This window comes from Tenebrio molitor, chromosome 7, assembly GCF_963966145.1.
Source record: "Tenebrio molitor chromosome 7, icTenMoli1.1, whole genome shotgun sequence".
In the NCBI taxonomy this organism is placed as follows: domain Eukaryota; kingdom Metazoa; phylum Arthropoda; class Insecta; order Coleoptera; family Tenebrionidae; genus Tenebrio; species Tenebrio molitor.
Window position 1 is genome coordinate 7,238,687 of NC_091052.1, and position 234,427 is coordinate 7,473,113.

Consider the following 234,427-nt stretch of genomic DNA (forward strand, 5'->3'; position numbering starts at 1 on the left):
TCGCCTGTCGGTTTTCCCTCGGCCGTCGTAATTCCCTCATAAAGCGGATATATTCCGGCGATATTCGATTAGAAAAAGTCAATTTGCTCGCAGATTTTCATGCTCCTACAAATGTTTGGAGGAATAACTCGCGGACGACGAGTAAACTAATTTGCAGATAAACAAGTCGAGAAAGCGCCACTTTGAATAGATGCATTTTGTAGTAAGAGGAGACTCGATTAACGCCTTGCCTAAATTGGAAAACTCGAACTAGAATCGGTGGCCTCCTTTCGAATGAATTTATTCGTCCCTTCGTTTTCTCCTAAAACGGTAATTGTATTTGTACGCCACGTTTAAACGCGCGATTTATCTGTGATGCCACAGTATATAAATAAGTTGTTGCAAATTGAAAAAGTAATCGATAGATAAATGTATTACGGACGACCGATATTAAAGAACATTTATTAAAGTGTAAAATCGCGCTGTAGCGACTTGGGAGATAACAAATTGCGTTTTCCATTTGCGATATCGGTGACGAAAAACGCGACTTGTCAAACATTCAAGATAAATTATGACTTGTTTGTATTTGTCGATTTTCAAGGAAATAAAAAGCATGTGTTAAATATCAAAATATTTTATTTTTGGGGAATATGACAACGATGACGGGGGCAAATAATGTTAGTTCAATGTTACGAGAGAGAATCTGTACGTTCTTGGAGTGTAAATTATCTCTACATGTAGAAAAAAGTTTTCATCAGACTTTGCAAGTTTGACTGAAAAACTTTTTCTCGCAAGAGATGAAACTACACCGATTTTCATGAAAACCAGAACGCCTGAAAGAAAAAAAGTGGGTTTCAGTTGAAGCAATCTTGTCTCGAGCTGTATCTGCGGTGGGGAGTTAATGTTATGTAGAAAGTAGAGGAAATAATTAAATAAAAGTATCAAACCGAGTGGATTGTGTCTAAATGTTGGGTGAGGATCAGTTGTGATTTTTTTATAAATTTAATCGGTGCAGAGGAGTGAAGCGTGGGATTATTAATTTTTGTAATCTGGTCAGATGTCTGACCTGGCACTTTTAATGCATTTTTTAACGAGGGCGGTGGATGTATCGCCTCCGAACGAATCGATATGTTGTCGGAAAAAATAAATCAAGGGGCTAAATATATAGAGCGGGAGTTCAGTCTCATTAAACTTCTCCGGAAGGTTTGTTTCTTTTTGCCTTATTGAAAATGTTCGCTTGAAACTATCGCAAAGTTTCCGTATGTTAGATTTTTCACCGTAAACAGTCCAGTCACGAGTTTGTTTGATTGTGTTTGCGTAGGACAGTGCTAGAAAATGTTAATTTTGGAAATAAATCGCGTTTGATCCTGCAGGAGCCGCAAGGAAAACAAACGCAGCGAAACTTAATTAAAAGCTTCTTAACCAATGAGACGAGTCACGGCGGTGTTCTAAGCTGAGCTTTTCTTTTTTCAAGTGTTCACCATCTTGTAGTACGTCAGGCAGAAAATCGTGGCCCCCTAGAAATCACACGAAAACGGTATTACATGAACGTGACCATAAACTGGAACCAGTGAACGGTGAAAAGTGTTTCCTGGTAAACTTAATCTAATCATTACATGCTTCATGAGCCGTAATAACGCCGTAAAGCGTGATGACATGTGTCCTGGTAAAAAATGCGTGCAATAAAACTTGCCGCGGAAAATATCAGCCAGCGCTGAAAGCTGAAAAGTCGTCCTGAATAACGGCCCGTCACCTATTAAAATGTAAACGAAGTTTCGTATTACGTGATTAGTTGGGACCCGGGAGCTGGACAACTTTATTAATTCGCGTGGCGATTTAAAAAGCGCACCAGAAAAATATCGATCAACTTTTCAAACTCATCCTGTCGAGGGAAATTTCAAAGTTTAAATCAATTCAGCCGGATTTAAATTAAGTCCGATTTGGAATTATGAATTCCGTATTTATCGCTTCACCGTCAGGGATGTGCACGTTTCGCAATTTCGTTACACGATATGAGATTTGGACATGGTGGATGAAACGTTTACGACGAACTAAAAATTTTCGAGATAAGTACAACGAAATAAAAAAAATTATTTATTGCCACAAACCACACAGACCATCTGAAGTGGCCACCGAAACTGAATATGGGCCATAAAAGCTTTTACAGTCTTACCCTAAATCTTCCGCTCGCTTTCTTTCGTTTTTATTCCGGTGCAGAAGTGAAATTATGCATAAAAATAAATTTACCAAATTTTAAAAGCGTACACGAGCTCATTTGCAAAGCGATACGATCGTTTGAACGTTGTTTTTGAGGAATTTATCAATCCCATCGGGATTAAAATTCCTGAAACATTTGTGTTATTGTCATGATTTTATCAGTCAAAAAAAAGAGACATGTTGCCACAAATGCTACTGTTTCTGTTGCTTTAAAAACGAAAGTGGAAGGTTTGGGAACGAGCCACTTTAAAAATGTGCAAACTTCCCGACACAAAAATAAATAAAAACTGTTTTGAGTCGTTGCGAATGATGTTTTAAGGAGAATTCTCCGTCAAACTGTTTTGGTTTTTTTTTATAAACAAAACAGCCACCAGAAAGTAAGCAAAAGAAACAAAAGTTATTTATTTGTCCTTGGGTGATTCGAGCAGAATCATAATTATTTCAGATTACAACAAAAGCAAGTCTATTGGAATGTTTACTTAACGTTATTTCGGGATTTAACATAGCACCGTTCCAGATGCAAATGACCCAAATTGTTGCGCACTCTTATTAATTTTGATTGAAGCGGTCTTGTTTTATTTGTAAATAAACAACAGACATTAATGGCGTAGCTGAACAGTTCGTGAAAAAACCACCAGCACGAACTTAGTTCAGCAACAATAGGATTCGATATTGATCCCTATGGAGACGAGGATAATTCAAACTTGTAATCTGGGCTAAGTTATGAGGATGTGAAAAATAAAGTTTACTCAGAGTTGTTTATACGAAATGGAAGGGTAAATTAATCAAAGAACGTTGCCGAAGTGAAGCGTCACTTTCTAAAAAAAAAATGAAATTCAATTAAAATTTGTTATTTTAGTATTTTTAGTTCATTTCGATCGCACTGTACTTTTGGTATCAGAAGAGCAAACGTTTCCTCTCTCTTTCAGTTTGCGCAATTATGATTGATGGTGACAGCTCCGATGCGAAATTCAAAAGCAGAAATATTTCACAATAAGTGTTTGATTAATTCGTTTATTAAAACATCCGTGCTCGTCAAAACTGCAAACTTCAGCGACTTTCTTTTAATATCGTTTGTACGACTGTGATTATCCAATTATTTTAGTTCTTTTCACAGTTGACGTTCTCGGGCACGCTTTACGAGACGAATCTCGAAACATTATTAAACTCAAGCATTTTCGATCAACGTAATATCTTTGACGCTCAGCGCAACCCCTCCGTTTAGAATTTATCTCGTCTCCAATTAAGATTCAATTGTGAAAACACGCTAACTTAATAATCTGTCTGATTCCAGGTGTAGATCCTTCAGGATACATTGTAAAAATGCAAGAGATATGCACGTTCTGGAATATCTGGAGATAGTGCTGACTGTGGTGATCGGAAGCGTAATCATCATCGCTTTAATCTTGTGTTATGCATGTGTATTCCGACACATATGTTGTCCTCCGCGTCCCAAGAAGACCAACCATCGACAGAAATTAAGAAGAGAGTCCATTTCTCTCAAGTACATCATGCATATTTCTAATCAACCGACAGAAACAAGTGTAGTGTAGTCGATGGTCGACACGAACGGGAATGTTTTGTTTATCTTCAAGAACGTTTAAGCAAATATTTTGCTAAAATGTAACGCAAGTCGACCATGTTTACAAGGAAAAAATGAAAACCAACACATGTTATTGCTGTACTACATTCAACACCACTTGTAAATATAAATCAATCGATTAAAATGTATTCATTTCGATTTTGTTGCAGCGAACGTGATGTCTTCTCACATTTTTTATCCTTTGTATTATTTTATTAAGATGTACACCAAATAAATATTTTTTCTCACTGACTGATTTCTCGCCGATTTTTACACTTAAAACTGTCTTTCAAATTAATCAATAAATGAGTCTTTGCCTTCTCCATTACCCACATTGTAACTGGTAATGGAGGAGCATCCATCCTCTTTTAGGTCACGGCGCTTTGCAACTGGTTGAAACATTCATTCGTTTCCGCACCCATACATTAATACATCAAAGGCCAAGCGGTCAACTTCTTGCAGCACCCTAAAGGTTCTCATTGGTACAATCCCTCGGGATTCATAAAAACAAATAAATTCTATCTTTCTCGATTCCTCAACTTCTTACGCTTTCTGGTACTGATTTTACCGACTGTTAAACCTGAATTATTATGTTATAAAAAAACATATTTATTAATAAAAGTATCGCTCCATCTTGACATTGCCCTGGTTTCTAATCACCGCTAATCACTCTAGCCTTCAAAGTCACTTGAACGGACTGTACGTTCAGTCACACTTTTAAAAATATACAAGGTCGCATTGCTTGGCCGAAAAAACACAATTTATGTAACACGCTTTGTAATATTCAAATTTTCTTCATTTGGTTTTTGCACCGTCCAAATTACTTTTTATTTTAAAACAATAACAGTCTGTTTACACAAGTTTTGACCACAACCACAATTAAGTTGTTTGACAATTAAATAGAAAGCTGCAATAGCCCCAAGGCCTTTTTTGTGGCCGTTTCGCCGTGCAGAATACAAAGGAGTTTTACATTTGATTAATTTACTTTGAATAGCGCAAACGTATTAACGTTAACTCAATTAAACTTGTGTTTTCGGTTCATTTAGTTTAGTCGTTTGAATAATTTGCATTCAAAAATAAATACATCATTAATAACTTGTAATTTATTTCTTTATAGTTAAAATAAATTTCTTTGAAAATATAACGGTAAAAGTGCCACATTTAGAATTATCGCATACATAAAAAGTACAAAACAATAAAAAACATTCTCCAATATGGCTCATTTCAAACGAATGCTTGAAATTATGTAACTGCAAATAAAATTAATCAGCTCCATCTTTCGCCCGTGGTATACCCATATTGTTTCAAGCGACTAATTAAAAATCAACCTGATGTATTTCATGATTCAGGCGGCGAAATGTGGAATTAATCAATATATTTGAAACAAGCTGTATATATTTGGATAAAGTTGGACACAAACAGTTTGCGGACGGCTCGTCGATCGTCAGCGTACAATCGTGATGTCTATTAACATGCATAAAAACGATAAAAACACTTATACAATAAAGAAAAGAAATAAAAAATGATTTTTAAAACCAAAAGATTTAGAATTATAACGATCCAATGGCAGAAACATACCATCTGCTATGAATTAGGCGGCTGTTGACTCCGCATTCGGCTGTTGTGTCTTTGCAAAACTTTCACAACTGTTTCTTTCAAGGTTTGAGGCTTACAGCACTCTTCCAACCAGCTAAACACGCCGGCCGATAATTCAGAAAAATTAGTAACTGACACGTTACTAAAAGTAAGAAAAAGTTGTTCCATGATTGCTTGAAACTAGAAAAATCAAGATTAATAGCCACATTTCTTGCTTTTCTTGTTGAAAAATTACCACAGAAAATTTTACTTCATCAGAAATCCTGGTTTCTGTGTGGCCCGGCTGAGTCTGCTGCGCCTTAACAATTTGTTCATAATTAGTTTGCATAATTCGAAGCGCTACCACTTCTTTTCTTAAGGCGTTTCTTTCCTCTTCTTGTTTTTTCTTCTGTTGTTGCAGGTATTGAATGTAATCTATTGACTTTTGTAAAACTGTAGCTTTACTCAGTTTGTACCCTTAACAGACAAAATAAACAGCGAACAATTTCAAAATATTGGGTATACATACCAGAAACATCAGTCTGTTGACAGGTTGGTACCAATTCTTGTAAAGTATCGTAACCCTTTTTAATCGCGTCTCTGCGTTTTTGTTCCGCTTGAGTGTGGGCTTCTCGACGTCGCTCTTTGTAACTCATGGGCGACGGTTTACTTTCAATTTCGTCCTCATCATCTGAAGACACCCAATTGGGAAGACCCTCACCAAAAATTGTCCTCTTACCTGAATTGAGCGACGAGGGGTTTCCGAGACTGATTGAACCTGTACTGTTGCACCTCGTGAACGTGCTGTGATCCCGCGGCATTTTTATTTCTGTTTGGTAAAAGGTTTAAAAAAGATTTCACATCCTTGGAGGTTAGGTTACAACAAAAATTTCGTACTTCTAAAAACACTACTTGTACCGTTATCACTGGGTGAGATAACTCCAAACATCAGCTACGAGTGTAAAAATCCATCGCAAAACGACGAATTACCAAGTTCTAATCGAAACTGCGATCAAAACAACAAACATGAAGAGTATTGATACTCGTTATGCTTATGCAATCAAGTGTTCATTGCCTTGTAAAACGTGCTGCCTAATTACAAATGTGATGAAACCGGGGATTAACAGGATTAATTTTTCAGATCTGTTGTATAATCTAATCATTTCATCGTAAATTTGTCGCAGAACTAATTAAATAAAACGGTGGCCTCCACATCAGCACATTTTATTTTCGAATGACAAGTGACAGAGGGTTATTCCGTCACTGTCAGCCAATGAGCAACAGTTATCTTAATACCTGTTAACCGCATTATAACTGTCAAAGATGTGTCACAAAATGAAAATAAAATAATCGATGAACTAATCCGTTTTGAGACGATCGTAAATTATACAAGCAAAGTTTTTATCACACAAATAATTTATTAACTAAATAAAATACGGGTACATAGGTACATATATTAAATTTGAAAATAGACAATATTTTTCTTTGTTTATTCAATTTATACTTTGTTAATTTTAACTCTAATAGTGTTTATTATCACACCTATTCCTAAATTTCCAAATAAAATAAAAGGACACTTTATATTAAATTAAGTTTAAAATTATAGAGTTTATAGTGTATCAACGATGTTTAGTAAATTAAACTAGCTAAACTATTGAAATTAGTAAAGTTGTTAATACTTCATGCAAAATATTCTATATAAAGCACGGTATTGAATAATTTTTGTAATATACATCACGTCAATTTACTCTGTAAATGATCAAGAATTAACTAATATTAATGTTTACAAAAATTAATCTAAGTAAATTAATAATTAATGTTGTACTAGAAAACGTTGTAAATGTATGTGAGCATACATAAAAAATGGCAGTGTCCAAATGAAATAAGATCGAAATTTAATTTGGACCCTACAAATGAAATCCACTGAATATAATACACCATAGCAAATTTTATACAAAATACAAAAAGGGCAAGAGAGTTTGTATTCTATCACACGCAATGCTCTAAACTGGCTAGCAAATATGGACACTTCCTGAGACACAATATACAACAGACATGGAGAGCATGTAATACTTGAAAGCTGAATAGTTATCGTAATTCTACTGTAATCTGGTGGGGAGTGATAGTAAAATAAAGATCGTCGCTGTGCAAGAAAAAGCTACAAAATGACGGGCAACAAATACCACTGGACCAGTCTTAAAAGGCAGTCTCCAAAAAGACAAAAAATATAATGAGACAGTTTACACCTCACTACGAATGTTGAAATTAAGCTCTGCATCCTGAAAACAAACATGCATCCCTCGCAATTAAATTTTTGTTCTTTTATTGTTGCGTCCTTTTAAAAACCTGCGCGTCTTTTTACTAGCGAGCGTCCTAGTCGGCGTCTCTCTTGCCTCATCTAATTTTCGTTTGGTACTTTTATTATCGGTGCTAGATACGTACGATGATTCGGTATTGACCGAAATCTCCGGCGTCGTCTCCGCGGCGGGGACTTCCGTAGTCGGTTCGCTGCTTTCTCCGTTGATCGGAACGAAATCCGAAAGTAGCTCCGTGCTCAGCCGTTCCAGATCCATTTCTTCGTTCGCAAAAACTTCCAACTCCTCTGGATTGGGCAGAACGGAGTTGCCGCAACTCGTGCAGAACAGCGGTATGGCTGGCGACCTCGAACGCCAGTACTGCAACTCGGTTTTGCACTTGTTCAATTCCTGCAACAGAGTACTGAACTTCCGGGAGATCTCTTCGTTTTTCTTGTCGTTCTCGTCCATCCTATTCGCGTACTCCAAAATCTGCTTCTGCTGCTCGGCCAGTTGTTTCTGCTGTTCCGACATCAACTTCTGGTGTTCCACGGCTTTCTGTCTGCATGTTCTCACGTCTTGGCGCAGAATAGACAGTTGGCTATTGTACCGTCTCATGCCTTGCCTGATCTTCCTGATGCCTTTACGCAACACGATGTTCGACTGTGGCGCCACCTCTGTGGAAACTTCCGTAATCGTGACTTCGTGCGGCGGACTTTCACAACCTTTCGGTTCTTCTATATCTGCTTCCATGCACAAGTAGTTTTTCGGACTCGACTCTGAAACAAATTTTTACAAAATATTCATCTCCACTAAAATTAAACTCAAAATTACCCGTGTAATTGAGGAATTCCGAGTTGAAATAAGCGATTTCCGGCAAAGCAGGTTCAATTTTTTCTTTGAAATATTCCATCGCCATCGTGGACAGGTCGAAAAGTTCGTCGGTGACTTTGTAAGGTCGCGCCAGTTTCGGTGTGCTTTTCACGTAATTTAAGATGTGCAAAACTTCGTCGAGAATCTCACCCGGAAAGAAACAACAATGTTTACGTTCTATGTGTTTGCCGAGCGACATCTGTAGAAGGGTCAGCCTCATGTGGAGGGTTTCTATGATGTCGCTTTCGCATGCCAAATGATGGTTTCTTCTTGCGCTCTCTCTTCGAGGCATTCTTCGTTTGATATCGTGAAATCTGTCAAGTAAATGATGTTGCAAACGGTGAAATGCCGTATTTAGCATGTCGCCGCATATTCGATCCACTCGGGTGCAAACCTACGAGAGAAACCCTCATTTAGACCAAACTATTAAATTTTACATCCAAAAAAACCAGCGAAAACAAAATCCCTTTCTAACCATCCTAATTTTTTGTCTGCTTTCTAAACTTTATATAAATTCATAACATAAAAAGATTTTTTTTAAATCTTATTTTCTAAACATACACCAGCCCATATCTTGACAAAAAAATATCGATTCGAAAAAACAAAATACTGATTATATTTTGACATCAGTTGAGAGATTCAAATATATCAAGGAAAAATGATTAATTTACAATTAATCAGACAGATTTTAATCTGTTTTTTTTTTAATCTATATTACCTTTTTAACAAAGCTTACACAATCTGCAACAAGTTATCTCTTACCATATATTTGCAACAGTCTCTCATAAGTAACTAGAAGACCTAATCCACATAGGCTACTGTTACTTGTAAAACATTTAATAGGTACAACAAAAATATAATTTGCATATTTTGCAGAAGTATATTTATATTTTTGTCGTGACAGGATGCTTGCAACAGCAAACATTGATAAATTACAAAAAGCACAGTTACTGAAATGATCAGTTTTGATAAATACAAATTCAACCCTACCAAATGAAGCCCCTAACCTAAAAATTATATTCAAAGTAAGACTTCAAATTACATCTAAACTAGTTGCATTTTCTTGGACATTTTTCTCGAACTTATCATGTCTATAGCATTTTCAAATCTACTTACAAATATTACCAAAATTATGTACAAATTATTAAACTGTGATGTAAACAATTAAACACCATCAAGAAAAGTCAGAGTACTTACAAATCTGAGCTGACATATATTCTTGTAGGTTAAATAGCTGAAAATTTTTTGAATAATTTCTTGAGGTAGGTCTAAAAAATTCGGTTTTGGTACATAACGGACGAGACTTCTGCATTGTACTTGGCTAGTCGGTGCAATAGCTGTGCTGTTTCGAGTGATTCTAGCCAGACCACTTTCTGGGCCACTTTGTTCGGGGTTTTCGGGAGTTCCACCACTTCCACTGGACATTTGTCTTGTAGAAACCATTTTCAATCTTCCCTTAAGTAACTGGCAGGTTACTTGTTCACCTGAAGACCCACAAAAAAGATTTTTTCTTTGTGATAGTATTCGAGTAAAAACGATAATTTCGAAAGGAGACGTTAAAACACACATCGAACTGTTCGATGGCGAAATTTCGTGCAAATAGGACGACCGGTTTTCGATCAAAATGAGATTTTCCGCGGATATGTCAGTGAAATAATCAAAAATGGATGAACATACCTGGAACAACAGCTTTTCCCTTTCATTTGCGAGCGGATTATGCATAATCGCACATTTTTAGTTGGATTTGCGAAAGTACGAAGGTTGATTGGTCAATTTCTGGAGCTTATTTTTTAAGGGGAAAATTATTTTAAGGACAAAGACTTCACCAAGTCCTCTCGAGTTTCGAAACGTTACCTCTGAATCAAAAATCTCTGGATCTGAGTGACGAAACTCACTAAACCAACACCAAACTAAAAGAACGAAAGTACCAAGACACACGCGCGAATTCGATCGACCAATCACAAATCTCCTCGTTTTAAATTAAACGTAATGGTACTAATTCAAAACTACAAAGTGAAATCTGAGACCAACTATGAGAAATTAACTTGTCACGATTTGTAATAAACTTAACCACAAGATTACGAACACAACAGTTTTATCTGATAAAACATATTTTTCTGCAATTTCCAGTGAAAATTGAATGACGGTTCAATGACAGATAGACCGTTAGCGTAATTTGTTATAACCCGTAAATACAATAATTATGAATAAAATTCAATTAAGAATAATTAAGTAGGTATAACAATTCTTCTCTCGTTTACAAGCAGCAAAAGCTTACATTAAACTTTAGACTCAATCAAATAATTTTTCTCAATAACACCATCAGTGTCCACTTTTCAGATAAAACAGTGCCTATTTTTAAAAGAGTACACAATATTTTATAATCAAGTATTTTTTCTTGGAAAAGAAGTTAACTGATAATATGGGAACCTGTATAGATATTCTTCTAGGTAGGTATTTATACGTATTTTCCAAAATGACGACTGAAGTTAACAAATTTACTAAATGTCCTCTAAGTGATAAATAACTTTAAACTAAGCATCTTTATCTTAAATAGAATTAATGATCAGTTACAGCACATTACACTAAAAACTTAAACCTTTTTTTTTAAATAAAATTTTCCTTGTGTTTTACTTTTATTAGGTATCAGACATCACCTTACCTATTGTGTACAGAATTAAAGATATCCACATATTTATTTGACCTTAAACACGATATATTATGAAATAACATTTTATAATCATTACGTTTATATAAATGTTATGTCTTAAATTATAAATATTTTTTAATAAAATCCAAAGTGTTTTAAATACTCTAATTCTTTGGTTGGCCAAAAAATCTTCACATTTTTCAAGTAATAAAAAGAAATTGATTTAATTTTTAAGATGCGTGGTAGGTAAAATATTCTTTGTATTCTTCAGTTTCTCGTATTACAACAATTTAGAATAGATGATCTCAACGATGGACTGCTGTACTAAACGCAAATATCTTGTCGTAATTACATAATGCGGTGCAGTTATCCGAAACTGCTGATTTTCTTATTTAAATCAGTTTAATCATAATAAAAAAAGTCTTGGGTGACTTTTAAATTATTGTATTATTAAATAAGCGCAGTTGTCCTTCATACAATTATATAATTGTGGTTAGTGTTAGTGGTTAAATTTTTACAATCTGCAAATCACGACGTTTGTGTTGAGCCCTATAAATGGTTTGTTGTGTAACAGACCCAAACAGGTTGTGATTTGCAAGTGATAAAAATGAAATCGCAATATTAGTGCGAAGAGGGTCGTAAAGTTTTATGAAGGACAAACGAAATAAAGTCATACTTTAGTACTGTATAGTGTATACAAAGTTTTTGGTATTGCCGCTTTAACTTTACATTAACAATTTGACTACCTTGTTTATCAATGTTTACCAATAGGTAAAACCGAAATTTTACCACAATATAATAGCTGTTCTTAGACATGCCAAGTAAACATTTTTTTCTATTTTTAAATTTTGGAAGATACATTTTGATTATAGATATTTATGAGACCATTTATTTAAATAAGCGGATGTTTCTGTCAATTCCATAAGAATAACATTTACTTTCCTAGGATCTGATCTATAAGTGATATTTTATTAAAAACAATAGGTAAATCCTCATTTGTTACACCATTAAAACACGGATTTTTAAAAAAGAGTCCAATAATCAGCAAAATAGAAAAAACTAAAAATAATTTTTTTAAATCGATTCGTTGTAAAGTTTGTTTAGTAATCTAGTAGTACTTAATCTCTTCTGGGATTTTTTTGCACTACCTTGTAAATTTATAAAATCCTATTTTTATTTTTTGAATTTATGTTTGACTGATATGTAGATACTTTGCGTTAACAAATTCATTGTGCAGATAAAGTAATGTGTAATTAGAGTTCCTTGTTATCTTTTTTTGGTGTTATTACTATTTTTACCAGTATTTAGTGCACGTGTCAACATTTCTGGTTAATATTTTGGAAACAGTAAAATTAAGAATATGCTATATTTGGAACAAATTTTTATCTACATCGAGTCAGATTTGAAAATGTAATGAATGGCGATGAATCGTAAGTTACCTACCCATCGGAACACATCTGGTCTTGCACTTCTGAGATTTTACTACCTGCACCCTCATCATGAGTTTAGGTGCTTCGTGTCAAATCAAAACATAACCATTTACCATTTTCCACAAGTAGTTCATAAAAATAAGAAAACTTGAAAACTGACTATTTTTTATCGTTTCTAAGGGTAAGTGAATTACATATTTAACTTTATATTTATATGATATGATTGATTTGGAAAATATGACTACTATTTTCACTTCTGTATTGAACTTCTTCCGATCATTGTCTCCGATACTGATAAGTATAATGGAAATACTATACTCGTACTACGAGCAAGACTATAGTTTTAAGTTTATGTAAATTACTTTCTTAGAGCAACAATTTAATTTAAAACCATTATCCTTTATGTTTCCTTCACTGTAAATATTATTTTACCGCCCGAGCGAAAGCACCCTCTTCTAATCGATTTAAAATTCTCAAAAAATTCAGGAATGATTATGTATCGCTGTAGAACAGTCTGTAAAAATGTCAAATTTTTAATGAAATCGGCAAATATTTCGTTTTAATTCAATAACCGCTACATTAATTTACATAATTTTGTTCTTTAAAAGTGGACTAAACAAAAATTTAGTTGATTTTTAATAATTAAAATTTCATATAATTTGATAATGTATAACAAAACAAATCGGACACTTCATAACATGCAAACAAGCGTAATTTTGGAGTGAGGCTAATCAGTTGTCGCGGAGGGTATCTTCAAACCAACATAAAGACAGGAATTTGGCAAGAAGTTTATTTGTGACTTTAGTGATAGTCATCACTTTGTGGTGTTGTTTTTTAAGTGAGTAAATGAAATTTTATTCCTTTTTTAGAAAGGAGATGCCTTTACCATTACGATTTAAAACAGTTTCGGGACATTAAAAGTGTTCTGATGTATTAAAAAGCCTGGAAAAACTGGGTGTATGTACTTTCCTATTCGAATAATTTCGAATTATCTAAATATTTATTTGGTCACATCCTACACACATACAAGTACATAAATATTATAGGGTATAAAAGTCTTGACACACGATATGACGAAAAATTAGCATTGTGCTATTATTAACGTTTATTGGATTTTTTATTAACACTTAATTAAACCAAGATTAGTATGTTAAATATTAGACTTCAACTATAGTACACACACAGAATACTACTGTTACTGAGTGTAGGTACGTTGTTTTTGGTAAATTTCATTATGATTAAGTTAATTAAGACAATTTTCAAAGTAAAATGTTAACTGTCGTTGGTGAGTTGGCGTAGCCGTGTCGAGAGGGGCTTCATATGTGCAATTACAACCAATATGTGACAAATTCATATTTAACTCGCTTGAAATTACAAATTAGCTGCGTTAACTTTAACAATTTGAAAGAAGAAAAACCGATTTAAAAAATTAGAAAGCGCGACTTTGTCCGACCTAAAGGTAAGTATACTGCGTTTGCGCAACGCGCTGCCATACCAATGTCATTTTCCCATATTCTTTACATTCCGATCGGCTGTACTCGAGAGTAGAGTACAGAACTCCATTTTTGTTTGTATTTAGTACATAACAATGTGTTTGTTTTGTTGCGAAAATCCACATTTAGTAAGTAGAGGAATGAAGGTACGTCTTCTTATTGTTATTTCCGCTTATCGGTTGTCATTTTTACGCGAGATTAAGCCATGTCAGTCCCGTTTTGTCGCAGGACAAGGATGATACGGTTCGTGCCGATCTGATGAATTTATAACATGTCAGCCACTTATCGCAGACATGATAATGTGACAGATAGCAGATGGCCTCAAAGTCTGTTTTATACCGCTTTTTCACCAATAGCCACACGAACATTTTCTGCACGGTGTCAACACCAATCATTAGCGATATAATAATTTTTTGTACGAAGTGGGAAGTGGTCAATACCTACCTGTCGGAACATGGGTTGCTTGGCGATGGGTTTTTACTGATGCAACGCATAATGAAAACAAAAATTCATTTTTTATCTGCTGTAAATATTTCGAAATAGTTGGTTAAATTTAATTAGATTGCAAACAAATATTGCATAACTATTTGCCAATATGCAACGGTTTAATGTACAACAATAAGTCATTAAATTTCTTAGCAATAATAAGAATAGTTTCGTTAGTTTTCTGATTGAGAGTGCTGTGAAATTATGGTAGAAAAATTCGGTTCCGTGGTAATTGTTTTTCAAAAAAGGTAATTCAAACGTTGTATTACAGTGTGATTGTTAATTCGTTTCAACTACAAATTTAAGTTGTATGTATTATTTTTTATCGTGTGTTTATCGAGAGGAACTTTCACCTTTTCAGTTATGGAAAATTGTTGTTACAATGACTGGAGTTCACGGAATCATTCCACTATTTAACAATAAAATCCTCCAACCATTCTTGTCAGGGTGACGCTGATTTGCCAAACAGAAATATATGTATTAATAAAATGGCAATTTATCCTTCATATTTTTAGTAACTACTTTTAAAAAAGCATTTACATTTATCATTGTCTAAATATTATCCATTTTTCACTCGTCAAATCCAGGACATAAATGACGTCACTCTTTATGACGTATGTACGTAATGACGACAGTATTTTAATGGGAAAACTCGTGGCTTTTATTTATAGAGTTAACGAGTTTCCTGATAGTGTCATTCGTTTTTGCGAATATAATAAAAGTAATTGGGATGGTGGTTAAAGGTTCGTTTCAAGTTCACACGTGCCGCTTGCTCATGTTTCCAGGAAAATTTTTCAAAATCGACGATTAAAACCAGTTAAACCAATTTTTCAAGTTCATCAAACTTGCAAATTATTGACGAAGTACCTTGGCCTTTAAAATATTGCTTGTAATACATGGAATCATACCCAGAATAATAATGAACGGAAACACAAATAAATCTTTTAAAAGAAGTTGGTCACAAATTTCTTAGTCGTTTTGCGGTACTGGTACTGAAGAAACATTTACAAGAATTTTGAGGCGCACCTTTCGGAATTCGTCAAAAACTATAATTAGTAAATATTGAAATGTCGAAACAATTAAAACAATATTTCAAGCGTGTACATTTCCTTGTAACACTTTACCCGTTTTAAACCCCACTTCTCCAACAGTTTTTCGCATTTTTGATGCACAATCCAAGCGCTCTTTTGATTGGCAGGAATCGTAAATCGAGCGAACACTTTGATGTTGATTTTATCCTTAACATGTTCCACATTTTGATACCCCACCATTGCGCGATTTTTTTTTATGATAGTGCAAATGAATCGCAAACCTGTGCCAAAAAGAGTGTTTGGCATTGTCAACAATGCTTGACGTAACTCTCATATGATTATTTTTGTTTACAGCTCAGTAGAATGGCAAAGGCATACTCCTAGAGACAGCACGGCTCACAAGTTATAAATTTTCAGTACAAATTTAAACAATAAGTTAGTCTCTTTGTATTCGATCTAATTTTTATAAGTGGGTCTTTGGATTATGTTACAAGAAACTCATCAGTAATATCAAATTGAATTGTTAATCGAGAAATTTGTTTTGTCTTAATTACATTATGGCTACTCAAGAAGATCGATCTTTGTCATCAGGTATGTCGCTTCCCCAGTGGATGAAGACAAAAATGAACGATAGGTAAGACGAATAAAAAACGGAATAGACGAAATATTTGAGTTTTTTTTAAATTCCAGGTTAGATTTTGAACAGAGCGCTTTCTCTCCGACTGAATTAGATGATAGCTTTATATATTATTATCGCAACAAAACTCGAGGTTTTAGCGAACCGCCCGGTAAGACAGTTACCGCGACTTTGGCGAAAAACCAACAACCGTGCACTGCTCCAGTAAATGACAAGAGACCAGATTTTTCCAAACACACTCCATATTGTCAGAAGTTCTTACAGGGTTCAGTTGGTGAGTTACTGTTTTATATCTGTTCAGATCTGAGCGTATTTTGATTATGTTTAAATTATAAAAATAGCTTTATGTCGCGTACTATTGTGAAAGTCTTGTTGATGACGACCGAGGCAGATCGATTAAAATCAAAGATAACAACAATAATAATAATGATGTAGTTTACTGACGGTAAGAAGTATTGAAAATGATCGAGAAAATGTCAATGTCTTTTGTTGATTTTCATTAGACCTTAGCACCTACGGCGACGGTAGCACCTGGTGCGGTTTTTTTAACCACGTAATTGTGTTAATTAAATTTTGATTCGCCGAATTATATTTCGTAGTTGAGCAAATACATGCGAACAGGCTGGGTCAAGCTAACTGACTGACGTAACATAAGAGAAATGTTGACAAAAGCGTTTATAATCTCAAATATTATTTGGTTTAAAAAATAAACACAATAAAAATTGTAATCTCATAAACATCTTCTTCTGTTTGTGATAGAAGCAGTGTCTCACTTTATCTTGTACTCGCCACTACAAAATATTTTACGCAGATTTTTTTAAATTTACTAATTTATGTCAAGTGGATACGGTAGAAAAACGGTAGGATCTATTGAGCGGCGTATAAAGGCATAATCTAAGTTAAATAAAATATTTGTTTTGTGGTATGAGGTACACATTGTTCTTTGCTAACAATTTTCCAACCAGACATTTGTCGGTAGACCTGTATCGTTGTTGCAACCGCCGGTAAGATCAACAATATCGTCCAAATCTGGTATTTGCTCTTGTATCCTAGTTGCGTTTTGTCATTTTGTCATTTTTCAGCACATTGTCATAATTTCCATCTTGTGAATTTCAGTATGACCGACGTATTTTTCAAATGGGAAAATCGTTTCTTTTCAGACACCACCACGGCCCAGCAAGTTAAATTTCCATCAGCAACGAAAACAAAATCCAGCGGAGTAGATGACGGCTTCAAGGGCGAAGCAGCGATGTGTGGTTCTTCAGTTGTCCGCGTGGCGCACCAGATGGTGGCAGGAAAAGTAATCCGCGGTTTCAACATCGACAAAAACGATTGCGACTCGCCTCCGGAGGGTTTCAACCCCTCGTTGAGAAGGGGGAGCAAGTCTCTGCCAGCATCGCCGCTAACTTCTCCCAGTTCTTCGCCGAAAAGCATGCGCCGCGTGAATAAATATTTCACGGGGCCCTTCGTGGACACGGAAAACCACCACGGGAGCTGGATTTTGTCGAATTTGCTTGCTAAAAGACAGAATTTGTCGCAGTCTGTAGGATACATCGCGGAAGAAGAAGGGAACGATATGAAGCGGATTGCTTCGAATATGAGCGTTGATGAAGTATCAGGTGGCAAGAAGAGTCAAGTATTTGTTCCCAAACCGTCGGAACTGAGAGAAATGAATTTTTGGTCACCTACTTCTATGTAAGAATGCGAGTTGGATGGGGAAGTCGATTGCTTCATTACAAGATTTGTGTTTACAACAGTCATATTCATAAGTGGTGTTGAAAGCAATATATGTTTATGACTATGATGTTTAGTTGGTTTTTATTTTTAATCGTATATTTTGGACTACTGTGTACTTTTTGTAACTTGTAACCAAATGCTCATTAAAATAATTGATTAAATACATATTTAAGGAATAAATAAATTATTTATAATTAAAACAGTTCTACTTCTGTAAATGCGCGATCACTGTCGATTTTACAAACAAGGTTTTTTAATGGACAAAAGTGTGACAACTGAGACCTTGCCTGAATTGACCTGAAACGTTGCTGTATTTATTTTTAAGCACAATTTCTATCCTATTAATAGCTAGTCATTTTCCGGATACTCAGTTAACTGTGCGACAATTCCAAAAAAGTGGAAAGATGTTTTTTTTAACGTTTTTCTCTAATGTTACCATTTTAGGTAATAATAAACTCTCTTATCAAAAATAACCATCAGGCCATGCCAGCTTAAATCTCCCCACTTTTTTTTTATCAATATAAGTATCATTTGCTGCGATCTGCTGTTCTAAAAGCCTTGAGATATATTTAGGTTTTTAATCTCATGGTAGGCAGACATATCCGTTTGAATAAAATACAACTACTTAATAAGATAAAGCAGAAGATTATTTATTAATTTACCACATTTCAGTTATGTTGTCAGAAAGAGAGTAAACGCCAATATAAGATCAAAAATAATAGATTAATTGTTAGATAAAATAGCATAAAAAAAAGTTTGTGTATACTTGGTTGCATACTGGTACGGCGCCAAACAACCTTACATTTTGAAAAAAGTTATTGGACGTAACTGAACCGCCAAATTTAGAAAACTGTTGGTTTACGTTGTGATTATTTTGAATTCTTTGTGTTTATTTTTTGTTAGGAGCAGTAATATGGAAGGTCCGTAATTTAATTTGTCTTTTATCAGTTAAAAAATTTATTTACATAACAATACCCACATAACCTGCAATCTTTTAGGTGATTTTAAAAAACAAGATATTTTTTCGCCTCGACGAAGTACGCGACCACGAAAACAAAGTTTGAGAGCCCAGGAATATGCCTCCGCATCTGGTAGGCGACAAGGAAATAAATTAATACTGTCATTTACTGCAAGTGAGTCAGAATCTGATGAGTGCGAACCCTCAGAGAAACCTTCAGGTAAATTGTGGACGCTTCATGTCTCTCAGATAAGGTTGACATATATTTACAGTATTGCATGATAATGATCATGTTTCTGGGGATAAACTTTTTACATTCCAAACTCGTAAAAAATGTGAAGCTGTGATTCCACAATGTGTTCCAAAAACTCCACATACTGTCAGAAATAAAGTGAAAAAAGGTAGATTATTTTGGGGGAGCTTAGGTGTTTGTCTTGATTGATTTATTTTAGATATTGTGGCGCAAATTTTGGAAGAGAATGAATCAAGTGAAGCAGATTTTTCTGATAGTGGCAGCGAGTATGTTAACTCAGATGAGGAATCTGAAACAGAAGTTACATCTGAGAGTAGTGAAAGCAGTGAAAATGAAACAGAACAATCAAAAAATACGCGCAAAGTTGTTAGTAAACAAAGTTTCCAGTCAAAAAAAGTTAACAATAAGAGCTATACCATAAAGACTGATGATTATTTTTCAAATCATACAACAAAAAAAATTCTCACATCAAATCACACTTTAGATAAACTAGAAACTCCGAGATTGCCTCAGGATCAGTTGCAAAAACTCTTATCTAAGATGAAACTTGGTAGTGAACATGAAACTGCCATTAATAAATTAGTTTCTTCAAACTATTCATATTTTGATAAGTGGATGTACTTAATGCATGAAAACATCAATATTTTATTGTATGGTTTAGGTTCAAAAAAAGAAATACTTGACACGTTTCATGAAAAATATCTAAAGAAATTGCCAACAATTGTAGTGAATGGATTTTTTCCGTCATTATCTATTAAAGACGTCCTTGATGGCATCATAATAAATTTATTAGAACTGAAAGAAAATCCCGCCAATGTATATGAAGCGTGCGATCTTATTGAACGTGAATTTAACTACATTTTAGACACGCATTTGTACTTGATTATTCATAACATCGATATGATGAGGAGTGGTAAAGCTCAAAGTGTTTTTGCAAGACTTGCTGCTGTTAGTAACATCCATCTGATAGCCTCAATAGACCACATAAATGCACCATTAAGTAATATTTAATTTATTCCTAGGAATAAGATAGTAAGAATGTATATTTTAGTTTGGGATCATTCAAAGCTCAGCAAGTTCAATTTTACTTGGTGGGACGTTACAACATTTCATCCTTACATTGATGAGACTTCTTTTGAAAGTTCTATGATGGTACAAAGAACTGGTACCTTGGCCTTGTCATCGCTTAGAAACGTTTTCTTATCTTTGACAAGTAATTCAAAAGGGATTTACCTTATTCTAGTTAAGTATCAAATCGAAAACGGCAAAAAGCAGTATTATCAGGGTAATTACAATAAAATTTAAGACAAGATTATTGCCATTGACATTATCTTTGTAGGTTTAGCTTTCAAAGATTTATATTCCTTGTGCCGGGAGGCATTTTTGGTAAGTTCGGATCTCGCTTTGAGGGCTCAGCTGACAGAATTCGTGGATCATAAAATGGTGAAATTTAAAAGATCACCTGATGGAACAGAATATTTAATCATTCCAATTCCCAATACCGTTCTCCAGCAGTTCTTAACTGAACAGTCAAACTCCTAGAGTATTGTGCATCGAGAGGAGGCCTTACTGTTTTGAACAAATTTGTTTTACAATAAAAATATATTTTTCCCAAGCTTGATTTGTTAATTTGCACGTTGACAGCTCCTGTCGTTTTTAAATTCGAATCACTCGACGCCATCTGTTAAAGACAGTTGCAACCATACGACAAGATGGTTCCGCAGTCCTAAATTTTATTTCTGAGGAAAAAAACGATTTTGAATCGAATTCAGTGGTATTAATGTAAAAATTGCAAGCGAAAATGTTATTTGGTGTTAACTTAAAATGTTGCCGGTGCAAAAGTAGATGAAGAAGTCGTGAAATATCGGGTATGTATCATATGTTTATTTTTGAAGGTTATCTTTTGTAGTACTGACTATTGGTACTTCCACATTTTTGCTCAAAGTCACACCGTTTTAAATTCTTTCAGCCGAAAAACACTTTTGAAGGTGGTTCGCGTGTCCACAAAAAATCGTGCATTAAAAATAGAACGTCGAATGCGTTTGTTGTGAGACTGGCAAATAATTCCAAATAAAAACAAACACTGTATCCTATCTGTTTTATTATCAAAGTGTGAACTTTTCAAGGTTAAATCGTATTGCGGAGCTCGGGGTAAAAGGCAGTTTTCCATTTTTTGCCCCCGCGTTATTAAAACCACTCGCTTGTCTGTGATCAGACATTGTTAAGTAATTCAACAAAATCCGGGTCAGGCCAAGGGCTACATTAATTCAATATATTGACACACTATCCTTACCTGCTTTTCTTCCAAGAATATCTTCATTTTGCTGTCTCTGAAAGTCATTTATAAGTGACTCGCCTCATTCGACTACATCACGCCGTTTAACCTGAAGCCGACAGTTGACATGCAAATCTTGCCGAAACTGGAACGTAATTAAGCCCTTTGACTGCACATCAGAGCAATTTGTTATGGCTAAGTTGAGAGCAACTGAAATTACATCTGAGCTTGATTCACTTTGCCACAACATGTATGTGTCAGGATTAACGACGATTATCAACAGATACAATTGAAAACTTTTTCTTTTGTAGAACATGCACCATTACTAGTACAGCTGATTGATAAGTAACCCTTGAGTGTAGATGCAAATTTTAATTAAGCTCAAACCGTGTCAGGAGCGGGTGATAGGCAAAAATATAACGTTATCAGTGCGTGAAAAATATTGATATAATGGAACAGATAAACAGTGTTATAGGACAAGTGCTACTGACAGTTTTTGACACAATTTTCGCCATCAATCTGCTCATTGGTGTTTCCGATTTTTGTAGATTACCCTCATTTACCAGTTTTTATCATCTCAAAATGGTCGTAAACAATTTTCATATTTGATGTTTTTTTGGGGTATCTTATAGTGACACGGTCGTAGAAAATAAACACACCTAATTGTAGGCAATTTGTTTTTAATGCTAAACCGATGTTGGGGCAAGGAAAATCGAAAATAATGTTTTAATAAAAACGAATCGATGTTGACTATATGGAGACCACATTGACACAAAAGTTCGTCCTTTGTGTACCACGATATAAAATATCATATTCAGTGTCATAATGTTCAATGTAATAAATACACACCAACTGGGTAGAAGTGCTACTACCATCAATGTCACTATTTTTGGTGTCAGATTAATGGGAGAATATAAATTATGATCGTTCCAGTAAAACCGGAAGCGTTGTTGCCCACCCAGAATATTTTATTTCATCAAACATTCACGGTGAAGATCGTGATGCATTACGATATAATAAAACGGGGGGAACCAAAACAGCATCGAAGTTTTATTTTAAACGTCAGCATTGAGCAAACTCTTGTTTGGCGTATTAAAATGTTTATAATTTGTTGCTCGACTTTGAATATTTTTTATTTACGGCTACTAAAGATAATTTCCTTTAACTATTACATCATTTATTTAAAACCAACCAGTATCACGCACCGTAAATAAAATTAATGATTGTTGTACGCACACATTGGTTCACTTTAAGTAACTTCGCTGATCCTTGTTTGCAACGTTTTTAGTTGCGTACTATTGTCAATGTTAAGATCGACATCGACTTGTAATCTTTATATTGCAAATCCATTTACTCATTATCGTTGGCATTGCGTTCGTTATTTCCTTGATTAGAAATCTACATTTGCTACAAAAAATGACGTCTTGTATTTAAGAATTTATTAGTTTAGATTACAAAACTGTATATTTAGGTTTCGGGTCTTCCTCTGTTTTTTTGTTGTAAGTTTACTAGCTTTCAGTTTACTAGGGTGAAAAAGTCGTTAACTTTCTTGAATAGACTTCACCGCCTATTAAAAGACAAGCGAAGGGACTTGCCCGTTTAAACATATCTGACTCGTTTCTTTTTGAGATAAGCGGTGCATAAAAGAATTTTATGATTGGTAAATCGTTTTGATAAAAAATATAATCGTGTTTAAAAAATGAAACTCGACGTCATTATTCAATAATAAAAGTACACCGTAACGTTCGATATAATTTTTACGTCTTCACTATTTTCCGATAACCCAATTATACGGAATTGTGCTTTTTTTATCTCGCATGTTTTATTCAAACTTGTTTTGATTAAAAAAAAATCAATTACTTTTGTGCAAGTGTCCAGTGAACTTTGTTCACGAAAATATGGAGGAAGCGCTTGCAACAACCACGCAAATTACTAAAGAGAAGGCGTAGACGCAAATCCAAGCCCCTAATCGTGATGAGGATTTATGACTAGTCGGAACGTTTTGGTCACACTTGTGAGAAGTTTTCGAAGAGAACTTCAAGGAGCTCGCTTTGTGGTAAATGAATTGGCTCAACTGGAGAACAATCGAGCCAGGAATAGAGGAGAATTTTCCAATCAAAATTAATTTTTTTTCTTTAACATCAAACATGTTTCAGATTTTATAAGAATTTAATAAAAGATTGTATGGGTTAAAGATTTCCGGAACGATGATTCGATTGGAAAGTATTCAATTTGAAAAATGTTTCGACAAGAATTAGCTTTTTGTTCATGTATTGTATACATTATTTAAATTTTATTAATTAGTTTGATTTCGACGGACCAGGACCTATACAAAACATAAGCGGTATGTAAAACAGGTTTTTTTTTATGTAGAATTGGTAGTAAGCTCATTTGCAAGTACAACTAGGAAAGATATTAGAAGATATATTACCAAATCTCGACAAGGAACGACGTCTAGCATACACCACTTGCTTTGAATACACAATAAGAAAGCAGAAATACAGATGATCTTACTAGTGATTTTTTTTTCTTGTATCTAAAATTATCTATCTAAACAGTCAAAATGGAATAATAAAAACTTGGTTCTAAGCAACTGCTTCCATTTCTTTTTTTTTTCGAAACATATCTGTTCTCACTTTCACTGATAAAACTGTTCATTCGGTTTTCATTGTTTGTGTAAAACTTGGATCAGTTTTCTCCATATCTTCATCTCAGTTTTCTCCGTATCTGGGTAATCTTCGCCTTTCAAAATAAAAGTACTTTGCAAATTGAATATTCGCAACTTTTACATTTCGGATTTGAGAAACAAGCCGGATTTTCTCCAATTGTACTGGCAGAACGTTAGTAATTTAATTTATAAATGTCACAAATGACTATGTTACACAAGCAGATGTGTAAGTTGAGCGTTCTCGTCGCATGCAGCGACACAAATTAGTATCATTAGTAATATTTTATAAGGTCGGTGTATCCCGCGTCCTTTTCGAAGGGTCTTCCCGAGGTACCGACTGCAGGATGAAAATCAATTATTGTAAGAATCGTCCCCGTTTTATTATGAAACTTGGCCACGCTAGTGAAAGTGGATTTCACAACACTCTGGATCGAGTGGGATTAAATTTAGACCAGTGGCCAACAAAGTGTTTTAAAACAGAAACACAACGCACGGAGATACTTTCACGTTGGAATTTTAACTCTGATATATATATTTTTTATTAACGGAGTGCCAGTGTTGTGTGAAGCTTTCAGGTCAAGACGAGCTCTCCTGCATAGAGGAGAGACGTTCATGTTTATTTTAGCACAGGCAGAGGAGACGGATTTATTCGAATATAAGTCGGACTTAAAAAAAAAGCACACTTTATATGTTGTTTGGTGTTCCTATTCCGGACGATTTACCACCAAAGTGACCCTTTTAATTTAATTTGACCCAAAAATGTTGTTCTTCTTCGCGGTCTGCGGCACAGCGTTTCCTCGGCGACCTCTCCGTGCGAGGTCAATATTTCGTGTCCTCTGCTTATAACTCTCACTAAACTAATTATTGTCTGTTTCGGTTGTAACCTTTTGAAACAGAGGACGTAATCCATACGCAGGCTGGTTGCGTACGTATCGAAAATTGATTTATTTCATTATCTTTCATTTTTTGTTGGTTAAAACGAATCAAATGAATAGGCGGCGTACAGATTACGATATAAAAACGAGTGAAAAGTTTTAACAGCTTTGTAAGTTGGATGGAACTAGGATATATGGTTTTGTGGATTTGCGTCATAAAACAGTAAAGTTTTGGCTAAGATATTCAAACTTTTCGGTTGGGATCACAGACGGCCTCAGCTACAAATCAAGGTTTTATATGATCAAGTCAAGAAAATATTTTTGTGTAACTCTATTGGGTTATTTTATATTGTTCTATTTTTTTATTTTTAGTGTGAAGGTTCTTTAGAAAAAAATAAAAATAATTAAATGTTATAATTATTTGTTAGGTTAATTTTATCGTGTACATAATGGTAAATGGGTGTTTATGGAAGCGTGTGTATGTAATTTATGACAGTACGTAAATATATTGGTGGAAATTAGATAAAAGGAAACAAAAAATTATCTATTTCAACAAGAATTACCCATAAAATAATTTTATACTTTTGATAGGAAGTTTTCGTTGGTTAAAATTTATTAAGCCGACTTACATTAATGTCGGTAAGGAATTGTTTAATTATGTAGCTCTTTTTTCTCATTTTACATTTTACGAGTTATTCGAATGCATTGGTTCGTATTCCAATTAACGTGGAATTTCAAAATACAAAAATACAAAATACGAGTACATATATGAATGGTGGGTGCAAATATTAAAGTTTTTGAAGCGTTAAATTCTATTGGAAACAATCTAAACGTTGTTTTTATTAACTTCATCAACAGGCGTGTAAAGAGTAGTCAAAATTAAAAGCTCTGGTGTGATTTGACATTGAACGATCCACGTGTCAATATATAATAATTGGAAGTTACATCACTTTCGATAAAAAAAAACGGCATATCATTTCCTATATTTATAATGAGTCAAATAAGCGTCAGATACGCAAAATCTTTTATTTACAATGCGATTGTCAAAACAAATACACAGAAAAATTAGCTCAAGTGTACGATGTCCTTATTAAGTAATGGGGGCGTTTCAGAATGAACGATTTATTCGTTATTAGTTCAATCGATAATCGTAAAGCTGATTTTTGGAAGCTTTTTAATTATTTAGCAGTTGTATAACAAAGGTATTAATTTCATGGGAGCATCAATAAAAACGTGTCGTGCCAAATCTAGAATGAAAGAAAGTATTGTTTTTTTAATGAAGTGAACAATATCTCTCATCTTTTCAACATGTAATTTACATTCATTTATTTGTAGAGAGCATTTTAATTGACTAGAATGGCCAACAATCTAAAATTCTCATGAGTCAATCTTTAATAGAAATTAGGACGTACATGTATAACACAGTTTACATTTACTGTGACAATTTTTTTACGCAAGAATGTCTAAAGAGATATTTTTACATAAAGTACTTACGCAGAATGAAATAGTGTTATACCGTTGTTTGCGAAGCTGATAACGTTGGGTATTTTATTTCGCGAACTGGTATTTACAACTATGTTCAGTTTTAATTTTCATACGTTAGATTACATCATTTAGATCTGGAAATGAGCTTTATTTGAAATTAGCCGCTTATAATTTTCTACGTGGCACATCCGTTCGGAGTACTTTTTTTGATCTCGTACAAGTAAACAATGGTTCTTTGATTTCAAATTAGTATAATTAAATATTAGATGATAAGCCATAATTTTCCGTATACTAGGTGAGTTTTTATTTTATTTATTTGAATAAAAGATTGTAAGCTATAGTTTTATTTATTCATCCTACTTGATATGCTAATAGCCTATAAAAATATAACGACCAAAGTCAATTAAGGTTACTTCAAGTTTGAAGTTTTCTAGACAGGATAGAATTGCAATATGATTTTCACATAATTCATGAGGAAACAGTAATTTATTCCTGTTTCGTGATGAAAAGTTATTAGAGGGATTTCCGGTTTGACCGGAAATGCATCGGACTTCTTAAATATTTTACAGTTTAGATAGTAGTGAACGTTTTTCCTTTTTGTTTTGTGTAACTATTGTTGTCGATGACATTATTGTTAATAAAGTAAAATGTCTTTTTCCTTTTTATTTGTATTTTAAATTGCCAAGTTTATAAAAGAACGGGTGCAGAACTCATGTTGCCTCTTGTTAAACTACGCAATGAACGACTGTTCTCTTACAATTGTACAAACAAATATTTCAAGTGGGCTCAAAAGAGGCGGCGACGATACCCTGAATCCCACCAGCGTAAGCACAGCACATGTTATTGGGCGAAATAAATTAAAAGCCCTGAGTTTTTACAAACCTTAAAAATAGATTCTTCCTCGGTTCGGTAAAATTGTGAAGATTGCTAAATAGCCCCAATAAAGTAATAAAAATTCGGATTTTAAACATAACAGTTGACCAATTAGAGAGGATTGCTCGGAACGAAATTACAAAGTTTTATTTGGAAAATTGAAAGGAGAGGCCACAATTTCATCACCAGACCGTGGGATGTTCATCTTTTCGTTACGAAATCGTATGAAGTAGGCGCCGAACAATCGGTTAACGATAACCGCCACTGTGCTTTTGCCGAATTAAAGGGTGAAGTTGTCGTCACGACCGTCGCAACGTCCAGTCTGTCTGCGCTTTCTATATTTCCTGACTGGATTTCCGTCAGTTTTGTTCTCGTCTCCTACGATCTCGATTTTTATTTATGGTGTCCTTGTTGAATTTTGAACGGGCTTATTAAATCGCAACGATTCCATTCCGACCTTGCTATGACCGCGTGCTTTTTTCCGTCGTGCCGCTTTTCAGAATCTCCGTTTAGTGTGTGTGCTGTGCCGTTCGGTCGGATAAATAATTCCATTGTTCGGAATCCGGTCCACCCCCTTGTTCATGAACTTGCGTCGTTTTCCCGCTCCCAACTGCCCCCCCGAAATTTAATATGACGGCGTCTCCACGGTCGGCACACACATGCGCGAAATTTACGATCACGTCGGTGTGGTTGGGTTTTTTGAATTCAGTGCGGCAGAGCTTTAGGTGGTGCAACGTTGGAAGGACTTCGGTTTTATTGATCGAGCCGGAGCTTTATCTTCACCAGAGAATTTCAGAATTCCTCTGTCTTTGACGTCGCCGGCGACCTCAGTCGACTTCGCCCGATTGGTGCTTTTGTATGGTACTCCGGGAGTGGGGACGATAAAGCACGGATCTCTAATTTGATGTAGTCCTCCGCTGTGTGCTGGTGGAGATGGATTTATTCATCTGGTCGGCGTTTTGTTTATTTTTCTAAAGTAGGGTTAAGTTTGACAGCGAGAAAGTGAAAAAACGTGTGCCGGTAGTGGTGCGGTTCACGTAGTGGAGTAATTCGGCCAGTGATCGATTTTCCTGTGGAAATTGCCAAACCAAATTGGATTAACCAATGTTAAAATGGCCTTAGCTAGGTAAGATTTTGAAAAAAAGAACATTCCACACTTGACAGAAGTTTGCGTCGATAGTCTGGTTCGGTTGAAGTTTACCAAGCCAACTGTCATCCGGTTCAAAGTCATTTGAACTTGCCGGCAACCCTCGCGACTACGCAAAGTTGTCGTCGGTGCATCGATTCGGACCTAGACTGTACCAACACTATAAACAATCATAATAGAGTAACCCACCCATGTTTATGTATGCCAGGCTATGTAGAGCACGGCTGGTTGCTTCAATCTAGAGATTTTCAATGACCCCAAAATGCCGACTAATATCACCATGAAACCCTACATTCAAATGCCACGGTTTGGGAAACTTTCTACCGTCTCGTCGACTGCGAAAATTCACCACGTCCGGCCCTGTACCAAGGGGAGAGGCTCGTTCCTCAGCTGTCGGGCTCAAGGGTATTTTCACCATCAGAGTGTTCCTCGTTTTTTCCCGACATTTCTGCGGCCTCGACTCCGAGTTGTACGTCTCTATATTTTTTTTTTCGGGCGTTCCAGCTGCGTACTTTTGTTCTTCTTCGTGGGGCCATCGGACCCAGGAGGCCTCCAAGGCCTCGGTCATCGTCCGGGAATAGCTCCATGCATCGTACTGTTTGTTCTTGTTTTTGCATTACGGTCTGGGCATTTGAGTTATTTATCGTCGAGGATGATATAATTTATGTTTTAATTGCGGTATTTGCACTCTTCATTATAACAGGCGCGTTTCATCCTTATCAAAATTAATTGGGTTTTAATTACGGCGTTTTTTCGCCGTAAGGTCCGTTTTAGATTTTCAATTTGCGTTCAACACTTTTGTCCGGGTCCACGGAATGTAATTAATAATTATTGTCGTTGGTAGTGACTCGAGCTTCAAGAAATTGGTTAAAATAGCAGACGAGAAAGTGTTTCGCGCTATGTAAATTTTAAAAATTAATTGAGTAACGTAAAATTAAAAGACACTCTATTATGGATATGTTAATTTTAATGACAATTGCTGATCGTAACGTTCCCACATAATTCCATATTTGGCGTATAATAAGTACTCCGTTATCCGTTACAAAAATTAATTCGTCCATAGGAAGTCGCCCACCAGTTGGAAAAATTAATTCTTACCTTAACGTAACTCATTCGAAAAAGTGTTTTAAAACAAATAATGGGAATCTTATCTTTGCATATTCATTTGCGTCAAGACTTAACGTTTGCTACTGTAAAATAACATTGCTGGATTTACTACAATGTCACGTAGTAAGGAATCTTATTCAATAATCATCTTTGGCATTTAATCCCCATTTTACAGTTCACTATTTTTAGCAACAGAAAAAGCCTAAATTTTAAGACAGCGACGTTGGTAGTTATACACGATATCTTTAAACAAAACTGATAACCATTACTTGACAAGATAATGGATCACATGTTCGCTAAACCAAATTATTGTAATTAATTAATGCATCGGTTTACTTTATAATGATCCCGCAGATTGGCTGTATTACGATTCTTCGAGACGATTTAGAAATAAACTTGAATTAATTGTTGAATAATATTAATTATGTTTCTTGGGATTCCACCGTGTTAGTGCGTTTTTTATAATCCATTTGAAACGGTCTGAAGACAGTTGAGGCACACGAAGGCTAACCGTAATGTGGGTGCTATTGTGTCGATAATTAGAAGTAAAACTTGAAAAGTTTACGAAGTAATAAGAAAGTGATTGTATCGAAGACGTCATTGAGGTGGAAAAATAATTATCCGATTAACCCCGCCAGCAGACTCTAATGACTATCAAGATAGATCAGGAACGGTTGTCTACATTGTTGCAGTAATTGTTGCGTTCCTTGGAAAGGAAACAGATGTTTCGACCCTCATAATGGCTTAAACACAATGTGTTGCATATTATTTACGGAGGCATTCTGCAAAATGTTACGTCTTGAGTCCACTGTAACTTTTACGACCAGTTTACAAACAGCTTTGTGATCTGTGGTGACGAATAAAAATGCGTTTGCTTGATCATTTGCACTTCTACGTTATAAATTCCGGTTGAACTTTGCCGTAGTACTCGTCAAACCATGCGTTCCCACTGAAATTCGCAAACATTTAAATGTTCATCTACGTGATGCTATTTTATGATAAATTAGAGTAGAAGTTGCCTTTCCTTGTAAATCACTCGGTGGTTAAGCTTCGGTGCTTAAACTGTAACACTTATGTGCGAATATAATCCTTTCAAAATTTTTACAAAACGTTAATTAAATTGATATCAAAATAATAAATACACGAATTGATGGATTGAACAAATATAAATAAATATTTAAATTGTTCGATTAAACGTTAGCGTTTATTGGTAAGTGGAATCTGTTTTTGTCGAAATGTGTGTATGTATTTTTGAAATCGACGTGAAACGTTCGTGATTGTTTGTTGACCGAAATTAATGAAATTTTAAATTTACTTGAACCGAACGGATGTTAGTTCGTTCGTCGATGTTTCAAGCATCGCTTTTTATCTGTTCCATAAAGTTACGTTACGTACGAGGATAACTCGAAATGAATTTACCAGGGCGTAAAAAATGCTTATTTCTAGTTGCATTGATTGACCTTAATTGCGCCACGTTAGAAATTCCTGTGTAAGGGGGAAACATAACTTTAAAGTTAAAATAACATTGTTGTAGGTGGAAGCGGATTAGAATATTTCGGTTTTGACAAGTATTTGGCAGAAACACGGTTGTATATAATGCGTACGATAATTACCGTACCGATCAGATTATGTTCGCGAAATTTATGTGGGTATCGATCAAACCAAATAAAGTGGGCACATAGTCAAAAGACGTCAATGTCAAACAGGCTATAATTTGTAACACGAGCAAACATTCATTTTCGAATAATGTGAAGATAATTTTTTCTTATTGAGTTTTGAGAGAGGTGCGGTGTTGGTCGATTTTTTCGTTGAGGCAAACGTCTGAATTTGTTATTCCATTCACGAGTGTCGGATGGATAAGATCGCTCAAGTATAGCAATTCCTAATCATTATTGTTATTATCATCCGTTAATACGTTGTAACCTTGGCAATAAACGAATATACCAAAATAAACCCGACGTGGTGCTGTGCAGACCAATATAGTTGCTGATTTCATTGCATGTGCATATTTTATGCGAATCGATTTTTCCGCGAGCTGTACGTTTCGATATTTTCGCGATCATCGAAAAACCGCGGAGGAAACGATCTTTCGATCAATATAGAGACGGTTCAGGTAATTGATTTTTGCACTTGCTACTTCGCTTTTATTGATCGTAGATAAGACAACCTCCAGTGATATCAAAAATTTCGCAATTACGCGTTAATACGCAAGGCCGTTTTATTTAATCATTTACAGCGTTATTTCACGTGCTGGCCTTGCGAGCAATTTTAGGAGATATAAATTGCACGTTGAAAAAGCGAACAAATGAAAATATTTTTTCGCGCTAACACTTGCCCAATGTCACATTGATAATCCTTTTATCACCTGGTGAACGAGCCGAGCAGGAGCAGTAGTGTGATAAGTGGCGATGGCGATGTCACATCAAGGCGGAAACAACGTGGAAATTCGACATGAAGCCAGAAGACTGCTTTCGATTTAACGTCGAACCGGTGATTTTCTTCGCGTGTGATGCGTGCCAGGGGTCGAAATACGTTAGGTCCGGTCGTTGGAGGTAAAAGAGATTTAAAATAATTATTGGACAATCGTTCAAGTTAACCTTTAGTCTTAATTTAACTTAATTGTGCAATCGGTATCGAAATTTTTGCGCTCGCTCGTTCAAATTATGGAAATATTTTGTTGCGGCAGTATTCGCGATAAGATGATCGAACAACATCCGTTTCTGTTTTAATTAACATATTTACAAAATTTTTACATCGCTCGGTGCGAATGTCATCACTATTAAACAACGGTTAAATCAGTAATCACATGTAAATTATTATTTATTTATTATCATCTCGTAAACGTCAAGCTTCTTACGGTTCGAATTACTAAGACAAATTGGAAACGAATCGGAATTTCAAACAAAATAAAAGACACTTTTTGGACTTTTAAACCGACTCGAAATAGAATCGCTATTTTTGGAACAAAGCAAAATATTGGGATTAAGATTATTTAGAGAAATTTGCGTAAAAGTCACATTTCCAGTGACCCATAGATATACTAATTAATTAATATAGTGGTACAAGTCTTGCACAAGATTGACACAACAAAAATACACTGTCCTAGTGTACCACAATAAGTAGAGTGCACTCTTTTCATTTGAAATGTAATAAATTATGACGATACATTATCATGCTTAGTCGACATAAATACCTGAAGACCTATTTACCTATTAATTAATTTGATAAGAAGCGTTAGATAATAAGTGAATAATTCCGTTCTAATTTTGTGAGATTGACAATGTTTTATTACAAGTTTTTTACAACTGTCAAATAATGGATTTGACTTTGGCGTATACTCCGTTGCTATGACTCCAGCAAGAGCCGCACTGTATAACTAACATTGAATCAGATATTATTTTCAATTATCATTATTTGACTATTGTGAGGCTCAGTTGGGGTTAATCAGGTTGTTCTGAGGGCCAAATAAGGATGTATCACAAGAAACATTCAAAAGTATTCTTCTACATAATACGCAAAACAACCGTTAAAATCGCTTCCTTCAAAAATGTTGTTGAAATGCACAGTTGGAAGATTGGAAGTGCTTTTATTTTCGAACAATCCGTTGATTTCGTTCTTGATAGCAAACTACTCGTGTCAACGATTCAGCCGGTATCAGTTGAACATGTTTAATTGAATTTGACATCCAGCTGATGACAACGATAAAGATAATCATCTTGAAAAATGACAAGAGTTTTTGTTTTAGGTAAAACTTGTTAATTTGACCCGAACACGTGATGTTCCATTTTAAATACGAAAGTTGATTTCACTTCCTACTAAAAACGTATTCCAGACCTATTGTTTCGTCCGGCAAAATCATCTTTCTCTCATAACCGTAACAGCACAAAAGATCTATCGCGTCCAAATTTGCATAATGAATATACGACGTTCTGGTTTTACGGTTTTCCGTCTTGTCAAGCGATTGTATGTCGTCATTGTCGTGTCCTAACGTTTAATTTGACATTCCCAAATTAGTACACTACTTTCAGCATCCAATTCCGCAACCATTCATCACCCAGAAGCCTCCCACATGTATTAATTATTTTAAAAGTTGACCTGGATATAGTTATATCGAGAGATTACTGTTAATGACCACGTGCATTAGTGACATACTCGCAAATCTAGTGCAACGGCCATCCTACCTCTGGGGAATTTTCTGTACGAGCCTGAAAAATAAATTCATAATATGTATCACTACTCCCGGTATGGTGGCTGCGTTGTTTTTTTTTTTTTTGTGGGCGAATCCTTGGAGCTCATGTAATCCTCCGGCTGGCTGTACTTTCAGAGGAATTTTATTAAATTAAAGCATTTTATTGTGGGAACCTGGATTCTTCAGCCGTTCCTGAAGGCGGTGTATTTTTTTTTGTCGTCCTGGTAAGATTGAATAAAGCTCAGGTACGACGGTCGTTCGGAATTCCAAATTTCGGGACGCGCAAGGGGTGTACTTGTGTGCTTCATAAAAGGTCGGAAATGACCTATAAAGGCAAAAGCTCATGGTTCAATTCACGGACGTATTATCGACAATGGAGTTTGGTCGTTGCTCCAGTTCGAGGCCCCTCGTCGCCAATTGGAATACGGCGCATTTTTGCAATTGGTAGGATGTGGCCCGTCGGTGTCGTCCTCGTCGGCCATAACCAGGTTTCCTATCGAGAACAGCGAGCGAATGCACCACGTTTTAGAGAAGGGGAACAGTATGGCGACCCCTGACCTGGCCCGCTCCGGATCTAGAGCGGAGATGTTGGGGGACTTCGCCGTTCTACTTTCATACTCTACATCAGACACGCGCGCGCTTAGAAAATGCTATCTGTTTTGGTTCGATTCCGCATTTTCGCAAGTTATGCAGGAGCGAGTTGGTTGTGGTTTTTTTCCCTCACCCAGCAACGTCCGAACTGTTCGATCCGATCGAGCGACTTTCTTCGCGCCGAGAAGAGGTTCAAGATCGTCTGATATTTTTTCGAGCTGATTTTTTTGCCAGTGAAGGTAAATTTGATCAATCGCCCATGAAAAACCCATACCGGGACCAGATAGTCCCCGATTTGATGATGGAGGGGAAAAAACAATTCATTTCCTGGTTTTTGTTCGGCGATTAAATTGTTTTGGAAAGTCGGAATCTGGGTAACTGCTCGAAACTGTTAATTGGAAGGAAAATCGAAACGGTTGTCTGGTAAAATCGTTACGTAATTTTCGTGGATGAAAGTTTAGAAAACTGACCGCGATACTAATTTTTTAATTGCCATACTTTGGCGCGAGATTTTTTAATTTTATTTTACGATCTTGTCCGATTAGATTAGACACGTTTGTTTGTTTTGTTCACACCATCGCACCACATTAACAATTATTGTTATTAGGATTAGATCATATGTGCCAGCCTATTTTATATGGGCAAGGTCGAGTTCGCATACATGTATAATTTCAAGATGATTCGGTGGAAATAAAATATGTATTATATAATGTATAATGTCACCGGTTGTGCATCGACTTTTAAAAGTCCAATTTTCGGATGTTTTTTTTTTCTCGAATTATGTAACAGGTGTTACGTTTTTTTTTTCACGGCAATAATAGAAAATAACTTCGGAGACCTTCATCACGTCGAAGTGTTTGTTTTAACCGGATTCAAGGGCGTCGTTGTGTTGGTTTACATAATTTTTTGCAAAAATTTCGATTGTTTTGCTCGACGAAAGGCAGGTTTTCCTTCCATCGCGAACGATTTAAACACGAGGAAAAACTGCCTTGAGCTGCACAACCGACAATCAAGTTTGTGAAATATTTTACCTTGGAAATGGAACGTGGTAATGATAAAAGTTGTATGTTAGTGGTTTTCTTTCCGTAAAGATTATCGCGGCAAGCAGCGATTGTTTAGAGAATTGATGTCATTTTAATGTCGCCATGAGATGAGCGAATCAAAAAATTTGGCCTCTATTTTATACATATCAAAATTTGCATGGCGGCGGTTATCGCGAGACCGGTAATCCTTTCGCGATAAAACTGAAAAATCGGTTTTTCCCCATAATTTAAACCGAACGTTCAGCCCTCAGTGTAAATAAAATTATAAGTGTTGTATGATTTAATTGGAAAGAATTCGTGCGTCATACCACCAAGTTTTAGTTTATCCAGCGGTAGTATTAATATTTTCAAAAATTTCCACGGGATTTTCGCGTGAAATTGAATGAATGCGCAGAACGCGATTGAGGAGAAATGGTCTAAATTGCGATACCGTGTGGTGATTGATTTTAATTAAAATCGGCTGCTCAGTGCTTTGAAATTTTCTCAACTGGTGTTCACTTGACGTAGAGCAAAGGTAATTATGCCTATCAACTAGTCCTTTATTCGGCCTTCAGCCAACCGATTTGAAGGTTAAGACTTATTAAAAATAGCTAAAGCACCGCACTTTCCGTTACACGTGGTTATCTCCTCCGATACGAGTCGGACGATTGTAAAACTGAAAAGTTCTGGAATTAGATTTGTGGTTAGCCACGTCTCGAAATAATTATTTTTCAATTCTTTAATTAAATTTTAACACGAAGGTTATCAATGGCCGTCGATGATGACGGTAAAAAGTAATAACGTGATGATTTGTAAATATTGGATAAAAATAAAACTATTTTCCTGCCAGAAATACCAAAAAGTATTACACAGCGGAGCTAAAGGTAAATTTAACTTTTTAACCCAAATTACTCGCGTAACCCGTCCTTTTGGTACACACTTTGCAGCTGTTTGTATCGAGATTTCACCTTTATTTTGAATTGGTGTTGGAAAGAATGTTTTCGTGCCAAAACCGGACGATTAATTATGTTTTTTTTTTTGTTGAACGAACTAATTTTCTAGTTCAACCAGACCTCCCTTCGTGGCGGATGAATTTGTAATTATGATTTATTATTTTTTCTGGTATCTGGAGGATCGTAATTAATTATCACGATCGCACCTGCAGATAGCTTTATGAGATGGCCTCGTGCGAGCTTTTCAGGTTATTTGTGTATTTCGTGTCGCGTGTACAATTTTCTGTTTTTGCAGCGTACAATAATTATGTATGTGAGATTACTTAATACAGTTTATGGCCTATTGATACAGCATTTTATTAACATGGCATACATTTAATAGAGCGTGGTAGCGGCAACAAATGTGAAATAATTCTGTGTCCCTGTTGCAAGTTATGCTACTTTCCAAAAAGTGTAAAGAGAACATTGTTCCCTAATCGATAAAATAGCATGTAATGCAATGAGGTTGTTTATAAGCATAATTGTAGTGAGGTGTTTCGTTTCGTTTTTATTTTTAGAGGGGAAATGTTTTATTCATGTACATTTTTAAAGTGTTTTAATTATTTCAGCCGACTTGAAAAATTATGGAATTCGGAATGAATCATTTTTATACCTGGTAAACAGCATAGTCATACGACTAGGTAATCTACATCATGCTGAATTCTATAAATAGTAAGCTTCATTTTTTTGCGAGTGCTTCGGTATTTGATTAATCAGAAACTTTTCACAACATGTAGCAATTATTATTACGGTGTAGAGTGCCACCGTTATGAATGAATTTTTTTTTATTTGGAGTTTGTGTAGTTTGTATCGATTGATCGGCGTGAAATCTGTTAAAAGCTCCGCCAAATTACAAAACGATCACAGGGAGTATTTAATCGGAATGCGTGGTGGAAAAATAATTCGTGGAAAAACAAAAGGCTTCATTTTGTAACGAGTTTATTGTAGACGTTCATAAAATGAAACTTTAACCAAAGGGTAATTAATTTTTCAGGAGGGTAGACAGGCAACGATGCGCATCAAGGGTTTTCTAAGAAAACTCGATAAATTTCCCTTTCAGACTATTGACAACATCATAATCGAACGCTTTCCCAGTTGGAGTTTTTTCAGCGTTTTTTACTTCATTCCAATTAGAAGGCAACAGAAAATGTACAGGAAACACCTTCTAATAATAATTGATCGACGGAGCCTATAAATTCTTCAATCCGATATGTTTTGCAAATTCTTCATTGGTCTCTTTCAGACGTTAATTTAAAGGACGTTTTTTTCAGTTTTATTTTCTTACGCTACGGTGAAGCAAACTTTCACAATTTTCGTGACATTGAAGCGCTTTTAAATTTTAGTTATTTATTGTAAGATTTCCATTATTTATTACGTACTGGAGTGCTTTTAAACTTTGATTATTTATTATACGGATTCAGTCATTTATTACGGGTCTGTCCTTTGATTAGGATCCTGAATTTTTGCTTGACGAGTGAGTGAGTATTTAAGACCAGAAGACGTTCATGTTGTCATGACACCAATTTTTTAAAGTCTACAGTTAGTCTAAAATTATATAGGAATTATCTGTCGCGGTATAGTTATTTTACGATTAATAAACTAAAAAGCAAGTAATGGTCGATGGTCATCAGGGTTTACGGCGAACTAAACTAGTTACGTGTCAGCATTTGATAACAATAAAAAGAAATGGAGAAGAGCAGACGAAATGAATAAGGTCCAAATAACGAAACGATTAGAGAAGTGACGGCGTAAACTGGGAAATCCTGCAAGGACCTACTTTTTTCGATTACAATGACGCGTCCTTACTTTTCATGCCCTTAACCTACATTTCGGGGGTAATCGAATGATTGAGGGTGGAAGCGTAATAAAAAGCGTTTGTATTCCATGACATTAATTCCGAATGCCATGTAAAAACACGTGCGCTCTCAATACTGAATTATTAAAAATCGCTCAGCGATTGTGTTTTTCGACAATAAAAAAATAATCAATGATTTTTGATGGTTTTAGTAGATAAAACGCGGTCGTCGACGAAGAAAACTGCATTTAACGTGGAATTACCACACGCAATGAGTGAAAGTCTTTTAGTGAAATTATCAAAGTAAATTTTAAGCGAACAATTTCACAACTCTGCTTCGTTATTTTTCTCTGACCCATATTATAAGCTGTTTGGTTTTATGACGCTCATCATTTTTTAAATTGTTGTCGTTACGTAATTGTGTATATTGCTAATTAATTACTAATTAGATTATGTCGTTCGAGTTGACCTAGACGCGGAAGCTCGTGACACGTTTTAGGATTTTTTATGTAATGTGATTTTTGGCTTATGAGTTTGACATCTTTCACTGTAACCTACTTAGGCTCGCGTTTACAGAAGAGATAATGAAAACGGGTAAAACTAAAAGAGACCTTGGTGCGGTGTGCTCTTTGTGTGCGTTTTGCCGTGGTCGGTAAGCTTCTGAAAAAATAAAATAAAACGGGCGACGTTACACGTTCGTATTTACCTGTGCCCAAGTTTGATGGCTTTGTTTGTCGAAAAGAAATTTCGGTGAAATTTCGTCCATTGAAACGTTTCAACGTTACGTTCACGTTTTGAAAGAGTAGAAAGCATCGCCCTTGAACGGTGAAACCTGCGAGTAAAATCTATATAGTGACAGGAGAAAAATTCGGATGTTGGTCATAAAAAGCCAGTGTTAGATTCGAATCGGTTGTTTTAACAAATTTGAAGGTCCGACACGTCCAAAAATGTAAATGTTTCAGGATCGTTTCGACAGTCCTGTCTGTAATAAAATTTATATTTTTAATCATTTGGAGAGTTCGCAGTCGTCGTTGCGGAGCGATTTCTTCTTCGCAAACAAACGAAATACCAAGGGCTTGTCCTGCACTTTTGACACCACACCCTGCACAATGCCTACATTTTCATTCGAACGCGTTGCGAAACGACGTGACTTTTTAGTGTCGATTTCGAAATTTTCCTGCCGCTAAACAAATTTCCGTCCTTTTTGTCCCGTCATTATCTGGGAGATGTCGAGATTTCGTAAATCGTAATCTGCGTATCAATTATTATTCAATGCAATGGTCGTTGTGTAATTATTTTAAGGCAACAGTATCGGCTCTGGTGAAATGTTTCCTAGTTTCACCCGGTCGAGAGAGCGAAAGGACCCGCGCTTTCCCTTTATGCGCTCTTTATTCCTTATTGAACACCCGCGCTCTACTATATCGATTTCTCTTTTACATGGAACCATCAGCACTACGTTCCTACATTCAGGAGAAAGTTAAAATCTACATTACTCCATGTACCTAAATTTTTACGTGGACCGTTGCTTTTGTGTTCGATAAATGTAGGCCCGGTCCTGCGTCCCCACCATCTCCGATGATGTTACTAATTGTTCAAATAAACGTAACGATCACTCGTAAACAGTTTAAACTGTAGCAAAGCATCAGAAATAACAATATTTAAAACTCAAGGAGACTATCGGAACCTTGGCGAAATTATCGCCTATTCGTTTTTTTTTCTACCGATTTTTATTTGGATTCGTTATGTAACTTCGTTTATGAATCGGACCGGAGCTGATGATGAATATGCGAACTCGATTCATGTACTCTTTTAGATCCTATAAAATGTTTTGTTTTTATTGCCTTTTTATCACTTCAGTTTGATATTTATTGCCGTCGAGAGCATTTGCATTTTCGCAGTTGGATTGTTGAAGAGTGCCATCTTATCGATCCTCTTAATAAACTTGAAAAAGATAAAATATGAGCAAAGGAAATAAAGTCATTAACGACGTTCCTTTACTCACCACGTTACAGTTTCGTAAATTTCTAATGACCTGTGTTTGTTACCATGGAGATTTTATCGTGCTCAAAAGTAGAAACTATTTTCTCTCAAGCTTTTTACTTAAAAAAACGGAATAATATGGTTAAAAGTGTAGGAAGTGCATTTATCCAAGAACTAATTAAGTACTCGATTAGTTTTCCTATTTATTGCAATTCGGTCGAATTTTTATGACACTTGGACGATTCCGAACCACGATAATATTGTTATCTAACCTTGATTGTAATGTTTCTGTTAATTAAATTATCGCAATTTCCGACCAAAAGTTTTATCTCCGTCTAAATTTCACATAGAAAGAGTGTCTCAGATAATGAATTTTAATCTTCGTTTCTGAGAAGATACACTGCCGAATCAGCTTTTATGCATTGAAGGAAATAAAACCACAATTAAAATTTATCCTTTCTAGGAATTATTTACAAAATGGAACAGCAATAGTGGGGGAAAGTGATTTTTTTCTAAATTGCGGTATTTTCAAAATCGTTTCCATTTGGAATAATGTCAATGTTTGAAATAATTTTTGCAAGGTAGATCAAACCTTGCTTTTTTACTTGTCATTCGAAGCCGACAAGGTTGAATTTAAAGAAGAAAATCTGGCACCTCGTTAACATCACAAAGAATTCTTTTGTGATTTCTAATCGTGTTCATCCTGAAGATAAGGTGACAACCAAAAGTGTGCGTCGTTAATTTTCGTGTGTTATTTTTAATCCAGTTGTGGCTCTGTTGTAGAGTGAATTTAATTTGCAAAACTCATGAATAATTATCGCGTTTTATAGGAAAATCGCGATTTCCGGTTTGACTGGAATCTGCTTCTTGAAATAACATAATTTGGCATTACGGTGATTTGAGTCACACATTCGGAGGTGTACCTTGAGGTCACGACGAAATCTGTAGCATCTACACCTTTTTTTGTGTGTGTAAAACTGCACGTCATTGCCGGCTTTGCTCACCTTCAGAAAAATTCTCTGCCCTCTAAATTCATTCAAGATAAAACCGAAACACAATGGCGATCGGCGATCAAGTTCGGACGTTGAATTGTGCCAGCGATGGCAATAATTCATTCAGAACCAGCAGATGATGATGCGCGGTTGTAAAATGACACATCTTTGTAGGTGAGACACCTTTACGAGTTCTTCGTTACCTAACGTCATTGTATAATAATCATAGAATCAACATCGACCGAAAGTAATTAGTTAATCCGCACGGAAAAATGAATAGGTGAAACACGTGGAGATTTTGCAATTTTAAGAGGTGTGAAGGTGCGACTGTAAAAGCAATCAATTCCACAACGCGACGTACCTTATTAACCTATCATTGTTCTCATTAAAGGTAACTCTCTACCTAGATTGAGTTGACCTGATTACAAGAGATTTCGTTCGTGTAAACAAGACCAATACGAAAATAGTTGGTTATTTTTAATTGTAGGGCACACACTAAAATAGCCCTTGTCCTTTGTTTGCACAGGTACAGCCGAATTTCAAATTTAAAAATAGAGATCAAGTGGATGATTTGAAATTGAAATGGAATCCCGTAATGTTTACTATTTAGGGTCATCTCATTTAAAATCAACTAATTTGAATTGTTCCAGAAACACACGAGGTATTTTTCTCTTCCTCGAATGCAAATGCCAGCTGAAAAATTGAAATTTAGATTTTTTTTAAACGTAACAACCTCAATGTCATAGCCTAGTTTGACGTTATTATTTGCAAAAGTTATCGCTGTGTATAGAGGTTCTGAATAAGGTTCCAAATAAATTTGGAGGTTTCGTGAAAAGTGGGTTTTGTTTCAACGTTAACCGTACTAATTTTAAAATATGTGTGTGATGTTTATACGTTTTCAAAATTGCCAAGGCAGTTTTATGTAAAGTGGCCGCATACCCAAGCGGAAAGCTGCTTTTAGAGTTGGTCGCTTATCGTTCAACGCAATTGATTTTATCTGGAAGGAAAAGTCCAGAACACCGCTAAATGATTGATTTGATTTTTAATAATCCGTAACGTATTTCTTTTTTTGGCAGAACGAATGTGGATGTTATTCGATCGAGATGTCTGCGAGGTGAATAAATGTGTAGCGGTTCTGAAGACGGAGGAGAGCATCATTTCTGTCGAACCGTTGCTCGAAATCGAGTTAGTTTTTCTAGTTTACGGAATACATTTTCCAGCACTGTCAATATATCGAAATGTCTTGTCGTCTTAATAAACAAACGATTTCTTACTGTGGAACACGTAAAATTAGAACTAGACACATCTATAACGCGAACTGTGGAAAATATCATCGTTTCTCCCACGTTTCTCCGGCTGTTCTCCCCAGTCCTGGGGCTGGGGTCCTTCGCAGGGACGACTTTCGAGGGGGCGAGCCCTCCCCGGCCGCCGTACTCGTCCTTGCATATGGCAGAACGTGAAACGGCCATTGACCCACACCTCTTGAGCAGGAGCGATGTACTAAGTCTGACCTTCAATAAACAGTCATCATCCTCAACCTAACTGTCTGGTTTATCATCGAATATGCCGGGGTGTTTGACCTTGCCAGCCGCGAACGCTGCAGAATTTTTCGTGATGTACCTCCTCCTCCATCATACACGCTCAGGTTGACAATTAACTTGCATTATTGACGCGAATGGAACGCCGAGTACCGCTAGTTGTAGTAATTCATCATTTGCCGTAGTAGATTTGAATTATTTTTTTTCGATTGTCGCCAACCATTCGATTTCTACCTGCTCGCAAGGACCGAGTCCTCGACCTTAAAATCTCAAGGAACTACCTGAGTTCTTTCGGTACTGCTCACCAGCTCATTTGGGAAGTTTCAGTTCGGACTGTCGAAGGCACCGCGAAGGTTTCCTTCTTCTTTCGCGATTTCACATGTAATTTGTTTGAGGTGACATGTGTGGTGAATGTTGATCGTTGCTTGCAACCTGCAACGATAATATGTCTGTTTACGAATGCTGTCAATGTCAAAAGTCACGTTTCCTCGGAATTGGTTATCTTATCGGGATAAACTTTCCTATTAAACATTTATGGTAAAGAATGTGTTCACCTTAGTGTGTTTGTTTATCAAACGTATGTGTACAGCGATGTATTAGATTAAAAACCATCAACCTCTTGTAGGCGTGCGAAGATAGATACTCCTTTCAGAGAATGTAAAATTGAGTACGGTCGATTGAACTCCCATTCGTGATACCCTCATAGCGCACTCCCACCCTTTTTGGGTTATCGCTCTATCCACAACTTATTATTATTAATTCGTCATGGACGTGGACGATGCATTATTTTTAATTTTTTGTTTTCCGTTTTGTGGTTGCTCGTTCAGCCACGATAATGAAAATTGAAATGAAAAATTTATTGCGCTTTTTCTACCACACCGACAGTAACAAAACTCAGGTTTCGCGGCGTTCAATTTTTGCATTACCAAGAATCGTTAATATTTTACCCGTGAAGTATGGAAAAAATAATTAAGTAGCAGGAAGTTACCTACCTGTCTACACCTGTACAGTAAATATCGTTTATTATTGAAAATTTTTTAATCCGTTTTCTTTGGTCGCTCGATTATGCTTTTATCATCCCTCATTATTCATATAAACGAGCACGTTCGATAATGGCTTGATTTGGTTTTTACGCGGCGGGAGGGATAATCTGGTTAAATTTGATCACCTGCTTTCCGTAGGGGGTCTTGTTTGGAAACGCTCATATGCACCCAACGACTGGTGTTTGTAGTTTATATTGGTTATCGTCACGGGTGACAAGGATTCGAATTTTGTTTCGTGTTGAACTGTCTAGTTGACTTGAGACATGCTTCTACAAAATACACTTGATAAGTTAATTACCCTGTTAATATTTAACACATTTTATGAGATATAGGGTTCACGATCAACTATCTCATTGTTCTAGTGGGACCTCTAAACTGAAGATTAAAAGCTAATTACATCATTTTTCTTAATTTTTCTATGGTTGCTGATTTTAGCTTTGAACAGCCGCAAATTGAGCCTTTTTAGCCGACGGATTCTATTTTATTTTTTATTTACTCGGTTAAGTTTTTTTTTTTAATTGGGGTATTTTGTCGCAGGCTGCCGGTGGTGAGTGATTGCTCGGCCGGCCAAACGGCCCGAGTCAGCTCCAACCTGCATCCCACGAGTACCATGGCCGTTAGCCGCGTGCCGAGTCCACCACCCCAGGAGGTAAACACCCCAGTGGCCGAGAACTGGTGTTACACGCAGGTAAGCCGATCTGAACGAACCACCAACCCGTTCCTTCCTAAGGTAAACCGCTCGGCCGGCAAACGGCAATGTTCTGGTGCTGACCTTGGCTGAGGCCAACGGCTCTTGGAAATTATACCTCTGCCTGTGACCGAGCACCACAAATGCAAGTTTCGACATTACAGTTAGATTATTTGACCATTCGACGTGTGCGACCATCGGGCACAGGGTTACGTTGTCATTGTTCCCCGCATCGTATGCGGTCGACATCGATGAATCGATGGTTGTCCTGTATGGACAGGGCCACCCCACGAAAGCCGACCAAAATCGAAGTCCGCTGCTGAAAAAGCCGTCTCGTTGTGAGCTTCGAGCTTATCAGATCACGTTATGGTGATGTTCAGGATTTCTCAAGACCGCCGGCGTGAATGCCCTTGTTCAGGGTCGAAAATCCGAACACAGATAGAGCCATCGTATTATTTTTAACAAATACAAGGTTTTCAATCGGCGTATTGTTCATTCATTCATGACATAAAACATAAAAGAGTACTGCCACCAACAGGAAGTCATTCGCAAACTCTATCTCTGTTATGGAAATTGGACAGACTTCTAGGGGATTATTTTTCAAATCGAAACCGAACTGTACAATTTTATCTTTACCATTAATCCTATCCAGACGACATTTACTTCCTTTACATGTTTTTTTATATTTCATTAACGTCATTATTAATTTATTTAAACGGTTTTTGTAATTTTTACGTTTTTTTTAATTGAACGCATTAAATTAATTGACAGGTGATGACACGATCGTTTTAAATAATTCAACAAACAAAACTTGGTTCTGCTGCAAGAACCACCCATTGTAGATGGTTTGTTTGTTTTTTTGAAATAAATCAAGTATGTGTGGTGGTGAAATGTCAAATTTCGACTGTCTGTCATTTGAGTAATATTTTTGACATTTCTGTTAGAACAGCGTCAAAAATGTATAAATTCCAGAAATTCATGTTTATTTGTTCCACTTTTACTACGCGCCAAAATAAGGTCTACCTACTTCGCATCGTTGTGATCATTTATAATTGTAGTTTATTCTCTCTGTTACAGGTGAAAGTCGTCAAATTCAGTTACATGTGGACAATAAATAATTTCAGTTTCTGTCGCGAAGAAATGGGAGAAGTTCTGAAGTCTTCGACGTTTTCAGCAGGAGCCAACGACAAATTAAAGTGGTAGGTCGCGATCGCGTGCCGAAATTCGATTAAAATTAACAAGAGCATTCGTAGGTGTCTGAGAGTGAATCCCAAAGGCTTAGACGAGGAAAGTAAAGACTATCTTTCATTGTACCTACTTCTCGTGTCGTGCAATAAAAGCGAAGTTAGAGCCAAATTTAAATTTAGTATATTAAATGCGAAAAGGGAGGAGACGAAGGCGATGGAGAGCCAAAGGGCGTACAGGTTCGTCCAGGGGAAGGACTGGGGTTTCAAGAAGTTCATCAGACGAGACTTTTTGTTGGACGAGGCTAACGGTCTGTTACCGGACGACAAACTTACGATATTCTGTGAAGTGAGTCCGAATTTCAATTGTGCTTAATAAATTTAATAAACAATTCGGGATTGTAGGTCAGTGTTGTTGCTGATAGTGTAAATATTTCTGGCCAGTCGAATACGATTCAGTTTAAAGTGCCAGAATGTAGGTTATCGGACGACTTAGGTTTACTATTCGAAAATCAAAAATTTAGCGACGTAACTCTTTCAGTAGCCGGTAGGGAATTCCAGGCTCACAAAGCGATATTAGCAGGTAAGAATCTGCCAACGGCGGATGTGGCTATTAAACCCTAATACATTTTAAAATTCACCTTTTGTCTTCGTAAATCGATAGACGATACAAAATTTCTTTGACAGTTTTTGTTTCACGCAAAAACTTTTAATACCCAGTTGCACATAAAATTCACTTAACCCGTGTCGTTTTAAATGAACTTCAATCAATCATCACATTTCATGGATGTCCCAATTTGTAGGAGGCAGTTCATTTTATTTTATTTTTTAATTGTTGAAATTCATTGTGGTTTTTGATTTCAGCCAGGAGTCCTGTTTTCCAGGCCATGTTCGAACATGAAATGGAAGAAAGAAAACACAATAGGGTAGATATTACGGACGTTGACCATGAAGTATTACGAGAAATGCTTAGATTTATATATACAGGGAAAGCATCAAATTTAGAAAAAATGGCTGACGATTTATTGGCTGCAGCGGATAAGGTTTGTTTTGTGTGATGTTGTAGTAAATCAGTGTGTAATCGAGTTTTCGTTTGTAGTACGCATTAGAAAGACTTAAAGTGATGTGTGAAGAAGCGCTGTGTACAAATTTATCGATAGACAACGCCGCAGAAATTTTAATATTGGCAGATTTGCATAGCGCAGATCAATTAAAAGCACAAGCAATAGACTTTATCAATACGTTAGTCGTCGTCGAATGCACAGTTATATCCGGTATTAATTGAAGTTTTTAGGCACGCGACAGACGTGATGGACACACCCGGGTGGAAGAGTATGATCCAAACGCATCCTCATCTCATCGCAGAAGCGTTCCGAGCGTTGGCGACGCAACAAATCCCCCCCATAGGTCCACCCCGAAAAAGGGTGAAACAGAGCTGAAGCTCGTGATAGTGCCACAGACTGCTATCGATGTGTTCACAATGAGACACTCTATGAGTGCTGTTGTAGTATAGAATAACTAACATTTTGTTAAATCATCAAAATCCTGTGTAACTTTAAGTTTTAAAAATTTGTTTTTTAGCACAGTGAGTTTCTCTAGTCGACATTGATCTGATATTTATACGTTTAGTGGATTGTCCTAGAATACGAGCGGGGCGTTTAAAGAGGCGGAGGGAGCTCACTGGCTGAATAAACAAATGGAATTGTGATATAAAATGACCACAGCTTGTTCCTATTGGGGGACTTCTCAACCTCTTTTTTAATTTAAGTTAGTGTTGTATTTAATGATCTCTCCGGATAAGTTAAGGTCAAAAGAGAGCAGAGTTCGTCGAAATTAAACAAAACCGATCCACTTTATTTTGATGGACACAGTTTTTCAAAATTATCACTTGTATTAAAGTAATCCTCTTGTTTTTTTTCCTTGTGTTGGTAGACACGTACTTTTGTATTTTTCTTTGGAGACCGATGATGTAATTCGGTCTCGTCAATTTTTTGGTCTTCAAGATGTTAGATGGGCAACGTAAGTGATTCATAGGGGATTAGAAAAAATCCAAAAATTACAGCAACAAGTGATTTGTAATATATTGTTAGTTACTGTAGTTATGACATTGAAACGGCTGTCCATAATTCTCAATACTTTCGGAGTTCAAAATCGATGAATTAGTATGATGGGCAGCTCATACCGATTTTGTTAATTTGATGTGGACATGTAAACGAGCAACTTGAAAATTTAATCATGTAAATAGTAGTGCTTCGAATGTCATAGCTAATGAAAGTTGCAAATTTCATAGATACAGTTGTCGTTCGTCATTTTAGTAAGACAGTGTCAAAGAAGGTTGTTTAATGGCTTACTTTAACGGACTGTACAGTATTGCGCTTCTGCTTCCTGTCCCTGCCGTGTGGCAGTTTCACCCTTCGGTATTGATAATAATAAAACATGCCATACATGTTCTGTGATAAGCCCATGATTTCTCGCTTCATTGTGTATTGTTAAATTTGTTATTTGTATTAACGACTTCGTTTACGTTTGAAATAGCACTTAGCTTTCTTCCGGAACCAATGAATAATAATGACTAGATAGTTTTTGAAACCTAAGTACAAGACAAGTGTTACCTCATCATTATTATAAAACTTTCTTTCTGATCGCCCTTTGTACTGATTAGTTTGTCACTCTGTACTTATTTCAGTACACGAGGTGCTGACATGGCGGTTCACATGTGTATTTCACTGATAGGATTTACATTAATCATGATCATTGTTTCCATTTTACTTTAAATCATAGCACATATTTAATAAAATGCATTTTCATGATACTTTCTGGTTTTAATTCAATTTGAATCATATACACGCCCTTAAAGCGCCAATCGACCAAAAACTCAATTGTGAAAGGTTTTTCTTAAATACGTGTAAGTTGATTTTCACCAATGGAATTACATGTCGTCAAAAACATTAATAAAACTGTAAACACACTTCATAGCGTTATCATTTTTATGTTACATATTTTATTTCAGCACGATAAGGACCAGAGGATGCAAATTTGAATTTTTTTTTCTTTTATTGCATCAAACACGTTCGTGTTGTTTATGTAATTCTGATAATAATGACAGGAAGAAAAATAAATTTCTGCCTCGTAAGTAACTGTAACTGGATACGTAATAACTGCTTAAAACTACTAATCACTAAGATACATTTATTCACTTTCACATCAAGTGATTACATTTTATGAACATTTGTGGATAATGGCACAAACTGCATCAATTTTTTGTGAATTTATTTTAGTTACTCTGACGTGAAATGTATGGTTGGTAAAAAGCGTTTCTTTATTTAACGTTACCGTTACGGTGTTCCCTTCGTTTCTCCAGATTCTTGCAAAATTTTACACACAATGTTACACGTTAAATGGCCATAAATAACAAATTTGTTATAAATAAGAAGAAAAGTGAATCCATTATTAACATTGAAATTATGTATTGGATACTTTTCGATAAAATAGACAAGTTTACTCCAGGCAATTTTTATATATTTTGCGGTTTGATTGACTGTTATCTTCCACACTCAAACAAACAATTCGTAAAATCGAAATTAATATAGTTCAAGACCCAAGCTTGCGACATTTTGAGGATTCTTCGACATCTTTGACGGAGACGAAAGGACAACAGTAAAGCAGTAACAAAATCGGAACACATCTTAGTTGTTATTAAATAATAATACAATTAAATTTACATAATCTAGTAGGAAAAAGTGCCAACAAATATGTACAGCATCTGCGGTACAGTTTTTATCCAAACAAAGAAAACAAAAATCGATTTATTACTACACCCACAAATTAATTTTTCAATAAGTTCACTTTTCATGTTCAGGTAACATTTGCAAAAGAATTTGTTCCGAACTTATAAGAATTGCGTGCGATTTATTTAAAATCAGCGTGAAAATTAAAGTTTTAATCCGAGTCACGCACCTTACGGTTTATACCAAAAATCGACTGGTTCACCCTCTAGCCTCTAGCGCGCTTCTGCAACCCTAATATTTACAAAAGAGTGAGGTCCTTTGGGCCCATTCGCCACTAAATTTTAAATAAATTTTAGTTATAAATACGGTGGATTCGTTGGCGGCGCAAGGGTTATTTTTTGGGGATGTGTCGGGAAGGGGGGCTACAAGCTCCGTCACCTTTTCGAACAAATATATGTTTCGGAGGGAGTTTCAAAGATCGCGTATTGAATAAATATAAATATTTGTTTAAGTATTTTATTTATAGCAGAAGATTTTATAAATAACAATTTGTAATCATTCGTTATTTATTTTTTTCAAACATATTTCTTTTAATTAATGAAACAACCGATTCACTTTTATCATTCCAATTGAAGTTTGTAAATAAATTGTTTTGAAAATATTTTTATTACTTTTATTTGGCAGTTATTTACACGCCACTGTTTGCTGTGTTGTTTTCACCGTTGGACTAACATGAATGTTGTAGGTATGTATTTTATTCTTTCATTTTACATCAGAACAAACCTTTATGCGGAGATTTTCTCGTTCAACAGGACAAATCAGATTTTATCAAGTTTCTTTTGTTATTTCGCCATTACCAAAATAAATTTGTACAGACCTCAGATATCTGCCACCACAATGATTTGAGCTCGCTACTCATAAATTTGCGAGAATTTCCAGTTCCCCGCCAAAACGCAAAACCCACCCTTTGCAAGTGTTGTCTAACATCCGTCAAATTCGCTTACGTAAACTGACCCTCTCGGTGCCTCTTTGTGCTCCCTCTCATTCCACTGAACCCCTCCCGCACGTCTCTGCAAAGTACAAAGGGTCTGCCAGATACTTCTGTATAAAAGTGCCAAATCCTTGGTAGCAATTTTCAGCTATACGATAAAATAACTCTCAGGAAATTATTTTTTTCCCGACATAGGTATTTTAATTTGAAGGAAAACTCGAAACTGAAATTGATTCATATTGGTTAGCTGCATGAGGCTAGGTCCTTCGATTTTTGAAAAAGGGTTTATTTTTTAAGTAATTAAAAACGGATTGTCAGAAAATGACGGATTTCTTGCTCAAAAATATGTCTATGGTGTTAAATTTATCATACTCTTGGTGTTTTTGCAATTTCTCTGATTTAATTGCAGAAATTAAGAAAGGACGCGATTTCGACACTCAATATTTGAACGGAGTGCGGTCCAAATCGCTTTCCCTGAAGTAAATTTATCTGAAAAATGTAGAGGGTCATTTTTCTTTAAAATACATTAACATTATAATGGAATGAGCAGGTAGGACAGGTAAAAGTCCCGATTTCCAAATGTTCGGTTGTTGTTCAATCCGTCGTCCTCCGCGGACGGATATTTACCTTCAAGGGCACTTACTAATTACTTTATTATTTTCCATGATTGTAATAATCTATTATGACTCTTTACTTTAAAAACTCTTCCACTGCAAGTTTAAACACATTATAGATATTTCTGTAGGTACATATTTATTGAACATGTAGAAATTTTATTAAGAAAAGCATTAATCTTTTACGGAATTGAGATCAGTATCAATATTGGAAGACTTTAAAAAAGTTTGTGCATATCGTTTTTGAGTTCAAAAGCAAATTATCTTTCGACGCAAGGTGTATCTACGAGTACAATAATGTGACCACGAAGCAGATTCAGTTTCAGATTTTTGTGAACATAGCTTTTACTGAGGGAAACGAAAGCATTTGCATGCACTTAGCCTTAATTAACAGTAGATACCTGGAAACTAATTACCAAGGATGGTAAAATCGACCACAAGTCCTGAGGATTAGATTATTTAGACCCCTACAGATACCAAAAGCTATCATTTATGCACATTTATGAAATAGAAAAAATATTTTACTCCCAATAAGGAGCCATAAAGTAGTGGAGCAATTTCAACAGTAAATATGTCAAATAAAAAAATAAAAGTTTTTTTTTATTCAGTTTACTGGTCAATGGTCATGTCGTAATCCTCCAATACCCTGTGGTACCACACCGCTTTATGCATCCTTCAGATCCTGACATAATTTTAATTACATAATATGCATCATGAGATCTTAAGAATATTTTGTCTTCTACAAGAACGAGACCGTTGTTTTAGATAATGTAATATTTTGAACAGGAAATAAAGTTTTTGTTTGGGCGGAATATTATTGATTTACCTGATTTCTTAGGTCAAATTTGGAAATGTTCCTCTTTTATTGTATTTTGTATTGGAACGAAACAGATTCTATCAAAATTTTTATTTTCATTATACTAAGGCCAAAATGAATTTTAAACACGTTAAATATCAACGACCATCTTACCGAGCCCAACAAATTGAATTCTGCGTCCAATTCAAGATTTTGAACCTTTCCGCGCCAAAACTCACACCTTCGCATTTGTTTTCCAACATCCGCCGAATTCGCGTACCCAAACCGACCCTCCTGGAGCCCCATTTCGCCCCTTTTCACCCACTGTTCCGATTCGTGGTACGACGATAACGCCCTAACCCCGACAAAACCGCAATAAAACGGAAAATGTGCCAATGTTGATAGGAAAACCGCCCTTAACCTCAAAAATCGGCTTGCTCTGATTGGCCGGCAAATCTCCCGCCACCGCAACCATTGTGTTATTGTAGGTACCCCTCTAGCGCAGCATTGAAATGCCATGAACGCTGTGGCGGCTAATCGATGAGTTCTTGTCTGCTGTCTTCGCGTTCGCGGTTTGAAAGCTCACTTCAGCCAGAAGCGGTGTCGAGTGCAAGGTTACGTTGTATGAAAACAGCTTGGGGCTGGTGGATTTCGTGTCGTTTGTGTCGAAGATAAAGCCGATTCGGAATGGAGAAGCGCATAGAGTTGGAAAAACGAGGGAGAAATCCGGCAGACGTGAGTATTCTAGTTTTGAACGGAGGTGTCGTCGCTCGTCGCATCGTACATGTGCTTACATGTCGACCGAAAGTCGGTCCACTTGGATGTGGTGGACGATTTGCGGCACGAGCACGTCGTCCATGCAATATTTTCAGCGCTGCTGCCATCAAGGCAACGCTTCTTTGCGCTGTAACACGCATCTCGACCTGTTTCCTGGTTTCCTATTAATTTTTAATCTCGAACTGGGTCCCGAAAGCGAGAAATGGCTGTTCCGCACCGATATCGCGTTGTTCTAATCGGAAATTGTGATTTTATCCGCAGATAAAAGAACTGAATTTGGATAATTGCCGGAGTACAAGCATCATAGGACTGAGCGACGAATTCTGCAATCTGGAGAGCTTATCGCTGATCAACGTCGGTCTAACGTCTATTAAAGGATTCCCCAAACTTCCCAATCTGAAGAAATTAGAATTAAGTGACAACAGGTAGTGTTATTGATAAAACTTGGAATGGAAGAAATCAATTCTAATTATACTCATGCTACAGGATAAACAATGGACTCAATCTACTGGAAACAAGTCCCAAGTTAACACACCTCAACTTAAGTGGCAACAGGATCAAAGATTTAACAACACTGGAACCATTAAAAAATTTCAAAAATCTTAAAAATCTTGACCTCTTCAACAATGAAGCCACAACTGTTGAAAATTACAGGGAAAAAATATTTAAAATGATTCCAAGCCTTAAATATCTTGATGGGTAAGTTAGTAGGTCACTCTCTAAACTGAATTTAAATGTGTGGGTCAGATTTGATGCAGAAGACTGCGAGATAGAAGACAGTGATGCAGAGGAAGAAGTAAATGGTAATGATGATGAGTCTGAAGAGGAAGGAAGTTCTGATGAAGATGATGACCTAGATGACACTGTAGGATTGGGTGCTGTATATTCTGAAAATTTAGATGAACTGTCTGATGAGGGTGACTATGAAGCTGGTGAAGAAGAGGAGGATGAGGATGGCATCGAAGAAGAGGAGGAAGAAGATGCAGCTGAAGATGATGCACAATCACCTGATGGTAATGTTACTTGTGTTGTAAATATTGTTGTGATTATTTGTCTTGTCTTTACAGTTTCAAGGGGTAAAAAGAGAAAATTAGAAGATGGTGAGGGCAATTAAAATGTGTTTTACAGTAGTGATATGAACTAAAAATTGACCAATGATTGTGTCTCCAATTTGTGAGAAGAGACGTCACCCCTGGCTGTGGTATCATACTTTACAAAAAAAATCAGATTGCTGATACATCTATAATAATTTACTAAATTGATATTCTAAATTTCCAAAAATTGAAAATGTAGTAGTTTTATTATAGTTGTAAAGTATTCCTTGTAGCAGCCAGTTGTTGTTAATGTAAGTCAATGATGGAATATATTTTGTACAGGAACACTTGTTCCCATATAGATTATATGTATTAGTAGTTTAGTACGTTTACATAGCTAAGTTATTGGTTTTTTACTTTTTGTTATTATTATTTTTTTAACATGGTAGTTCAATAAACTTCATTTACTTGGGAGATGTTATAGTAGACATTTGTTACTTTCTCAAACACTTAATGCACTTGTCAAGTAAAAGAAACACTTAAGTGAAGTTTATTGTTAATATTAAGCTATGTTGACGTCTTTTTGTTAATGGTATTACAGCTAGGAGTCATAATAGACATAAAACAAGAATAAAATATATACAGTACAAAATTTTTAAACATTTTATACATTTTAGTATTAATCTGCGAAGAATTTTAATATTGTCTGTTATGAAGCCTTCTGTATGAAATTTAACTTATATATAGATATGAATATCAAAACTATATTTCTAATTGGGGAATTTCTTAAGCATTAAAAGAAATATGAATTTATAAGTAAACACAGTCTATTTCTTATTTTTTTTCCACTGGCTCTACACCTTTAGATCTATATATATTTATCAGAAAAAGAGTTATTTTTTTACTTATTAAAACGTACAACAATCTGTGATTGTTGCAAGAGATACATTTGAAAGCTGTACAATTTTGTTGGTAAAATCTGCTGGTGGAAATTAAATAAGCAGATTTTATATTGTGACATCTATAATGGACATCACAGAGACAATGCTCAACAATTCCTTAATTATTGGTATTTTGTTGTTACTTATTAAATCTATTCTCAGATTTTAAAATATTATAGATCTTTCAATGAATTAGTGGAATATGCTATATCTTGTGTAATGGATAATCTCTTGTAATTTCAGTTAAATACACAGTTTTAGTATAAACAAAATATTTACTTCAGCTCACTAAGAAAAGTCGAAATGTGAGATTGAAAGTATTTTTAAAAGCAGACCCATAAAATAAAAAAAGTAGCGATGTAATCGTTGCCTTTTTGTAGGGTTTATACTGCATTCTGATATAAAAATAGATTTACAACACATTTTAAATTTCTTTTTCAGAACTATTAATAACACTAATCAATTAACAAACGTATTTTCTTACACTCAATATGAGCGGATGGTTTGATAGTTGACGATCGATGGCGAAGTGGTGGTTTAATTTTTTTAATATTTATTCCAGTTTCTGTTATAAATACAATGGTCAGTTTTTATTGATTGTTATGTAAACTACAAATATTGCCAAAATAACAGTAATACAAGTTCGCATTTATAAATAGTTATTTAATATTTAATAAGTAGTTGGTAAAAATGTACCTAGTAATACTAATAACCTCGTCTTTGAAAATTATCCAAAACTTGCGTAAATGCAAGGTCGTGAGAATCTATTGTCCGTATTTTTACGTTGTTTAGCTGACAAATACTTGTACCAAGTTTATAGGTACCATTTACGTTACGGTGTCCTCATTCGTGCAAAGAAATTAAGTGCTGTGTATTTGAAAATTTTGATTTGTACGTTTTTAACTGTTTTGTTAAACATCGCTTAATTGTTTGTGTTTTCTCGAGACTCTAAGAATGAAGTGTATGCAACCAATGGTAGAGATAGAAATTGTTATAAATTTGTGGGGAGGGATGGGTTATATTTTTTCGAGGGGCCCTCGTATATTGAGTCGTCGGTGCGCCCCCTACCGCGCACTGTCTCAACTAGCCTCACTTCAACCTGTTTTACCTACACACGTTCCCGGACGTTTATTTCATCCTGAAATGTACTAAAATAATATGCGACTAAAGCTAAAGCTAAAAGTAATACGGTGGATGAGGCTGTCGCGGTAGTTCGTCTTGTGATCCTAGTGCTTACATCACTAGTAAAGGACAAATAATAAAATAAACTGTGCCAGTGAAATTGTGATAAGTCTGGGCGGAACATTTTCAAAATTTAAAGATATGGCAGAAAGTCGAGGATCTTTATTGGCCAAGTCCGTACAGAAACATGCAGGAAGAGCTAAAGAAAAGGTCAGTGACACATTCCCAAGTTAGGTTATGTCTTTAAAATAATCCAAATTGGTCAAGTCTATTGGCGGACAATGGGTCTCCGCGGCGACACTTGTTAAGGTATTTTTCTAGAGCTATAATCAAATTTACCTTGAAAGTGCGTATTGTTGCCCGAAATAAATTATTTGGTGTCAGGCATGGTGTTGATATACGGCAATTTACACAGACCTGGTCGTAAATTGGATTTTTAAATTGTAGCAAACACAGCCGGGCTTTGAGAATTATTCCGAACCTACATGGTCGCCCACAAGATTTTCTGGCTTACCAAATAAGAATACAAGAAACCGCAACACAACAATTCAGCATTTCGCAAATTTCACGCCGAAAAAGTAGCTCATCTTCGTGAATTTATTTGTAAAATTCGCCTTGAGCTGTAGGTACAATCATTTTTTCCGGCATGTTTATATCCTACTTTCGCAGAAAGTGTGCCAAACCTTTACGTTCAGAAGTGCATAATTTATCATTGCTTTTTGATATTGTTTATTATCGAAGCGACAAAACGATTCGACCCTGGAGAAAGAATCCGCCTGGATCTTTCCAAAGCGTCTGGTTTCTTATCTTTGTTTGTCTTGTAGAACACAAGGCCCGCTCAGGTACAATCTCGGTTCCAATATTTGCACGAATTTGTTGGTTTTTATTGAATGGAAACGGTTTTTTAGCAAACTTGAGCCATCTATTTTTATTTGTGATTCGCGTAACTTCAGCAATAGTTGACCGAGCCATCCAAATAAAATAGCCAGGCCTTAGAATAGCACGTCTTGGCACTTGCTACCGGCCACTCTCGACAGGAATTTTCTAACAGACCTGAAACTACAGAGATAACAATTTCAAAGTTAAGTACAATGCAGTGTTCGGGCGATGTTTTGCAATTAGGAATTGGGTCGCGACACCTTCAGTTCTTCGACGGATTGCCACATTCCTCCGACGATTTCTTCCTAGACGCTGACATAACTGTATTTCAATTTAACTAATTTAGACGAGAACGGTTTGGTTGCTCCCAGTTTTTTCCCATAAAATCAAACTGGCTTTTGACGGCTTTCGGTCTTGCATCCACGCCAACGTGTCTATAAAGCTGTGGTATTAGAGTGACATTTTGGTGGCGCCGCATAACGCACACAAAAGGATTCGTGTCCTCATTTTACCACTTTTTGGGAAATCAAATTAATTTTGACATTTCGGGGTTAACCTTCCGAGATTTCAGGCCAACGGTCAAGGGAACAGAAGAGGTATCTCATCAACATCGAGCGTAACATTAATAAGATTAAGTAATGGAAGAGTCGAAGGAGGAAGAGGCGTTAGGCTGGATAGTTGGAGTACAAATTTAACTACGAAAGAAAAAACAGAATTGGATATTTTTAAACTATCGGATTCTAGGTTCTTACAGCCGTCTCGCAACACCAGACGGAATATGTAATTTGTTTCAAAATTAGATACAAATTTGAAGTGATTAGTCACGTAAACAAACATTTAATTCGGTTGTGGAAGGTTGTCATAATACTATTGTTCGCTTTTACAATTTATTTCATCTACTGTTTTATGTCTGCGTGCTCAAAAACAAAGCTTAAAACTTTTCGACACTTCTTGCTCAAGGATTTAAATATTCGTGAAAACCAGACAGCAAAGTACACTTCTGCAGTTCAGTCACGTCATCAGATTTATGAATTAGCGATACAAAATTAACTTGCACAAGTCGGGAAAAATGCCAAGTTTGTGACAAATCTGAGTTAGTAATTGTGTCGTCTTCCAAAAACAATTCTCCATTTTTGCGTGAAAATCATAAAGTTGACAAGACTTATCGGTGAATTTTTATTACAACCATAATATTTTGAAGGTTAAATCAGTTTGTTTTTCAAGCCCAATTTTGTTATCACTTGCTCAAAAACATCTTTCGAACAAATTGAGAAAAAAAAAGAAATTTGAGTGAAACGAATTGGTGTTAAAAATTTCTTTGGGTGTTTTAATCCAGAGCAAGAGACCATAGCAACATCGAGGCCGTATCATCACTGTCTCGGAATACTTTGGCTGTAAATTGTGAACAATTGTTTTCTAGCGAAAGAAATATAGAAAATCATTACGATTCTTAGACTGTATTTATTACAGCAAGTTTATTGGTCGTTATTGTTTAGATTATGATGTGTGGTAAAGCTTAAGCCGTTTGTAGAAGAAACGTAATTTAAATACTGCTTCGCAATTACTGGTAACATGTTGCAGCTTTGTAGTTTTAATAAGAACACAGCGAACGCTTTGTCAATTGGTGCAAAATGATCAAAACCCCAAATAAATTCCCCGTTAAAATTTTGATTGATGGTACGTCCTGTCTTATAATTAAATGCTATGAGTTGAGGTCTTGCAATAACGTATTGCTTCATTTGCTTCGCGAATTATGTTGTGTGGTTTTACAGTCTACTTATTCCATTCTTATTATGTACATTTCCTTGGATTATTACTTTATCGGTAAAAGAACAATATTTACTTCGCGCTGAACCCTGAACTGCAATTGTTTGATGAAAAAGAGGCGTTAATTACCTTAGCTTATAACCATTTAAAAATAATTGTTTTTGCCCAACGAGTTCAAGAATTAATACAGAGTGTCCCAAAAGAGTTAAGAAGAACGAAATTAATTCGGGGAACGAAGCGTAACAAATTTTTTTGCGTTGGATGAGTTGCGTTGGGACGATTGCAACACTTTACAAAAACGCATCGTTTACGTTTAGAAATGGTTGCTGCTACACTATGGGATTGTTGTTCGTAAGCCAAGTGTATAATAACAACGAGATTATGCATAATAATAATGACCATAAATTGCACATTGAAAATGCCATTTTATTTACCTTTTATTAATTCCATTCGTTCATCGAGTCATTAAGAACTGTTAGAAAAACAGTTAATCCAGTGCGGGCGTGTCATATTTTGATAAGTTTACGACCCTGTTAAAAGTAAACATGTTAAACTGACTTAACGTGATTTAACACGTCTGTTCACGCACGCGGAAAAAAGAGATCTTCAAAATAAATAGTCGAAAACTTCCGGCAGCATTAAAATTGTTCACGAGCGGACGTTGGACATTTTCCAAAATTCAGAATCGAGCGTAATTTCGAATTTTTATGGCCGGTGTACCGCAAAAATATCGACGAGAATTCGAACAATTTTCCACTTGTGTGTATAACGTGAAAAAATGTTCCAGAGGTAAATTTAGTCGTTGTTCACTTTCCAAATAACAAAAGGTCGGAATAAATTGAGTTTACTTTGTTTTTGTATAAGATACGAATGTACAGTAACTGACAGAATTAATGATCGCGTATCTACCAAATGTTTATTTTATTATACTGTATTGAAAGTGAAGAGGTTGTGATTTGGTAGCGGTTTTAGATCAAAGTGAAAAGTAATTAATTACTTTCGTAAAAAATATTGTATAGAATGTCCAATAAACACTTCAGATCAACCTATTTAATTTTTTAGTCTTGTTTAATCATTTGGACTTTCGATTATTTATTTTTTCAACAACATTTAAATAGAAAGAATTTAATTTAAACTTTACAAAGAGATGACAGTTTCGCTCGTTAACGAACAAAATTTTAAGAAGTTTTCAAAGACCGTGAAGATGTTTCCCATGGTTTTAATGTAGGTACATGGTTTAAATGAATTTTCCGTGACGTTTGAAATAGACTTTGAATTAAGGCGACGCATTAGCAATGCAACATGGAGTGGTGTGCTAATGTAATGACGTGTCTTTAGGAGTTGGTATTGTAACCAGTGATTAACACGACAATTGAAAAACAATAAACATGTAGTCAAAAGATACGAAGGAAAATAACGTAGTAGATTAACAGACTGTAAACTTACACAGCACAAAGAGTACGGGTATGTATAAATAAATACTGGCAGATTACGTTTTACACAAACATAAATTTAATTCACAAATCGAAATTTGGTGCGAAACCACATGAGACGCTGCTTATTTGCCGAATGATAAACGCAGTAGATTTATGAAAGAGAACGAGCAAACAGAATTTTCTTGTCGAAAACGTACCTATCTCAAATTTCGCAGAAGCCGTAACGTTTGTTTTGTGAACTTTCGGTTCAACATCAAAATAATCGAAAATCGTTTCGTAACGTGTAGGTACAGCTAGATTGCATTTTTCACGTGGAAACCAGTTATTAGAATGGTATAGGTGACGTCATTTGATTCCAATTGGCCTCACGATCTCGACTCGTATTTGATATTCTCGAAAACCGTCTTTCTGGGATGATTTAGTGAAGAAAATCGCGACTCGGACTCGACATTCAAGCCGGCGAAGAGAAATTGTTCCACATCTTCGTGGCGGATTCGTGAAATGTTAGCTCTGTAACGACCCGACGTCCGAGTGAAGTTATTGTTGAAAGGAGAACGTCACAAAAGAAGAACTTGGGCAGATAAATACACGCTCATTCCTCACTGACTGACCTTTTGAGACGAAGAGTGAAAATCAGCCGGAGGTATGCGGTGCTAACATTATAAGAGGGCACAACAGGTCTGGTGCACACGGTTATAAAGCGATAAACAGGTATCACGTCACACGTGCCTTTGTTAAATATAGGATTTGTCGCTAGAAAATTCACATTGATGTGAAACGTGTTGCAAAGTAGTGTGAAATTTACTCGACTAATTTGTGCATGTTTGGACAAACAATAAACCTAAATTTGGAACGGTCGATCGAGTTGTTTCTTCGCCTTTCATTTTTTAATGAGACGATCATTTTCCGTCATTTTTCGGATTTTCGATTGTCTGAATGTAATCTTCACACATCCTCACATTCCATTTGTGGTTCGGTAGAACGACCATACAAGTGGGTAGAGAGGAACACTCACGCACGCTAAGAATGGAAAGTAATAACAATTTTAAGGCGTGTGCTCGCAGGTGAACCGAACACCGAAGACAAAATCATTAAAACGGCGATTTTACGTCGAAGTGTATGAATTTTTTTTGTAATGTGGCAAATGCATCTCCACGGAAATAAAACGATGAGAAAGTGGTCGAGAATCGACCACAACTTGTGGGAAAAGGTGCGCAAGAGACCACATTCCATTTAACAACACCAGACTTATAAATTCATTATTCCTATTCATGTCATTGAAAACAAATAAAAAATTACGTTCACCTCACCAGTCTCGGATAAAGTTGCATGTTTGCAATTATTTAAATAATTATTCTTGAAAGCAGGAAACTCCCGCAAAAGGCGATATTTCTAGTAGTAGTAGTAGTATTCCTAAAACAACTCGAAATTAGAAAGCTGGTTGTGCGCGCGGAATTGGATTATTTCAATAAAAGTGGCTTGAGGAAATCTTCCGAAACTTGATTATTTTCGTGTGAAGTCGCGTTTCTCGTGCAGACGTCCGACGTTCGTATTTTGATACAATTGGGTTAAGAGCTGCGATGAAAAAGAAGTGGCGCTTCTAAAATTAGAGGGACAATCGCCGCATCTTACACTGAATTGTTTCTTTTTACGAAGCGATCTATTTGAGACGGAAGGTTGGAACTGTAGACGGAAAAAATACAACCAGCAAGTCCGACAGGTCCGAGTCTTGGGCTCTCCGATTGTCCGACTTTGAACTCGGTACCACCTCGCATTCCTCCGAAATAATTAATTGCATTTTTAATAGCCACCACACCTGTTGCTTTTACATTGCAAATTTCTAATAAAAGTGCCCATCCTGATTACATAGTCATGTAAATTGCCAAAAAAATTTCGTTACCTAACACTGGTATGAGCAAAATAAAATGTGGCACTTCCGTCTTGGCGTCTTGCTTCTTTTATAACAATAATTAGTCTTGCTTAGAGTTAAGCCCGACTAATTTATTGTTGCTTCCACACAATTTAAATTTTATCATGTTAAGTAACATTAACAACATATCAAATACGTAACGATAGTAAAAAATATAATGTACTGCGTCAAAAAATGGGTAAATATTATATCAGAAAGAAAATATGCTGGAGATGTACGTGATGATACATGATCCAGAATTAATTCCTTATAAAATCTCTTGTGGAGTAGGTTTCTGGAAGCCGTAATTATCAGTTTTATGTCGACGGTGTTTTATCGCCCATCTTGAATTTTGAAATATTAAATTAATAAGGTCGACCGCTGCTTTAAATATAGTTTTTAGAGGGTATAAACCATCGACTGTTAATGTTGCAGAGAGAAAATTTGGCAGATTACGATGTTTGTGTGATTGCATTGATCGTGATTTGGCCAAAACAATGTGAGATTTAATAATGGTAGCAACCTCAAACTTTATTGTATCATTGTGTATTAATGTTTATGAGTAACGATCACCGCTTTTGGGGTGAAAGCATAATTAGTATGCGAGACAACATCCCCGTATAACAACCAAATGAATTTTGTAGAGAGCCACCAGTAATAGAATTCTTAATGAGGATGATTACATTGTCGCAGAGATGAAGCTGTACTTGTGCAATTTTTAAAAGCAACGTAGTTGGTTGCATTTCGTATATTTAATTAAGTTGTTGTTCGTCCTCTTTCATGGTGTGCCAGTTGATGCCATTCAAGCGAAATATTTAATTAAATTATCAATTCAGCTAGGTTGCATAATACATTTTGAGCGGAAAACGTCTATTGAGCGCATTGTGATGTAAAACGTCGTAGTATTTTAAATTTGAAATAACCTAAACCTAATGGATAAACTTGCCACAATCTGTTCCCAGTAAACACGGGAACTTCAATGCACCGATTATGCGAGAAGCTATTTTCATATTGTAAATAAATAGGTTTTTGATGAAACTGCAATAATTAAAAGTTGACGTCAAGTCCCGATCATTACAGATCCAAAATCAACATATAAACACCCAATTTCCTCTTTTAATCCAAGGTAAGGCGTCCTGGATTTAGCAGCGTCACGGTCGCTTTGAGAATTTTCACAAATCAAAAACAGATTTCGTCGAAAATCGACGTTTTATAGGCTGATGAACTTCGGCAGCGTTAACCACTTGAATTTATTTTGGTAATAAGTGCAGTTTTAGCTTCATTACATGTTGGACTTTACGACCTTGGTGTATTTTGGCGGCCGGGCTTGTGGAAGTTTTCTTTGCGTAAAAATAGATTTTGCAAAATTGTTTTTAAAAATGTGCAAATCAACAAGATTTATCAATCGTTCAACCCGCGCTGCGGTTGCAACGATGTTATTATAGTCATCGTATTATCGATAATAACAATGACTGCGCTGCACAACATGATGATAATAATGTGTTGGTCTGTTACAGATTTTGCAAAATCTTGGGAAAGTGGATAGGACAGCGGACGAGATCTTCGACGAACACCTACAAAACTTCACCAGACAGCAGAACGCGGCGAATAGAATACAGAAGGAATTTAACAATTATATAAGGTGTATAAGAGGTAATCAGTGGAGGTGTTGAGGTGTTGAATGTGTTGCATTTGGAGATGTTACAGCCGCCCAGGCAGCCTCGAAGTCGTTGTTGGAAGCCATCGGAGAAACGTACGAAAGTCAGTGGACCGGTCACGACCTTCTGTACGTTCAGACACAATCGGTCGATATGTTGTGGCAAGATTTTAGTCATAAATTAGCGGATCAAGTCCTCCTGCCATTGAACACTTATCAAAGTCAGTTCCCCGAGATGAGGGTGAGTTTAGTTCGAGCGAATACGCGACGTTGTACTACGGGGCGTATGTTGCAGAAAAAAATCGACAAGAGGGGTAGAAAATTAGTAGATTACGATAGCCAAAGGCACAGTTTCCAAGCCCTCCAGACAAATATGAAAAAACGAGACGACGCAAAGATCGCCAAGGGGCGGGAACAGTTAGAAGAAGCGAAAAGGACATACGAAATGTTGAATTCAGAACTGCACGACGAGCTTCCAGCTTTATATGATTCCAGGATACTGTTTCTCGTGACGAATTTGCAGACTCTTTTTAACGCTGAACACGTTTTCCATTCAGAAGCGGCTAAAGTAAGTTAATTGGCTGACACGATGTAGCCCAGAAATTCATCCCAGAATAAACCTAACTCGCTCTAAATAGGTCATTTATATAGATGTACGGTGTGCGATCGCAGAAATAACAAATCATGCTAACATTTTAGGTTTTCGGCGAATTAGAAGCTGTTGTTGACAAACTTGCGACCGACAGTCAGCGAGGGTCTTACAGTGTTAAAAAAACAAATGGTTCTAGTCTGCCTCGTCCGTCGAGCAAAAATTCGTCACCGCTGATTTTAAACAACATCTCACCGATTACCTCGCCACACCGTAAGTGTCCCGACATTTTTCATCCTTGCACTTAATAATTGTACTTATCGTGTTGGCTTTCACTACTGCCCGAAGATTTAATAAATCACTAAATAAACAGATCAACACAGTGGACAAGTCAGTCACTATTTCGTTGGGTTTTTAGATTTATTAAAAACGAACATTGTTGACATTTTCACAGTGTGGTGGAATCTCGATTGTTAACTGTAATGAGTTTATATGGAACGAGACATTTTCGAGATTTTTCCGCAGAAATTAATTGTTTTATTTCATCTATTTATATAACTAACCGTTGTCTATGTTGTGTTAAAGTTGAGCGTGTGTTTTGCAGCTGAAGACCTTTCACAATCCCCAACTAAAAAAGACTCTCCTAAAAGTGAAACTACGCAACTGTATGCTAATGATCCAGTCGTTCCGACAACTCCCACAAAAACAGACTCGACTCCACCGACAACTCCAGTTGATCCACCAACTCCCGTCACTCCCCCCGTGAAAGTTAATCCTCCAGAGATAAACGGAGAGACAACTCCCGATGGTAAACCTTCCTCCCCCGAACCTAGCGCTCCTCAAGCTGCTAATGAGAAAGCCAGTATTAACAATGCCCAAACAAACAATAAAAATGTCGAGGAACTCTATGATATCCCTATTGGTAAGTAATTTTTAAAAATGCATGGTAGTCGTAGGTAGAAATTGTAATCGTTGAAAATGATCCAATAATCTACTGTAATTGGTGGATACATTTTGATAATCAAAACATACTAAAATTACATAATTATTATGCAAAAAATCGAGACAAGATTATGTTGTAAAAATAAATGAATAAAAAGTGTCGTACTCTCGTTTCGATTACTTTGGAGATGTGAGAATGCAATATTGACGAACGTAATTGTGAATTTGTAGGCGCTAGTACTGAAAATTTGCCGCCAGGTGTGTTATATAGAGTAAAGGCTACTTACAAGTACAACAGGGAGGATGTTGACGAGTTGTCGTTTGACGTCGGAGAAATAATTCAAGTGATAGAGTATGACGATCCAGAAGAGCAGGTAACTCAAGTTGTTTTGAATTCAACTGATTTTGAAAAATTGTATTTATTTATTTTTTTAAGGAGGAGGGTTGGTTGATGGGCCTAAAAGAACATACCGGAGACAAGGGGATGTTCCCAGCGAATTTTACAAGACCACTCTAGGCCACGAACAAAATACGTGGGAATGTATCTTGCACATATACTAACAAAAGGACTTCCAAGATAGTCCGTTTATATTAAAATGAGGTGCCTTAAAAGTGAATATTTATATGAAAATATAGTTTTTTTTTAGTTGTATATTTTTTACAATGAGTGCTCACTGTTAATTTATTCATTATAAATTGATATTGTTTACAGATTTTATTAATTTCAAATAATCGATCTGACTTTATTTAAAATATGTTCGAATATGTTTTAGGTAAATTTAAATAAACAACTAGTTAGTATTTAAGTACAAATATAAATTCAAATACATTATGAAGAATGTAATCAATCAAATGCTTGCTCATTTCAGCCTAAATATAAAAATTTTCTCCTTGAATAACATCAGTAGCTAATGATTTACTGTAGGATAAGTTTTACATTTATTTTAATGCATTTTTTCTCAGATTATAGTACTGTGAAAGCACTATGAACATTTTTAATTCCTGCTTATACATAGCAAGCCTAACTAGTCATCAAAACAATCATCACTGCTCAAATTTGATAATAAATTTTTACTCTTTCAATCAAAGTAGGCATCATCTAGTCACATCTTGTAGACTCATCTCGAAAATTTCTCATCTAATGTCGTTTGGGATCAATAACGTCAGGTGCCAAGGATTTTTGTTTATTCATGTAATGTCCAATTTTTAAAAAAATAAGTAGGTACTCTATAAGTGACTTTGGGAATCTTTGTAAATATTTACATTGTTAAAGTGATTAAAGTAATTAATTATATTGTTGTTTTCTCTACATTTTTTTTGAAATGTTCATATTCGTGCCTTAAATATAATTGATTATTATATATCTTGTTAATTTTGTTTACATTAGATTAGATTTGCTATTCAGGCGAAGGAATGTTATGTGTAGTAAATATCCCTGTACAATAAATGTAACTTATTTTTACTCAGTTAATTATGTTTTAATATTTTATTATTATTATTAACTAATTTTAAGTAGAGTGTATGTTTGGATTATGTTAAAATAAAGATTAATTATTATGGTAACGCGTTTTTGTGAATACATGTTTCCTCCCAGTTGTCGGTCACAATACATATTACTCTCAAATCGATCCAGTAAGAGATAATTTAAAACTGGTAATCAGTAAAAACTCCAAGGCAGTGGAAAAATTGAGCGTCAAATAATGAAAGTAGACTGTAGATTGGGATTTAACTTAATTTTTCTTCGCGTAGATGATGAGACTATAAATTAATTAATCAAAACCGAAGAACAAATGATTTAGTAATGTCGGAAGTTAAACAGAAAAAATCTCGACAAAAATAATCGGTTTTGTGCAAGTATATACTCCAAAAAATATGTTAAGCAGCCATTAAATTAAATTACGAAACAAGAAAATTGTTCTGCATGGTTGAACGTTTTCATCAATAAAAAAAGTTTTTCAGTGATATTTTTATACTTTCTTCAGTTTAGTTAAATTCAAGTGGACTTACCGATTGAGATTATTATCAATAAATTGGTCATTATTTAATAGCAAACCCCTTAATAGGTTTAGGAAAATTATTTTCTGTACAAATATTTGGAATACAACTCATTGGTATTAATTTTTTAGAGTAGGACCAATCTTTGGACATTTATGTCCATATGAGCGTGTATTTTTTAACGCACACGTGCTAATGAGGGGTGACGGTGATTTTGTGAACAGGCTATAGAGAACGTGCTCCTAATGCTTTAGTTAATGAAAGAAAGGATGTCGGTACTTTTAACAATTGTAGGAAGACTTGTTGCAATTGTTAAATAATATGTCGAGAAGTGCTTATGTAAGCACAAGTGGAAAATATTTAAAGAGTTCATTTCAAAGCTCAGGGGAAATCTGCGGATGGGCGAAATGTATGTCATGTCTTTATAACCAGTGGAGATAACATGACGTTATTAACATAATGGTATTAGACAAATTTGATACATCAATGTCGAGATGGAATTTTTTGTGCGGTGGATGTGCTATCAAAAGAGTTTTATGATGATTTTAAACGGTGGAGGTTTGGCGGGCTTCGCGCACTTCCTGTTCTGCGTGCACAGTCGGCTGGTACACTGGGCAGCGCCATATTGACAAGAGGCGGCTGCTGTTTGGTGTGAAATGGATTTGTAGTGAACGTGCAAAGTGCATCGGTGCAGTTCCCGTACAGAATCGATGGACAGCGACCCGTGCGGCTATGGTGGCGAGTGGTTGAAGACATAGCGGACTGTGTTGCGCCGTTGGGACCGATTCGTAACCTCAGCCTAGCGCCGCTGTGGACGGCCCTCAGCCGCCCCGATCGCCCTAATCCCGTTACCGGAGGCCGTGGATGAGGCTTCGTCAATCCGCTTACCTTAACAGGATCAAATTCAGCCCCGACGCGACTATAAGAGCATGCCGGCGGACCGACCCAAGCACCACACCCAGCCAACTGCGATGGTCGCCGCTCGAGGAAGTGTCGGTCTGTAGGTGTGTTTTGGTCTAGTCAGCGTGGATGGTAGCTAAGGGGGCCCATCACCAAGAGCATGACCATGCAGTGTTGCCAGTCGGATGAGGCTAGGGAACAGAAACGCATCAACGCTGAAATCGAAAAACAACTCCGTCGAGATAAGCGAGATGCCCGACGCGAACTCAAACTTTTGCTGCTTGGTGAGTTCACTTCCTTCCAGACGAAAACCCGACAAAGGACCCCAAGCGTCCGCTTCCCGTTGGTGCAGTTGCACAAAAACGCCGTTTATCTCTTCAGTTTGATTAGAGCTACCGCCTATTGGGTTTTTTGTTTGAGTACAAGATAAGCAATTGGCTCGTCGTTAAATATTATATTTTCGATTAAAAATAAAAACAATTTTCGAGCTAGTCCTGCACGTAGAAAACATTGCAAAGGTCGTTACATCGTCTGTTTTTACGTAAACCTAGGTTTAACACGGATGCAATAATACTGTCAGTCTGACGGTTAATGTCAAAAAGTGACAGTTGAAAGTGACGAGTTTCCATTTTCTGAATCTTCGCATTATTTGAAATTATAATTCCAAGAACAAACGCATTAACAAATTCTTCTTTCATTAAACTATTCTTAGAAATACAAACGACGAAAACTCAAAAATCGGCGGTGACAGTTCATGTCTCAGAAACAGCCCCCGCAACATTTTTTCATAATTACACACGCTTCCTCTGCAGTTTTCCTTGGGTGCATTGTATTACTGAATTAATTTTATTATGAGGATAAAAATATCACAAGGCCCACGCCGTACACACACACACACACACACACGAGCTTTTACATTTTTCATCCGCAATTATCCTCCGTGTGGAACACCACTTTTTAACTCTGTTTTTACTGCAATCTACATTCATTGTTTACAAGAGAACATCGATAATTCCATTAGTTATTTTTACATGATTTTATGTCTTGTGCATGCATATTTTCTGTAGTTAAATCGCGAGTAACGATGCAGTTTTGTCAAAACAACCTTCCTTCGTCGGAGTGCACGTAAAGGAATAAGAGTTAATTCATCTCCACTTTCCGAATTGTTATTTCCTCCAAAAACCACATGAAATTCCACTACCAAAGCGCTACAGTGTGTTTACGAAAGTCCTAAATTTTCAACTGTGATGCCAAAATTAGCCATTCATTTTCATAGTATTAAATTTCAAAGTTTCGAGAACGAGTTTGCACGGAATATTGAAGGTTGGTTCGGCAGATTCCTTCAAACGTTCTTTGAAAGTTAAATATTTGCATTATCTTTAGAAATGTTTTTTTAATTTTATGATACAAGAAAAACAAATATACTGATTTTAAAATCTGTTTTTTTTTTCATGTGTATTTATCACATTGTACAAAGTTTAAAATTATCAATTTTTTTGTGTGGATACCGGTGGTCAACTTTTGATTGTCACCGAGTTCGATTTTTCCGAGTCAATGTTTGAGGAATTTTTTTCATGATTTACGTTATCAGCAGCAATTTATTTCATTTCCATCCAGGAAACAATTTGAATTTCTTTTGTAACACCTACGGAACAAAGGAGAGAAACAAAAAAATGTTAGTTTTGTTTACAAGAATAACACGATCCCACAGCCAAAAGCGACAAAATTTTAACGCATACACCATGAATAACAAACACATTTACGAATGTTTTAGTACGCCAATATTTGTATGTCATATTTAATACTAAATTGATTGTGTTTATTGCAGGCACTGGAGAATCCGGCAAGTCCACATTTATTAAGCAAATGCGAATCATCCATGGTGCTGGATACTCCGATGAAGACAAACGGGGTTTTATCAAGCTGGTCTACCAAAACATCTTTATGGCCATGCAGAGCATGATCAAGGCTATGGACCTGTTAAAAATTCAATATGCCGAGTCTTCCAGTCAAGTGAGTATTAGTCGTAGATTTTGCAGATTCAAGAAGTACATTTCACGTTTTTATTTCTGTATGATCTTTTGCAAAAATCCGTTGTTTTATCCGCAAATTTTGGATAAGATTACGACTTAAATGTTCCTTTGGTTTTCGAATACATAAAAAAAATCCTCTGCTGATATAAGTACGCTCAATACTGGAATAGAATGATGTAATTTTGATCATCCAAATTAGATCTTATAAAAGTCAGTGCTTTTATGTAACGCACAATATCAGGTAGTTGAAGTTATTTTTGTTCTGGAATTCTCTGATAAACTAGTCATTAGTGATTGCCGAGGTGACTTTTCAAGTTAAAAACATTCTTATCTCTATAATTTTTTCTGTGTACTACATCTGTGCATTTTTTTTTTGCAGGCAAAAGCCGAATTAATCAAGGATATCGACTACGAAACTGTCACAACTTTTGATAATCCATATGTAGACGCCATTAAAGATCTATGGAATGATGCCGGAATCCAAGAATGTTACGATCGCCGTAGAGAATACCAGCTTACGGACTCTGCCAAATAGTAAGTATATTCTTTTTTACAAACGACAACATTATGTTAAATACCGTATCTACGAACACGATTCTGTGTAACCGAAGTTTGCTGTTGAAAATATTAATTGATCGTCGACGGTTACGGAGTGTAGTGTTCGTAATGGTAGGTAGATTCACTCGTAAAAAATCAAATGAAATTATATTTCACCCTTCGTAGTCGATTGTTTTGTTACCCCCGTGATGCGTGACTACATCAACATAATCGGTTTTTTCGCGTGCACATATACCCTACTCTCCTTTCGGTGTATAGTTCGTTAATTTGGCGAGCTTATGGAATATATCTGATCAGATGTCGAATTGGCGGCAAAATTTTTAAATGATCACGACTGGTTGAACAGTTGTTAATGTTTAATGAAAATGGGATTTTAATGGTCGAAGTGTTAAGAATTCTTGTCGCTTGATTGTCCGTTCAAGATTTGTATGCGTTGAAAGTCCAAATACACACCTCTGAAACCTCGTGATGTTTAAAATTTGAGGAAAATAAATTCGTGCGACGGTACGTCTTGATTCGGTTCCGTTTGAGACGTAAACTCGCTTTGAATTCTAAAATTTTGGCTGTGTCCGGTCACGGTTGCGGATAACAATTTGCATTTGTTATAATGGAGTTGAAAGCCTAATTAAGTTTTTTAAATGCTGGAAAAAACAAGAATCAACTAACAAGGAATGGAGGAAAATAATTATATCCCACAAGTTTAAAGGTTGATTTTTGTAGAATGTAGTAAGATGCCTCAGAAGAAAAGGACAAAATAAAAATGTAAACATTGGCAATTGGTGTAAATGTACAGATGTTTTTTAATGCCCATCGAGGGTCGAAAAGTCTAACGAAAGTATTTAATTTTCATGGGTTTTGAGTAGTCTTTGTTGCGTTTTTCTGGTTAATTGTTTTCTCAATTTTATTTTGTTCTAGTGCAGTTTATTCGTGCGAAGCTTGGACGCCTCGGACTGTCGTGTCATTTGGCGATAGACTTGGTAGCAGCTCGTTACGATATTGGTTCCATTTTTATTTGAATCCTTTTCTTCTTGTAATTAGGATTAAATGATGACAAATATTAAAATGAAACGTGGAAAGAATGTAAGGGTGCTCTGTCGTCTTCGTGAAATCGTTTTTACAAGCTTATGGTTGGTTTTTTTGACATGCGTCGTTTAAATTGTTTCGGATAAATCACCACGTGTGTTTTTGTTTCAAAATTCAGTTGGTCATTGGTGAGGTGGGCAAGTTGCTGTTAAAAGTTCCCGCAAAATGAACAGTACTGTTGGTGTCGTAAAATCGAAGTGGTTATTTTCATAGTGGATTTGTTTTCTTTGGCTGTAACTGTTTAATAATGAAATTTTGTGCGGTATCCATAAGCCTGCCGTATCCGAGGCGTAGTATTCCACCTTCCAAATTTTGTGTTTCGCGTCCCGACATTCCGAAATTTCTGGATGTAAACGGAATATGCGTTCCAGCTACTTGATGGAGATAGACCGGGTGGCGGCGCCGGACTACCTGCCAACAGAGCAGGACATCTTGCGTGTGCGAGTGCCCACCACAGGCATCATAGAATATCCATTCGATCTGGACGAGATCAGGTTTAGGTACGGTCGGCATGAATTGTCGCGCCTTTCTAACACTGGTGTGTGCCACGTCTTTTTATTTTTGTAGCACGGCGTTTTTCTTTAATTTATTTTTATTTTATTTTTTAATAACGGGAAGAGCACTCACACGTTCACTTGTGTACTTTACATTAGCTGGTCTGTGTCTTTGTTGTTGGCTGCATGTTGCATGCTTATGTTGGTTGCAGCTATCTTAGCGACCTGGAGCGAATAAGAGCTCCTGACTATCTGCCCACCGAACAGGACATCCTCAGGGCCAGAGCGCCTACGACAGGCATCATAGAATATCCTTTTGATCTCGACTCCATTATTTTTAGGTATGAATGCACATTGATTTCGTTCAGTTGCTAGTTCACAATTTGATTCAATACGACCTCAACCCATTGCCGAAAGGTTCAGTATACTTCTTTATTTTAACAGTCCAGGGGACCGTGGACGGTCGACTCGATTCGATCCGACCGTCAACAGTCCCACTTTCATTGATTTCTGTTCCACCTATTTTTTATTATACTTATTATTATTTTTATTTTCTTGTATACCGTCGAGGAATTGTGTTTATAGGTGAAATAGAATAAGATGTCAAAATTTTTTTATTTAGTCGGTCAGAAAACTTCCGTTTTAAAACGAAAAGTTGCCAAAATCAGGTAAAAAGTTGTGTTTTCTTTTTTGTTTGACAGAGCTTTTGTATTAATTAGAAGCACTAACTCGTTTAAACGCAATTGGCTTTTATTTTTTTAATATGTTTATACTTTTTGTAGTGTTGTTACAAAGCGTGTTGCATGAATAAAGAAGTATTAAAACATAAATTAATAAGATAAAGCTTGCAGACTGTAGTGTAGCTTTAAATCTGTTGACTAACAACTTAAGGTGAAGTTCAAGCCTCCCTAGTGACTCGAAATTCTTTCGCGAATTGACAGTTATTGAGTAGATAATGTTTGAACTTCACCCACTTTAAAATTTCATTGGGTTTAGTTAGTTTCTTTATTCAATAAATACCACTAGTCTACGTGTATTTAAAATAAGAAGATTCATTGTTTTGTTTTATTTTTTGTGGAATTTAATGTTTTGTAAACCTAATTGTTTGCAACATCACGATTAATAATTTTTTTATTCAGTGAATTATGTACCGTATTGTCAATTCGCATTCGAATGTTGCAGAATGGTAGACGTTGGTGGACAAAGATCCGAAAGAAGAAAATGGATCCATTGTTTCGAAAACGTAACGTCTATCATCTTTCTCGTAGCTTTAAGTGAATACGACCAGATCCTTTTCGAATCAGAAAACGAGGTAATGTATTTTTGTACGTTGAAAAATTACCGAAACTAAAAGATTTTTCTTTTGCAGAATCGTATGGAAGAATCCAAAGCACTCTTCAAAACCATTATAACTTATCCGTGGTTTCAACATTCGTCGGTCATTTTATTTTTAAATAAAAAAGATTTACTGGAAGAAAAAATCATGTATTCACATCTTGTAGATTATTTTCCAGAATACGATGGTAAGTAGTTTAATTTTTTGTTCCGACTTTGATAGAAATGTTGTAAATTTTTCTACTGAAGGAGAAAAACAGGATCATATCGGCGCAAGAGAATATATTTTGAAAGTGTACTTAAGAGAAAATCCTGATCCTGAACGCAGTTGTTATTCTCATTTTACAACGGCAACAGGTTCAATGCAATTTGCCTTTGCTAGAGTGCGGTAGTTTGTTTGGCGATTAATTTTTGTTTAATTAAATTCTGCCATTTACCATTTTGATAATTCGCCGATTACCCCGATAACACTAGTATTGCTAATTATGTTTTAATTAGGCCTCCAACGAGATGCGATTGCAGCTAGGGAATTTATTCTCAGGATGTTTGTAGACCTCAATCCAGACAGTGAAAAAATCATATACTCACACTTTACATGTGCTACAGGTATTTTTAGTTTATGAACCTACAGCTTTCGCTTACTAACTTCGCCCTAAAAAATTTTTTTTTCATTTTTCTTACTGATGTCTTAATATTTCAATTTATTTTTTTGTGCATGCCTTCATGTGGAATGGACTTGATATTTTTTCTTTGTCAAAACAGATACAGAGAACATTAAACTTGTATTCTGTGCTGTTAAAGATACGATTATGCAAACAGCACTGAAAGAGTTTAATTTAGCTTAAGTTTTGCATGGACAGTGAGAGGGAGGGAACGAACTTGAATGGTCTCAGTTAAGGTGATGGCAATATTTTGTATTTACGAATGAGTGAGGCGAACGTTGGAGCTGCGTGTTTATTTAGATTTACTACCGACGTGAATGTAGAGATATAAGTTTTTAAAGTCTGTGTTAGATTTTTGAAGAATCTTTATGTTCACGATTTCTAATAGAAATTGTCATGTATATGTTGTAATAATTCTAGTGATTTATTTTTTCGTTGTTAATAAAAATTGCTTAACTGATTGCTTGCACCGTGTTAAAAATGATGATCTGGAATTTTTGGTGATGTAACGTAATTTTTCAGATACTGAGAATATAAAGTTTGTATTTGCGGCTGTAAAAGATACGATACTGCAGTCTAATCTTCGCGAGTACAATTTGGTTTAGGAGAAAGATACGATTGTGATACGAGTCTGGATCACATCAGGAATAAACCAAGGACCCCAATTGTGATGTTATTCTAATTTACTGTCGATTAAATTTATTTGTGTCCAAGTGTGCGCTTAGCTTAGTGGCTGCGTTGGAGTAAATCTAGTGCCATTTTACTAGTATGGTGTCCCTCGATGGATTAAAGCCAAAGTGTTTTTTTAACAGAGTGCGAAAGCATTATGACTATGATTCATTATTATAAATAGTATTGTTATATATAATATATTAAATTAATGTAGAAATAGAATGTAAGTCACTACTTTTCCCCATTATATTTGCAAATATTTTGAATACGTGCAGTTCTTAAAAAGCCGTCATAGCAGTTAAATTCATAGATCAAAAGCTTTTATTTGCATGGGTGTCGTCTCTCAGTCAGATTTTGTTATTAAGCGATCAATATTTGACTGTATCGACGGCATTACGTAATTCAAGACTGCCAGTGTCTATGAAAGCTATTTGCAGCAAGAGGGATGTATTCGGAAAGCGATTAACTGGTAATAAACTGTTAGTGGGCTTTCTTTGCGTATTGTTCCGTTAACTTACTATACTAATGGCAAATTTATAAACATATTATAGGAGCTTGGTTTTATGTGGGTAAATGAGCGGATGATTGATGAATGTTTGTGGCAATAGTACATTTGTAAATCATTTCTTGTCAAAAGTATAGATTTTTTCTGAAATGATACGTTTCATTTTCCAACATCCATTAATAATCCATTCCATCCTCGATCACGTCGACTCCAAACCACAATCGTTGGATTTCCACCGACGCTCGTTTACGAACGAAAAAATTTGGGAGTCTAGTTGGCGGCATGAAAAGTAATTATTCGTTGCATCGATTCATACTTTTTTCAAAATAATAGTTGATTATATCATTAAGAGTACAAGTGAGTCTTTTTGTGCTAAGCCCGGAGATTGAAGGCGAAATCAAGGTCGGCTAATGGGGTGCGTTGGCCTATCCATTCAACCACACTAAATCATTGGCCAAGAAACGTGAAAGCCTATGCTCCATTAGAAGTAAAAGAAAAGAAAATCATAGATTTTCACTATTTGGGCAACTCGCTACAATAAAAAACTTATCCAATGAACTTTCAGTCAAAGCTTGAGGTTAATTGAACATACAGGAGATTTCACGACTGATTATGAGCCCGACGGAATAGAAAATGCAACTCACAGTATATTTGCTACGCTAACGTGGACATTTGTTTTTTTATTTAAAAACGTAAAACAGTTAATTGTGAAGTTCCGTAAATTTTGAAAACGTAAAGATACGTGAACAAATGGCATAGCAATTTAGACAATAAATTCTGGACGCGCCACTGTCTTGGTTTCATAGTTCAAATCTTGGATGTACAAATCATAAAAGCAATAATCAAGAAAAAGAGAACTCTCGTTTTTTTCACGCTTCATACACTTTTTGTAGGTATGACAAAAAAAAGGATCTTTTTATTGGAAGTTGGGTTGGCGTAGGTCAGTTATTAGTTGCAGTTCGACAAACGGTGCAGTGTAGCAGTGTATTAATAATAATCGTATATTTGTTATTAAATCGTTTAAAATGGCAAATTTTAAAAACGTGTATGGTGCGGCGAGTGGCAACGCGGTCCAGTGCAAATACTGCATCGGGAAAAGTTTCCAGACAGGATTGTATCTAATTCAAAAACGTTTACTCCCACGGTGCAACGATTGAGAGATACAGGAAAGTTCCATCCCAGAACCGAAGATCGTTTCCAGCGGATGGCGTGGTTGAATCAAAAGTACTGCAAGATCTCCGGATTTAAATCCTTGTGATTTTTTATGGGGGCATTTAAAACAGCCGGTCTATAGCTAGTCGATAAATTCGGTAGAAGAACTAACTGAAGAAGTCGCGGCAGCTATTGCCCAAATTCGGGAAGATCGTGAAGTTTTTTAAAAGGCTTGTGCATCAATGGCGCGGAGGGCACAAGTATATATCACGCTAAAAGTAAAAGGGCTTTGTACTCGTTCGTTTTTCCGACACAATTCAGTGTCAGTGTCAAATTTCTTGCGTGGTATCGTTTTCGTTGTGGCTTTTTTACCATTTCACTTTTGTTTGTTCGTCATTAGCGTCGACCACGAGCCGCAATGAGGTGAATTTTAAATTTTTAAATTCGCAATTTCAACTAGTGCAAATCGTCTTCAAATGTCTTGGTGGTTTACGGCTTAAAATATTTCCGCCTATTTTTATTATAGTCTGTATGCACACTTCGATACCGTTGACCATGTAAAGACGAGGCATAAAATTCGGCACAATGATTACATTTATTCATACTAATATAGCAGCTATAATGTCCCTAACGAATTTCAGTACTGTTTGGCCATGAGAATTAAATCCCATGAGACCCAGACCATATAAAAATATGCTATATTTTCGTTATGTTTTAAGTTATTTAATTGGGCTCATCAGTACCTTCTCAACTTTTGGTGTATCTTAGTCTGTGTGAATTAATTAAAATAATACCAGAGCCGTTTTTTGTCAAGAGGGCATTTGGGCCTGTGAGACCCAACCCGTGTTATCGCTTAACTTTTTTATTCGTTTTCTGAAATTAACAAAGTAACAAATAATAAGCACAAGACGGTGGCCTCTAGTAATACATATACAGGGTGATTCATCTTCTACCGCCGGTGACAAAATTGACCTTAAAAATTATGATTTCGTTTTCATATTTTGCAGACCTAATTTATTATTTATAAGGCACATAATATCAAAAAATGGAATTTATAAGTTAATTAGGTCAAATTGTGGCATTTTCTCAATTATTAATTCTTTAATTTATTCAACCTTGTGGCATATGCACATTCAGGTATGTATTTTCACACAATTTTACTATTTTAAATTAATTTTTATATTCAAATTTATATTTGCTTCATGATTTACGACATAATGTCCCAATAACTTAACAATAAGATCTATTAGGGATCTTTATTGCCACAGCAGTGGGTCCTTTACAACTCTATTCGTAAAACCGAACAAATTCGCCTAAGCAGGTCAGTTTTACAGGGTAGTCATCATTAAAGATTTACAAGACCACAAGCCAATAAAAGCAATGTTTCCATTAAAATCGATTATCTGGTCATGAAAAAAAAAATGTTTAAAAGTAAATTATACCGCCCGAAAGTAAATTTTTCGACAAATCAGATCTGTAAATTTCATAATTTGTTCTCAATTTTTAAAGGTCATTTTGCCACCGGTGGTAAAAGATGTATCACCCTGTATACAATACGAGCGAATGATCTACACCTAAAACCACGCATTCGAGAACTAGCAATTCGCTTGACCGGACTTCCGGAGGAATTGCGCCCGGATCCGGTCTAGGACGCTGTAAACAATGCAAAGATCGCAAAACAAAACATTTTTGTAAATTTTGCGAAGTTCGGTTATGTTAAGAGCACATCGTCGTGATTGCGTGGATAATTTTAGAAAGTGATTTTTGAATCTGTTGAATTTCTGTACAGATTTTTGTTTATGCCTTTTGATGACTTCAGAGAAGGGAGTCATGTATTTACTAATAAAAAAATTAATAACACTACATATTACAAAATGTTTTTTTTGTAATTAAACATAAGTAATAGCTATTTATGCACCAAGGGCGTTACAACGGTGATTACGCCCGGAGAACGATGAATCCAGCTCGAGGGCTTTAGCCCGAGAGATGGATATCGTTCGATGGGCGTAATCATTCGGTGACGCCGAAAAAAACGCAAAGAATATTTCTAATTTAAAATTTGTAATAGGTAATTAGGTGATATATGAGAAAAACAAACACACTACTGTACACTTGTATTCAAAAAAATCAATTTTTGTAGGTTTTTGAAAACGGACTTTTTCTGTCCTTTTGACAAAAATGATAAGACAGGTCATGTCTTAATTTTTAGATAATCTTATTTGAATATTATTACAATAATATGTATTTGGTCGTGGCGCCGTTTGCTTTTATGGGATTTAGGTATGTTTAAGCACAGGTTTTATTATTGAAATTAAACTAATTATCGAATGAAGTGATTTATTCGACTAACTAAGAAAAACTACGAAAAACGCATGGTGTGGCAAAAAATGGAGAATAATAAAAACTCTCACTCGCTTACATGAATCACAATGAAAATATTTAATACAGATCCGTGTCATTGAAAAACGATAGGTACTTTTTCTATAATAATAATTCAATATTCTAACAGCTTTGATATTTGATAAGTTGATAACCGCATTTACTCTACGTGGCATAGACTGCACTAAATTCCCAATTTTCTTGTTCACAAACTTTTGGTATTGGCATTTTTGAATAACTTAAGTTTCACAGTATGACATTAAAAAACGCCAGAACAATAAAATTCTATGGTTACTTTTAAAATATGTATTTATTTATTATTGGCGATTCCAGCTATCAGTGAGACATCTGGTGTGAATTGTATGCAAAATTTTAAGACACACTCAAGCCGGTGGCTATTCAAATGATTTGTCCTTTTAAAACAAAACGACGGTTCAATTGAAATTTATTATTTAAACATGGCCAAAAATAAGATCGATAAAACAATAGTTGTGTTTTTGGCTGTAACATGTATCGAAAAAACGAACCAGCATGTTTCTATTTATTTCCGAATTGTGGCGTCAAAGCAAAATACAGGGTGGTCCCGATATAACCTGCCAAAAAAATTCTGGGTCATTAGAAGGATCTAACAAGTCCAAAAAACCCCTCTTCATTAGGTCCAAAATCATGGGGATAAATTAACCCCTATCCACACTCATTCGACGCTGCTGACCACAAAAATACGTACCTACTCAGGAATTAATTGTTGGTGTTTGTAAGGATGACAGTATCTAAGCAACATAGGTACCTGAATCGTTTATGACAAATCTCAAATCTGACAAACTAAATCAAATTAATGACATTTATTGAAATTGCTGTACACTGTGTGCGTTAATTCACCAGCTTATTTAGGTACAAAAGCTGATTTTGTGGACTGAGGTGAATGAGTAATAAATAAAGTGGTGTTCCTCAATGTGTAAATAAACTTAGAGATAGTGTGTGCAAAATTGTGGAAGAACTGTGTAATAAGAGTATCGTCTTAATTGTGGTTAAATAGCCGAAATAATGCATTGAATAAATTTATTTACACTTTACATATTCGTACTTTCAACTCTAACTGAGAATATCTACTAACTAATGAAAGGTAAACTAGACTAGAAAAATTATTTTATAATAAATGTTCTGTGTGCCTTCCGTTGGTACCAATTTTCATAAACAAAATTCAGCATTTCTGGGTTTTTACGAATCTGGTTCGCGGCGTCTGTTACGTGTTTCTGGAGTTGGCCTTTTCTATTTATTTCAACTTCGCATACCAAATCTTTCGTGTGGCCCCAAAAATTAAAATCCAGAGGGGTTAAATGGAGTATCGGGGACGCCATCGTATTGGAATCAGTCAGAACCAACCTCACATAAATGCAGATGTAGCTCCACAAAAGTACAACGGGACGCAAGGACTCCTTCAGGAAAACGCTCGCCGTATGGTCGCCTTGCCGGTCATGAATTACCACGTGTTTCGCCATAGAGTAAATGCAAATCGGTGTATTCTTGTTTTGTGAATTTCATAATTTTTGGAAAGATTCGCAAATTTAAAATTAAACTTGACAAATGTCATAGGTGTTTCAGGTACCGTTGCTAAAGAAATTGCAGCCAAGTAACCAGAATTACCTTTTAAAACCGATTAACTCATTAGCGTACAGCAAATTTTGACCAAATTTTCAATTATTTTTATCTCGAAAACGAAAAGACTTTTATTAGAAACATTTTTTGTGTATGAGTTCTACTCATCGTCACCTATTACTGGATTCCTTCTGGCAGGTTATATCGGGACCACTCTGTATGTTTTAATCGAAAATGTTTTCGGTTCTAAAGACCGGGTAGAGAGAAGGAACCATGGGGAAGCGCTTTATTAATGGGAAAATCTTCTTCCAATTATATGAGGGTCTGTGGAAAACACTTTAAAAAGAAGACTACATCTGGAAGTTAAATATGTGGTATTTTAAGGACTATATCTGTGGCGGTCGTGAAAAAGTAGGCAAGTCAAATAATTTCAAAAATGAGTTAACGATGTTTACACCTTAATAATAAATCATGGAGTTAAATAATTCAGATTTTCACAGTTTAAAATTTACTTATATTGAAAGCAAGTACAGGTAGAAAGAAGTTTCTATTTAATTACAGGATTTTAGGAATGATGTGGAATTTTGAATCGTTGCTCTGAAAAATTAACATTTTCGACTTACCTACTTTTTCACGACCGCCACAGATATTTTGAAATGATTTATATTAAGTGACACTCAAGACGCTTCTTTGTAAACATAATCCAAAAATTTCGCACCTACCTTGTTTCCACCACTAGTAACACCACATAAAATTAACTTCGCACACAACACTTTTACGCCTTCCACAACACATCCGCTTAACGCTGTAGCCTCTAATAAACTAAAGCTTTGCAGTTTTGTGTAACCTTAAAAAAAAAGCCATCACAAAAACCGAAAATTTACGTAAAACCTTAAAAAAACAATGCCCGGATCGAGCGGGAGTATGACTTGGCAACAGTCGCTCAGTGCGCCCCCAACGGCAGCCAATTGTAAGCTCGGTAGTCGGTTTACGTTTACTCAACTTCATTTGCTTCATTGTTTGGTCTGTTATGGTGAAATTTTACTCGTTATAAAAATTATATAAAAACTGCACAAGCAAGGCCAGTCCAGAAAAAGACCGGAGTGAGATACAGATATCAGAATTCGCTCTTCGTCTAGGATCAGAATTTCAGAATATAATATGGCGCTATGGCGGACCTCTGCTTTACCCTCCTGGTATAAATCCAGACTAACTAGTATACTTTTACTTTTGCTCATGGTCCTTAACTCTGATTGGTCAAGTTTAGAATGCCTTTTCTCGATTACATATCGTTTGAGATTGGATTTTTTTTCTTGAAAATTCAGATTATCACATTTATCCAAATACTCCCTTTTTCTCTGTGGAGGCAGTTCTGGGACACCTATACATATCATTCCTTGTCTCCTAAGTTGCTTTACAATCGCTGGAGCTTGCGGTAGTTGCGGTGGATGTTTTCCACCCAAACTTCCATATTGAGTTCAGCTGTTCAGCACGTCATTTTGATCGAATTCAAAATCAAATAATTCCTGCAATCTCAAATAGATATAAAACAGGAAGTTTGTATGAGAGTGATGAGAACTTTTTGATTTTTGTTACGTTAATTTTTAATTAAATAAATATACTATCGCCGGTTTGCGAAAATTAAAACATAACTGGACGTTTACCTAAATATTAAAGAAAATGATTCTTATTTCTTTCTAATACGTGTGAAAAATTTGGCCAGATTTTTTTTTTGTCACTAGAAGTTTTTTCTAGGGAATTTTGGTATTTTACATTTGTAAGCATGAGCTTCTAGTGAAGTATGAACTGAAGTGAAGTGAGCAACATTCTGTTTCTTTTCTTGTGCTTTAGCGTTGACGTAATTGACGTTTTTGTTACGTTCTTTTGGGTGTAATACTTAAAACATTTCTACAATTAATATTGTAATCGTACGTGGATTAAGGATTTAGCAAAGTACACCACATTATTTTTCATTTGGTTAACTTTATTCTGGTTGTATAAAAATCCTGTTTGAAAACGCCGTTAACGTCGCTCTCAGAGCTCGCGAACTTTTGGAATTTTCGTAAGCTAAAACTAAAAAGTAGTCCTTGATGATTACGGTGTTAAGCTTGTCGATTTCGTAGTATCTGAGTTGAAATCGATCCAGTTCAAGAATAAAATGGAGTTGTCAAGGTGAGATAACCTAACCTCTGCTATCGAATTTTTGCTTGTGACGCACTACATATTTTGCAGTTTATTACCTGCCCCCATACAGCCTGTGTGGGATCGAGACGACGAAAGAAGACAGCACAATGCTACACACATTCGGTCAACAGCTGTTGTGACAGCTCAAAGTATTGCACCTCCTTATGGACAACGAAGGGGTTGGGTGCCAAGAGTTCACACTGATTATGGAGGTAAAATATATAATGATGTTAGTAACAAGCTATAATAAAAACTTATAGATGGTGGGGCATTTCCTGAGATTCATGTGGCCCAGTATCCTCTGGATATGGGTCGGAAAGGCAAGGAATCAACATCAAATGCCTTGGCAGTACAGTTAGATGCTGAAGGCAAAGTCAAATATGACGTTATTGCCAAGCAGGGACATTCCAAAGATAAAATTATCTACTCAAAGTTGTCAGATTTGTTACCAGTAGAAGTTACATCTGAGAATGATCCTAGTTTAGATAAACCAAATCAAGAAGAAGTGGATGAAATTACAGAAAGAACAAGACAGGCATTACAGAAATTGACCAATTCAAAAATTGCAGCAGCAATGCCTGTGCGTTGTGCAGAGAGACAAGTAAGTATCAAGAAATGTTAAACGAAAATTGTTTAACGTGTGTGTTAAAAAATTAAATAATTGAACATTTGCAGGGGCCAGCAGAATTTATTCGTTACACGCCGTCACAACAAGGCGCCGCCTTTAATTCGGGTGCCAAGCAACGCGTCATCCGCCTCGTGGAGGCCCAAGTCGATCCCATGGAGCCCCCTAGATTCAAAATAAATAAGAAAATACCACGAGGACCACCGTCTCCCCCCGCTCCAGTTCTGCACAGTCCTACTCGCCGCGTCACAGTCAAAGAACAAAAAGAATGGAAAATTCCACCCTGCATTTCAAACTGGAAGAACGCAAAGGGTTATACCGTCCCTCTGGATAAGAGGTTGGCCGCCGACGGGAGAGGGTTGCAACAGTTGCACATTAACGAGAATTTCGCCAAACTGGCTGAAGCTTTGTACATAGCCGATCGTAAAGCGAGGGAAGCCGTAGAGACGCGCGCACAACTCGAGAAGAAACTCGCACAGAAAGAGAAAGAACAAAAAGAAGAGCACTTAAGACAACTCGCGCAGAAAGCTCGCGACGAACGAGCCGGCATCAAAGTGGGAGGGGTGTCCGGTACGGATGTTAAAACGGCAGACGAAGAAGAACGCGAGAGGGAATTGTTGAGACAAGATCGTCACAAAGAGAGAGCGCGAGAGAGGAATCTGGCGAGAGCGGCGCCGGATAAGCGTTCCAAGTTAAAGAGGGAACGCGAGAGAGATATTTCCGAACAGATCGCGCTGGGAATGCCCGCGCGAGGGGTGTCTTCCAATGAAGTCCAGTTTGATCAGAGATTGTTTGGACAAGCGCAAGGTTTGGGACACGGCTACGCAGACGACGAAGCGTACAACGTGTATGACAAACCGTGGAGGGAAGGTGGTTCCATGGCAAACCATTTGTACAGACCTAGTCGAAACGTCGACAAGGAAGTGTACGGCGAAGACTTGGAGAAGATCGTCAAAACCAACAGGTAAAAAAAATCTGTACGTGCCGATCGGTACGTGTGACTGTTTTATTTTTGCAGATTCGTCCCGGACAAGGAGTTCAGCGGCACCGATCGCACCGGGGCTACTCGCTCCGGTCCTGTACAGTTTGAGAAAGAGGAAGATCCCTTCGGTCTTGATCAGTTCTTGAGTCAAGCTAAGCGCGCGAGCAAGCGCAAAGAACCAGAAAGAAGGGACGATCGCGACAAGAGAAAAAGGAGAGACTAAAACAGCAAGTTTTCAAGTTCAAGTTTTATTGAAGACGTTTTGTAAAACACGTTTATAAAGTAAATACAATATAGCGGTATAAATAAAATTGATGATCATGGCGTCTGTATTTGAATTTTTACCTAAAATTTGCACCCTAACCTGATCGTACATTATTGAGCAACGGCGGCGTTCGCCGCGATACTTGGACTGTTAATAACTTCACCTAAACTCTCCAACAGTTCTTTTCTGTAATCGTCGAAGTCGCCGTCTACTTCGTTTATCGTTTGGTCTTCGATGACGTATAATGCACATTCAGTTTCTCTGCAATTCGACCGTCAATGACGGGGGCGAGTGTTTAAAAACAATACATTACCTAATAAGGCGCTCGTCGTGACTAACGATAATGACACCACCGCTGTACTCGTTGATGGCTTCGGCTAAAGCGTCGATCGATTCTATGTCCAAATTATTTGTAGGTTCATCCTGAAAACAACAAATCGGTGTGTTTCTAAATCCGGACACGTTTTTTTTTTGGCAAACGATATCGTACTCACCGACCGTACCAGCCGGTGCAACTTACCAAAATAAGTACGTCGGGAGCATTAAGGCACAGTTCGGCTAACGCAACTCGCGCTTTTTGTCCACCAGACAGATCCTTCATTTTAATAGTGTGAGCGTGGCTGGCGAGCCCGAAAGTTCCTAATTGTTTCCGCGCTTTCTCGTACGGCAAATCGAATAATCTCATCAAGTACTCAGACGGGGTCTCTTCAGCGGTCAGATGCTCTCCCGAGTGCTGATCAAATCTGCCGATTCTCTACAAGTTCGTACGCTCACTCCGATCCTTCAAAACCGAAAAGCATTTCTTACCAGTCTGTGATTTTTCCTGACTTCGCCCTGTTGCGGGTCCAGGTCGCCGGTCAATAATTTCAAAAATGTTGATTTTCCTACACCGTTCGGGCCCACGATGGCAACTCTGCTGTTCATGTCAATACCGAAATCCGTATTAACGAACAACGGTTTTTGACCTGAATAGGCGAAAGTTACGTCTGGAATAAATCAAAATGATGCACTCAACTGTGACAGGCTGGTGTGTCTTACTGTGCAATCCTAAAATTGGAGGTTGTAACGGTGGCGGTTCTGGGAATGAAAACTTCACGAAATACTCTTTGGGTTTTTGAAGGAGCTCAGTGGGGGCAACTTCGTCTTCTTGTTTCTGGACTTTCGTTCTGTTTTTCTCTTGTTTTCTAGTCAACGCCTCTTTTTGTTTCTTTTCCTAGCGAAATCGAACATTAAAGCTGCCGCTTTACGTTGTCGCCAATAACTTACTGCTTGCTTTTTGGAAGAACCGTGTGCTTTCAATTCTTTCAACCGTTTCTCTTGTTTCTCATATTCTTTAATCATTTCTTTCCTCTTTTGTTGATACATTTTTTTAAACATCGAATAATTTCCTTTGTAGTAGTATAATTTTTGAGTATCTAAATGGATAATTTCGTTGCAAACGTTATCTAAAAAGGACTGGTCGTGCGAAACTATCAACAACGTTTTTTTCCACACTTGTAAATAACTGAAAACAATTTCTTGTAGGCGATTTTCACTATATTTTTTCCTAGACTTACTTATCCAACCAAATAACAGCGTTTAGATCTAAATGATTTGTCGGTTCGTCGAGAAGTAACAAAGTCGGTTCCATATACAACGCCCTAGCTAAAGACACTCTCATTCTCCAACCACCAGAGAAATTCTTAGTAGCTCTGTCCTATTGTAAATTAAGTTAACTCAATTTTATATTAAAAAACGAGTTTCATAAGGTTTATTTCATGAGTCCAAGTTAATAAAACGAGTCGCGAATCACGAGTTTTATAAAGGACGAATGGAATAAACGGCTTATGAAACGAGTTTTTAATACTATTTTTTCTATTTTGCATCTTTTAAGCTGTTTTTAAATCAAAAGTAAGAATTTTTAAATTCTGGGGAATTTTAGGTATGATGGTTGGCAAAAAACAATTGAAACGATTGAAACACTTTGGGATATTCACTGACGCTGCTAGAATCCCCTTAGACAATGAGGATTCTGACAGTACTAAGAAGATAACCGTAAATAGTATACAGCTTTCAGCTGTTACGATACTGTTTTTGGTATCGTAACAGCTGTTACGAACGCAAAATAGAAAAAAAAATCTTACCTGCATTGCTTTAGTGAAGCCAAGACCGGCCAAAATACGCCTCGCCCTCGGCTCCGCCGAATCCGCACCGATCGCTTTTAGCTCGGCGTAAACCTCGTTGAGCCGGTCCTGCACCGATAAGTCGCCACCGTTGAACGCGTCTTCTAATTTTTTACATTCGTCCAACATCTCGGTGCGCTTGACGTCGGCCTTGAGCACCGATTCCACAGCCGAAAAATCGTCGGCGACAACTTCCTGTTCGCAATACAAAATATCGATGTTCGGCGGTATCGCGAACGCTCTTTGCGCAATGTGACGCAACAATGTTGTTTTACCATGACTAAAACGACGCTTTCAAGTGGCGTTCTTGTAACTTTTTTGCATTATACTGACCCATTTGGACCTACTAGACCGTAGTGACGTCCTTGCGCGATCAATAGATTCGCGTTTACGAATAAATCGTTTCCTTTGGCGGATATTCCGAAATTTTCGATTTTGATGTCAACCGCGTTTTCTAGATGCGCCAATTGACCGGCGGTTTTCTGGGATTGTGACACTGTGAAGTTACTGTCCAAGTCGGAATGGCCTTGGCCTCCTTTTTTTAGTAGAGTTTCCATCTGTTTTTCATACTCTTGCTGTTTCTTCAGTTTCTTTTTTTCTTTATGTGTAAGCTTCTTCTCTTCAGGTTCTTTCTTAATTTCCTCTTCAGGCTCCTCAATTTTAATTTCTGCCACTTTATCCACAATTTCATCCTTCTCTTCTGCTGGCATCAAATTATCTTCAACTTTAGGACTAACATTTTTATTCTCATTTATTTCTTCATCAGCCATTTGCTCCTCAACAATCTCTTCATCTTCTTCATCACTAACATCTTTTTTCTTTTTGCTTTTGGCGTTTTTCTTATTTTTTTTCACAGGAACTATTTCTTCTTCCACATCAGACAACTGTAGTTCTACATTACTGTCCTTATCAGACCAATCATCATTCTTGTTACTTTTCCCTATCATAAACTTATTACAAACAACATTCACTTCACCCCTCAAATACCCACCTTTCTTCCCCATCTTTTTTTTCTGAACAGGCTCCACTTCAAGCTCCACTTTCACATCTTCATCCTCACTCTCAGAATTGTCTTGACCCTTCTTTTTAGACTCTGAAATTTACACAACTGTTCCAGAAAAAATGCAGACATATGTTTTACGTGCTTACTCTTTTTTGCACTTTTCTTTGTGACAGGTTGAATTTCCTCGTCCACATTGTCTATAAGCGACACAACTTTTCCCTCCTCCTCGTCGCTCCAATCGTCTTTTTTGCCCCTTTTACCCTTCTTTGACGATTTGGTTTTATTTGATTTTGAGGTTATGTCATTCTTTTCCGTGTTTGCTTTTGTAATTTTCGCTTCCTCGTCGCTGTCGTTTTCTAAATTGATGTTTTTCTTGTTTCCTCGTTTTTTAGACATCGTTACTGAATTAATGGATCACTACTTCACAAATTATTTTTCGCCACACCACATGTGAAAGTTACTCAAGTGACACGAATTTTTGCTATTTGACATTTGTTATTTGACCGACGTCAAACTACTCGCGGGAAATTTAAATTATCCCTTATTCTCTCAATTTTTTTTTGCAATTTTCCAGGTACAACTAAAGTAATTTATCTAAAATTAGAACTAGCAAGCGCAAGGGAGGTAGTTGGGTGTGAACATCTTAAAATTTCTGCCCCAATTAATTTTTACAACATATTTAAATATTTATTATTCTACAGATATCACAGTTTATACATTACATATTTTATTCGAAGTATTATTTACACCGAAAAATACACTTACGAGTAAAATGATTAATATAACAATCTAACCTCGTCAATTATTGTTGCGGTACAATTTCCTGATTTCAGAACACATTATCAGAGATTCTATCAGATATAAAAATCCATTGAAAAGGGACAAAAATGCCGATCTTAAATGCATTGATGATTCAAGATGCGTTTCTCTATCAACTTCGTAACGGGTGCGATGTGTGTTGCCCCAAGATGAAACGGTACTACCACCAATTGCAAATAAAGTTAAGACTGATAATGTGTTTCCAATAATCTGAAAAATAAGTTGACACAGTGTTTACATAACTTCAATTTTATTACACAAACAATAATTTTATTTACTGAATTGATTATACCGAATTTGCCCAGATGCGCAGTTCAAATTTATTCAAAATAATTTTTCCACATATTAAAAAGTAATAACTAATATGTAAAATGCCACCCGCAAAAACAAATAATGTACATTTTTTTACAGACTGGTACTTGTATGAAGCTGCAAGATTTGAGAAATAAACTGTAACATGTAATTGTTTGACCTGGGGTGACTAAACTTTTTTTTATAAATTACGTTGTTGATATCCTGATATCCATCCACATCAGACATCAGTATTGATTTTTTGATTCCGGTATTTTTTTTGAAAATTAGATTTTATCTATAACATCTATCTATCTCGGTGACATCCGATTATCACTTCAACGATGATTTCATTGAATTGATACTTACCAAAAAAACTGGCCTCCGTTTTATATCTATGGACAACAGGATAAACAATAAAGGGTAAACTGTGACTCCTCCTAGTGTTACATACTTGAGCATGTCTGCAACCTCATTTCTGCTTTCTTGCATGCCATACGCGAATAACATTAGCGAACATAAGGAGATGACCTGAAAGGAAACCTGAGATTAAGTGTTGAGAAAGACAATCCCGAAGGGTCGTGATTGTTTCAATAACTGCCGAATTAATTTGGGAAGAGCGAGACCTCCCAGTTGTGGGTTTTTGTATTTTAATAAAGTAAATTTTTTTGAAAACAAATATTTGCTTCTCGTTTGCCACTTTATGAAGTTCTCGGGAATACAATAAAGTGTGGAACCGTGAGAATGGAAAGCAAATGGAGGAATTGCGAACTGTGCGGACCTTGTTATTAGGGATTTTTTTTATTAAAAGCCGTTCCGTTGTTTGGCGTAAACGCTTTTCACATCGTTGGCACTCTTCGGACATATTTGGTTCGTGGCTGTTCTATAATTACAACTCACCAGTTGCAGCGCTTTGAACACTAAATATTTTCTGTCGACACTTTGACTCGTGGGGGGCACGTTTTCCGAGCTCGACAGGAAATAAATCTGACTTTCTCTGTTGTCTTTCACTGGAACCGCCATGTTAAAACTCAACAGAGACATCCTTTCTCGGTTAGCTTCAACTCACGTTTAAACAACTCGACGCAGTCTGAGTCTTTGTGGGGTCGACGGATTTTTTTCAAACTGCATTTGATCGATTCGCACGCTTACGATAAGATAAGATATGCCAACCAAAATGTAGGTAATGTTTTGCGGCAACTACGTGTTTAGGGATAGATACACAATCAATTTGAATTATTAGTCACGACCATGATTTAACAATGGTAGACTGTATGTTACCTGATAAGAATCAAGATAATTTAATTTTTACGTTCGTCACGGTCTAAATTGAATTCAGCGAACGTTTCTCGAACGTAGGTGCATCTTATCGCTATTAATAGTCAAGTAATTTTTCACTTCATTTGATAGAGACAACAAATTTAAATGCACCTCCGAGATAACGTCGATTAATTTTACATAATAAAAACGTAATAAAGTTTATTTCGATTGTATCATATTACATCATTCGGTACAGTTTTGTGGGTGAGAATCTTGCCCCTCGGACGGCTCCAGACCTTCTGGTCGGCCCCGAATTGTTCAGCCTCGGCGACGGTCTCCGGAAGTTTTTCGTTCAACGTTTCCGGTAAAAATATTCCGGAAAATCCACCCAAGACAGCCAACACTGCGATGATAACGTACGGTAGACTCTGGTGTACGGATGTGCCCTTCAAATCATATCATCAGTATCGATTCGGAAATTGTGAAGTTACCAACCAGGAAGGTGATGTAAGGAGCCACGATACCAAAAACGCTGCCCACCAAGAAACCCATCGAGTATCCAGTTTGTCGGAGGCAAGTCGGGTAAATCTCGAGAGTTTGCAAATTAATCGCGTAAAACACCACCGAGGACACGAACTTCATGATGATGGCACAGACGGAGATGATGATCACGTGACCGGAAACTGAAAGACAAATGTAGTGACAGTAGCATGTGTTGAATACTCACATGATAAGACGTATGCGGCAACTACTGCGATCAGTGCTATAGCGATGCACCCAGTGAATTTGGTGTATTTTCTTCCGATGGCGTCGCTCAAATATTTCCCTAGAAGGTAACCAGGAAGCTCAGCCAGACCTTGCCAGAAGTAGTTCATGAAAGGGTTGCCCTTCAAGTTGTTCACGTTCAAGAACAGTATGAAGTAGATGATCATGTAGCAAATCCTGCAATCAGAACGATAGTACTTTCTAGATTTAACTAGATTTCTCTTTTCAACCATCCAGTTATGACAAGTGTAGACTTTATGGCCAAACGGCAACTAGAGAAGAGACTCATCACTCCGAAATTCTTTTCTGGTTGTGGAGTTTCTTTACTCAGCGAAACCAGAACCTTGTCGGTGACGGTCGAGTTGTTTATTTTCGCAATTTTTCTCAACTGGGTCACGCATTTTTTCATCTGGCCTTTACTAGCCAACCATCTTGGTGATTCAATCATGTACCTACAAAAGATACATTGAATGTTCGTGCGTGAGTTAGTGCAAGTGTGTTACTTATGCACGAAGAGGAACAGTATGAGTGGAAGGGTTGTGATGAGAATAAACGACTTCCATTCTCCTAGGACCCAGTAGAGCATCGGAGCTAGACATAGACCTGCTGTCCATCCGATGCACTGCATCAGAGGGATGAAAGCTCGGTCTTCGACGCTCGATATCTCCACTGATATGACGAGAGGGCCTTGGAACAACGGCATACTCGACAGGCTTCCGATAATTAGAAATATCACGAAGAGTAGGTAGACGCCGCTCGAAAGCAACAAACCTATTCGTCCTACCACTATTATGATGATGGAGCCGTAGAATATTGGTCTGCGTCCATATCTTCAAGAAATATCGTTAAACTAGTCAGAGAGGGTGAAGACAACTCTTACACGTCTCCCAGCTGACTTAGAAGAGTGCCCAAGATTTCTCCGATTTTTCCAAAACCTAGTAAATTAGTTGCGTACATGTTCTTGTCGCACACCCAGTTTTCTTGAGTGACTATTGTTTCGGTGTAGTAAGTCTTATCGTATTCCCAACCGTGCAAACATTCTGGAATTGATGAAATTTTTGAAGGGAACAATTCAGAAATGTGTGAGGAATGGAAAAATGGGAGCTAAGAGCAGTCACATTATTTTTATGTGTGGAAGATGATAGTCGTGGTTGTAAAACACTTATCCACTCTCTATAAATTATCCACTTAAATATAGATAGGGATTCGTTATATAATTTACGAGGGTAGGGAGCTGCCATCGGTTTATAACTCTTTCTGACTTCAAGTTTAACAGATGGCGCGGAACAGTATCTATTTTATGTCGTGTTTTAGCATTTCTTTGCCTTCTTGTTCAGATATTAGAGAATTTTACGTTAGCAACCTGACACAATGATACTTTTCACACCAGAATTACTTTATTATCGCCAATTAAATTATTGTTTGAAAACGAGAATCTTCTTAATTAGTAACTAACGAACTTGAGAGTTTAAGATGAGCCTGTTGCGAAACAACATGGCATTCTGTCGTAAACAGCTTTGTTGTTAATTTTTTATTACCAGAATATTACAAGATAAGAATAATTTCGCATAGAATTTTTGGCAGCACTTCTTCTTAGAGGCGATTTTAAAAAATTGCAAAAGTGAGCGTGTCTTTAAGAAGGTTTAAATTTAAGTGGGTGTGTTAGTCTAGAAAAGGATATTTTATCCTTTTGGAGATTGGGAACTATAAAACTTTTTACTGCCGGTCTTTTGTGTCTAACTTTATTAAGGTTTCGACATAATATACACATTTTTTGAAACAGCACAGTTAAGCCTGTCACACACAAAAAAAATTCCAAGCGCCTGTCACGATTTCAGCAGCTTTGCTCAGCTCAAAAAGAAACAAATAAGTTTCTTAATACATATAAGTGTGTCGGTATCGAAAAGAAAAAAAATGAAAACCAAGAGAATTGGGGAGTTTTGAAATCAACTATTAATTTTCGTTTTCTTTAAAAAAGAGAAAATTTCCATTTAATTGTGAATGTATAGTCGTGCACCAAATTTGAAGTAAATCAGTTAAGTAGATCTTGAGATATTGTGGCAGCCATTTTAAGAAACATAGTTTTGAGAAAAACGCGTTTAAAGGTTTAAAGAAACTCTTTTCTTTAAGAAGAATCTAGTCGAACAAATTGATTGTTACAAATTACGAGACTAGAATACACTAGCCACGAGTACACCCAGATCTGAATCATACAGCATATTTATAGAATGCTGTTAGAGAAACTCTGAAAACTTTGTGTACTTTCCAATTAATTAAAATGAAGTAAACGACGTTTGATAAAATTTTAAATTTAATTTTTGACTTATTGGATCTCGTGGATCACGAAGTTTTCTTACCGACTGTTGCAAAATCGTCTGTAGTTTCGTTAGTTCTGTTGTACATTTTACATTGATTGAATTCGTAAGTTCCGTTGTTTCTCCTAAAAATCTACATGAATTTTGGCGGTCCCCCAATTTTGATCTTACCACGGTATGGTGAAATTTTTCCATTCTTCTATCGAAAAATTGGTGAGTTCCCTACCGGGCACTTTGCACCAGTGATCAGGCGCGGCCAAAGAAATAATCGGATTGAAAGAGGCCATAGTGGCAACAGCAACGAAAATCAAATTAAATATTATGTTATAATTCTTCTGAAATTTGCCGGAATCGCCCACTTGGACCATAACTTCGTCGAACACATGTTCGTCAGATTTCGAAGCCATTTTGACTGATTCGCACCACTGTCTGTATCTAACAGAAAGATTTTTTATTTTCGTATTTGTTAGATGCCATACCTAATCTTGTTCAAATATATTGTAAGGATTTAGATCACATGACAATGAGATAGAAAAGTTATCAAGTGTTGTAATTTGAAACTGATTGTTCGTTGTTGCTGTAAGAAGTGTTGGTTTTGTTAAATATTTAGTATGGACAACGGGTCGTAAACGACTTGTCGGGATTAGAACAGGAACAAAACGTTATATGGCTTAAAGCGACCGGTAATAAAAATGTTAGACAAAAATATAATGTTTATTAAATTAAACAAAATGATACACGAACATAGTGTGGAGGATTAGGAGCGAAACGTGGCGCCCTGATGGAGTAATCCAAGAAGATGAAGAATTATCAATATATTTTCGTATCCATGATTTATACTTTGCTACAGCTGTGTATACTCCGGGATAAACGCCACAGTCGCTTCCAAAAGAAACAATCCCGGCGAGGACACCACTGCAGACTAATGGCCCTCCCGAGTCACCCTGAAATTAATATCTTTTTAAGCAGCCAGCTCATATTTTGATGGAATTTCTGAAAATAACTTAAAACAATCGCTAGTGGTAACGTCTTGCTCTTCTTAATACGCATAATACTTTTTAGAGCCGAATAAGCAAGATAACTTGTTAGACTAATTAAGAGTTTCCAGACGGATTAAGCGATTATTGGATTAAACTCTGTTTATAGGTACATGCCTACTGCTCATTAATCTAATTGAAATGTAGCTTAATTCCAGTGAAGTTTGATTTAATCAAAATGACTGACATTAGCTCCTGAAACTTTCCTTCTTTTCCCTAATGTGAGAGTTACAAGAAGACAAAGTTTTCAAAAGAACTTTGGCAAATATTGTTAGTTAATTAACCTTTGCAGATTTAATCAAGTTAAGTAAGATAATCCACGGATATTTGTGTCATTCTATTTGAGGCACAGTTAAAAGACCGTAAAATGTTAGAGGGGCACACGAGAAGGGGAATGACTTACGCACTATTATTGTACTTGAATATTATTGTTATCGCTTATCTTTTAACTCTGTTTGTTTTATATTTTCAACGATTTCGTACTGCCTTGAGATTTTTATTGCATTTGTGTGATGTTTAATCTCATCTAATTAAGGACAGCGTTGCAGTTAGTACAGAGTGATTCACCCAAACCACTTTATGAATCGTACACTAAGAAAGTATACATTTTACTCCAACACACATTACGCATTACCATCATGTTATCAGGTGATTCCGATCAACGGTTGCGAAACACCAAAATTACTAAATTCTAAAAATATTTTAAATGACTGCAGAGTGCACTTAAGCTTGTTGATAATGAACAATGTAAAAGTATAAAGCATTCACGATTGTTTCAAATTCGGACTACATATGAAAATCTGACATTTTAGTTGGCAGTATTGTGATTTGTCGTCCAGGTTCACGAGTGCTTAAAAAAGCTTGAATGGAAATTATCCGGTTAATTTTTAAGCACAAATGGTATTTAGGGAGAATATTTCTCGAATGAAAATACAGAATATCTACTGAAACCAAGTTCGAATACTGGAGTTTCTAGATTAAATGTGTACTTTTTTTCGGCGCAAAATGACATAAACTGTCTTCAAACACTGTTCTTGCTCTTTTCTGTGTTTTTGGTTACACTTCCAATGACATTTTCGCCAATTTCTCTTGGGTTTTCTTGACTTTGACGTTTCTGCTGTAACAATGTTATGGCAACGTGGAATTTCCAGTGTAATTTTTTTAATTTCCATTATAAATAATAATTTTTGTAATGACGAACTAGAGTTACCAAATTTAGTAACTTTTGTCTTGTTAACACACCTTTATACCGCGAATTTGGGATTTTAAAAAGTTAGGTTATGGGTCACGTTATTTGCTTTTACAATTTTGTACTTTTTCATTACGTTTCCATTATCTCCATGAGTAATTTCTTTTATTTTGTTGAAAACCTTTAAAATGTGCTACTTCGCCTGTTTGGTTATTGATGCTCTACTCCGTTTTGGAAATTCATTCATTATGGTAGCGACAATAATATGACAATTTAAATCTTTGCCAACTGTCCAATTTTTATTTATTTTGTAAAAAATCTAACAAAAAAAAAGTTCCAGCTACTTCGTCATTACAAAAATGAATTTACTATAATTATTCAGTACTACCTGTCGCATTGTTAAAACAATGTCTAATTGAATTGCAATAAATAATTAGGGAATTACAACAATACGAATATTTAACATATGAGAGGGCCTGACGTCAATCTAACAAAAAATATCTTCTTGATCCACTGCGTGTTGAAAACAATCGTGAAGGTCTAATACAAACCTAAATATTCTTAATTTCATCATTTCTATTAGGGTTTATCTATGAAAAGTTGCTATTTTTATAGCATTGCACAAGAGTTCCCGTCAGCATAATATTTTATACCTGGGCTTGGACGTAAGCCCTTTAATCCTGCACACGAATTCCCGTCAATGTAAAAATGTACCCCAAATTCTAGACTCGAATTCCCGTCAGAAAAAAATCTCTGTTGTTGAAAGCGCTATTACGAAAGTAAGATTCAATGATGAATCTTTTATGTTTTGAAGTAAAAACCATTGTGCGTTAAAATTTTAGTCATAGTGATAGTTGTTTGACGTTTATTATCTGAGTTAGCAAAGATACGAAAAATCTGACACTGTCAAAGTCATAGCCGCCCCTTATCTAAGTAATTGCTCATCACACGGTATTTGTAACTTTCTAAAATTTTAAACATTTCTTTTGGTCCACGTAATGGTAAACAACAATGGTACCTGGCGACGGCGATGGCTGGAGGCATAGGTAAAAGCGCCCTTTTTCAATTTTCAATCAAAATCATGCTTTCATAACATTTTCTCTTAAATCTGTCAACACTTTTAACTACTCCAATTTGAATGAAATTTAACTTCTTTGATTAATTTACCCGTTCTAAATAATTATTTTATTTAATTCTCCAATTATTATATCTATAACTAGATATAATTTATAATAACATGTTACAATAACTTGTCATGCGTTTAAAAAAAGGTAGTCAAGCGGGCTGTGGTTTGCTTTTTTATAGTTGGTAGGCCTTGACATTTCCTTCAAATAGATAAATTCACATTTAACGTAAATCGAATAATTCATTTAAAGTCGCCTTTAAAATCTAGTAAAGCTCTGGTCCTGAAAAGAATTGATTTTGGCAAAAGAAATCAATCGTCCGTTGAATAATTGACAACCGATGGAACTACGCCATAAGTTTTTTGAAACAAAAGCAAGCACCAGGCCACTTGACCACACATTTTTTGATACATGTTAGTTAGTTACTAGGTGTTTACGATAGTTCTGAATACACTTTGTTAGAGGTTAGAGGCTAGACTGTGTGACATTCTGTGACCCTACCAAGATTCCCTGAAAATTTAGTTTAATGTTAAAGGTTAACTGTTACGAACAAACTACTCTTACTTCACTTTGCTAACAAGTGTCTGAAATTAATTAGTTCTAAATTTAATTCCACCATAACTTAAGTGACATTAGTTAAGCACTTGAAGAGAAAAGACACGGTTTCCAGAAATTAATTTGTAAATCAATCATTTCACGTCGTTTGAAGTTTAACTTCATTTCTGACTTGTGGTATTTATTTGTCCTTGCTACTAGCGTACACATTAGATTTTTTTTGTTAAGATTTTATATTGCCCTAAGAACAAAACACACTCAAAAGTTTTTGAAATTAGGTAGGCACAATAGTGAAAAATGAGGATGAAAAAATACTTTTGGTAAACAACCGAAAAGACTGATAAGGTGACACTTTTTAATGTAATAATTCCACAATGAGTTGCACTTCTTTCCTATGTCTACGACCCAAAAATAATAAATAAATGAATAATTAAATAAACAAATAAATGAGAAGTTGAACATTTTTTGTTGTCCAACTTGCTTAAATAAATTGCATTATTAATTTTAATTAAAATCTGATGAGATAATTTTTTGCGCATTATTTTTGTCTCACCTGACAAGAATCTTTTCCTCTACCTCCGGCGCAGATCATTTTATTAGTTAAATAACTTCCATAATATGCCCTACATTGCCTTTCCCCAATTATTGGTATGTCAACATAGAGCAGATTGCTACTGATTACCGTCGTATTCTGCAAGAATTTTTGTAATAACACCAGTTAACAAAACTGGACCACTTTACAAATTTAGTAATACCCCATCCACAAACGGTGCACAGCAACCCTACCCTCGGGACAAAATTCGCCAAATCGATCGGTTTCATTGTTCCACTCCAGGTCTTAAAGCTCCCCAAGATCTTCAAAAACACCGATCAAGACAATTCTATTGTGAAACAATGATCAGTACCTGGAGCACGGCGATGTCGTTGAAATTTTTGTCGGGGTCATAATTCCTATGTACAGTGACGGTGTTAACTGCCCTCAGGTTTGAAACGTCCGGAGTGTTGATATTCAAATTTCCAGCTGCAATTGACATGGAACGAGTAGGGAACGGGTTGCCGGTGTTGTCGAAGCAGCAATGTGCAGCCGTTAGGACATGTCTGTAATCTACAATCGAACCCCCGCAGATATGTTTCCCGTTCACCCTCAGGGACGCCTGAAACCCCCAATTATTAGGTAAATTTTTGCGAGCTCGGCACCGGTACCATGAAGGGGAAGTCGTACTGGTGGCTGACGTTCCGGCCGCCTATGATTTTAGGGGAGGATAGCTGATTGCCGCAAGCATTTCCTACGATCACATCTGCAAAAGTCGATCAGTTACAGCGATATTTACCGCAAACAAGCAAGTGAGGTGTCGGCACGAAGGGAGAGAATACTTACAGAGGAGAATTACGTATTTGTACCACATTTCGGGAGTCTTGTAAATGACTTGTAGTGTAATAACATGGTAAACAAAGAAATCACGTGTCAAGTCTAATCTTATCGACATCAAAACCCCGCAGAACAAACAAGTCTCGCTGATTACGCCAAGTGCTGACTTGAATTTATTCGCGTCACAGGTACAGAGTTAACATTCTAATTAAGATTAAAGCATAAGACGATTCTTACATTTCCCCCGAAAGTCTGCATTAAAATGGATCATTTGCGGTCCCTCAGCAATTTTGAAGTCATTAAGAGATGATGCTTTGAATCGTAACGAGGCCGTTATAAAATTGCGCGATAATTCCGAATTATAAAACTACAGACTTATTATTAATAAAATTTTCATGCCCCGAGCTAAATCTAATTTGCCTTTATTGCTTTGGTCTCACGTTAAAATGCAGGGTGCTTGGCGGTTTTTAAACAGAACAAACATTATACACTACTCTCGAAGGATTAATTATTCCCATTCCAAATTTAAATGGACTACAACAGAATTGCTTACGCGCCGCACCCTCTGTCCCGGCCCTGCCTCAAACACCACCCCTAAAGTCGAGAACTTCTTTGTGCTTTTTTATGTTATCGCTAAGTAAGACGCCGGTTAATTTTTACACAGAGAAAATGCCGCTCTAAACGTGTTTATTGGACCATCGAACTGATTCTCTTCCCTCTATTTATTTTTAAATTTACCACTAATTTTAATTATTGCCCCTACGTACGGCGGCCCATAAATTACACGATTCCTTAGAGGCCAACCCCGATTTATGTCTGTCCAAGTTTGGTGTTTTACGGTTGCACTTTTATGCGCTTCCAAATATATTTGAACCTCATGTGAGGCAGCTAATTCAATTTTTCAGAGATCTGAATTGCTTCATCGCAGATGAGTCAAATTATTTATCTGCGTAGTGTCTTTTTTGATTTCCTAATTAATTGTTCCAAAAGTTTTTATCTAATTTGTTATTGTTATTGTAGTTTCACCTTAGCCAATTTTAAGATAACTAATTTTAGTAAAAACATCCTAATTACCGCCCCTCAAAGAGGGAGAAATACAACATCCTCTGTCGCACTATTCAAGTTGCTACCTTGCCAAGGATATACAGGTCGCCAGAAAGTATGGATACAGCTAAATATTTTCAGAACGGTTTACCAGAACTCGCTGAAATTTGGCACACAGAAGTGTTTAAATTCTATCATCTGAGATTTGTTTAAATTTTCTAACCTCATTTATTCTGAAAATACAAGGCTAACTTGTTTTTTTTTTAAATGGCTCGGGGGGTCAAATTTAATATTTTTGAAAAGAATTTTTTTGTGAATTCAGTGATGTAACAACACACACCCACATCGCCGCCATTTTGAAAAACTTTTTTAGCGTAAAAGTTATGTATTTTGCGTTTAAACATTTTATTTATTTTTTTTGTTTGACACTGTCAGAATTTGAGAATTTTCTCCTGTGTGAATGGATTTTGATAAATGTCACATCTTGTCAAAACGAAACGTCAAGCTAATTTTAAAGATTTTAAGGGATTTTGAGCCTCGTCGAACAAAAAAACGTTGTATTCAACTCGTTCTTGTGTAAATTGGACTTTTTTTGCACTAGTGAACCTTTAAAATGTTCGTTTCACTCGCGTTTTAAATTGGCCCACTCGTGCAAAAAAAGCCCAATTTACACACGAACTAATTAAATAAATAATTATTATTAAAATGTATTCTGTTTTGGTTAAATCTTTAATTTTTACACTTATAATTAACTTTTATTTATTTTTTGGTCAAAATACAGATGGCAAAGAACCAACGATAGATGACGACATTTCCAGGTTAGATTTTTTCAAATTTTATTAATTCGATAATTTTTTATAAGGTTTCAGTTAAAATAAGATATGCATGTATTACTTCACTGAATTAAAAAAAAAGTACTCTTTTTAAAGATATTAAATTTGACCCCCCGTGCCATTTAAAAAAAGCAAGTTAGCCTTGTATCTTCAAAATTAATGATTTTAGAAAATTCAAAAAAATGTCAAATGAAAGAATTTTAACACTTCTAACTGTGTGCCGAAGTTCAACGATCTCTGCTAAACCGTTTTGAAAATATTCACCTGTATCCATACTTTTTAGCGATCCTGTATGTAGATCAAAATCGCCATACCCGACAATTCAGAAAACACTACCACCACAAATTTATTTCTTATTACATATTTTTAAATCACTCCATTAATTAATTTATTCACGGGGGTGGTCAATAATAATAATAATTATAATAATACACGGTCCAACTACTGGAAAAGCACCGGAGTTAAGCAACGCCGGCCGCGGTCATTGTTTGAATGGGTGGCCACAGAAAAATCGCGTTTCAACTTCAACCCTTGAGAGTGGGTGTCGTACAGTTGGCTTCAAAAAAACGGGAATTGAAATCTGACCTAATGTGAATTGGAAATTTAATTTGTCAATTTATGTCTGTTTGACAGTAGTATTTCTGACACATAAGTGCAGTTTTTTAACCTAAACTCTAAAAGGCCGTTTCAAACTATAAAAATTTAATAAAATCTGACAGAACTTTTTCTGACAGTTCCCGTTTTTTTTGAAGCCAACCGTATATGTAAACGTATAAACTTCGTCCAGCGAGAGATTGGAAGATTTTAAATTTTATTAAATTAACCCAACACTACAAAATGCATTAGAATACAGTTAATTTCAAAATTATAGAGTACACCTAAAAAATCAAGAAGTCGATTTATTACAGTTTTTTCCACATGTAAAGATGCCTTTTTGAAAATTGAACGTCATATTTTTATATAGGTTAGGTAAGTTTGACAACATAAAACGCTGCTGATATTTTAGAACACCATAATATTGTCTGTTTTATCCTCTGCACGGTGCTCTTCGCGATGTTATAATACTGGGCTATCGGACCACTCTTCATCTCATTTCGAAAGAATGAGCACTTTCGCGTTTTCGGTTAGATTAGGCATTTTGTAGAAAATTAGGTGTACTCTATAATTTTGAAATTAACTGTACATTAATTAGAGCATAATTTCTAGGCAAAAATGTTACTGCTGGAATGATATACATATTTCAAATTTTACGTGCGTTAGGTACTCCTTTCTCTACGTAGAATTTAGTAATTTTTATGTCAACCAATCTCTCGCTGGATAAACTATAACAAAATAATTGATAATATAAAAAATAGTGGTTTCGAAAGAATTATTACTTGATGGAAATATCCGTAATGATAAATAAATCGGGCCTCTAATAAAAATTTAGAACGAGCCGAGCAAATCTAGTTGTTGTTAGAGTTTATCTGATATGATAGTTGCCCCAAAAATATGTGTCAGATGAATAACGCCGCTTGTAATTGTAATATTGTGAAGATTTGTTGTTGTGTATTTTTCCTCAAGTGGCTAATTTGCCTCCCAAAAGGTTTAAAATTTGTCAACAACGCTAGACTGATACGCGAGTTGTTATTCACAATTATCAAGAGATAAAAGTTCCAACAGGTGGTAAACATGTTTTCCCGTTTGCACTTTTTGGTTTCCTGGTCTGTGAAGAATTCGGTGTGACCTCTGCGAATGTCTTGGTGGGGTGAAAAGGTGAAGGCCACGACGGGGCGGTGTAAACCAATTTTGATTTTTAATTAGTACTGTCGCTAACAAATTTTCTGTTTCCTTTCGGTTCCTCCGCGTCACTGTCTGTCCCGATAATAACATCGGAACAAAGATGTTCCGGCAAATAACTGTAATAAAACTGAACGAATTAATCAGTCTTTGTAATCCCGCGAAACAAGTCGTTTATTTAAAAATCTCTCAACCCTTGTCACTAATTGACGCTCGGAAAAAAATTAATTAGTTAGCTTCGAAGGCACGAGAGAAATTAATATTTTTTGAAGTTTGTATAAAAACTGTATAAATAATGGAAAAAGCGTCTGGTATTTGGCGTAGGATATTGATTAATGCAAGTGTTCCCCGCTTTCCTTTTTGGGGCGGAAAACAGGGAACGGATTTTCCGGACGGAACGGTCGTCCTGAAGTGTTAATTTATCCACGAGGTGGCAATTTATTCGGACGAAAAATGTGGTCAACAACATCGTTAGTAGTAGCTCGTTAGAGCAAGCCAACACCGCGAATTAATTATTTGGGCCTCACCGTTTAAAATAAGAACGCGGACCGAAATTGCTATCTGGAGTCGACACCGGAGTCGTTCGTGCCCCAAAAAGCTCAAATAACGGAAGACTTGTTGGCAAAGTGCGACCGACAACGAAAACAACAAGTCCCAAATATGTATCTGATCCAAGACGGAGAAACAAATCTGATTTACAGGCTGGAATTTATGCGTTTCCGCGGATTTTTGTCCTTGCGGATAATAAATCAATCCGTAATGTAAATTTATCGAGATCCGTCGGCTTAGACTTTTATTAATTTCGATGGGTCGAAGTGTACCTGCGGATTAATAAAGTTTCCGGGGACCCAATCGGATATAAACTCGATAATGTCTGTTTATAAATTTTCGGTGCGCCGAATTTACAGCTCGACTGAAAACAAGCGAAATCCCCACATAAAATATTAACATTATTAAAGTAATTTCGCCCTTTTCTTCGAATCTCGGGGGGAAATGGGGCATAAATTCGCCCGTTATGGGCCAACTAATATGACATAATCGCTCATCGTCGGCTGTTTCAAAAGTTATCGCCTATAAATAGGGCGATAAGGGATTTAAATGGAGGTGCACACCGAATCGTTGTCGGCGAAATTTGTAAAAAGGCGCCAATTAGAAGGGAGTCCCGCTCGATGTAAGTCTCGTTTGGTTGGTTTTGCGAGAGAAGGATGTAAACCCCCGTCTGGAGGATTTCGCAAACACGAAAATGCTCCAGGTTTACACTTGACAAGAAATGTGACAAGCAACACACATTGGATTTATAAATCAATGGCGGAAATAAAATAAAAAAGTTTAGCTTGCGCTGCGTTTGCATCGGGTTGGGGGCGTTAATGCCCTACAAGGGAGGCCGACGCAACCTAATAAAATGTTTTTATTGATCTGTTCGAAGTCATTTGCAAAATTATATTCTTTATCGCTTCATTAGAAGAAAAGCTCATTTTTATTTTTATAGAATGGTTAAATTTTATCTTTGCTCTTGTACTAAAAGCGGCTTTTATTTTTTTTGGAGAATTTGCCTAAAAGCTCCCATGCAAATCAGAATTGCACGTCCATAAACACATTTTATAAACAAAACGCTCCACTCGACTCCACTGTTGTTGGTTTAAAAAATGTAAATGAAATAAAAGTCACATAAAAGTGGAGATAGTCGCAGTATCACAAAGACACGTGTTTCTCGCCAAACAAACAACATTAAATTCAATTCAAAACTTTATTTAACTTAACGTTCACAATGTGAGCTTCGCAAAGAGAAGTGTCGGTGGAAATGACCGTGTTACAGCTGCAATCGTGAACACTTCCTTTGCAGGATTTTGTCTCCGATTCGATTACCTACTATTTTGTAGTTTTTTAAGTGGCTCGGAAATAGTTCCCTCGGGAACCTGGATGTGAACGTTCTTTTGGCGAATTTTCGAATAATGACCGACGAACTCGCAACCGAATAATCTAGATGTAATGATCGATGATTTAGGTATTTGTTTTGACAAGGATTTATTTATTTGTGCCTCGCTTTTTACGACCTCTCCTCTTTGTAAAATCACTTTATAGAATATCAAATCAGGAATAAAATTTATTGGAGCTGGGTGGAACGTATTCGTCAATAAATGATTTGATATTCGCTGATCCGAGAGATCTAATCCTAACAATTTGCTCTTAATTCGTTGTTACTCGAATCAGGGCTGCTCGAATTATTCGGTGAGGTGCGAAAATGCAATTAGGTCACACCGATAATTCACACCTTCGTCTTATTTACTTTTCTACATTGCAAACATCTTGATGCCGCATCTGAAAATGTTACATCTTTACGATCGATTTCAACAGGCACTTGGAATCGGGTCAGGGTTGGCAGATTCACATTTTTGAGAATGATTTCATACTCCATAAAGTAACTCGAAATAGTTTTCCATAGGTTTTCTTTAAAGACATCCTGCACAAAGTTTTTAATCTCTTAGTCCAAGAATACTTTTTTTCACGGTATTTAAGATTTCTTAGCTAACCGATTCCAGTCCCACTAAAATTATTTACATATTCATTTCGGAGAGAAATACCAAGAGAAAGAATCTCTTTAAAATATTTTTTTCTCTCAACATCGTTTTTTTTTATTGAAGAATTGATGGCATATGGATCGTAAATATTTTCAAAAATTGATTATTGATAATGAATCAATTTCAGTTAAATATTCTTGACGACTAATTAATACATTTTTCTTGAAGAAGTAGTTTATAACCTAATTAGAGGTGGTGACGTCAGAAACTTCCTCTAGTTCTCGAAAACCGTAATAAATACCTATCTAATCAATCATCCTAATCTTGTTTGAGTGAACACAAGTTATCGCTACCTTTATCCCTCTTATTTGTACTTTCTACATTTTTCCGTATAAATTCGCGTCATTTTCTTAGTACACAAAATTAAGATAATCACATTTATAACGAAGGTTACTTTATTGTACCCCCGGAACGCTGAGATATACATTTAGGAGATGAAATCATCCTTTGGGAATCGTTTTTCAATTTATCTCAAAAATTAGGACAGCGAAAAAAATCCACTAGCAAAAATTTTTGTTTCTTACGCTCCACAGGAGGTCATTGATAATCTAAAAATATTAAAATAAAACCCTATAATATTTTTTGCACAAAATAACTTGCTTGTTTACATAGAAAGTATTACTCATTTCGTTTTGTTGTATACATTTTTAAAATGATGAAAAAAGAATGAAGGCGAATAAGATGCTGTATAGTTGGCGCGGCGAACCACTGGAGTAGTCACGAGGTTTTCACGTGATAGTTCGGGGTTAGAGCAAACCAACCTTACTTGTTAGTGAAATATCTGTAACAGAGCTAGAATTAGAAGGATAAGGTCAATAAGGAATAAATTGGAGGAAACAAAACGCGTTGCCATAAAACAAATTATGTACTTCTTAATTTTTTTGTTCCTTTTCTTTTGCAGTACTACTCTCAGTTTTCACCCTTATATGATCGGCATGAAAATTAATTTGATGTTTTCTTCTCTCAAATTCAAATTTTAGGAACTGACATTCCAAGTACGATATTTTGTTTTTTTCTTTGTTTTAGATCTATTTTGTTGCGTTAAATTACATTATTCAAATATGCGAAATCATTTGCTCATTTCTACATTCTTCAATGAGCGTATAATGATGACTATTATTCAAGAGGACGAAAATTTCAACACGAGCCGTAGGCGAGTGGTGGAATCGTCAGATTGAATAATAGCCATTATATGCCAGTTGAAGACTATACTTTCCATTGTGAAATATTTTTCACACCAATAAAAGGTGTGTCAAGGTTGATCTATATTGGTCAGTAATATTTCTGACGTGCGACGATAACTCTAAAAATACCTAAACTTTAACGATAATAGAAAAAATGCTGTATGCGTTTATTATTTTAAAATGACTTGACTGATTAAATGAATCACAGCCAGGGAATTTTCCGTGTGCAATTGAGCTAATTGAATCGGTACTATCTAGAAGACTAACCTAATATCTATGGTATTTATATTACGGGAATTACCTGTCGAAGCTTTATCCTAATATCTATGGTATTTATATTGCGAGAAATTTCCGGTCATGATGACGATCGTTGGGTCTATATTATTTTATTGATTGCTAATATCCTTTTTTTTATAAGCTCATGATGCTCCAGTACCTCCAGATCTGCACTTATCTTGAGCCATCAGGTCCCCACGAAGATTATACGACCATCTGCCGAAATGATTTTCAAGTGACTATTTACCCCCTTCATGTGGCGTTACCGTATCGTTGTAACATCTAGTTTTTGAGCGAAAACACAATAAAACTGATGCATACGAGATTTTACGCGACCCACAAATTCAAAACAGGACCATTCGCTTTTATGGAGGACCTCCACTTTAGTATTCATACCAGCTGACTGGCAGATACCCGTCGATAAAATTTGTTTATGTACAATTCCTGCTGCTATATTTTAAAAGAAATTAGGCAAATTCAAAGAAGTGGATGAAAAAGAGGCGTTCGTTCGAGTAACCGCGACCCCTCTCTCTCGCCGGGAGCGGCGGCAAATATCGTTTTACACTTTCTCGTTTTGAAGCGTATGCGTGAAAAACGGCGGCGGCAGCCAAAAGTTGGCCCTTTGAGCAACTGTATACAGTTCGAGTAACAAGCGGACATTCGATACCGACCTAACGAGTTCCACTTAAAAATTCTCGCAGAGGAAAAGTTGTAAAAGGAATATCTGTAAATTTAAGGAGCGATGATAAGTAGAAAATCGTTTTTCGCGCAAAGGTAACGGCCCGCTTGAAGGCAGCTTATTTCCTGAGGTTTTTCGACAAGAATGTGCAGTAAACCTTAATTGAATCATAATATTTTGTATCGGGGAGGTTGCTACGTTTTTCGTGCGGCCAGATCGGGGTCGAATCGGGTCTTAATAAGGGAGGAATCGTTTCCGCAAAAAGGTAAAATCCGATTTCGAGTAAAATTATGTGTAACCGCGGTTTTATGACGAGTTGCTCGTTCCTGTCAGGAGCTAATATTAAATTTTATTACGGTCAGATATAGAGGGTGAGGCGATATTCAAGAGATAAATGCTTACTGTACCAAATGTTACTTTTTATTTTATCAAGGTGTGAGTGGCTCGTAAACCATAGAGGTACGTGGGTTTATAAATGAAACGACTAAAAAATTAAATGTACTTTAGTGTGGAGTCTTCAGCGCGTTTTATTCGTCCGTCTGTAAAAGAGTTTCAGGATGGTCTAAAAAATGGATTGCATTAAATATTACATTTTTCTAGAGTTTTTGCTACATAACTTTTTTACCACACGTGTATTTTATTTCATTCTCATTTCTGATTGCTCGCTCTAATAAGATTAGTATCAAAAATACAATTATATATTTTATCATGACATAGAAGTAATTAGATAAGTATCTGGCAAAATATTGTCTGTGTATTTTTATATACAATGTAAATTCTTAGATAATTTTAAATTAATAATTAAATTAACTCTTGTTTTCTTATTTTAAGTTAGTCTGAATTAATTATTGTGCAGTGCAACCCAATATCTGTTGTGTTTTATAAAAACTGGCATATTACGAAACAATAATGATGAGTTGGCGATATTGTTTTGTAGATTATCTTTAGTTTTAAACTACAGACGAAAGATAAAGTAACAACCTGGAAAAGACCTGTTTGATTTCATGTGATCCTAATAAAGACCTCCTGCCTGATTCTTGAAGTAATATTAAATATTTTGATAGGCGTTAAGACAGTTAAGTCTCCATCACTTTTATGTGTTCCTGATACTAGTCTCCTGTTTCATTTTCAAGATTTATGTGACAGTTCATCTTTAGACAACTATGAACGCTTCGCTTTCATGTGATAGTAGTACTAACTTTCTCTGTTTCTTTCGCAAAGAATTGAAGTAACAGCTGTTAAGAATTAAACACCTCTGCATTTTTATGCGATCCTAATACAAACTTAATGTGAAGTGATCTGTAGGTCATAAAACAAGTACCTACTTAACACGTATCAAGAAAGAACTCGTTAGCTTCATGTCAATGTCTTCTCTTCTCAAGATGACTTATTTCTTTTGTTGGGAAGATGGAGCCAAAAGGACAGATTTTGTCAGGATAATATCAAAACCAAACACCAACTATTAACAATATATTTATGCACACTGATACAATGAAACAAACGTAATGCGAACTTAACGCAAAACTCAAACGCGAATCTTTACGATCTTAGAAGCAAACTCTTCTAAAACTATCCATTTTCCAATTTATAGAACTTCACTAATTCCCTCTTTTCACGGTATTCTCCAATCCGATTTGAATTGTTCCAACTGATTTTCCTATTATGATCCAATCACAAAGAGTCGGTCAAGATTTATAATTCCAACGGTTTCAGATTTTACGCTAAAAACTTTTCCCATTAAATTAAATTGTTACACGTTATAATAGCTGACACCCATGCTTACAATAACATTTTCAAAATCTAAATTACGAACAGCCTGGAACAAATTTTCTTCTTACGCCCAAATATTACAACACAGAACAACTCTTCACCATTTGTCATTAACATTGAATTTTTACAAAAATATTTTTGTTGTTCTTACATATAAGTGAAATTTTTTTAATAAACAATTGTCAGTGTCAAAATGAAGTAAAAAACCATACTGTACCACCCTAAAATTTGGACATGTGGACCAGCTGTATAAAAATTTGACACCAAATCATGGTTAAGGTTATGTTCACTTCACTTCCCGTACCTTTCTTCCGTGAATTCATTTTCAAAACAAATTTAATGAGAAATCAGGAGAAACCTTTTCGAATTTGAAATAAACTCTCGCTCGTTAGGGCGCAGGCTCAGTTACGTAAAAAAATGTTGACACTCAATGTGACCAATCGTATTATCATGAAAATCACAGTTTGGCTCATACCAACAAGACAACGTTTTGATAATTGTTTATTAAAAAAAATCAACTATAAGTTATATCGCTTGTGATATGAGACTGGCTGGCGTGACACAATTTTTTTCAACGCGTTATTAGGTCATATTCCATATTTTGAAAGGGCAATCTGCCCCGCTGCGGGCAGCTCACAAAATATAATTCTTATAAATATGGCATCATATATCATAATTCTGCTAATCTATAGCTTTAATTAGCTTTCCCGGCAGCTGGCACATAAGCTCCTCAACTTTGAAAATCTCCCGCACGTGTAACAAAGTCATTACTCGCACGACAGGACAGACTTCATCAGAAATACATTATTGTACGCGATGTGAAATACCAATGTGTTTTATATCCCCATTTCTTGAGACGTATTTCCCCAGGCTGTTAGAGAAAAATTGAAGTAATATTCGGAGGCCGACTTCCGAATAATTCCTTTGGCGGGTCGAGCTGTTAATGCGTCCTTGAAATAATTCCGATAATATGAATTTATCGTCATTCTATGCAATTTAATGGAGAATGGAGATTGTGTTGCAAATAACCGCCAGCGGCGACAACGCAATTAAATGATAACATGGATTGCGACCGGGATTAACTGAACAACAGGGATAAAATACAGGCCACAATGGGATCGTGCCGATTGCTGTACGGGGCTTTATCTATTATTGCGTGTTTTAAAAACTTATTCAAATTTTATAATGCAATCTCGAAGGGTGGCCTATATGTGGTTATCGGGCTTCCTCAGTTATAGGCTCTTTACGCCCGAATGCTCCCGGTTCGGCTTTATGCCCTGTTGTGCTCCTCTGGAAGAGGCTCGAATAATCCCCGGTCCCTTTCTCCGGCGAGCCTCGAGTCCCACCCTGTATAAGACTCGCAATTTGTTGCCCAAAAGATTGATTTTAAAGGAAACAAACCTGGACCTGTCAGCCGCTTTGTGCAAAAATATTCATATATTTTTTGTTTTACTTCAACAAAAGGAAAAAGAAAATTAAGGGCGGCAATAACCGGAGTTTCTTATTTTTTGCTCACGAATAACTCCCGCGATCGCGAAATGAAACAATTCCGTTTACGGTGTGAAAAATCATTCGAAATATGTTTACTGCATATAGGTTGCGTGTTTCGAATTTAAAAAAAATGCGCATAGGGCTCTGTTGACGACTCTTGTTGACTCAACTAATTCTGGTTGATTTAAAAGGTCTCACATCGCTTCGCTTAGCCGAGATGAGTTTACCTAAGCTTATGGTAATTTGTGCTTGTTGTTGATTTTACAGTATTTATTCTGAAATTAATGGTTCAAGTTTTATAAGTGGCGAGGGTGGCGTTAAATAAATGCTCTTGAAAACTTCTTTTAAAGATATAATTTAATCTCGAGATAAAATATTTATTTTTATTAAAATTCTTCCGAAGCTTTTCCCGGGTGGTTTTACACCAACTTTCTTCCAATTAATTTCGTGTAAAATAGCAAATCCTTCATAAATTATCTAAGTTGGAAACAAATCAGTGAGATATAAACATTTAAAAACTTCCCGACCGAAGTTGCTCACCAGGCACTAATTGCAGTTTATAAAATAAAACTGATAAAATAACGCAGATAATGTTTAATGGACACATCAAAGAAGTCTTTCAAAACATTCAGTACACTCACATTTTTATTGGAGATCTTACTGACGACTTTTTTCAATTTTGACATTTTAAAAACATAAGAAACATTTTCTGAGAAGAAGAGCTTTGAAAGAGAGTAAAATGAAATCAAGATAAGCATTAAAAAGGAGAAATATTTTTAAAAAACAACCAATTTTTATCAGTTACAATTGCTTTTTAATTACCATGGGATAAGCAAAATTTGACTTATCGGTTTGATTGAATGAAATTCCTTTGCAACCAGCAAAGGAATTTCATTCAATAAGTTTCATTCATTCAAACTTTTACTTCCAACTTTACTACAATTTTTTCATTTATGTTTGTTTTGGTTATCTTATCTACTTCACTTAAATAATAAAGTAAATGATTTGATGTTCCCATCTCAGGTCGATGCATTCTACCTGTAATAAATTGGTGTCCTGGGTTATCGTTCAGAGTCCTATAAAACAATCCTATATCTCTACAGCACAGTTTCTGATGTTCAAATTTATTTCGAAGCAGTAAAATATCCAGCCATAAAGTACATGCTTAGATATAAATCGTTAGTAATCTTGAGGAATTTATGTCAATTTAAAGTCAGTTGCAATTGAAAATACGATTGTTAACAAATTGATTGAACGTTCTTGCGAAATCGCCTTAAATGATATTGATGAGCTGATGAGTTTTATGTGGAAATTATTTTAGAAGTGTCATTGTTAAATGTCTGTTGTGTTTCTGAATTTATAAATAAGTTTCGAAGAAAAATAGAAACTGCAAGAGTTGCAGTGCGATTGAGAATTGCATTTCCATATCTTTTGCAATCAATTTGCAATGTCGTGGAAGAGAAATTAAAAAGACCAACACAGTAGCAAATAATTCCTTCGTAGAAAATTACATTTGCATAGCATAATAAAAGGAACTTAATTCTGGGAGATCTTCTTGTCGCTTGAATTACAAAAGAGAGGGACAATTCAAAGATCGTTCTGAAAAAAAAAATTATATTCCAGTAGTAATGATACAAATAATAAATAATAAAATATTTAAATCTAACACATAAGTAATAAATTTTTAATTAGTTAAAGCTATATTTATTCTGAAGTAGTAACAAATTTAACACTGGTTCAGTCTTTGGATATGATGTGATGTTTAAATTCTCGTTTGCACTTGTCAAGTTCAACAGCCGAACCAATTATAAACTAGTAAAGCAATCCAACAAAACATTTCGTTACTTCGCTTCCGTCGTTGATTTGATTTAAATAATACACTTTTTTAATTCAATCGCTTTTAGAATTTTGATTTACGTATTTGATTACGGCAGTAGGTACACACACAATCAAACGGAATCGACAGAATAAACGAATATCCGCCATAACTACGCAATCAATTCAGTTTTACAGGGGAAAGGCAATTAAGTTGTTAAAAAGCACATTTAAAATGTCGTTAAATGAAAGTTTGTCAAACAAACGACTCGATTTTGCGACAAAACGGTCATTTAATATTAAATTGTAGTATTCTGTTTTTGATTTTTGATGCACAATCGTGCTGTTATTTCATTATTCATTTATAAAAAATGCAATTTTATGTCTCGTGCGGTGCTGGAAACGTTTTGTGTTATACATAAACAACGAGAAATGGACTGTTCTGTGTTGGTTCAAATGTTGTCGACCGATTGGCAAACAGAAAACAATAAAATTTTCAGAAGGGCAAACATCCAATCAGGTTATACATATTAACAAATTGTACAAAAAACATTACACACAAGTAATTTATTTTTAATTGTTTTTGTTGTTTTTGTGATATGCAAAATTTAATCAACAGATAATTACATAATTGATTTGCCGAGAGGTTGGTCATGTCATTACTAATCTCCTTTATCTTTTAACATTTTAAAAATAATTCTTTGAGTATATCTACTGGCAGTGAACAACTCTAATTCTTTTCTACAAAAATCCTAAATAATTACATTTGGTCTCTACAAATAATCATTTTACAAAGTGTCTATAAAAACGTATATCAAGAGTCCTGTGGAATTGTGAGGCTCTATTATATATATTTTATTGCGTCGAAATATGTCGAGCCGTTAGAACTGTCAAATCAGATGTCAAATGCAAAATCATTAAATGTTAGCGTTGTGAGTTCGACTTCTTAGGTGTTTTGCTTGTGTTTTTCTTAAGTTTTTCTATACTCTAATTATTTTTCTTATTACAAGTCTTATTAATAACCTGTCATTAATGGACTTACATAACCTCTGTTTTTCTATTTGGTACCACAATATGCTACAGAACGGCAAAAATCAAATACATTCGAATTGCACAGAACTCCTGACATACGTTCTTTTATAGACACTTTGTATAATTTTAATTTTTAAAAGATGCGTATGTTGTGTCAAAATTTTGTTGTTAACACCATTTGTAGGAAACTTGGATTAGATATTAGATCTTGTGTTTTATTGTAAGTGATGTTCATAACTAAAGTTGTAATTTATTTAAATTATTAACACGAAAGATGATGAATGTCGCTTAACCAACGTGGGCAGAATATTGTGTAGGTTTTGATGTGACGTTGACAGTTTTAAACTTTCTCACTTTGGGTCACGTGAAACTTATTGTATCAGCGTATAATTTATTTATTGAATATTTTAACTCATACACGAAACGACGCTTGTTATCCTGAATAAATATAATTATCAAAAGATTAAAATAAATATACGTTAACTAATGACTATTTTTAAATTAAATTAAATTTAAAAAACTATCAAGAGAAGCATAATATTTATGTTGATTTATTTTACGTTAAATAAATTAAAATTATTAGTAATTTTATAAATTAACATATACTTACAAGTTTGTTGATAATAATAAATTAAATTAAACTAATTAGAATTATCCCGGCGCATCCACCAAAAATGAGCATGTCTTATTGCGCTTATATTTAACTTACTTAAGTTAAGTAAAGTTTTATTTTTTAGTTTTGTGTAGAGTAATTAGTATTTAACTTTTGCAAGACATTAACTAAGTGAAATGAGATATCAATTTTTTTTTTAAATTTTTATTAAATATTTGTTTCATATAGATTATTTTTTTTATTTTAGTAAAGTTATAGTTTTTGATTTATGCAGAGTAATTTCTAGCATTTAACTTTTTTAAACCATTATCTAAATGAAACGAGAAGTGATTTTTTTTTATTCAAAATTTTAATTAAAAATTTGTTTTTTAATGTAGATTCATTTTTTTTTATCAAAGCTTCCACAGTGCAGTTTAAATTTTTGTGAGGTATAATTTTGAATATTCACATTAGGCAGTGTAGATATCTTAAACAGTAATTGTTTAACACGTCTCAGATTAATGAAATGTGCGGCTAACATGTAAGGACTTGTTTGCTTCTGAATCGATTTTTTTTTTCTGATATCTGACGTGACTAACAAAACGCACCCTTCAGTAACTCTTCTGACCGGTGATCGATCACCATCGAACAAAAATGACCAATTCTAGTAAATTATGTCGTGATGATGTCGATTTAATGATCGAAACGGGTTGCTTTTCTATACAATAGAGTGTGTTCGGTCGTTCACGTTCCCCTTTTTAGAAAGTTTTCTGGCAAACTGTCTCTTTCGACGTAGCGTATTTAAAAAAAGAAAATGTGACTGCGGAATAAATCAAAACATGTCTGTTTTTAACGAAACGAAAAAATCCGGTAATAAATTTCAACATCGATAAAAATCACAAAGGTCGGAACTGGAGTCGAATAAATTCTTGGTTTTATTTTAGACACAGTACATGCAAAAAGATAAGGAGGAAGAAAAGAGGATCCGCCAAACACAGAACAGGGCAAAACGTTCTCAGCGTCAACCCCGCGACGAGTTTTTAACTCCGAGTCAATAATTACACGGGGTGTAGTGTATTTCCGGGCGAATCCGGAACCGTCGCAATTTATTATTGCGATATTCCCCTGCACGTGTTTTAATTAAATTTTCGCGAAGTTCGGAGGACGATATTGGGTGCAAATGAGATTATTAATGTAAAACGCTCGAGCTGTTATTTAATCGAAAACACTTCCGTCCGATTTCATCAGACACTTGGGCAAATCTTTGACAACGACGCTGTTGGAATCGTTCACGTCGTTGATGATGGGTGAAAACGGCACGTTCACAGTTGCTGATTGCACGAACTCCTGGACGACGATCGCCGTTTCAGGTGTCGTCGCCGCCGTCGTCGATGGTCTTGACGTCGGTGTCGGGTGCGCCAGCCGAAACGCTACGCGCTGTTGGAGAGCATCCCGACGCTGTACACTCAGATCCGAAACGAACCGGCTTTCACCTACAAATAGGAGGACAACGTTAGATTCGTTCGACGACTCTTTCAAAGGCTTGTAATGCGACACGTTGCTGCGTGAATTATGAATGGAGTCGGCTGCCGAGTCGGGGTGACGAAATTCTACCTTCGGAATTTCAACGCCACCGATAGGCCCTAAATTCGCACTTAAGGGCCTAGGAAGGTTTCGCGTTTTTGATTTCTTCCTTATATTTATTTCATAGAGCGGCGAAAATGTTCAAAATAAAGCTGCGATTACTTTCAAATTTTATTTCAATATTGAATCTTCTTGTAGCTTTGACATTGCTCTAAAAACGTTAACATTAAAAAAATAATCTTTGTTTCGTATCAATACATAATGTCAAACTTTATAATATACATACATTTGAATGTCATAATGGCATGCTTTACTGCACTAGTGTGGTAAAGTGATACTTTACTCAGGCAAAATATAAGGTGAAATTTTGTCGTGATTTCACTCTTTTCGAAGTTGCAATTGCCACATTTGCTGCAATCTTGATGTCTAAGGAAACGTTTTCTTGGTCTGTATAGTGTATATCGTCTATGGTGACAGAAGCATGACAGTAATAAAAATGCCTTCAGCCTACCTCTTTGGTTTTTTGATATTATTTTTTCCTGTTTAAACAATTATTTCTTGCGATAATAGATAAAACGATATTGGTATTGTAAATTCATATTACGATACTCGACGGTTACAATTTTCCTAAAATGACACAATTACAATACTCATTGTAAATAACAATTTTTTTCTTATTAGATTCACTTTTTTTCCATCTGTTTTTTAGCAAAACTTTCGGCCAGAAACTTGACTGTGGAAAGCTTCGATTTTATACAATTATAAAATTTCGAAAAGTGTATTGCATTACTTTTATTTTCGAACACTTAAAGGGTAAATTAGATTAGAATGTTCTGTAATGACCACAGTGATGTGGTTTGCTTAAATTATTACCTTTAAATACGCTAAGTAAGTTTGAATGCGTTTTAAACTTTTCCCATTTCAGGAATTACAATGTTAGCATGTGAATGGTATAATTTATTTATTGGCTGAACTTCCATAACAACTAGGAAAGGTAGTTACATATTGGGTGATTCAAAATGATTGTGGCCAAGTATGGCAACTATGTACGAAAATTTATGTGGCAACTGTGTGAATGGGGTAGAGTTGACATTTGTATGACATTTCATAAGCGTGCATTTGATTTTTTCAATTCCATTACACATTGATTTGACAACTTACAAAATTGCGCGACTATGAACTGTCAAGGAAATGTCAACTCTACCCTACCCACACAGTTGCCACATAAATGTTCGTACATAGTTGCCATACTTGGCCACAATCATTTTGAATCACCCAATATTTGGTTCAATGCAGAATATAGTGATTAAAATTTGAACAACTTTGTTATATCTGAGTTTCTATCGAATAATATGATGTTTCAAAATGTAAATAATTAATATAATTATAATTAATAATATTGGTTCAATAGCTTAATTTTCATTTATTAAATTTATTGAAATATGGTTCAGTAAATTTATTTGTGAATTATATAATTGGCCCCACGTATCCACCAAAAATCTACTTCGTTGGTTTACTAGTGTTTTCAACCTTTAACAAAAATTTTTGTGAAAATGTGTGATCAAGAAAATTGGAAATCGTTTAAATTTGGCAATATTTGTGACTGAACTGCACCAATAATTGTCAAATAAACTGAAAGTTTTTTGTTCTAAATGACCACGAGGACATCAAATATCAATTATCCCGGCGCATCCACCAAATGTGCACATGTCTAATTGTGAATTGTTTTGTTTTGCTTACTTATTTTTTAGCTTTGTGTCAAGTAATTTCTAATCTTTAACTGTTTTAAAACAGTAAATAAGTGAAATAAGGCGTAATTTTTTTAAAATTTTTAATTAGACATTTATCCCTTGGTATACTCGTAGATTAATTTTTATTCCACAGTGTAATTTTTTTTGTGAGGTATAAATTTGAATATTATCCATATATATTTGAAATATCGATGATTGAGTTGAATAGATCGTCAAATAAAATCATAAAAAGTAGAAACAAACCTTTACGAGGAGATTTATTTTATTAAATTGAACTGATATGTACTGAATAAATAACTCCACGAAAACGAGAAAGTAAGGTTAGGAAGTTGTTTGTTGACGTTTCATGTAAACATGTATGCAGCCGTGGTTCAAATCACAACGAGATACCTACCGAGATTCTGTATTTAGGTTAAAATCTTCAAATGACATAACTTTAGATGCCACAATTAAGCATATCAATCGCAGAAAACATGCAGTTTTATTTGTTATTTCTAAGGCTGACTAGATTATAAATTCTCTCGATCACAGAATATTAAACTTTTTTTTTTTATTTTTTCTTATTTTTTTTTTTTGGTGTAGATATTTGGCATTAATAAAAAAGACACTGTCTGCAGCTGTGAGGTTTTTATTAGTCTTGAAGTTACTCCTAAGGGAACATTTTTTTTCTATGTGAATAAACATTAGGAAACAGCTTGCAGGATATGTGAGAAATTTGCAGAATACTCGAGAATGTTGTAGGGAATTCTCCACATTACAAAGAGTTTTTTAGAATGTTAGAAATCTAGTCTCAAATTCGCGTCTTTGAGGCTGAACACGGTAAGAAATAAGCAATTGTGTGGAGAAAAATGTGTTGCTGAAGTATTTGTCAGGAAATGTTGTTTTTTGGTTTTAAACGATTAAGTGAAGCCTAAAGATTGTGAAATACCCTAGAAAAGTTTGCTAAGTAAGTAACAGTTTTCTGAGAAAATCAAAGTAATAAAGATTTTTTTAGAGAGATAGGAGAATACGTTGCACGGAGTACCAGATATCGTACATTCATGTAAATTATAAAAGCTGCGCCAGCAGGAACATAATTATGAAATTGAGCGATTTTTTACTTAAAAATGTAACTAAAAAATCTCAAATACATATAGTGCTATTAATAGAAGGATGATTAAAAACGGGAATTTTAATGAAATTTTTTATTTAAAGAGAATTTCAAATTGGACTAAAAACTGCTACGAAAAAAATTAATCGTCAGACATGGGAATTAATTTCTTCTTTTTATATAAAAGTACATTAAAAAGTTTGATTTTTATCCCATTCGTATTTAGAATATAAATCTACACCGCAAAATTTCAACAAACTACTTTTAAAATTATATTTTCACATGAAAGAACGTGAAAGGACAATTCTGTTTTATAAAAGATTCAATTTTTAATATCAGCGAACATCGCCCAATATCATTTTTCTGTAAACAGCATTGGAATTGAAAAAATAATGGTCTCTAAATAAAACAAAGGGATATTTTGCGGATGAAAAATAATCCACAGATTCTACATAATCCAACCCCAAAGAAATTGACTGGTGGTTGACAGTGTGCTGGTGGTTGAAGAACAGCTTTTGATTTTATTTTTAATTAGAGTTTTTGTAACTAAGTATTAATTATTATAATGTAGTAATAAAATGCCGAACTTTAACAAAACTGTCACAGCGAAAAGACTTTTTCTACCAGGATGAAGATACGTCGCACCTTACAACTGTTACACAGTTTATTTGGGCATAATAAACTGGAAATGCTGATTTAGTCCACGAGATCATTTTAATCCAAATGAACTTGTACGGAATGTGAAAATTCTAGTTCACTACGAGTATTTACAGACTAATAGTGCAGCAAAGTTTAATAGTTTTTGATCAATTTGGGCAATTTATTTTCCTTTTTCTTCACAAGTCCCACACATTCGTTTCAACTGTGAAAGTTAGGTAAATAAACTGTTGCAGAAACAACATTGAAAGCTACATGATTACACAATTTGAATGGCTATTTAAATAAAGTTGTTTGTACTGAATTGAGAGTTGAACTACCTCTTTCGATGTTAATACTGTTTGTATTTGTTTTCAATTTATTTTCTTCTCGCCGGCTGGTGATGTAATGTTTGATGAAGTTGTCACTTCCATTTTTCTTTAGTTAAATTTAATTACAACAAAAGAAATACGCTGGGAGAAAAATTCCTTAAAGACACAATTGTTTCGAACAAATTAAATTTTTGACCCGAGGTTAAAAATTCAGATTTTCAGATTTTACTTGCTTTAGGACGGAAAAACCGTAATAAATAGAAACCGAAATGAGAACAAAATCCACAAAAAGTGTTATAAATGAAGTTGGAGCAATGCGGTAGGAACGACGTGTTATGGTGGAAAATTTCATAAGCGCCTCCACGCTCTTAAGCAAATAGACGTAAGTAATAGATTCAATTAAGTGCACTTAAGTTAAGCGTTCCACTCTTCCCGTCGTGCCTTGTAAGCCTTGAGGGAATGCTTATATGAAATGAAATTTTATCGGATTAGGAACATCGCACGGGATTAGGAGCCTACAAAAATAAACAGAAAAATGTTGTCTTCGATTTTGGGGAAACGAGGCGAGGCAGATTCGTAATTAGAGTCTTGTTACGTAGATTTTTTTTAGAACAGCTGCTCCACTCGAACGGAAACGAATCTGGCTACCGAAAAGCCCGGACGCAAACTCTGGATCCCATAATTTGAATTTTATCATAAATAAAGAGATTCCAGGATTTTCCTTCTGTGTGTACGTAACCATAAATTCAGGACGATATAACAAGGCCAACAATAGATAGGGTTAGCGCAATATTTTAGAGAAACCAAGTGTAGCCGTGGGTTGTCTATTTCCTAGAAAATATCGTTTACTGCTTCTATCCCTTCGCCATCGACACACGATAAGTTGCACGTTGGGAATGAGAACTGAGGTCAGGAAGATCATCACTTCCGTTGCTCGGAGTGCTCTCCAGGTCAGAGTTTTCCCTCAAGACTTAAAACTAAATTTGATCGTTTCCTTAAAGGAAATTGTCTTTAAATCTATACCGGAGCAGCTCATGTGAATTTTCTCGAGTTATTCCTGCGTGGACGTTACGGCATAACGATTCCGGGAGCACACCTGGAATAAATTTGCAAACAAGCTTTCAGACGGTGCTGAAAATGAACACAACGAGAGATTATGAGATAAATCCTGGGTTTCAGTCAGGATTGGCTTTGTAGGTTGTTGATTATGATGACAAAAAAAAAACAAACAATTAACTTACCCGAGACGCGCAAAAACTTAAACAGAAACACAGAAGTAATAGTAGAACGGCGCTCGCTAATAAATAAACTGACCACGACAATTCACAGGTCCCTGGAACAAATAAACAAATTAGTTTCAGTTCGGCGCAGATTGCTGGTGGTATTTTATTTTCTGTCGTAGCGGCAAATTGAGTGAGAATAGGTGCAAGTAGGAGAAGGCGAGAATTACCGATCAAATCCTTGAAATGAATATTGACCGTTCAATAAGTAACTGACAGGCAATAATTTGCGGAGGACGATGGATGAGATCGCTCATCTTCTGGATGAGTTTCGGAGCACAAATATGAAAACAATATCTCTTCCCAATTGATAAATTCGTACTTTTTGTTTGGGGGAAAAGCGGCGCACCAGCAATTTTTTCCAGGGTAATTCCGTAATGGAAAAATAACTGTTGCTGCTGCGTGTTTTCATATAAAAATTTTCCCTTGATTAAAGAGTAATTTTATCATTGGGAAAACGCGCCAGTGAAATGTGTTACTGCCGCTGAAAATTTCAACACTTAATAAAGAAAATTATTTGAGTGGGGCTGAAATGTGCCAGCACATAACGAGCGTACAGCTACTTGCACAATTAATTCGTTCTTTATTGCAATTAATGGAACGTTTACAAGATTTTATTCAAGTGCTTCTATCCCTGAGCCTGAAGTCTTGAAAGTCAAGAAATGTGGGCTAAGATTATACATTAATTAAATCTATATACTACTTAAGTTTTTTAAAATTTAATTATTTCACCTTTGTGATGTGTCCAGTGGCGGCTCGCGACGTTGAGAACGTGTAATGCAGATTCTGTCCGAAATGAAAATTGTAAAATACCAGGGCGTCCAGGGGGCGGCATATTTTTTCTAGTCGGTATAAAAAGTATAAAAAGTCGAAGCGAAGTAGGTTAAAAATATGCATCACCTCGTACCATGTGTTGCATTTAAAATTTAATTGGGCGTGCGATTACCACGGCAACCGTTTTATTATAGGGTGTATTGAATTGATGTAAAATAACTTTCCACCCGATCTGTTTTACTTGTATTGCAGTGTTTCTGTACGTACAAAAAAATAAAACATTCAACGGGAAATTCTAGGTGAAGCAGCGTTTCACCTGCATCACCTGATGGTACATGCGCCATCCATTTATTATTGTCACCAAATACTTCTACCATTTTGAAAACACTTACTTCTGACTTGTTGTGTACTCGTGTTTGTAAAGAAAATGTATACAGGGTGTATCCGAATTCTACCGATAAACTTTCAGGGCAGATTCTACGATCAAAAATAAGCATAAAACTCTTAATACATATGGGGTCAAAAACGCTTAGTTTGCGAGATAATCGACGATGAAAGTTTGTCGGTCGAATTCGGATACACCCTGTATATCGTAAGTCAAATAAATATATGTTTTATCAAATTTAAAAAAAACTTAAACAAAATTTAATTTAAAACATAATTACATAAACATTTTTGTAATTTGTTTTTGTTTTGTTTAGTTATTCCCTCGGAACTTTTTCTTATTTTGGATTTGGGTATTCATTCTTTAGCTTACCAGGCAAAAAATCTTGGAAAACTTTTACGAATTTTGCAAAATGTTATAGAGAAAAGTTTCATAAATTGGCGGTTCTTCCACTGGATGAAATTAACACATCTTTTTCAAATACACACAAGTAACACATTTTTTGTGTCAATTAATGCCTATTTTTAATTTAAATTAAAATAGCAAGGATTTATTATTAAAATAAATCGGAGATGTTAAATTACCGACCGAACGACCGTAATTGGCAATTTTGCAAAATTATTTGAATTTATTGTGCCAAATGTTTCACATAACCATATGGCCCAATTTTTATTAATGAACCGCACTGATTTATTACAAACAATAATTTTTACAAATTAGTTCAGTTAATGTAGAACATTACCAACCACAAACAAGTTGACGATACAACATTTTGCCAATGTAGATCACACAATTTTCCTGATAAAACAACAACAAAAATCATTATTTGTAATAATTCATCGAATATGTATATAATTATGTACTAGCAGGTCCCATACAATAGTGTTTTACTCGACGTCTTTTACTGTAAAAATTGGTGCGACTCAAGGTTCAAATTCAGATCCTATACTATTCAAGTTATGTATCTTACGTCGGCTGTTTTATTGTATGATTTAAAAATAGTTAACGTAACGAATACTGGTACAATTGTTTTGAATTGCAGAATTTGCTCAATAATGGAACAAAAACAAATTAAAAATAAACGTGCACGAATGCAATGTAGAATTTTTTTTTTGGTATTTAGTATTTTTGTTTGCTCGTTATACACAAACAACTCATTGAACTGAATGGTTGACAATAACTTTGTGGTACACAATGCCAATAACAAAAGTATTTATGTTAACTGGGTGAAAACATTTTCCCTTAAAAAAGAAAATATCATCGAAATTTTTCCAGTCGCTCGTGTTGTGAAATGATCAATGGATGTGATTATAAAAGTGACGCACTTGAACCTAAATCAAGAATTGTTTTATTTTAGAAAGCCAAGTTTGCCAAGTGCAATCAGCCTCATTTAGACAATGGTCCCCGTCCGTTGTAATCGGGCCAAAGTCCTGACCGTTTTTAGGGATTTATGAGGAATTTGTATTTAAAACTCTTCCACGATCAACTTTTCCACTCCCACTCTTCAATCGCAAACCCATTTTATTCCTCCTCACACCCCCAAGTGTCCACGCTTTATCCTTAAACTTTTGTATAAATTCGGCCGGTTCACAACAACTTTTCCGAACTTTTTTCACACAACACTTAACCTTTTATTTATTATTAATTTGGTTTATTTTCGGGAGCCCGATTTAATTTAACAGCCGGGAAAGTAATCCGGTCTCAACGACGGCAAAAATAAATTTCGTCCCGTAATTTATTACACGTGATAAAGCATTTTCTATTGTTTCATTTGATTGCGAATTTCGAAAGTCGGCCAGTTCGCGAGATTTCTTCGGCAACTTTGACTCATAAATATTTTGTTAAATCTACTCGGCCAGCGGGTAATCCGGTCCAAATTCCAGCCGCTCCACTAGAAAACTTTATAAGTACCGGAGGTGTCGGAGTTCAGCATATTTACTGTATGAATTTATTAACATGTAACGGGGAACATGGATGCGATAAATTTCATTTTAATGCAGGAATAACTTTAACAGTTTATGCGTTTGCTTTCCTACTTCGAACCGAATTTCATTAACGTTGGAAAAACGATTGCACTCATAAAAACGCATAAAACTCAAATCGAACCGAATGCCCTTTTTTTCAACCGGTCGATGTGTTTGTACTAATTTGCCACGTGATAAAAAAAAATGTTGCGCTTGTGACACCACTCATCTGGAAAGTGGTGCATGCATGTTTCCGCTTCGGCTTGTTGAGCTTGTTTTCCCGGCAAAAGTTAATCCAGGAAAATTCAAAATTTATCCTGTTTCGATTCCATCCTCGTTACATAATAGTTATTTATGTAGTATTCTAAAGCTAATTGAATTTAATCGCAAATCGTCATAAATAAAATAATTATAATTAATATTATCAAACACAAACATAGTAAATTACTTTCTGTTTTCCTAATTAACCGATGCTGGTTGCTACTGGCTCGATTTTGGACATATTTCTACATAGTCCATAACTAAATATGTAGTAGATTATATCATTAAGAGTAGAAGCGAGTCTTTTTGTGCTGAGCCCAGAGATTGAAGACCGAGACGAAGTCGAGGTCGCAACTGGACGACCTTCTACTCTGAATGATATGATAAATACTATTTTATCTTCAAGCGAGTCATTAAAAAATCGCACATGAACTCATTTATTTTCTTTTTCTGACATTTTTCTTCCTATTCATTGCCACGTAAGAAATATATATCACTTTATTCCCATACAAGCTTAATTTTTCCCTTTCCTTCATTTTTCCTCTTGATCTGTTTTGCTTATTTGAATCGACTCGTGAACGGCTTCTAAAGAAACGAGTAAAAATCTTTTGAAGTATTTTACGTAACATTTCTGAAATAAATTTAATTTCTGAAGAAAGATTCACTTCGATTCCAGTGGAATAATTTACGGTTTCTCAACCTTTGCAGTAAGTAAGGATTGTAAATTGCCTGTAGAGTGCATTCGTTCTTGCGGAAGCGACGCGACTATAATTTACCCAAGTGCATATTTAGTTATTGAATATTGCCCGTCTCGTGCATGTTCTGATTGAGATGATGCCTTGGCAACATAGTTTTATATTCATCCACCGACATCTGTGGAGAACAGAATTCTAGAGAGCTTCATACTTGACATAAATTCAATAGAACTCCGACTCGCTGTTGGTGGAATAAGCGATGACTTTAACAAGACGTCATCCGAGATTCCATTTTTAATCTTTTTAGCGGGAGCCACCGCAACGGACACTCCACATCGGCAAACAAATGGCGCCGCACGCACCCTTTCTATTAAAATTTCAGGGCGAGAGTACTTCCCCCGACAAACTATTTGCACGGAAACAAAGGAATGCTTCGTACTTTGAGAAAAATTTTTGTTTACGGCGAACAATGCTACACATTACGTTGAACTCGGCGCCACAGGAGGAAACAACGACGAAAATGTGTTTCCAACAAAAGCGAGTTCGTGAGCATTAGTCTTCGGGCGTATGTCGAGAGGAGGGCCGGACTCTGCACAAATGCACTAATACCTCTCGGTGCCTCCGTAATTCGCAACAACTTCATAATGAAAAGTTGTAGCCGCCAGAGTTGACAAACTTCAGATTTCCGCTTTCATTTGTGAAATGTGCACCAGCTGCAACCGACAAATATGTCACGGAGTCACGTGTGAGGGCGCGCATTATCTTGTTGAAGATTGCCTTTGGTCGCATTAAGACTGTTCACGTTGATTCGAAATGACAAGTGGATTTGTGTCGGAGGGGGCGATTTAATGCATTTTTTTTGTCCGAGAAGATTCCATCTGAAATTACGCGATCGACAGGCTGGAAAAAAAATTAAGCCTCCCGAGGCTGAAATCACCAATGTTTAATTCTGGCTGCATCTACATAATGGGCAGCCGAAAGAGATTTCCATTTCCCATTTTCCACGATGTAAGAATATTATTATAATATGGCAGAAGACGAAAAGTAAATTCGGAACGGCGGTTGCTCTCGCAAATAGGTCAAGTTGGAAGTGGTGGTTGGTCGGGGTCACTGCTGTTCTTTTCTGTGTTGTTTTGAAAGAAAACACGCTGGAAAAATGTACTCCTAATACGAGCGAATATGAATTTTTTAGCAACTTAATTAAGCCCGGAGTTGATTAGTTCTGGAGGTGGTGAACTCTCTCAGGATAATTAACGTCTGAATCACTAACCCACTTTCCGGTTTACGATCGAACCTTGCTGAAAAAAATCTTCACCGCTTCTCGAGTAATTTTTTTATTTAGCTTCCGATCGGCGGAAAATTAGGGATCAAGTGCTTGTCTAAGCTGGTTCGGTCGCGTCTGAAATTTAATATAAACGAAATCGTTTGAATACAGGAGAAATAGAGACAGGAGTAATTCCGGACTTTCCGTAACAGGTATCTCATCCACTCTGTTCGTTTCCCCTCTTGACATTGTGAATTTTCAAGCCTATAAGGGTATAAATTATCTACAATGTATAATTCATAGTTTGAGCATGAAGCGCTTTAAATCCTAATTTAGCCCTCGGCTTAAACTGCTTTAACATTTCTAGTTTCCTCTAACATACTTCCCAATTAATTCATAAAATGACCTTCAGGAAATTTGAATAGGTACTATTAAACTTTAGACAAGATGGCGTCCTCTAACCTTAAAAAGGTATTCTTTTCAAGTTTAATTATTCCAGTTTATTTATTCTCAAAGTTGGCGTTGAAGAGTCGATTGTGAACGCACCACGCATTATGGATCACGGATCAGCCAAGATTGGTAGAACTGAGTAATTTGTATAGTAAAGTAAAAACGTTTTGGATGTGAATTGTCAAACTCAAGGTCAAGACTTTTTTGAAATGTCAGAAATTTGCCGGCCTAAATTTATTGTCCGCCATAGTACGTTAGTGAGATCTGCATAAATTCCAAATATTTTATTGGCCCGCCTAGTTACTTTTGCTGGTAGTGCCAACACAACAACAAGTCCCCAGTTCACATTTATAACGTTCCCACTAGGTTGCCTCGTTGAAAATTGGGGGGGCAGAGGGGGGAAAAGTAACTCGTGAAAATCAACCCAGAAATTTTGAGTGTTCGAATAGAACCCAAGGTTTATAAGCTCCGTGGGGTTTATTGGGTTTTATTCTAGTGAGGGAACACCTAACGCATGATCGACAGACTCTGTCGTAAAAGTTTAGTGCATTATGACGTCACGAGTAATTTTTGCGGGGGGGGAAAAATTCAAACTATGTAGTCAAATGGCAACGAGGCAACCTACTATACAAAAGAGTCAGTTCTACTAACTTTGGGATCAGCTGTTTAAATCTATAGTATATTTTTTCCTGGCAGGCGGTTGCGCGCGCCATTTACAAAATCTTGCAACGAAATGCGACCTCCCTATTGGTTAGTGGAATAGAGTAACCAATAGGGAGGTTGCATTTCGTTGCAGGATTTTGTAAATTGCGCGCGCAACTGTCTACCAGGAAAAAATAGACTATAACCTCACTTTTTGCGTTGTTTGTGTTTCTACTCTGCAGGCGGACTCTTCAACGCCAACTTTGAGGATACATTTAAATGAACACCCGATATTATCTGCAAATAATATGCCTTATCAAGTTAGTCGTATATTTAAATATGTAATTTCATTTTTAGAATCGGAATTACTGCGATAGTGCATAAAATGAATTTTGGAGATTTTCGAAAACCACCGTAATATTTTTTAGGTTAGCCTGCCACAGTTTAACAAGACCGCAGCCAGTTTGTGTTGTTAAATTGATTGTTTCATAAATTACGTGGAAATGAGGAAATTAATATGCTTTGTATACCTAACGATTTAGTGTACCTATTATGATTTTCAGTTGGTACGTTATCCTGCAGTATATGTATTATGTTCCACCAATAAAGCAGTTGTTGTTATTCGGTTTAGCCTAGCATAATATGTGATTTTTTTCGGTGGGAACAATGTACGTTCGTTTCGTAAAATTAAGTGTGTAGTTGTGCCGAGGGCGAAAACAGGTGTTCCGTTTCGAGGGTGGCTCAATGAAATTTGTATAATGTTGATTCAGACCGCAGGCACGCTACCCCCGTTGGATACTGGCACACACATCAAACGGGAAGACAACATGGCAGATATCTCGACCAAAGGCATGCGATAGTGTTTCTAGATTAAAAGCAATTCCCTCATGGATCTTATTGCTTAATATGTGGGTTATCACTGAGGTAATTGCTTTTCAAAACAACCATCGCGATAGAAGACCCAACTATACTAACCTAGTCGGTATATGTGGCTGGAATTTCCGCAGGACTCCCGCACTTCGCGATTGTCCCATCCCACAGGATAAACCGCAGCTCCGACTATCACGAGCAGAGCTGGAACAAAATGTTAAATATTTAATGGCCAAGGAATCATCATATCTCACTTTGCTATGACACTATAAAATGGGATTTTCGTGTTAAGCGCTCGATGAATTTATTCCGTCCTGCCCATTCGATAAACAAGAATACGGCTCCCTCTGCGACCGACTTAAGATGAATTGCATTAGGCAAAGAGGAAGTGGCTCCGGCGTCGGTCACGTCGGTGGCTACGATACAGGACACAAAAAAAATATATCTACCAAAGGCTCAAGATCACAGAACCACTACAGCCTCGCCTGCTCTCAAATAATATCAAGTCTAGCGCAGTGTTCTTTCTTATACAATTTTTTTAAATCTGTACAACAGATCCAGTCAGAAAAAAACCTTGTACTATCTTTCATTCATTATACACATTGCTCAATTCCGCACGATTCTTGTTTCTAAATTTTTGTTTTTTTTGTTCTTGATGCCTCGTTTAAATCATGTTAAAAACTTTTTTATTTGAGTTAAAAACCGTTTTCAGATGTTGAATAAAAATTACATTATTCAATGAGCGTGTGATGCTTATTACCCGCACATTATGCCTCGTGAGTAAGAGCCATCACACGCGAGTGCATACGATACTTTTCCTATTTTGTAACAAATTTCATCATTTTCACTATTAGAATTCATTTATTATTGCTGTTGTGAACTATCCCGTTTCAAAATAATTATGACAATATCATCTATGATAATGATTTGCAAATACACTTTTGCGATTGGCCACACTCCGTGAGTAATGAGTCACGACCCACGGCTGCGGATTATTAACAGCAAACACATATATTATAATGAACGTATTATGTAACAGGAGTTGAGAAAGCTCTGTTATTATCGGCGATAAAGTGTGTGGGATGTGGGAGATGAAAATAAGGAACGTGAAAACATCATTTGGTATTGTTTTTGTTGTGAAGACATTGATTGAGCGAAAAGTGTCTTTCTGTGCCGGTAGGAGCGACATTTCCTAAGTAAATATGATAGAAGTGATGATTAAATTTCGTCAAAGTTAGCGTTGGCGAGTGGCATTCGTATTCAGTCGAAGTAGAGTTCGCTTTTGATCTTCGTAATGGTGCACTAACTAGACGTGGAAATTTTTAAATGAAAAGTATATAATTTGGGCATTTTTTCAATTCGTTAACATCAAACACTTTTCCGGTTCGATAACTCACCACCGAGAAACTTTTAGAGCAACTTGTTATCTGATTAGACTCTAATCAATAAAGAGCCGCAGGCCGCAGACCAACAATATTGAATTAACTTGATTACACTTTTCCACCCGCCATTTTACTTTTTGTCTCTTTTAGGCGAATAATTTGAGAAGCCCTGATTCAACAAGAGCTCGACGAAAAAATCTCCTGTTCCATTAATATTTTCTTCGCTGCACGCAACACCGAATATTATCCTTAAAATCGCCGTAGAATTACATTCACTAAGGAATCTCTTAATATAGTGGGAAGCTTCTTTTAACGCGTTTATGAGTTTCAACTCGTAAATAGCTTTGCTCGCGATCGAGTATTAAACGTTAAATAAGAAGCTTTAAGGTACTAAATAAACGGGCTTAAGTGTATCGGTCTTTAATAAAAGTTTAACGGAATTACTATTCGTCTAACTATTCCAATTGAACTAGTAGCACCAAACAACTGCTTTCATGTGTAAACTTCACGATCTCCCCATCAAATGAAAGGTTATTTTTGCAGGTGGAATTTACCTAATGTAAATACTGTGGAAACTGACGTTCTGTGCTAATAATAAGTTAAATATTTTCACAGTGCTTTCTCAGTTGGGGTAGAAATAATTAATGAAAAAGATGTTATCTGAAGCAACTTGAAAATGTTTCGAGAACGAGAAAACCCAGAGGTTTTTTGATACTTCCACAAATAGATAATCTGTACAAAGAGCAGGTATTATATTTCGGCAATAAAAAGGTATCAACGGAGATCTTGTCTGATCAAACAGACCATCTCAAGTTGAGTCTAAATTGAATTTTCTAGTAGAGCTTCTGTGCTTTAGTTAAAGAAACATTGTCGAAACGTCGCTGTTGCAATTCTTGGCGAAATTAACGCTTGTCAAGATCATTTAATTTAGGTATTTGTGTATCCTAAGTTTATAAAGTTATTGGTTTAATTATGCAGGTTCTGTAACAGGAAACTGTGGAAGGGGGAGAGAAAGAACAATTTAACAGCTTCCAGCATCTGTCGGGGAACAAATGGAAATAGCTCAGCTAGCTCAGAGCCATAGGTAAAAACTTAACGATGGAAGAGAAGATGAAATCCTACACCGAGAAGAACAGCTAAAAAAGAGATCCCGGGATAATTATCTTAACAGTTTCGGGCAAGGAAGTTACACGAAATTTAAATTTATTATACACAACTGACGACGCAGGTATAATATTTTGTGAAAAAACGCCCGACGCTCCTTTTGAATTTCGTTTCAACTTTAAAAAGCTACCCCTCTGACCTCTAAAATTGGCCTCACCCCTCCTCGATGCGTGGGCTTAAACGGAAGGGACGATTTACCGGTTTTCTGTTTTTATCCCGGAGTGGTAAAAAATAGACTCGGATATACAACAGCCTTGCTGTGGTTCTCGTGATCCGACGAATGTTGGGTATAATTTGATTAAATTTGTTTTCAACACAAACAGTTTCCTAATTTTGACGGTATTCATCGGAATAATTCGATAACAATTACAGAGTCTCGGTTTAATTTTGAACATGTCCGTAATTAAGCGTCGCGAATTAATTTCGTTAATTGCCCAATTACGGACGAATGTGTACGTCCGTTTATGAATCCGCAAAAAGGAAGACGTCCGGAATTCAAATCGAACAGCACCGAAGAGAACTCTATAAGATCTCGAGTGTGGAAAAATCTAGGAAAATTGGCTCAGCGATAAAATAAATTTTCATATGTTGTCAAGGATTTGGGTTAGGTTTGCTTTTAGGTACAACTTACTAGGGAAATTCCATATACATATTTTTCTTGGGGATGCCGGATCAGATTACGAAACAAGTATATATTTTCCGAGAACTCCACTAATATACAGAGTGATTCAAAAATAATTGCTGCAGAATAAAAATTAGTATTTTGGTTTTTGGCTCCACACTCTGTATATTCGGTCAGATAAAAATGTTTATAGGTAGAACACAATTTGCGGAAGAATTATTGTGAATTGTTGTTTGGTCATTATCGATGCTTTCTGTGTTTGTGGTGTTGAATCTCTAGAGAAATTCGGTAGGATGCATCACAATGGAAATTACTATTACCTAATCCTGCAATAAAATGATCGGCTCGATACCAGGTCTAGCACTTAATCAGAATTTATTCATAAGGCGATTAAATAATTTGTAGGAATTTGGGGCGTTGTTTCGCATGAATTTGTTAGTGCAGGGTCATGCAGAGTTCGATCTGGAGAGTTTGTCGAAGGTTTTCTTGTATATTTAACACGGTCCGTTAATAATTGATTTAGTTAAAGTGACCAGCACGGGTCGTGAAAAATATAAGCGGGTTGATTTTTGATATAATCCTGATATGTGAATGTTTTATGAAGCACTATCTCCCGGCCCCAGCTTGGCGTCAAAGTAAATTTCACCTCCGGGAATTCGGAATTCACCGAGAAACCTTACAACGCATGCAGGTCCGGAGATTCCATATGGGTTCAGGGCCACACTTGATCCTGTAACCTTCTGCAAAATATATGAAAATTTATTCGGAAGAAAGATATTCGCCCGTAGGATACAAAGAAATACGTATTTTCTAAACAAAGACATCGGCACGGTTCGCCCTCCCCGACAACAATTTTTGTTTCGAATTCGAACAATAAATCCGGCGAACTCGAGACCGAAGTTAATTATGCCAATGAGCAATTTAAAGAAACACGATTTTTCGGTCGGGCCGATGTTTCGACCCGAATCCCCGTTATAATTCGGTACAATTAAATGGAATTACGCGGAAAGGAGGTCTTAAATAAAATGGAAATCGCTAATGAAGACGTTCAAAGGGGGCATTTTTAAATAAGGAAATAAAACGAACGAACTGCGTGATTCAAATTACCGAAATCGAGGTGACTTTAAAAATGCACCGATCGACGTAATTGCTGTTGTCCATTCTCGCTCCGGGTTCGCATTGTTCCGGGATTTCTTCCCGGATCGCGCCAAATAACGGGTCGACTTTCGCATCGCTCCGAGGAAATTGAATTTTTTCCGCCCCATCTGAAAGTCCATGTTAAAATTTTTATGGAACCTTAATGGCTTCTGCTGAATGAAGATGATCCACTGGTCACATTCTCTGTCTGGACATGTTGTTCTGCAATTATTTGTCGCTGTCAGTTCCATACTTTCGACTCGCGGAACAACGACGAACGCCCCGAATTGTTACTCTGACACTCGACCAGAACAAAACAAATTATAATCGAACCAGGGATCACATTACGTGATTGTAACATTTTTTACTTCCGACGAACATCAAATCTGGATCCAATTAATTATTGTCAATTATAATCATCCGATGCTCGTCGCTCTTTTACCTCCTTTCAGATTTATTACAAAGCATCCAAAAACATTTTTGGTCAAATGGCCTCGAGCTTGCTTTTGTTTCCCTACAGCGCATCTTCATCAACTGTCAAACTACAAATATCAAATGTCATTCCTCCAGAGAACAAGCAGTGATGTGAATTATTTTTTTAGGAAAACACTTTTTTTATTATTATTAACTAACAAACACACTTTTCACAACGACGCTCAAATTGAGGTTATGTATCTGACGGATCTGAAATGTTAACAGAGAAAGAGACGACTTGCGTTCGTAAAAATGAAAAAAGACCCTTATGCACACATTGGATGCAGATGCAGGATGCAGCTTCTGATTGGAAAAAGTTGCCACTCGTCATCGGCTGCCAACAATTCAGTTTGACCTTGACCATGTGATATAAAAGATTTAGTTTGATATCGCAGAGAAAAAATGTAGTAAAAAAGTTGATACATGTGTATAATGTTTGGTATTTTAAAGAGCACGGTGATGTTTGCACACCTCGTGACGTGTTCTCCAAAAGCGCAGCTTTTGTACACAGAGTGCGCTAACAATGCACGAATGAAACGTTATTAAAATTAACAGCGTCAGCACTAACTGTTAAAAATATGTTGTTTGGTGTGCGTTGAGGTGTACCTATTCATTGTTCAACTCTGCAGTAATATTTGAACGTAACAACTTCACTTTTGCAACCCTTCATAGTTTTCGGGCTGGTCGTATGGCATGTCGGAGGACCAAACTTGGAAGTAAACGGCAAGAGAACAAAACAACTGCCTGGGGGTAGTAGCTGCCGGAACTCCGAAACTGGGGCTCGGCTGATTGTTAAAATAACACGTCAGGTTATCTTACCTTTTGCAGGGAAGGAATTTATATATTAGCGCGATAATATATCACTTACCTGGGCCGTCCCTTCTTAATCGAATTTTTCACCTCCGTTTTAATTTTCCCCTTGCGAAGGGAGATAAAATCACACGTTACAGCTTAAGGGAAAAAATCTATTGCGCCCTTGATCTTGTTTTAAATTGTTCTCGGTGACAAATTTCCGTTTCGCGCGAATGCCGTCGATTCGTGTGCATTTGTAAGTTGTAAACTTCATTTATTCGGCGAAAATTCGCAGGCAATTTCCAGGGAATTTCAAAGTGAAAAGCCATGCGGAAATTCGTGTATTCGAATGTCGATAACAAGTTACTTGGGATTATTATATGTAGATGTGGCATGCAAATCGTCCAAGTATTCTGTTGTAGAAACGTGCTCTTCTAGAATGTTACGTTATCAAGACCTAGATGGGCAATATGGCGCCATGGAACTCCTATTATCGCTAATACATCGTCGTCACAGCTATTCACAGCTTTCTAAATAAAGCTCGATTATTGTCCTGTTCGTTCCGTCGTCACGGTTTAATTTTAACGCGATTTATCCTCTCCCATTTTCTTGTTAGAACAGCAACGGCGATGACTAAAAACATTTAACATGTAGCTTATCGCCGTGAAAATTCGTTCGCTCGGAAAAGTATTAATCAACTTTAGCTGTTAATTTTGACAATGATTTTCTGGGACGTCGCACCCTGGTTCAAATCAAAAAACCTGGTTAAAAACAACAAATACAATTTATTGGTGGAACTTATTTTGAGCTTTTAATTTTTCATGAGATATTTTTATTTATACTAAAATTTAATGACATTCGTTTTTATTTTAAGAGACCGATTTAAAAAATAAATACTTTCCTTGTTAGCTATAGGACCTTTCAAAAAATATAACATCTGATCCCTGTTGTGCCGTCACTAGATGGAATAGAATAATGGAATTTATGCCAAAAGATGACGATTTAAAACTGGAAATTGCCTTGTCCGAGAGTTTTTGCCAGAAATCGACGATTTAAATTTAAAAAAAATCTCATACTTTACAATAACAATCCGCTAAATCGATTACGTTGGTTCTGATTTTATTTATTTCATTTTTAAAATTTTTATTTAAGTTCGCATCAACGTTTAATTTTCTTGAATAGAAGCGAATGTCTGGAAGCAATAACACAGAGAATTTTTCAATGACGAAAATAAAAAATATATATTACATGATTATGCGACATAAAAACATCTTGGCGAACTGTCTTCCGAAATGGGTAATATACTTCTATTACAAAATAAACATTTATTGTTAACTGAGCGTGAATTCGATGTTATTAATTCCGACAGTGAAGGAAATGTTGTAGAAAGCACTGGAAATGAAAGAAGTTACAGTGGTGAAACTACCTTTGATTTTTAGCTTTTCAATTGATTTTTGTTTTTCTTTATTTCATTAAGGGAAATTAGAGCAACTGAAATTCAAGCGCTTTTCTGCATTTCCAGAAATCATTTATTAATCAATCATATACAGGTATTTCACGAGTGATAATGAGCCCGACGGAATTGAAAATGCAACCCACAATACATTTCCATAGTTAACGTGGATATTTGTTTTTTAATTTAAAAGACATAAAACATAGTTAGCTGTGCAGTTTCGTCAATTTTGACATAAACGTCATTTGCTTGGTTAAATGAAATCGTGACAAAACGAAGAGTTTGATAAAACGTTTATTCTCTGCATAAACGGGCAACGGCAGAAGTATTTTTATTATATTCTCCATAAATTAGGATCATCTCTGTTTTCTTATCGTTCGAATATGAGTACATTTAAATCGTCGTATTTTAACTTTTTCGTAAATACAATTGTGACAAATAAAATTACTGGAAGCTAAGTCACCATGGATTGTTAATTTCTTTTTAAAACAATACGATATTTAATATAAAATAGCCACGTTAACTTTGGAAATGTATTGTGGGTTGCATTTTCAATTCCGCCGGGCTCATTATCACTCGTATCATACCCTGTATGATATGAAGTAATCAGTCATTAAAATTAATTTTTTCACTAGTTTATTGTTTTTTTAGACCTCTTAATAATTTCTGAATCGGTTTGATAGATTTTTTTATCCTCTGGAGTATCAGCCAGATTTTTTAGAATCTAAACTACTGCGCATCGCGCACATTTATTCTTCTTCATTTAGTTTCTCACGAATTGCTTCCAACAAAATCTCTTCCAGCAACGACCAAGTTTACAAAGCGGAAAAATTAAAACAAGAGACACAGAAAGATAACGAATTTTTTTCAAATGTCAAGTGTCAACAGCTACACTCGGAATGTTAAATTACGATAATCGCATTATCACATTTTGTATGCTGTTAACTGTGTTAATTCTGTGAGAAAATTCAAACTTTATGTGAAAGTTGGCTTTAATGCTGTTAGTAAATATACATTATATCCCGCTTTTAGCCTCGTTGTAGAATGCAGATTGCACCATTTATCAAATCCATTAACTGTCGACGCTATATTTCATTTATCCGCGACTTAATGCGGCAAAATTTAATTTTTCTGTTTTTGTCCAGTGATTACTTTGCAAGCAGTTTTTAATTAAAAGATTAACTATGATTTTACGATTTTTCATTTCCCATTTTGTATCGCGAATTTAACTGTACCGTCATCAGAGAAATATATTTTTTTTACAATCAAGTTAACAACACCATCAGAACGTGATGCAGCATCTATTATTTTGTTTTCTTCATTTACCTCCTTCCTTTTCACATGTTTTTAAGGCTGTCGAGGGATGGGGTGAATTTAATCGATTTTCTATTTACACAAACTATCGATTAAGTATGACGTGATGATGGTCTTTATTTGTAAGTTAACAAGCCGGGTAATAAGTGAGTAATTGTGATTGGGGAGCTCTCAGGTTCGTTTTAATAAAGCTTTTATTTAAACTTTTGCAATTACGGCGTCGCGGCTACGGACCTGTGTTACCGACAGATTAAAATACGGTGTAAAAATGCGAAATTATTAAATTCAACGGTTGGAAGTTTAATTGGGAAAAGCAAAATCGCGGATCGTTTGAAGAAGAGGCATAAAAAGGGTGCAAATCCCCGCAGGTGGCGAGATTTGGTTAAAACCTTACTAAATACTCGAGCCCGCAGGAAGATTAGTGAAACAATGCCTCCGTTGGACTGCTGGAATAAGTCGGGCCCTCTAAGTCTTATTATACATAAATTAGGGAAATTACCCACTTCTGGAAATTGGGGATTCTAATAATAAATAGGAAAACCAGCGAGTACCATACACCGGAATAATAATCGTTAAATAAACTCGGTCGGTTTAATTGGTTTAATCTGCAATAGAGCTCGCATCAGGTACCGTGACGAAAGGTGGTATACGAGTATGGTGAAAATTTAAGTAAATATTTTGGCAATATAATTAACGTTGTAAATCTAAATAATAACGGCAAATATTATGACTGCGGTTAAGGGAGCTAGCTGATGATTATTAACTGGGGGTCGAAAGTGGAGATGAATTACGATTTTAGCCGTTAAGTAAGTCACAAATTCCGCAATTTTATTATTATTATACACTTTCGCTTTATGTCGCATTCCTGAAAATGTGGAATTTTGGAACTTCTGGAAACTGCTCAGTAGACGCTATTAATGAAATTTATAATCTCATCATTCAGCCCCGTTTATGGCGGGCGATAAAAGGTGGCTTTTTTATTGGTAACATTCCCTTTATTGCAAGTCAATAAGTTCGAGCCGAAGTTATTATCTCGTAGGGAAAATATGACAATTTATTCGATTTATTACGAAACACGGAAGAAAACGTATTCACGACGTCTTCGCATTTACATAAAATTTTATCCGGAACACGTCCGCATAAATAAAAAGAGCGTTCTACAAATATTTCGGGTATTTTGCATACATTAACAACCGCTTGATTTTAATTTTCATTATAATGGTAATTTAAATTAAATTGCGTATAATAAAACGCCTTCGTTGTGCGAGATCTAAACAAGAGGGGAAACCTGCAAAGGATCCCAAGTGCGCACCAGCTCATTAGTAAAATTGTATTTTAGTTGGATGTAACACCAGATGCTGCAGCTGCTTACTCGTCCCAAGGACAACCCTTTCAGGTTGTCTGGATGACCGGTTAGATTTAATCCCCGGACTCGACAATTTCAAACACAATTACAAAAATTTTCGTAATCACCCTATATCATCCCCGACGTACCCGCAAAGTCATCAAACCAACAATATTTCTCAGATAAATAAAAAACCGATATTTTATTGTATAGTAGGCTAGGGAGGATTGGGGTTCAATCTAGTAAATAAATTTTACAAACTGTTGGATATTGGTTGATGCAACATTTCCCGTTCACGAAAAAAACTTCTGCCGTGTGTGCTTTGCATTATCTTGTTGGAAAATGTTTTCAAGCAAATGTAGACTTGATCATCGAGTTGTAAATAATTAGTAAAATCTCACACTGCTTAACTCGATGTAAATTATATTTCGGCTAATTTTAATGCGACCTTTGCAAACTCGCAACAAAGCAAGGATTTCTTGTTCTCACTTAACACAGGAAGTTCGAAGACACAGATTATCTCTTCAAGAAAAGCAGAACTTAGAGATTGAAAAACAAAGTTCCTGGATTAAGCTGAAATTCTAAAAAGCGTCTTCGGTTATTTTGGTGTTTGTTATTTGGGATATAGGTTCACGTGCACGAGAATTTAAAACTTGGAAATTGAGCCTGAGCATGATCGAATACGAAACGTGAATAATTTATGACGGTAATGATCAGTCGAAATCATAAAATGGGAATATCAATTTTCAATAAAGTAAACATGATAGACTTCGACGTCGGTATTCTCGAGAAGTGTGTCTTATTGAACGGTCAACAAGGTGCCTAGAATATTTAGTTGGGTTAAATATTTCAACATCACTAACTCCGCTTTTAATAATTTGCTAGAACTAGAACTTGTGAGTTTGCATTATTCAAATATTATTTAAATATTTTATTTGATTTGTTTATTTGGTGATGTCAAAAGGCTAAGAAAAACATACAGACGTCTTCATTGTTTGGAATGTGGGCTGCTCCCACTTTTGGGTTGGAGTTTCTGGGTTAAGTATCTGTTAGTCGTCGTGAGCCTTTTGTCTTTTGTCACACCCCTTATTAATTTAATTCGATACTGGTGCACATTCGCATGCGGAACAATACTCGGGCACCGAAATGAAATTATTATTAAAGAAAATTGTTAGCAATTTCCATGTTAATTTAATTTCCCTGAAGTCCACCCACAGCGGTGGCGAATATGTAAATGCCAACGTTGTAAGACCCGACGGACGTCGAGACAGCAGAACAAGAACCTCTCGTTCCGTACTGTAGTACTATTAGCATGCACTGTTAATAAAGTGAGTCTATTTCGTGGCAGTTTGACCCTATAAATTCGTTTTTGTCGAGAGATCTGTATATGTACAATAAAAGCTGAAATCTCTCGAGAAATAAAAGGTTAGTCGAAGGGTATTCTGGAACTCAATGAACTGTCACAAGGGTCGCCAGATAAAAGTCGTTGCTATTTAATCTGTCGCCATAAAAATACGAAAAAAGGGACGAAATTATATTTATGTTACCCTCTGATAATATCATAACCGCTCAATATCCTCATTAAAACCTTCGGACTTGTTGCTTGCGGTGCTGCTGCTACAATAATTTGCCCATTAAAGTTCGATACAAGTTGTCTACAATTAAAGCTCCGATTTTAAACTATTATACCTACTCTATTGGTTACGAACGAATTTCAGCAAAGCTCTTCCCAAACTTGCCAAAAAATTATTACGTACACAGGGTATTTCACGAATGATAATGAGCCCGGCGGAAATGAAAATGCAACCCACAATACATTTCCAAAATTGAACGCACCACTCGTCAGTCAGCAGAGTAAAAACGCAAACATCGAAAAAAGTGAGGTTAGATTTAAATCGCTGATTTGAAGAGAAATTTGAATGAACTGTCTGCAGACACATATGATACGATGGAGAAATGGAGAAAATAAGCAAAAGCAGGTTTTCAAAAGCTTTTGTTTTTAAAAGAAGAAGAAAAATATTTCTTAATGACCTTTGAAAATTTATAGCGCTAGTTACTCATGAAGTAATGGTAAAAGTTACGCTCGATAAATTATTTAAATTCATAGAGTTGCCACATGTCCGTGATTTATGTTTAACACTTATTACGGTCTGAATTGTCCTTTGCCGATCGTTGGCGAGATGGTGAAAATACGAGAATTTTTGCAAAACGTGCCAACCCATTCTGTAGACATTTTAAGTAAAAGTCGTCACCGCTAATCTACAATTCAAATTTCGAATCACGAATGGGCACGAAAGATTTTTAATCGATTACTGACCAACTTTTTCGCCGTGTCGGAACAAACTTTTAATACGTTTGCAAAACGTGCCGCCCCCAGATGCCTAATAAAACAACTGTTTCCGAAATTTTTAATTAAACATTTTAACGCCAAAGCCCGAAATAACGAAACTGCCTGTCAATTTTTACGATCCTCATTTGCAATTCTATTCATATAAAGTACGAGCGCGTCGTAACTGATTTCTAAATTACGAGGGGTGAATTGGTCTTCGGCCACTCGAGCAACCAATCGAATAATTTTATATGGTAGTTGTGTTCGGCAGTTTACGAGACGATCTGTCCCCGATGCGTGATTCCCGTCCCTTTCCCTTAACCTCCGCACATTCGAATCATCCCCGAAAAAATATTTATACACCCCGCGACCCCCACGCACTTTTCCTCATACGTGACCTTTTAGGGCAGACACGTCGAGACGACGAATATTTCACTTTGTACGCTTTGTGCGGTTGATTTAGGCCCGGCCAAATTAAAATCAGGATGGAAGGCAGGGGAGGACTGGACGGTTTTTCTTTGCAAAATTATAAAAGAACCAACCAGGCAAAAAGAGATTTATTCTAGTGACATTTTAAATTAAACTCGTCCCTAAAACCTGAGCCCTAATCAGAATACTTTCTATCTTCAAACTTCAAATATTTAAAACACCAAAAGAGAAAAACAACGCTTATTTACATTCTTTACATTCAGTAATTTTCAAACCAGTACCAATTTAAATAGGTACTATTCCGGACACGGAATCATGGCCAACATGTTTAGACATTTCTAAAAAAAATGATATAAACCAATCATTAGTGTCATTAGTAAATGACAAATATTATTAAAAATCACATTATCTTGTCACATCAAAAAATCAGGGAAATGGCATTGTCGAGTGTCTGTCAACTTTTAAATAAAATTAAGCAATGATTCCAGAAAGATAGTACAAGGGTAAAATTATAAAAGCCAGTTTTCAAATTAAGAAAGTTAGAAGTGTCTCAAAACAATCTTTTTTTATTTTGCTTCCTTTTGATATTCAAATAAGTATACAGTCGCGAGCAATAAATTTTGGTCGTCTTTCTTTGACGTAATCGAAAATGCTCCATTGTAAAACAGTCGTAAATATCATAACCTATCATCATGTTGTATGACATTATATAATTGTCATTTTTTTCTCATTTTTTTGACATTTTGTTGACATGGGCATAATCAGGCAGGGAAACGTTTTTAATTTGTGACAATCTAACCAAATTTTGAAATGACATTAACGACAGTAGCGACAGTACTTTTGGAATTACTTTTAAATAAGTTATGAGTCAGATATCGAAACTGTGTTGGCTTTGATGGCGTAGCGCCTAGTCCGGGCCTGCTTTTGGAGATTTGCCTGAAACCTTACCTGCCGTAAGCTGCAAGGATCCAGCGACTCTGGCGGTCCCAGAATGAACTACGTAAGTTATGCAGCACGCCGCCGTAGCCGTTACGGCAATGAGTAAGCTCAACGCACTTCCTGTTCCCACCAGAACCGTGCTCGCCTGCCACCAAGGGCTCGGAATGTCCCAAAACCTGCGGAGGAAGTTAAATCTTAGTTTCTCCATAATTTACTTTGCATCTGAATCGGCCCGGGACCACTCGAATGGAAAGTCACCAGGATTAATTTTCTTCCCAACAAACTTTGATATATCTTATTATTACCACTAGGTAACTGTTCACTCGTGTGGAAATTAATTACGAAGACGAATGGGTCGTGTACCATCGCCGATTCGAAAAACAAACGAAAAAATACAGAATCTGTACCAACCACAAACAGTTCATTTATCACTGGATTTGTTAATTTTAAGTTAAGTTGTTTAAAAATAGGAAAAGAAAAACTACCACGGAGGCATCCATCAGCTGAGTTTGTTCCGGCATCTGATTTAAAAATAAAAACTTTAGTTTCTGTTTTTCAAAATCACAAGAAAACATGACGAGCTTTCAAAGCTATTACGCGATGTGTTACGAGTATAACGTATATTATTTTCTAAATTCACAGAAAGACTGATTAAATTATAAATGAGATCAATAAGAGAATCATAAACTGTTCAATATCTAAAAATATTTGTCTTGTCTTGAGTTCCAGCAACAACAAGTTAAATAAATCGCTTTACTAAGTTGCAACTTTGCTGAGTTTATATTTATGATTCGACCATCACACGTGTATTTTGAAAAATACCATAGGTACTTGTGATTGGTGAAACTTGCAGAATAAGTTTTTGATTGTACTGGATTGTAACTAAGTAGCAGTTAGAAACAAAAAAGAAAAGGGAGAAAGCAAAAAATGTGAAATAATCATGTCACTTAATTTTTTTCATGGCAACAAAATTAAAAGCAATGTCGATGATGAACGCTTGGGAACGGCAAAAAGTAAAGCTTTTAGGTGAATAATAACGTAGAATTCAGCGCAAAAGATTATTCTGTATAAAAATGTTGAAAGGAGTGAATTGACTACGATTATTGGAAAGTAACGCAACTCCTAAGCAGACGCCTAGATTGCTTCTCTAAATAAACTACAAGATTTCTTCGAATGTGTTCGGTCGGAGTGGCAAACAGAGTGCGGCAGAAAAGTTATCAAATGAAATCGGAAACTTGTGATAAATCTGCTGCCACCGAACCTGCCTGGTGGAGAAGGTCGACGATAATGCTAACTACTGTCTGGCATGATTAAAATGTTTGTGTTGTAGCTGGTGACTTTTTTCTTTGGAAGTGGGTCCGCTGTTTACCCCGGAGTGGGGCAAGAGAACGTCGGATAATGCTTTGACACGATTATGCATTAGCACGACTTTTGTTTGTAGTAAATCCGGAAAGCGTATCCCTAATTCACTAGTGCACGAGCCTTATGAAACTGTGCCTTATCTAAGACAGACCTCGTAGTAAGTTGTGAAGAGACATTCATCAAGTTTTAATCCGCAACCTCACTCGTTCCAGCGATCTTCTATCTTTACGCCTCACAAGATCCGCATCTCATGCAATCTACCGACGCTAAATCATCAAATGAACTATGAACATTCCCGTTCCGGGCCTGATAAGGATGTGACTCGTTACCGGCAATTGCAGGCGCATCGCTGTGAAATTACGAGAGGAATCGCAGCGAATTTGATTAATTTCGGCGGAGTCCAATCGCGAACACCAATCAGAAGAAGAAAAAGAAGATCGGACGCGACAGCTTTGTCGCACCAGATCAAATGCGATGCCGCAGGAAGAGATACCGTTGTCCTACAAGAATTTTGAAGTTTATCAAATGTAACTTCCACTCTCCCCGACGTTTATTTATTTTCACAACTCTACCAGAAACTATAAATCAACATAAGCAACGCCAGAAAAAACTTTTTCATAGTTTATGATGCGAATTGTTCAACACACGAATAGAGCAGTTATTTCAAATTAAGCAGGAAGAGTATCTGGAAGTTGCACCGCCAAGCTCAAGACCATGTATGTGGCAAACACACTAATCGCAGCTTTTGGACGAAATCCAACCAGTGTTAAATAATGTCATTTCACAGTTTCGCTTCGATCTCTCTCAATTATCGGGATTTATTGCCCGGAAAACTAACACTTATCAGTTGATCTGGTGACATCTCGAATGCCGCATATGCAGCACCAGAGACGTGCAAATTCACCTCGGAGGGGTTTTACGATATTTGCCAAATTGCACAGAACGAACTGCTTTCTGTCTTTTGAAGTTATGCAAGTCTAGACGTGTTGCTTGTAGCAACGATTTCCAAGTTTCGTTGGAGAAATATTTATCCTCCGGAGAGTGCTAACAGACGGAGGCCACTGACTTCATAAAACATTAAGCGTAATTTCCTTCAAGTCTTACTGCCACGTTTCGGTGACCCTAATTCGATAATAACAAATTTATGCGGCTTAATTTGTTGACGTAGCATAGTTGGACGAATTAAACGCCATTTAATTCGCGGTCGCGAGGGTGACATTTTACCATTTATTTTTAACTCGTTTCGTTTGTGTTCATTCCTCGCTCGCAGAAATAATAAGCATTTATTCTGCTGCACCAAATCCTGCATTTTAAGACTCCACCGGAGCAATTTATCATTCTTCGACGGAGCGTACACGGAAATAAAAGATATCCAATATTAAATTCTGGACGTGATGTATAATTTTTCTTTTACTTTACAATGAACAGAAAAGCTAACTTTTCTATTGTGGAAAATTTGAAATCAGACCGTTTTCGTCGTATCGAACTCCACCGATACTATTACGATTTTAAACACCGACTAGAACGGAATAATATAATGTAATAGGTTTTTAATTGTAAATGTTGCTCTACCAATTTTGGTACATAGTAATTACTTTCTGCTTTTATAAAAGCTCTTTCAAAAGAAATTACAATAAAAAGCTCTCCCTGGAGCGTATTTTATTAAAAGGCCTTTGTTTAAAATGGAACAATTAGCAAATACATTTTTTTGTGCGATGAATAATTGAAATTCTACACGAAGGTGTTTTACTTTATTTTCCTAAGGAAAATGACCTGTTTGACCAATTTTTTTGTAAAATGGACGTAACTACGTTATCAAACGACGCAGATGCAAATTTTAATTGTTATTTGTGTTTTCGGGACGAGGCGTAGCCGAGGCTTAAACAGGCGAGAACAAAAGGCACTTTTTGGCAGAGATGTACTTACATTAAATTTTTTAGGCGACCGCACGAACTACAAAACAAAAGACATCACTGGAAGAATTACTAATTTATTAATACATACATATTAACAATTTTTTTAATAGTATTTGTTATCTATCAGCTTGACAACAAAACTAGAAATTTACTATTTGCAATACAATTAGAAACTTATTTACATAATTTATGGTGACATGACAATTATGGGTTTTGTCGGTTTCGTTGCTAACAGATGGCGCCACGGTCAGCGTCCTAAAAAGTACGTCCGAAAAAGAGTTACTTTTCGTCCGCTTTCGAGTATGTAAAATTACTGTTTTCATTAAGAGTGCCTAAAAAATACCTTGCCTAACTAAAACTCAAAAACTTCTTCAAGCTTTCATAATTTAGTTTGCATAAATTTTATTGTTTTCATGATTTATTGACACTATACTCTTACTTAACAATTAACTGAGAAAAAATAGCACTCTAAGCTGATGTCAGATCTTGCATCATTAATAATTACCAAAGATAAAGTGCAGACGGTGTCTGGTGATAATGCGCAGACTTATCTGTTTTTTCATTTAGTACAGTGATGTTTTGCATATAGATTAATTATTTGTGGAGAAATGCAATTTACTAAACATCTAGAACCATCTAAATATTAATTTGCACCGATTCCATTTCGCCGTTTATACACGTCGCATTTGTAAATGGTTGTGTGTGAATAAATTATAACCACTTCCCAGTGTTTGACGTATCCACCTTCAAATTTCAATATGAACGGAGTACCTGCCGCCAAGCTCTTCGATAAATCATTAATTTTGCGGGAGGTTTTTTCAGCAACTCTTTTCAAAAAAACACCTCCGCCACACAAATGAGTTTTGCGTGTTTTTGTAATTAATCAAAGTCTGCTGTCCATAAGCGATACTGAAACATTTCCCCAGATACAATAGTGAAAAGCGTCGGCTCGTTTCAAGTGTCCCGCCCGCCGTTAGATCCGGTGATTAGATAGGGGGCGCTAGTGTGGGACAGGTCGCCCGAAGAAATGAATCCGGTAGGGACGCGATATTTTTGAATAGGGATTTTAATTTTGAATGCTCCCCCTAAAAATATTTGCGCCCCTTTGTAGAAACGCGCCATAATTAAGTTTGACGGTTTTCGGAATTCACCGCCCCGGAGCCAGGTGAATTAATTTGACATTCCGAAATCATAAAATTTTTTCGACGAAATCCGAGTCCCGGCAATCGTTAAACGTAACAAATTCGCCGTGTTTCCGCGTCGGTAATTAATTACCGTCGCAAGAAGCGGCGGAAAAGAGTTTTTTTGTTGCACCTTTATACGAAATAAGTGAGTGGAGAAGATAAGGGCGCGCTCCTCGACGCGGACCAAGATAAGTCACATTTCTTCGAGGGAGGTTTATCTGGTCCCATCCCGTTCGGCGCCCCTTGCCCGAGCGACACGCTAAATTAGGCCCGACCGAAGTATCGTTAATATTCAATGGAGGCCGCCTAATTTTCCCTGAAGTCGTTCCGAAATTTCATTTTCGAATTGGCGCCGAAACGTACGGTCTTCCCCGGCCGAGGAATTGCTCGTGTTTACGGGACTATGTTAATAAAAACAATTTTGATGGGGGGCGGTTAGTGGGGGAGGGGCGTCGGTTGCGTCTTATTAGAAAAGTTGGGGATTCGCCGTACGAGTCTTAATTACAGGGAAGCTTTCAATCGGAGCATAAATATTGATTAGGAGAGGATGGGAAGAGTGCATAAAACGGTTACTGAGTTCAACCAATGGCCTAAATGACATGTATTATTGATGAGACGCACGTTTTAAAAGGCACAAAGAGCTTTTGGGTACGCTGTGTTTACGAAATCATAAAATCATGCCGGAGACCCGGAATTGGGTTTAAAAATTGATGTTGAGTAAATATTCACAATAGCTTAATTTTGTTCGTCAGGCCGGCTTTCAATTTTTACTAGCTCAACTGTTGATACCGATACATTGTACACTTAGGGCCTCATTAATTTAACATTTGACTAACTGCTCATTACCTCCGACGTTAAACTATGCGCGTCTTTGTTTAACCACTTTTGCGGTAATTAAACTGCTCACGCCGAGGTGCAGCTAAAGACACTTCTCTATTGTTATTCACTCGTCGAGCTTTTGATACACAAAATCAACACAGTGGTCGACGTAAAGTTAGCAGAAAATATTTAAAAACTCATTAAATTTTTGAATATACAGTGCATTTTTTTTAACTGTTGCCATATGGAATTGCATGGTAAAACTTGTACCCCCTGTTAACTTTTGTTCTGATGAAAATATTCAAACCATTTTTAGAACAAAGTTGGAAGATTTTTTAAATTATCGGATAGATTACAATTCAATATCCTAAACTGTTGAAAAAGTTGTGAAAAAAATATTTTCTAGCGCGCCGGAATAATAGTACGTCGAGCGGTCGCCAGAATAGCGTCCCTGTCGGCTCAACCAGCACCTGATCATCTCCACTTTTGACTTTTGTCACTTTCATTTAAAAAATAGCGAGATCTCCTGGAGGCTATGATTAAATTAGCTTTTGGAAGGCAGAACATGTAAACATTTATTTATTAAAAAAAAAAAAAAACGTTAACGCACAAATAACTCAAAAAATTAACAGAAATGATTAAAGGAAATGTTCAAAGTGTTTTCCTTCGACTGCTAGACAATGTCCTAAGCGATCTTGAAAATTTCTTCGCGTGTTATTCTTGTCCTTAATTCCTCCACAGTTTCGGGTTGACCTCTTATGCGTTTTTTTTTAACTGTTGCCGTAGGGAATTGCATGGTAAAAATTAAACCCTCTGTTAACTTACGATCCACTCCAGACTTGGTGCAAATTTTTATTTTTGTAATAAATCATTAATAAGTCTATGTAATGCATACTATTTGAACAACGAACGACAAGCAGTTTTATTTTACTAATTTTACTCTTCAAAGTTGAAATTAATGAACGTAAATAATTTGACAAAAAACGTAGTAGGCGATAAGGGAACAAAAATTAGGTTTCATATTTTAATTTATTATTTATTTTCATCATAGCCTCGAGGAGATCTCGCTATTTATTTTTTAAATGAAAGTGACAAAAGTCAAAAGTGGAGATGGTCCGGTCTCAGGTTCTAGTTGAGCCGACAGGGACGCTATCATCATATCATTAGTGACATTTAAAATTGATAATAATGAGACTCATTCACTATTTTCTTCCGGAAAAGTATATTCATTTTTTCCTTGAAAACTGTATTTAATGCGTTTATTTCGTTAATTTTAATTATCATTTCAAGCACTTGCTAATAGAATATTTGAATAATATTTATTTGACTTGTAACAGTTAAAAGCGAGGTAGTTGTAGAACGAGTAATTGTAAAGAATTGTTTTGAGGTATCATTACTCACCTCTGAAAAGCTAAAAACCTTTTGTTAAATTGCACCGAATGCATAGTTTGGCGCAATTTAAATTGTAAAAGAGAACGATTACTTGCTTCTCGTTTTGCGCTACTTTAAATACAATTTTTAAAATTCCACCATCTGGCTCTGACGAAATGGAATCATGTTTATAAATGTTGTTTGGTTTAAAAAACTGCGTCGTCTTGAAAGGCAGCAATGATCAACAGCAAGATTAACTACAAAATTAGTAGTTGTCATTAATAAGCTAGCCAGAAGTAATTTGAAGTTCTCAATCAAATTTTAATTTAATTTCTGAAAGGTTCGTAGCATGCCCTCGAGTAAAATCTCTATTGTGGCTTCCAATTGTGCATAGAAAGTGAAACCATTGTGTTAAGTCTATTAGTGCTGATAGAGTAGTGAAGATATTGTTCGGCAACGTGCTTACATTATATATTTAGAATAAATGTAAACATAATAAATCTGTCAAGGGGTTGTGTTCTTTAAACACAATAGATATAGACGTCAGTGCCAGTTGCAGACATTTAAAACCAGCCGAAATAAACTGGGGTACGGATGCAAAGAGCTTAGAATTAATGGTTCCATCAATCTTCTTGGCCCGATAATAGATAATTTTATTCCAGCTTCGCTGGTTATAAAATAATAACAAGTGGGGGAAAGTGTAAAGTAAATTTGACACCAATTCAGTTGATGGCAAGGCGGTTCAAGTGTCATCGAGCAAATCAGACACTGTCTTATTAATTTTGTTTTCAACAAACGTGAATTAACACAAACAAAAACATTTTGAGTGATCGCAACAGAGTTTTATTTTGTTTTTGTTTATCACATCCATTGTATCGTAAATAAATAATGGTACGATTTTGTTTCGATTGCAATAACTAGCTTCATTTAGCGCGAGTTACAACTGGCTAGTTTCAAATTTAGTAATTTGTAATTTTATTGCGAGAATTTATTTGTTTTTTTCAAACGCGCGCACCGCAAATGTACGCTCCGTCAGAATCCTTGCTAATTTGACAACCACCATTTCGCATTTCGCCATTACAAATAGATAGGTGTAGCTGATGGATGACCACTGTAAATCAGTATCACTGCCAACGACATGCCCTCAATCACGCATTGATTGGTGGCCAGTATGCTAATGTTAAATCTTAATTTAGCAAACCAGATTTACGACCAATTCTGAATATTTTGAATTTTCTTTAACGTTTTATCATTATTATAAATTAATGTCTGTCTGTGGAACTCTTATTATAACGTTATCTGCCCCAAAGGGTTTACTAATTGGATACTCCCCAAGATTTTACTGCTATAAGATCTATTTAATCTTCTTGTCGGAGATAAAATTAATTTTTACTCTTAAGAAACTTCGTTCCCTTGAAAAATCCTAAAACCAGAAACAAAAAGACTTTTTCTAAGTCCTAATTAAAAAACGCTAAAAAATCTCACACTTTCGTACTCATTTTTTCTTGTCGGATTAATTGGGTTACTGAAATTAGACTCTCTTGTAAGACCCAAAGCGAAATTGTTTAATTAAAAAAATTAATGAAGTATTAATTAAATAGAAATAATTGAGTTTGTTATGTGTAGGTAAATGAAACATTATCCATTCATTTATTACAGCTATGGGCAAATAAATCTTTTTAATTTAACTAACTAGTCAGCTTGCGCTATTTCCAGCAAACTGACAGCACGGTTTTGAATTTATAATTATTAATTACTAAATGATAAAATTTAATAAATTATGCATAATACAGCAACAAAATCAACGAGCAGATTAAATTAATGTACAATCAAATGTGCAACAGTAATTCTTCAAATATTAATTTTGATGCAAAAAAATTTAGATGATGATCAAACTCCAGAAGAAAGGGTGTTAAAGGAGTAAGTTGTCAACAAAAAGAAATAAGTTACCAAAATAAACATTTTCGTTGATTTCGCATATATTTTTTTGGATTTTATGGTGCTGTTCCATGTGAATAATAATGATTTTTAATCTCTGGTGCCAAAACCCGGCCTAATCTCGTCGTTTAGGATGGATTACAAATTAAAATAGGCTCAAACATAAGTTCCGGAAATTACAATAATGGCCGTGAATTATTAGGGATGTGGAGATTTACATTCAAATAATGCTCCGGTGAACATATGGTGACAAAAGGGATCCGTCCCAGCAAACTATTAATCAGAATAATTCAATCTAGGTGAAATTTTGTGATGAATCCGCCCTAAATCGTTGTACACACTCCGAATTCGGCCTTTATGAGGGAAATTTAAAGATAACAGTCGTAAATTGGGTCACGATGTAATTTGGCCAATTTCGAGGCGTTCGATGCAAGAACACTAAGGATTAGTATTTGGAGCAACATGATTAGGCTCACGCTGAAAACCAACTCTTTGACGGTGCGTTTGCAGATTTATGTATGAATATTAATTATTATTAGTGAGGCGGATGAGCTCGCAACTCCATATTTAATTGGCCGCACTCCGTTTTCGACCGGAGTTTCGCGCACTAGATCAGCCCGGATCGCTTGAATGACATTCAATTAAATATTTTTTTATTTCGTTAATCTCCATCGAAATCTACTTCTCCGTGTTGTTATCAGGTAAATTGGCAGCGTCGTGTGATTAATCGAACACTCCAACTGTTTCACATCAGCTGCAGATGAACAAATTGGACGTTATTAGCTCGCTCCTGTTTCCCTTGACTGTCCCTTTCAGTTAATTATTATGGTAATGTCTTAATTACCGATGGAATTCCACTTGATTATCTCAAAGAGCCCTCTGGTTGTGTTGAACGAACGTCTCTTGTTCTGATTTTTGAAAAGATTGATGAGGAACTTCCCAAAGGAAGTAATGTAAGATATTGCATCTGACTGCCAACACCAAGCGTCTCTCTGGTGCATTTAATCAACAGTCAGATATCTTCTCTGCCCGCCGTTGTATTGCCAACGTTGTAATTGTAAACAACGTAACAGAAATTAATTCACTTTGATCTATTATTAACCGAAACGAATAGAATTTTGCTTCATTGATTTGGGTTTTAATCAACTGTGCATTCTCATGCAAAACGCTGCACTTGTTAATTAAAACATTGTAAAAATTGCACGATTTTGTGCCACAATCGTTTTAGTATAACATGTTTTTATACGAAGTTTATCCGGACAGACAATTCTAACAAAATCAGTCTGTTAGATTTATAATTTGGATACGAGATTTACTCAGACAAGGAATTTGAATTTGAATAAACGAATCAATATTATACACATTCAGTGGTGCAGCTATAAGTAAAAACTTGTCCGCAAGGCATGTTTACTTTCTTCATTTCCACGGTTTCTGCAGTTTACATTTTGCCAATTTTCCGTCTTAATTGTAAAGATACTCAGCCACAAGAAAATCGATACTGTTTACATTTAAACTATTTAAAAAACAACAAAGATATGGACATGTCTTTAATTGTTTCGCCGTATCTGCTATTCTCGCAATTTTTTATTTTTCCAATTTCTGGTGTAAGTGTTCCATGATTGCTTTTGTTTTCTTTGATTTACCATAATAACTTTAATAAAATCACATTTATAAACAACAAATACAGGGTCATTATAAATGATTGTTCCATCGCAGTTGGCGTTGAAAACCCACACAAATTTGGGATGTGCCGCTAGCTTCGCAACGTTAGACAAACTAGTAGATAGACAAATTTACACTACCGCCAGCAGCGATGCTAGTCTCACTCATGTTATAAAGCTTGCGGCACATTCAACTACATCACCAACGCCTACTGCGATGAAACAATCATTTATAATGAGCCCGTAGTAGAGACATCCAAAAGTTTTCCTCTAATGTTTTATTTAACATTTAAAATATTGATGAATTGCCACTTCTCTGGTCTTGTAATTGTATCGATTTTAAGTTTTCACCATTCGATTCGAAATATATAATAAAATGTAAGTACATATTCTTTCAAGACATTTGCCTTCCTGATGGAAAAATATTTTGTATCGAGTTTATAAAAACAGCTCAATTCCGCCATAAAACGTGCTGAGACTTCATTTTGTCGGAATCATAAATTACAAAACCGCTATGTAACGATTTACAAATTTAATACGCAATACCCATAGCAGATGTGGCGGTAATAACATTTTTCAGATTATGTGCTTTACTTTCTAATTTGATATTCCACAGGAGGTCCGCTTTTTTTAAAACGAATAGCAGCTGACGTCGGTGTGATGGAGTGATTAGATAAAATATTTCTTGCAAGAGTGTGAGACCTTGACTTTTTTAAATATCCCCCCACTGGATGGCCACGCCCCTCGAGCGATTCGCGCCTACAAATGGTCGATGGCAGGAGTAAGAAGTGGGGGAATGTTGGTCGTGTCGTGTTTCACTACTCTCTTCGATGCAGTAAAATGGTTTATGTTTAATTTTGCGTGCCTACTGTTAACTCTTGGGTGAACATGACGTGATGTGATGGCGACAGTATTGTTATCAGTAGGAACTGGCTATAGCTCACATCCTATGGACATTGTATGGCAGATTAAACTATTTGTGTAACAATTGCGATCCCTGCGAGGCGCTTCAGAGGGAGTCTTCCTCCCGCCAAGAACAATGAGAGCTTCCGGAATTCGGGTACAGTCGGTGTGACACCCTGAAATCTTCCAGCCGTTACGTAATTGAAATATTGACGCGGAGGTCCCGTCCTGATCTTGAAACGTAATTCAAGGATCACACGTATTATTGAAATGAAGCAGCTCGGCGCCGCTTTAACCGTAATGCCAGAATTATGTTGGGGTTATTAAACCGTCTCATGGGTGCGTTAGTTTCTGTAGTGTGTCGGTGCCGTGTACGTGCTTAACGCTTAAAGGAAAACTTCATAATTCCGACCGCATCAGCCTTATCTAACTCACCTATCCATGTTCGGAATAACTGAGGCAAATTGAGTGTTCAGTCGGTTTTGTAACTGCTACTAAACGCCTATCTGAGGTCTAACGGTGCGGTCCAACTTGCCACACCAGATCGACACGTTTCGTCTTCGACAGCTTCAGAGATTAACCGACAAAAACTTGACACCATTTGCAAAAGTACAACTTGGCGACGACCGCTGACATGGCCCAGTCGGTCATTTGTCTCTTTACACAACTCTCGTCGTGTGCGGAGGCACACTGTCTTGTTGAAATATACAATTACACACCTTAAAATCTATGAACATTTTTTTGGTCCACCTTTCATTCTTCTGATCCTGCTGGTGTTGGTGAAACATCTTTTACTATTGTATTTGATAATATTACGAATATCAGTAAATATGTGAATAATCAAAGAGTGTTCTTTTATGAGTGTTATACAATTCCTTTCAATTCCTGTTCAAGGGAAGAAGGCAATGGTGGAAAAAAGATAGAAGACATAAAATTCCCAATGTTAAAATAAGACAGACGATTGCGCAGGAGTCGGGATGGAAAGCGTCATTAACCTCTTTTTGTATATTACGCGCTGTCACTGCTTAGAAGTGGCTAAAGCTACATTACACTCATTCACAGCTGAATGTCAGTTATTGAGGTTAAAACAAGAGAAAATATTAATTAATTCTTTAAAGTGCCTATCATGGTTGCGAATTACTGTGTACCTGGTTGAAAAATATGATTTAAGTAACACAATACAAAATATAACATACCATCAGTGATAATAACCACAAATAATATAAACTCAATTTCGTCGTCAACCACAACACTAAACAATAAAATAATGTGGTCTAAAGAGTCGAAACAACAAATGGGAACAATAACATAACCAACAAACAAATTCAAACTTGCTTGCTTCAAACCTTGAAACGTTAAATATTACTAAAAATTGCACCAAAAATGTTAGTAACTTCTGGAAGTGGTTAAAGTCACATAGGCAACACTCATATCAACACTCCTGACAATTGCGCATGTAGGGAAAGGCATTTTACGCACATTGAATAGGTGGAACAAAACAAATAGCTGGAAAAGGAATTTGTTGTTAACATTTGAAAATAGGAGCAGCGCTGTTGACTGCAAATATTTATATAATTTATGCAAAAACATAAAATGTAAAACATTTTAGATGTACTTTTTGTGCAGTTTTATCTTGCTCTTCGAAATGACGTGCCCGAATGGCCTAGATAAAATATTCGTCGTAAAATCTTGAACATTTCACCTGTTCCAGTTTTCCTCCGAGGAAATTTTTCTAGAAGTTTTTCACTGAGATCCTAACGGACTGATCTGACGTTAGCGACTGATACTGTAATATGTCAGAAGAATTATTTATACGTTATTTTTTTGGCCCGTTTATAGCCAAAGCGCCGCGTTTAAAATGTTACGTCTACCTAAAATATTTATTTTAAATCATATAACGATATGTTTACTAGGTGGTAATAATTTACTAAATTATATTGTTACACAACTTGTTAATTAAGCATAATTTCATATAAAAATTGGCTTCGGATTTATGTATGAAATTATGCTTCCGGTAACGTGTCAATATTTTAACAGTGGAATTATTAACAAATCGACAGCCTTTGAGCCTAAATGTTGGGAATATTTGTAATTAATAATGGGAATATCATTCTGTCACGTTAACAGTTGAACTAGAGAAAAAAAACTAAAAATACATCAATTCCATAAATTAATTAATTAATAATTTAACCGAAATATATTTGCCGAGATACTAAAAAAAATTTAAAGTAAAGTGCGTTAAAAAAATTGTGTGGTCTGGTGCTTGCTTTTGTTTCCGTTGACGTATGGCGTAGATTCTTCAGCTGTCAAATATTTAGTGAAACAGTAAGAAAGAGCGGAAGTGGACAATCATCATCAATACGAATTTCACAAACCGTTTAAACAGTTAGGAAAATTATAAAATGAGAAAATCATAGCCTGCCATGACTTAGCTACACAATTATTTGAACACTCGTTATGTTGATCTGAACATTCCAAATAATTTTTTTTGTATATATTTTTTTTTATTTAGATATTTTGAAAGTCCAAATTATTCATTTATTCCTTTGTTGAAATTAAAAAGCGATATTACCTTCAGCATTATTTAATTTTCATTATTCAAATTTACATAAAAATTATTTATCTAATTTTAAAACCAAACAAACTAAATTAAAAAATTATTACGTACTTAATTGTTGACACTCACCATGAGTAAAAATGAATAAAAGAATAATCAACGGACTCGATGTACTTAAGTTAAATCAGAAAAGTGGAAAATTTGTAATTTACATAAAATTTTAAATTTATTGATTCCTTAATAAATTTGGCAATCTGAGTTAATATTCAAACGTAAATAATCTGATCCAAATTATTCCCTGTATTTATTTTTAATTGCCAGATTAGAAAAAATCGTTTTACATTCATTGCTAGACGTTTTATTGTTTTGTTTTCAACTAATTAACCATTTACTTTAGCTAAAATTTTCCAACTTCGGTGCGAGCTAGACCTGCTGTTATTTTCTTAAAGCAAAGCTAAAATTATTTGCATGAGTTCTCATTTCGAGTTTCAATTACAGTTGTTATGGAACCGTAATATATTTACGTCTTTTATTAACCTAGTTAGGACAGGAACACATTAAAGTTGTCCTAACTATGACAAAGTGTCGTTAAAGGGGTTCCTGCGCTTGGCTATTATAACTGATAAATTATATTGTTTTTTCCAAAAGTGAAATTTCCAATAGCTTCGGTAGATCTAAGAATCAAAAGAACATAACAAAGGACGTCTGTAATTTAATTTGTGAAAGAGATGTGTTTGGTCATATTTCCAAACGAGCTCAAGTGTCAAACACGCTATGACAGTGATTATTTAAGGGCGGGTTGAATGACGGCATACCTTTTGGGAAATTTTGTCCGGATGATTTTAACGACACAAGACAGGACAGTTAACTCTGTAATTAAGTTGTTCATTTCCGGGTTAGTCTGGATTCGACTTTTAAAATTTAGATGAAGTGGCAATAAGGCACTCGGAACACGAAATCCTTTCGGTGTGTTTCTGCCGACGTAAATTGGCGGCATCAAAGAGAGTTTGTATTTAAAAATATCCTGCAAGCTGTATCTCACAAGTTAACGATGCTAAGTACAAAGTTGGGAACTTTTAAGTGGACCACTCGTATAGTTTTTCTTTCGTGCAGAAGTTCACGACCGATAGACGTAAAGCCCTCACAACCTCCCCGTCCCCGACATTAAAACTCATAAACACCCAACTTATTATTCTCGAACCGGAGCTCGACTTTACGTTCTTTGCTCACGTACAAAAATCCTGCGAAAAAAATGTAAATACGTACTTTGAATACCGTCCACATTCCTCCACTATCTCAACTACCCCCTGCGGACTGACGCGGGGATAGTTGCATCTGCGGAACGAACTAAAGTAGGCATCCACTTTCCCCAGAAGGCGGCCCTGCAAAATAAAGAAGACCTTCTTTCACCAATTTGAACATGAATCGCCGCCACAATGCACAAGATCGAATTTATGCGGCGGATCCTCTTATCATTCAGGTCGCGTTTTTACTAGAACATGTTTTATAGTTTAATTTCCGTGCAACAAAATATGTAAAGAGAATGCCCGCATAAAGTAAAAATGGCCGAGGCGCCCATTCAAAACCGCACTATAAAACATTATTACAGCGTACATTGTTACTAATCTGATAACGCAATCGTGCAATCACGTATTATAGTTGTTGAGCGGTGAATTATATTGATCGTAAATTTTACGGACGCGAGATAAAATTTCGGTGGAAACCGACACGTGGAACAATCCACGTTGCTGTCATTTCCATCAAAAGTAACTACACTTTAAACGTGCTCCCATGGCTTTTTATTAGCGCGTGAGTAACGGCACCGTCATGTTAAAAAGCGACAGACACGAAGACTGGTTACCGCACGTTATTTTTAATCAGGTACAGAAGTCTCATTTTACACAATTTGCGAGTTGTGCTCGTCTTGGTTGGCAAAAATGTAAATTTTTGCTTTAATACATAAACCAAGTTTCTGATGTGCAGGGATCATTACCGGCAATTAGTCGCTACATTAAGCAACGTTAACTTTAAAGTTTTAATATAAAAAAGTGTAGTTGCGGCTTTGCGTTCATTTAATATTCGTGATTTATGACTCGACTTGTTATTTCTAACTTGATTAAGAAGAAAACTAATTTCTACATTAAATTACATTTCTCCGCTCTAGAAGAATATGACGTTCGAAATGAGGCAGCTGGAAAAAACCTTAAACTTTATTGTGGCTCTAATTTGTGCTTAACGCAAACAAGACGTCTCAAAAAAACTTATATCCGGTTCAGCTGAAATATGCAAAACAGAATTAATTAATCATTTATATAAAAATTCCAGCTACAGATTTTCCTCCATTATCTTTATTTAGCAGTAATTTTTTACGTCCTTTTTCTAATAGCAAATTTATTATTATATAAAAATATAAAAGGGTCGTCAAATTGAAATGAAAAGAGCACAAGAGCCGAGATAAAAATTTAATGGTAAATCATTTCGTCCACAATTAGGTGCATAAAAAATAAAAGTGTGCCCAGCGCATCCACCATTTTTGCCAGGGCCGAACAGACAAGGATATCCCCGTCTGTGTTACTAATCCCGAACGGTCCTTGGAATTTCTGCTATTCACTGTCATTTTGACGCGTGTTATCTGGCACTTCCCCCCGTTTCGGCGATAAAAACCAGCTCATTGATTGGCGGAAATTCACATGTCGGGGTGGAATAAAAACAGGTTTATTTTAAATTTAACAGCCAAACGTTATCCGAAATGGAATTATTTTATCATGGAAAAATCCTAGTGCATTTTTATAGATGTCGTAACTGATAGCTGCCAATAAATCAAGACCGACCTGCAACAAAATAGCTGCACAACATGGCGCCCAGCAATTATGATCCAACAAAACGGACATTTTTCGTGATCCGCATACATAAAATATATTATTGGCGGCTGACGATTTGGCCAAACGTGCAAACTATCGAACCGCGAACGAGCAAAATTTAGGTCAGGTAGCTGAGAAAATTAAAAAGTGATGGGCACTTGCCCGGCGCCTCCACCATTTGGCACGAGTGTCGACAGGCTTAATTAAAAAATCCGTTGGTAGTTCTTATTAGTTTTTGGGTGCGTATTTTGCGTGCGACGGCATCCTCCGGTCCTTCGACCCCTTCTCGCTAAGTAGCGTAATTAAACTGTCGAGAGCATTTAATTTATAATCATGGCTGTTAAGTGGCGTTTTTTTAATTAAATGACCGCATCGGCCGATGATCGGTCGATTGTGTCGTGTTTGACCAATTTGTAGGGTGATTCGTCAGGGGCGTTGTGTAAAAATCACGATGAATTTGTTTGGGCGAAGACCAATTTCCAAATTAAGTTTTTTCGCCCGGATATAGAGCGAAAGATGAGCCGACAGGTCAGCGTATTATGGCACGCTACAAATAACTAACAATGTGTCGCAATATTGTAGATATTGTTCATTCCCTTGTGGTTCAAGACACGTGATTGACGCTCAAAAGGACCTCGCAGAGATGCAGGCTTTTCTGTGCGGTCTGCTGCGCCTCCACACACCATTGTTACCAACTCCACAATAACACAATATGAATCCACCCAGATTGTGTTACAATACCGCGGGCCATTACAACGGCTTTGTTCAAAATTGCTTATTTCTTTCTTCGACTCGATATCACATATTTTTACGAAATTAATTGAAAATTCCTAAGGGGACGGCCAGTCGGACGAAAAGCCGTACTTTAGGCCGAGTCTGCTTCGAGGCAAATTGTAATTTTCCACTTGTTCAGTACGATAGCACAGACGAAATCAAAAATGCCACACGATTCTCTTTCTCCTCAAATTGTTCAGGTCTACCTTTATACAATTCTTTCTTTATAAGATTCCGACATATCGATTACTGGCTTAGCGCTGTAGTTTAGTTCACATCCTGTTGTATGTATTTTCTCTTTGTTTCATTTGCCGTACGAAGAGCAAAACAACGTAGCCAAAATTTTTACTGTAATTCCCCGAAGATAAATTAAGAACAAGCCATGATTTCATAGACTTCGTAACAGAGTTACTCGAAACGCATTCCCTTCTATCCAACAAATGCAAATGAGATCAGAGACAAAGCAGAAAAATGATCAGGGTATTATGCAAATGGTGACGACGACCGAAGAACCTCTGTTTTTGTTAAACAAACAATAACATCTATTAATTTCGTAATAAGAACAATATTTTTGTTACTTTGTGAAGGTAACAAGTAAAAATGTAATTATTAAGTGTAAATAAATAGTGGATGAATTTGCATTTTGGAAACCGCTAAAATTAATCCGATCCATTGGCGTACTTGTAACGTACGCTAGTCTTTTCTACAAAAATTAAATTATGACCGTAATTTGATAACCGTAGATAAATCAATTTTTGTTTACTGAACAAATCAGTGTTAGGCATTATTTTCGTCTGCAGTGAAGTTTGCACAACGAGGCCCTCGGCCACTAATCACATAATGCAATCAAAATTTTTTAGTCAAAGATTTGTCTGCAGATATAGAAATAGCAACGTCATCCGTTATTTTAGTCCTCGTTCCTGAAATATGAAGAGTTAAATATCGATTACCTTTTTAGTTTTCTTTCATTTTGTCCATTACATTACTTTAGCGTAGGGCGTGCGGTAATAGTAGATATTACGCTATTGCCACGTGCCATGTAACAGTTTTTACAAACTTATTCTGGATTCTGCTGCACAAATCATATTTGTCATATTTCGTAACAATATTGATCTTTTTTGTTTTCATTGGACACTAATCAGAGTTGTGTAAATACAATTTACATGTTCTATCAACAACGCTGTAAGTTTGTAAGACGATCGCACGAAAAGTATTTATTACCGCACACCTATGTTAAAGTATGTGATATATATTTAACATCTATATTTAATCTATTTTTCTTTTTCATTTCTCGTTTCATTCCCTTTCGGTGTAGCTCTTTGCTTTCATTTTCCTAGATAATTTTTACATTTTAATTTTGGTTTCTTCGACCAATAATAATAGTAAACGGGATTATTATTTGCTAACAAAGTGCAGCTGCAATTAGCGATAAAATGGATTCAAAAATAATTTGCTGAATCGCCAATTTGTCGACGTAACTATTTAGTGAAACACGAATTTATCCACTGAGATTGCATTGGCGGTATTTGCATATTCATTCCAGGTATTGATTTTGCCACAGATCAAAGGACAGTTCTAAAAGAGATCAAAAGATCTCCGTTGCTCACGTTACACAAAATTGTTCTTTTATTTTCACGTGTCCAACTCTGTTTTAATAGGCAGCCGATTAAAATATAATTGGCTAAATTATCCTGATCGAAATAGTACTTGCCATAAATTGTTGATGTTGATTACTCTTCTTCAACACTAATGCTTCGCGTTTTTAATTATCATAAAACAATCAACACAATTATTATTCGAAATTAAATTTACATAATTTCAAAGAAAAAATTCCAGTAAAGTCCAATTAGAAGTTGACTTTCATTGACACTTTGCATTTCGTAATACCGAAAATCCTCTTTAATGAAAATCAAAGCTTTTTAAATAATTTCGAAAGTTTCATTACGTCACCCACAAAACATTTAGAAAGTTTTAATTAATTTCGTGATACGAAAGGCATGTTTAATTTAGATTAGCTACTTAGGCAGACTTACGAGTACGTACTTTGAAATTATTTTGATTGAAAGATTTTTTTGTATTTCCATTAATAGAATACCCTGGTGCAAAAATATAAATCAACTTAATGAATAGGTATATTTCATGTTTTTTATGGAAATGAATTTATTATGGGAAATGGTCGGAATGCAGACGTGATTACATCCTCTTCCAAAGAAAACGCGAGATAGAATTCAGGATTCTCGAATCGATAATTTAATAATAAATCAGAAATTGCAAAAGTTCCCTCGGAGAGTTATTTATCAGAAGTGCAATTCTCAAATGCAACCCTCTCAAGAACCCACTGGTTATAATTAGCATTTAGTAGTCGACTGACAGTCTGCACCTAAAAGTAGTGCTTTTAGACAACACCGGGGGCGCCACGCGCTCGGCTCATTACGAAATTCATTTCGTCTTGTTTGTTTTCTTGCTTGCTGATAATGCAATGCTGATTGTGTAAATGCGGAGATATGATTGAAAGGAAACAGAATGGGGGCAGGAAACGTTCGAAAATGAAGATAAACACAGACAAAACGGAGCGAGAGGAACACGTCGAAAAATAAATAAAACAATAGAAAGCATTTAATTTTTCATATTAAAAGGTCTACGAACCGAATTACGAACGAAGGCGACGCTTTATTGACGAGTGAAAGCACCAAATTAAAATGTAAAATTGATAAACATTGTGTTGGGGCATTTTCAAAACCAGTTAATAAAAGTCTGATTATGGGCTTAATACTCGAGCAACTAATACAACTTCAAGGCCCTATTCACGCTGGTTATATTGTTGACGTCTGAAATTAATTTTCCTTCTTTGGGGTGTTTGCTTAAGCTCCGAAATCTTTTACAGCGTCAGATAGAACAAAACTTTCCGGAACTCTCGGATATTCTTTCACAGTTAATACTTTCTGGTCATAAATATTTGTTTTGGCGTTTTGGCCCACATACAACAATACAAAAATGGAATTTTCAACACACCACTTGAACAGGCTTGTCGGATTAACCCGACATTGTATCAATGTTTGTTGGCTGTGCGGTTTGTTTGAACCAGCTCTAATTAACGGAGGTTTTATTTCAATCGTAAATGAACGCCGGTCCACTTCGATCAGGTAAGCAGGACGAAATCGCTCGTTATTTACGTAGGTGAGGAACAGCTGTTGCTGTGTCACTTGATTGCTATTGGACGACTAAATTACACAGAAGACGTTTTATGGGTGCGTTTTAATCCCGCCGGCGAAAGGGATAAAACATGAAACCGTGTTGGATAGGTCAAAATAACGAGGGTGGCAGCGAAGCACCGGAAGATAAAGCGAAATAAACGGTCATCAGGTTTGATATTGTGGCGACAGGAGGAAAAAATCCTCTCCAGAAGTAGTTGTTTTATTTTAGTTTTGGTGACAACAAATAACCAAGTTTGTAGTAATGCGGAAGTGATCGAGGCGGAATAATTATAAGTTGAAGGAGTTGGAAGCGGAAACTTGGGAAAATTTTGTTTTTAGGGACAACCTATAAAACAAAGTGAAGATTTAATTTGATTTTATATTCAAATGGATAGCACTTGCATTCAATTTTCTTCGGTTAGTTTGTAATAAGAAATTTTCGACAGCTTTGATTGATGTTATGAATTTATTAAATTTTACAACTTGGAAATCATGACATTTTTAACTATCGTCACAAATAATTTCTATACCCAAATATTTCAAAAAACATCAAAATTATAAACTTATTTTTAACCAAATAATAAGTATAAAGGGTGTTTTTAAAATTTGGCGTTGAAGAGTCGATTGTGAATAAACCACTCGTCTTAAAAACACAGATTTTTTTCTACTAGAGTTTTGAAAACTAATTTGAGTTAGGAAAAGTAGAATATTTCCTAACAAGTGCGGAAATAATATTTCACCACTAAAAGTTCAATTTTGATCGTTTCCTGAGATACGTAACTTGAAATCTGTCAAAGATAACCTCAAAATTTACAACTAATGTTTTTTAAGACTTTCCTTAAACTAACACGAAAAACGTTGTTCAATATTCGTACGCTGTTACTTTTCAGGTATTCGGCCTGTCTTGCATATTCTTCAATATCCTCACTATAGCAGATATTTTAATAAGAACAGTGCTGTATATTGCTACAATTGGAAATTAATTTTGGAAAAATGTGGCGAGTTTAACAGTACATGTAAACCAAAAGAGAGAAATGTATTTAAGAAAAATAATTATAATCTAATCTGGTTACCACCTGCCGCGGTAATCCCCGATAACCTCGGGAGGAACTCATCTGTTGATACGAGCTATGTAGGTAAAGAAGTGACCGCCGGAGTAACTCGGATACGCCTATTAAAACAACAAGGATAAAAGTAAATTTGGATGACATTGACGAGGGGCGAGAATTATACACGAAATTCGGCCACTTAGACCACACATTATTCCTAATATTCACAAGGAATTTCAATATAGTGTTGTTATCGGTTAGGAAGTTAGTAGGGCGGATTTTGAGAATTTAATTTAATGAGAGATTCATATTTATCCTAAAATTTACTGAAATTCTTTTTTCTATTGATCGAAAATTAAAAAAAAAATCGTTTGCGCCGCCGCTGGATAGAGTAAAATAGTATGATCTAAGTTGACATGTTTTTTTTTTGCCAAAAGTCAACGACACAAACTGAATGAATTTTATTCCACTCGCACTGTATTATACTGGGTGTCAGAGGGGGTCAACTAGTACAGTTGTTTCATGACTGCTCTGCCTCGTGCCGCCTCCAGCCACCCCCATCAAAAAAAGTGGTAGTTTATATTTTTAATAACTAATTACGAAATAGGACATATTTTTTAACGTCTGTGTAAGGTTAGAGGAAAGTTTGTAACATTTGACTTTGAATGTTTAAAAATTAAATAAAAATATTATGGTTGACAAAAGTCAAATTGAGCTAGTTGGAGCGATGAAAATTGTGAATAAACTACTAAAACTTAAATATGGCGACAGGAATATGTCGGTAATGGTGGATGCGCCGGGTCCACAAAAGAGGAATCATCAAACATTAAACGCTTAAAAGTTGTTCATGGAAATTCTACATTTTATATTGAAGACTTTGGACTTTATCACGTAACGGGTGTTTTTTTAAATTTGGCGTCGAAGTTGGAGTTGAAAAGTCGATTGTAAACGCACCGCCGGATTAGAACTCTAATCAACTGTTTAAATCTAACCTCACTTTTTGCGTTGTTTGTGTTTTTAATCTGCAGTTTGAAAAATCGGTGTTTTTACGAGTGGTTCATTCCCAATCGATTCTTCAACGCCAGCTTCGACGCCAAATTTTAAAAAACACCCTTTACATACATATCGAATTCAATTTAATTGTACCTTTGACTGGAATATTTTATTAATAAATTGTCAAAATTTCGTTTTTCATCCAACAATTAAATTCGGAAAAAGTAACAATCGCTAACGAACGTTTTTGTCAAATTTTAATCTGGTAGTGTTTTGTATTATTTGCATTGTAACAGGAATCTTTTATCCAATTTTTAATTAACGCGTTCGGTTTGGACTAGTAATTTTTTTTATTCGCCAATGAGAATCCATACACATTCGCATTTTTTTCATTCACATTTATGTTGTGATTTAACAGTCAAAATTCCAACAAAAATATCTAAAACACGGGAATATTAAAATACCACAAATTCAACATGTCGACGTAAAATTTATAAAATATCAGAATAATTTCCTTGAGTTAAATCCGAATAATGAAAAACCACCATCCAAAATTAATTCTAGAATATTTAGTCGGCACAACGGGCTAAATTTTAAGGGAGGCTCGTGATTTCAATGGAAATATTTAGGCCTTGTTTCGTGGTTTAATGGCACAATAGATTATCCACCACGAGTTTAATAACTTGAAGCGAGATTTCGTCTCGTTGTAAAAGTCTAAATTTTTCAAACCGACTGAACAGAGTGCATTAGCTGGCGTTTGGCTCATTTCAGATTCAAGATTTTTCACATAAGCTCGCCAAATAAAAGTATATTTTGCATGTGGAACGAGACTGCTGGGGGCGGCGCGATACGGAGGCCGTTTCCAGATAGTTTCGGTTTTATGGTGTATTTTTATAACGGCGCTATTGTTTTTAACGCCGACCGGCAAACTTTCAAACACATCGGTTAAAAACCGGGGAAGAACATAACGAGCTGGATGAAATAAACAACCGAAGTGAAAGCGAGTGGGGCGTTCTTTATTAGAGGGCGGTTGCTCTGTTGGCGGCGACGCTTGTTTGTCTTTCTGGTGTGGAAGTCGGCGCTGATTGATAGGGACTTGGGTATGGTTTTGAAAAAAAATCGAAAAAAATTTTCCGGGGCCTAATCTAATCAATCGATCAGTAAATTGACGCAATGAAGGGGCGAGATCTGGAACGAGACGATTTAGTAAATCGCCGCTATAAATACAGAAAATCGAAACGCGGAAGTCAACTGATGCAGGATATAGAGATCGCTTGACGGAGCAATCCTGCAACAAATAAAGAATTGCGGTCGGGTCTGGGAGGAAAAGGAAACCCACACTCAAAAATATTCGATTTGATAACTAAATTCCAATGAATGAAATATTCATGCTCCGTACCAAACAGCGCCAATAAAAATAAAAGTAAAATCTGTGGAAAAAACATTCCCCACCGAAATCTCCGCCACATGAAATTCAAAAACTCCACATAATAATTGCCTGGTGCGCCTGTTTGCTATTTTTTACACGTATTTTGCACCGCGGCCATGTGCACAACAGTCTCTCGGAAAGGGAAATGTGATGTAAGAAAATTATCTCCGAGTGTCGTGATTTGAGCGAACTTTAACTTGATACTTCTAAACTTTAGTTATTCGCCGCGTTATGAGAGGGTGTCGAGATAATTTAATTCTTTACATAGTTATATACGACGACATTAAATTAATTTCACGCCCCAAGACTTCACAACCTACGAAAATAATCAAATCTCTAATTCGGGTAGTCATTAAGTAATCCGGGAACGAGAACATTCCGGGATAAATTCCGAAATAATATTTGCCGTTGAATTTTTAACGTAGTATTATTGCGTGTACGGCTTTATATCTCATCTTAAATGTGCGAACCCACTTCAGATTTCACGCGTGCACCTATAAAAAATGAACATTTTTATGCCTCCGCGGCAATAAATTCAGATATTGAATTAAATATTTATTCAAAAAAATTTACAGTAGCTTTTTGTCGTTTCACTTGACTCGAATTTCCTTTAAAATATTTGCTCAAGGAAGTCGATTTATTATCATATTTTGCACCCTTGCCTTGTAGTGCCTGAAGGCTGCTGACAGATCATAAGTCGTACAAAGGGTTTTCATTATATTTCTCTTAGCAGCGTTAACACCGGGGGATGGCAAACATATTGTCGCCCCTAGTCAATTACCGTCGTCCCTCTTTTTACACGTTTAAACGTTTCAAGCTTTAACGTTTTCAAAACGTTTTTCCTTGTGTGACAAATCATAAACAACAAATGGATCTCGTTAATATCCCACGTAAGATCGTATTTTACCCCTACAATACACACGAGAAAGATAAAATTTAATAAGAAGCTACCAAGGCGCTCGCAATCTTTCACCTTATGATGAAACTGAAATGCATTATAAACCAATCAAATCACGTCGGACTATTAAATTCAAGTATCTGTTCAGGAAACTGTGTCTTCGAAAATTTCCCAGCAGAGTAATTTTCGCACAGCAATTGTCGCTGTAATTTTCACAGAATTGTCACCTCATGATCGACAATTTTTGACATTTATTGTGAACATTCGACGTCTGTCTTTCATCTAAACTCTTTCTTAAGCTGCAGACAGACAATGTGCTCTAGAATTTATAATTCCACTGTCGACACAAAAAAAAACAATGCGACAATCTTAAGAAACTAGTTCTCATTTAAAATCTTATGACAAAACGTAAAACTATGCAATCCGTGTTTATTAAAAATCTTATTAAAACCATCTATTTCACAGTTTTGCAGCAACTTGGAGGAATAACAGAGTTTAATGAAATTAAAAAAATTACTTTGTGAAAAGTGTCGTGAAGTTTTGAAAATCGCGCCTTTGTGTATCTCTATAGAAACGGTTGAAGTGGCCTTTTTTTGTCACCGGACTTGAAAAACTTCAAATCCTAGGAATTGAAATGTTCACAGGCGGCTCGACCGAGTCAAATGTAAGACCATTTGAAGCATTTCTCACGATTTATTTATCAATAATTACACGAAAAATTTAATAATTAAATGAGCCCTATTAAAAAAAACCTCTAAAAAAGCGAAATAACGAAATTATTACCTAATATTTAACCGGTTCCACTGTGGGGTAACACGAGCCGCCCTTGTGCATGGATGACAGATGTCAAAATCAAAAATAGCAAGATGGGCGTTTAACGTTAAAAAGTAAACTTTAGGCTTTAGTAGACTTTATTATTGAACCTTGAAATTGTAAGTTCGAAAATTGTCATTTTACTGTAACTGCAGCAAAAGAAGATTAATAAGCTCATGTCTGATTTTTTTTGTGATCCGCTTGAAGATAAAATAGTATACATATATCATTCAGAGCAGAAGGTCTTCTTGTGCTTCGCCCAGTTGCGACCTTGACTTCGTCTCGGTCTTCAATCTCTCGGCTTAGCACAAAATGACTCGCTTCTACTCTTAATGATAATCTGTTATTAAGATTTGGTTCGATTTTTTTTACAACTATTGAATTAGATAGATATTGGTTAAAAATACATTAGTGTATTGATGGGTGTGAAATATAATGTTTACCACTTTGACTGAAAAAATAATGTTAATGTCACAGAAACTGTGAAGTAGTATTTCATGGAACTGACAAAGATTAATAACGGTTAAATGAGCAATAAATCTTTGTTTGCCAGTCAGGATCGATAATGTACCGATAAGTTTCGATTTAAACTAAACACTACTACAAGCAATAGCTGTTGACGAATAATTAATCACCAGAAATTAATTTTACGTCGACAGAAAGTAGACAAAAGATTTATTGGTACAATTTGTTGAAAGTATTGGATATTTGTCCAATCATTTTTTTCTATAAGACAGTAAGCCGTTTCGGTAAATTCGTTTTGTTGGCTCTGTGAGCCATTTCATGAGGGTTAAAAACGCGATAAAAAATGTTTCAAACTTTTACACAACTGTATAGGTATATATGAATAATTTATAGGACCAGGATGGAATCCATTTTTCTCTAGATTGAGTTTTCATCCGGCAAAATAATTTCTATTGAAATTAGTTGTCGGCCGAGATGACGTCGTGCTGCTCCACTACAATTACAAAAATATGCATAAGAGAATTTGCAGAATTCCGCAGGACGAGCGCCACGTCCTGAATTCCATTTGAGCGTCCAGGTCCGGATTAAAGTATCAAAACGGGCGATTCTAGTTTCGAATTAAGTGTGAGCCCCGTGAAGAAATCGATAGCGACCTAAAACTGCGCCTATTACCGGTAAAAGCACACAAGAAATTCGGATCTGAGGATACGGCGAGACAGGATAGGTAACGCGAGAAATCTGCTTTATCTAGAAGGTAAAAGGGGACGAGATAAACTGGCAACCGTGAGCTTTTTGTCCTGGTATTTTGCATAATTTATTTTTGATCAGTGATCCTCGAAATGTTGAAAATCCGAAAGGGTTTTTGTTGTTGGAAGAAATTAAAACGGCGTTAGTGTGGTGGATTTCACCCGCACTAATCTGGTTTTTCTTGCACGCCTCCCCATTCAAGCCATGTGAAATTGGTTATTTCCAAATTAAATTAGCTCGCCAGTTACTTGCAGGGAAATTTTCATTGTTTGTAAAAATTAGCCGGCCCCTAATGCAATTTCGCGATTGCCAATTTCTGAAACGTATAAATACAAAACTTCACACACAAGCAAAAAACATAATCAGAAAGACAAACGAAAGCATAATTTCTTAAATGAATCTATCAACAAAGCTCGAATGCTGTTTACTTATTTTATTATATAGCTACCTAACTAAAAGTTGCTCGAGACACGGGAGCTTTCATGAATAACTTATAACGCTTTCGAAAGCTTTTCTTAATCAGCTTTTTGACGGATAAACGCCGCACGAGCCGAACTAGACTGAGCGTCTCGCCGAAATTTTCATAAAAATTCCAGGCATCGTACACATCCTTCCTTACACTTGGCGGCTTCTTCTTTCATTAAAAATTCAACCGAAAAATATTTGCTTTGAGTTTTAGAGAGTTGCGCGGATAATAATTGTCTCGAGTCCTGCGGGGCTCGAAATTACTTATGTACTAGTCCTCTTACTTGGGGGGAATTACGCACAGGGAAATAAATTAGGTGTTGCGGAATATTTGATGGGGCATCAGTGAATATTTTATGGGGCTTTACAACATTTTTATTTCCCCTGTTATTCGGGATAGACACAAAAGAATTGCTCACTCCCGCCATCATATCGTGATGTTTGGGCAATAAAAGTCAAATATCACTTTTAGGCCCAAATTTACATTTTTTTGTTGTTGCAGGACCTCTTAAGACGAGACGTGGCAGGACGTGACCCGTAAATTTTAACCTTCCAAATAAGAGTACCTCCGTAAAAGCGCAACACTTTTATTTATAATTTTTTTATTATGTACACGTCTCGTCGACAAAACACTACGATCGAAAAATGATAAAGCTCTGGTCCCGTGTCGCGAGCTTTCGGGGTTGTTTTCACAAACAAATTAATTTTCTTTTTAATGAACTGTAAAAAATGTTCACTGGTCTGGTGTTATTTCAAGCAGAATCATTACTTAATCGTCTCGAACGTTAAGTTTGTTGCAACACGCGTTATTGTTTAATGAGTTTCCAACAAAATCAATAGCTCTGAAATTAGTCAGTGGTGAAACTAATGAACCGCCGAGCCCCTAACTAACAGGTTGTTTAAGGTAAATATTTTATAACAAAGTTAAATGGTGTTTGGTAATCACAAACTTGAGCATCCAAAGCAAATGCAGTGTATTAATGCAGCATAATTCCTTACTGCAATAAGTTGCTCCCGACACTCGATATTAAATTAACCCCGAAGTAAGTCTATTAAAATCTTTGGTCGGATTTGATCTTAACGTCATCGGAATAAAACATAATTTAATGAGAACGGGACGTATCCGTTTTAATTTCACAAAGAAGGATCTCTCTAATCCCCCTGAAACATCAACAGACCCAAAATTAAATTAACCGCAGCAACAGATTTTTTATAGAGTGTTCCAGAAAGAACGTGGGAGGGCCCTTATTACAAAAACATCAAATAAAAAAATGTTCGGGGTCCTGAATAATAATCAAATGTAATGAAGAAATAACAATTAAAACATGTTTCAAAACCAAATCGCAAATAAAATGTCTGGCATCTTACTTTTGGATTTAGTGGAGTTAGAGATATCTCGTGGTAAGATGGTTTTACCTTTGGCCGTTCGTTTTTATTTGGAGGGAGTAAGTTTGAAGTGGGGAGTGTAGCTGCTTAACTCCAGAAAAACCGAAGCTGTGGTCTTGTATGGAACGGCCCATGCGGCAGTTCCCATCAGCATCGGAAAAAAAAACGATCTCCTTTAATTTTATTTGCGGAACTTAACAGAATCGGTGTCGAGGGAGCGGTCCAGTTCTCAGGTCTTTTGTGCCTCGTAATAATAATTAAGGGGTACGTGGTGGCCGGATTTTAAACAAATATATGTTAATATTTGATGGCGGGAGACAAAAGGGTGCGTTTGGGGGCAGAGCGAGGAGGACCACCGGCCATATTACGTGATGCGCGTTGCAATTTGCTCGCTCGACCTTCTCCTAATCGTTGGCTCCGAAGTCGCTTACAACGTAATGACAAGAGATTTAAGGTTAGACCTCTCTTCATTTGCTACAGTTTATTGCCGAAATTTCACAGCAAATTTTCCGAGCACGTGCTGGTCTTTAGCTCATTGAAATGGGCCGACTTCGGATCATGCCTCGCTTTTCCCAGACATCGCTCCTTTTTCTCATCAGTGATGAACGAAACTTTCATCGGGTATCGGATCTTGCTCCCCTAATTCCGCGACTTATTTACGAACATTAAAAACTTTTAAACGAGGTTAAATCTTTTTGTTTGCCAGACGGGATTGCTCGACACATCGAAAATTCGATATTCGGAAAATAATGAACCATTAAATCGCGCTAATAGATCCAAGCAACGACTTACCGGTTCGACAAAGATCAAAAAAAGTGCGTTTCTCCAAATGTAATCAATGGAAATCGAGTTCACGTTAATGTTGAGATTTTACCAAAATTTATCAAACCCCACTTTCTTCTTAATTTGTGCTGATCTAACATTCTATCTCGTGCACACATACGTATAACTTGCAATTATGCATTATTAAAACCTCCACATTTCGTTCTCCACGTCCCCTTCTCGTAGATCACGCTAATTTTGCTTCCTACTTGTGTTTTTTGTCCCTATAGACCCATATCTAACAATTTAGTTGCAAAAACCTTAAATCCGTTTTATCCCGACGATAACAGAGGCTCACGTACTTAAATCTTTTTGAAAGACCTCTTGGTGATAACTTGCAGGTTTACATTTTAGTAAAGAACGCCAACATTTTAAGAAATGATCTACATCAAAGTTATAATTCAATTCGTTATCATTTACACATATCTAGGCTGGTCTTCAGTACTATGATAAATTTTAAAATTTATAATATACAGGAAATATAAAATCGATCCGCATATTTATAAAAAATAAATTACTTCTCTTGGCAAAGTACAAGAACAATGGCTTTACAAAAAACCATAAATATTTATACACGTGTGTATAAAGCACCACATTTCTGTATAAGTGGAACGATTACACACACGACCGCATCCAGTATTGTAATCTCACGCCTAAGAATAAACTACTTTATATGTATACAAGTTGTCTCTAAGTTACTGCAACAAATATTTATCTCTGTATCAAAGCCAAAAAGTGCATATTTTTAGCCAGAGAGTGGGATTTCAAGTCGAGGCGCAGCCGAGGTGAGAAAACAGGCGAGGACAAAAGGCATTTTTTGGCAGAGGTACACATTATATACATTATATTTTTTAGGCGAACTACAAAGCAAAAAACATCATTGGAAAAATTTATTTTGTACCTTTTTCAATACATAGATCAATTTATTAATACATATTAATATTTTTTTTATAGTACTTGTAATCAGCTTGCCAACAAAACTAGAAATTTATTATTTGCAATACAATTACTTATTTACATAATAATTATCGGTTTGTCGGTTTCGTTGCTAACTTACTAAATAGACCAATAGATGGAGCCACGGTCAGCGTCCAAAAAAGAGTCACTTTTCTTCCGTTTGTGAGTACGTAAAATTACCGTTTTCATTAAGATTGCCTAAAAAATAATTAACACATTATGAATCAGGTAGCATTGATTATTTTTTGTCATTGCATAATTTAGGTAACTAACTAAATGTGAAAAAAACTCTTACCATGTTGAAATATGCACATTTAGAGTTCTTTTACAATTTATCTCATAAAATTATGACTGGTGAAGGCAACAAATCACTTTGTGTTTTCTTTATTTCTTGAGCAAATTAAGTAAAATTTCTTTAAGCGCAAGGATAATAAAGGGTAAAAAAATGTTTTATTTTACATCCTGAAAAAGAATGCCCACTTTAGAAATACAATATTGATTAAAAAACAACTACTTGTTAATGGTGGTACAAAATATACATTACTAAAGCACTATAATATACCAATATCAAACTCCACATGGTTTGGTTTAATTTTAAATTATTGTATTAAATTAACTTTAATTTAAGAGTTACAACAAGCAAAATGATTGTGGATAAGTATGGCAACCATGTACGAAAATGTATGTGGGTAGGATAGAGTTGACATTTATTTGACAATTCATAGTCGCGCAAATTTGATAATTGTCAAATCAATGTGCAATGGTATAAAAAAATTAAATGCACGCTTATGAAATGTCATACAGATGTCAACTCTACTCTACCCCACACACATAGCTGCCATACTTATCCACAATCATTTTGAATCATCCAATATCACTGTCCACTTTCCCAATGTTTTGTTGCTTTTATACATTCAAATTAAAACGTTGTTAAAAACTTCAACACTTATTTGTCTTTGATAAAATTTTATGATTTTTGTATCCTTATTTCATCATTACCGTCATTACTCGTATTAAAATATGTATTTTGCCTTGCTCACTGCTTAATTTTAGAGCCGTAATTTTCATTAAAATTTCATTTCAAGGTAAAAGAGTTGTAAGAGGGTTTATGCTTACTAAAGAACTGGTTTATACTTTTATCAGATAAAATACGCAGCATCTAGCGTCATAACAATACGGATACGACTTTAATAATAATAAAACAATGCCATTTTAATTGTCTTTTCATAATGCTGCCACCTTTTATTTTTCACATTCGTAATACCGCTAATTAAAAAAAGTATTTTATAGGAAGAACTGGAACGATGCGACCATTAGTTCATATCGATGTCGGAGACTCCCCAGCTCCCAGACACATTTTCCCAGTTTTAATTTTATGACGGACAAATAAAAGTTAATGAAAAGGTGCAAATTTTATTATTAATAAAATGGAAAAATGTAAAAAGAATTCTCTCTGTCCGCCACCTCGGTTCGTTTTTTATTTTACTATTTTCCACTCGGTCCCCTCCTCATTTTAGTGCGATCTAGTACTCATTAATTCTTCCGTTCCTTCTATTACAAGTAAAACTCTGTACAAAAAAAATTCCTCATTTAAAAAAAGTCAACTAGAATTTTAACCTTAGTAAATGGTAATTTTCTCGTTTTTCGTCCTGGTCTCAGTATACATAAACCTGTTATCACACCACTGGGCCTATTCAGTCCGTTTTACGCCACAGTAACTTCACTCTCTTTCTATAACGTCGTGACTTTCCTAATCCTGTATAAAATCTATCCTCAGAGCTGTCACCAATAGTTGAAAAAAAAGTACCAACAATTCGTTAAAAGTAAACTTGATATGCCTTTTTATTTTCATAGTAAATATTTTTCCGTTATTGTAATCGTAACAACGTTTCAACTGGAAGCGAACAAACCGGATTACCGCCTTTTAATAGCAATTTGCTACAGTTGAAACAAATTATAAACAAACTACGAAATAACAAACACGAAAAAAAAAACAGAAAAATCATATTCAGAATTTACAGCATGGGAACATGATGTGTGCATAAATTGTAGTCTGTTCCAGGACGTCAGGATTTTGAGACTTAAAATTTCTCCTCGAGAAACTTAACAGCTGTGGGTTCTCTCCGAACTAATATTATGTCTGAATTGTGTCTCAACATCTCCAAATCGTAAGAGTGACTTGAATCCAATTGAACACATATGAGATCGATCAAAACCAGTGTCGGAGGAGTTGTCAGTAGGATGTGGGTCAAAAATCCTCTATATTAACACTCTCCATTTCGCTTCGTTCGTATTCAGACGCGAAGTTTCAGCTTTCGTGGTATATCGTCGATTTTAGCGAAACGAAATGGAATTACGCCGCCACCATTTCCAACCCGCTGATCGTTTAATTGGACTAGTTCAGTCTCGATACAGAGCGCAAATAGGTTTTGTAAAACAATTTGCGGTTTAAATACTTAAATAAATTCGTGTTGATGAGTCGATTTGTCTGACCGAGTGACAAAATGAATTTGTCGTTGTCGATCGAGAAGATGGGTCTTAATCGATGAGCTTTTAGTCCGGGAACGATTCTTCCCATCGCCAGTTCAAACACCTGTTTTTGATGATTCATCATATCCTCATCCATCCGGCACTGATGAAGCCGTCGGAGGTGGCCGTTGTAAATCGGCGATTTTCCAGCCGGAGGAGAGTCAGGTGTGCCCCATCAATTAGCGGCGAGTCCGTTCATCCGGGACAGGTCGGGATTTCGTCTGACCAAGGGATCCCAGAGCGTTAAACAATTTATTCCTCATACGGTCATTTGTTATCCCGAAGTACGCGATCCGATTAAGCACCGCAAGTCTAGTTTCTACTAATCCCATTCACATTACAGGACGCGGACGCCGGTCATTGGAGACCTTTAATTAATGCATGGAGCTTCCTGATCCGCTCCATACCGACCTGCATTAGTCTACACGGATCCCACATTAACGAATGTTCGATTTCGACCGTTCTTTATTCCCCCGATTCCCGACAGATTACGCCCGTTCGATTAGAAATGGAAAAATTGACGAGATCGCATGATTTAATCGGACCAAAGGATAATTGCAAGAGCCGTTCCTTCCCGACTAATATTAATCGTTATTTGACAATAAAATTAAGCCCAGGGCCGGATCATTTTAATTAAAACACTTCCTTTGTCAGGATTCGTTCGCGCACCTGAATTTAATTTGCAAAGCTAATTTCGGCCGAATCACTCCCTGAAATAACATGAAAGAAAGTTTGATGGTGGAATCAAATATAGCGCTGTTCAATTTTGGCACTTTTCGTTAACCAAGACAAAGAGTAAAGGGCGCAAATGAAAGGCGGCAAATTATTAAATTTTGGACGATTCAACCAAAGGGCGCCTCTCTTCTGCACAATTCAATTAAAAAATGGAACATTTTCACCACTACGGAAATAACAAAAAATACACAAACGTATTTATCCCAGACTTTTCAGAACGCACACTAATTTCAATTCAACAGCAGAATTAATACCTTTTATCGGTTTAATTAAATTTGTTCAAAGCTAAAATTATTTTTTTAAACATTCCCCACCTGTCACGTCTAAAAGTGTGTATCGTTTTTCGGTTAAAACAAATTTATTGGCCGACATCGAAAAAAGAAACAGGACGTATTCGTCCTCGAAATGAAGCTCTAAATAAAAGTTCATTCAAGTCGCTTCAATCCTCTCGGTATTAAGTGAAGTCAACTATAATAACAATGATACTGAGTTCTTTGTGTTGCACTTGTTCAAAAAGAAATACAAAGATTGCTTTACCTATCCACTTGCTTGACTTATTACGTTCCCTGTCGTTCACGTTTTAATGAAAAAAAAATTATGTGAAGAATTTTATCAAAAAAGAAAGAGTAGAGTAGTGTCTAAAGCAATTTCTGGTAGAACAGTTTCAAAGGATAAAGGAAAAAGCTTGAGTGAGAGATGATAACTAGACTAAGTGAGAAATAGAGAACAAACGATATTCCCTGTTCGGGAAGAGTGAGTATTCAAGGAAAACGTTTATGGAAAAAAGTCTTCCAAAAGAAAAGTGAGGCGCATTACAAAAACGTCAACAAAAAACTTACTCACTAAAAATGAATTAATTCTTTACCACTCTGTCGTATTTTGTATTCGTGATTAACTTTTAATCGTCTGTTTAAAAATCGTTTACGTCGAGTTTGAGTGAAGTGTAAAAACTCCTCGATCGTTCGAGGGTCATCGTTGAAAGTTCCCTAATAGTTGGTTGATATGATAAACGTGTTTCACTTTGTTGTCTCTCTAACATCCGGCAGTCTGATCCGTGTATCCGGAAACAACAGCGGTAAAGCGGTCTCTCCCGTCGGTTGGCAATCATTCCGGAAGTGTATGTCCGGGTGATTCCCCGCAGAGCGAATCTGTGTTGCAACAGTTAATGGATTCCCTTGATCTGTCAGGTGTGCCTTGATGGTAAAAGGTCATACGTACACGTTTGCATATCGTGACCTCCGCCCTCTCGATGTACGAGGGAGGGCCACGTTACGACGCACTTTGGGTGCCGTTTTAATCATCTTGCAAGAAGTTTACTACAACGTCAGCGATTCGCCAGTAATTACCACGGAAAAATATCGTTAAGAGAGTCTCCGGAGAACTAGAAAGAGGCGAAGTCATAGATTATTTTGAAATATTACTCGATTAAGGTCGGGGTTCTTACCGAAAACTTGTAATGATGTATGTTGCAGAAAATTATCAGTTAGTTAACAATGTATTATGTCACAGGTTTAGACAAAAAATCTCTAATAGTGACAAAAATATAGAACGGCTTGGAAACTGTACCAGAATCCATCAAAAACAATGATGCAATAAATAAATCATTAAATAACGGGTGACTATTAAAATTTTCACTTAGGGTTGGCTATGGATCATTTTTTGTTTCCCGTTGCATCTTAGACACTGACAAGTTTCAAAAAAATTTCATGTTATGCTGATGCCGCGCAAAATTTATAGGTTATGTTTCAATTGTACTGACTGACATTTGTCGTTCGTTCTTGCGTGTGTCTAGAGTAACAGAAAAAATAAAAACTCGTTCAAAGCCAACTCCAAGTGAAAATTATAATAGTTACCCGTTATAAAAAATATCGGGCCTTCAAATAAATATATATTTAGAGTAGGCGTAGGCGACATTCTAATTCTGTTAACAGTGTAAAGTAATTTTTGTAGGTAACCAATTATTCTCCAGAGTTACACAGGTTACATAGTAAGCTTTTTCCCAATTTCATATTGTCATATTCCCTGAAGGGGGAATAGGGAGAATGCACTACAAAAATTAAAAATATTTTCTAACGTAATTTTATGTCGTTAAAATATCAGACGTTTCTTGTGTCGTTTTCTACGCTGGAAAAATGTTGCAAACAATTGAATTTCCATAGGTTGCTCTAAATATAAATTTATTTGAAGGCCCGTTAAAAAACATTACATAAACAAATTTTAAAAAATTGAATCTCTGAATTTCATATTTAAAAATACAATGAACTGCAGTGTAATTAAAGTAGCCGAATCCTTCAACAAGATAATTCATGATTCCGCAGGGAAGAACGCTAGATTTTCATTTTAAGTCCTTTTGTTCAAACCGAAGGAATAACAACGACAAATCCAGTGAGAAAGCGGAGTCATTGTTACACGATGATAAAATGAACTTTAAAACTTAGCAAATCTTCTCTAGGACACAAAAAACCTCTTTTAAGTGCTCCAACTATGCAATTCCAACTAAAATGTTTTCTGTAAAATCAGCAGTTCGGTAAAAGTTATGTTTGAGACGAGTCTTCGTTAAACTATAAAAAGACACAGTGGAGAATTGTTTTGAGATATGCTCGAATAAGTTGAAGTTATTATCCGAAACTTGCAACAGTCGAGAAGTGTGACAAGCCGACAATTTCGTAACGTTAAGTTAGACGAAAAAGATTTTTTTAAATAAATAACTTTGTCATTATTAGGTCAGAGATTTGGGAACGTTATCAGAAGAATTTTAAACGTTAAGAGTATGTAGATTAAAGTTTCTGTGATTATTTGTATTGAATTGAAAAATACATTTAAATTGAAAAGAAGTCTAAACGTCATTATGTAGTAAGTAAAGGAACACAAAATGAATAAAAGAGCTTTCAAAAACGACTCTCTGTTCAGATTTCACAAATTCGTCTCAGCTACAGCATTCTATTTAATGACATTTTGTTACAAAGGGTTGAAAGCACGTCTTCTCTAAGAGTCAATACGAAGTGTGTAGAATAATTTGAGAATATTAAAAGACAAAAAATTGAAATAACAGAAAAAATAAAGAAGGGGTCAAAAAGGGTGTAGGAATTGTTTTGGAAAAGAAAAGAGGAAGAAAATGCAAGGTCTCGAGAAACTGAGAACGTCTGAGAGAAACTCCGTGTCACGATTTCGCAACTTCATCCGAGCTAGAGCATTCTATTTAATAACATTCTATTATGAAGGGTTAGTAACATTGTCTACTCGAGATTCAATACGGGGTGCACGAACAAATATTATGTGAAATCCCGGCAGAACAACAGTTGTAAAGCAACACTTGTACAAGCTCACTCTTATCTGCAAATGATTAATGAAGTGATCCTCAAACATTCCGCCTTTGCACGCAACATTCGCAGATTAAGGCTCGACGTAAGCGAGCTGAAGAGAAACGACGATAAAAGTGCACCCTTAAATGGATATCATAGTCGAGTACCTAGTTTCCTTTACTTCCGATCGGTTGCCGCTCAGAGGGTAGTTCTTCCGGCATAACGATTGAATAATCAAGTCAGAAAAGCAAAGCTAGTTTTCATTCACATGAGAAAAGTGTGCATGATAAAGCGCCCCGAATCAAACTCAATCATCAAATTCGTTACTGCCGTTTTCGTTTCGAATGCAATATAAATTCATTGTTACAACCCTCGCCGGACTTGTCACCTGGAAATTTCATTTAAATGAGGGTTTCCGCGGAAAGGAATATTTTTAACGGGAGGCGTGTCTGGGTAAAGCACTGTTGTTCCAAATTAATACACGCCCCTACGTTATTTTGACCATGAGAAAATTACCACCAGGAACTCTCACATTTTGCTAAATCACTAAGACTCTGCCAGGAACATATTTTTAATTTAACACCGCTAGAATATAAATTACGGTGCAAGACATTGTACCCTTCGTGAAAAGTCTTTACATTCTTTCGGTTCTATATTTCTCATCATTTTCTTCAGGGAATGTACAAAGTTAAAACGAGTCTGCATTTTTAAACGAGGGGAAATAATAAAGTCAGAGTCTTTACTGCTGGATCTGACCACCCATAATTGATACTTCCTTTGATGAGCGACATTTTGAGGCTTTTGATTAAAAACTTCATGATTTATACTTTTAATCCTCTCCAGATTTTCTTTACCTTAAAGAAGAGCCTGGCGAGAAAATATCTTGAATAACTTCTTACACTTCTCAACACTAATTAATAACAAATAGGTTAAGCTACATTTTTATTACAAATTCTTATTCTTTTTTCTCTATATTGCTGACTAAAAATTCTGTTTTTGAAGTGTTGAATGTAAGAATACACTAGAAGAACCACCCTACTGCCATTTACATTTCTGAAAGCAATTAGTTTTGAGCGTTGGGACTTATTATGTCAAAATTTCCAACCTGAAATCTTCGTGGACATAAATGTTTAACAATTTTCATTATCATGGGAATCTGGAAAGTTCTGAAGTAAACTGACCCATTTAGAACTCCCTCGTTCTTAGATCTCGCCCCATCGCATCGTGTCAGATATAAATCTCGAGATTATGCAAAAGTTCCACTGTTGCTGAAACTCTAGTTATGGCCACTTAAATTTGATAACACCAAGTACATTATAATACATTTATTTCTGTTTTTATCTGAGTGTTGTACGACAATAAAGCCGTTCCATCCCGCCATAAAGGAACTCGTTAATAAGGAACGATACAAGATTTGAACATTGTTAAATTAATACGTTCCATTTTGTGCAAGGAAACTTTAGACGCCGACAAACGTCGGCGGGTTTACTGAAGCACGCAGAAATTATGTCTTCAACAAAGAGTTAAGATCGCGGTAAAAAATATTTCCGCGTGGGAATTTTGTAAATGCGTTACGTTCGAGTGGACGCATTTTTATTGAGCGTTGTACGAATGCGGGGATGAAATTGCGTCGTAATGATGACACTTCCAAGAAGTCCGTCGGAAATTTCCATCTAGATACCAGCTGGTAATGTGGACCACCAGTAGTTAAAGTAAGGTCTAATTACGAGCATAAGGAATAGTTCGCCCTCCGGATAACCCAGCCTGATACTCTATTAAATTTTGTACATTGTTTAATTAAGTTTATAATCATTTTAACGTCTCAATTAAAGCCGCCGTTTGGTGTGAGAATAACAATACCATCAACGTGCACCCAACAGTCGAGAGAGAGAGTGAGAGAGAGAAACAGGAAGGTTGGCAGAACTGGGACTTGCATAAAAAGTAATATTAATCTTTGTCAGTCAAATGTTTGTCTAGATATACATCAGGATATAGTTATTTCCAGGATCCCCAGGAAATAAACTAACTTCGTGAAAGTGTAAATTGAAGAATTTTCTTTATTTAGAAAAGTTCGCCGTAGGTATAACGTACTCCGAAAAATCATTATCGAAGACTTTTCACAAAGAACTAAATCTAATAGAAATAAAAGTCCAAATCCAATAGTTTTCCTGCGGGACAAGACATGTTTCGTTGCTCGTATTAAAAATATAGAATATCGCAGACAATGGATATGGCGAGAAAGTTTTATTATTTCTCTCGGCACGGACACGCTGCGCTCAAAAATAACCAACAAACAATACTATGTTACTGTTTATCCATTTCTCCAGACAGTATATTGCTGTTATTCCGAGATCGTATTTCGGAACGTCCCTGAGATGCCATTTTTGACATGTGACAAGGGCGGATAAGAGCTAAGACATGCCGCAATAAACCCGAACCTAACGTAATATTTCCGGAAGATTCCAAATAATCCAGCCGAGCTGAAGCAATCTCTGATCGTACCATTGTCCAATTTAGGTGTAATTCGTAGAAATTTGTCCTTCGATGTTTATATTATCGTGTGTGGGGTTGGAAGTATGCAATAATATGAAAAGTTATCCAATTAGTTGGTGGCTTGTCTGAGAACACACAATCCACCATTCTCGGGCCCTCGTGCAACGGCCTTTATGACATCTAAACTTACAACTAACAAGTCTTTGGGACCGCCGAATTTATACTACTTCGGACTATAATTATTATTAAAGCCGGGCGTGCTTGTCTGCGGAATTCTCTTCGCCGCACCGTTCTGCAGGGTCCCTAATAGATCAAACAAATTCCTGCGAGCTAAACGAGTGTAAATATTTATAATTGTTTACTAAAGCGTTTCATTTGGTGAAAGTGTTTAATTAGTATTGCTACCATTGATTTCGTTTGATGTTCTCAATTTGGGGCCACCTTTGACGGCTAGCCTACCTCCATGCATAGCAAATAAAGCTTATTTTCGGTCAGTCCTCACTCGTCCCAATGAGGATGCTGCTTGTAAAACAGTTGTTTAACGCTTTTACTGCGCACTGATTCTACAAAGATGAAAGCAGATACGATTCCAGACCTAATATTTACAAGTTGGATGTAAAAGATACGTTTCTAGACACAACACTCTAAATATTTATTTAATTTGGGACGCAAAAAATCTGGATTAAATAAAGGAGAAGTAATTAATTCCAGACGAGAAATAGACTTTTCAATAGAGCTGTTACCGCTAAAAGGACGTCTCTGGAAAAAACATTATTTCTAAGTTTTGCGACATTTTTTAATTAAATCTTTAATACACCCTTAGTAATTACTGTAACCACACTTTGCTATAGTTTCTGAAAAATTTACAATGATCTTATTAAAAATTTGTTAACTTTTTATTTCTGACTCAATTAACATAAAGAACTGGATAAGACTGACTTTATAAAAAGAAATAATTTTTTCACTAAAGGGAGTTAATTTAAATACTGAAGTAAGAAAATTCTCGTTACGTCTTAAATCTAGATAATTTAGTAACACAAGATGGTACAGTAGTACCTCGTTAATCCGGACTAATTAAAACAAGACTCATCCGGATTACTAAAAAATCCGGATAACTGGATCATTCGAGTAAATACAAAAGAATCGGTTATTAAGAACGTAAAATAATGTTTATTATTAAAATAAGAGTACCAACAAGTACAACCATGGAATACATAATTATGAATGATATACCGGTTGTTCTGGAAGTCCACGTTATAAATGGACATTATAAATGGACGTTATAAATAAGACACGTTAAAATGGACTTTTTATCATTTTTTCCGCAAATTCTTCAAAACAAAGTTAAAATTAAGTATAATTTGAACCGTAAAATTCATACCCGCTCATGTGTTTACACATTTGTTGACAACGAAGGACCAAAAAAAAAAAATTATTCGACTAAAATACTTGATCAAAAAACAGTAAAAACAACAGTGGTCGTTCTTTCTTTAAAAAAAAACTGTAAAGTTTTTATCACACAAAAATATATTCACTTACTCTTTCGTTTCAATTGATGATTATCCCGCAAGCGGAATGTGACATTAGGGGTTAGAAAAATGTAAAAAAGATTATTCGATTAAAAAAAGGTCAATATGTAAAAAAAAATTATTTTAAAGAGTTCTATTGGTGATTAAATTTATTACGTAGACTTCCATAACACACTACGTGCTTTCCCTTTGGAGCCATATTGCATTCTGCCTATTCCAGACAAGTTAAAACAAGTAAATTCCGATTATTCTAAATGAAGTGTGACAATCCGGATTACTGAAACTTGTCAGATCCGGACTACAAGGTACACAATGGAAAAAATAGGAGGTTCGATTTACTGGATCATCCGGATTATTGGATGTTCGGATTAACGAGGTATTACTGTATTAATAGAAACGTGAAAATGTTAACATCAAAGGGAATGATATTATAAAATGTTGGAATAATAATTGAACCGTTAAATTAGCTGTCTCAGCTTTTAAAAACATTTTTTTGATTCTGTAAAAAGCGATTCTGCTATTCAAGTTTTTAAAAATGGAGTAAAACACAAATTATGAATTAACCATTAATTATTTCGGTATTCGGTATTTAGCAAAAGATTTGCTAAAAGTTTACTAAATTTATGGAATTTAATGATATCTATTAGCTACACCTGCCAAGACCTGTCATTTTTAATGTCCTTGAAACTCATATTAAAAATACCTCACAAAGTGAGACATTATTAAAGTCTCAAATTAGTTGTTATTAACTTTATTAACATGCTGCGCTACTAAGATCTCTACATAACCTCAATTTTTATATTATTACAATTTTCACCCTATGTCAAAACCGTACAATGTTGCCGGCTCTAGTTTGGGTAAAAATTGCGATGTTGGTGGTTCTTTGATAAAAAAAGTCTGGTAATCAGTTTTCTCGCTACAAAATCTGTGACATTTCTTTCAGATACATAACCTCACTTTGATCCTCATTAATGTAAACTAATGTAATATAAATGTTAATAAATTTAATGTAAAAAAAAAAGCGAAAAAATTCTCCTTTCTTGATTCAAAAAAAATTGTTTATTGCAAACGAAATAAATCACATAACTGATTATTATTCACTGAATAAACGACATTTGACAACTGTGATTTGATAACTGACGGATCTGCATATTAACGAAAACAGAAGCAAGCACTGGACAACTTACTCATAAATTTTTTTGAACGCATGTTACTTACGATTAAAAATATTCGTATTTTATTATCTTCATCTAACCTATAGTTTGTCTCAATTCTAAATTTCAACCACCTGTTGAATTATGTTGGCAAAATAAAAATATTTCTAAATTGGGGATTCTTAATAACCAAAGTTGGCAATATAATTATTTCACAAACATGATTCAAAAATATTAAAATTTGTTCATTTTGCTTTTAGAATTTGATTTTCTACCTACTTACTTGCTGCATTTTAAAAAAGGTTTTCGTTCTTTTCCTTTATTCTAAAATTTTGAGTTATAAAAACGGAAATTGACAGATAACCTAACAAATACAATCTGACGCATTTTTCACCAAACAGTGTTGCCGGTTGTATTTCCAACGTAGAATGCAGTGTTGGTGGAAATTTAGAATTGAGACAGACTTTAAGTGCAGTTTTCCAAACGTGACAGTTTTTGAACAGCCGTTACCACCGTACCTACTATTAATTTGGAATTGTTTGTAAATTTTCAGCACGAGTTGTTACTTAATTTTTTGTTTCACTCTCTGTAAGCTTTGAGCTTTCATCCTTCATCATAACTGGGGCCGGCATTCTGCCGATTTAGGTAAATTGGCGTCGTCCCCGGAATATTTGCCTCGCTTTGGATATCTGTGTCTTTGCAGCGTTGATAGTCAAGTCAGCGGTGGAGTTACCGAGGAGACTTTTGAATACGTGACAGTTGCTCGAGAATCCGGGCAGACAGGGGGTGCACCGTGGTGGAGGCAACCAGCCGGAAGGAACTCGTACAGTTAATGGACGCTGAATGCGTAATATCGCGGTTGGTCACAGAGCAAAAGCTTGCATTATACATGAGCTGTTGAGTGACGTAAAGAACTCGAGTTAACCGACAACGGCCAATGTTTAAACGTTTGTCGCTCTCGTGGAACTCCCGGACCTTAAAATTTTGATTTTCGACCTAGGTTCGTCGATTCACCGCGAAATCCTGAATAACAAATGCAAACAAACACGGGAGATGGTCGTCAGTGAAATACGAGTTGTCGATAAGTTCTAATTTTTCGGTGGATGATGGGGCGATAAATCCCCAACACAATACCCCACGCAAAACGAATATACGGTACGTTCTCACTTGAGTTATTGTGAATTTTATAAAGAGACATATGAGCCCGAAAACATCGATTTGATCTTTTACGTCTCTCCAAAAGTATCTTCTAACAGCACATAAATCTTTTATGGAGCGACGAAAGGTATTTTCTTTTACTTGATGACGTTTCAACTCTGATTTATGTACAATGCCGATCGGCGAAAAATATGTGTACGCACTTTTATCCATTATCCTTCCCGTTTCAACACGAATAGATGGTCCTGCAAAAATCCAAATGTGCTGATGTTGTAGTAACATTTTCAATGTCCAATACCAATCTATCATCTCCTCTATTTCTACTAGAACGAAAATTTTCATAACAATCTAAACTGCAAAGATTTATTGCTCATTTGCTTCACAAAATTAAAGTACGTATAGTGTAGAAAACTAAAACACAAGCTCGACTACTAAAATGTTTACATATTAAAATTGTTCTGTCTTAGTTCAGAAGCTTGATGTTAGTTGCAAACTTTTGCAAGTTGTGCTTTGAGAAATATTATAGGAGTATGTTTTCCGCCTTGTTTTATACATGTTGGCTAAGCCTTTCAAAGCCAAAACAAATAGTAAATATTTATACCTGCATAGAGGCTTCCCTGGAGATTTTCCTGGTGTTTTTAAAATACAATTTTTTCTATTATTGTGAACTGAATATTTCAACAAGACCTTATGAAAATTCTGGTTTTTGATGAACTTTAAGTAAAATAATGCATCAAACTATGTTTTCAACAAAATGTTATTTTTAGTTCAATTAACACATTTCCCGAAACATATTTTTTTAATTCAATTTAAATAATTCACTTGGGAAGTGGATTTGTCCTTTAGATTCGCTGCTACAATATTTATAAATTGCAGATCTTGCTCAGGTCGTAAAACAACAGAGCTACCTATTGATATATGTATTTATCTTTGCTGTTTCCCGGCGCATCCACCATTTATATCGTGCAAAAATAGTTATTTGTACAACTAGTTATGAAAGTCATACTTTTTTTCACGAATTTGCAGATAAGTAAAAAAAGAGACTTTCATAACGTGTTGTACACACTATTTTTTTGCATATCGATGTAAGTTGAGAAATTTGGTCTAAAAGGATTTATGAAAAATGACAAAAAAAAATAGGTATGCGTTGATAATCATCTCCAAGGAGATGGAATAAAATGATGCAAAAAAGTACTGCTTTCACTACGATTTTTCGTGTAAAAAAGTGCAACTTTCACTACGATTGTGCGTGTAAAAAAGTGGTGCCACTTTCATTACGATATGCAAAAAATTTTAATTTTAACGAGGTCCATGCAACACATATTTTAGATTTCAGATAAGAAGATTATTGACATCTGTTAAAAATATTGGTTTCAACACACTTTGTTGTGATAGGTCAAATATTGATCGTGAGATTATTATCAAGAAAAATCACAGAAAAAAAATGCAGAATAAGAAACGTTAATGGATATTTCGAAAGACGCCACGGCTCACTTTTTTAGTTACGTAAATGATAATTTAATGAAACATTCTTTGTTATGCACAAAGCACAAAAATCTCTTTGGCGTATAAAAGTTAATAAATATATTAAATTATTTATTTTAATATTCTCTCGCCTTGTTAAAAGAGGGGTCCTTTGTCGTTGTCGAATTGTGAGCAATGACTGAAGCTATATTGAACTCGATGAAACCGTGAACATAAAGTAAAGGTCGGAAAGAAAAATGCCAATAATATCTGGAAAATCTCAAATCTGACACTTCGTAAGCTCCTCCAACTGATCGATTCTTGATTGTTAAAACATGACAGGGATTCCAGTTATTCCATTTAAACTTACTCGTCACTCTTTCTCGTGTTATTTTAACCATCGAACCAAATTCATTCTCTTTATTTCCAGATTTTTATCAGTTTAGTTAGAGATTCAACGGACGCATTCAGTTTCATTACAGATGTTGTACGACCTCAAATGATTCTTTTTCTCGGCTCTACTATTAAATAACTGTCGCTCTAAATTTTTCCGATAAAGAGCAAAACTATTCCTGCCGATGCCGAAACGGGCGAAAGTAAAATTTTCTTTCGGTAAATATGACTACTCTAAATCTGCCGAAAAGCTAATATTGGCATGCTAAGAAGCCGATGAAAAGAACTTTAACTTTATGAACTATAAATAAACTTTCTGACTTTCGCTTCTCTTCGTTCACAGCTTCAATCGCCTATCCGGTGTTATTCCCTTCTCCTTCGTTTATTTCTTGTTTTTCAAATTCTTTTTATTTTCACTGTTGGAAAATCCCGTACTTGACCTGTTCTTGCTACTTAATTAATTTTGTATTTAACATTTTTCTTCGTAACCGGTTTCCTTTCACATTGTCTTCGAAGATTCTTCACTTAACTGATGCCATCTGATATAGATGTCAAATCTATCCTTGTCACTGGTTACATGAAAGCATTAGTATTCGACCATAAATAATATAAAAACCCATTAAACATGAATATTGAGGGTTTGCCTAAGATTTTGTTCATTTTTCACAAAATGATATTCCTTTTAATGGTCCTTCAGGGTAGGTAAGGTAGTTAGCTTTAGCTGCTTTCAATGATTTTGCACTCGTTCACGTCTTTTAATCGATTTTTCCGCAATAAAATGCAATAACTGTCAGACAGAAAGAAGACGAATTGACGAAGATACGCCATCATATTTCATCCGCCGCACTGCATATCAATGTTCGTGTTTATTGTTATTGATACGACACGCATTTCTCGCCTCGAAATTTTATCATCGCCAGAAATTTAGTGTTTTCATTTAAAATATTTATACACCGAAGCACATGGCTGACACTAAACCAATAAAAAAAATTCCCACCGAGGAAGCGACACACCTGCAGTCGTTAAAGTTATTCAGCTGTGAAATATGTATAAAAGTTAGTTATATTTCCCCCCTGCGCTTCCATTCTCCAGTATGATTCCTGCCAACGATCCTGTGACTCCCTTTGCTCTCACGGATAGCTTAGTTACGTGACCTGAGGCGCAAACTTTTATTTAGTGTCAAAATCCATGATCTATGGCACTTTCAGATTTTGCTTTTAACTTCTTAAATTTATATTTACCGAACAAGGTAGAAGGCGTTTTTATTCGGTGGCGGTTTTAAACCGGTTTGCCGACTGTGGGAAAAAAATACATATAATAATAACCTTCCCGATATTGCGTAGGGATGGCACGTAGGCAATAAATTTTGCAAAGGGTTTAACTTACTGCGTCTTCGATAAATAATGCGTCTGGTAATTAAGCTATTTGTGATACCCCGACGTAGGGCACCGTACCAAGGTCCTCGCTTATCTTCCACAATTAAAAATTCATAACTCGTAACCGAGTTATTAATCAGTTTGAAAAAATTTACAAGAAAGGGTCCGTCGGCAAAAATAAATTTGCCACGAAAGAAAATCTTGTTACTATCACATAAGCGCTGTATTTTCAGCATCAGAAATTAATTGTTGCACAGTCGAACTTTCTTCTTTCGGGAATATTAAGGACAAAACTAACCAACTAAATGAGATTATAAACTTAAGATTAAATTTCGCTACATAATGAAAATAAAATTATTATAATACTGAATTATGAGACAACCCTCCAGAGACAGAACGGTCTCGTAGAAAGTTTAGTTACCAAAATTCCAACTAGAAATTAGAGTGCTGAAGTGGCATTTATTGATGTATGACTGGCAACAGCTTCGTGTTGCGGAAATAGTTTAGGTCAATAGTGCCAACGTAATTTACCAAAAAAGACGTCCAATTTAGGAGGCACCATTAGCATTCCGGCAAAAAATGCAATGAATTGCGACCATCGTTATTTTGGACTGATACACTCGTAGAAAAGAATGCACCTCATCAATCACGACGAGTAATGAACGCTCGACACCTTTAATTCGTTGCCAACAGAAAAACACTTCTTAGTTTTGTCGAACAAACTACGTGACGCAAGTCAAGAGAATCTTCCTTATTGCTTAAATGACCAACAACGTAAAAAAGTATCATTAAACATTTTTTAAATGCGACCTTTGAATGCGATATTTTAGCGAATGCTGGGATCGATATAGATTGTGAAAGGCGTTGTGGAAAACCTTGATAACTCCTCTGTAGTTTTATTACATTTTTTAGTTTATCTCAGTGATATGAGTGATTCAAAATGGTTATGGTTAAATATGGCAACTATGTACGAAAATTTATATGGCAACTCTGTAGGTAAGAAGAGTTGACAGGTGCAAAATGTCATAACATAAAAACTGAGGTTATGTAGAGATATTAGTGGCGCAGCATGTTAAAAAAGTTAATATAACAACTAAAAGAAACAACTAATTTGAGAGTTTAATAAATGTCTCACCTTGCGGGGCATTTTTAATAACACGTTCAAATGTTAAATGCTAATACGGTGCTATCAACAATTACTTAGATAAGGGGCGGCTATGACTTTGACAGTGTCAGATTTTTCATATCTTTGCTAATAAACGTCAAACAACTGTCACTATGAATCAAATTTTAACGCAAAAATGGTTTTTACTTCCAGACACAAAAGATTAATCTTACTTTCGTAATGGTGTTTTCAATAACGAAGAATGGACATAGAGCGCTGTTGCCTGTTTGGCCAAGTTTCGACAAAAATTTCGATATTTAAATTATAACGGGTATATGCAACCAGAAATACTTCATCCCTCTCGACATACGGCCAAGATTTCTACGTACTATGGCGGACAATACATTTAGGCCGGCAAATTTCTGACATTTCAAAAAAGTCAATGCAAGCGACCATTTATTGTCATTATGACTGATGTGTCAGTTTCTCAAACTGAAGGTTTTCAAGCTGTTTGGCGTTTCCTTCGCCCTTTTCGTAACTTACAGATCATGACGCACTAGCATAACTGATTTGTAGTAGCACTTCTCTCTGGTGCACGCTTCTTTTCCCAATTTTAATTTTGATTATCGCTGTCACGATGACAAGAATGACAAAAATCGAAAATGGGGTTAGTTGAACATAATGCCAGCTTCACATTTTGATGTGAAGGCAATGACAGGCCGGCCTAAATTTATTGTCCGCCATAGTACTATTTGATCTAAATAATTGTTGATCGCACAGTACTTTCAATTACATTAAAAATGACAGGCGTTGGCAGGTATAGCCAATAGATATCATTAAATTCTCTAAATACAGTAAAATTTTATTATTGCAAAACTAAGTCAACAGGTCGTGGTTTTTTGATTAAAAAAAAAGCATATTATAACTACTTAAACATTTTTAACATCTTTAGGTGTCACTACACCTGTTCAGCTACATGTGTGGCAAGAAGAAAACTTGGATAAGTCGTTAGTATTCCAGTTTACGTGTTCCTCACTAAATTGCAAACGAGGGACTCAATGCTGTCTAGTAAGTTTCAGTCCCTTGACTGGTACACGAGCATCTAACCAACTTTGTGGAGTCTATTGCGTCAAGTTCGAGTGGAAATTTAAGTGCTAAAAGTGCCAAAAAATAATCCAAAACATTCTTTCAGTACAGTGTCTAGACTAATTATTATTAAACAACGATAATTCACAACTACCGCAGCCTTCCCTTAATCTCTGTCTTCATTTCACCGAATTGTACAACAACTAGTGCCTCTCATAAATTTATGTGGGTTTAGCTCATAACTTTAATAACTCCATTATGAAATTGCTAAAATACTACTATTTTGTAAGATTGAAACATGTTCCTGCTTCACGTGAAACGTTTAAATGTAATATTAAAAATTATTTTTTGATTTGGAAGTGTTAAAAAAGATGATTTCAATACTTTTGTAGAAATTGAGCTTACCCGGCGCATCCACCATAATTACAAATAAAGTTATTGTACCAGCATAATTTCATAAAATGATTGTAATCAGTGTAATTACATTACATTGTTAGAAAGTTTAAATTAAGTGATTTAACCATTAGAAAGACACATATGTATTCGCGCCAGCTAATTCGGTACATTGACCTTTATTACGGTTCATCAAGTTTAAAATCCCATTACGTACGGAAAATTAAATGGAATTAACGTTTGCTGGTTAAAAAACAAAGCAATGCTTTTTGGTAACAATAATTTTTAACGTAACTGTGCATTGACAAAACGATTCCAACGGATGCACCACTGTTGTGGAAATCAAAAATAAAATAAAAAACATCACTTAATTACATATTTTTGTAGACTAACAAATTTTCGATCGCATTAATTAACAAACGAAACAAAGTGACTGTTACAACTGCACGAGTAATCAAAGGTCTGTGTTGAACATTGATAAACAATGTTGTATTCGTCGAGTTTGCATTTTTATCATTTAATAATGAAAATAAAAGAGGGATACTCGTGCGAAATGAGTCTGCCACTAGCGCACTACCAGTTAAAAAGCAATAAAAGTTAATTAGTCTAAAATGAGGTTGTAGTGTTTTTAAGCCGAACTTAATTAACAAACCGGGTTCGGGGACGAATTAAAAATAATTACCGTCTGTATCAAACTAGAATGTAATGATAACTGGCACCTTTCACCCCTCGGTGGTAGGTTTTGCGAAACGTCTATTCAACCCGAGAGATAATTAGTTATGTAGTGAAAACACAAAGTTTGAATGGGTTACCTTAAATCACAACACAGCAATGATCAGCGCAACTATGGTAGATAAACTAAAACGATTAAGTGTATGCTGCTTCATTAATCTTCTACGTAGATAAAGACTAACAAAATGTTACATCTTCGCGCAATATTTCATATTCCATTTAGTACTCATCCATCTCGTCCCTTTTGTTATAACATTATAGACATTCTGTTGATGTGTAAATAAATAACGAGGCCCATGTTACGAAAGGTGTACGTGAGAGGCATAAAGGTCAAAAATTAATTAAAATCTTTTGTCACCCACTTGAATTACAAACTTTTAATAACTCATTAGGTTAATTTGGACGGAATTAAGTTTTAATTAGCGAGCGTTGGCATAATAAATCCTGCAAAAAATTTTTTGTCTTTTGTAAAGAAAAAACCAATTTCACGTTTGACTTTTGGCAGCAGTTACCGAATGCCACCCACGAAATCCGCTATTTTCTGAACGATATTTAGATTGCTTAATGCATTTTTAATACGCATCTTGAGCAACTTTTATTAGATTCGTCGTCGGATTTGGGCGTCATCCGCCTAATGGAGTCAAGAAGTGTCAAGTTTTAATTCGACAAAACTGGAAATTTGGGCCGCACAAACTGCCACTTAGCACGTCATAACATACATCATAAATTAGATTAACTCCCGAATAAGGTTTTTCTCGCACCTTCGAGCAAGATGGGAAATTTAGTCGATCAATCATCCGTTAAAGTTAGATCAGAAGTGAGTGTGTATCAAGGGTAGAGAGGTTATTAAATGACAAGTCCATGTCACGGCAAGCGCCTTAAGCTGATTCTCATTACACGGTAAATTACTTTTCTAATTAAAATAGCTCCCGGTTCAATCAGACTTAAATTAGTGCAGATTCCGCATCGGTTTTTTCTTAATTGTTGCAGTTAGAAGCGTCTTCGTGGTGGCGGTTTTCGCGCCGTTAGGGGGTAATAAGTTAACCAGAATGAAGCCGCTCGATGGGGCAACTTGTCGGGATGATGATTTGTGGACTGTCGTGGGTTGCAATCAGCAAGGATTCATCTTGCAAATTGCGTATTTCCGCAGAGTGTTACACTTTTTCATACAGTTTTCTAAAAATGCCCTTCACATCACGAAAATAACTACATTACTAGGAAATCCACCGATGATAAAACAACAACAAAATTATTTCAAAAATACGATAAATACAATGTGTACTAGGTACATCCGGGAATGATAATTAAATTTACAAAAATAAAACCTGAATTTATAGATACAGAATAAAAACGGTGAAAGGTTAATAAGTCTAAAACCACCAGTTATAACATTTTATTTGTTATTATTTTTCTTATAATAATAATTTTTACAATATTTTTGTTACTTACAAGAGCGGTCTTCTAGATCCCTCTGGATCTAGATCGATTTTTGTAAATATGTATTTCCTATTCCATTTTAAAGTATAAATCCTTACAAAAAATTAGCTACTAAAATGCAGTATCTCCAAAAGTAAAAAAAAAAAAAACATTTAAAAAAATCATATACAAGGTGATTCATGACTCATGAGTAATAATGAACCCGACGGAATTTAAAATGCAACCCACAATACATTTGGAAGGTAAAGCTGGATAGTTACCACGTCAATATCCAGCTTTACGTTCCAAATGTATTGTGGGTTGCATTTTAAATTCCGTCGGGCTCATTATTATTGGTGAATTTTTTATTTTTCAAAAAACATCTTTTTTAATACCTACCGCATTTATTTGTCTTTATACGTCCTTTTTTACTTTAACAATACACTCATACAATCTATAATTTGTTAAAAAATAAATTTAAAAAATAATTTGTCGAAAACAAACCAAATGATCTACCAAAAATGTATGCAGTTTTTTTTTTATTTTCCATTTCATTCTTAAAATATGCATCTCGGCGACTAATAATTGTTTGAGAGGATTTATAATTCAAAATAATTAAAAAAATATATATATACAGGGTGTTCCAAAAATGGCGAACAAACTACTTGGGACAACCTGTATGTAGTATAGAATAGAGCAACTTTAATAAGAATTGAAATAAATATTTTACGTCTTAGCTACAACACTTAGAAATTTTCAACCTCTCCAGAGAGAAACTTGTGGCGACTCCATTTGACAAAAAGTTTGTACAAAAAATTTGGACTAGTTTGTAGGAAGTTTGGCATAAAAATTACATATCTTGACTGTTATGTAATATTGACTACAGCTATAAAAAATGTATTGAATGAACAAAAAAACTTCATCATATATTTATTGTTATTGCTTGCAAATTTAATCTATGATGCTATAATAACCGATAATAATACACATTTTATATTTCAGTGCACAATGGTGGATGCGCCGGGTGAATGTTTTTATAATTCTCAGTTTTCTTTATAAACAACGGCGATAAAAAATTTCATGATGCTATCACCGAAAAATATAAAATGTCTACGATAAAAGGATAAAACAGTCAATTCAAGACGAGCTCTAAAGACTTGTAAAACTTGGAAAGTTTTAAGACAAGTATAATTTTTGAAAGAAGTGAAATAAATTACTCAAATGTTACAATGCAAAAAAATTCGCGTTTTCCTGTTTGCAAAAGTACTGTATTCGCCAGATAATAATAACTCCAACCAGCATAAACCCTCGCGATGGGGTGGCTTGTCAAGATGATGATTTGTGGACTGTCGTAGGCTGCAATCAACAAGAATTCATCTTGCAAATTGAACACTTCCGCAAAATATACTTTTTAACTGCTGCACTTTTTCCTGCTTTCGGCGAAGGAGGGGAAATACCAATAATCACGAAGCGCTCTCCAGTAATTGTTAAAGAAAAAAAAATCCGCTGCATGAATTTAAGCTAAACAAAAGTGCCGGAACTTGATATATTAAGCAATTGCAATTCGTGTCAGTTTAATGAGAATACTTCTTTGAGAGTTAAAGGATTTATGTTGTACGCAAAAATAGTAGAAAACTTGAAAATACTGAAAGCGTCAGTGCACATTTTCAAAAAGTACACTCATGCCAAGTAAAGCCGGTATTATTGGCCCTTTAAAGCACGTCTGCCACTGTAAAAAAGATAATTTATTATTATGACAAACTTCCAAGAGAGCGTGTTCCTGAAAAATGGGGTCAAAGACAGGATAATCAACACCCTTGCACCAATCCCGTAAACTTATTATTCCGTCAGGGACCGACTGTAAAATCCACTCGAATACAATTTAACAAGTTCGATTTGCATGTCGATGAATAACTAGCAACGCTTTATTGAAATTCGTAATTTTAAAACAACTGTAGATCTGTACCGATGAAAATTTCAAATAACAGCGCCTGGGATTTGAGAATTGGCAATATTAAAATTAGGGTTGCATCGACATGACTAGGGACGAGAGGGTGGGGACGAGGTTCTGCGTGCCGGAAGATATTTTAATTTTATTCGGTCGAAGACGCAGTTATCTGGCGTAAGTCCTTAAATGTTTTATTGATAAAGCTCAGCGGTTGATTTGATTAGTTCAGTTGCCTCCTGGCAACTTACCGAATCTCGTTACGTGAAACAGCAATAACAGAAAAAGGAAATGGAAGAGGACGAGAATTCTGTTTTTTAAAAATGAGAAGAACATCATTTTGTTATTTGAAGTTGTGATGGCTTGAGCACTCGAACACAAACCCACACGGGGGGGCAGGTTTAATAGACGTTTGAATTTTTACACAATATTAAATTCCCCCTGAACGTGAGTGGAGCTAGATGTAAACAACTTAAATAAATAAATATGAGATTAAATGTAAAAAACCGGCAAGAACCGGTGACTTTTTCCGTCAGTCGAATAAATAAATCTCTCTGTGCACTTCGAAATAACGAAATTAATGTAGCTACCGATTAAATTGGCAAACGCTCCAGGGCTGCAACATGATTGCAATTTACATTTCAATTAATAAGAGACTCCATACGTCTAACTCAAATGCAGGATCCAGAGCCAGCACAGGAAACAATTTATAATTCATCATAAACTCGGCTTTGCTAACAAAACCAAATGTATGCGAGAGCTTGAAATTTTACCCTTGATCCGTCCCGATGATACTAGATAATCTTATTGACAAAAACTTTGATATTTTGTAATCAAAACATTCCAGGCCAAGGTAAGCGTAATTTTATTAAAATCACTTTTACATAGCCTAACCCATTTCAGTTTTCATACAGGCATTCAGGAATTTGTAATAAATTCAAATTCGTATAGACGATGCATCGAGGTTCCGCTTGAGAAATAATGTAAAATTCAACATCATTATTGAATCTTCAAACAATATTTAAACTGTTCGCAACAAACATAACGCACAATTCGATTCATTCACTTCGAATGCAGACAAGTTCTTGAGCCGCAAAAAAAATTCAATCAATTTGAGAACCCAAATTGTTTGATTCTTTTAAAATTTGTCAGCTCGTTCATCATAATCCGTTGATACAAGCACCTCCTCGCACCTACATCAACACTTTACTGAACATTTTCTTTTAAAATATGATGGATTAAGAAGTATTGCATAAGAATTACAAATTTGCACTTATGCGCCACACACATCTATCGATTGCCATTTGTATTTTTAAATTAAATAATAGTAAATTATTCAACGAGCGGGTAATGATGGCTATTACTCCTCATGAGTAATAGCCATTACCTGCGAGTAGAATACAATACCTTTTCTAGGACTATGAAGAGAATTTTACGATTATTTGCATACTTGATACCATTGTATTAAAATTTGCGATTGGACTTCGTAAACTAGTTGCTATGATATTTGCCGTGAGTTTTGAAATTATTATTCAACGGGCCGTGGGTAATAAACCCTGTTATCTAATTTAAAAAAACATATTAATAATTACTGGTGTTTCTACAATAGGAGAAAAAATCATTTTTATTTTATGTCAGACTAATCGAAACAGTTTAAATTCAGTCAGTTCCGTAATTTTATTGTTTTCCACCCGTACATAAAAATCGTAGCAAGTTCAAAATGTTTTCCCAATGAAGCTGTTACTTTTCCGCACATGTCGCCCGATCACTTCCTCTCATAGATTTAATCGAGAAAAGATGAAGCTATATACACTAAACGTGAGATATATGCTAACCGCTAATATCCACGTTTTAGATTTACTTCAAATTGAGTGGACGCGCTGTACACTTTTATCATCCTTAGAATAAGCACACATCCTGGCATCCAGTTAGTCTTAAGAAAGAAAAATGTAATTCGTTTAAAATCCGGTTAGCGAAGCCAACCAGGCTGCCAGTATCGCGTTTAATTGCTTACCAATTTTGAACTAACCGCACATCTTGCAGAGAGGGCTTAAAATTGTTACCGATAGCTTCCGGCAAACTCTACTTTGCATAATTCTATCATAATTAATATCTGCACTCACTTAGCCGGCATAATTGCATTTTGAGCATTAATTCAATTTGTTCAGGCACTGCAGTACTTGTAAACATGCATTATCTTATCTGGCGATGTAAACACCGCCGGAGCAATTCCGGCTACTTCTAAAGTCCCGATTGGAACTCAACACCGATACACAGGCTGTTAGATACATTAACAAAACAATCGTATCAAAATACAAAACATCTCTCGAGGCACTTAATCCACTTAAAACATTTGACCTACCCGCAAAATAAATATTAACTTTCCAGTGATACTTCATTTCATTAAAACTTCCCAAGCATTTAATTGGATTTGATCGGTGCGTTCGTGCACCTTTTGTTCGATACGTGGTTTCCCGTTATGGGAACTCCGCATATTGGGGTCTATCACAATTTAATCTCCAAGTAATTTTATTTTATGTAAACTTATTCCCAACAAAAATTGTTAACAGGAATTGTCGCCCGAGGACAGTTCGCGATATACCGTTCAGCACGTAGGCATCTCGTATACACCTTTTTAATGATTAAATAGATCGCCTGCAGGTGCAAGTCGTAAATATTCCAAAAAGGAAGGATCGTATCTGCGAGAGACGTTTCTGACACGTAAAATGCCCCGTTTGTTTAAATAAATGTGTTTTAACTATTTTATTTATTCGCGCGATTCCGAACACAACTGCAATTTATCGCTAAAAGTGCATCCTGAGGCTTTCAGAATTATGCAAACATGCGCTAAGAAGTCTCTATTATTTAACACTTCCAGACTGATAAATGCGTCCTCAGATGCCAATTCTCGCAGCTGTGACGTGCTGCTATTTTATAACCAATCGATTGATTTGAACCAATCATTCAAAAGAAAATGACCTGTCAAATAAGTTCCTTCGCGAAAGAATCGTCCAAATCTTCCTCACAACAGCATCATTTAAATCATTCTTTATTAAGGAAATACAAAGAATGTTTGTGGTTCCAAAAACATCGAGATAAAAAGGGAAATTAATAAAAATGCGATTTAACAATGTGAGTTAAAAGTCGGAAAAATTTAAGCCTGCTACAGTTTACTGAGGGAAATAAGATGACAGAGGAAATTAGATTTGCGTGGCTTAGCAGAAAATGTCCTATTTGAAAAGATTTGTTATATCAGAAGAGTGACAAAAGGTTAAAATTGAGTGATCTATTTAATTAAATAACTTGGAAGGAATTAAAATAGTTAAGTGATATTTTTGGTATGAGAAATAGTTAGGATGAAACAAGAAGGTGAAAATGGATGAACACATGCAGAACTAGATGTCTAGATGCAAATAAACACGACTGTGTTTTGCGGTGTACATAAATTATGTCATTACTGTGGGGCAAATTTGCAACGCGTTTGACGTTCGGCCATTAAAATTTCCTTCCCCGTCACGTTTCAAGAGGGGATGAAGATGCTTAGTAGTGGTGTTTAATAATAGTGCTGAGTCCGAGTTCAGCAGCAGCGGTATGAAAAAGTAAGTACCATCGAGTTGGATTAGCGTCCTACTTCAGAACTTTTGCAGACTAAGTAACAACGTGGTTGACATAATAGTTAACCGCAGGGAGAAGGTGACAAGCCCTCAGTTAAACTTTAGAAATTGAGCCTCATTTAAAATTCCATTTCTCAGCAATTTTTCAATAATGCACGGCTGAATTCGAAGAACAACGGCCGAACAAATAAAATTAAGAGAACAGCGTTAACAAAATAAAGGCTGGGGGAAAGAAGAATGGGTACAATCAATACGGCTGTCTGATAGCCATCTGATGTTTCAAAATGAGAAGTGAAACCGAATGAATCGGGAGGAATAATGGGCGGAATTTTGTGCTTTTAAACTAGACAATTAATGCTTGCGAATTAAAATATTACCCATAGCCAGTAATCCGATTAGACGAGGACGGGTTTAAAAGGACCTTAAACCTGAAAATTGAAAGCACGCAATTTATAAACTATCCCGCTTTGGGCTTTCAGATATTTTAAATTGATTAATTCTAAGCTCCACGACAGGCGCAGATCCTTAAGAGCGAAGTGAATTGAAATCCTTACAAAAAAGAAGTTTTTTTCATGAATTGTTGTTTACATATCTGCGAACTTGTAACACTTTCCCATTTTTCCGGCAAATGGTTCGGAAAGTTATTTTTTCATTTTCACAGGTTTAAATGAAACTTCACGGAGCAATTCTTGCACACGTGGCAATCTTGTTGACGCGCACATTTTTCATTTTGTGCTCGATTGTGTCGGATGATTTTCCTGCAAAAACACATCTTTATCGTGTCTCTTTCCCCAGATCTGTCCTATTTCGAACGTAAAATAAATGATCCTCGACCTGGCCGAAAATTCCTAACCCAATTAGTCCACAATCGCAATAATTTAACATAATGACCAACAAATTTTGTAATTTTCGTTGAAGCGTAGTTGAATAAACAGAATTCTGTAGTGAGAAATTCATACGACGAGTTTTAGATTCAATTAGTAAAAGTTAGTTGGGTAAATAGATGAAAAGGGAATGTGTCACGGTTGAGAAAACAACAACAATAAAAATATTCGCAAGAGGGAAAATTTTAAAATTAAAAATTGAAATTTCAATTACCAACAGTAAACAGAATTTTGTTTCGAGCACCGTAACGTACGTACCGCAACTTTGTTGTGTCGACGCGAAAATAACTCCTTTACGCTCGAGGGCGCGGATTTGAAACTTTTTACAGAATTCATTCCGCTTCGTAATAGTGGCATTGTTTATCTCAGTTACAAATTAATTAGCACGACCTATCCGGGGAACTTTAAACGGGAATTTAGGTGCATAATTAAATTAAGTTAATAGGGAAGGATTTATTTTCATAAGGAGGAAGACTGAACGGCGGATTTAATTGAATTTGTACATAAGGTGTGCAAAGAAGGGAGAGAAAAAATGCCCTCGTTGTGTGTGACATAGAATCTAAAGTGAATAGAGCTAGGATGAGACGGCATTCCTTTAATAGGACCAACTTTATGTCGATTGCATTCCTTTCCTTAAATTCCGTCATTTCCTCTTCTTTCATTTTCAGCAGAATCATGCCCCATATTCCATGACCGTCGTTCGCACGCCCCTCGCCACCCCCACCCTTCGTTTTGTTTATAAATCATTTAAATTAGCGACGAACTGAACGTCCGAATTTAAAAAAAACAAGACCTTTGGAAAAAAAGTTAATTTGATGAAATTTCATTGGGAAATTTGTATTGTGAGTTTCGGTGGGCTATTGTAATTGGATTTCAAACATTCCTCGTATTTAATTATAATAGAGCTACAAAAGAATCCTTTGTTTTCATTATACAATTCGTGGTTGTGTCGGTGTGCCGGGGCCAAGTTAACTTTGTCGTTGTGGGTTAAACTTTAAAAGCGTCCAATTGCTGCCGTCACATTGTTAGAAAGCACAAGTCCTGCGTTGAACCTAATCAGTGCAAAACCGGTTTAACTAGCCGCAGAGTTGCGAAAAGGTATAATGAAAACGACAATTCAACCTCTAGATTGATCATCTCCACCCCATTGTTGTAGTGAACTGCGTTCACGTAGGAATGCATGTTAACGACCGAATTATATTCGTTTTATTTTGCACGGCGATCTGTTTTAATTAAAGGGGCTGTCCTGGACGAAAAAAGTTTCAACATAATCGAACGTTCAGCAAACATTGGCTCGAGGGAATCAATTTACATTAAATTAAGAGGAATGAAGCGTTCCGGCAGACTTGGCAGAACAACGGACGATTTAAAGTAGCAATTCGAGAAATCAAAATATCGCATCTACGCATGTTAAGCACTGATGTCTTTGCATGTTCTTGAAATATTGCAACTCTGCCAAGTCGGAACGAGGGAAGACAATGGAAGCGGCGCCACTGCTCTAAAATTTAATCCCATAAGCGAAACGCGCTCCAGACAATACGTTTGATTTCGCCCTGGCGGATTTTTAAATGATCAGTTCTTCGACCGAACGCAACAACTCGATTATTATTTCATTCGAGGAATGCTTACGTCCTAGTCGATGGCCGAATGAAAGAGAATTGTCGGTCTGTTTCGGAGCTCGTTTGCTTCCTCTACTGCTGCACCTTGACGTATCTACGAGAATTACTTAAGACGAATGATCTCCCAAAGGAGGTAATTTTGGAATATATTCGGCTCGGCGAATTATGCACGAAAGAAACTGGTTCCGGCTAAGTGGTTTATGTCGGCCGTTACGAACAAAATGGGTTTGTAAGCTCCGAGCAACATTCGATGTGCTTTTCATCCTTTTTAATTTTTATTCGAGGGCTGTTTCAAATTTTACCGAGCTTGCGAATATATACGAGTAAAACACGAATTCGTTGTGGCACCTTGAAAGGAGCACCGCAAAACTCGCAATTTGGCAAATAGGTCACTGTCCCTTGCCGATTGCTACAGGGTTTCAAATGGAGCAAAAATTTGGTGACGGCAGCGTTACATTACAGTATTATCAAAATAATTCTTTATACATATTTGTTTTATTAATTTAAATAAATATATGGAAATCAATTGATTATTTATACATTTAAACTAATAATAATCAATATTTACATTATTAAAACCTTGAAATTTTAATTTTTCACATTATATTTCACTGTGAGAAATTACTTTAGAGACTAATAACTAGAGATTAAAAATAATAAACGAATTATTATGTTAAATGTTTCAATTTTTTTAAATATGTAGCTTTAGCATCAAATTTCTCCGATTAGAAATAAAATTCTGACAAATATGACATTGAAATGTCAAAATTCAAACAAAAATAAAATTACCTCCTTCATTGTTAACCATGACGAAAAACCTCAAACAAAAAACAGTTCAAAAGATTGTAATACAGGGTATTGCACAAGTGATAATGAGCCCGACGAAATAGAAAATGCAACCCACAATACATTTGCAAAGCTAACCTGGATATCTGTTTTTTGATTTAAAAAACATAAGACATAGTTAGCTGTACAGTTTCGTAAATTATGACATAAGCGTCATTCGCTTGATTAAATGAAATTGTGAAAAAACGAAAAGTTTTTGTGAAGCATTTTTATTACATTCGCCATGAATTAGGATCATGTCTGTTTCCTCATTGTTAGAATACATTTTAATCGTCATATTTTAACATTTTCGTAAATGTCAGTTGTGACAAATACAATTATGTATTGGATTCATAATTTCATTTTAAAACAATACGATATTTTAGCCACGTTCACTTTGGAAATGTATTGTGGGTAGCATTTTCAATTCCCCCGGACTCATTATCACTTGTGAAATATCCTGTATATAAAATTTCTATTAAAAATAAAGATACTAATTCATTTCCAACAACAAAATGACACAAATGTTTAATATTTTATTAATAAACTTTTTTTTCATTACATTGTTTCTATTAACCAAAAAATTTAACCCCGAAAAGACAAAAACTTAAAAATGTACTTATTTGTATTTTAATATTAACTATTTAATTACATATTTGAACCTTTAATGAAATTAAAACATATTTAATGAGAAAAAGTCTACCTTGAACTGCTCAAGAAAACGATTACAAGACTTTGCTAAACAAGAAGTATTCTAAGCAATTTGGTAATTTTATTGGATTTTTTTTTTAATTTTATATTTAAACAATGCCCCAAAAGTTTGGAATAATGAAAATATTTTCTTTTCCGTTGATCATTTGGTTCTAAATACGATTAGCGTACTGTCAAAAAAAAAAGTTCGAATATTTACTTTACTTCTGTTGGGAAACGATTTTTTTCGCCTTTAAAAATCTACGCTTGGGACGCTATTTTAGTTGGTTGTTTCAGAAAATTATTCTACGTGGAATTTTAGTGTGTTCACTTTCAAGAATTGATATCTCAGGAACTATCAGTTCAAAGGTCGTACATGCTATTTGAACATAAATCAAAATCCTCCAAAAAACTGGGGGTTGCCATTAAAAAAAATGGCAATATGTAACATCATTGCGCGGAAACGTATAGGGTTGGAAAAATGAACATTATCGGAACATATTCTTTTTTATAATATTTTTTTCGAGAAGTTCAAAAGGAAAAAAAAGATTTACATTATACTGTATACCAAAATTCATACATTTGAAATACCAACATTGTGCGTAATGACAAGGTAGTAATGGAAAACCAAGTTCAAAAAAATTTACATTCAATTTGTCAGCCGAATTATTTTCGGCTAAAATAATTCCATCAACCTGCGGAAACTGAGGGAATTCGATAAACTCCTGATGTTTAAATCAACACATTGAATTTCCTGTTTAGAAAAAAGAAATCAAGACTTGAATGTTAACATTCTGCCGTGAATTCGTTGGCACTTTAATTAAATCGCAGTTTACAATTAGTCATGTCTGTTTCAGCAGATTGTTGACAAAAAACCCAATTAATTTACTATTTCGATGCAACGATCAAAGCATCGACAGTGGTCCATTTATGAACTATCTTAATTAAAAACAACCCTTTGTGCGCTCACTGATGTGCAATTAAACCTTCTGTCCAATAAACACACTTCCAAACGTCCCTTTCATGCGCGAAATTAATTTATTTTTTTTAAGTGCGACGATTCAAAATCTCATTCAACAATTCGGCTCGGTCTGTTGAATTAAACCGGCTTCGTCGAACTTTCCTCAGGGAAACTGTAAGACCTACTTACAATAAATTAACCTGTTATGGTCTGAATTCGCGCCTTGATAGGGCCCAAGTTTACCGTATTGCGCTATAGGTAAACATTTACATGTACAATAAGCTTCTTACGAAGCCTATTTCAAGTTTGCCTCAGATCGAAATTAAAGTTCGCATCACGGTTACTCCACTTATCTCTATCCAACACTGTACAATTCTCTTGTAACTTATTGCAGATAAACCGACAGCAAATAGGTAGAGGTGTATTTAGAGCAGTTTTGACGTATCGATTTCGGTTCGCTGCTGCACATTAAATTTCCTGTCAGATCCCAATGCTCCAGTTGCACTGGAAGTCTGGATATGTTAACAGCAACGTTCGGATATTTTATGACAATATATAATACTTCCACCTTCCAACAGAAGAAATTTACACAAACTATCCGGGATTTGATTGGCCAAGTACCAGTCTTTGAATTGTTGACGTTAGTTCTCAAATATTTCATACGTTTGTCTTTGAACAACTTCAATCGAATAGTTACAGTTCAGTTGGCATTATTTGCACGTGAAGCTTTACCCTCGCAAAAATTATACAAATTAACCGTTGCGGCTCTGCTCACCTGATGCTCGATTATTTATCTTGTTTTATTTACCCTTTTCAAAATTCTTCGGGAAAGCTGTAAATTATCCGATAATTCCACAGCAAATAAAATGGGTAATCGAAGTGTTGTAAAACAGCTCACCGGAACACATTTAACAAGCACAATTTCAAACTCGCACCTTTAAAATTTCAATCTAACCTCACTTTTTGTGTTGTTTGTGTTTTTACTCTGCAGATTGACGAGTGGTGCGTTTGAGGGGAAATTTAAATGAATACCCAATATTATTTTTGGTTCTCAATGGCCAAATCAAAATTTCTTTGGAAGGATCGAGAATAAATTTAAAAATAATTGTAAAAAATTTACTAATAAAACAGTAGGAAATTGTAAATGCAACAGTAATTGTCTAGAATGTAATAAAATAAAGAATAAATGATAATATGACGCTTACCTGTATCCAAAACGGTAAATAAAATCCAGAACAGCAAAGGAGAGCCGCCGCTAGAGACAGCGTAGCCCAAAGAATTCCAACACCAGTTAAAGAGGTTGCCATTGTTTGATTACAAGCTAATTAGAGTTTACCAACGGAATCACACTGAATTCTTTAAATCCACACAAAATGATAGTCTTTTCATCACGTATCCCGTGTGGGTTTAAAATTCGTAAACCAAAAAGTACGCATGGTCACATTTCTTCCGACCATCGAACTGTTCCACTAACCATGCTCCATCTGAAAGAAAAAAACGAAGTTGTTTAGACAACGCCACGGAACATAATAACACATCTCATCACAAATCCAAGGTTATAATAAATTACTTAATATTTTCTAAGTTGATGACTCTGACAATCTAATGCAAAAAAGCCAACACACACACACACACACACATGCTAGTCGCGTTCTTGCATTCCTGCCGGGGATTATTTACTAGATTTAATAAGACCGGCATCTCACGTGACTGGGATATTTCATAAGAATTTTGTTATTAATGACACAGCGGAGTGAAGAGTAATTTTGTAGAACGCGATCTGACGCTTCGCGTGTAAATGATAGAGCAACGTATCTCTTGAACAAGACACTTGACACTTGACGCACTTCCCTCTTATACCTGCGATACGGAAGGCATCGTCGGGATAGTGGATTAGAGGGAAATATTATATCGGAATAAAAATTGAACTGACAGTTATCGCAACAATTTAACATCAGCTCGAAGTCTGCGAGACTCCGGTCTCGAAATGAAATATCAATGCCGAAGGTATATGACAAGTTATGAAAGTAAGCTGAAAGATAAAAAGGCATCGGGGTGGCGCCATACTAAAACAAGTCCAGAAAAGCACGACGATCAATTATTGACACCGGGCCGAGGACCGATGGACGGCTTTAAAAGTCCGACCGAGACCTATTTTCGAATAAAAGTGACCCGAAGTTGGAATAAAATCAAGAATAATGTCGGTTTTCTGGTTCACTTATTTATAACGTGTTTTGATATGATACAAGACAAACACTATTTGTTTCCTGTTTTTTAAAAAACCTGTCCGGAGCGGAATGCGTTTCCAGTTTAATGAACACGACGCCCAAGTGCAAAATCTGTGTAACGGCTGTTCAAATAAATTTCTGCTCAAGTAGGCCGTTTTTCAAACGTAGCTTGTTTTCCCAGTTGACAAATCCTTTAGATACATAAGCTCATTTTAATGAAACCTTCACTTGTTATTAATGACATTTTAAATTCATTTTACAGTATTTCAAATACGTGTTGATAATCCACTTCCACTCTCTCGTTCTATACTTCAAACAAAATATTTGACAGCAGATGAAGGATGAAGCTAAGTTAAGGGGAACAAAATCAGTAATCACGCACCACTCGACTTGACTACAATTTTTTTTTGAACACACGTTACCTACTGCAAATATAAACTCCATTCGCCGATTTTACAATACTACGCGATAAAATGTAGGACATCGCGTAAAACTTAATCATATCATTCATATAGTAGAATCAATAATTTCAACAACAGTTTATAACAATTAAAAATTCTTGTAGCGAAAATCCGTTCAAATAAATTGCTGCCAATCCAGCGAGTAAACAACGTGCGCGTAGGATTACAAGTGGCGCGTATTGTTATGCAGGGCTACCAATGGTGTACTGAGTAACTTGAAACAATTAACCTGGCCCGTTTAGTATTTTTCACAGCGTCATGTTTTGCAACTAGAATTGAAAAATATAAAAATCTATCAGAGAATGGAGTATACTATAGTTGTATTAATAATACACAGTGAATCAGTAAAATGCCAGTGTGGTTTATTTACCACATAATCAAAATTGGCGAAAACGTTAAATTAATGTAAACATTGTAGAATTCACGGTGATAGATATTAGTGAATTTAAAATAAGAGTAGAATTTAAACAAACAAGAGATCTGGGAAAATTTTATTAACTTTTGAAATGTCGCAACTACTGGTAGAAAACGAAAAAAAATCTCGGATAAATTTGTTGGGGTTGCAGAAGTAATAGCGCCTTGAGCTGTGAACTTTTTCGACAATTTTGTTCCAACTTCGAGCCAATCTAAAAACAATTTCCCCATCATTCCATATTTTCCATTTTGTCGACTTTTTAATTCTAACACAGCCACGTAACGAATAAGTTGGATGCGGTTGCAAAAAATCAGATGTGCCCTTATTGAACTTGTCAACTTTGTTGTATGAACAAGACGGCACTCCCAAAAAATTGTAATTAAATATTGTAGTGAGTTTAATAAATTTTCCAATTTTACACCACAAAAGCTCCGTACAGCCCTCGTTAAAAGCAATTATTTTTTAATTAAAATTAATTTCATCACGAAAATTAAAAAAATTCAACGTTCCGCTGCCGTCGCTCCTTGCAAATAGCACTAAGAGCACGCCTTGTATTAAACAATGATAACCTGTTTTTGTTGTTAGAAACTTAAAAGTCAACACGTCGGGACAAGAACGATAATTAAGGATAAATTTGATACGAGACACGGCGTAACTATAATTTAGCGATTCTATCAGTAATTACAAATTTATCGGACGATAAATCTTGGAGGGTCGATAAGAAATAGTCATTCCACAATGCTTATTAGAAATGAATGATGTCCAATAACTTGGAGCACTAAATAAAAAATAAGTAAAACCTGTTGAAGTGGCGTAGCGCCAACATTATAAATATTGCAGGGAAGGTATACGGGTTCGTGCAAAATAAAAACGACACTCTGAATAAAATGTGGGCAGAACTTATCCCCAACATAAAAGCGCACAAGCCATTGTAGTAAAAGACCCACTTGCATTTTTAAAATGGTGTCGATATTGTTTATTAACACTGCGATGTGTCGCACAAATACGATCTAACACTTTGAACGTTGCAAATATTATTTGGACACAATCGGCGAAAAAAAAATGTCCAGCAAATCGCCCATTACGCCCTTAAAAAATTGAGTTTCATAAAGAAAATGAACCAGAAACAAGCAACAAAGTGAACAAAGGGATCTGTGTCAAAATTTGCGAATTGCGCTTGACACATTTCGTCCCGAGTTGAAATTTTGCTCCAAATGTAAAATGTAAATCCTCGCCAGATTCGCTCTAAAACGTGCATTTCCCTGATTTGCCCTGCGACAAAACCACTATTAGCGCCGCACAAAAGTGCACATATGCAAATTGTGGTGTTATTTTCGAGAGCTGTATCTATATCAAAGGGACCAACCGCATACAGCTCCTTTGATTTCGTGCAAATGTAATTAAACCGCCCCTTCGATCTGTATCTTTGTGTCTTAATGGCCTTTATGGTTGCGGCTTTGTATCGGATGCGAAAAAACCGAATCCTTTCATAATCGCACCGTACATATTGTACGAGATCAAATTAATTAAACGCCAGTCAGGATTGCAAAAGCAGATGTTTCCGAACAGCGGGTATATTTATTTTGTCGGAGAGATGTACTAACTATCTCACGCACATTTTCGCCAAGAAATCATTGAAGTGATAATACTCAATGAAATGCATAGCGGCAAATCGGTGAGGCGGTGGATAATACAGTAACCCACATTACCTTTGGGAAGGATTAATTTCTCTTGGAAAAAATGTAGAGTCGGGTACGTGAGGGTCCAAATTAGTTAAATTGATTTAAATGGTGTAACCCTTCCGGAATTTAATATAAAATTATGGAGGGGCGTACCGCGCTTTCAGCATAAATTGTTGACAAAACTTACATGCTGTCCGCAATTATTGCAGAAGACATAAATCAACGGGACCGCGACGTCTCAGACTGACAGATAATTTATAAATATTAAGATCATTTACGAAAACAATACAAAGGGGAAGACCATATTCGTCGAGACTTGCGTTGTGAGTTTTGACAACTCACAAGGGGATGCGTTTAACTTTGTGAAATTCAAGTTTCTGCGGAATACAGGTAGTTGATGCTTTAGATCTCTTGTGCAATGAGAAATTTCGTTTCGTGAATTTCATAATTAAATTTTTGCTTGTTACCGGAGTTGATTAAGTTCGTGGGTATTCTTGGAGCTCTTCGGCTTTTGAAATGTTGAAATGAACGTGTTAGGTGTGCGTTTGCGAAAGCGGTAGCATCCGCACGTGAACAAATGTTGATAACATTATTTCGCCAAATGCGACGTCTTAATGAAAACTGGTTCGGTTCAAACAGAAACAAGATAATTGTCTTCGGGGCGTAGTACCAGTAGAGACGACTCTCTCCAAAGTGAAAATTTCAGTGCACTGTATGACATTCAACTTCAACGGTAAATGCTACCACATGTATCGAACAATGTGTGATCAAGAGTGGCTGTGAAAAACAAAAAACTTGAAACAATCCAGCCTTAAATGTCATGAACGGAAATCAAAAGTGGTTTGAAAACGGTTCCTAGATGAATGAGTCACAGTTGCCAACATTTGAACGCAGTTCGCAGTTCCGTAGATACAGTTCAACTCACAAACTGAAATCTAGGTTATGTGAATCTTAATTTGTGGTTTGCTTATTTGCTTAAATCATTTATAGTCACTTGGGAGTATATTTCACAACAAGTTTATAAAGTGGTGTCTTTTTGAACGAGTATAATTACAGTAAAACTACTTTTGTGACGCCTGTAAATTAAAAAAAAAAGATTAGTCCATAGCTCGCTTATTTATCGGAGGATTTTAATTATCTATACACCAAATGAAATGGTTGTGAATGGCCCCAAGAGCTTCAAGACTAAACTGTCAAAATATGTTACTGATTCCATAAAAAAAGCGAAACTGAAAAGCTGAACAGAGGATACTTATCATTGAAAACAAAACCAAAAGCTAATAAATTCCAAAACAGATGCACTGGTCCACTTAAAATGAAAAAAAATGAGGGATTATAAAAATCCGAAACAATTTACAATTAATCAAAACAACGAACAACTTATGCAAGTTATGCTGGAAATGGAAAATAAATCAGAAAATAATGCTCTGCAAGTGTTTGCTGTTCGAATGCATTCAATAATTTCTCAGGCCATTATGAAAAGAACTTCAGAAGATACAAATTTGGAAAAGACTTCTCGAGTATTTATGTATGTAATAAGTATTTCACACAAAAATAAATTGACAAAAATTGACAATACATAGTTTGGTACAAAAAATAAATAATAAAAGTACGCAAGAATATTTGTAGCGATGTATGAAACTCGTGTATATATAATAAACAGAAGAAAGCTCACTTTTCACCGTTATAAGTGAAAAATAAATATGTATGTATACATATTCGTTACGAAAATGTATATCATGTGGCAATTATTATTCGTCTTTCATCAAAAGGTTGCGACAATTATTTTATAAAACACGAACAACTCAAACAGAGCTTTAGCATATTCGCATATCACGTTTCTTACATGGAAACCATCCAATAAGTGTATCCTTGTATGGCAAAAGTGACAATCATGAGACATTCGCCAAGTACTCGATCACTCAATTTGTCTTCCAACAAACACACTTAAGTAATTTACCTCACTCTCCGAACAACATAGAGGATCTTCCGCTGCGACTTCTACAAGTTTCAAATACAATAAAGCAACATTGAATATCAAATAAGTAACTAATTTAAAAGCTCTCTGTGCAAATAAATAAGCGATTAAGAAACCTAACGAAACCACTTATTAAGTTCATTTAAATTACACTCTTTCATATTCGACTTTGTATCTTTTGTGTGGTAGACAAATGATGTAAAAATTAATTAAGAAAATTGCTGCAGAGCTTTATAAGAGTTTCTTAACTCGACTAGTGGCAACCGAACGAAGCTTGCGGAGACCGTAAAGAATCAAAATGTTGTCTAGTAGAGTTTAACCGTTTAAAAGTGATTAAATAGATCGTCATTTTGAGAAGAAAATAATACATGTTTACAAGGGAAGAACCCCACTTTATGGGACGTAAAACTTATTAAATAAATTCCGAGCTTTATTATCATGCTTGTTACGTCCCTGACTTGTTCGTATGACATCAGTGCACAAATACGCGGTTCTGCCGCCGCTTACCCAACTTTTACAGCGACGCTCTGCCATTTAGTGTTGAATCAAGTGTTGCCCAATTTCGCAACACGCATTTTTTTACGATACTCTCAAAATTAATTTATAGAGTAAAGTTTGAACTTGAGGCACATCATTTTGGAAAGTTTTTCGTATTTTTAAGTTGTTGGATTAAGCGGTTTGCGAACCGGGTCCGACAACAACTCTTAGCAAACAGCAACACCGCAACTAAATGCGAACACATGCTGCTTGCATAATTCATTTTACAAGTTTCGGCTCATATTACTTAGTTACATTTTGTAAAGTTGTTCAGAAGTATCTGCATGTAACTCGAATTCCGTTCCCGAAACAACAAACTTCCTGAAAAATAATAAAACGAGTTGGTTTTGCATTCGCGGGAGAGGAGTGCATGTGAGCTTATAAATTGCAGGACGGTGGTGGTGCACGATCCAAAGAACAAAATAACAAAGTCGACCCGTTGACCGGATCAAAGTTCCATTTGAATTCTACACGCTTTGGGTTAAAAGCTTTTCACGAAATGGCAAATAGACGTTTTCTCTATTTAAACGATTGATAGACAGTTGTGCAGGTTTACGAGCGAGTGATTTTTTGCTCGTTCTTCCCCTCCGTTGGCCAAATATCAAAACAGTTGTAACAAATTGCGCGCAAAATGTAGTGTTTGCTCTTGCGCCCCGACACCAATTCCTTTGACAATTAGCACTGTAATTTAATTAATGACGTCACATTACTTAATTTGGTGACACTGTTTATGCCGTGAAGGACACGTTAGCGCCGAAATAATTTATGGGTGTAAACACTGCAAATTGCTGTTTACAAACAAACATCGCCGTTATTTATTTATTTATAGACTCGCGAAAATGTAATACGCGCCTAACATTACAAGAGGATGGTAATCGCGGAAAGCCGGACTTTACGACTGTGAATTTTTCATTAGTTATTATACCCACATCCGAAATTTTTCACATAAATTCGACGCTTGGGCTCGCTCTAATCTGGGGTGTGTAATTGAATTGAAGTGGCGTATAACAAAATTATGTCCACATTGAATCAACGCATTTTTACACGAACCGCAACGTTTAATTCACTTGCATTTCGCACAATCTCGGCTTGAAAATTTCATTCAAAATTGTGTTAATGGAAGAGCAAACTGCTATTTTGGTGTTCGGTTCGTACAACAGAATTTTATTAGAGTGGAAAAAATACACCAATTCATCCTACACCGGTTTTGACGTGAGCAGCTACAAAATAAGATAGTTCGAGAATTAAATACGGATGCTGTTTTTCCCCGTGAAATGTCTTGGACTGAATCAGACTGTTGAAAAAGAACGCTGCATACTCGAGTGAAATCAGAACTTTAGCAATTCATCTAGTATTTGTGTTTCAAAAGGAATTCCGCCTCTACTCCGACCGTTAACAACCCACACACGCTACTCTTAAGTGATCTAATTAACCGTAAATTGGCTGGAATAGGGCACAATTATTTAAACTCTTTCAGACAATTTTAAATAATCTATACATCACTTCTAATTAACTCGATGAAATAATGTCTTGGTTATGTCTGATTTTGAGAGCACATCCTCCACATAGTTGTCATAATTGCAACATACTGCCATTCATTATTAGTATCACTGTCTCAATTATTGACATTACTGCCATATGTAAAGCCTACTCTTGCGAATATAGATTAACTGTTAACTACATTGTTGAAATGCCAATTAGAGAGAGAGGGGGAGAGAGAGAGGGATTTAACGTACAAAAGTATCGAAGATTGCCAGGGCATGACTCTGGTAAAGTTGACGTTTCATATTTAAGGAAAAATTGATTTGTGAATGACAACAAAAGAAAAGCAAGCAAAAAGGACTCAAAGAACACACATCAAAAAAATGACAACGAAGGGATGCCAACGTCGTGTATGGAACATGAAAAAGTTAATAATTATTATGACAAGAACAGCAAGAATAGAGACAAAAAAGGATTTCAAATGGGATACGGCATTTATGAATTTCTCCGTTAAACCGGAAAACACAATGAAACTCAAAGACCGAGTCTGGTTGGTTGAAATTTATTTGTAACTAAATTTAGGTACTTATTCTACCTTTATTTAAAATCTAAAATCCGGCAACATAATTTATAAAAAAAATTATAATAATGCAAACATAAAACACTGAACTCGATGCATAAAAATGAGATGTTTGCACCACTATTAAAAAAGTCATTGTTTTTGATTAATATTATACGGCTACAGTGGACATTTTTTAATTGCGTAAAATAACACTAAGTGACTATACATTTTTGTGATTTTTTTGTTAGGTTGGTCACAGTTTTAAGTTTTATGTTGGCAATAAAACAAAGCTGTCATTATTTTTATTTTTTATTTAAAATTGGTTTTTACTACGGAGCATAATACATTTAGTTTAATGGTTTATTTTTGAAGCAGATTGCAATATGAAAATGAATTCCCATCAGTAAATGTTGCTTTTTACAGTGTCGATTATTCCCACTAATGTTCCAAAATCCTAACCTAAAAATGAATCAACAGATAGAACCTGACAACGACGAGGCCTACCAATTGTTGAAGGATGTCAATCCATTAAATTGGCTTGAATTTATAGTCACTTGGTAGTACATTTCATAACAAGTTTAGATAAGTGATGCTTTACTCAACGAGTATAGTTGCGCTCGTACTTAAGCCGTACGAGTTCAATATAACCACTATTCTGGAGCCTGCGAATACTATTTTTTCGCATTTTATATGGAAATGTAAAATATCTAATGTATATACAAAAGTGACATTGCAAATCAAATAATAGTAGGCAGGTTGTTTTACTAACATAAATAAACATACAAAAATATTTTCCAAATGTATTCTGCCAGAATATTTGAATATTCCCATTTGGAGAAGATGGAAGCCTAAGAAAGTAAAGCATAAAGAATAATTTCTAATTTAGCAATGCAATCCATTACTGCATAAAATGGAAAATAGTATATTATTACATGAGCAAGTAAAGAAGGTTTTTATGCACGAAAATCAAGGTTACTGCACGGACCGAAGGCGAGTGCATGTAATCATTTGAGTGGACAGAAACCTTTACTTGCGAGTATAATACTATAATTTATCTACGATCAAATATATAATAAAATATATACATACTTAGTTCAATATTTTTAATTTTTAAAATTTTAATGTTCGTTTTGTTACCATGGCTACGTTCCTGTATTTGGTTATGTTGTTGTGGTTACTGTTGCCAACATGGCAATGGTGGAAAAATAAAAATCCCAATATGTATTTCTAATTTTGATTGGTCCAAATCCCCATGGAGAAAAAATCCTGTCAATTTTATCTATGGCTGAGAACCAATAAGAACTCTCTTTTAATTTGTCGGTGGATAAAATGACAATTTAGAGTAGACCTTTCACATCAATAATGTTGATCGTAGATAAGTATTTATATTTTACAGTTTTGGGAACTTTATTTTACTCTTTAATACACTTGTACATTTTATAAAAATAATTGTAAAAGAACTCCAAATGTGCACATTTCAATATGATGACAATTTTTTACTTTCACCTGTGTGAGTAGCAGTACTTTACAGATATATTACATAAATAACCATTTTATTGTTTTCATCTCTCAATTTTTAATCACACAAAATTGGGAATAATTTTCACATTTTCAATCTTAATTTTTCGGAACGATCAACTTTCATATCGAACGCTTTGCCTTTTATTTCAACTGCCATTCAAACATTGTAACAATTCCATTACATTAAATTAAGGCTTTATTTGAAATGTTTCGTTGAAATGAAATCTTACATAATATCATTTACTTTCTCTTTGCATCAATTGGTTTCGTTTTGAAACCTCTCTCATTTAATGTATTGACTGTTTAAATTAAACAATAAAGAACAGCTACGAGTATATGGAAATTATGACAGTGGACTGTGTTTTCCAGCGACACTTTTTTCACATCAGAAAAATTATTATTATTAAAAATTATTAATTATTATTATTATTAAATGTAAGGAAATTCAATGAAACTGCAACAATTCGAGCAATATAAATGTAAATTTGATTTTTTAGTGGGCAACGTTAGGTGCAGAGTAGTAAATAATGAGGGGGCTATCTATCTTTTATTCACGTGATTTGATCGAAACCCAATTTCTCCAATGTCGCCATTACTTATACTGGTTGCACACGGATTGACGGAACAAGGGGCTAACTCCGTTATCAGCTGATGAAGAAAAAGTCGGGATTCCTCCGGTAAAAAAAATATTCGTCCAGTGCAGGAAGCCACGTTTCCGAATAAATCTGACAGGAGATTTTTATTTCAATTTTATGCGGAGAATCTGTTTAGAATAAACATTCCGATTTGGAAACGACCCCAATTCGTAATTTGTATCGTCTCAATAAACGCCGTTTCGATAATTGTCCCGGATTTAAAAAGAAATCAACTCGAAACATAGTGTAGGGGCAGTTTCGCTCCGCTGCTTCGCAAAGTACGCTGATTTTTCTTGTTCCCGGATTTCCTTCCGGATCTTTAAACACGTGACAAGTTCATCGTGCCACCGCATCACACTATAAAAATTCATTATCGATTTGTCGCCTCAAATCCGGGCTAGTTTTTCCAATTACTCGAATCCGTGAATAACAGCGGGCTATTTTTAGTTGTCATCGGTGCCATTATGAAGTTGTCACGCCAATATTGGATACATGAATATGAAATCGGTCGAAATTTAATAAAGACCGGATCCCTGAGAGAAGCCGATAATAAAGAACCCACCAGCCCACCGACGATCAGATGATTTATTACATTGGCTTTTAAGCGCGGTTTTAGGCGCATCTTCCCTATTACGACCAACAGTCTATTTCGGGATTTACTATAGACACTATCGACTCCGTAAATATTTCGACTGTGTGTAAGGTACAGAGCAACAAACGTATTTATAGACATCCTGGCAAGCAATCACCGACACCGACAAAACGAAAACATAGACGATTTTCGGAAATAATCGACGCTCCAAAATTAGCCAATCAAGCAAATAAATTAGCAACAGCACCGGGTCGCAGCCCTGACCGCCACAAAATCAAAACAATTAGCCCACCCCAAACCGACGAGCAAATCGCCGTGGGGCCCTTCCGCTGGACACCATCGACAGACATGCACTCCGCCACCACGTCCGGGTTTACCTTGAACGGAGTCTAAATTTGGGCCGCGTTAAATCATCGCCGACTCCCAGCACATGTTTAAAGTGTCACCTCACGTAGTCACAGGGTTGGATCTGACTGACGAGCGCACCACCCCACGACCGACACGCGACTGATCGCTGAATCAGAAAACGACGGAGGCTGTCCAGAGGATCTCGCGAGATGCACAAATGCCCTGCGCCGGTTTATCAGGACCACTTAATTTTTTTTTTTCGAGGAGAGGATGCATTAGATTTTTTACAAAGCACCGAATCATTTGTGTTAGGGGCCTGTCGTTACAGCAGGGATTAAAGTGTCGCGCCACGGCAAAATTTATGGCCGGTGATATTTCAAGGGGGCTAGAAACGACGAAAGTTGCGATTGAAGTTTATAGAATTCGTGTTAGCAGTTTCTGCGGAAAGAATACTCGGACTGTGGGGTGTACGAGAGCGAGGGTTTAACATATGGACGACGTGGAGAATCCGAGAATTTTTATTGGACGTTTTAATCGTTGCGGAATTAATGAAAACTGCTTTTTAACAGATTATAATTTTTGAAGCCAAGAGTCATTCCCACGATTTAAAAATGCCAGATAATGGATAACTAAATACAAAACTATCAGGTAAAATGCACATAAATAATAATAAATATTCCATATTTAACATACAATCATTCCAGACTCAAATAATAGTTATTTATGCAACAAATGAGTAAAGTAATACTTTTTTCACGAGAAGGAAAATTTGCCGCACGAGCGAAGCGAGTGCGTAAATCCGTCGAGTAAAAAAAAAATACTTTACTAACGAGTTGCATACAAAATACAAATGAATGAAAAAAACTGTGTATAATAACGAACGCCAAAAAAAAATCACAATGACATTGCCTCCTCTTTCCTCTTAAGCCTACCACATCCCCCTAAAAAATTTTTAGGTAGATTTTTATACGTCAGCTTCAGACTTTCTTAATTTAAAAGTCCCTTTCAATTTGTATTACTTGTACATAATTAAATAAAATTTATTATTCTGTTGCCCTTAATTTATTCTCTCTCTTTCCTGTATTCCATTAAAAGCACAACAGAAAAAAAAATGCTTTAAATTAAAGGGTTTAATAAAAATTTAGTGACGCTACAGTAATTACTAAAGCCTTTGATTCGCTGTAACTTGGCCAAAAAAGATTTTAATTATTAATTTTTAAATGAAAAAAATGTAAATTCATTTATTCGTATTTATTTTTCTCTAAAATATATGGAATGAACGGATGAAGGGATGATGTTTGAAACAGTACAGAATAAATAAATAATAATTTCATTGTTTATCACAGAATAATGGAGCTCAAAAAAATTCTCAGATGATGTAGGGAAAGGTGCAGGTGCTTTAAAATTATTACAATTTCCCAAAATAACCAACAGTCGAAAAATAGTAATGATCGGATGTTCAGAAGCTGAATAATTATAGTTAAAGCTTGGACGCCCTAATAAATACTCGATAAAAATTAATCGTTTGTTAAAATCCACTGCAACAGTTTTTATGACGTTTCAGCTCATAGAATAAGCTATGAAAAAGTTGAAACTGTTTTACTACGTATTACAAAGGGACAAATAAACGAATACAACCATCATCAAAAATTCACCCCGGTATTTACGATAGCATTGTGAAAGAAACTGAGCCACTTAATCGTGCTAAGGAAATATTTTTAAAGCAAAAATGTGTTATTTATTATATATTATTTAAACTCTGTTTGTGAAAAATCATGAGATCACGCGTTTGAAGAATTTGTCAACCAAAAACAATACCTACTTTTGTAAAAGACGGAGAAAACCATGGCCTGTTTGACTACCATTTTTTTTATATTGATTTAATACCAGGTAATTTTGTATAATTTCTTCGAAAAAGTTGTATATTTGGAAAGACCAAATTATCTTAGTTAATACTTTGTTGAAATTAAGAAGTGACGTTACCTTTTTATTAATTTATTTAACTTTCATTTTAAGCTATTCATTCGAATTTACATTAAAAAAATTCTAATTTCAAATAAAAAATGATTACCCAATTGTTAATATTCGCCACGAATAAAAGAATAATCAATTAATGTAATTTAACTTAAATCAGAAAAGCGGAAAATTTGTAATTTACATGAATTTTTAAATTTACTCATACTTGATCACAAATTTTTTTGAACGCTCGTTACTATCTAAATATTAATTTTGCAACCAATGTCATCTAAAAGGTAACGATCATGAAAAACATTAATTTTGATAATTAATCAAAATTGGCTGTATAGGTATTTGTGTAAACTCCTGACAGATTTTACTTTTTAAATTCTAGTTCTAGAACATAACGCAATGAAAAATACTAAACGCGCCATGTTAATTGTTTCAAGTTGTTCAGTATACGTTGATTGGCCTGCAAAACAATTGACTCGTACAGCTGTTTATCTGAACGGATTTTCAGTACAAGTGTTTTAATTGTTATAAACTGTTGTTGAAATTATTGATTCCTCTAAAATGAATGATCTGATGAATTTTGACGTGCCGTTCTACTTTTTATCGCGTAGCTAACTGCGGTCACGTGTCTCCGTGGCTGTCAAAAAACGTAAAATCTCTAAATGAAGTTTAGATAATTTACCGACATTTTTATCTGTACCTACTCTGTATTTGGCACAAAAAAATAACGTCAGTTTGTTCTGTCCTGTACACTGTGATTTTAAAACTATTGTACTAAACTAATAATGTAATTAACACAATTTTATTACAATTTTTGCTTGATCACTCCTTGCCAATCGAATTTTCACTCTATTGGTGAAAATTTTATGTTGCTTCTGACCACTAATTGGAAGGTTTCTAAACACAATAACAGAGAGACAAAAATCCATTAGAACTCCAAATCTTGTGCAGTCCTCACCGCAGAATCTACCATCCTCCCCTCAAATTTCAACTTTGCGGGGTGTTTGCTTGCATCGGGTCGTGCAGCTAAATATTGTCAAAGTGAAACCCACTGCAAACTAAGTAAATTTTAATAGAGGTATAAACGCCGTAAAAATTTGTGGTAACTGCGGCATGCGAGCAGACCACACCCCACACCGTTCGAAAACAGCTGTTTGATAACATCAAGACGTGCTGATGCCTCCTGAAGACCACATCGACGGTGCAGCCGTTATGCCTGCCACGAGGAAGTACGAGGGCGTGTGGGTTTTTATTGATATACGGTTTTTGTTGTGAGTTGTAACGCAGATGTCTGTCTCACGATGATGTCATGTGTGAGAGTTTCATCCGTCAAGAAATAGAAAGACACAAATTGAGATGAGAATTTTTTACCACCATCAAAACATCGCGCTTCTGGGTGTCCCCGTCAACTAATAAATTTCAATTAACGCGAGAGAGTGTGGCATTTTTACCGCATTCAAAACGATTGATGAGATAAATTCTGTTTCTTCGGTGTTGGAGTTGGAAATTTAGCAAACTTCTGAATGGGAGGCTGTAATGGACCCGTATCCCGTATACATTGGTCAGTTCGCTCACTAAACTTCAGCCACCGTTTAATGATTATTGATTGCCGTCTGGTCAAAGGCATGAAGACTAGAAATTATATCTTGTACTGACAATTCCGGAGGTCAAACGAGCCGAAAAACTCCAGGTTCCGGTGTGGTTTAATTCCCTTTGACTTAATTCTGTGATTTCGGTAAAGATGTTTCTTCAAATTTGCACGTTTTAACCGAGTTATGTGTTTATTCTCCACGGGATGGAAGAGCGAATAGAAGCTTTGATAATTTCCCACGTAAGTTTAGTTGATTCACGGTTCACTGTTAAGGCAAATATGAGAATTATGTAAATACTGCAAAAATTTACTTTTCATAACCAAATACTAAGTCAAGAATAAAGTGTACCGAATAATCCTAAACAAACGTAAAGTGTTACTAAATCACCTCAGTAAGCAGATTAAAATATGTTTTCAAAGCTTCGTTACAATGGCAGCCTAAATAGCTTGCAAACATATTTGAGGTTATTAATCAATTAATCATACAGAACTTGGTGCAAATAGGTTTCAAATCCATCGCAATTTACACGAAAATCTAACTCCAAATCTCAAACACAAGCGTTTTCAAATCGAAACCAATAACTGAGTGTGACGGTCCCGATACCAACTGATCAATCAGACGAATCACAATTGCCGCATAGAATATTAATACGAGTTAATTACATTCCAATCCATTATCTTTCTATGTCCACCTACCATTTTAAACGATGAGCCAGGGGTAAGTGTCTAGAATAGTACAGCAAACAATTACCATCTAATAACAGTGAAACACCATTTCGAGAGATCTTTATCGGAATGGTTATGTGGGTAGCCGTTGCCATTTTATTAGAAACAAACATATTGACATGGCAATTGGGCCCTTTGCGTCCGCTGAAACACCACAACTTCAGGTTCAGCCTCACTTTATGACCTCCAGCACTAATTGCGCACCAACTAATAATATTAAACTACCCCTTTCCCCATAATCACGCATCATTTGAATTATATGAGAGATTGTGCACTTTCCAAACTAACCAGGTGGCTCTGGCATAAAACAAAATATTGAGCATAAATGTGGGAGTTTTGTTGACAACTCTTCTAAATTCTGAATAAATTTTAACTTGCACCAATGCCATATAAACTTTCGTTTTAAGGCATTTACATTATACATACTTGCGAAAATGCGGCTTTCTGAAACATTAGCTCTCGTTATTTTTAATTATGAAAAACGTGAAAGAGTTCAACTGGTTTGTTATTTACTCAAATCTTATTAATTTCGCATGAAACGAAATGCGACAATTCTAATTTAATTTTTCATTATTTCACATGTGATGCACATCGTGTAGTCAAATTTATATGATAATTAGTCAGTGGAAAGCTTGTTTTCACCCGAGGGATTAGTAAGAGCAGTTTCTATGATAATCCGTGCAATTCTAGCTCCACTGTTAAGCGAAGTTTTTCTGTTTCGTTTCAAACTGGCCGTTACTGTTGACCAAAATTTCTTATCTTGGTGCATTTGTTTTGAACGTTTCCGCAAATGAAAATTGTCGACTATTAAACGGTCGTTGTAATCTTTATTATTCAGCCGCAAATTAAAAAACCTACAACCCCGAACAAGTGGATTTTGAAATAAATGGGGTGTGTTTACATTAATTGTTGAAAAGACGAATGCAATGTTCCAGCCAGCGGAATGGTGGGTGTTCAAATTGTATTTTACAGTAACACGGTAACATTTGTTATTATTCAAATGTTAAATGATAAATTTTAAAATAAATACTAAAATAACATTAATTATCGGCTCGATTCGTACAAATATTATTTCAGGAATTAGGATTTTCCGTTTGGCACATGAGAACGGATGCTAGTTAGAAAAATACGGTTTTATATCTCGCAAAAATTGTTTTTTACGAGCACGGTTTTACTGCAGCAAAGTGTGTGTTGCTTGTTCATTTTAACTGGTCTTTGGGTGAACAAAAACGGCCAAAATTATTGCAATTATTTTGTCACAATTACCACACTACGAACATTTGTCGGTAACATTATGCCACACACAACGCCTTATTGCCTCACAAATTTTATTTTTTTGCAAACACCACCCGTCATCAGCGTTCCGCATTTTTCGCTGCAAACAGAGGCACAAATTCCAATAACACAAACAAAAAACGTAAATTTTAATTTTAAAAAGAAATTCCGGTAAAAGTAAATAGAAACAAATGTCCATTAGCGATATTTGAAAGTTTTTTCCAACTTAATTTCAGGTGGAGTATCATTTTGTTATTCTTAAGTTAAATAAACGTCTGCTTTAAAATATGTTTTTTGTTTTAACTTTTCTAAAAAAAGTTATTCTGAACGAAACTTCAACAAACAAAATAGCAAACAGACAGCACAATGCTCTTTAAGTATAAATGGATTCTCATAAATAAATTATCCGCTAAATTCTAACTCCTGATGAAATGTGTAAGTACTGTTCCGGTTAAGTTTTGCTTATTTTTGTATTCCCAGAATGCAACAGTAGCAGATTAATTTATTAATTATGACGTCTGTAATAGTTATGTTTGTCTCTTTCGATTTTTTAATTTCAAAGCAATATTTTTCCGCTCACGGGAATAAAATAATTGTCTGCATTAAAAATGAATGTTTAAATATTCATATTTAATTTTTTGCAGTATAAATTTCACTTGTTGAGGGGTCGTAACGAAACACGAAACTTAACCAACCAAGTTAATCTGATCTTGAACGACACGTGGGGAAACATTTTCAACAATGTGTGGGACCTACCCCTGTGCCATTGTCGAAAAATGTCTCCCACCCTTGAAACGATGATTCCCATTCAGAGGGAAACGAACGTCACGGTGGCTGTCATCGCCGCAGACAACCGGCACAAATAGGATTTCGCCACACGTTGCAACAGAAATCTGATTTGTGCTGAATTATTTCAGAAACAACACCCGACTTTATGATGAATGTTTATGAAAGCTTAAGTAGGAAAATTTCACACAGCCAGAACTACCGCAGAGTAATTTCGAAACTTTCCAAACGAAACAAGTAGAAAAGAGCCTTCAATTTATTGCATGAAGCTACATTTAATAATGGCAAAAGCGAAGTTCTCTCGACGCCTCTGATCAAATTCAATCAAGCTTGAAATTATGAACGTGTAAAAAAATTACGTCGTTCTCGAGAACACAATTTTCGTGAATTTCATCATTATCGATGGAAAAATTGCCGTTCCCTCCTAAACCGTTCAGCAATAAATTAGGGCGCAGGTACACATGTAAACATGTATACAGTAATAATTCTGTGAAACGGCTTTGCTTGGACGTAAACAAAGTTTTGAGAAAAGCCTCGTCGTGGCTTTTACGTGATTGGATGCAGGAATAACGTGGAAAAATGTATTACTTCAAAGGTCAAAACAATCTCTAAAAATAAATGGGTCATTCAGAGAGAGGCTACATAAAAACTTAATAAATCCTTAGAACGGCTTCCGAGTGGGCTTGTTGGAATAAAAATTTGATTGGCTTTCGCTTTTTTTGCAAAAAGTACCCAACTTTAATTAGGTTTTGCAAGTGAAACCGAGAAACGTGGTTGGCGAATCTATAACGAAGTTTTTAATTGTCTTTCTAATAGCCACGGATTTAATGACTTCCTTTAGGTAATTTACAAATTCCGTTTGGTAATTCTCTCTAAAATCTAAAAATAATACAAATTCCACCGCGACGAAGCTAAAATGAAATTTAAAATTGAAAATTCAATATTAGGACCATTTTATGACAATTGTTTTCTTATACACGGTTATTCACGAGAGGGGTACTTCTGAATTTTTATTTTGCTGCAACCAACAATACCAATGGGAGTAACTATTAAATTAAGGCCCGGTTTATTCACCTTCAAGTAAGTTTATCTGACCAGTAGTTGCTATGATTTAGAATCTGCTATTGGTAGATCCACGGTAATTATCGTTCAAATAAAATTACTTGAAGGTAAATAAACCGGGCCTTAATGTGTTATTTCTTTTGAATTAGAAATCAAAGTAAGTTGGATAAATTTGTCAGAAATGTCAGATTGGCAGATAACCTGTATTTAATCAAAATTCAATAAATAAATTACAAATTCCACACTTTCCATAAATGAGGAGCATGTCGATCTTTTCGTGACAAAGATTTTTTGCTTTAACATCAAAGAGACTAAGAGCCATCGTGGATTCAGTTATAATTATTTTTAAAATTTGAAATCAAGATATTGTTGCAATGTGTATAATGGGTTGCGGAAAAAAGAAATTCAGAATTACCCCTCGCATGAATAACCCTGTATTTGTATACAAAGATGCTACTTTCCGGATGCATCTCATCGATGTCATATATTATTGCTTAGATGGGAGTGCAGCTATAATTTCTGGTACATTGTTAGCAAGCTGAGAAAATACACTGTGGGGAATACAGGCAGCGCAGCGCTGCGCTTCCACCAATTTCCTAAATATACTGATGTTACCATGGATGACAAAACCACAGAAGAGAAATTGGCACGAAACGATGTCTTAATATTCGAGCAAGCATAACTGTTTTCAATGTACTCCACTCAGAAAGACAGTTAAAGCCGTAACGACTTTACGGTCAAATATCCCCATGGCAACAGAAAAGCGGATTGAAGACATTAAGTAGCTAGTCATACTTTGTATTGGAAACGTAAAAAAAATCAAATCGTACGAGCTTCAAATAAGAAAACAAGCTGAGCTGATTGTGGTGGAGAATTAAGAAATCCCTCAACCTGCTCATGTCTTCAATTTGTATTGATACCGGTCGGTTGCCATAACAAAATTTCGATTTTTGAATGGAATCCTGAGGACACAACAAACGTAACTAATACCGTGTTCTGAGTGGCGTCGGATTTGGTCGCAGTAATGGCGCGACATCAAGGATCTCGCCTTTGGAATATATTGTTGAACATCACATCACTTAATATCCTCGGAAGCGCCCCTAAGAAACTAAAAGGCGGAGAAACTGACGCATGAGGGTGTCGTACAAACATCGACACACATGGCAAACATGACAAACATCGTTAAGTAAAGTGTGGGAGTCGAGATCGAAGCTAGAGCACGTCTGTAATTTACAATCGTTACAACGTGGTTCATTAATATGGTTTGAGCATGGAGCATGTGTACAGATTGCAACTGCCTAATTGTGTTATTATGTAGAGGCAATTTCGCGGGGACGATTTATGCTACTTAAGCATGGCGCGCCTGCTAATTAGCCGGCACGAGCTAAACCAGGTTTAGCGAGTCGACACCCAACACTCGAAAAAACTGTACTTTATGCAATTGCATTATTTCCGGTAATGAACTGGCATCGCGGGAACATCAATCGATTTCCCTCAGGAGCTCATTTTTGTAGCTGGAAGGCCGTTATCTACTTCGTTTCGGTGAATTCTTAGGATGTTTCCGCGTAACTCCCACTTTAGAAGTAATTCTCTGACGTGGCGTGAACTTTATGCAGCTGTGGAATATGGATATTACCTGGCTTATGTTTATAACGGGTACATTTAATGCACCTTGAACCGTTACGTTACGAAAATTACGTCCATTCATCGGAATGGTTTCGTGTTCGGATGTCTTGAAATTCAATTTCAACACTCGCTCCAAAACACAGCTTAACGTCTACAACACACACAAACAACAAATTTCTGTTATTGAATTTTTCTAGTTGACAACTGCACTCATTTTCGATAAACTACGTCTACGTTACTCTAAACTAGTAGATTGTCGTCGCTCAGGTAAAAGTCGCAATACACCTAAATTTCTACTGGAATAATAAAATGAGAATTATTTATACAAATGATAGTACAAGTAGTAAAAAAAAAATTAAAAAATATATTCGACCTTGCATTAAATAAAAATAAACTGAATTTATGGTTGGCAAACGCTTACGACCAGATTTATGAATATATTAGAGACGGTTAAAAGTAGATTTTCCCTAAGAAATATGTTTCATAAAGTAAATTTAACTTTATTCTTGCATGTCAAGTTCAAGGTTCAATTACAACAAAGTATTAACCAAATAAGACTTTAATATAATAAAAGAATCGATATTTCGTTAAAATTTATGATAATCTAAGCAAAATTTTATGTATCCGTATTAAAAAAAAATTGAATTAAATTTTAATACATTAAAGTTGTAAGTTCTGAAGTTAACGTATTTACTGGACATTCTTTTAACAACTACAAGGAAGTAAAGCTTTTCGTTATCTGACGAAGAACAAAAAAAAATGTGGTCAAGTTGCCTGGTGCTTGCTTTTGTTTCTGTTAACGCATGGCGTAGCTTCATCAGCATCAGCTGTCAAATATTTCGTGAAACAGGACATGTAAGATCAAAAAGTAGAAGTGGACGACTACCTCAATACGAATTTTAGAAACCGTTGAAAGGGAAATAATATAAAATGAAGCAAATAATCCAATTTGTCATTTATTGTAACAAATAAAAAAATAATCAAAATTAGATTATGCATCCGAAGTTTATAAACTAAAAAAACGACCTACGTTTGGAAAAGAGAGAGAAAACCATGACCTACTGACTAGAGGAGTGTTCAGATCCATATAGTGAGTATAAGATACATTATCTTAATACTCATTATATGGATCTGAACACTCCAAAAAATTTTAATTTAGTTTAACTTAAATCAGAAAAGCGAAAAATTTGTAAATTATATAAACTTTAAAATTTATTCCTACTTAACCACAAACATATTTGAACGGTCGTTACTACCTAAGTATTAATTTTGCAACTGGACGTTAATAATAATCATCAACCATTGTCATTTTCTCGATGAATTACTAAAAGGTAACGATCATAAAAAAAAAAATATTTTGATACTCGTCATTAATGAAAGTTCGCTCTATATTTGAGTAAACTTCATTAACTGATGGATTTTACTTTTTAAATTCTAGTTCTAAAACATAACGCAACGAAAAATACCTACTAAACGCGCCATGTTAATTATTTCAAGTTGTTTCAGTACACCATTGATTGCCCTACAGAACAATTGCACTTGTACAATTGTTTATTTGAACGGATTTTCAATACAAGTGTTTTAATTGTTATAAACTGTTGTTGAAATTATTGATTCCTATAACATAAATGATCTGATGAATTTTGACACGCCGGTCTACTTTTTATCGCGTGGCTTACTGTGGTCACGTTCCTCGGTGGCTGTCAAACAATGTAAAATCGGCGAATGATAATTTACCGACATTTTTATCTGTACTCTGCATTTATCACAAAAAAAATAACATCTGTGTCGTAATTCGTAATGTCTGGTTCACTATTATGATTAAAATTGTATTAGACTAATCATGTAATTAACGTTTTTTATTATCATTTTTGCATGATCACTCCGTGCCAACATATTACTGTTAATAAATAAGAACTGTGATTGGCTAGCTACTCTTACTGTTATCATTTCATGACATAAATTATCGCTCTAATAAGAATATTTACTGTTCATTGAAACAGAGATATTAATATAACTGTTTATTTCTATCGTCAACAGTGAATATGTTTTTTCATTAAATTTTCCGTCTCGTTGAAAATTGCCAAATAAAGACCATCAATCTGAACCAAGCTGGTTTTCACCAAATACGAAAAGGGAAAATTTGAGAATAATCAGAAATGATATTTATGGCATCAGTGGGATCCCACTCATAAAAACGCTTATACAGGTGATCGTAAAATAGAAAATGGTGTTTCTGCTGACGCATATTATTGTTTTGTGAGGGAAAATGTTTTAAAGGTTTTTAATAATTCGTGCGTTATTGCATCAAAATAATTTAAATTTTTTACCGCATTCGTAAAACGACGTATTTACAACTGAAATTTTATTGAGATTACAAATTCGTTTCAGCATTGTCGAAATTTTTCACCACAAATAATCGTATTAAAACATTTGAAAATTCTGCACGTGATAACAGTATCACATTCGTCACTTAATAAAATAATTTAATTATACAGCGGCATAATTTATCCAAACACTACTCGGAACATAATTAAAATTAAAATTGGGAGTGACGTCGGCCTGAATGGCGCTTTATTTAATTTAACAGAACTGTTGTAACAACAATTATTATTTTTCCCTTCGACGCCGAATAAGTGAGGAATGTCAGCGTTCGGTCGACAGATTTTAACTTCAACTCATTCGTCAGTGACAAGTCGATGAAACTTTTGCTTATTGCTGGCACAGCTTAACTCGAATTTGAATTTCAGATAAATACATTTGAATTTTAATGTCAACGTCGTGAAAAACTTGAAAAAATCACTTTACTTCTAGATGGGAAAAAATGCATAATCATTTCTATTGCTTAAATACTTTCACGCTCGGCCGGATTTTTGGCGACGCTTATTCCAGATAAATGCCAACAATTCAAATGTAATTAATTGCACTTCACAATTCAAAAATGAAAACAACTAATTGCTCGCTCTGTATTTACAGCGTACCGCGGTAGAACTGGGCACTCAGGGGAGTTGTTTTATGCGAATTATCAAGTATTAAAGTGGGAAAATTACATGTGGGGTGGTTAAGTGCCTTTATAGGTACATACATAAAAATTACAAAAAAAATTAAACGTGATTTCAGATTTACATATTATTTATTTTACAATAGTGTAAACTCAATTTCCGGTGGACTTCACAGACCCCCATAATTAGATTTCCCTTTATCTAATCATATGATAGTTTTCTGGAGAAAAACGTGCATGCTAATATATTTTTAAACAGCATCGATCCGTGTGCTAGATTTTTCTAACGTTACCTCCTTCGCCATTACCTTAAATCTTAGTTTTATGTATCTGCTTGCTTAGTCAACAATCCCCATTTCATTATTTATACATGTACAAAGACGGTATTTTGTTCGCTTTAGCTCGTTTTCATCAAGCTTTCCCATACTTCTACAGTATTTGCATTCATCTAATTTGGCACTACGCATTCGAGCCAATTTTCGCCTTTCTGACGTGCATATTTTAATTTTATTTATTTTTATTACGTCTCAGCGAAGCCTCGCTTTTTTACCTCTTTTATAATGTAATAAAAAATAATTTTCAAGTAAAATTAGCTTAACTCGCCTTTATGAAAAATTCGACGATATTTCATTTTGTTTATTTACGCCGTTCCAAATTTGTTTTGAGTGTTTTTTACCCTCTCTTGAGAGCATGCTATGTGTTAGTAATGTTGTCTTATCCTGCATCTATTTTATTTTTTCTGCGTCACTTTTCACTCAGTTGTCCTCTTTCCTTCGGTTCTCTCACATCTCTTATCGATCCTGGCTCTGTTTAACTAAATGCAACTCAATTAACATAAATTCTGACCTCTCTGAACACTCCTAATTATCATTCTTTTTCATTTGATTTCCTATTTTCTTCGATCTCCTCGTTTACTAATTTTAGGTAAAATATGGATACTTCGTTGCAATTTTAGCCTCGACACATGAAATTTATGACTGCATGTCTTTTGTTTAATGACTATACAAATTGCGACTCCCAAAGCTAACTACAGTGGCACTCTTGTAATGTTGCATTGATGTTACCTAACGGAAGTAAAATTTAATTAACTGCTTAGTCGTCGACGTAATTCCGCCTGCACGATCTAGTTCCTTGTTAGTTTACAAATAATAGCGCGAGTTGGCATTTCAGAGGCGATTTTCTTGTTTTGCACATTATCTACTTTGCACCAAATGCAAGTTAAATGGGCAATACATAATTTATTGCGGATTTTCACCCCGTTGAATCGAATACAATGTCGCAATCAGTTCGGGCAACGTTAAGTTTTAATAAAAAATATCAAGGAGACTAATTCAATTTTAATCACCAGTCTTACGAATCCCATCAAATCGAATATTTGAATTGGCGTTGCACGGGATTTAACCCGGAAATGCTATTTAATCAGTCCGTTCAACGAGAATTAAATTTATAAAAGGCTTTTTCCTACGAATCCTGCATTTCACAGAATTATAAAAACTTCAAAAGAAATCAATAGAGTTATTATTCGAAAAGTCTGATTTTTTTGACCGTCCAATCAGAAGATAAGAGGATGTAACATCAAAAACGTCGGCTTCTTTAAATCACTTTTGCAAGAAAAATATTTTACCTAGACTTAATAGAAAAAGTTGAGAATGAGTGTTTGTTAGAAAAACTTACAAATCTCAAACAAATTCAAATACTTTCTCGTTTTGTCTCGACAAGGATCCGAAAGTTTTCCCTCTGTTCGGCAGAGATATCCTTGTAAATTAGGTAGTCAAGGATGGAACGCGAATTTAGAGTATGAGAAACAATCAATAAAAATTTTGACAGCGATTATGTGACCTAGAAATCGAAGGAAATGGCGGAGGCGCCGGGTTCAATAACGTTCTTCTTGGTGGTTGTAATTTGATGATTTTTGATTCGATCAAGACCATACAACGGTTATTTGGTAAACATTAACAATAAGCACCACATGAGATTGCACGTTGTTAATATTCTAGTCATTAAAGGCAATTAAGATTATATCTAAGTACGCAGGGGGAATGCAGAATATTGTAATATAACCTTGGCATATGTTTAGGTGTATCTAGAACCTAATTAATTGCAAAAAGTATCAGTTTCTGCTGGTAGAATTTTCGTGAACTAATCATGCTTATGAAATTTCTAGAGTGGAGTAGCTCAGGGCACCATAACACTTCTCCAGAATTAATGCACTGTTAGAATCCAAGATATGCTCAATGTTGCTGCTAGTAACTTGGAGCATTAAATAATTATTTGAGTTGGCTGACTCGATTAAATATGAGAAGTTTAATCCTCACAAACCTGCATCTCTCTACGACAAATTAAGTATAAATGCTCAAGTTCTGCTTAACTTGGTTTATTGTTGCAAATACGATATCGATTTCGTATTAGTTGCTTCTAAAACTATGAAACAGTGAGGAACTGCGTTACAACTTTAAAATAATATTTCAAAGGATTCGACGTCTTATAGGCTGTAATCGGAGTCAAACAACGCGATCCATCTTGCAAAATGTATGGTAAGTACATGTCGGGATAAACTTTATTGTCTGACGACAGTATTCCTTTCTTAAACGGAAGTTTTCTTATGCATACGTAATGCAGAGGCTAAAAACAAACTGTGAAATGTAGCAAATAAAAAAAAGTTTGTAACTTGAAAGAAATTGATCGATTCTCTGCCTGTCGTATTATCCGAACCGATATTTAATTCAAATTGGATTTTAATGCAAAGTCCGTCAACGTGCACCAGTCCTGTCACATGCGCTGCATCCGAGTGAATTATCGAATTATCCTTCGGACCGTAATATCCTAGCAGGATATCCTGTTTAACGCGCCATTGCAGTTCGCTCCGAACTTCGGGATCAAAATAAGATACAACTGTTATTTAAATTCCGAAGACATGGCAGATTAGCGGGGACAGTCTCAAGAAAGTGTGCAGCTGGTCGTTCACAACGACACAATCTGTCTGGATCAAGTGGGGTAATTTTTCTCGTTTAAATCGAGGAAGAATTAATTGTAGTTTGATTCGGCTCGAAGCTTAAACGTGACTTTGTAAAATTTTATGGTGGAAAAGCAGCCGGGGAGGTTGCTTGTCAGACATTACGGATACAACGAGGTTACACAAGAAAGCTATAAAACACTTTGGGAAAAGGGTAGCAGTTTGGTGTCAATAGAACACTTTCCGCGTGCATTTTAGCTACAAATCAATACAAAAAGAACTTTACTCTTAAGGGCTGCCATCCATTTTCATAAAACCGTGGCCAGGAATTTGCCTGGTTGGCGGCCGTGACTGATGGTTATTGTATTAGTATAGATTTTATTGTAATCACACTAATTACCTGCATCATAAATTTTAATGAAACAAAAGGAGAATTCTTCGGGGTCATATTTTACAAGTACAAAGGGACGGCTATGCGAAATTGTTCGATGCTGGAGCAGACAGGCCATCTGCTCTGCAGCGAAAACACGCGCAGTATTCTCAATTCCCATTACAAATAATAACCTCACACGGTTCATGGAATTTTTTCCTTACAAAACGTGAAATTCCTCATAAAATTTTACGATGGCGTCATGACCCTTTCGAACCATCCTCATCTACTTAGATTTCCAGGCCTTTTAAACGCCCCGGCCACTCTTCCGCCGTTTATTTTTCCACCGATTGGTCCTACTTCTGCCACACGTAAATTAAAATGCCCTCCTCACGCCAACTTTTTATTAAAACAAACGACCGGAAGTTCGTGTCTTCGATGGCAACTCTGTACTCATTTATTATTACACGATAACGTACCAGTATCTCGTAAAATGTCAACGCAATTACCACCAGTTAAATTAACCCCTGCGGTAATTCCCTTGGCATAATCGCTAGATATTTCACTATTATCCCTTTAAAATGAACAGCTGGTTGATAACATCCTCGTTTCAGTCGCAGCTCTGCGATTTAAATGCCTCTTGCAAAGCTCACATCACGACTTTGTTTCAAAAAACGGAAATGAGATATCACAAAAGTCAATTCCCGTTTGGACTAGCCTCAGGTAAAAACCGCTGCCCACCTTGTTCTCGCCTGAGGGACCGGTTGTAAAAGGTTTATACCTAAACCCCCGAGATGCGCCATTACTTCACTAAAAGAGTATACTTACCGAAGATTTATTTATCACTGGCAAATAACTGTTGTGAATACAAAATTACAAATTTAGTAGAGTAGAGCAATTTGTTTGGATCTTAGGCTAGTCGGTGGCATTTTTCCTGACCTCCACTGAACTGTAATCCTGTTGAATATTCATCTCCTGCGATGGTGATACATGTCAGATTCAGTGAAATAATTTCTTGATGATCCCGGGAGTAAGACTATTATTTCAATAACTGGCACGGTTTCCTGAAGTCTAGACTAGAGTTATGTAAATTTAAACAGGCCTGGACTATCAGGAACTCGATGGTGTAGATTGTCTTTGTGTTATCCTAATTTCCATTTTAATTGCGTTATTACTGCTTTAATTAATTCTTCGTTTATATGATAAAACAATTCATAAATAAGATGTTGTACATTTTAGAATACTTAAAACTGTGATACGATACAAATCGATCGACACCACGCTTTTAAATAAATACGTTAAAACATCTCGTGGTTTATTTACGCGCGGTGGTATTTTTGCAAAAGTAATTCCAACGCCATTTCCGAGAGAAGATAGTCATAAAATTACGCGAGACGGTCGCTATTAAGAACCTTTTAACCACACCAATAAACCGAAAATGTAAAAATATGTTTCGTTGCGTTTATATGTTCCGCCTAATCCTCCATATCTGTTTTACGTTGGAAAATACACCACGTAAAAATGACGCCATCTGGAAAAAAGTCATTCGTTTTGCGTGAAATACGGCAGCGCAAGTAAACTAAATGGTATTCAAATAGATCTTTTATGTCTCAATAACATCACCACCTCCCCAATAACGTCGCGGAGTATCTGTCTATAAAACGTGGCTGCAACTGCACCGTCGTTTATCTTGTCCTTAAATTTAAACTTATTTATTTATTATTCGGTTCCTTGAGAATTTTATACGACGTGGCTGACAAACAATCCGTTTCGGAGTCGTTAATGGAGCCATCACTATTTTTCACTGGTCAATTGTAGTTGTAGGTTCATACGAGAGTACTTTATTTGATGAATGATAATAATCTATCATCGAGGGGACAATTTGGCGCTACCGAATTGAATATCCATAAAATGCAACATGACTGCATTCACAGTGGCGTTTCCCAAACATAACAAAAGCATAATTCAAACAGACATTTTCGAATTGTGCTATGTTCCATTTCGAGTGGACCACTGTAATGAAAATTGTACTTGGAAATTCCAATAGACTCCGAAAGTTGACCGACTGAAGTTAACTATTCCAGACATTTTCTATTCTATGACTTTCATAAATTCTACAAAGGATATAAATTATACGTTTTTAATAAAACCTTCCATTTATCTCCTGAATTTCTTGTCCTTTTTTGTTTGCTTGCGTAATGCGGAATATATGAATATCTTGAATTGTTTCTACGACTTTCATTATCTTTGTGACAAAATATAGTCAGTGTCAGGTGTTATCTACCAAAGCAGCTATTCAAGTCTGCCGGAGGATATTAAAAAAATCTATAAATAAAGTATGCAAATGTGTGCAAGACAGCATTATCGAGAAGAAACGAAATGTTTAATTCGTGTTTGAACGTAAATTAATTTGTTATCTTTGTAAAAACTTCACCGAGGCCAAAATGTAAGCGAACCGTTTTCTTATCACCCTGTAATATAATTAATTAATAGGTGGAAAATAATCAAAAGACATTACTCTCGTTGGAAACGGAGATTTCGCGGTTAATTACCATTTCTATAAATTCTATTCAAAACAAAGTCGTAAACACAAGATGAATGGGTAAAATGTTTATCTCTTAATGAAATCGCTTCAACAAAAATTTACTTCGAATATTCTCTGGTAATTTCATCATTTTCCTGGTTCTCATGAGGGACTAAGTTATCTCAATACGACCGCTGATGATGATCCAGATAATAATTGAAAGTACCCGCACATTATCTATGTATTTACTTATTTCGGAGATTATTAATAATTATTAACATTTTCCGTGCTGGTCGACATTATATCGCAACGGTGTTTACATTTCCAGAAACTTCCATTTCTCGTCACGTGTTCCTCCACTAAGGCAATGTATTTTTTATCTCCCACCGGAAGGAGTGTTAGTGATTCAATTTACAATAAAACTTTTAGGTTCTATTTTTCTGTTCGCGCGAATATCTAAATAAAAGGACCAAAATAACATGCTCTATGTTACAAACGTGAGGCTTTTTACAACAACTAAGTTCTAAAACAGCGATATTCCGCAGTGGTTATAATATGCTTAAATCTTGAAATCCGGCTTCGGCTTTGTGATGAAATAAAAACGAGGAACATTTCCTATGTTCCGTAGTCGTTAATATAAATACGAAATGCGTCCAAGAAACGAAGAGCCCTCATAATTTATGCACTAGATGGGCAAAAATGAACACACACTGTAAATAATAGATAGCGTCGGAAACATTTACACAAAACCAAAAACTGCTGAATTTATCTGACATTACAATTCTTCCGGGACACTCTCCTGAAACAACCGTTGTTATTTTCATAAATATATTATGACTTTGAGACGGCATAAAGAAAAATTTGTTCACCATTTAGAGACAAAAATTCTAGGTTCGAGTCAAAACTTTTTCTCGACTCTTCCACGTTGCTCTACGTGGAGATAAAATTAAAGTGTCACGCTTTCACAGAACAATTAAAATTTAAATAAGACTAACGAAATTAACAACTGACTACCACTTTTATTAAATATAACGTGAGCAAAGCAAACAGCGTGTTATTGTTTAAAGGATCTCATTTCGTTTGATGCAATAATTCTTTTAAGGAATTGTATTCTCAATAAAGTACCTAGATATTTTATTGGTCTTGGGAGCTTTAAGTTTAATTACAAGCCGTCTTTCCCCGCAGTCTATAAAACAAAACTAAGTACCTATTTCATTTTAAGTTTTGTTCAACTGGTTCAGAAACTAGAATTCATTTTATTGGCAAAACAGTATCTTGCTGCACATAATTCCAACAATCTCGAAATACGAGTAAAATAAATGGCGTACTTAGTGGACCAATCTTTGGCAATAATTTTAAAATCTCTCTGTAATCGTTGATAAATAAATATGCGACTAAATATTGAGAGATATTTGGGTTAATTGTTTGTCATATGTATGCATCCAACTTTCTACTTTGCAGATAAAAAAAGTTTCATCACGCAGGAATCGTAAAAGTGAATCCACATAACTACAT

At 35.6% G+C, this 234,427-nt stretch overlaps 13 protein-coding genes across 33 annotated transcripts; 7 read left to right on the forward strand and 6 right to left on the reverse strand.

The window, feature by feature from the left end:
- Positions 1 to 597: 597 nt before the first annotated feature.
- bigmax (helix-loop-helix-leucine zipper transcription factor bigmax) lies at positions 598 to 6,235 on the reverse strand. Of its 4 annotated transcripts, none has more exons than XM_069053145.1 (4): positions 5,883 to 6,174; positions 5,610 to 5,830; positions 5,357 to 5,554; positions 598 to 812 (listed from the first exon to the last, which is right to left on the reverse strand). In XM_069053145.1, the coding sequence occupies exons 1-3, from the start codon at positions 6,172 to 6,174 to the stop codon at positions 5,363 to 5,365; spliced, it is 705 nt and encodes a 234-aa protein (XP_068909246.1). In that variant the 3' UTR covers positions 598 to 812; positions 5,357 to 5,362. The 4 variants fall into 4 exon arrangements, with proteins under 4 accessions (XP_068909246.1, XP_068909245.1, XP_068909247.1 ...); XM_069053144.1 differs by lacking the exon at positions 598 to 812 and adding an exon at positions 839 to 1,496; XM_069053146.1 differs by lacking the exon at positions 598 to 812 and having other exon boundaries at positions 4,864 to 5,554; positions 5,883 to 6,044; positions 6,093 to 6,235.
- Positions 6,236 to 6,250: 15 nt separating this feature from the next.
- dmpd (F-box protein dmpd) lies at positions 6,251 to 10,594 on the reverse strand. The gene is made up of 4 exons (XM_069053128.1): positions 10,198 to 10,594; positions 9,718 to 10,004; positions 8,482 to 8,914; positions 6,251 to 8,426 (listed from the first exon to the last, which is right to left on the reverse strand). The coding sequence occupies exons 2-4, from the start codon at positions 9,961 to 9,963 to the stop codon at positions 7,660 to 7,662; spliced, it is 1,446 nt and encodes a 481-aa protein (XP_068909229.1). The 5' UTR covers positions 9,964 to 10,004; positions 10,198 to 10,594; the 3' UTR covers positions 6,251 to 7,659.
- A 3,491-nt stretch (positions 10,595 to 14,085) lies between these two features.
- LOC138134708 (uncharacterized) lies at positions 14,086 to 18,184 on the forward strand. 2 transcript variants are annotated; one of them, XM_069053140.1, is made up of 4 exons: positions 14,086 to 14,239; positions 15,965 to 16,244; positions 16,301 to 16,521; positions 17,408 to 18,184. In XM_069053140.1, exons 2-4 carry the CDS (start codon positions 16,168 to 16,170, stop codon positions 17,944 to 17,946), a joined length of 837 nt encoding a protein of 278 aa, XP_068909241.1. In that variant the 5' UTR covers positions 14,086 to 14,239; positions 15,965 to 16,167; the 3' UTR covers positions 17,947 to 18,184. The 2 variants fall into 2 exon arrangements, with proteins under 2 accessions (XP_068909241.1, XP_068909242.1); XM_069053141.1 differs by lacking the exon at positions 14,086 to 14,239 and adding an exon at positions 14,331 to 14,827.
- A 506-nt stretch (positions 18,185 to 18,690) lies between these two features.
- Orc2 (origin recognition complex subunit 2) lies at positions 18,691 to 20,810 on the forward strand. Its single transcript, XM_069053127.1, has 6 exons — positions 18,691 to 18,904; positions 18,983 to 19,162; positions 19,215 to 19,343; positions 19,395 to 20,195; positions 20,247 to 20,480; positions 20,535 to 20,810. The coding sequence occupies exons 1-6, from the start codon at positions 18,898 to 18,900 to the stop codon at positions 20,735 to 20,737; spliced, it is 1,554 nt and encodes a 517-aa protein (XP_068909228.1). The 5' UTR covers positions 18,691 to 18,897; the 3' UTR covers positions 20,738 to 20,810.
- Positions 20,811 to 20,909: 99 nt separating this feature from the next.
- On the forward strand, positions 20,910 to 52,503 carry rdx (BTB/POZ and MATH domain-containing protein rdx). 6 transcript variants are annotated; one of them, XM_069053136.1, is made up of 9 exons: positions 20,910 to 21,063; positions 44,305 to 44,455; positions 45,533 to 45,654; positions 45,709 to 45,988; positions 46,045 to 46,222; positions 46,504 to 46,682; positions 46,739 to 46,881; positions 46,934 to 50,108; positions 50,180 to 52,503. In XM_069053136.1, the coding sequence occupies exons 2-8, from the start codon at positions 44,378 to 44,380 to the stop codon at positions 47,076 to 47,078; spliced, it is 1,125 nt and encodes a 374-aa protein (XP_068909237.1). In that variant the 5' UTR covers positions 20,910 to 21,063; positions 44,305 to 44,377; the 3' UTR covers positions 47,079 to 50,108; positions 50,180 to 52,503. The 6 variants fall into 6 exon arrangements, with proteins under 6 accessions (XP_068909237.1, XP_068909236.1, XP_068909235.1 ...); XM_069053135.1 differs by lacking the exon at positions 20,910 to 21,063 and adding an exon at positions 28,138 to 28,497; XM_069053134.1 differs by lacking the exon at positions 20,910 to 21,063 and adding an exon at positions 32,016 to 32,177 and having other exon boundaries at positions 46,934 to 50,112; positions 52,257 to 52,503.
- Positions 52,363 to 54,792, forward strand: Mapmodulin (acidic leucine-rich nuclear phosphoprotein 32 mapmodulin). Its single transcript, XM_069053142.1, has 5 exons — positions 52,363 to 52,503; positions 52,807 to 52,970; positions 53,032 to 53,244; positions 53,293 to 53,558; positions 53,613 to 54,792. The coding sequence occupies exons 1-5, from the start codon at positions 52,456 to 52,458 to the stop codon at positions 53,657 to 53,659; spliced, it is 738 nt and encodes a 245-aa protein (XP_068909243.1). The 5' UTR covers positions 52,363 to 52,455; the 3' UTR covers positions 53,660 to 54,792.
- Positions 54,793 to 55,575: 783 nt separating this feature from the next.
- Positions 55,576 to 66,444, forward strand: Amph (amphiphysin). 3 transcript variants are annotated; one of them, XM_069053129.1, is made up of 8 exons: positions 55,578 to 55,912; positions 63,211 to 63,346; positions 63,401 to 63,591; positions 63,646 to 63,918; positions 64,050 to 64,212; positions 64,544 to 64,861; positions 65,113 to 65,264; positions 65,318 to 66,444. In XM_069053129.1, the coding sequence occupies exons 1-8, from the start codon at positions 55,844 to 55,846 to the stop codon at positions 65,396 to 65,398; spliced, it is 1,383 nt and encodes a 460-aa protein (XP_068909230.1). In that variant the 5' UTR covers positions 55,578 to 55,843; the 3' UTR covers positions 65,399 to 66,444. The 3 variants fall into 3 exon arrangements, with proteins under 3 accessions (XP_068909232.1, XP_068909230.1, XP_068909231.1); XM_069053130.1 differs by having other exon boundaries at positions 55,582 to 55,912; positions 65,113 to 65,255; XM_069053131.1 differs by lacking the exon at positions 64,544 to 64,861 and having other exon boundaries at positions 55,576 to 55,912.
- Positions 66,445 to 67,459: 1,015 nt separating this feature from the next.
- Positions 67,460 to 75,268, forward strand: LOC138135877 (guanine nucleotide-binding protein G(q) subunit alpha). Of its 5 annotated transcripts, none has more exons than XM_069054828.1 (9): positions 67,460 to 68,060; positions 69,605 to 69,789; positions 70,189 to 70,343; positions 71,822 to 71,950; positions 72,157 to 72,285; positions 73,127 to 73,256; positions 73,314 to 73,467; positions 73,778 to 73,885; positions 74,042 to 74,444. In XM_069054828.1, exons 1-9 carry the CDS (start codon positions 67,937 to 67,939, stop codon positions 74,122 to 74,124), a joined length of 1,197 nt encoding a protein of 398 aa, XP_068910929.1. In that variant the 5' UTR covers positions 67,460 to 67,936; the 3' UTR covers positions 74,125 to 74,444. The 5 variants fall into 5 exon arrangements, with proteins under 5 accessions (XP_068910929.1, XP_068910928.1, XP_068910930.1 ...); XM_069054827.1 differs by lacking the exon at positions 74,042 to 74,444 and adding an exon at positions 74,464 to 75,268 and having other exon boundaries at positions 67,461 to 68,060; XM_069054829.1 differs by lacking the exons at positions 71,822 to 71,950; positions 73,778 to 73,885 and adding an exon at positions 73,529 to 73,636 and having other exon boundaries at positions 67,461 to 68,060; positions 74,042 to 74,442.
- A 6,788-nt stretch (positions 75,269 to 82,056) lies between these two features.
- Positions 82,057 to 84,360, forward strand: Bx42 (Puff-specific protein Bx42). The gene is made up of 5 exons (XM_069054824.1): positions 82,057 to 82,417; positions 82,478 to 82,641; positions 82,690 to 83,030; positions 83,105 to 84,018; positions 84,073 to 84,360. The coding sequence occupies exons 1-5, from the start codon at positions 82,404 to 82,406 to the stop codon at positions 84,257 to 84,259; spliced, it is 1,620 nt and encodes a 539-aa protein (XP_068910925.1). The 5' UTR covers positions 82,057 to 82,403; the 3' UTR covers positions 84,260 to 84,360.
- Positions 84,269 to 87,976, reverse strand: LOC138135874 (ATP-binding cassette sub-family F member 1). Its single transcript, XM_069054820.1, has 11 exons — positions 87,613 to 87,976; positions 87,455 to 87,556; positions 86,797 to 87,403; positions 86,425 to 86,743; positions 85,858 to 85,997; positions 85,568 to 85,805; positions 85,340 to 85,514; positions 85,109 to 85,287; positions 84,822 to 85,055; positions 84,615 to 84,724; positions 84,269 to 84,562 (listed from the first exon to the last, which is right to left on the reverse strand). The coding sequence occupies exons 1-11, from the start codon at positions 87,860 to 87,862 to the stop codon at positions 84,412 to 84,414; spliced, it is 2,505 nt and encodes an 834-aa protein (XP_068910921.1). The 5' UTR covers positions 87,863 to 87,976; the 3' UTR covers positions 84,269 to 84,411.
- A 2,062-nt stretch (positions 87,977 to 90,038) lies between these two features.
- Positions 90,039 to 93,470, reverse strand: LOC138135875 (beta-alanine transporter). 2 transcript variants are annotated; one of them, XM_069054823.1, is made up of 8 exons: positions 93,091 to 93,470; positions 92,959 to 93,041; positions 91,482 to 91,641; positions 91,105 to 91,431; positions 90,832 to 91,053; positions 90,564 to 90,778; positions 90,332 to 90,519; positions 90,039 to 90,282 (listed from the first exon to the last, which is right to left on the reverse strand). In XM_069054823.1, the coding sequence occupies exons 1-8, from the start codon at positions 93,321 to 93,323 to the stop codon at positions 90,070 to 90,072; spliced, it is 1,641 nt and encodes a 546-aa protein (XP_068910924.1). In that variant the 5' UTR covers positions 93,324 to 93,470; the 3' UTR covers positions 90,039 to 90,069. The 2 variants fall into 2 exon arrangements, with proteins under 2 accessions (XP_068910924.1, XP_068910923.1); XM_069054822.1 differs by having other exon boundaries at positions 93,088 to 93,468.
- Positions 93,471 to 93,616: 146 nt separating this feature from the next.
- LOC138135878 (trypsin beta-like) lies at positions 93,617 to 98,752 on the reverse strand. Its single transcript, XM_069054831.1, has 6 exons — positions 98,200 to 98,752; positions 98,025 to 98,119; positions 97,727 to 97,975; positions 97,563 to 97,676; positions 97,375 to 97,512; positions 93,617 to 93,860 (listed from the first exon to the last, which is right to left on the reverse strand). The coding sequence occupies exons 1-6, from the start codon at positions 98,306 to 98,308 to the stop codon at positions 93,639 to 93,641; spliced, it is 927 nt and encodes a 308-aa protein (XP_068910932.1). The 5' UTR covers positions 98,309 to 98,752; the 3' UTR covers positions 93,617 to 93,638.
- A 12,670-nt stretch (positions 98,753 to 111,422) lies between these two features.
- Positions 111,423 to 215,216, reverse strand: LOC138134728 (LHFPL tetraspan subfamily member 6 protein-like). Of its 5 annotated transcripts, none has more exons than XM_069053182.1 (8): positions 215,060 to 215,216; positions 203,795 to 204,073; positions 155,600 to 155,715; positions 140,632 to 140,798; positions 127,348 to 127,446; positions 119,899 to 119,990; positions 119,681 to 119,753; positions 114,623 to 114,757 (listed from the first exon to the last, which is right to left on the reverse strand). In XM_069053182.1, exons 2-7 carry the CDS (start codon positions 203,894 to 203,896, stop codon positions 119,709 to 119,711), a joined length of 621 nt encoding a protein of 206 aa, XP_068909283.1. In that variant the 5' UTR covers positions 203,897 to 204,073; positions 215,060 to 215,216; the 3' UTR covers positions 114,623 to 114,757; positions 119,681 to 119,708. The 5 variants fall into 5 exon arrangements, with proteins under 5 accessions (XP_068909289.1, XP_068909288.1, XP_068909283.1 ...); XM_069053183.1 differs by having other exon boundaries at positions 214,975 to 215,202; XM_069053186.1 differs by lacking the exon at positions 215,060 to 215,216 and adding an exon at positions 204,160 to 204,179.
- Between the last annotated feature and the right edge of the window lie 19,211 nt (positions 215,217 to 234,427).

Coding starts and splice junctions, on each gene's coding strand:
- bigmax (XM_069053145.1), bottom strand. CDS start 6,174: ATGCCGCGGGATCACAGCACGTTCACGAGGTGCAACAGTACAGGTTCA. Junction 5,831..5,882: donor TCAACAGACTGATGTTTCTG/GTATGTATACCC, acceptor TTGTCTGTTAAG/GGTACAAACTGAGTAAAGCT. Junction 5,555..5,609: donor ATGAAGTAAAATTTTCTGTG/GTAATTTTTCAA, acceptor TGATTTTTCTAG/TTTCAAGCAATCATGGAACA.
- dmpd (XM_069053128.1), bottom strand. CDS start 9,963: ATGGTTTCTACAAGACAAATGTCCAGTGGAAGTGGTGGAACTCCCGAA. Junction 8,915..9,717: donor ATATATGTCAGCTCAGATTT/GTAAGTACTCTG, acceptor TTTCTCTCGTAG/GTTTGCACCCGAGTGGATCG. Junction 8,427..8,481: donor GGAATTCCTCAATTACACGG/GTAATTTTGAGT, acceptor AATTTGTTTCAG/AGTCGAGTCCGAAAAACTAC.
- LOC138134708 (XM_069053140.1), top strand. CDS start 16,168: ATGGCTACTCAAGAAGATCGATCTTTGTCATCAGGTATGTCGCTTCCC. Junction 16,245..16,300: donor AAGACAAAAATGAACGATAG/GTAAGACGAATA, acceptor TTTAAATTCCAG/GTTAGATTTTGAACAGAGCG. Junction 16,522..17,407: donor GTTCTTACAGGGTTCAGTTG/GTGAGTTACTGT, acceptor GTTTCTTTTCAG/ACACCACCACGGCCCAGCAA.
- Orc2 (XM_069053127.1), top strand. Junction 20,196..20,246: donor CCACATAAATGCACCATTAA/GTAATATTTAAT, acceptor TGTATATTTTAG/TTTGGGATCATTCAAAGCTC. Junction 20,481..20,534: donor CAAAAAGCAGTATTATCAGG/GTAATTACAATA, acceptor TTATCTTTGTAG/GTTTAGCTTTCAAAGATTTA.
- rdx (XM_069053134.1), top strand. CDS start 32,077: ATGAAGCCAGAAGACTGCTTTCGATTTAACGTCGAACCGGTGATTTTC. Junction 45,655..45,708: donor GCCAACGACAAATTAAAGTG/GTAGGTCGCGAT, acceptor GAGCATTCGTAG/GTGTCTGAGAGTGAATCCCA. Junction 46,683..46,738: donor TATTGGCTGCAGCGGATAAG/GTTTGTTTTGTG, acceptor TTTCGTTTGTAG/TACGCATTAGAAAGACTTAA.
- Mapmodulin (XM_069053142.1), top strand. CDS start 52,456: ATGGAGAAGCGCATAGAGTTGGAAAAACGAGGGAGAAATCCGGCAGAC. Junction 52,504..52,806: donor GAGGGAGAAATCCGGCAGAC/GTGAGTATTCTA, acceptor TTTTATCCGCAG/ATAAAAGAACTGAATTTGGA. Junction 53,245..53,292: donor AGCCTTAAATATCTTGATGG/GTAAGTTAGTAG, acceptor TGTGTGGGTCAG/ATTTGATGCAGAAGACTGCG.
- Amph (XM_069053129.1), top strand. CDS start 55,844: ATGGCAGAAAGTCGAGGATCTTTATTGGCCAAGTCCGTACAGAAACAT. Junction 63,347..63,400: donor TTATATAAGGTGTATAAGAG/GTAATCAGTGGA, acceptor GAGATGTTACAG/CCGCCCAGGCAGCCTCGAAG. Junction 65,265..65,317: donor CAGAAGAGCAGGTAACTCAA/GTTGTTTTGAAT, acceptor TATTTTTTTAAG/GAGGAGGGTTGGTTGATGGG.
- LOC138135877 (XM_069054828.1), top strand. CDS start 67,937: ATGACCATGCAGTGTTGCCAGTCGGATGAGGCTAGGGAACAGAAACGC. Junction 71,951..72,156: donor CTGGACGAGATCAGGTTTAG/GTACGGTCGGCA, acceptor TGTTGGTTGCAG/CTATCTTAGCGACCTGGAGC. Junction 72,286..73,126: donor CTCGACTCCATTATTTTTAG/GTATGAATGCAC, acceptor CGAATGTTGCAG/AATGGTAGACGTTGGTGGAC.
- Bx42 (XM_069054824.1), top strand. Junction 82,642..82,689: donor AGTTCACACTGATTATGGAG/GTAAAATATATA, acceptor AAAAACTTATAG/ATGGTGGGGCATTTCCTGAG. Junction 83,031..83,104: donor TGCGTTGTGCAGAGAGACAA/GTAAGTATCAAG, acceptor GAACATTTGCAG/GGGCCAGCAGAATTTATTCG.
- LOC138135874 (XM_069054820.1), bottom strand. CDS start 87,862: ATGTCTAAAAAACGAGGAAACAAGAAAAACATCAATTTAGAAAACGAC. Junction 85,998..86,424: donor GCTTCACTAAAGCAATGCAG/GTAAGATTTTTT, acceptor AATTTACAATAG/GACAGAGCTACTAAGAATTT. Junction 85,515..85,567: donor GTTCTTCCAAAAAGCAAGCA/GTAAGTTATTGG, acceptor CGATTTCGCTAG/GAAAAGAAACAAAAAGAGGC.
- LOC138135875 (XM_069054822.1), bottom strand. CDS start 93,323: ATGGCTTCGAAATCTGACGAACATGTGTTCGACGAAGTTATGGTCCAA. Junction 91,432..91,481: donor CTAAGTCAGCTGGGAGACGT/GTAAGAGTTGTC, acceptor TATTTCTTGAAG/ATATGGACGCAGACCAATAT. Junction 90,520..90,563: donor TGCCGCATACGTCTTATCAT/GTGAGTATTCAA, acceptor TTTGTCTTTCAG/TTTCCGGTCACGTGATCATC.
- LOC138135878 (XM_069054831.1), bottom strand. CDS start 98,308: ATGTCGATAAGATTAGACTTGACACGTGATTTCTTTGTTTACCATGTT. Junction 97,513..97,562: donor GATGGGGTATTACTAAATTT/GTAAAGTGGTCC, acceptor AAATTCTTGCAG/AATACGACGGTAATCAGTAG. Junction 93,861..97,374: donor GAGGAAAAGATTCTTGTCAG/GTGAGACAAAAA, acceptor TATTAATTTCAG/GGTGACTCGGGAGGGCCATT.
- LOC138134728 (XM_069053188.1), bottom strand. CDS start 203,896: ATGGCAACCTCTTTAACTGGTGTTGGAATTCTTTGGGCTACGCTGTCT. Junction 155,716..203,794: donor ATTTACCGTTTTGGATACAG/GTAAGCGTCATA, acceptor TTTATTTTGCAG/GGCCGCCTTCTGGGGAAAGT. Junction 127,447..140,631: donor ATCCTTGCAGCTTACGGCAG/GTAAGGTTTCAG, acceptor ATTTTGTTCCAG/CTCTGCTCGTGATAGTCGGA.